Source organism: Saccostrea echinata, unplaced genomic scaffold (assembly GCF_033153115.1).
Source record: "Saccostrea echinata isolate AGI-Se365-2 ecotype Australia unplaced genomic scaffold, CSIRO_AGI_Sech_v1 ptg000054l, whole genome shotgun sequence".
NCBI lineage: Eukaryota > Metazoa > Mollusca > Bivalvia > Ostreida > Ostreidae > Saccostrea > Saccostrea echinata.
This window is the reverse complement of record NW_026889803.1, coordinates 65,766,383-65,996,371: the sequence shown is the minus strand read 5'-3', so window position 1 is coordinate 65,996,371 and position 229,989 is coordinate 65,766,383. Positions and strand designations below refer to the sequence as shown.

Genomic DNA, 229,989 nt, shown 5'->3' with positions numbered 1-229,989 from the left:
GCAATTTTGAAGTTTGTTCGTTAGATAATTTTGGTCCTCTTTAAGACCCTTTTAAATTGTTGCGTAGAAAAGGGGTGCATTTTCTAGGAGAGACCTGCATGCTGTAGAAATTTAGGTACAGTCTTGAGTGGTTGGTTTAAGCTCTATTGACACACAACCTAGTCGTGCGATTTTAAAGCTGCCATGATAGAAGAGACTGTCGTATTTGAGAGAGATAACTGCACAAGACGTTCACATGTAAAATATGTGTTGAACGATTATTATCAGGTAAAAATTATCGAAGTCAGATCGTAGGATGTTCTAATAACTGTTAACAGACGTATGTACCATTATTGCAAGAAAAACATTGTTCTATGACAGTCCTGCAATGCGGAGCAGGATCGCGGTAAGATAATCATGCAGTAAGGCATCGCAGAATATAGACCTGTACACAATAGAATTATGAACGATGTGAAAAAATGACCATGTTCAAAATTCGATCTACGAAAAGGGTCTACAATAGCATTTTGTTGTCGGGAGACTCCAGGTCGTATGACAAGTGTCCTACTGTCCTTTCTGACATATTTCATTTTGTCAAATAAAATCTGCAACATGTTTTTGCATAAGAAATATAAAAAAAATTGTAAAGACACAACGAATTGTCCATTTTCTGTCGTAGATCTGTTATGCGACAAATAAAGGACTTTAGATGTCTAAGAATTTTACTACTATGTTGTATTTTATTCTGTACACCAGTTCCGTTTGTCGGTTTGTTAGGAATTGCCCTGCAATATTGTACCAATGTATAAAATTTTATGGGTCTTCAAAATTGAAGAAAATTCCATCACAAGTTCTACGAGTGCATTTCGTTGAAGCCTTTATAAATGTCCCGTAATCGTAAATAAGTTTTGCAACTCTCATAAGTTAAGCCTTACAAACTATTACTGTAAAATGAGAAGATAACGAACAGTGATCAATCTCATAAATTCAGTCAACAAAACGAATCGTAAACAGGACAAAAACACGGACCATGGAAACAGCAAGGATGGGATCAAGTGCCTAGGAGGAGTAAACATCCCCTATCAACCTGTCACATCCGCCGTGAGCCCTATGAAGTGATCAGGTATACGGAGTACTCCGTAGTCAAATTTAATATAAAAGCAATGACCTATCAATTGTTACCTAACATGTCAGATAAAATACGACCCAACAATAGGTTTTATTACAAACATGGTCATTATTGCGACCCTAGAATTTGCGAAATACTGATTTTAAATGAGGTTGTTGAAATCCTTGTAACATCAACTTTTTTGTCAGTAGCTTGTCTCGGTTTAACAATTGATCGTACTCAGAGCTTGTTGTTGCTTATCGGATCAGTTGAGAGATATTAACACAATATTCAAGAGATGCTGGAATATTACTACATAAATACAGGAAGTTGACGATTGAAAAGCTGTTTACTTATTATTAAGCCATGATCGTCTATTTTCAGTAAAACATCCAAATATGAAACAGATGTGGCAAACTCGGAAGCGTCTAATTTCGAGTTCACTGGGATATCTCGAGTCGACATATGAATGAAAGTTACTATTGTTAATTTATAAAAAGTCGTCGATGTATCCAAAAGTCGAGTTAATTGATTGTATGTTGTTTTACGTCCCGTTCGAGAATTTTCACGTATATATATAAAGACGTTTCCATATACCGGTGAAGAGCTTCAAATTTAGACCTTTACTCGGCACTCAGGTCAATTGAGCAGTCGGGGATCTTTATCGTGCCAACGCCTGCTGTGACAAGGGGTCTTCGTTTTTAAGGTCTCATCCGAAGGACCCCCAACTTCAACTTCAAAGTGCCAAGTGCTTTGCGAAGGAACAGTTGCTACTTATTTTTTATCGACTAAGGTAGTAGCGGCCGCGGCTCGAACCCACGACCTTCCGACCACGGAGCGATCACTCTACCGAATGAATTTGCCGTGACGGTAAAATATCGAGTTGAAGGCCACAGCAAGTGTTTTCTACTTCTCATGTAGAAGTTTTTGGAATAAATTCTGCTTCATAGGAATATAAAAACAGGTCGGCTAATAAAGGGGTAAATTTAATGGACAACAGGTTGTTGGAAGACCTGGTCTCCAAAGACTACATAGATATTGTCAATGATGAACTCCATCATCCTTTTAATATCAACTTCAGAGTAGTTGTGTGTAGAATCAGAAGGATTTTTAACAAAGTCATTTAGTAGACGACCAATCACAATATGATCATGTAATATCATAAAAGATTGTATGACTTCGTGATCTGCTGTTTGCTCGATTTACTGGCTGACTGGGATGGATTTTCCGGATAATTCCTGGTTGGAGATATCGTAAGTTGAGTGTATGATACAATAGTTTATACAATGATATACACAGTATATGCGACAGTCATACGATTGCTTCTAGAATAATAATTCGATTATGCATATAATAAAAGATATAATAACCGGAGTGAGCGACAAAAAGCGGCGCCGTAAATTGGAGGTTTTTACAATGCTTGGATCTGTAGCTCGATCTCTGGTTTGTCTGTCCGAATTTTCTCAACCAAAGAGCTACGGCTACTATCGTAGCAGCTCTAAAGGTGTAAATCACGCAGTTTCACTTTTCCTCAATTCGACACTGCTGTATATGACTTCCTATTCCACGATTATTTCGTTGTTGTTGTTTTTTCCACGACTTATTTTAATATGTATCTCAGTATTCCATTAGCCAGGTAAAACCTGTTGTCTCTGCTTACCGCGACAGTTCCTTTTGTTTTGGTTGTAATTGTGGCTTTGCATATTTAACCTACGCTGTATCGGTAAGATACAGAGCCATTCTTTTCAATCATTAACTTTTCTATACATATATAATACATTTGTTACCACGATTTATTTCTGTACGATCAATTCCCAAAACATCTAAAACCTGTCACCGACTAAAGTAAAACGCTAAATTCATTCAATTTTTATACCACTGTGAGTTAGTACTCACTACGGAATAGAACTCTACTGGGGAAATACAGGTAAACATCAGCAACCGTTTGATGCTAAACGGTAACCGTGACCATTGATAAGTATAAATATTTTACTTTAAAAGGCCTAAGATACGAATAAAAGATATATATTTATACATCTCATTAAGTCAATGTCATTCAAAATTAAAGTTAGTGTTGAAATAAAATTGACTTGAATGAAAAAAAGCAAACAAATTCAATGTAAGCACCCGCTGGTCACAGAAATAGCCAAATCTGTTCTGGTAACCACTGTCAATAAATTTGGACAAAAACAGAATACCGTTATACTATAAGTGCCTTCACCAATTCTGAATTGCAGTTTCGTGTAACTTGAGTTGATTTCGTAAAATTCGCTAATTTTCTATTAGAGTTTGCAATTTAGCTAAATTTGGAAACAAATTGCAATTACTTGATGACGTAATCTATAACTTCGAAGTCCAAAAATGCAAGCCTTCTTAGTTTCCCCCATTGTTTAACAAAATCAATAAAACTGTGATGGCCTGGTAATGACACAAAGATTTTTTTATTTATCATCTTTGGAGGAAGGGGGGGGGGGGGGGCTACAGAAATTTAAAGGTCCTTTACAATCAAACAAATTTATAGATTTGGTACATCTAGGCGCGACCTTTACAGTATATGTCTTAGACATAGCGCTTACTTATATCTTCTGAACTATTATTTAATTTTCTTTGTTCAAAGTTGAATATAAAATGATTAAAATGATTGTAACTTTTAACATTTAAAAAAAAGCGAGATATTTTTTTAAAATGATCTTATTGAAAACTAAAGAACTTCACTATTACATTTAATTTTTATGTTTTGTTTTGTTTTTAACCATGATTTTGCACGTGCATTATACGAGTATGCAACTATACTAAAGGACTTCAGATGATCACATTGATGTCACTCGACAGCAGAACTGGTTTGTTACACGAAAGGATCTGTTCCTATATGTATATTGTGTCTTCTCTGTTTCTGTAGACGATGCTTTGTTGTAGTGTATCATATTTGGTCCAGGAGAAAACATTCATAACCTTTCCCCCCCCCCCTATTTTCTGTTATATTTTGAGATGTTTGCTTTTACAATATTCAGAATCACTTTAAATAATTATTGGTTAATAATACAACCTCAATTGATACTTCAATTTTGTTAGATGGTGGCAAAAAATCACACACAGGAGTGATGAAAACATAAACAAGAGGCCCATGGGCCACATCGCTCACCCGAGCAAACTGGCTAGGAAGAAGCAGAAATCAGTTCAGTATATTGAAAAGTTTTAAAGGGGGGAGGGGGGGGGGCAAACTAAAATTTACACTACCTCAGGATGCTTCTATATCAATATTACTAATCATGGCTTAAACAGAAGAATTTTAAAAGTTTTTGTCCTATGTATTCCTATGTAAAACCCTGATTGGTCATTGTGGCCCCACCCTACCCACAGTAAATTTGATCAAATTTGAATCTACACTACCTGTGGATGCTCCTATTATAATATGACTAATCATGGCTTTGCTGTTCTTGAGCAGCAGATTTTTTTCAAGATGATTCCTATATATTCTTATGCAAAACTTTGACCCCCTGTTGCCCCAACCCCAGAGGGTCATGATTTGAACAAACTTGATTCTACAATACCTAAGGTTGCTCTGTATATACATATATATGACTAATAATGGCTTAGTTGTTCTTGAGAAATAGATTTCAAAGATATTTCCTATGTAATGTGTATGATCAGGTTCTTACAAGGGATATCTAGGTTTTCCTTTTACTCTGTCTGAGTTAATGATTGGACAGCTATGTCTGAGGGTATATCACATAGTACTTAAATTTTCTCTTTCATCTAGACATGGGGACTGGGTAAGGTACTACTTGCACCATGTTTCTCCCCTAGGTTCCCATTGATAGATAAGAACCAGTTGTCTCAATCTTCTTCAGATTTACTACACCCAGAACTTAAGTACTTAACAAAGATTGCATTGAAGTCTATGGGGCAATATTTAAAAAATAAAAATTCAAATAATAAGAATATCAGAAAATAATGTAGTGAAAAAATGCACTAAAACACATTAGAAATAGAATTACAATTGAAAATGATTTATTTAAGGTAAGACTTTTAAAATCGATTTTTTTAATTAATTAAAAACAGAGGGAGATGACTCTTACCAAAATTCAAGGTCATAAATTAGGACACATCCCAACCTTACATGCTAATCGTAATAAATGGGAATTATGTCTAAATATACTGAGTATTCAACAATTACACATCTGTTATGTATTCAATTTCATTGAATCTTTTGTTATTAGGATGGGATACCTTAACTTCTTTATTGCTGATTTATCATCCACTTCTGCATCTACCTTCTGAATGCCTGCCTTTCCCAAAGCTTTGCCCTATATACCCTTAGGCTACTCCATTCCAAGGGTTGTCAGGTCATTCCACTATTTGAAGTCTTCAATGCATTTTACTTCAATGCCCTTTAACCGTTACACCTATATATTCATATGTAAACCTTGACCCTACCCCCAGGGGTCATGATTTGAACAAACTTGAATCTACACTACCTGAGGATACTTCTGTATTTATGTGTCTAGTAATGGCTTTGCTGTTCTTGAGAAGAAGATTTTTAAAGATATTTCCTATATATTCCTATGGTAAACTTTGACCCCCCTGTTGTAGCCCTGCCCTACCCCAGGGGTCATGATTGGAACAAACTTTAATCTACACTACCTGAGGATACTCCAATATCAATATCTTTAATACTGGCTCCGCTGTTCTTGAAAAGATTTTTTAAAATATTTCCTATATATTCCTATGGTAAACTTTGACCCCCCGTTGTGGCCCTGCCCCACCCCCGGGGGCCATGGTTGGAACAAATTTAATCTACACTACCTGAGAATACTTCTGTAATAATATGACTAATTATGGCTTTGCTGTTCTTGAGAAGAATATTTTTAATGACATTTCTTATATATTCCTATGGTAAACTTTGACCCCCTGTTGTGGCCCTGCCCTATCCCCGGGGGCTATGATATGAACAAATTTGAATCTAGAGTATGTAATGAAGCTTTCACATAAGTTTCATCTTTTCTTGCCCTAGGTTCTCGAGAAGAAGATTTTTAAAAGATGCCACCAAATTTTTACGAATTCTTAATTATCTCCCCTTGAAAGAGAGCGGCACTTCCTGTGAACAAACTTGAATTCCCTTCACCCAAGGATGCTATGTGGCAAGCTGAAGAAAATGCAGCTAAAACAATCCGTTTTTTCCTTAAACTTCAATATGCCAACAAAGGAATTGACGCGGTTAATATAAGTAATATTCTTAGTCACAAAAGGGTCCAGTCTTGTATTCCACCATATTTCAAGTTACAGACTCCACCTTGTATTTCCTACAAATATACATCGACTATTGCTTCCAAACTTTTTAATTACAAGAAAACTTTACAGGGCCTGGAAATCGAATATCTGAAGCATAATCCTCCATCGTGTTCATGTTCTTCTTCGCCCTATAACTATAGTCCTGCTGGACACGTTATTACTGGTGACGTAAATATAGTTAATAATGAGGACCTTAGATCACTAATTTTAAAAGGTCCTAAATTTAGGGAACCCAGATCCTTCAACTGGCGTCGGAATTTCATAAATATTATGGATTCTGTAGAGGACTACGCCAGGCGATGGACCAGACATGAAAAAGAAGACCTTGACACTTTGTCAGAATGGATTAAATGTATCAGATGTATGTTAAAATCGCGCACTAAAAGATTGAGAGGCAATATGAAAACCATCTATCCTTCTGTATTCAATAATACAGAAGTGAAAAAAGAATTAGATAGATTACATGATCAGTACGTACTGGTCCCTGCTGACAAAGCAGGTAACAACATTGTCTTTGTTTGTAAGGCTCATTATATTAAATGTATTTTAGAGGAACTTGGATTTAATTCTACAAGTGGTAATCCAACTTACACTTATAGTTCCCTTTCTAAGGATGAAATTCTTCAAAATCATATGTCAGTTTTGAATATTTTTAATATTCCAAACAACCAAAATGAATTTGAATTACCATATTTATATTGGATTCCGAAACTTCATAAAAATCCTTACAAACAAAGATACATAGCGGGTTCCAGTAAATGTTCAACCAAGCCTCTATCTTTACTCCTCACTAAGATATTAACAGTGGTGAAGGAGAAACTTCAAGAGTACTGTGCAACAATATATTCGAGAAGTGGTGTAAATCAGATGTGGATACTTAAAAATTCCAAGGAACTTTTGGAAAATTTGAAATCACAAGATTTTACCAAAATCAACAGCTTAAAAACTTACGACTTTTCAACTTTGTACACAACCATTCCCCACGATAAATTAAAGTCCAGGCTTTTTGATATCATTGACAGCTGCTTTTTCAATAAAAATGAACTCGTAAATATACGTACCTTGTCATTGGTCATTTGCAAAATTATTTTGTTAAAAAAATTCTGATTGTTCACACAAGTACTCTGAAGTTGACATTAAAAAGATGCTTGAGTTTCTGATTGACAATATCTATGTAGTTTTCGGAGACCAGGTCTTCCAACAATCTATTGGAATTCCCATGGGTACCAATTGCGCCCCGTTATTAGCAGACCTTTTTTTGTATTCATATGAAGCAGAATTTGTCCAAAATCTTGTACGTGAAAAGAAGAAAACACTTGCTGTGGCCTTCAACTCGACATTTAGATATATCGACGACGTATTGTCAATTAACAATGGCTATTTCCATTCTTATGTCGATACGATATATCCTTGTGAACTTGAGATAAAAGATACCACAGAGTCTGACACATCTGTTTCATATTTGGATATTTTACTTGAAAAAGACGTTAATGGTAATCTAACAACCAATCTTTATGATAAACGTGATGACTTTAACTTTTCAATCGTCAACTTCCCTTACTTATGCAGCAATATACCTTCATCACCTACATACGGGGTATATATCTCTCAGTTGATTCGATACGCAAGAGCATGCTCTACGTATGTACAATTTCTAAAACGAGGTAAATTACTGACAAATAAGTTGATGAAACAAGAATATCAGCTGTCTCGTTTAAAGTAATCATTTCGTAAGTTCTATGGTCGATACAATGACCTTGTCAGCAAATACAATTTGTCATTGAGTCAAATGCTGACTGACGTTTTTCACACTAATTGTTAGGCCATTATTTACACACTGAATTGTCGACGGATTTTTCCGTTATTTCCCGATCATGACAAGGAGCACACGGCGGGTGTGACCGGTCGGCAGGGGATGCTCACTCCTCCATGGCACCTGATCCCACCTCTGATGTTTGGAGGTCCGTGTTTGCTCTGCTCCTATTTTGTATTGATTAATGGACTTTTGAGCTTGAATACTGTTCGTTATTTCCATATATTTCATTTGATTGAAATTGGCCCAGTGGTTCTTGAGAAGTCGAAAATGTGAAAAGTTTACAAACGACAGAAACCAGACGACAGACGGATGCCGGACACTCTTTGTTCAGAAAAGCTCACTTGAGCCTTCAGCTCAGGTGAGCTAAAAACTAGAAATATGTTTATAGGACATGAATGATCCGCTTCGGGTTCATTAGTAATGAAACATGAAAAATTGTACAGGTGTATGAAGTTTGATGAAAGTATCTTGAATAATTTCTTTAAAACTGAGTTTTATACTCAATAAATAGTAAAGTCAAAGGTCATTGGAAAGGTCATTGTAAAAAGAAAATGGGCACAGTTGATGAATTATCACCAAATTGTGTGTTAGTGCATAATCTTACATTAAAATATATTGAAAATTTCTTTGAAACTGAACCAAATGCTAATTTGAGAAAAAAATGAGGTCAAGGTCAGAGGAAAGGTCAAGTTCAAACAATTTTGATGCATTTTAATAACACTCAGCAAAATGTATCAGCAAATTAAGTTTGATGACAATATCTTGATTTGTTTCTTAAAACTGAGCTAAACACAAATTTGAGAAAAGTGAAGTCAAGGTCAAATGAAAGGTAAAGGTCAAAATTTTTTTTATACAGCTGAAAAGCTTTCATCAATATGTATAAGCAAATAAAGTTTGATAAAAGTATCTTGAATAGTTTTCTTTGAAACTGACCTAAACGTAATAGAAGTTGAATAGTTCTCATCAATATGTAATAGCATTTACATGTAAAGGTTTGTTAAAAATATCTTGAACAGTTTCTTTCAAACTGTAAACACTTTTGTAAAGTAAGCTCAAGGTCAAATTTGTTGATTTCTCCAATATGTATCAGTATACAAAGTTAATAAAAATATCTTGAAAAGTTTCTTTGAAACTTAGCTAAACATATTTTTTAAAGTGAGGTCAGGGTCAAAGGAAAGATGAGGGTAAAAAAAAAAGTCGATGCAGTTGAATAGGTCTTTTCAATATGTACAAGCATATTAGGTTTGATAAAAATATCTTGAATAGTTTCTTGTAAACAGAGCTAAACACAAATTCTTAAAAAGTGAGGTCATGGTCAAAGGAAAGTCAAGGTCAAAAATGATGATGCAATTTAATAGCTTTCTTCAATATGTACCAGCATATGAAGTTTGATAAAAATATCTTCAATAGTTTCTTTGAAACTAAGCTAAACATAGATTTAAGAAAAGTAAGGTCAAGGTCAAAAAATGTCAGGGAAAAATTGTTGATGCAGTTGAATAGGTCTCACTTATATATATCAGCATATAAGGTTTGATAAAAATATCTGAAATAGGTTCTTTGAAACAACTAAACACAAATTAAAGAAAAGTTAGGTCAAGGTCAAAGCAAAGGTCAAGGTAAAGAATGTTGATGATGAAGTTGAATACTTTTCATCAATATGTAACAACATTTAAAGGTTTGTTAAAATATCTTGAACAGTTTCTTTCAAACTGTAAACACATTTTTTTTATAAAGTAAGGTAAATGTAAAAAAAAATTATTGATCTCTCAAATATATATAAATATATCTTGAAAAGTTTCTTTGAAACTTAGCTAATTTTTTTTTTTTTGGGAGGGGGGGGTGAGGTCAGGGTCAAAGGAAAGAGCAAGGTGAAAAAAATGTTGATGCACTTGAATAGGTCTTTTCAATATGTACAAGCATATAAGGCTTGATAAAAATATCTTGAATAGTTTCTTGTAAACTGAGCTAAACACAAATTCTTAAAAAGTTAGGCCAAGGTCAAAGTAAAGGTCACGGTAAAAAAAAAATGATGATGCAGTTGAATAGCTCATATCAGTATATATTAGCATATGAAATTTGATAAAAATATCTTGAATAGTTTCTTTGAACTGAGCTAAATGCAAAGTGTGACGGAAGGACAGACGGAAGAACAGAAGGACATGACAAATACTATATACCCCGGCCATATTCATGATGGGGCATAAAAGTTCTCAGAAATGTCTGGATTATATAATCAATTGTTCGAAATTCCAGGCAATTTGGATTGGTTCCAAAAAATTAGTCAAGAAGTATTAAGTCATGAGTACAATCTAAAGTGGGGATGTTCTAGGTTGACCTTACTTGGAATTCTTTATGATGTAGAATTGTATGAAATTGAAAGACTTAAAGACCCAATTTTTTTTACCGTACGGTTACCTGAGGAACCCAAATAAAGACAAATACAAGCCACCATATGCATTAGCCAGTGACACCTATTGGGAAGATAACTGTTCTCAAAACTCTTTTAAATCATATACTAATGGTTATTCCTAGTCCATCAGAAAACTTTTTTAGGAAACTTGAATTTTTTTTTTCATTTGTATGGAATGGTTCTCATCACAGATGAAAAAAAAATTGGAGAAGGCGGGCTAAAAAATATCAGAGTTTTCATGACATTACGTAAATTATTTTTTGGATGAGACAGCCCATCCTCTTAGACAACGGTTTACAAATTCTTTTGTTTAATAGAGATTGATAAATGATAACACGTGGCACTGAATATGTTAAAATTATCATGAATTATTAACTGTAAAAGCATCGTTGAAGGCAATGAACATTAATGATATTATTTCAAAAGAACCAAACCCATTAGTCTTGTCTAGCATATTAATTTTTTCAATGTGTAAGAAAGCAAATCAGTTGTATGAAATAATTTAAAATGTTTATGATCTTGAACCCCGCTGGGAATACAACATGGAATAAAATTTTTGTGTAAGGGAATAAGGGAAGACGCTTTTTAAACTTCGATTCAAAATTGCCAAAAAAAAAAAAAAAAAAAAAAAATCAAAACAAAAACAAACAAAAAAATTGTAAACTTCAATGGTTTCAAATAGAATTTTAAATAAATACTAGGCACAGATTCCTATTTAAAATTAGAGAAAAAGATGATAAACGTTTTCCTTCTGCAATATAGAAGAAACAATAATACATGTTTTATATGAGATTGTGACAATGTACAGACTTTTCTAAAATAAATAAATAAATAAATAAATAAATAAATAAATAAATAAATAAAAATAAATAAATAAAATAAGATAAATAAATATTGTGAGCAAAAGACAGGGTTACGATTTTCTTTCACATAACAAAGTTTTATTTTGGGGTTTTAGGAAAATAAAGATATACAAAACTTGTTGACCCTGTGGTAAAATGCTATATTTATACAATGAGATGTTAAAAAAAAAATTAATGTCAGATTTGCGATATCACTTATTGAACTTTTTTTTTATAAAACTCAAAAGTACTACCATATAAAAATGGAGACAAAGTTTTTGATACCAAGTGGAATTATTTTTTTTTTATGAAATGTGGTATTAGATGAAATTTTATTCATGTATATGAAATATGTTAACATGCCAACATATACTCTCTGTCTTTCCTCTCTCTCTCTCTCTCTCTCTCTCTCTCTCTCTCTCTCTTTAACAATGCAAAAGCTTGTAATGTTACGTATAGATTGTGTATAAAATAAAGAATTTTTTTTTTTTAATTTGTTAATAAGAAGACAAATGTTTACCACACGGTTCTCTAAATCAGACATAGAAAAGTAGGGACCTTGTCACTTATAAACAATAATACATGTATTACGTATAGGTTCAACTAGTCCCATGTCTGTCGGTCTTTTCAGATGAAGGAGCCGCTCATATACACACTGAAGTTAAAAAAAATTCAGATAATTTCTAATTGCGTGGTTAAAAAGCTATTAAATAGCATTAAAATATACCCTATGACAATGTTCCCCCAGACATTGTCTATAATTGTTTAAGATATAAAAGGAATAGAAATACATCGACCATTCAAAATTTAGTTATAACATATATACATTACAATAAAAAGACTCGTTCAAATGTTAGAATCAGAACATTTGAGTTAATTTTTCGTCTACAAACTTATCATTTCATTCAAAGTTTTCCTGACATAGACAGCAATGCATCATGCTTAAAGCTGTAGAAATCATTAGAATTTACTTCCTACAAAACTCAGAAAGGGACCATTTAAGTGTATCAAAATTATAAAATGGCTTTCGACAAGAAAAAAAAAAATGTCTTGAAATATCTTTGGGGAAAAAAGGAAAGAAAGAACAAAAGTCCAGCACAAGGATCTTGACTGCTATTGATTATTCTTATTTGCTGTTTGGAAATTCTATGAACTACATGTAGATACTGTGAAAAAAAATCATAAATGTTGCAATCAAAAAAATGAAAATATTATTAAATAATTGTATTAAATATATGCAAAATAAATCATTATCAAGTCAAAATTTAGACTTGCTGTAAGCATGATTTACGATTCATTTCCTTTTCAAAACCATCCGCTACTCATTCCTAACCACGCGACCACAAAGCACTAGGCCTCTGTAAAACATTATGTTTAGTTGAATTACTTGTAATGCTAACAGGAATTCCTCCTTGTGTTCACGATAAAAAATTTCCTAAATTTTAAAGCTCTTAACTCTTCGGGTTTTTTTAAACTATATACACAGGTATATCTATAATGTACGATTAATTATTGATATTTCATTAGAATTTTCATTCCACAGAGTATGGAAGTCACTGTGCTGTATGGATTAATGAGTGTTACTGGTCATCACAGAGAGAATGATAAGTCACTGTGCTGTATGGATTAATGAGTGTTACTGGTCATCACAGAGAGAATGATAAGTAGATGTCCTACAATATCAATCAGGCACAGATAAACGCGTTCACGGATATGAAACATGTACAGTTAATTTGCCCGCTACTTCCGTGCAGATCCAAACCTGACGTCTATTTACTTTTAATCTTTATTTCAATCAATGAAAATAAAATCTACGTTGCGTCAATACTGTCTCAATAATTCCATACACCGACACGGACATTAACAGTAGGGACGATTAGTTGGCATTCTTCGACGTCTTTGATGTCTGAAAATCGGTGATATTTATTTGAGGACACGGGGCATATATCATTTTTGGAGTTAACGAAATGGCAAATAAAATTATTCAAAGAATCAGACACGTTGAAAATAAATGAATCAGTTTTCGTAATAAAAAAAGTAATCTTCCATACTCTTTTATCTGGACCCAATATTTTAGAGATGGTTTGATTTTCTATACCTTTATTAGGATATTGAAGCAGGGTGTTTATTGGGCTATTACTGACAAGAGAACTTTAAGCCCCACAGGATCAATATTCCTTAGATATCCCTCTCCCTCTCCTTGCAAACTTTTCGATTTCTACATTAATTGTTTCATGTCCAACATAAGGCTGGCTTCTATCAAAGACCATATGTGGCAACGAGGAGGCATCAATTCTCAGCGAGCGACCTTGACCAATTTATTTGACAGTCTTATCTGAGTATCAATGGTTTCTTACTATAATCACCATTCAATTTAATTCCCCCCTTTTTTTTTAAAATCTCAAGCTATCAAACAACAGAAGTTATGTTTTCTGGAACCATACCATTCCTGGAAATAAATAACTAATAACAACATCAACTGCAGGACACTTTACAATGCTGTGGCCGTAGCAGATCCTTCTTTTAGTATGTCCTTGTTATAGAAGATCATATTTGTTCTGTCGTTTGCATTTTCATCATTTTTTTCCTTTTTTTTTTTCGTAAATCTTTGTTGCTCTTCCGGGGGCCCAAATTGGACCAATAAAATATTGTGTCTAAAATATTGTGTCTAAATATTGTTCTAAGCTTTTTTCACTTTTGAAATGCGACAACTGTTGAGTGTATACTTGATTACATGATATTTTGGCAACTGTTGAAATATTTATGAAATAGCCGAAAGAGTTGTAGCATAAAAAAATTACACATCATATAGAGCATGCACTGGGGATCAACAAAATCTAACAAAAAAGGATGGGTTTTTTTGGTTTACAATCAGCCTTTATGATATAAATTTAATTCACAATAGTGTCATACTTTACCGAGAAGAGAATTAAGGTCTGAAAATATTTACTGAATTTTCCAGTCTCATATCTTAAGGAACAGGACGGCATTTTGAAATTCTTGACATTTTCGTTTGGATCGATTGTGCTACTTTCAGTCCAATAAATGTCTCAACATACAAAATTGAGAATAAGAGTTGTGAAGAAAAATTTACTTTCATTTTCAAATGAAAGATAAAGGATTATTTTATTTATTTACAAATTCCTCTTGGATAATAAGTGCACCTGTTCAGAATGCTCAGGAGTAAAAGAAAGGGGGGATATAACTGTAAATTTGTTTTTTCTTACTTTAAAGCGAGTAAATTCATCTGATAAAATAATTTTATGTTGTTTGAGCATAGTCTGCAACTTAAGAAATACGAATTAGCACAAACTAGTAATTATTGTGAATATTTTTTTGGAAAATGAATTTCCTATAAAACCAGTTCTATAGATAAATACTCATGGGATTGCATCTTGAGTTATTCATTGCTTTCAGACAAATGCAATATTTGTCATTCTCGAAAATAGTAAAAATGTTATTGCTTTATTTAAAACTACAGTAAAAACAAAAACCTGATTCATTTTTTGTCGAACCACTTTACCTTTGTGTAATAAACAGTCTTTGATCTTTATCAAATTTTACCATTATTTCACTCTGTAAGGCTGCATAAAAGGCTTTTTAACAAAACACATGGTGCTTAAATTTCAAATATAAAGATATGCATTAACGACGAGTTGTGTTTGAAAAAGGGCACAGAATCAGAAATTACTTCACGCGAAATCAACCTGCGCTTCATTTGCTCCATATATATTGAAATGAAATTAAACGAATAAAAATAAGTGCCTGCTATTGACATTCTAGAATAATTTTCCAGATGGAAAAGTTTCAATGACGACCCCACAACTCCTGCACATGAAATCTGTATATTTATCCTGATGAATGTCTTGCTGTATAGGGAGTTGGTGGTAGGTTTTATGTGGTTGTTGGCATTAGTACACTATAATTCACACCACGTCAATTTTTTACACCATGCATATTTTTTGGATCGTAAATCGAGGCCGATATTTTTGTTTTGACGAAAGTTAAAACAGATAAAAACACTACATGTAAATTATAATGTATTTATGGTTTACACTTCATTTAATCTTCATTTTTTTTTTTTAAATCGGAATTTGTTTGTTGTCTGTGTTGTTGTTATTGGCGTCACATTTGATCCCTCTTCTCCAGAAACCCTTGGCCAATTTCAACAAAAATTACCACAGGTTTTCCTTGAGTAAAGGGAATTTGGGTTTGTTCAAATCTTTGCACAGATTATCGTCGGATGAAGGAGATTTTAGTTTGTTCTTGTAAAGAACATGTTCCATTCCAAGGGGAGATAACCGAGAAAAGGCAATAGGGGTCATTTAAAAATCTTCTCGAGAAGCGTCGATCCAGAAATGCTGAAACTTATACGAAAGCATAATGTAGACTCAATTTTGTACAAACCTTCTGACCTCAGGGAGTAGAATGCACTGTGGGACTAAAATGAGGAGGGGGGATCAAAGTTTAACATCGGATTGTATAGGCCGGAAAATATCTTTAAGAATTTTCTCAAGAACAGTAGGGTCATGATTGGTCAATGAATGCAATGAATTTTAAAATCCAGTTCAGGGGAAATTTTTACAAAACTCTGAACGCATAAAATGATTAAATAAATAACAGTGGAGAAATGTTGATGTATAAAACAGTTAGCATGGAAGTTGGCAAATAGAATTTAATGAAGTACACGTAAGCCAAACAGTGTCCCGTAAAATTCATTGTAACCAAGTCTAAATAATTTTCTGTAGAAATTCAGTTTATCTTGGGGATTCCTTTTATATATCTTTCACTAAAACTCGGTTGTCTAAGAAAATTATGAAAAAAGATTATCAAGATACTTTGCTTAAAAGAATATATCCATTTTCAAGTCTTGAATTCTTTTGTTTAAGTGAAGAGAAGACTGAAAGTGAAAGTAAGATGAAAAGAAACTACAGATAGCAAATTATATATACTACAAAACACAATTTGTCTGGAATATAATTTTATTGATTTAAAATATTATTTTAAGAAATTTAATACCACGTATTCCTAAATAAGAATGTAATGAATTTATATACACATCTCCAAAATACATGTTACTCTTTCAAACCGATAATAGCAGCTCTATGTATGAAAGTTGTCTCTTCTGCCCGAACAGTCGCCCTACTTTTAATTCAATCTCGGAACAGATGCTCATGAGCATCTCTCATTAACTAAAATACATGCTTGGAGAATATATATTTTTATGCATATTCAACGTTAATTTGGGACTGCTAAATGTATACGTTTATGCGATGGGAATTTGAAATGGAAAAGAATTTGAGATTCTGAGAGAAAAAAATCCGAGTTAATAGAAATCAGAATCAGAAATTTTTATTTAAAGTCGGATTTTTTAAACAAATAACATAAGCTCTGTAGAGCTTTTGACCGACATGATTAGTAAGACATATACATAAAATACATAAATGACAATATACACATCTAAACATCGTTAAAATTTCAATGGCATGCAGCACAACAGACATAATTTACACACACAAAGACACAACAACAAACAACACATATAGCATGCATTTACATATAGGACAATACATAGAAAGATACATAAATAGAAATAAATATGATTGAAAGGTCAAAGTAGCACTTATACTCTAAAAAGGGTAGTCTATAATTTAACATTTATATAATATATGAAGCATTATAAAAATTTTGCTTATCTCCGTTTAACTTACTACGTCTATTGGAAAGCAAGTCACACTGAAAAGAAAAACAAAATTAAAAAAATATATATAAAAGTGAATTAATAAGTAAAATGACTGCAGAGTTTTCTCTCTTGAAGAAGAATGAATTCGAAAACGACCGGAAAGGAATAAAAAAAAAAAAGAGCTATGGTGAAAATATATTATGCTTACTTTATACCGAAAACGTACGTTAGAAGTATTTTTCGTATATGTAGCGTAAAGAATCGAATAGCATTGATATTCAGGTGAATTTATTGCGGGGGTGGGTCATAAGCTGGCGGCAAAAGCAGTAGATTTCCTCAGTTATAATTTCCAAAGACCATTTTTGTGTTTATATGAAATAAAATATATCTAACCTTTAATTGAATTTGGTTTTCTTATATGTATAAACTTGAGTTTAAGTTGCCGAAACCTAAAAGTACAAAAAAACCCTTTTAAAGATATAGCCTGGAATTGAGTTTAAACTTTTCAATTATATGATAGTATTCTTTGAAGATCATGGTTAACATCATTATTTTCTTATTGCTTTAAAACTATCACACAGCATATTACTTGCGTACATTGTGTGATGACCTTGACTCTGTGCCAAATTTCTATATCATTATAGTCGTTAAAACAAATTTATCCCGCCCTTATCTCTGAAGAATTGAAATTATTTCATGACTTCATATCACGCTCAGTTAGGTGATCAGTATGTCATGACCTTGAATCAAGGTCATATATCGAAGGTGGTACTCTTTATATGACTCTTAAGCTAGTCCATGTATTTTGTCTAACCAAAAACTTCGAGGACAGAAAAGGGAATTCTAAAATTTAATTCTTTATAAAATAGGTTGTATTGTATATGCTTGAGAGATTCTACAACTTTCTCATTTCAGCGAGGATCAGTGTATTTAGAAAATTAATTATGTTGAAGAGGCAGGGTCTTTCTCTTTGAATTTATATATGGCTTCTACTTACGGAAGACGTTTGGGAGTTACCAATAATTTTTCTGCAATACAGCTCATAATGATATAATTTCAAGTGTTTATTTTGCAAAATGGCATTGTTGATACCTCTTTCAGTAGAATACTTTTGAAGTGTAGATTTTTCTACCAAATTCTCAATTTTGAGTAAACACTCAAATTTGTTCGTTTAGAAATAGATACATAGATCACTGCTAAAATTACGTAATAGTTGGAGATTTAATATGCCATCAGAGAGCTTCAAGTAAATAAAAATTCTTCTAGAGATCTTAGATGTGTAAAAGACTGGTGTTATTAAAGCATTTGTAATTCATGTGTAAACCAGAAGGCATTAAGTTCAGTAGAAGCCTGATTTGTGATAGACAGTACATGAACCGAAATGTAAAGACGATCGAATTTTAAGCGATAGATAGAACAATATTGAACAAAATGTCAAAGTTATATCACAGCGACATTGGATTTTTTTTTTACTGGCCAACACTCAATTACTTCTTTTACCGTAGACAGAATGTATATATACACATTATCATACATGTATATATTTGGGGTGAATCCGATAAAAAAAAGTTTGGTTTCACGTAAAATAATTAATTAGCTATATTATTTTTTCTACAATATTTTCCATGTAAACCTTCTTTCATACTGATTTAAAAAAAAAAAAAAATATTTGTGTTTCTTTTTTTGAGATTCTTATCGCACCCAATCCGTTCATTCAGAGGTGAGTATGTTTTATCCATGCACTAAACAGTATTACTAAATGCTATTCGCCTTCTCTCTTTCTAGCATTTTCCTTGACTGGAACTTTTAATATGCACCAAAATTAATTACGATACATATTGCACCATTATCAAAATGTACTTTATTGATGTTCAAACCCGACCTGATAAGTACTAATTTCACCTGCCAAACCTGTACCGCAGCTGAAAACATATTTCATATAGATCTTAATCTTGTCAATCCATGCTATCCCAGCTGTCTTGAAAACCATAAAAAATTCAAACAAATAAACAGACTCCGGTATAATTGCACGCATATCGGGACCTGCTTAGGAACGACATATTCTGAACTATAGACGCAAGAATCATACGTAATAGCCTTCTGTTAGTATGTAGAAGTATACTGGAGAGAATATGAAAGTATGATAGTTATACTCCTATACTTGGTTTAAATACGACTGAACAAAACTAAAACATCAACAACAACAAAGAAATAAAAAAAAAAAAAAACAAACAAAAAGAGAATCCTAATTGTATATCCTGGAGAGAATAACTGTCACCTCAGATTTATAAATTACTACAATACGTGTCCATAGGTATTTCACATTCCTTTGCTTATCTGTTAATTTTTTACAGTCTTAGGGTCGAAAATTTAAATAAAATACGGATTTAATTAATTACTGTGACAAGCGAATACTGAAAAAGGGGGGGGGGTGTCCTATAAGGTATCTTGTAGTAAAATTTGCATTTATCTCCACATGACAAATTTCTTTATTTATATCAATATAAAATGATGGGCAATTTGAGTCAAGTCTCTCAACGCTCTCTGTGCTGAGGTTAAAGACTTCTTCTACTCTTCATGCTCATGTGTTCGTTCGTCTTTGAGTAAACGTCTATAAAACAACTTTAAATTAGTTAGAATATCATGTAGTTCAAACACCTTTCTTCTCTACATAAGGAAAACCAATATAAATGATCAAAACCTAAACGCTATTATGTGGTATAATCTTTAAATTTACCGGGTGGCAGTAAATACGAAAATTACAGCATGACAAGTTGTCACCTATTTTCTTTTTATTTACTGCCACCCGGTAAAATTTAAAACTTACAACATGACAGTAGATTATCTGCTTAATAACTAAAAACTATAATAGAAATAAGTTTCTGAACCAGCAATTCTGTCAGTCACGTACTAGTAGGAAATCATGTTGCAATGTGATAGAATGAGATGAACTGTCAATTGTTTCCTAATCTAGTCAAGTAAAACTAGTGCTAGTTTTGGTGCATCCATTCACCTAACACTGGACCTTGGCTCGGTTTCAGTAGAGGTCAGATGTGATTCTACGACTGTCATCCACATCGCGATCCTGACCATAAAGCAGTCAAGGGCATAATCATTTCTTTGTATGCATTAAAACAAAAACAAAGGAATGGAGTCACATAAATTTTGGCTTATTCTTGGCTCAGATTTATTTATTTTATTTTATTTTATTTTTTATAAGACATAAGTCGTCGTTATAGATTAAAGGACATGGTCGTACACACAGGAACCCTGGATCTGGTCTGTATTATCGGAATGTTTCGTCTTACGACAGAGGGTCGATAAATTCCCTTGGACCTGCTATCCCTGGAGATGCTTACAGACCAGCTCCTGGTCTGACACTACAAATAAGCTCTCTCCGTCAGCAGTCATTTCTGACGATCTACTGCAATCCATGCTTAATGAATAAAAATCAATCCGTTTTCCAATTTGTTACAGCAAGACACTTGTCCTACTGTGTATAATAAGAGCACAATAAATTCTGATTTTTCACGCGATTTTGTGTGTTAGTGATCGTAATCTTTTGGCTATGTGCTTTATCATTCTGTATAAGGAAATCTCCAAAAGGGAAGAAAAATATGTACATGTAAAGCAACAAGACATGTCTTAACACCAGCAGCATTATCATTTATTGATGCTTAAGAGAGCAGTTTGATCTGAATTTCTCAACACACAAGAATGCAATGTACCCGGATAGGAAAGCTTTGGAAATAAAAAAGTTTTTCGTAACACTTAATGAGCAAGTTATATTCTAGTTCGTGGACAAAACTTCTTCACAACACACAAAGCAGAAAGAAATCATATAGGGAAAATCCCCATATCAAAACCTTATTATGGTGTGTATTGCTTGATTTTTTAAAATTTAAATCCACCCGGTTAATTCAAACTTCAAAACACGAAACAGTTTTGTCCCTCATTTGAACTAAATAAAAAGGTTAAATATATAAGCGATTACCATATACCCCCTCCCCCCGTGAAAGGGGGTATGATTTATTCACACTTGAATCTACCCTAACTGAGGATGCTTTCATATTTCTTTGACCAATCCTGGCTCTAGATTTCTTGCTATATGTTTAATCTTCTATTGTGGCCCCGCCCTACCCCCAGGGGACATTATTTGAACAAATTTGAATATATCTTCCTGAGGATGCATCTGAATTAATATGACTTATCATCGATTGCTTTTCTAGGGAAGAAGGTTTTTTAAAACAATTTATCCTATGTATTCTCATGTAAAAATTTGATCACCAATTATGACCACTCCCTACCCCTTGGGGTAAACCACCCGAGGATGCTTCCATTTAAATATGTCTAATCAATGCTTTACTGTTCTTGAGAAGAAGATTTTTAAAGATTTTTCTTATATATTTCTATGTAAAACTTTGAAAGCCCATTCTGGCCCCTTCTTTCCCCCAGGGGTCGTGATTTGAACAAACTTGAATCTACATTATGTCACAAAGCTTACACATAAGTTTCATCTTTTCTAGCCCAGTGGTTCTTGAGAAGATTTTTAAATACCTCCACCAATTTTTCACTATTTCTTAGTCATCTCCCCTTGGAAGAGGGTATGGCCCTTCATTTGAAGAAACTTGAACCCCCTTTACCAATAGATACTCTGTGCCAAGTTTGGTTGGAATTGGCCCAGTGGTTCTTGAGAAGAAGATAAAAATGTGTAAAGTTTACGACGACAAGGACAAACAACGGACAAAATTTGACAGAAAAGCTCACTTGAGTCTACGGCTCAGGTGAGCTAAAAAAGAATATAAAATAAATAACATCCTATTTTAGCTGAAATAATTTTGTAAGGTAACATCATCTTAAAGCCATGGAGAACTCTGATCTGTAGGTAGCAATGACTTCAAATTTCTGTAAGTTGATACTAGTATGCTATGCATTGTCCGTTTTTGTTTTGATACCGTTTCTGTTAGTTATATATAGTATATGCATTACGTTGCCCATTTTGGTTTGATACCGTTTCTTTTAGTTATTATATATGCTCTACGCTGCCCGTTTACTTAGATACCGTTTTTATTAGTTAATATATAATATATACATGCTTTACAATGCCCGTTTTGCTTTGATGCGGTTTCTGTTAGTTAATGCTTTATGTTGCGGGTTCGAATCCCAATGCTGGACGTGGAAACCAGTCCTTCGGATTAGACCGTATGAACCAACCAGCAAGTGATATTTTCTCAATATGAGTGAAAAAATTCTTGAAGGGACATTAAACAAATAAATAAACAAACACTTTGCTTTGATACCGCTTCCGTTAGTTAATATATACTTTACGTTGTCTGTTTTGCTTTGACACCGTTTCTTTGAGTAAGTATATGCTATTTGTTGCTCGTTTTGCATTGATACCGTTACTGTTAATTCGGTTTTCCTGTTAATTTATATTTTACGTGCCCGTTTTGCTTTGATGCCGTTCTGGAAATCCATGTCATACTGTTCTAGGCTTTTAAGGCAAGTTGGACGTCTCTGTGAAAGAATTAAATTTATTGTTGGTTTTCGTGTTCAATTTTGATGCCCCTGGAGTTATCTGATAAAGAGGCTTCTCGTCTAAGTCTCGCGTGAATTGAAAGACGTATCTAAAATTTATTTTGATGTTTAAAATTTGATTTCTTAAGAATATATACTTTTTGGCGGGGTCCTCTGGGTACAAGCTTACCAAAGACAGACTTTGAAATAAGCATTTCTATGAACAACCAATAGAAAAAAAAAGACCACCTGTAGAGTCTGAATTAAAGCTTGGTATTAACTGGCCATCACCTAGGTATTCACAATATGCTCTATAATTAAAGATCACGTTTTGGGTCATTTCGGTCAAAATCATTTGATTTTCAGCATTTTCATGTATCTGATTTTGATTGACAATCTGTTTTATTTTTCAAGCATAATATATTTTTATCAAAAGAAACTGGGGGGATAAGCCGAGCCATATGCCTACATAACGATCGATAAAAATCAATAAATTCATTTTACAAAAATTTTACTTTTTATTGAATTAATGTAATGCTTATTACCATTTGCATATAAATTTGACAAAACCTGAATACTGTAACAGCGAAAATGATTCTGATTAACACAACAAAATGGCATCACGCTCAATTTTCAGAGAAACTGACATAAATTGGATGATATAACTACATTTTTTAAATAGAGTGGGTCATCGTACCATTTTTTTGAGAACGATTAATGAAAGGCAATGGAAAGATGTTGCTTTTTACACTTGCAAAAATTTGGTATGAAGACCCACTCTACATAAAAAATTAAGTTAACTTACTTAAATTTTCACCGTGGTCTTAAAAAATTCTAAGTCCAAAAACGCTTGCTAAATATAGAGAACTGTATGCTATTTAAATGAACGTGTTAGTGTGGCTCCGTGGTCTAGTGGTTAGCGAGGAGCTCTTTAAAGGGACATTTATTGAGGAAAGTGTTCGAGTCATGCTCTGATTTTTTGATTTTTTCTTTTTTTTTTTCTTTTTTTTTCTTTTTTTTTTTTTTTTTTTGATTTCTTTGGTTTTAATTTTGTTTTACTTTATAAAAAATGTCTATAGGAATAACATATTTTTCACTGGAAATAAAATATATACATGTAGTAATGAACTTATTTACAGTAAATTATTTAAAATGCCGGATAAAAATTATAATAGATATTTGAATACTTTTATTCCCGTTTTATTTATTTTAAATAAAAGCGCTTCTAGATCACCATTATCATTATATACGATGTTAACATTTTTATAATATCTCCACAATAAGTGTAAACACTCAATATGCAGATTAATTAATAGAAGTCCTTACCCATGTTAGACATTTGTGACAGTAAATGAAAGTCAACTGTTTAGCTTGTTTAGAATATAAATATCATTTTGAAAACTACGGTAAACATTAAAATGCTTAAGTAAATTCGAACAATTGAGAGATTTTTTCCAATAAATGTTCTTGCATAACCGAAAAATGGGCATGGGCACATGGCTCGTCTTATCCCCCCAGATTCTTTTATTTGTGTCTATTTTGAAAAAAAATGACCGCATGATAAGATGATTTTTTATAATCCAGTATTGGCAAATGTCTTTTTCTTATTCTGGAAATATAGCATAAAACATTAATACTGATTGTATAAAGACAAGAGCGCAATTAACTGATGGCGCAAAACTCTCAAAGACATGGTGTGTTTCAGCTTCACCAGAACACTGTTTTTGATCAAACCTTGCACAAAATCTGTAGGGGAGGAAATAAAAACAATACTTTTTAATCGTTTTCGAAGATACCAGTGTCTATTTCAACCATTGCAGATCTCGGAGAGACAATTCCAAGATGGCCATAAATGTTTAGATAGGCAGAAAAAAGCTTTTTGTTTCTGTTGTGTTTTGAGATAGTGTGACTGCAATAACTCCTATTAACAATTATGAAAACGAGATAATAATTTGATAAACTGGTATAAAATTGGCGATACGCTTCACACATGTTTCTGGCAATGGCCGCTGTTTCTGCATTAGAATCTGGATTCGACTCTTTGAACTCTCTTGTAAGCGATAATTGTACACCTGGTTCAATGCGGCAAACGGTAAAAGTTTATACTGTCAATACTTCGGGCGCGTGCTGCGTGCTCGTGCTTTTATCCACGTGATAAACAGTTAATTCGATCAAAAGAACTTTTCTTGGCTATTTCTGAAGAAAAAATTCTAATTCTGTAAACAATATCTCTCGTGTAATGAAAAACGATTTTTGATTTATCATTGCAACTTTATCAGGAAATGGTGAAAGATCCTGATTAAAAGATTCTCTACAAAAAGAAAAAAAGACGGTTTTGATGCTCGTTCATTTGTAACCCATACCAGGTATTAATAAATCATAGAAATCGGAAAAAGTTTTTTAAAAAAATCATTCTGCTAGGACTCAAAAGTTCTAACTATTATTAAAATCAAATGAGACCAAGCTTGTACAGTTGGGGATACAACGTGAAATCCTTAACAGGCATGTTACTTAATCATTTAAAGAAAAAATTAGTGAATCTTTTGACTGCATGACTTTGCTTTTAATTTGAGTTTATCATTTGTGTATAATAAATTCTAATAGGCCTAGTAAGTATAATTTGACATTTAGAGTTACCAAATCATTCAAAATGAAAAGAAAACAAAAATAACTGTAATAAATACAATAAACGTTGTAAAATCCTGAATATTCAAGGGATACTGAGGAAACGCTAATTTTGGTTGGGAGTAATTGGCAAGGCAGAATTTAAGTACATTTCTTCAACGATGAAACAAATCCAAACGAACCCTCATTTTTCGGCAAACCACGAAAATTTGACCCGCACCAAAATATGTGATTTTACAGTACTTAGATTACATTTTGTTACAGTTCTATAACTACTTTGTAAAAAGTAATAATGATGCAGATAAACTGCAATACTAGTCATTTAAATTATTACATCTTGGACATCGGTTCCCTTTTGTAGAATATTGATATCAGGGGAGTATGGTTAAATACTTCATGTAACGATGTAATTTTAAATATTAACATAGACAAATCCCAACTCTTAAGCAGGTTTTTACATCACCTGTCTTTGTCTATGTCCATCTGAATGTTGACGGAACGACTTGTTCATCATCTCAGAAATAGGAACCAGTACGAAATATTAATTGACTGATAGAGAATTATTGTCCAATTTTTTTCTCTCATATCGAGATCACCAACTATAGGTTAGAATGCCAAATTTAGATATAGCCTGTTGACCTAAAGGTAGGTCAAAGGCTGGGAGGGTGCTTAATAGTGCTAGCTCTTACTTCTAGACAGAGCCCAGGGCTTTCTTTGAGAAGACAATACTGTAATACCTTTCTCAATACTTCCTAGCGTTTGTCAATAGAGGAATCTTGGTACTAATGATAATGTCATTTTCTTGAAGGAATTAAACATTTTCTTCCCAAACACTGAAGAATGATAGTCATTATTAGAGAGTTTCATTTGTCGGCATATTGTAATAATTGCTTTGCATTTTGTGTATCTTATATTTCCTTTTCTAGTAATTCATTCACTTGGTAGGATTTTCACATGAGTTCTAAAGGACATTAATGGAAGTTCTTTGACTCAAAAATTCAGCGACGTCCGTTTAGTTAATTGAGTCAATATTTCGATGTGTTAATGCACTTTAGTACGTTCTACATATACGTGCAAGTGACCACAACATCAAACATGGAAGCTTGTTTACGTTCTCTAGTAATTATATACATTGCTATCTATGTTTAAAGATAAGGTACTTTTTATTTCAGTGTATTATTTACAATAAAACGTTTTAAATGAGCGTTTTTCATGTTGTCTTCGAGTCATCAAACATTTGGAAAGTTTCTCTGGACGTGGTTCATTAACCAACTATAAATAATTCCAAACATTTGATGCAAAAAGTGTTGAAATGATTTTGTAGGAATCAGCAAACATGTAAATCTACTCCAAAATAATTGAGTTTTCACATGCTACCGTCCGTCAGATGCAAAAATCACAGAGAAACGTTTGAAACACGCAATCACACAAAATATTGTCAATATTGTTTCAATAAAGATCTAGTCAAACATTTCATATTTGTGATATAGTTTTGGCGCCAGCAAAGTTCAAAGAAGATTTATAGAAAAAAACCCAAACAATTAATTTAATACATACACGATACAGTGCATGTAGATACATTTTCTCATTACCAAGAACAACCGGCATTAATATAACTATGAACCTTCTAACGTCAAGGTTATCCATCAAATTAGAAAGGATAAATCAAGGCTCCATTGACTTAGCCATTTCTTAGCGATTTCCTGGTAATACATCAACTGTGATACCAAGTTGTAATCATCTGCATACGATATGATGGCTGATTCAGATGGAAGAGGACCGAACTTTGATGCTACACCACTCTATCTACCCCCTCCCCAAAAAATTAGTCATAGCTATAGGGACTTAATCCACAGGATTCTGGAATTAAAATTAAATTAGGAAACTTGGATCTAAAACAAATACTAGCTTTATGCGTTTACTGTAACACGACATTGTTTGTGATAGACTATATTCAAAATATTCAAAACATACATCAGCTATTAAAGTATACGATTACGAATATTACTAAGATTTTTTGGTTTGCGAACAAACTTTCAACCAAATCTAGTAAAAATCTTGGGTATTTACAAGCGATGTTTCGGCATCAATAAGTATATAGTCTCCATACTGATAGATCTCATTTTGTCGAAATCTACCACATGGATGCTTGATATTAGGGTGTAAATATTGAATTTACCAAATTCCTTATTTCAATTAGAAACAGAAGGATACAATAGAATATATAGTAATGGACGGAAATGAGTAGATTTATTGAACTAAAACACATTTTTAACAGCTGCTAATATCATTCAATCACCTTCTTTTATACAGTGTAAAAGCTCGTTCTCTGGGGACCAGTGCTGTATTATATTTACTGCGGAATCTTTTTTTAACTGCTGAACTATTACGCGTGTTCGTATAGTCCTTAATGTTCACCACATTCTCTTTTGCGCGTCATTTGGATGTGCCCTGCGTGATGTAGAAACATTACATCAATGTATTCTTAATATATAATGTATCTAAATTTCATTTATTAACGCCTGAATAAGATGAACGGGATGCAGATCCGGAATTGAAAAACATGTCCAAAATAGACCATGTGCTTGCCGAAGTCAAAATTGAAGTATAGCGTTAAACAATCACTATCAGGAATCCATTTATTGCTATGCAATTTATAAACTGTCATATCGCAATAACTATGTATCATTTTCGTTACATATACGAAACATCTTTTATGTTGCAATAGTAATTCATCAGTGCACAGAGGATTTATTGAACTTGTACATTAACAATGGAATAAAATACATGTTCTTTCCAAACAACTCAAAATTGTCTTGTTCAATGATTCATCAACAACCATAATTTCTCCTTAATAATTATGCCGATCTGCAATAAAGGAATATGTTATATCGACATGCATATGATGAAGGTGGTGAATTATGTTTGTTTCTCCTATGGCTATACATGCAAATACTATCAAAGTTCATTTCTAAGTTATTCCTTTAGCGACAAAACAGAGAATTTTAATATAATCTTTGCATAAGAATTTGTATTTGTCGTTATTCTTATCAACATAAGAATTGCTATCGTCGTGGTTCTCGTCAACATAAGAATTGGTATCGTCGTTGTTCTCGTCAACATAAGAATTGGTATCGTCGTTATTCTCGTCAACATAAGAATTGGTATCGTCGTTGTTCTTATCAACATAAGAATTGCTATCGTCGTGGTTCTCGTCAACATAAAAATTGCTATCGTCGTGGTTCTCGTCAACATAAGAATTGCTATCGTCGTTGTTCTTGTCAACATAAGAATTGGTATCGTCGTTGTTCTCGTCAACATAAGAATTGGTATCGTCGTTGTTCTCCTCAGCATAAGAATTGGTATCGTCGTTATTCTTGTCAGTTAGCTCTTTATCTTATCATGGAAATCAAATTTCAAAAGCAAATTAAACAAATTGATTGTTATTTGCAGGTATCTCTGAAGAAAGTCGAAAGTGATTGAGTGGAACTGCAGCTTATGTATGTATTGCACTCCCGAGTTTCCTCTTCAATTCCAAAGATATTTTATCTGCTAAGTTAATTTTTCATTTATCTCATCTCCTTCTCTAGGATACAAGATGGATGTATTCATCAATTAGTGCAATTCTGTATTATCTTTCAGCGCTATGTAAAATATGTTTTCGATAACTCTATGAATTGATCCCAATTGACTTTAATCAAACGAACAAGACAAGACGTTTACTGATTTATAATGATATAATGGCTAAAATCGATGATAAATATTGTAACTTTTCTCTTATGAGTCAGAGGGGCTGGGACACGGACGTCTCTGCTTCTTCTTGTCCTATTTCATCTTTTGACATTTACGCGTATGTAGGGGATGCATAGATTCCAGACACTACATTTTGTATATACGAAAAGAAGAACGTTTGCAGGTGGCAGATCTTATTTCAAACTTTTTCTCACTCGCGGCAATCCAGAAAAATAGCCTGTAATAGCATGCTCATTGCCGTTTTGGGTAAAGCTGGGTCTTTCCTGAACATAATTTCGGTTCATTACCTTATAACCTAATGGACGCTTGGAGAAGAAGCAAAGTGAATGGAAGACATTTTTCGATAAAGCGAATGATAATCCCTTTATAGTGATGGCTGATTTATTCTTTAGAGAACAGAGCTGGTTTACGAACTTTCCATAAAATGACGAAGATGCACATCAAAATCTTTATAAATTCACAAAAATAAAAATCAGTACAGATTCATAAAAAATATGATGATTTTTTTTTAACAGAATACATCTTATATACAATATTTGTACAAACATGCTCAGTACATTAATATTGTCGTTTATTAATTTTCAATCTGAAGTTGAAAAAATATTTACATGACATATTATCAACTTTAGAATGTAAATTAATAAAAGACAATATAGCTTTGAAATGAATGCAATACCATTTATATGTTAAGAAATGAATGAAGTATTTCCTTTAAAACTGACCAATATCGAATCATTACAGGTGAAGAGAAAGATTTTGTGTGAAGACCCTTATTAAATAATGATGCTTTCCTCACCAAATCTCAGAGCTATTCGCCACTGATTAAGTACCGTTATTGGACTCTGTTCGCACTTGCGTTGGTTAAAAAAAATCTTTGCGATCGTGCTCGGGATACTTTATTCTCGTTACTAATGACTACAATCAGGGAATTATTCACTTTCTCTTGACAATCATTACGCAATTTCGAATCGAATCGAGAGAGAATTTGCTGAAATTTTTAGTGTTATGTTAGGAAGGTCAGCATTAAAATTCTAAAGAAATTGTAGTATTGGGAGATTTCCCAATTCAGATGGAAATAAATGTCAAAACTTTAACGAGCAAATCGGTCAAGCTAGCATTGTTCTCCAGAGCGCTGGGTCAAATCCACAGGCAAGGGTATCTGGCGAAAATAGTGAACACAGAGCATTTGATTTAAACAAATGTCAATGGTGATGATATAATAAAAGTTAAAAACATAATATAGAATAATTTAGTAATATAATGATGAAACTATTAACATCGAAAAAAGGTATAAGAACAGATTCCACCGGAAAAGAAGGGGGGGGGGGGCTTTCATTTTAGAAATTTAATTTGATTGGCACGAGTATTGAACCTAGACAATATTCAGTATTAAGCTTCTTTTAAAATAGACACAAAAGATATGTCTACAGAACATCAAACTTTTACAACATCATGAAAGCTTTAATCAAAATACATATCTATGTTCAAAATACACTTATAAGAATATGTTTAGTACCAGTATTAATTTGAACTTGACCCAAGGTCAACCAAATCTGGATGGGTACGGAATCCATTGAAGGATTTACCTTCAAATTTTGAAAGCCATGACTCTTTAAGCATCATACTGTCATGTTCTAAATTTTGAATTTACTCCCACGCAGTAAATTCAAATTTAGACAATACTCGCAATATTTTTAAAATGCCAACAGACACCTTCAATACCGACTATGCAACGGTATTACAGTTCAGTTCTTTATTCCGTGGGACGTACATCCCATAGGCATTACAGTACAATAGAATATATTTATCAGTTACATACATAGTACATAATATATTTATCAGTTACATACATAGTACAATATCATGATATACACTTACAAACTTGTGATACATACATTCTATTATTTAGCTAATTGTTTTAAACATTCTAATCGTAATTTATTAGCATGATATATATATTTCCCTAACTGATTTACATCTTTGGTATTTGTACTACAAAATAGTTGTATTAGTTTAAAGACACTTGGCCTTCGGGAGTAGTAATGTTTGATGAATTTGTCTCTTAAATCATGAAAAACTGGACAAATGAATAAAAAATGGAATTCATCTTCAATATCATTTAAATTACATAAATCACATTTCCTATTACTCCTTATTAAATTATCATACCTTCCCGTTTCTATCTTTAAATTATGTGCTGAGAGTCTAAAACAAGTAATTGCTTTTCTGTATTTTACATGTACGTATAGGTTTCTTTAAATAACCTTGCAAACAAAAATAGTCAACTAAATGCTTATATAACATGCATTTTGGTGATCTACATATATCAGATATAGCTTTTTGTTTAAAAACATCACACATTCTATTGTATGTTATGTCTAATATGATACTATCTTTTTGATTACTATGGTACAAGTCACCTAAGCCAAGAGTGTACATTTCATTTTTTATACTCATAATCCAGGGGTCTTTATTTTCCACCATATCTTGATAACATGCACTCAATATACAATTATTACTTTTTCTTAATTTTAACCAATATTGTAATATTCTGCGCTTTCTATATATATCTAGTGGTATTCTACCTAACTCATAATAAACAGCACTATTGCAAGTATTTTTTCTTACACCAAGTATTCTTTTACAAAAATTAATATGCACTCTTTCAACATCTTGACCTTTATGAAACCCCCATATTTCAGCTCCATAACATAACACACTTTTAACATAAGTATCAAACAAATTAATCTGAGTCTCAACATTGAAATTTAAATCTTTCATTTTACTATAAATACTAAACATTGCCTTGTTACCTTGTGTTGCACAATGTTTCTGTGTGGATAAAAATTTACCATTATAGTTAAATAACATTCCTAAATAGTTAAATTGATTCACAACTTCCACATTGTTACCATTATATTTCCATTTTTCTTCATTTTTTACATACTTTCCATTTCTAAAAACTACAATTTTTGTTTTTTGTACATTTACAGTTAAATTCCATTCTTTTGTATAGCTATAAAGAGTGTTTAACATTTCTTGTAAACTTTCAACTGATTCCGCTATTAGGACTGTATCATCTGCGTACATAATTAGAAACAAATTAATCATTTGGAGTTCAACTGAAGCACAATTATTTTCAATAAAATGCCGTTCAAAATCGTTCAGATACATGGAAAATAATACAGGTGATAATATTTCCCCTTGCAGAACACCGGCAGAAATACAAAATGTGTCTGTCAATATTCCTTGGTGTTTTATACAGGCTCTAACATTCTTATATAGAGACTTAATAATACATAACATTTTTCCTTGTATACCCTCTATTTGTATCTTGTACCATAACTTAGATCTGTCAATTAAATCAAAAGCCTTTGAATAATCTAAAAAGCAACAGTTTAATCTCTTTTTGTTTCTCAATGTCCTGCTAATTAAACTTTGTAGAATAAATATAGCGTCAATTGTACTTGCGCCTGGCTTAAAACCAAACTGAGCGTCTGAAATGATATTATATTTTTGGTCCCATTCTAACAATCTATTATTCAGAACACACGTAAACAATTTTGCTAAACAACTAACCAAAGTTATACCTCTATAATTATTTGGGTCATGTAATTCGCCCTTTTTAAAGATTGGTACAATACATCCCTTTGACCAACTATCTGGATACAAACCCGAATCAAAAATATTGTTAAATAGTTTACATAGAGTAGGAATCATAACTTCTTTACATTTAATAAAAAATTCGTTAATTACACCATCATCTGCATTACTCTTATTACACTTAAGCTTCAAAATTGCTTTCTCTACTTCTAATTCAGATATACGAATATCTAATTCCTCATAGCAAGATGCTGTGTGCTGTTCAACACTGTCATCAATATTTTCAGATTCGTTCTTGTTCTCAAAAACACTCTTAAAATGTTCAAAAAATTGATCTGCTGTTATATCATTACCTATTTTTTTCTTATTCTTAAATAACCTGAAAAATTGTCTTGGATTATACTTTCTTAAATATTCCATGTTATTTCCCTGGTATCGTTCATAAATGTGCTTAAATTTCTTTATGGTTTTTTTTGCAATCACATTTCTTGTCACAAAGTGCGTTTCTATTAACAGTAGATTTATTTGTATTAAATATGTGTAGACTTTCTTTGTAATCTTGATACATGTATTTAGACTTGCAGATATCATTAAACCAGGGTTTGTCATTATTTATTTTCCTTTCTGTATGTATCAGACCGTCAGTGACCTTACAAAAGGGGGTCATAATATCACACAATGTCTTGCTGAAATTCTCCACACAAATATCTACCTCCTCTTGTGTATTAAATGAATTATGTACATATGACAGAAATACATCCTGATTTTCTCTTACTGTACTAATAGCTTCAAGTTCAGAACCTTCTTTCCATTTGACTGATTTACACAAAATCCTGGATCTGTTTGATATTTGGATATTTTCAGTGTATACGACACTTGTATTTAAAAAATTAGTTTTTATGACAAATGTAAGTGGCGCATGATCAGAAAAGATATTGAAATTTCCTGTCTGAAAATTAAAAACAGTATCTAATCTATTCACGTCTGTCAGTAAATAATCTATGGTACTCATACCGTTTGCATTGAAGAAAGTAATATTTCCCTTACAATCCTTTTCCTTTCTACCATTAGCAATGCGTAATCCCGTAGTTTGACATAAGTTTATCAATTTTTTACCAAAATTATTAATTCCTTTATCAATGCTATATCTACAAATTTCTTTTGTAACCGTGTCATAATCTACAAAGAACTGTATATTATTGTTTTGAACATATTTTATTGACATAAGCAAATGAATCTGAAACAAGTTCTTACAACTTACTGGTTCCTCTCCTTAAATATAACAATTGTCATGCAAAGAAAAAAAATTGCATAAAAATATTAATTTAACAAGTAACATGATTGAAAGTTCTGTTCAATAACATAGCAATTTAAAATCTACAGGTTTCATCAATAAATTTATGGACAGCAGCAAATATTGTGTGATTAGTTTGTAGAGGCAAATCTGTGTCACCCCAAAGTAACAAATTTGTGTCAATATTGACCAACTCGTCAAGCAAAAACAGGCGGTTAAAAAGCTTATTTCTAGCATTTGGATAATTTCTACATGCAAAAAAGAAATGATAAACATCTTCGTATTTACCACATGAACAAAAAGGATTATCGATTATATTTCGTTTATAAAGATCATAATTAAGTAAACAGTTGTATATTATTCGCTAATGATTCTTCGAGTACATCATTGATAATGAAATCTTCTAATTTCCACATCTAGCATTAAAATCGCCTGTGACATATACATAGCCTTTGTGGTAAAAATCACAATAAGATTCTTCCAAATATTGATAAAAATCAACGTTTTCTTTTTTATAGAATACACTATTTTCTGGTGGTATTTTCAACCACCGATACTTTCATTTCCAAAATACTATTAACAAAAATTACAATACCACCTCCTTTTCCACTTGTTCTTGGGAAAATGTAACTATTATAACAAGGCAATTCTAAACGATCATTATTAGTTATCCAACATTCTAACAAAATGATTATATCATACACTTTTATGATATCAACAAATTCGTGATCGTCCAACTTAGTTTTTAAACCTTTGTTAACATTCCATGATATTACAGATAAGTTGGAGTATCTACTCCCGGACCTGTCCTAATAACAAAATTGCCCACCTGCATTCGCGCTTGATACCACTGAATTGTAAGCTCTACCTTGATCCGAATACTGGATATAACTGCCATTGTGAGGCTGCTGTCCGGCATCATATTGACCTGTGCTGCGTGTGTTTTGCTGAGGCATATCTCTTTGGGGCTGAGCATAACTTTCCATACGTGTTTCATAAGATCGCCCTTGTACTTTCATATATTGTGGGAATGTTTCCTTCGGACGCGTAGAACTATCTAATGTTGTCGCATGTGTATCCATAGGACGCGTATGTCTATCTATAGCTGTCGCTTGTGTTTCCATAGGATGAATATGTCTGTCTGTAGGCTGTACGTGTGTTTCCCTAGGCCGCACCTGTGTTTCCGTGGATCGCAAGTGTCTGTCCATTGGCCGAACGTTTGTTTCCATAGGCCGAGCTACTGCATCTCTTTGCTGTAATTGTAATTGCGTAGTCTGCTCTCCCACTAACTGTGCTTGCGACCCATCATTAGGTACTCTGTTGGCTTGGTTTTGCACACCCAAGTTAACACGATTTTCAGTCCTGTATAGTTTCCAATTCACATATAGCCGATCCCTAACAAGCTTTGTTCTATTTCCTTGGTTACGAAGCTCCTTCATGATTGGATATAGCTGTTTCCTACGTTCATCAATAGAGTTTGGAAATTGTTCATGAATCCCAAATCCTGATCCTTTTAATCTGTACGCTCTTTCCAATACACTGGCTCGTTCACTTTCGTAAAGAAATTTTGCCACAATTGGTCTGTTTTTGTTCTGTTGAAATCGCCCAAAACGATGCACATTACCAAATTCCAGTCTCCAATCAATCCCTAATTCATAATAGATGAATTCTCGTAATATAGCCTCAGTATCTTCATCTTTAGATTCTCCACCCAAACCAGTGAACACTAGATTGTATTTCATAGAACGCCACTGAAGGTCAACTACTGAATCCTTTAGCTGCCCTATATATTCTTTTTCTGTTTGTAATAGTTTCACATCTCTCCTTACCACTTCAAATAGTTCTTTTTGGATTTTTTCAGCCTGTGACATGTTGTCCTTCATTTCCCGTATTTCCTTCTGAAAATCGTCTACTTTATTAGATACGAATCCAGCACACCTTTCTACTTCCGCAGCTTTTTCTTCTACAGATGCCAATTTTTTGTCTGATTCATTAGCCCTATTTTCAATAGTTTCCACCTTGTTTTCAACCTGTGATAGTCTTGAATCAAGAGAAAACAGTTTTTGTTCGATTGAATCAAGCTTAGTAAGCTTTTTAATCACAGTGTCAAGTTTTCTATTAGTGTCTTTGATTTGTTTAGCTATTTTGTCGTTCGACTCCCTGAAGACCTGGTCAAATTTGTCTGCAGGGGTAGGGGTAGATGTGGCTGGGCCTGGGAGTGATGTTTTAACACTGTCACCATATAGCACCCTTTCGGCCTGCCCAATAACTTCACTCAATGGTAGTGAGTTACATTCAGATTGATCTAATTGTTCATTATCCGTTGTTAAACTTGTATCTTCACTACTTTTCTTTTTTTCGTTTTTTTTGATTGGTTTTCTTTTCCACCCATTTCTGCACCTATATAGTCCCTTTGATCGCCTCTACGTACCCTATCTAGGTGAGCTTTTATACAGTTATTTATATCCTTACACTGAACGTGTTCGCTCAGGTGTTCACTCAGGCAGAACAGTTAAACAGGTATAACACATATATGAAATGCTTCAAAGCAGCAAAATATCAACAATTCCTTCAAAAAACAGAATGTCTAGATGTGAAATGCACATGTACCAACCTATTTGCTCAGTCTCAATCCAAACAGCACACTAATTATTGCTGAAAAACTGCAAGATACTGCAAGCCACACCTGTCCACATCTGATCGTGTTTTCATTATGGAGAAAACTACAGCAACCAGACAACTGCCAATTCCAAAAATACTACTATTAAAATAGATGAAATTTTTCAAATTAAAGCTGCATGTATTATATACCTATATTACTAAATTAATTTCCCAACAAACAGTTCTTAATAGCTGGTAATCTCATCTCACCTACTAAAGAATATCATACTCAGTCTCCTTATAGGATATTGAAAATAAAAACAAATTCGTGCTTCATTCCCTCCCTAATCTGAGACCAACAGGTTGTATACAACGCTTTTCCCGTCATTTTCTTTGAATACGGCGAGCTATTAGCTACATGTATATGTTTAACCTCCCTCCTCTACTTGGTTTGAAATATACTCCCATAAGTTTGATTATATGTATTTTCTGGGTTTTTTAACAGAATTTTTTTTATTCATGCTTGATTTGGTCATGTTTGTAAACTCATACCCCCCCCCCCCTCCTTTTATTGGAGCAACTTGAATTGTAGAACCAATTCAGTTAAGAGTCACAGCATTTTCATGCATATATACGTTTCCATTGTTCATTTCTGATAACTTTGCACTCATTCTAAACAAAAATCTTTATACGGAACGAGTGATTTCTGAAAACTGCGCGGGTTTTGAAGTATGTAAAATTATTACTCCTAAGAAAACGATCTGAACACACTCGGGGGCAAGATAGTGAGAATATACGGGGGTTGTTGTCTTGATAAGGCGGAGGGTCCATGCCGAGATGAACTGATGCCACCAGATACACACTTTACATGATACAGAGGAAAAAACATATTATGCAACGATAGTGTTATCTCTTCGTTATAGGATCCAACTAATCACTTGTTTTTTTTTTCTCAGTATTTCTATCCCTTATTTTTAAACTGATAATTTTGGCATTTCTGATAAACCCGTTTTAAAAATGAACTTAGATCATCAATACAATGGATTGTTTTGTAAAGAAACACCAATAAACCCCGCACCCAAACGTTTTAAGATATAATTCGATATCTGTGAAAAAGTAAATTTAACTAAGAAAGCTATGAATGTCAGTTTCTTTATCCTGATATCGTGCCAGGTAGGGGGGTCTATTACTTCCATTTACTTGTATTGCACTAGATTTGTAATTGAATATGTTGGGCTTGGATAATTCTTAGTAGCTGCAGAACTGTAGCTCTCTGCAGTGCTTTATCTGTCGAATTTTCCCAAGCAGAGAGCTACAGTTCTGCAGCTAAGTCCTTTGTAACACTAATTGTCCGAATAGAATAAGTCCACAAGACGCGCCAAGTACCTCGAGTGATAGTGTACTAATACTATTAGCGCTACTCCTATATGCACTATTGTAAACAGTATAATAATTAATTATATCAAATAAAGGAAATCCTTGCTCTTATGTGATACTTCAGTGTGCTCATATCACGCTTCTTCCGGAACGCACGTACGATTTTGATAGCAGTTTAAAGGTCCAATAAGTGAAGTGACCCGGTAAAAATAAAATCTTATTTATAGTAAAACGAAACTTATCGATGTTGTTTAAACGAAGAATTAGGTGGACAGATAGTGACTTTTACATGTATTTTGATAATTATATCGTTTTTTTCTTCATTTTTTTTTTAAATAAAAACATTATTTTTAAAATTGCTGTTCAATTCTGTGAAATCGGATCAGTGTCTGTATCTTTTCCATTTCTTCATTACTTGTGTGTGCTTCTTTTTAATTCGGAATGAGACAGAGGTCTCGAATTTCGAAAAAAAAAGTTTCTGGAACATATATGCGAGTAACCGAGAAGAGCCCCTTCTGTAATTTGAAGACTAAATACAAAGGATATTTTGTAATGAGGCCAAGTTGAAAGATGGAAGGCAAACATACGTTCTTTTTATAAGTACGCCATTTGTCTAACTCTGGGTAAAGTGTCTGTATATATATCCTCTCAGTGGAGTTCATTAATACCAACAGTTGTGTAATTTGATTAATTTCCGCTTCTTCTTTACCCTGATGGAATAGTCGTCAAGAAAATTTGGCGGGAGAAGATTACCAGAAGTAGTTATCAAGGGGTGCTGACGACAGATAGTACTTTCAAGTCGACGCGTGAATTTGATTGAAATTCGATGAATATTTCAAACAAAACGAATTGTTTAGAAATTGTTCCTTTGCAATACAGGGAAATCGACTATATTTTGGCACGTGTACTTTCAGAATAGGGAACTGAAATTTTGATGTTTTGAGCAGCTGCCGACTCTCTCTGAGTTTATCCTCATCTAGAACTTCCGCCTCAGACTCCACGCGGCGAAACCGAATCAGCAAGGATAAAGTGATGTCAAATACCATAGCAGTTATAAAATGCTGACGTAACTCTCTTGTTTTTGACTGATGTTACATCTCTGCTTATCAATTTATTAGTTTTTTGAAATCTTGAGATTAAGTTGAACCCGAAATAGCGACGACCGCATGTTCTCAATCACGCCTCGTATTGCATATGTTACTGCTTATTTCAGCACCTCTTACCAACATAGAGATAAGATATTGTTATAAGATAATGATTTTAAAAAGATATCAAGAAAAAATATATCAATTAGAGTACGATAACAAATTTCTTACAAGCCTGGCATTGATGAGGTCGATACAAAATCACTATCGCAAATGAAACGTTTAGATGACGTACATTTTGAGTTTGCTATTAATTAGGGACTGTATTTAAATGCATTTATACGCCCGTTTGCTACATATATAAAAACTTGTATTAAACAATCATAAGTACTGTTACACCTTTAAGAATATTTCATATATAATTATATATTGAGGATATTGCTGAAAATAATAAAAAATATAAAGTTTAACAAATGTAGAAAAATTATATATGTCTTGTAAGCATTTATTTTAGATAATCCCCATCTGATTAAATCATATATATATATATATATATATATATATATTAAGTCTAATATTTTCAACGTTTTACCGAGGGGTATAAATTCAATAAAATCTATGTTGGACCGCTCGGTGAGATATTGGACCACTGTGATGTTTTTTACGTCACACTTTATTCCTCAATGTAGGTGAGATCAGTAATAATTTTATTTTTATTCATTGGTGTTCGACACTTACGGAACTGACCCAACTAAATCCGCAGTGTGGGTAAACGAAATTAACATCAAGATTTTGTCATATTCAACCACAGGCAATTGCTTCAGTAATAATTTGTTTATCCTTGAGTATAATAATAACACCAAATTACAAGGAATACCCCTTCCCTCCCCAGAGTTGCAGTCAAAGACGCTGTCAGAGAAAACACAGCGGAAAACTGATGGCTAACGTTTTCTTCTACGATAATTCAACTACAAAACCATTTACAGCACGCTTGTCTTTATTTCCTTTTACCACCGTAAACAGCGCCCAAACGTTGCTTACTGACTGTCAAGTTCGTTTTATACCACAAAGTGCTACATGTATGTACGAATCTATTTGGATTTTGACTGCCTAAAAGTTGTTTCTAAAAATTACATCGAGAAAATATCGTAAATTATTTATGGAAAATAAAAAACATTATATTCATTAATTGCATTATTTAAACTTGAGATTGAATTTTTGGGTCTGACAAAACGCATGTTGCCCTTGAACCAAGTCAATAAACGTATAACATCGAATTTCGATTATTGACTGATTATGGAAATGCAGCCTAATCTATACGCATGCTTGAAGACCTATATTGGTCCGATTTATTTGGTTAATTTCTAACATATGACTTTATATAATTGTGAATTAGTACCGAGAAGAATAAATTTTCGGCACATGAAACAGTTCGAATGTTCAGTTTAAAGGAAAATCAAGATGGTGGTTATTGTAAATTAAGATTGGAAAGGTTCGAAAACGTATTTCAAGAGAAACTCAAGCCCAAGAACATTGGTCTAGTAAGCTACAGAGATCAGTGTGGTTAGTTTCAATGGGAAACTCATCATTTAGGGATCAATATAGTCCTTCAGATTTTTTTAATTTGTAGGAAAACATACAGATGGAAATCTAAATCAATTTTGCGAAGACATATTGCGTTATATATTGATGACCTTCTAGATGGAATTTCGTATTAATCTTTATCCTTCTTTAACTTCCTCGTTATTAAGATTTATATTGACCAACAAACCTTAAAAAAGTCCTTCGAGTTTTTAATGAGTTTGTCTTTTTTAAACTGATTTACAATGACACCCATTGATTAGTAGATAAACACATGTCCCTGTACAGTTTTTTTTCTCTTTAACGTGGAGAACTTTGAAAGAAATTGTCACGTACCATTGCTATAGCTTATTTACACGGTAAAGGAACAGCTTGTCTAGGTGATCGAATGACTATGTGCCTCTGGAACACATGATAAGGTCTACTCAGGGTTCAAAATGCATACAGACTGCGTGTTAATGTGATAATTCGTGCATCTTCAACAAATTCTGTATATCATTATTTGATTTTTGTTATTATAGAACAAGGAAATTTCGTTTATTGCGATAGAAATGCATGTACATTTACTATGCATTTTTGTAATCCAAAGCAAATTAATTTGGAATTGTGAAATGTTCAATAGCTGTCTTAATCACTGATATTAAATACAAACCAGATATTTATACACAAAATGAGAAGCTTTTTTTTCTTTTAGATGATAACTTTTACTATTTCCCTTCCATTTTTCAATCTGTTAGATGTACAGGTGTCTTTGAAAGATGAAGGTATTCCATCCCTAATAGCTTCAGTTCCATGAAATTAAATACTAATTGCACAACAGATGCATGTTTGTGCGGGCTGAATACTCAGTATATATTTAGACATAATCCCCATTTATTACTATATGTAAGAGATGAATGTGTCCTAATTAATTACCTTGACCTGTCTTCGAAGAGTTATCCTCTCTGTTTTTAATCAATAAAAACAATCCTGAAAAAAAAATATATCCGTTAAAAATTCGTTTTCTGTCATTCTTCCATTCCTAATGATTTAATACATCTTTCTTCCACAACATTCATTGATATTTTTCGTATTTGATTTTTATTTTTTTTAAAAAATTCACTTATCCCTATAAATACCAATACAATCTTTGTTGATTAGTTACTGCTTAGGTAATTACAGTTTTGAAAATTTCTCTTGGTAAATGCTTTTTTTTTAATTCTAAAATGTTTTAAATCAATATCGGAGTATTTTAAACGTGATGGATATTAAAGATAGAGAATTAGGTCCTATTTAGTATTTAGGGGTGGGATACCTTAAAAGGTATAAATATATAATCTATATCAGACTGCGCTGAAAGCCCAGGCTTGACCTGTGTAAAGCAGCATGTTTTTTTAATTACCAATTTAATAATGTAACGAAATTCCTTTGATCTTTTAAGCTAATCTAACTAAAAATGAATTAATGAAAACTATGTTGATTTATTTCTTTGATTTGACCAATTATAACATCTATCTTGTTTAAAGAATGGAGATTTTTGTATTGAATTACATTAAAGAAGACGAGAAGGAGAGTAAATACATGTACAGTATAAATATTGGGCTTTCTGTCCATGCTTGGCTCTCTGGATACTGATGAAAACATGGGTAGGAAAGTAAAACACAAATTCTCAGAGCATATAAAGGATGTGTCGGCTTAGTGACGCGTGGGGTATTCGTTTATGATACCACATAGAATTTAAAAAAAAAACACCTTGTAAAGGAAAATCAAGATAAGCGCAAAAATACTGCATCACAGAACATTTCTTTATTTAGCGAATATTGCCAAATTTATCCGGGGGTAGAGGGTGGGGGCGTACGGGTTACTAGTCAGTGCAGATTCCTTATTTTACGCGAGAACACTTTATCGCGAAATGGCCCTTAGACGTCAAACAGCGAGAACAATAATTCGCGAGTGTACGGATGTTTTTTTTTTTTTTTTTTTTTTTTAACATGGAATTCGGCTCCATAAAAAAGCGAATAATTTTATTTCGCGAGTGGTGCTTCTCGCGAACTTACGCGTGATATTTTCCTCGCGTATATTTAGGAATCTACAGTTTATAATAAGTAGTAGGAATGTGCTGCTGGAACCTGTTGTTTTTCCTGCGTCAGAATAAAAATCGGGTAAATTACCCGTACGGAACAAATAGGAAATATCACAAAAAATCTAGCATTTTTCTGTCCAAGAAAAAACACACCAAAAACCCCCAAAAAACCCAGTACATGAAATTCATGTATGTATACAGCGAATAAAAATTTGGAAGTGTAAAGTTCTATAAATAGCACAAAATCAAAGTCGACATTCGGAACAGGCTTTGTGCTTGTAGTACTTTGATTTTGTTCTCATGGTATATTTAGACAAGGAATAGATTAATTAAAATTTCTAATTTTTTTTTGGGGGGGGGGGGGGCTTTATTGATGGTTTTGTATTAAAACAAGGGAAATATTTTTACATTTAATCAATAATGCTCTTTCTTATCACACTTGTCATGGGATTGATAAATTCCAACACATTTTATTGCTCAGATAAGTAATTAGACTGTGTTTGTTTTCGGCACGATGAGTTTTTTGACGTTTGACTGCTTGAATCACACAATGCTGTTGGAGAAGTGAATTTCCATGCTGTCTTGTAGAACTTTGACGTGGTCGCATGGTACAGCGCCATTTAACAGTTTACCAAAACTTGTTCGCTTCTCAATAACGGACAATTGGCACGCTGACGATATATTCAGGAATGGTTCTTAAATTATCTTATTCTAGATATGTTTTGTAAATCATACAATTATATCGAGTCAAACACCCTTCGTGGTGCTGTTGGTCCTCTCATACCACTGAAAGACCGGGGAAAGATTATCAGAAAGGTCTGCTGATAGTTCTGTCCATCATTTGAGGTAACTTGCAATGTGCATGAGAACATGGAGCTAAGTCAACATGCATATAAGTTTATTCTTCATTAGGCAACTGTTAATAAATGGTCTATATTGGTATTTTCTGCGGTAATATTGAGTGCATTATGATGGACGTAATTTAATCGTACGTAGCCAAACGTTAATAAACTTGGAAAGTTATTAAATCAAAGGACCTGACAATTGTTTTGAAGTAAATATAGTGACGCAGCTGACGCGAGGCTTTAATAACATGATATGAAGACTGATTGATTTAAATCTAATATATTTGCTATAAAAAGAACTAATTAATTAAAGATTTATTGAAATATCAATAGTTTGCTTTCCAAATTTACTCATTGGGGGCTCATGGGATCCGTGTAATTGCTAAAAAAGCCGAAGTGCATGGAACATTAATAAAGATTCTATAGCGATCTAATCTATCACTGAGTATTGACACAATATCGAGATAAACTTTATTTTAGAAAAGAAGTTTAATAATTGCGCAGTGCCACTCGATTTCCGTCAGTTAAAGCTGTGCCAAAGAGGTCAAACCAAACGCAAGTGGGATCCTTGAATGCCTATCAGTTTCTCTTCTCCCTTTTATTGCCCGTTAAGCTCAGATGATGTCCTTTTATTGGAACGTTTGAAAGATTTTGGTGATATACAGCTGTGAGCCAAATTGCTGACGTCATGAGCAATTATTGATGCGGCAAGGTGACAGATTGAGTTATCGCCCTTGCCTCCACAGCGACAGCGAGACTGGAAGATGTCGCCTTATCTGAATGGTTCTCTTTTCTTGGACAGTGAAGTAAAATCTTTCGAGGCATGTTCACCATCATAAAGCGTTTATCTGATCACACTACAAATATTTTTACGTGCAGCAGCCAAAAATCAAAATGTCAGAGATTAGACTGTATAAAAAAAACACACGATATGATCGGTATATATAGTTTGATACCATCTTGTGCTTCATTGGTTTTTCTGTAACATTTTGTTGTACAAGAATTCTAAAGAAGAAAGAATGTTCATTCAAAATATCCTGTACAAGAACATCGAATTGTTGACAAGAAATTCTTGAAATATTTGTAAAATCATTCTATTGACATGTTTGTTTAATTTTGCAAACATCTTCATCAACATTTGTGGGGAATTAACCAAAATAAATAGTTTATCACACGGCACGTGTTTCACATGAAGGCATTGGTTTTCAGATTTAGAGCTAATTCCTACAGTTTAATAAACAAAGAGGCCGGAAGTATACCCCTAATTACTGTCTGATATCTTACTGATGGTAAAATATATACAGATAAGTAAAATTTACAGGTTAATCAGAAGTTTGACCAGGAAAGAAAGCCAGCTTGAGGTCTGTGATTGAATAACTGAGTCTCTCTCTCTCTCTCTCCGAGTTGCGGATTTCTATGCGTGTTTGTACACTTAAACTTCTCTGACGTGATTGTTAATTAGAATATATAGCAAGCAAGATGTAGTGATAACAACTGTCGCTACTACAGAAGCATGTTTTAAGTAGCAGTCCAAGAAGACCGATATTAATATTTGATATGCAATAATTGATCATTTTATCTGTTTTTAGCTCAGTGTAAATGATTTTACTTTGAAAGCGTTTGACTAGCGCGTCTAATATCAATCTGGAAACTCTAAATTAAAAGCCATGTTTTATCTACGTCTAATGTTTGTTAGTGTTTGGTGTGGTAGAGAAGTATTGATGAAATGCCCTTCAAGTATCAACTGCCAGGTTGGGCTCCGGTTAACGATCAGTTCAATATTACAGCTCACCATGATATTTTTTAGTACTTAATCAGTTCATATACTAAAAAACAAGCCGGGGATCATAGCTGACATTTTTATTATTAAAAAAAACTACATTTAGTCAACGTTTCAAGAAGTTTGAATTGTTCAGCACATAATTTACATGTATTTATAAAAGGAATCGTTTCTACATTCCTGCAATAAAGTAAGATGACAAGTTCTGACCTGTTTGCAAAAGTTTATATGATAGTTTATCAACAAGACTTTTGGACAAGTCATACTATGTTAATTGTAATACTAACAATAACTTTTCACCACTATCTGTATGGAGCGTTAAAGTCATGCAGGTTTGCGTAGCACCAGAAACTGGGGATAAAAAACCTAATACACGTATTTGTAAATAATAGAGTTTTAATATTTATATACAATGTGAAAAAACCAACAAGTTTTGCAATCTATAAATGTAAAATTGTAAAGGTTTTTGCAAACTAAATTTTTGTACTCGTGCACACAAATAAATAAAAGAGCAACACAAAATTAGACTTGGACAATGGCCATGAATTCTGAGGTAGCGAATCTGACCGACCCCCCTCCACCCCTCTTTTATTTATAAGAACATAGAGAGTAACACGAGGTTGCTGTAAAGGGTGTCCCAGTATTGATTATTTTGTGATAAATCTCATGGAATTGGAGATGCAAAGATTATATTTTCATTAGAATTTTCTTGTGAGTTATGAGATTCTTTGAACCCAATTACACCAGAATCGACACGCAGGCCCCTACTCCGGCCAAAGTAAGCCGCAGCGTCATCAAATTAGTGGTACAGCCATGCAGTTCATGTTTGATGGGTGATATTTTTTCAATGTTGTAGGCACACCAAAAAAGCCTAAATACTGTTCAAGCAATAAATTGCCGTTCTTGTGTTTATTTTGATGTTCTGTTATTTTTTATTTATTTTTTGCTAATGGACAGTGATTCATTTTCGTATGTAGAGATATTTTAAACAAAATGGTTCACGTTTAGACCAGTACTAGATTGGAGAAGATACGGTGCCGTTTGCAGAACCTCCGCTGATGTTCTGTGCTTTGATGTAACAGTAATCCAGTTACTGGGAAAAGTACATTTAACCAAAACTTGAATCAATATCAGAAAGAGTTATTTTGAAATAATGGGTTTTAGATGAAACATCTCCGATGTCTTGGCAAAATTTCACCGAGTTTATTAGTTATCAGAAGAGAGCAAAATAATATCTGACATATATATTTCAGGACCCATATTCTATCGTTTATAACATGTAAAGAACGATAACTCGGTTTACGTGAGTGGTTGAAACTTCTTTGGTTAAAATGAAATAGCATAGGCGTCGGAACCGGGGGGGGGGGGGCTAACGGGGGGGGCTTAGCCCCCCACTTTTTTGAAAAGATAGACATAATATAGGCATTGAAAATTGGGGCTTACCTTTTTTCGTTGGTTTAGCCCCCCCCCTCCCACTTTCAATTAGCCACCCCACTTTCAATTTGCTTCCGACGCCTATGAATAGAGCTTTTCACAGTAAAAATTTCTTGTGAAGAACGAACTTGAGCATGCAATTCATCACATCTCTCTTGTGCAACACTGAAAACCACCTCAAATAAATTATCACAAGTAAATTTTTTGGCACACCAGCAAATTAAGGTGACTTATTTATAGATTCTTCACAGGGCCAGGTTTCTTGAACAGGTGGGTGCGAGGTAGGGTCTGGGAGGAGTACCCCCTCGGTCAAAATAAATGTGTACAATTTTGATGGATTCTGGTCCATTTAATTAAGAGTAATACTTTCACATATTATTAAATAAACAAAAAATTTAACAACATTACGTTTGACAGGTGAACAATGAATTTACCTTTTTTAGAGAATGATATTTTATGATATGATTATATTTAAAAGGGGGTGCGATCACACCCAATGGACTCCCCGTACCGACGGCCTTGCTTTACATTCAATTGAATGAATATAAAACTGAGGAACAATAAAGTTATGTACACGGCACAGATATTTTGTACTATAAGGATTTATTCAGTCTCCGGAATGGATGAGTCAGCACTAAAGGACTTTCTATTTCCTCTTTCCCTTTCACATTTGGATCCGCGTATGCACCGGCTATGTGAAGTTATTTCTGTCCGGATCCATTAGAACTTGCGCACAGTTTCTTCGTATGAAAAGATTCTTTCTGTAAATCAAATACCTGTAAAAATGAACCTTGAATGAACTCTTGATGCTGAATTAGCTTTGTAAAACCGTCCAGATTTAATATCGATTCATCAGCATGCTAAAACATAAAGGCAATATTTATATCAGTGTACAGATAAATTCTTTGGGCACATCAGTCAAGCAGCGTTTGCAAAAAATAAAAAAACCAAAACAAAAACAGACCAGATCAATGGACTTGACAAAAAATGGGAATGTATAAAGCCCGGCGCTAACCCCTTATCAGTCAAAAACACTGATTCATTCTGCTCCAAAAAGAAACATCGTGCGGTCGATGGAAGCAATATTATTCGGCCTTTGGTGAAAACGCGTTTTTATTAAATGTAAGTAATCCGCAGAGCGACATCTATCTAATTAGAAAACAGCCTTTGAAGCAATCTCTGCCTTTTCAGCGCTTATTCTGACAAGACAATCCAATTCTAGCCGATTGCAGTCGTTAGAAATTGTTGGAATACCACGTGACCTCTCCGTTACTATCCCTATTTAGACTTTCTCGTAATTAGTTTTTCAGAAAGTTTCATCAAACATTTTATTCATATAAGCACGTCGGTTTCATTGGGATATTCGCTTGAGAGGAACGTGTATCAAATCAGATTACCCGAGCGCGTAGCTATTAGCTTTATTAATTTTCGTAAACATTTAGAACGTGAAGGGCAAGTACAAGATGAGTTTTCTAGGCAGGGTTGTTAACCGTTTATGATAACGGTCTTTAGACCTTGAATTAACCAAATGTAAGATTTTATTTCTTAAATTTTGTATAAAATGAGCAATTGTTAATTTTTAGAGATATTGAAATGAAAAATAAATGAATTAGAAAATCTTTTCGTTCACAAAAATGAAAGTGTGGAGGACATGATGACTGAGACTGGAATCATTTTTACTTCATTGCTAGCGCAAGCTAGCTAGCACGTGTATTTTTATTATATTTATCAGAGTTTTCCTCTAAATAGAACTCCCTAGATTCAGATGACACATCTTTTATCAAGACAAAAGCATTTCTGTTCTCTCGTAGGTCCTATTTTATAACCCAATGCTAGTATCTTCCTGTTTGGAGATTTTAAATAGTTCATAGTTCAATGCAGAAGTACTAGTATACCGGGGGTAATCAAAAAATTCGTGGACCAGCGCCATAAAATTAAAACCGCTTTAGGCTTAAAACATTTAGTTAGCATCATCTTTTCTATCTATAGAATGAACCATAAATCATTAGTTTTATTAGGCATAACCTCGAACATAATCTTTTTTTCTACCTGAGTGTAACTGAGGAAAACTCTTTTGATACTAATATTTGTCTTCCAAAATTCTCGTTAATTCAGGCATGTGGTTTGACACAATTGTTCCATAAAATTTGCAAATTTTTACCTCATTCTCTAAGTTCTATGAAAAGTTATCGTATTGTCCAAACAATTAAGGGCTTGAAAATGACGTAAAAAGGGGAAGACGTTTCTTTTTCCAACATTCTATAAAGTTTCACCCCAGGAAAACTGGTATAGACCTAGGAAATGTCTAAACGAACTACAGAGAAATAAAATCCATCCAGAGCACTTGTTTTTAAATGCCGAAAAAGATTCAGAGATGTATAGTTCTGGTTAATGTCGATTTGTAGTCGGGGTGTCAAAAGTCAGTTACGTCGAATAGCGACGTTGATCATATGGTCATTGGTTCTACTTATCTCTTAACTTTTATGCCCCCGTATCGAAGATTCGGGGGTATATAGTTTTTGCCCTGTCCGTCCAATTGTCTAGCTGTCTGTTTGTCCGCAGAAACTTTAACATTGCCCGTAGTTTTTGATTGGTTGGAGTTATGGCTTTCATATTTCACATGTGTATTCCTTGTGACAAGACCTTTCTTTGGGTACCATCATATTTGACATTGACCTTGGAGTTTGACCCAGTTTTGCAAAATTTTACCGAACTTTAATCTTGGCCCTAACTTTTGAACGGTTGGTGCTAGGGCTTTCATACCTCACATAGACAATCCTTGTGATAAGATCTTCCTTTGGATACCAACAACTTTGACCCTTTGACCTTGGAGTTTGACCTACTTTTGGAAAACTTTAACCTTGGCCGTAACTTTTGATCATGAACGGTTGGTGCTAGGGCTTTCATCCTTCACATATGTAATCCTTGTGTCAAGACCTTCTTTTGGATACAAACAACTTTGACCCTTTGGCCTTGTAATTTGACCTATTTTTGGAAAACTTTAACCTTGGACATAAATTTTGAACAGTTGGTGCTAGGACTTTCTTATTTAACATGTCTATTCCTTGTGACAAGACCTTCCTTTGGATACCAACAATTATAATCCATTGACCTTGACTTTGGAATTTGACCTACTTTTGAAAAACTTTAACCTTGGCCATAACTTTTGAACGATTGGTGCTACGGTTTTCAAATTTCACATGTGTATTCATTGTGAGAAGGCCTTTCCTTCGGCACCATTAATTTGGACCATTTGACCTTGATGTTTGACTTACTTTTGAAAAACTTTAACCTTTTTCCATATCTATTCAGTGGTTGCCGCTAGGGCTTTCATCTTTCACAGGTATATTCCTCGAGACAAGCTTTACTTTGGGTACCAACATATTTGATTTGCATTTGAGAAAGTTTAACCTTTGCTATAAGTTGTCATACGGGGGCATCAGTGTTTCACAAACACATCTTGTTCACCTTAAAATTGAAATTACAGTAAACTACAGAATGGTTAAAGCACAGTTAATGAGTTATGCCATTGCCAATGTGAAGCTCACTCTAGATTCACCATTCTGAATTGAGACCTTTCACCCCCCAACACCACCCCAAGTGCACCACTTTGCCTTCCTATTAATAATTAATCGATTCAGCAAATTAAACCAAGGGTTCAGATATTTCCTGTGTTTTATGATGGTTACAGCGCTAGCCCACCTAAACATACATGTAACAGTCTACTGTGAAGATTTTAATTATATAATCGAATCAGTCAAATCTTACCTCTCTGGGCATTAAGAACAGATTCAGTCTTACAGAAACTGGTTAAAGTCTAATGCTTAAAATGTTTTACTTATGTTTTTCAGTTAATGTTTTTTTTATAAAAAGTTTAAAACAAATATATTATGTAAAAAGTATAAATTTTAATTTACAACTTCATGAAAGCCGGGTCTCTGTTGATTATTTAGGACGTTATGTATCTCCATTGGTTCTGAGATTAGATGAAATGCTGTTCCACCAATAATTGGATAATATCGGGAAGAGAAAACTTGGAGAGTGCTTTTCCTTGCACGATTTACTTTTTTCGATTATTACATTACGGGGAGCATGACTCCAAATACTTCTCCATCTAGCTTTACACTTCCAATTTAATCCGCGAAAATGAAAAGAAACATTTCCTGTGAAAACATCAATCAATAACCTAGCCAAAGACAGTCCTAGTAGCGGAGAAAATGAAAAGTATAATAGAACATCCAATATTGCGCATAAAAATGGAAGATGAGGTCATTAAACCCCATAGATCAACTGTCAAAATACTTGAGGCCGGGGCCCAGGGGAGATCAATGTTGGCCAGAATGTCAGTGACTGATTTCTCTCACGTATCGCAAAGCTTTGCAGCACAATGAATCAAATTCTAAGAAGATCTGACAAACAGACAGGAGGATACATGAGACACTGAGATTAGTGTTATTATACACTTGTATTCTGCTATCTTCTTGGTGTTTGCCATAAACTGTCGTAAATTTATTGTCTCATGTTAATAGTTATGGACCAATAAGCCGAGAAAAATACCAATGGTTGGACAAATAAGAGAATGAAAAAACAAACAAACAAAACAAAACCATATATAAAATTTGCTTTCATTTACTAATACATGTATCAGTAAGTATCAGTGTACTTGCTGTATAATACACAGGCACCTGACGAATGGTTGGTGTAACACCCCCCCCCCCCTTCCTTCTGAGATTTTTTTTAGACATGATAACTTAGCAAATATACATGAATTCCTAATTTATCATACCAATACTTCGATATTTGATATCATTTTCCGTTTTGTCAAGTTTTCGAGATTGCTTCTTTACGGTTGATAAATATACTAGTATTTTTATATACCATAAAGGGGCAATCTCTAAAACTTAAAAACACGGAAAATGATATCAAATAACGAAGTATTGGTATGATAGGCTAAGAATTCATGTTTATTTGCTAAGCTACCTGTCTAACATCTTCTCAGAAGGAGGGGGGGGGGGGTTACACCAAACGTAAACTGACCAAAAGTGGGGGGTGGGTGGGAGCAGGGGCAACTTCCTAAAATTATCTGAAAAGCAAATTAAAAAAAAAGGTAAACTGGCCAAAAGTGGGGGTGGGGGGCATATTCACAAAATCATCCGACAATCCAAAATAAAAAACCTAATTTACTGTCCAAAAGCTGGAATTTGCCAGTGCTAGACATTACAACACCAAGCAGTGGGGGGGGGGGGGGGGGGTGCAACCAGCATCTAAAGGAAAATTTACTATAGCAAGATACTATACTCAGAAAAAAAGTAACTGTTTTGGAGAAGAATTCAAAATTTTGAACAGTTACCATGCAGACAAATTTATAAGAAAAATGTTGTCATACATTCATATATTCATATTATTTTAATGAAAACATATAACTGACAATTAATTATATATGTCAAATTGAAAGCAATACATAAAACAAGTTTTAATATATTTTGTTCTCTTTAATTCACTTTGGCATTAAATACAGATACTATATGTATATCCCTGATAACAATATGATTAATAATTTGTAGTAGTTTAGAAGTGAATACCTGGTAGTGAGTATTGATACAAAAGGAAACACTCTAATGAATGACTATAAAAAATACATAAAAGGAATGTTAACATTAAGAATTACATTGTTATACAGCCAAAAATAAAGATACTCACAACCATATATCATGTTATGTATATGTATTATATTAACTGATTATTTTTTTTTTTATTTTTTAGATTGGATGAAAATATTTTCAAAGACTGTGCAAATAAGGAGATTTGTGCTAAGGGGGGACTACTCAATCCCTCTGGGCACAGTCAAAACTTGGCATATACATGTGTACTAGAACTCTACATTCTTCAACCTTGACAATTCTCAAATGTCCTTAAAAATCCTTCACAGAAGTCAATTTAGAGTAAACATACATATACATTGTACTGGACAAAATATTATAAGCATAGATTTACAGGTAAGTCTGGTTTATATGAAACATAATATTGAAACTGACAACAAACTTAAAAGCTTTCCTTAAACAATGTCATTAAAGCATGAAATGTCTGAATCTAAAACATGTCTAATTTTTGTGAAAATCTAGGCAAAATTTTTGGCAAATAATTAATATACAGTAAAACACCGATACAGCGAACATGCCTCTTGCTGTGACATCATAATTTTAGGCAACTAAATGAACAAGTTTTTTGCAAGAGCAGAAATATTTGTTGTATTATTGGTCAACTGTGAAAGTTCATGGAAAAATTATTTATCTAAGTATTTCAAACGAAATCTTGCAAGAAAAATAGTATAAAATGATGTAAATATTAATATATATATATATGCCTTTAACGTACTTGTATGAAAATAAAATCAATATATGTTTTAATCAAATTAAACACTTCACCAAATTTTTTGATCTGATGCTACATAAAATATCAAATTTTACTATGAATATTTGGTTCTACAAAGTATTCAGGGAAATTACTGCATGTGTGCCAAAAAAGGGTCATACTAAAACACAGAGAAATCTCCTTTTATTATAACATGTTTGTCTCTAACTGTACTTGGTGACCATATATACTGTCATCTGAGTAACTGTTGATTATTACATCTTACTGATAAACAGATTGATAAGAACAGAAATATTATTATGTCAGTAATCTCTACTTGAATAATTGTTCCTAAATGAAGAAAACAATTTTAACTTAAAAAAAAAGAAGAAAAAAAAAGGAAAAAAAAAAACATTTAAAAAAAATGCAAAAGCGAGTATAATGCAACAAAATGCAACTAATTGGAGAAAAAATGGCAAAAAAAGCATTGACAGTTGTACTGAACATGTATATTTAATTATTCATCATATATTTTGCAAATAATACAAATGAATGAATGAGTTTACAAATATTGTAAGGAATTAAAAATAAAAATTGGAATGTTTTGCCAGCATTCACAATAACAGTATGATTTTCACAGATATCCTTCAATCAGTTCTTTTGGAGAAAAAATACAACAGTCAATTGCACTTTGTTATTTTTTTTCACCTTAAAAAGTATTTCTTAATATTCTAGCTACATGTGGGAAAAAAATCTACCGATTTCTAAAACATTCAAAATGCAAATGTATAAAAGAAAACATGATGTGTATACTTTTCATCTGAGGTAATCAAAAATAATTAACCTTGTCAATTGCACATTTGATCATTTAACAATTGAAGAATATGAACAAAAACATTAAAAGCACCAAATATAAAAAAAAAATATTTGAAAACAAAACAAGATGGCTTATAACCTACTCCGGTAACTAATGAAATTAATGATTGACTGTTTCAGGTAGAGCAACAACAAAAATATCTTTTTAAAAAACAAGATGTGTTTGTGAAACAATGATGCCCCCGTACATGAATGGCAGCTTATGGCAAAGTTTAAAGTAAAATTTCTCAAATGCAAGTCAAAATCCAGATCAAGAGATGAAAAATGTTGGTACTCAAAGAAAGGTCTTGTCTCGAGGAAGATACCTGTGAAATTTGAAAGCCCTAGCTGCAACTGTTCAAAAGTTATGGCGAAGGTTGAAGTTTTTTAAAAGTAAGTAAAACGTCAAGGTCAAGGTCAAAGTTCTTGTTATTGAAAGGAAGGTCTTGTCACAAGGATTACATATGTGAAGTATGATAGCCCTAGCACCAACCAATCCCAAGTTATGGCCAAGGTTAAAGTTTTTCAAAAGTAGGTCAAACTCAAATGTCAAGGTCAAAGGGTTAAAGTGGTTGATATCCAAAGGAAGGTGATGTCACAAGAATTACATATGTGAAGTATGAAAGCCCTAGCATCAACGATTCAAAAGTTATGGCCAAGGTTAAAGTTTTTCAAAAGTAGGTCAAACTCCTAGGTCAACATCAAAAGGTCAAAGTGGTTGGTATCCAAAGGAAGGTCTTGTCACAAGGATTACATATGTGAAGTATGAAAGCCCTAGCTCCAACCGTTCAAAAGTCATGACCAAGGTTAAAATTTTACAAAAGTAGGTCGAACTCCTAGGTCAAGGTCAAAGGGTCAAAGAGGTTGATATCCAGAGGAAGGTCTTGTCATAAGGAATACACATGTGAAGTTTGAAACCCCAAGCACCAACTATTCAAAAGTTATGGCCAAGGTTATAGTTTTTCAAAAGTAGGTCAAACTCCAAGGTCAAGGTCAAAGTAGTTGGTATCCAAAGGAAGGCCTTACCACAAAAAATACACATGTGAAGTTTGAAACCTCAAGCACTAACTGTTCAGAAAATATGGCCAAGGTTAAAGTCTTATAAAATTAAAGAGTTAAAGTGGGTCAAACTCCAAGGTCAAGGTCAAAAGGTCAAATACGATGGTACCCAAAGAAAGGTCTTGTCACAAGGAATACACATGTGAAATATGAAAGTCATAGCTCCAACCAATGAAAAGTTATGGGAAAGGTTAAAGTTGACAACAGACAAACAGACAGACAGGACAAAGACAATATACCCCAAGGATCTTTCGATTCTGGGGCATAAAAAGAAAAAAAACAGCCAGATGATTATCCCCACCCCCTTCCCCTCAAAAGTCTGAATCAATTTTTTGGAAAATTTTCAACAGTATACTTTGTCTCAAATTTTATTTTGCTTAACTGTGAAGAACCTCATTGCATGTTTGCAAGAATAATACAATTTTTGTAACTTGCAATGAAAACTGACAGTTTTCATCATTGATATATGTAGTTACGCTGTCAATATGTTTGAGTATCATCATCATCAATAAATTCAAAATGAATGCCTGTTTTCATCTGTTTGTTATCTCCGTGACTGATTACACAATTGAAACTGTAATTAAAATTTTCATGAAAAGGGCAACAAAATTTTCAGAAATGACCACTTGTACATGAGTTTTTGTAGAAAAACAAACTTAAAAACTTTTTTTTTTTAAATGTTAAATGGAAAAGTGATGCCATGATAATTTTGTTGACAGAAATACTAGGGATATCCTTCAAAAACAAAAGTGATATTTCATTTTCATTAAATAATGATTCATTTCAGTCTTAATTTTCTCTCTGGTTATTTCCACTAGCTTACCCCAGCATATGTTGAGTAATCAAACTATTGTACTAAGATTCTTAATTAAGAATGACACATATAAAAAAAATTATCCTGCCTCTGATAAAAATCTTGAAATTTCATTGGTTGAGACCAATACTCTATAAAACCATATTATGCTGCCTACAACATTATATTGTTAATATGCCCTCTCCACGTGACCTACTGACCACATATCAAATTAACATGCCCCCTTCACGTGCCATACTGTCCAGATCATACTCAATATGTTTTCATTTGAACATGCAAGAAGCCTAATAACTGATGTCACATAAGCATCAAACGACGTTACAGTGTAAACAATTGTTACGGAACGGTTAAATTTGCTTAACTTAGAGAAAATGAACTTTTAATTATTAAAAAAAATCTTTGACAGGATAAATACATATATAATATGCATTTTTTCAATGACCCCACATATTTTTGTATAACACCTCTAAGTGTCTATATAACTAAAATTCTAAAATTATGAGGTTGCTAGCATCTTGCAAACAAGAATAACATGAATGGTCAAAAAAATCCATTTATCAAATTACAAGATTTCCACATATAAAAACTAATTCTAGATACTTAGTACCCCGGTACATGCACTTGGAAATGTGCAATTTTTATGCAATTTACATGAAGTGCTACATATGTAAAGTTGATGTTGTTAATGATTGAATACTGTATTTAATTTTAAAGATGATTCATTACTCTATTTTGTACAAAAAGAACACAATACAATTACATTACATAAATTGAATATAAAATAAACCAAATATAGACATCTTTATACGTTCCTCACCCTGGACCAAAACAAGGAGTAGAACAAGCATTTCATAAAGGCACAAGTTTAATAGGAGTAATTCTTGTACTCAAGGTATCTAATCTTTTTTTACACATAACAAAATATACATCAATGTCAATAGAATTTTTTTCTAATTTTCTTTTCCTAGCCTGTTTTATTAAATGAACACATTTTAGCCCACGATTTTAGTCATGAATACAGGGGATGTAACTTCAACTGTTCTATGTAATAAGTGTACAATTTAGCCAAAAAATGTAAACATTTACAAATAACAGATCACAGCATGGCAATTTCTATATGTATTACTTTTAACTGAATATAACATTAACAAGAGACCCATGGACCACAACCCTCACCTGAGTTACTTTGGCCTTGCTGTTCTTCATCAGCAGACTTTTTTCCACTATAGATTCCCAAGTATAACTTTGATCTTCTGTTGAGGCCCCACTCTCTACCCCTAGGGGTCATGACTTGAACAAATTTGAATTTCCACTACTTGAAGATGCATCCATATAACTATGATTAGTCATGACTTCGCTGTTCTTGAGAAGAAGGGTTTTTTTTTTAAAGATTTTTCATATATATTCACATGTAAAACTTTATAATTGCCTATTGTGGCCCCACCCTACCTCCAGGAGTAATCGCTTAGAATTGAATCTACACTACCCAAGGAAGCTTCCACATTAATATGACAAAAAAATGCTTTGCTGTCTTGAGGAAAAGATTTTGAAAGATTTTTTCCAATAGATTTCTATGTAAAACTTTGATCACCTTTTGCAGCCCTACCTTGCCCTACCCTACCCTGGGGGTCATGATTTGAACAAACTTAAATCTATACTACCTGAGGATGCTTCCACATTGATATGTCAAATCATGGCTTTGCTGTTCTTGAGAAGAATATTTTTCACATATATATATTCACATGTGAAACTTTGACTCCCCATTGTGGCCAACTGGCCCCAGGGGCCATGATTTGAATAAATCTGAATCTACAATATGTCAGGAAGCTTTCACTAAGTTGCATCATTTCTGGCCACGTGGTTCTTGATAAGAAAATTTTTTAAGACAATCACCCAAATTTTTTTCTTTCCTTGAGTATCCCCTATAAAGAAGTCATGGCCCATTATTTTAACAATCACGAATCTCCCCTTCCCAGGAATGCTTTATGGTAAAATTGGTTGAAATTGGTACAGTGGTTCTTGAGAAGAAATCTAAAATGAAAAAAGTTAACAGACAGACATATGGACAGACAGCTAGACAGATGGACAGACAACAGTTTTATCAGAAAAGCTCACTTGAACCTTTGGCTCAGATGAGCTAAAAACTAATAAAGATGTATTTTTCCAAGTCTTTGGTAACCTTTATTAATAAATGGAAGTGATCAAGCTTCAAAAATTAATTTTCTTTCCATGAATTAATCATTATAATCCATAACACTCATGGCGTTTTATTTAGTTACAGTTATTTACTGTACTTTACTTTATGAGTCATAAAATAAAGGTATACTCGATGTCTGCTGCCTTAGTTACTGCCAATGCAAATTTTGATGTACTTTTTCTAATTTTTATCACAAAAGACTTCCAGTTAGGAAGGTCATTTGAAACTTGTCAACTGTGAAATGGTTAATTTAATATTGGGTTTATATATTCATGCATCTATCATCTGATAAATAAAACAAATGAATAAAATAAAATCAAACGGTATGCATCACTTTCTTGCCTGATGACAGAATATAAGATTCCAACCTCGTCTTGACAGTAAGCGGTATCCGTTCTCGTTCAGATATTTCTCTGTGAGGTCTGGGAGTTCAAATGCTCTTTCATGTAAATCTTCATAGATGATGTATCCTGGACGAAATCCCAGGTCAATAAATGAATGTAATATCTGTAGAAGAAAAATTTCATAATGAAATCATGCCATATTTGCTCTCTGAAAATTTCAGAAATTTATCTTCACAGGATAAACAACAATGTATCGATCTCTTATCAATTAAATTCCCTATACAGTGTAATTTGTATCACAACTAAATAAAAAGTTTCCATAGTTACATTAGAATAATGAAGAATTAACTTAAATAATTCAATATATATAGGATCTCCCATGGTTTGAGGTTGGATATGATTTTTTATCAAATGAGTTGGGTGTTTTTACCCCCGAGGGCCTTGGTGAGGGGATAAAAACACATAAAGAGTTGGAAAATAAAATCATATCTAACCACAAACCATGGGAGTTTCTTTTTATCACACCTTTAATACATAGCTATTTCATGTTTTACACTGTTTATATATGTAAATGCACAAAACTGACTTGATCAAATTCATGCGAAAACCACTATGGCGTCACAACCACGGATATGAAAACGATATCCTATAAGCTATATCCACTGTACAAAGGAGTAAACATGTGACAAAAAAACCCTTTAATTAAATTGTACATGCATTGCAATAGAATACCTGGTTTCCAGTGCCCTCAGCATCAATAGACAACACACCAAAGTACTTTGGAACATTATACTTGGAGGTGAACCTCTTGACCGTAATACTGACCACCTGGATTATATCCCCCTCGGGAGGATTGTCTGGGTAAAAGACCTCCTCCTCAGCAATGTGTCCCTCCATGTCAGCGATGTCTGACCGCCGCAGGAAGGAGACAACCCCAGACTTGTTGCTGATGACGTTCTTAATGACTTTCACTGTCTGATTGTTGTCACGGTAAGGATTCACATACCTAGCGAATAATAATATAGATTCACATACTTAGTGAATAATAATATAGATTCACATACCTAGTGAATAATAATATAGATTCACATACTTAGTGAATAATAATATAGATTCACATACTTAGTGAATAATAATATAGATTCACATACCTAGTGAATAATAATATAGATTCATATATCTAGTGAATTATAATATAGATCATTCATATATCTATTGAATAATAATAAAATAGATTCACATACCTAGTGAATAATAATATAGATTCACATACCTAGTGAATAATAATAGAGATTCACATACCTAGTGAATAATAATATAGATCATTCATATATCTTGAGAATAATAATATGGATTCATATATCTAGTGAATAATAATATAGATTCACATACCTAGTGAATATTTATATAGATTCACATACCTAGAGATTAATAATATAGATTCACATATCTAGCGAATAATAATAGAGATTCACATGCCTAGTGAATAATAATATATATTCACATACCTAGAGAATAATAATATAGATTCACATATCTAGTGAATAATAAAATAGATTCACATACCTAGAGATTAATAATATAGATTTACAAACCCAGTGAATGATTATAATTTTGTAATACCTTCTCACACCTGTGATTCAATAAAAATTGGCAGTTTAACCAAATAAAGAAGGAAATGTTAGAATTGGTCTCGGATATTTACCTGACAACATTTTTGGCAGCCATTTCAGCCTGTGAGGCTTGGGGCTCCACTAATAATGCTGACCAGCCCATCTGAATGAAGTTAAATGAGTTACTAGATAGAAGCCCATCATTTGCACCAATGTCTACCACTAATCGAGCATAAGGAAAATGTCTCCTAGCCAGTATATGTTTATAAATGTACAGAAATTCCCCAGAATGTGATACATCTATTCCAAATGTTTTTATTTTTTTCCCCTCAGATCCTCCTCCCTCTATCATGTATACTCTCTCCACTGTGTCCTGTAACAGGGAGACAAATCCCCCCGCTTTGCCCCTGTAAACTAGTTCCCGGACCCATCGGGCTTGTTTCAAATCCTCCTTCCAGTCCACATCACCAATATTGAGCAGCGGACCAAATGTTCTGTGTAACACTCCCAAACCATAAAATATGAAACAGTTAAAGAGGAGTAACTCCAACACAAGGAATGTAAGAATTATAAGACAAATCCACTTCAGTGACTGTGAAGGAGAAAGAAAGCTAAACTTCCTCATGCTGCCATCTGGTGCTCACAAAAAAATCTGCAAAAATAAATAAAACATTATAACAGCTAAAATAAGATTTATACTGCCGAATTTTGCAATACCAGAGAAAATGTCCTAAATATTTACTTCAAAATGTACACAAATACTTGGTACATAAAATAACCCCAAGGACAGGTACTTTAGTCATATATAACTATAATCTTTCCAATTTAAAAAATTCTAAAATCATACATCAAAAAAACAACAAAAAAAAACAAAACAAAACAAAAAAAAAAAAAAACCAAAAAAAAAAAAAAAAAAAAAACCCAATAAAAAACATAAAGATAGGTTCCAATATATGTAGACAGATTTAGGTGAGGGATTTCCTGGCATGCATGGGATCCTGAAAATATTTCAGACAATTGATTCAAAATATAATCCCTTTACAGAAACTTCAAAAGGTATTGCTTAAATGATCCAAGAAGTATGCATTTGAAAAATGAAACAAATGTATCATTACTCATAACATATATCTGATGTCCAGAAAGCATATTCATTTACACTCTCATATTTGATGATCATAATGATAGTCTGTGTAGCACAAAGGGAGGACATATACATGAACCTGTATGAACTCAATACTGCTTTCGTTCTCTGTCTAACCCCCCCCCCCTTTCCCCCCTACTTTTTGTTTCCAAAGAAAACAATTTTTATTTTTTCCCTAGCATCATATCAGACTACAAGCATATATAAATGGAATATGGAATCAAATATATAGGAAGGGAGAAATTGTGATGGAGTAGGCCAGGATCATCTGAACTCTGTTCACCCCCCCCCCCCCCCCCCCCCCCCCCCCCCGATCTCCAGACACATAAGGGTCTATAAACTGATTCATGTGGCCATTGATGATGCTGCAAAGATATAATGAGTTTATTATAGTGTAAGAAAAAGGCCAGTTTATATTAAATTTAACTAGCTAGAGTGATATGAACCCAGTAGTTTGACAAGTGTGAGCACATGACTGCCATAAAAGGTTAAAAGGTTACCAGATTCAATTTTTAGAAGAACAGCTTTGCCTCTTATACGCGTGTAAAAGGAGAGGAGAAAAATGTGACGGACCAGACCAGAATTTGAATCCGGGCCCCCTGAATCTCTAGTCAGGTGCTCGAATACCAAGTGAGCTATCTGGCCATCGGCGATCAAACCCATTTGACCACCACATTCCTCCCTCCATAAAGGTCTTCACCCCTGAAGACTCTTCCCTGGCAGGTTTTTCACCTGTCACTTCCAGGGCACAGCATGGCTCCAAATGTAACAGGAGAGGAGAAAAATGCGATGGACCAGACTGGGCCCCAAAATCTCCAGTCAGATGCTCTACCAACTGAACTATCTGGCCACCAGTGATCGAACCCGTCTGACTGACACACACAATAGGCACTCACATTTGGACCTTGTACCAGAATTATATTTGTGGTAAATTTATGGGATTACATTTTGGAATTTCACCAACAAGTGTTCAAATGTGAAAGTCACTCAATGCAACAGCCTATCTTATTAAAGACATTTAGCTTTAAGAGAATTGGTGAACACAAAAGTAGTCATGAAGAAATTCTGTTAAATATGTTACCTATCCGGCGGGCTATCGTTAGGTCTTGAAATTATTCAGTGTAACAAATCATGAACAGCTGCATACATCACGACATTATGAATGAAAGTGTACTTATTCATCTGTACATGCAAAATTAAATATTGGCAATGATGTTTTAAAAACATCTGATGTTAAGCATTTAAGTAAATCCAGATATATGTCTCTCGGAGAGAGACATTCACTTATTTTGACACCAAGCTGTAATAAATAGATCGGGTTATTTTGACACCAAGCTGTAATAAATAGATCGGGTTCGGGATTTTAGAATTTACATGGGAGAATACTCTAATATAAAATCATGAATTCTGCAGGAGTCAAGTGTTGATTATCTGTAAGTAAACATGATTTATAAGCACATTTAGCAGAGGAGTATCATGTATTCATTATAGAGTTGCCTTAAATTAAAGTATAGAATGCATCATAAAATGTGACAACGCATGTCTGCAGAGATCCAACTTTTTTTTTCTACTTTGGTCTACATGTAGGCAGTGTAGGTGTTAAATCGAAGTTACTACATTCAGTCATCCATTTTAGGATCCAGCAGTTTTTTGCAAATTTGAAATGTAACGTAATTGTTTGGTTGAATATCTAGGTTGCATTATCTACAACTTGTAGATAACGAAATGTAAATATTTTTAATTTTTATGGGCAGTAACTCTAGTTTAAGCTTCAATAAGTTCAATAGATAGGTCATATGTGTAAAACACTTTTTTTTGGTTATATATTGGTATTTTAAAAGTAAGATGGACCTACACTAATACATCCAGGTACTGCTAGCACACGTTCATACCAAAATGATTAATATATTCTTTAAAATTTGTGGACAGTTACCGGTAGTTATATCTGAGTACTTAGACTATATGTTATGTGGCGGTCAGACAGGTTCGATCGCCGGTGGCCAGATAGCTCAGTTGATAGAGCACCTGACTGGAGATTCAGGGGGCTCGGGTTCGAATCACGGTCTGGTCCGCTGCATTTTTCTCCTCTCCCATTACATTTGGTGCCGTGCCATGCCCTGGAAGTGACAGGTGAAATGCCTGCCAGGGAAGAGCCTGGGTTGGAGTCTTTGGGGGGCCAAAGACCTTTAAGGAGGGAGGAATGTGGCGGTCAGATGGGTTCGATCGCTGGTGGCCAGATAGCTCAGTTGGTAGAGCATCTGACTGGAGATTCAGGGGGCCGGGTTTGAATACCGGTCTGGTCCGCTGCATTTTTCTCCTCTCCCGTTACAGTTATAAAGCTGAATTCTCTTTCATAGATGGCAGGATGCACAGATTTCCACTGAGGATTCTGAGGGCTCCAAAGCTTTCACAGTCAGTAAGCAGTCAGATTTTATCCCCAAGAATTCAGGCTTCAGCAGTGATGGCACAGCACAGGCCCAAGACAACTAAAGCTGTTATATTTGATCTAGGTGGAGTTGTGGTACCATCTCCTTTGGCTGCTTTTCAAGGTATCAGTATGGAAGATAATAATATTTACACAGCTGATTCCCATGGAGTGAACATATCATGTAATTATATCTTAAGATTATATGAGCATTTAAAGAGCATTTAAGAAGAAAATGTTGTGTGTTTCATCATTGAAGAATAAATTTTTAAAATCATTTTTATATTCATATAACAGAATATGAGAAGAAGTTAGGGCTTCCAAGAGGAAGTATTTCCCATACTGTGGTGGACAGTGGAGACAATGGGGCATGGAACAGATTGGAGCGTGGAGAGATTTCACTTGCAGAGTTTGCTGACAAATTCAGTGAAGAAGTCTCTACTAAGGTTCGTTTGGAGATCAACTGCATTTTTATTTTCATCAGTTTCATAAAAACAGATTGGGATTTACAAAGCCATTACGACTAAATGCAACTGAAAAAAGCATTTCTTTCATTATAGATATACATGTATAATGTATATAGACTGTTCTTGAGTGAAAGAAAACCCAAGCAATGTTTTAACCTACAACTCCAAGTGAATTGATCTAATTTAGTGACTGTTTAAATAACAGGCAGGTAAAAGAGCAGACATGTCTGGTTTGTTGAGATTTGTTGGAAACAGCCTGATTACGCCACACCAGTCCATTATAGACGCTGTGAAATGTCTGAGGATTGAGGGCCTTAAGACTGCGTTACTGACCAACAACTGGAGTTGGGAGGGAGAGGGGCCAAATCGAGTGATGGACAGGTAGAAAGGCATTGTTTTAATGGTCTTCTTTGTAGATTTGTTAAAGTTTAAACCAGATGAAATACCCAATTTCTTCTTGATATGTTTTCCTCTTTTTCTCCTATTATTTAAAATCAAGTTAAACTGTAACTTTATGTATATCAGTATTGCATATCTGCTGATTAAAAAAAAAACTGAATAGTTTGGAAAAAATTCTGAGATTGTATTACAAATATCTTTCGTGTAATGTAGAGACCTGTTTGATGTGATTGTGGAGTCATCCAAGGTTGGGGCACGGAAGCCAGAGAGAAGGATTTATGAGATTTGTTTAGAGCAGTTGGATGTGAGACCAGAGGAGTCAGTATTCCTTGATGATCTTGGAGTGAATTTAAAGGCAGCTAAGGAACTGGGCATCAGAACCATAAAGGTATTGTGATGTAGGCTTCTGTATTTACAGTGGGGAAGCTGATTGAAAGCTGATGTGGCAAGGAATGTTAACATTGTGAGAGTTGTCCATAACTTCTCTGTCTTAAGTATATATATTTCAGCCTTCAATATTTGAAAGTCTGTTTGAAGATGAAAAGAAATGTGATTCAACTTTCTGGGACTGTCTTAATAGAAATATGATTGACTGGTTTAAATTGGTGTAGGTAACAGATCCATACAGAGCTGTCCTTGACCTTGAACAGGAAGTAGGTGGTCTCTGTCTCCGTAGATTTGTTGATGATACGACCACTGTCCCAGAACACTTGAGAATTCCAATGGACAAACTGGAGATGTACTTCAAACAGGAGCTTAGTCTTCACTCTCCAGGTGAACCATTGTGTAAACATTAATCATTGTTACAGGAAATTCAAAACACGGTACTGATAAATTTATAGAGAAAAGGGTTCAATAATTTTTAAAAAATGATTGAAATAAAAATTTTGCATAAGTGAACTTTTGGTATCTATACATCATATAGATGTACTTGTATGAAACAAAAAAAATTGTCATTGTCAGTATATATTATTCCATGTCAGTCCATCTGCAGTATATGTATGAAAATTTGCATATGTCAAAATCAAAAATCTAAACTACCTATAGGCATTGAAATAAACATACTGAAATAATCTTTTAATATAAATTAGTTTTGAAGCATCCACAATGAAATGGCTTTGGCATATAGTGCAACCCCTTTTCACAAAAGTTATTGCATTTAGACTTTGAAATTTTCTAATTTTGACTGTTGAATTTCCAAACTTTTTTTTATTTTGCTGTGCTTTTAGATAATGAGCTAATTTTTGTAATGTGTCATTACCGGTATATTCATGACTTACAGATCAAGTTGATTTACACATTTTTCCAAAAGTTATTGTCCTTTATATGCAGATTTTGAAAATTTCTTTTTATTCTGTGTTTTTGGACTTTAAAAAAAATGTGTTCGTAGTTAATCACAGCTAAGGTTGTGGTAGTATTGACAACTAATTCAAGAAAATAAAAGCAGCTACATAGTATTTTATTTTTGTCTCATTTCCACCCTTCACTTTTTTCATATCCTTTCACTTACAAATATTTAAAATTGCTTGTCTGCAGGGGTTTGGGGGAGAGTTGTGTCAAAATGTCACATTTAGTTTTTCTAAATTTCTAGAAATTATAGTGCCAATCCTCATCAACATGTATGAATTTCAACAAAATTTCAATTTCTTTTAAGAACCCCCTGTTATCCGATGTTTCCAACATGGACAGTCTAACCCGACATACTATGTTTACTATGCAGGGAAACATCTTGTTCTACGAAAAAAACCAGTACGTATTAAAAGAAAAAACTATGTGCAGCCTAGTCATTAAAGAGATACATGTTTATACAAAAATCTGTAGGCATTGCCTTTAACATAAGTATAAGGTAAAAATAAAAAAAATAGTTGGAATTGTTCTAGTTAAACCAGTATTAGATACATGTTTCAGAATAAAAAAAAAAAGTTTGATGCTCGATATAAAGTTGGATTAGGTACAGATCATGAGATTGTCAAAAATTTCTTTAAACAAGGTGGTCCCAAATACTTGTATTTGCAGTTATCATAATTATTCTTAACCTCTTCTGAAGAGAAATAATTAAGTATAAGAGAAGGAATAAAAAATCACATTTTAGTTTTACACCTATTGTCCCTGATGTATTTATAGCCTGGTAAACTCTTGCCCTCTGCCCACGCTGTTGAGCGAGAGTTCAGGGTGATGAAGGCAGTGGGACAGTTTGGAGTCCCCATACCTAAGATGTACGGACTGTGTGAGGATAGCAGGTAAGATTTAGCCACACCCCGTCATCCCCCAGCTGATCCTTCAACAGTAAGAGCTTTAACTTATCACTCATAAATACCAAGGAGTCTATACATTTACCTGGAAGTTCTAAAATAATTCTCAGAAAATGTCACATTTACATTTCAGTGTCATAGGTACTCCATTTTATGTGATGGAGTATTGCAAAGGTCGAATATTCAAAGCCCTTGACTTACCGGGAATGACCAATCAGGAGAGACGTGATATTTACGTTGCCATGGCAGACACTCTTTGTAAGATTCACAGAGTGGATATTTCTAAGGCAGGGCTGGATGATTATGGTAAAAAAGGTAAAGCGTATGATAACTCACCATTACGAACACTGTTTACCAGAAAGGAGAGATTTTTATGATATGGTCAAGGGAGAATACTGAGGAATATGTAGCACTTTGACAAAGCTTTTATATATTAATTGTGTCTCTCATTTTGCTAAAAGAAAAGTTTGAAGATAGCTTATTTAAATCTTTTAATATTATGTAATTTCATGTACTTGTAGGAGGCTATTTAAGGAGGAACCTTAATCGGTGGACAAAGCAGTATGAGGCCAGTAAGACAGAGGAAATTGAAGCTATGAACAAGCTTATAGACTGGCTGTCTCAACACCTGCCAGAAAAGGAAGCTGTTACCATTGCTCATGGCGACTTCAGGTGTATAGTCAAGTCTTCATCTTTTAGGAATAAATGGTTTGGTAATTTTTGTGGGTTCATTGGAAGTTGCAAAAACAAAAAACAAAACAAAATTATAACACATTCAAATCTCTTTTCAACACACCAATCAATATATTTGATTAAAATGGCAGTACAGAAATTTTGATGGTTGAAACTAGAAAAATTCTGAGTATAAGAAAATTACTCAATACACTGTGTACAATAATACATGTATGTAGGTTTAGAGATGCATTTATGACTTGTTAATAGTTTTAGAAAAACGAAGGTTAACTTACTTCATGAATCACCTATGAAGTTATAATACTGCATTACAGACTGGATAATTTAATGTTCCACCCAACAAAACCAGAAGTGATTGGTGTCCTAGACTGGGAGCTCTCCACAATAGGAGATCCAATTACAGACCTGTCAACGTGCCTCCTCAACTTCTACATGCCGGCCGATTTCCCCATGATCAAATGTAAGATTTTTCATTCATAAAGTTTAATTTAAAGTTTCATTCATAAAGTTTAATTTATTTTTCGTTAGTCAACTGAGGATGGGATTGTGTCTCATGGATTTGTGATGAAAATCTCTTATAACAATATCAGGCCTCTAAGTGGCCTCTAAAATTAAAATTTGAAATTATCCAAAAATTAGTCGCCAATGCCAATTTTTAGTCGCCAGGCCATTTTTCTAAGGCTCCAACGTTAAAAGTTAATCAAATATAGTAATAGAAGTTAATAGAATGACATGCCTAAGAAAACACGACATGTCCATTGCTAAAAATAATGTCCTCTTCTTTTAAATTTCTTTTCGCTTTTTCAGAAAAATTGTTAAAAATGTGAAAATTTCTGGAATTCAACGATCGCCAAGTCAATTTAAAATGGTGGCCAATTTGGCGACTTATGGAAAATTTTTTAGGTGCCATGGCGACTAAATTAGTCACCAATTAGAGCCCTGAAAAGCACAGAAATTTGCAGAAGAAAGAGTGAAAAGCTTAAGAACTGTAATTTGTTTTTTTTTATTACCACAATTTTTGAAAACCCACTAATTTAAGGCACTCTAAATCACACAATTTTGTTTTCACGTAAGAGGTTCTCTGAATGTAAAGTAATGTTAACAGCATTTTCGAATGAAGGGGAATTTCTTTCCCTTTTTTTTTCACATATAGGTCATGACTTTTTTTTCTAAAAAGAGACAATTAAAAATTAAAGGAGACTTGTTTAGTATTATCTCTAAATATTGATGATTGCAGCTTTAAAAGAAACAGATGTTAGATCACTAGGGATACCCACTGTTGAGGAGTTCATTGACATTTACTGTCAGAGAATGGGGATTCCTTCCATTCCAAACTGGGATTTTTATGTGGCTTTCGGACTTTTCAGGTTCGCAGCAATCTTACAGGGTGTCTACAAACGAGCTATATCAGGTAAGACTAATTAATATAGAGTGTTCACAGTCTGACAGGGTGTCTACAAATGAGCTATATTGGGTAAGACTAATTAATATAGAGTGTTCACAATCTGACAGGGTGTCTACAAACGAGCTATATCGGGTAAGACTAATTAATATAGAGTGTTCACAATCTGACAGGGTGTCTACAAACGAGCTATATCAGGTAAGACTAACTAATATAGAGTGTTCACAATCTGACAGGGTGTCTACAAACGAGCTATATCAGGTAAGACTAAGTTAATGTAGAGTCTTCACAATCTTTCAGGGTGTCTACAAATGAGCTATATTGGGTAGACTAATTAATATAGAGTGTTCACAATCTGACAGGGTGTCTACAAATGAGCTAATTCAGGTAATGTTTAATTAATTTAGGGTATACAGACAAGGTTTGCTAGTTAAGGTAACACAGCTTGGGGGGGTGGAATTCTTGATTACCATTAATAAATGAATACAATATAAAGTTTTTCATATACTTGCTTTGATTCATCATTTTATTTAAGGAATGAATTTAATAGCTACCCAATTTATAAAGTGTTTATTTATATATAAAGTGGGTTGGGGTAGTTTACGCTTTATAAACCACCAAGTGGTTTATAAAAACGTGTAAACTATTCCAATCCACTTTATACCACATAAATTGGTTATTTTTAGACACCAAGGCGCCCCTTACAAATAATTGTTCTTTACCACTGAATGACAAATAAATAGAATTTATAAGAAATTTGATAATTATCCTAAAGACCTTACTGACCTTACATAATTAAGACATAACTAATAATTAATGTTTGGCGTGCTTGTCATGGCCATTTATTCACATTTATTAACAAATTGATATGGCAGCATATACACAAACAACTCAAAGCAGTAGAAATACCACCTTGACCCAAGGGACCTGGAGAAAACAGTGCCCCATGGAGGTGGCATTCTATGCAAAATTCTGCCAAATGAACCACAAAACAAACTTTTGTGGGACATCCGCCAACAAATCTAGGCAGTCAATTTTGCATACATCCATACAATATCAATTTTACATTCAACAATTAGTCATAAACAATTCATTTGCAAATATTCAACTTCACAACTATTCAAGGTTTGACCATGACAAGGCTTGACTAGTAGTAGTATTAGGATAAAATCTGTCAGTAGTTGACAAAAACAGCCCAAGAGCATTTCTTAAAGAATTTACAAATATGTCATTACCCAAGTCTGACAAGTGTATACCATCTTTGCGGAAAAGGGATACATGTCTAATTAAAATATCGGGATATTTAATGGAGGCCCCACATGCTTTCTTAACAACAAATGTAGCGAGGGCAGAATTAATTCTTCTTCTCCAATTTTCTCCATCTTTGTTAGAAAGACACAAGGTCCAATTACTTCGTGGTAAGATATGAGACCAAACAATAACTGTCTTTGGCATTAATTGTGAAATATTTACAATGGTAGATTTCATGTACATTTGTAAGCCCTTTAAAGTACTATGTGGATTGCCAATATCATTGCCACCACAATGTATTACGAGGATTGTTGGGGGGTTGTTATTTTTTAACTTCTTTTGGATCGTTGGATAAAGCTGAGACCAAACCATACCCCTTATTCCATGCCAAATTATCCTATGCGATTCAAATCCAAGGTTGCTATTCACTCTCTGCTGAGCATATTTCTGAGCCCAATAAATCAACGATGATCCAATGATCCATATGTAATCTGAAACATTTTTAGCTCACCTGAGCCGAAGGCTCAAGTGAGCTTTTCTGATCACATTTTGTCTGTAGTCCGTCTGTCTGTCCGTCTGTCCGTCCGTCTGTAAACTTTTCACATTTTCAACTTCTTCTCAAGAACCACTGGGCCAATTTCAACCAAACTTGCCACAAAGTATCCTTGGGTGAAGGGAATTCAAGTTTGTTCAAATGAAGGGCCACGCCCTCTTTCAAGGGGAGATAATAAAGAATTAGTGAAAAATTAATAGCATCTTTTAAAAATCTTCTTCTCAAGAACCACAAAGCCAGGGAAGATGAAACTCATGTGGAAGCATCCTCAGGTAGTGTAGATTCAAATTTGTTCAAATCATGACCCCTGGGGGTAGGGCGGGGCCACAATGGAGGATCAAAGTTTAACATAGAAATATATAGGAAAAACCTTTAAAAATCTTCTTCTCAAGAACAGCAAGGCCCTAATTGGTCATATTTATATGGAAGCATCTTCAGGTAGTGTAGATTCAAGTTTGTCCAAATCATGACCCCTGGGGATAGGGCGGGGCCACAATGGGCAATCAAAGTTTTACATAGAAATATATAGGAAAACCTTTAAAAATCTTCTTCTCAAGAACAGCAAAGCCCTAATTTGTCATATTTATATGGAAGCATCTTCAGGTAGTGTAGATTCAAGTTTGTCCAAATCATGACCCCCGGGGAAAGGGGCGGGGCCACAATGGGCAATCAAAGTTTTACATAGAAATATATAGGAAAACCTTTAAAAATCTTCTTCTCAAGAACAGCAAAGCCCTAATTTGTCATATTTATATGGAAGCAACCTCAGGTAGTGTAGATTCAAATTTGTCCAAATCATGACCCCCGGGGGTAGGGCGGGGCCACAATGGAGGATCAAAGTTTTACATAGAAATATATAGGAAAAACCTTTAAAAATCTTCTTCTCAAGAACAGCAAGGCCCTAATTGGTCATATTTATATGGAAGCATCTTCAGGTAGTGTAGATTCAAGTTTGTCCAAATCATGACCCCCGGGGATAGGGCGGGGCCACAATGGGCAATCAAAGTTTTACATAGAATAGGAAAATTTACCTTTAAAAATCTTCTTATCAAGAACAGCAAAGCCATGATGAGTCATATTTATATGGAAGCATCCTCATGTAGTGTAGAGTCAAGTTTGTTCAAATCATGACCCCCGGGGGTAGGGCGGGGCCACAATGGAGGATCAAAGTTTTACATAGAATAGGAAAATTTACCTTTAAAAATCTTCTTATCAAGAACAGCAAAGCCATGATGAGTCATATTTATATGGAAGCATCCTCATGTAGTGTAGAGTCAAGTTTGTTCAAATCATGACCCCCGGGGGTAGGGCGGGGCCACAATGGAGGATCAAATTTGTACATAGAAATATACAGGAAAAATCTTTAAAAATCTTCTACTCAGGAACAGAAAAGCCCTGCTTGCTCATATTTATCTGGAAATATCCTCAGGTAGTGTAGATTTGAGTTTGTTTAAATCATGACCCCCTGGGGTAGGGCGGGGCCACAATGTAGGATAAAAGTCTGAAATAGAAATATATACAGGAAGATATCTTCTGATGAAGAACTGCAAAGCCATGATTAGTCATTTTGATATGGAAGCATCCTCAGGTAGTGTAGATTCAATTTTGTTAAAATGATGACCCCGGGGGATGGGGATGGGCCACAATGGGGGATCAAAAATTTTACATAGGAACATATTGGAAAATATCTTCTTCTCATGAAATGAAAATCATGTTTAGTCATTTTGATATGGAAGAATCCTCAGGTAGTGTAAATTCAATTTTTGTTCAAATGATAACCCCCAGGGTAGGGTGGGGCCCAATGGGGATCGAAAGTTTTATATAAGAAAAGATAGAAAAAATAACAGAAAAGTTATGTTTAGTCATATTGATGTGGAAGAATCCTCGGGTAGTGTAGATTCAAGTTTGTTCAAATGATGACCTCTGGGATAGGGAGGAGGCACAATGGGGGATCAAATTTTTACAAATGAATATATGGGAAAATTTTTTTAAAATCTTCTCAAGTACAACAAAGCCATTTGTTATATTGACATGGAAGCATCAATAGGTAGTTTAAAATTCCTCCCCCCCCCCCCCCCCAGTAATCTTTTCAATACTGAACTGATTTGTGTCTAGCCAATGTGCTCAGGTGAGCGATGTGGCCCATGGGCCTCTTGTTTTTTTTTTTTTACAATTCTTTATCAAACTTTTAAACAATTGGCCTTATGTATGACTTATAGGCAGCGGAACTCCATCTGCCAATGGTTTTGATTTCAGCTTCACTCATACCATTTAAATAAAGATGTGTGGCCCAACCAATCCTAAAGGAATGAGATTTAAAAACAGAGTAGTTTATATTTAAAAATGAAAAACATTTATTGAGCATTGTTGAAAACGGATACTGAGTCAAAGGTTTGGAGTTGAAATGAACAAAGAATTTAGTTGATAAAATTGTCTGTCGCATTGCAAGAAATTTTTGCAGTAATGTAAACAAAATTAATGACTGGGCATGCTTTGGGACTTTTACTGATGAACCCCTGTGCATTTGATCAGTTTTGGAACATTTAATCATGAGACTAACATAGTCTTCTAACAATTGAACGCTATCATAATGAAGGTCAACCACTTCACTGACTCTAAGCAATGCAAAAAATGCTACTGAATAGGCACATTGAAATAATGTCACCTCATATAACGAATGTGCCACATATGGCAAGGTATCTATGATACAAAATAATAGTTGCAAAGTTATAGGCCTTCTAATATCACTAGACACTGTCAACCTCTTGTAACCAGTTAGCAATTTTTTAATTAAAAATGACTCCACAGCATTTGGCCAGCCATGAACGTTTATAAGAAAGCTTAAACCTGACAGATAACACTTGACAGTCGAAAAGGCACATTTCCTCTCTGACATGTATGCAACAAAATTGATGACATGGTCAATAGGAGGAGGCCATAATTGTGGAAAAGAATTATCTACCCTAAATTTAATAAAGGCTTGGATGCCTTGCTTATAAACTTTGTTTGTATTGCCCGAAATACTAGCGTCTACAAGGTTCTCTACAATTGATGAATAATTTGCCAAAATTGCATAGGAACTGGACAGGGATAATGCCGAGCCCCAGGAGCCAGCTGATGAAACCTCGAAAACTGAAAACGAGATATAGCATCTGCTTTATCATTCCTAATACCTTGAATATGTTGACATTTGATCTGAATGTTATTCTGCAGGGTGTTGAGGACCAAAGCTCTTAACAGAACCATAACTCTCTTATTTTTTGATGTTTTGTTGTTAATTATGTGAACAAGTGCTAAATTATCTACATGCAATAACAATTTGTTGGAAGCTAGTTTGTCTACCCAAATAATAATACCCAACACTATTGGAACAAGTTCTAACAAAGTAATATCCCTCCTTATCTCCTGTGACCAACTTTCCGGCCAAGCTAACACACTCCATTCATCACCAAAAACAACACCACATCCAAACGATCCAGAACTGTCTGTATAAAATTGCAGCGAATCACTATCTGACCAATCTACAGATGGAAACCGAGTTAGTCCATTAAAATTTTGCAGAAATTCAACCCACATCTGAAGGTCCAACTTAATTTCATTAGATATTCTAATCAAATGAAAAGATCTATCAACACCTTCTAGTGCCCCGTAAATTCTCCTACAAAATGCCCTACCAGCCGGTAGTGCTTTTACAACAAATGCAAGTGATCCAACAAACGATTCTAATTCTTTCTTTGTTACTTTTTTACTACACTGGACATACTTAATCTTTTCAAGCAATTCATCAACTTTTTCTTTTGGAACGAAAATTGTCTCTTGCATGGAATCAATTCCTAACCCTAAAAATGTCATTTTTGTACAAGGACCTTGCGTTTTTTCTGGTGCAATAGGAACTCCTAAAAATTGACTCAATTCTTGAAAATGATGCATTAATTCTGTGCATTCACTAGAGTTAGCTGATCCAACAAGTAAGAAATCATCTAAGTAATGAACAATACCATCTTTTTGTGACCTCTGTTCTAATTCCCAATGTAAAAAAGATGAAAATTTTTTCAAAAAGTGAACAAGATACTGAACACCCCATTGGCAAACACTTGTCAATATAGTATGAATTGTTAAACTTGAAACCTAGCAGACAAAATTCCTGGTAAAAGCCTAAATGCACTGGAAATGTCCATCTTTGCCATAAGGGCCCCTTTTCCTTTGGTTTGGATTATGTTAATTGCATCATCAAATGAAGCATAGCTGACAGTACATGCTTGCTGGTCTATGTAATCATTAACACTATCACCATAAGGATGTGACAGGTTGGTAATCATACGCCATCCACCATGTTTTTTAGGTAATAAACCTACTGGGTTACATCTTAAATTTGATATTGGGGGGGCTGAAAAAGGACCTAAAACCCTACCCAATCCAAGTTCCTTTTTAACCTTTTCTTCTAAATCATTAAAATGTTGAACTGCAGACTTCATGTTCCTATATTCAACCCTTATTCTAGGGCCCTGATAATTTAAAAAAAACCCTTTCTGAAAACCCTGCGCTAATATGTTGGCAACTTCTCTGTCAAGATAATTTATTAATAATTTGTGAAGATTGTTGGTTTTAATTGGAGTATGGCCCAACTCCCATAATTTATTGTGTAGGACGTATTGCTCGCTGTGGGAATCTCGGGCGGAACTGCTGTTGTGCAGGCCTAAACTGGGGGAATTGTTTGACATTGTTATTCTGGGAAGATCTGCAATTTAAAGAAGGATGCGATCCATTACATTTCACACAAATGTGCAAAAATCTACAATTGTGTTTTTCACATGCACCCTGAAAGTTGTAAGAGTAACATTTAAATTGTTTTGGGGGATTCTGATTATAGTTTTGTATGGTAGGCTGCATATAAAACAACCACAATTCAGCATCAACAGAACCCCAACTTAGATTAGAATCAATTGATTTTTTCAGCCTAAACTGGATGTCATAATCCCTCCAACCATAAGAGTTGGGTGACCGCTCTGCACCTTTTCTAATTGTTGCCATGTAACGAAATAAATTCATAGCTTGTGCAGAGTGCTTGGCACAGTAAATGGAGGCAAAAATTAAAAAAGCATCAGTCCATTGTGAAATGGACACAATTTTCTCATCTTTGTACTTAGGTTTAACTTGAATTAATCCATCATGATAAACAATGTGATGCTGAACATCTGAAACTGGTTCTTTGATTAGCAATTTGTTCAGAGCAACATACTCGTTATTTCAGATTTTTTCTTTCAATGCCTGAGAGACATGAGCACCAAGCATTGATACTACACTCTGAAAAGGTGTAGGCCTATCTATATCAAGTTGACAATTTATACCTGCTGTAGTGCCAGCTGTTGGTATATGCAACTGTGGCTCCACTGTCGGCTGGGTGGGTAAAGTCTGTACAACAGGAGTCTAGGTGTCTGCAGTCTCATAAACAGGCTGCAAGGGTACTGACTGGGCTAACGATCCATGGCTGACCACGTAACTTCTTGGTGGCACTGAAATAGCAGCCTCTGAATGGAGACCGGTGACTGTCGGAATGATGGGTTCAGTGGATGATACTGGGGATGCCTGGGTGGTCACCCTGGTGGCTACTATACTACGCTCAACAGAAGTCCTTGGTGGTGGCCTGGCATATGGGCTCTTTGCCTTCGATGCTCTTGCTTTATTGGCTCTCAACATGGCTCATAAAACAAAAGCAACATATTTTATTTTATTATTTTATTTTATTGTATTTTTTATTTTTATTTTATTTTATTTTTTTTCTTTTATTTATTTATTTATTTATTATTTTTTTTTATCATTGTTTATTTATTTATTTATTACTAAAGCATAATATAATTCATTGAAATTATATTTGTTTCCGTAAAATTTATTGAAATATTTTCAAGTTGTTTTTTTTTTTTTTTTTTTTTACAACATGGCTGACCTACCAGGCCAGGTTGAGCAGCTTTTCCTTAGAATAAATTTAAGAAAACTTGACTAAAAAGAGTAAATTTCATATTAAACAATTCAATTAATTGTTGTTAATTAACATCCGATTGATTAAACAAACTTACTTTAACTTTCTCTTCGTGATGCTTTGGATCTACTAAGAATTTTTCTTTGAGTTAAATTTCTGGCACCTAGCAGCTTTCTTGTTCAGCAGGAAAAGGAAGTTACCCTTGAGCATGCCCAGTTGCATAATTGTGAAAAGTACGAGTTATCGTTCTTACTATAGTGAGTAATTATGTGCTCAAAATAACCTAGTTTATCCAGAGAAGATAAACTTTAGTAGCTATTAATTTCATTCCTTATAATTTAATTTTCATTCATTTTGTGTAAGAAAAAAGATGATTGCCCTTAAAAATGACTTCAAATTTTACAAAATTTAAATGTATCGTCAGGCGGATAGATATGTTTCTGACGCAAGTCATTGTGACATGGGCAACCCAATTTATACGATATAAAATAAGTTTTTTTATCCAATCAAATACCGCGTTATAATAGAATTAAATTATAAGGCCTCGAACTTCGAGCCTGATTTAATTGTTGCTTATTTCACAAGGCAATATACATGTATAAATATATGTACAGTGAAACTTGCCTAATCCGGATGTTGTATAATCCAAAATCTTGCCTAATACAATATAAACTTTAAGTCCTTTTCAGTAAATTCGTTTGTTTAAAATGTTGTCTAATCCGGAATGTTGTCTAATCTGGCAAATTTCTTTGGAACGAGTGGTGTCCGGATAAGACAAGTTTTATTGTATATGTAAATATATATCCATGTTCAATGTAATTTTTTCAAATTCAATTTTGGGCATCAGTTTTAATACATATCTATCTTGACATTGTACGGTATTAGTATTATATTTGTATTATAATTATTATAACATAATTACACACGATTTATCCTCCTGGATTGGAAAATCTTAAATTGGTAATTACAAGTAAATGACTACGTCTGCACAATAAATACCTTAGGGCTATTTTCAGTCAGGTGGACATGCTAATTAAACAGCAATAATCTAACACAATGTTTAAAAATTATTTGGAGTAATATATGAAATTAAAACTTTACTTAAACTACTAGTAAAACATTTTAATAATTTTTTAGTGCTACATGTATGGCGCTAATTTCTGACTATTTGAGGTAGCACATTTTTTAAGGTTGGGGATGGGCACAAATAGACCATGTCAGGTTAGATGGAGTTTGAATCAGGTAGGATCACATTTAAAGGATCAGCTATATGCATCTGGCAAGACATTGACTTTGAGACTTAAAATGAGAATGTTCAGTGAGTTTCTATACATGTATACAGACATATATAGCTTTTGATGAAATAACGACTAGATACTGAAGCACAGAAAACATCGTTTAGTAGACAGTGATTTGTCATTAAGATAATGGATGCATACTTGTTTAGAGCATTGCTAGAAATTATGTTTTTGGTTTGTTTTTAATTTTATGTTTACATCAGCTATAGGCAGAAGTGAGCCTTTTGTTGTATAATGTTCACAATCTGTCAGTCTGTATGTTTAGGGTTTCTACATTTTAAACTCTTCTCCAGTAAGACTGTATGACTGGTGTATAAGTAACAAACTTGATATTTTTTCCCTAGTCATTTTAATATTTTAAATGCGTTTAGCTCTGATATTATAGAGGCAATTTCATTCAGGTTTAGTATATATCAGGAAAAAAAAACAACATTTTAATCTCAAGGATACAGTACTATCCTCATAGGATGTTAACAATGCCAAAACCTATTTAAAAAAATGAACAATATTTAAAAATTTCTTTTCCTTTGCATCAAGCAGACAAGCATATCATATTTGCAATTTGATAATGAGAAAAGAACTGTCTACCAAAATTGTGTTTTCAATGTCCCCTAGGTCTTGGGTTCAGGCCCCAGGATTAACTTGTCAAAATCCTCTTTATCATTGAATCAGGCCCCAAGGAGGGGGGCTATAAGCACATGTTACGCACTCCTGGACAGGTAACAGGCCAACTGGTTCATTTGTATGCATATTGTAAATAAAATGTTAATGTTTCAAAACTTTATTCAGAGTGATTATCATGAATGGGTTTTGAAAGTGGGAAATTGGTATTTTTGAATTGTTTGGTTTTGAAGAATTCATTAACAAAGAGATTGATATTAGTTCTAAAAATGCAATTATTTTTGTTCTTATTGCATTAAACACTATATGCAGCTATGTAAGCAACCACTTTGACACATGAAAATGCATTAGGAATATGTTTACGTTAAAAAAAGTAATTATAAATTTTCTTGTGACTGCACTTAGACACTATTTGAAACTGATTCATAGGTAATCTACCTGTAGTTTCACCTGAGTTCAAAATCTAGGTCATGTCAGTAATCAGGTTGTTCTACTGTCAGGTAAGACTCCAGTTTGATTTGTCTTCTACGTGTTTAAGAGGTATATGGTGCTGTAGGAACAGCTTTCAGACAATTGTTGATGAAAAATCTACTGTATCTGTTCAATATGACCTGAATGTATGAGCATTCAGGCATTTATAGCCAATATCATTTATGTTATGATGTTTTTATATCAAGTTTCAAATAAACCTATGTGTCAGGGTGCAACAAATGTGAGTTTTAGATAAATAAGGTGAGTCATCAATTATATTTTGGGGATTCTTCGTGAATTGCATGAGCTCAGTAGGAAAGTGTTTCTCTTGATTGTCCTAATATGTGAATCAATAACTTGAGAACATTTTTTTTTGGGGGGGGGGGGGGGGGGGCTAATAGAAAGCTTACAATATTCTTGGAGTTATATTTAAAGGTCATGATAGCTATGACAATTTCATATTTAAAAAAAAAAAAATTAGATGCAATAACTTGGATATTTTTAAACCTTCATACTTCTTGTTTATTGCATACAATGAAAAAGTGAGATTAAATATTTTTCTCAATTTGGGGATACATTGGTCAAAGATCAAGTCAAAGGTCAAGGTTATTGATATGAGCATGACGATGCATTGACTTGGGCATTTTGTAACCAACAGATTGTATTTCCTGCATATCTCACTGGGTCAAAGTCAAGGTCAAGTTATATTACTTTTTCTTGAACACTTTTTTCATTTAGAACATACACACACAAGCAACATTCACTAAACTTTAAAAAAAAACCTCAAAGGATAAAGGACAAAAGGTCATTGAAAGAAGCACACAGTGGAGACCCGATATGACCTTTTAGTTTTTAGCTCACCTGAGCTGAAAGCTCAAGTGAGCTTTTCTGATCACCTGTTGTCCGGCATCCGTCCGTCCGTCCATCTGTCTGTCTGTCTGTCCGTCTGTAAACTTTTCACATTTTCAACTTCTTCTCAAGAACCACTGAGCCAATTTTAACCAAAGTTGGTACAGAGCATCCTTGGGTGAAGGGGAGTTTAAATTGTTAAAATGAAGGGCCGACCCCCCTTACAAGGGGAGATAATCAAGAAAAGACAAAAATTGGGTTGGGTCATTAAAAAATCTTCTTCTCAAGAACCACAGGGCCAGAAAAGCTGAAACTTATATGGAAGCATCGTTGGGTAGTGTAGATTCTAAATTATTCAAAGCATGGCCCCTGGGGGTAGGGTGGGGCCACAATAGGGAATCAAAGTTTTACATTGAAATACATTGAAATACATAGGCAAAATCTTTGAAAATCTTCTTCTCAAGAACCACTGGGCCAGAAAAGCTGAAACTTATGTGGAAGCATCCTTGGGTAGTGTAGATTCTAAATTGTTCAAAGCATGGCCCCCGGGGGTAGGGCGGGCCGCAATAAATATTACAAAGTGGAGGTGTTGTGAAGAACAGCAGGGCCAAAGTAACTCAGGTGAGCGTTGTGGCCCATGGGCCTCTTGTCTAGTTATACTCAGAGTGACTGCTTTTACATGTTAGTATAATGTTCACATATTTGTTCTTTAGGACAAGGTAGTGCACCTAATTCTGTGTTTGTTGGAGAATTTGCTAAGCTGATAGCAGAGGTAGGGTGGAAGATTGCCTCCAGCAGTAACCTTCAACCTACAGTTACCCCAGCCGGCGGGGGCATTCAGACAGAAAATATGTCAGGAAAGAGGAACTACAGCACAGACACCCCAGGGACAGTCAGTAAGAATAGAAACTTGTCTCTAAGATTGATACAATATGAATTAGCTAAAAAAATTATGTGTCTTTGAAAAAGCTTAATGAAGTATAAACAATATAAAATATGTAAAATAAAGCTTTTATTTTTTTAATTTTAAAACAGTAGTGTTTTAAAATGTGGCTTATCCCTTGCAAGTCTTTGTATAAGAAAGTCTTGATATATAATATGCCATTCCCATTGTAAACATACATACTGTATAGCGGGTTTCTTTAGCAGGTGTAAAATTTGGCATTTTGCTTGCTCATAAGTATGCCAGTATTAAATTTTGGTGGAACATTGAGTTCCACGACATTACAAACCAGTAGCATAAGAGCAGGAGCCACTTAGGGCCTTTTTTGGCCCTGCAATTTTCTGTAAAATCGAAACTGCTCAATTTTGGATGAAAATGCAGGATTTATAACTTGGACTCTTGCTGACCGTGTATCTATTGAACATGACGTAATTTTCTCTCTAGTCAATGCATTATGACGTCATAAAATGTGTCATTTTCCCATATCCTATAAATTTCCTTAAAAATGGCCAAAAGTTGAGGTATTTTTTCAATATTTCATATAAAGCACTACCTCTGATCCAAAATATGCAATTACATAATGAAAGATCTGTTTCTAAAGATCACAAAACATGTTTTAATTTTTGGATCGTTGGCTGTGCTCATATTTTAATTCTTTGCTGAAGGTAGTCAAATACGCATGTTTTCTGCAAAATTCAAGAACATTGCATTTTCTCAAAGCCTGTTTTCCAATACCTGGATTCTCAAAAAGAAATTTTGTTATAGGGAATGAAAGCACTAAGTCTCTACTTTATTTTGATATATGAAATGGGACAGAGGGTGATAGTCAATTAATTGATATAAGGACAGGGCCATTTTATGCATAAAGTGAACCTAGCTCTTTTAACACTTAATAAGAGAGTGCTTCAGGTACCTTAGATTTGTAAAGGAACACTAAAAACGATTATTTTACATTAAATGAATCAAATCATGAATTAATGTCATAATGAGGTCAATGCAGACTCAGATACAGGTAAGCGCAGAAAGAGGAAGTGTGAAACTGATCAAAGTTATCTTTCTTGTTTATTGTACTTATACACAAGGGTGCAAATTTTTAGTGAGCAAGCTACAAAACCGCTAAAAAAGCCAAAGTTATAGTACCCTGCTGAAAAATCCCACCATACTGTATGTAACAAAATTTAAGGAACTATTAACCACTTCTACAGTGTGATATAATCTACAACATACAAAATGGAAATTTATTTTTTTCACAAATGGGTGTAATATGTTGAAACAATCTGCTTAGTGTAACCAGAGACATGTACATCTCTGGTGTAACCATCCTCATAAGAAAATATATGCTTTACTTAAACAGTATGTTATTAATATGAATATGAAAACTGACCAGCATGTTCTGTTTTCCAGATCAAATGGCAGTATCCCCAGAAGGATTGTCCCCTAGGGCCAAGGACCTTTATGACCGGGTCAAGGAATTTATAGAGAAGGAAGTCAAACCAGTAGAGAAAGAGATTATGGAATTTTATAAACCTGAGCAAAACCATTGGAAAGTTTGTCCAGTGGTCCCAAGGCTGAAGGTAAGCAAGAGGGAGACAGAGATGTGAGGGTTATTCTCAGAATAAATAAACATAGAATAATAGATTTTGTTTAATTCAGTGGTTAGATAAAAGTCAATAAATTCTTAAGTGAAAACAGTTTGTTATTGTAAACAAGATTTGTTATTCAGGAAAAAGCTAAAGCTGCAGGATTATGGAACTTGTATCTCCCGAGGGAATCAGACCCAGGGATGAAGTACGGGGCGGGTCTCTCAAATCTGGAGTATGCATTCATGTGTGAGGAGATGGGAAAATGTCCCTTATCATCAGAGGTACCATAATAAGCTCATTACAAAGCTCACAGAATGTTAATCAGCATTTGAAATTGGAAATTGTAGTTGTTTCATTTGTTTGTTTAGGTGTTTAACTGCCAGGCCCCTGATACAGGAAACATGGAGGTCTTGGTAAGGTATGGGACAGAGGAACAGAAACGACAGTGGTTATTGCCCCTGCTCAATGGAGAAATCAAGTCCTGCTTTGGCATGACAGAACCTCAGGTATAGATCAAAATACCAATATTCATTTTTGTCCTGAAATGGACTATTTTTCTGATGCTTATACCTGATTTAATCTCTCATTGGTCCAAAAATATGTCAATTTAATAAGAACTTCAATTATAGACAGTTCCACTTTTTTTTCCACACTATTTTTGTTGTAACACTGTTTCTTGTTACAGGTTGCTGTATGCTGTGTTGAGCTCACTCAAATTAATAACTGTTATTTTCTGTTTGTTTATTTTTAAGTGAAAATAAGGCTAGTAAATGAGAGAGTTTTATTTTTTCTACTCTTTAGGTCACCTGAGTCACTCAGATGACCAAATTGCTGTCTGTTTTTGTCTGCCGTCGTCCACAGTTCATCATGCGTTAACATCTGAACATTTTCTCTGGAACCACTCAATCAGTTTCAACCAATTTTGGCATATTGCATCTATGGGTGAAAGGGGTTCTGGTGTTAGGATGGGGCTCTATAGATCATAAAGTGAAAAAGCACAAATTCTCTCCTTCTGTATATTTAGCAGACAAACTAAGTGCATAGATATGATGAGCAATGTGCTTCTTCCAAAATTATGAAATTTGTGGCCCTTGGGTCAGGGGTCCTGACGTTAGGGCAGGGTTTTATTGGTCATATAATGAAAATGCATTAATTCTTTGAAAATCTTCACACAAGTGAGTTTCTGAGTTGTTGGGATGTACCAGACTAACTATTTTGTTGATCTGTGATCATCCTATTTCTCTTGGTTTTTTTGGGGGGTCTCCATTTATTTTGTGTAATTACATAATTATCTACCATTTCATGAATCTTTTACAGGGTTGTATTATACTCAGGTTACCATTAAGGCCCCTGGGCCTCTTATTACTCTGATGATCTTTATTTCCCTGATTTTCTTAGGTAGCTTCTTCAGATGCCACAAATATTGAATCCTCCATCACCAGAGAGGGGGATCATTATGTCATTAATGGGCACAAATGGTGGACTTCAGGTATTATGTCATGTTAGAATGTAATCTTCAAAGTAATTTACAGCCAGTGCTCATATTTACATCTAGAGGTATTATATCATGTCAGAGTGTAATCTTAACAGTAATTTACAGTCAGCGCTCATATTTGCATCTTCTGGTAATATATCATGACAGAGTAATAATCTTCACAGTAATTTATAGGCGGTGCTCATATTTACATCTTAAGGTATTACATCATGTCAGAGTGTAATCTTCACAGTAATTTATAGTCAGTGTTCATATTTACAGCTGACTGGTATTACACCGTGTCAGAGTGTAATCTTTACAGTGATTTACAGTCAGTGCTCATATTTACAGCTTACTGGTATTACATTGTGTCAGAGTGTAATCTTCATAGTAATTTACAGTCAGTGTTCATATTTACATTTTGAGGTATTACATTATGTCAGAGTGTAATCTTCATAGTAATTTACAGCCAGTGCTCATATTTACAGCTTACTGGAATAAGTTGTGTCAGAGTGTAATCTTCATAGTAATTTACAGTCAGTGTTCATATTTACATTTTGAGGTATTACATTATGTCAGAGTGTAATCTTCATAGTAATTTACAGTCAGTGCTCATATTTACATCTAGAGGTATTACATCGTGTCAGAGTGTAATCTTCACAGTAATTTACAGCCAGTGCTCATATTTACATTTAGAGGTATTACATTATGTCAGAGTGTAATCTTTACAGTTATTTATAGTCAGTGCTCATATTTACATCTAGATGTATTACATCATGTCAGAGTGTAATCTTTCCAGTAATTTACAGTCAGTGCTCATATTTACATCTGGAGGTATTACATTGTGTCAGAGTGTAATCTTCATAGTAATTTACAGTCAGTGCTCATATTTACATCTAGAGGTATTACATCATGTCAGAGTGTAATCTTCACAGTAATTTACAGTCAGTGCTCATATTTACATCTAGAGGTATTACATCATGTCAGGGTGTAATCTTCACAGTAATTTACAGTCAGTGCTTATATTTACTTCTGGAGGTATTACATCGTGTCAGAGTGTAATCTTCATAGTAATTTATAGTCAGTAGTCATATTTACCTCTGCATTTCTTTGACATAAAATTCTGCAATGTTTATTATTATTATTGAAAATCCTGCAACAAAAGAAACCAAAAAAAAAAGAGGCAGGGAACCAATATAAATATTAGAATAGATTTACTTAGTATCTTTTTGTAAGTCACTCATTAGATTTGTACTATTATGCAGATAATACAGCCCCAAAATAGTTGAATTTCAACTTTCAAGAAATTTCAATTTTTTTTAAAAAGTAAAACTGTATTTGATGTAAATAAACCAATTGACAGGTGCTTTACACCCAGACTGCAAAGTCTGTATATTTATGGGGAAAACAGACAAGTCTGCTGCCATACACAGACAACAGAGTATGATCCTTGTCCCAATGGATGCCCCCGGGGTGAAAGTTGTCAGACCCCTCACAGTGTTTGGCTATTTAGACTATCCAGGTCAGAAAAAAAGTCACATTTTATTTTCTTATGAAAAATTTCTGTTGAATCTTTTTAATATTTCTAATTCATTTATAAATTTTTACTTAAATTAATTAATGTGGTGAAATTTTCCTGTTTTATTTTTTTTTTAACAGCTGGGCATGCAGAGGTGATATTTGAAAATGTCAAAGTTCCTTTAGGCAACATGTTACTTGGTGAGGGGCGTGGTTTTGAGATTGCTCAAGGTCGCTTGGGTCCCGGCAGGATTCACCACTGTATGAGACTTATTGGCAATGCTGAGAGAGCCCTAGAACTCATGCTGGACAGAGTATGTCTATATACTAACTCAATATGTTTAGACACCTACATATTTCATTTTAAGCACATAGAGTTAATGAATTCATGATCGATAATTTACACTACTTATTCTACCTCATACTAATGTAGTGAGCTGCAATCAGCCTTGATATGATGGCTTCAAAATATGTATCTTTAATCTTTAGACTCAGAATAGAGTTGCTTTTGGAAAGCCTCTGGCAGCACAAGGAACCATACAGCAAGATGTGGCCAAGTCTAGGATAGAGATTGAACAGACCCGTCTGTTGGTGCTCAAGGCAGCCCATATGATGGATAACTATGGCAACAAGGCAAGAAAAAAAAGCACAAAAATAACAACTTCAGAGCTTGAAATCATAATCAAAGTATCAGTCAGAATTGTAAAATATGTAAATGATTGGATTGTTCTGCATTAGAATAACTTCTTTAATTGTCGTGTCTAAACAGGTGGCAGCTCCAGAAATAGCCATGATTAAGGTGGCTGCTCCCAACATGGCTCTCAATGTAATTGATCGTGCCATACAGGTAATACAGCACAGTAATTATCAAATATCTACATGTATACTTCATAAACAGAGCTGTATGTACATTGAATCTCCTTACCTCACACTTAAAGCACTCACCATAGTATTGGAACACACATTCCACTGGTCAACCTAATTGCAGCAAAACCTGCATGTTTACTGTAAACCAACTTTTATTCGCGTGCGAGATGGAAATATCCACGAGTTTCACGGCCTACTCTAACTCGCGAATATTAATCGCCATTAACCATTTATTTTGTTTTGTACTTGTAGAGAATGTTTCCTCAGTCACAAAATTAATTGTCACAAATTGATTTTAAATGGACTAATCACGAATAAAAGATGATGTGAATAATAGTTGGTTTACAGTATGCAATTTCTTTTAAACAAAATATGCTGTGTTTGATTTCAAAGAAACCAGAACTGGATTCTAATCTGTACTGTTTCACTAACTTGGAATTCTCACATTATCTGGGCCCAGGGCCATAAAACTTAGACAAGCTCAATTTTGAGCTCAATCTCACTTTTTCTTTATAAATTCCTTTGGTAAAAGTGAGACTGAGATCGAAAGTTAGTTCATCTAAATTTTATGGCCCCAGAGCCTGGATTCCTGAATCAACCAGTTCACCTCTAAAGGTGGTCTCTCTTGGATTTAAGATGTATGAATATTTTTTATTGCCAAGTAGACAGAATTTATTGAATATGGTTTTACTGAAATCAATCACAGCTTTAGTATATCTTATAAGGACTTATTTTAAACTGGTTCCCTTTTAGGCCCATGGTGGAGCTGGTCTGAGTGACGATTTTATTCTTGCCGGATTGTTTTCCTGGGCCAGAGTTCTGCGACTTGCAGATGGCCCAGATGAGGTTCATCTCCGAAGCATTTCACGACAGGAATACAGAAAATATAATTTATCAAAACTTTGACAGGTGTGAGGCATTTCTGCATGTACGTTTATCCAATATTTTAAAAGGCCATTGAGCGAGTCCATGAGTGGAAAAGTACAGAAATATCTATCCATAAAGGATGATTCATATTTTAGTACTACCACTTCCAGCAAATATTCATGAACACTGCTTAAGAGTTATTTTATTTAAATATTATTCATAGAAAAAACTGAAAGCTTTAATTCATGATTACGCCAAATAGTCAGCGACATCTATGCTGAAGTTTGAACATGCTAAGTTGGACCATGTAGAGTATATTGGTTGTATTTTATGTACCAGGGGTGGCACATTGTACAAGGAGTGTTTAAGTATCTGAGAAAGATTTTGTCAAACATCTTGTGCTTCAATCTCATGGCTATATGATATTGTTGCAGTAACACAGAAACACAGATGACCAAGTACCATTAGCCTGCAGTTATTCTTCAATTTTGATGTAATTTCAGTAGACCTGGAACATGACTGTATTTTATTGAATGTGTACTACCCTAATGATGATTGTTTACTACACACGGCTTAAATTGTTGCTAAATGTCCTATTTCATAATGAGTTTTATCAGTTTCAGAATACTTTACTAGTTCTAGATTTTGACGTGTTTCTTCAATGTTTATTATTGCATTATAACAATAACTAATATTTTATTGTCAGGTTTTGTTTTTCAGGTCTACGGTGGTGCTGGCGTATCATCTGATTTCTGTTTGGCTAGACTGTACACAAGTGCTCGTGTGTTACGCTTGGCTGATGGACCAGATGAAGTTCATTTGCGGCAGGTTGCCAAGTTTGAGTACAGAAAGGCCAAATTATAAATACCACTTCAATTGACTATTCAGTATGTCTGTGATGATTTTTTTAAAACTGTGATTTCATTGAATCAATGTTACACACTGTATTATAGTGTGAACTCCCACAATAATCATGTCCTATAATGAAATTATGATGTTACATGTATATGCCTATTGTTATATTATTTTTATACAGAATAAAACAAATTACATCATATTCCGCATACAGATGTATAAAAGTATAATAATACTGTAAATATAATTTTTTCCACAGGTCATAATTCTGCGGAATTACAATTTCTGTTCAATCTACGGGTAGGAAATTATGTGGATTTCTTGGACTGTCATTGTATTTCTTAAATGTACTTTCAGTTTACTTGGACACCCCTCTCCCATTGTCAAATACTTGCTGATGCTCCTGCCTCATTTATAGATTATGAATGGAACTTACATGAATCTTCCTTAGAACAATAAGTATACCTGTGATAGAACAATAAGTATACCTGTGAGAAATACCTGCAGAAAATTTGTGATCGCATATGTAGCAAATATTCATTCCATGCTGAAAAAACCATGTCTACAGTAATTTGGTGTATAGCCATAAATCTTCATAAAAGCAAGTAACTAGTTATTAACCAAAGTTTCAACTTATTGTTTAAAGGTGACCCATTGCTATCTGTTTTTGTCTGTAAGCTCTTGAACATTTCAGCTTCTTCTCTGGAAGTGCTGAACCAATTTCAGTCAATTTCGGTATATAGCGTCAATGTGAAAATAATGCACTTTGCATGTTGGGCTAGATTTATTATTGTTCATGGATGAAGCATCAGAAAACTGGGGTTTTTAAAAAGAAATTGAGATTTTGTTGAAATTCATATATGTTGATGAGGATTGTATTTGGCACTACAATTTCTAGAGATTTTGAAAAACTAGATGTGTCATTGTGACACAAATGTCCCCCGCTGATGAGCAATTTCAAATATTTGAAAGTCTAATACAAGGATATGAAAATACTTAAGGCTGGAAATAAGAAATAAGTTTTCTATGAAATTATTCAAATAATTCCTGTGTTAAATACTATGAGAAGAAAAAATGCTAGTGAAAGTTCAATATTGCTAGTAAAAAAAAACATTCCACTAGGTAAAATTTGCTAGTGGTCAAAAAAGTAACTTAAGTTAATTACGATCCCTGTTGCTTATTCTTTAATATGTGTATAGAAGATTCTTTTTAATATATAGAATATTTATTACACTGTAATAATGATTTTATGAGTTTGTACACGTCAGACGTCATAACCTTTTCGTTTCACATGTTGAATAGTATCATTTACCGGTAGTAAATCCAAAAAAAAAAAAAAAAATTAAAAAAAGGATCGTCCGGGATTTGAACCCGTGACCTTTCGATTGCTAAGCAAGCATCATACCCTTAGACCACAGAGGCACTTGGTTACACACCAAATTAAATGCAAACATTAGGTCACATATAATGTTTACAAAGAATATTCACGTTCGATATTGTCAAAATTTTACACAATACATGGTGTCTAATTTAGCCTTTACTAAACAGTTCTAATAGATGTAATTAGAATATAAAGTCCGCCGACAACCTGTATTATACGTAATAACTTTACACATGCCCCTGTGTTAAAAATAGTGCTAAGCGACTTTTAATATAATAAATAAAAAAAAATGGGGCGGGACACTTTGAGAGGGGCGAGAGAGGCCATAGGGAGTTATGGTATAAAAAATTTCATTGCAAAAGCTCAAAAGCTTCTTGAGATATCGCCTGGAAACGAAAGTGTTACACACAGACGGAATGTATGAATTTACGACCTTGAACTTTGACCTTTTGACCTCAAAATCAACAGGGGTCTACCTTAGGCTACAGGGAGTTGTTTCATTGCAAAAGCTCAAAGGATTCTCAAGATATCGCGCGGAAACGAAAGTGTTAAAACAGACAGAATTTATGACCTTGACCTTTGACTTTTTGACATAAAAATTAATAGGGTTCTTCTTTAAGCCATAGGGAGTTGCTATGTAAAATTTCATTGTGAAAGCTCAAAGGGTTCTAAAGATATCGCACGGAAACGAAAGTGTTATTGACAGACAGAAATACAGACGGATGGATGGACGGACAGACAGACCCAAATTAATATCCCCCACTTTCAGTGAAAGCGGGGGGACAAATAACTTTATATATATCAGTATTGTATATCTGCTGATTTAAAAAAAAAATGAATAGTTTGGAAAAAAAATTCTGAGATTGTATTACAAATGTCTGTCATGTAATGTAGAGACCTATTTGATGTGATTGTGGAGTCGTCCAAAGTTGGAGCACGGAAACCAGAGAGAACCCATACCGAAATAAATTATAACTTAGTTATAACTTTTGTAACTAAAAAAAGGTACAAAAAAGTTATAACTAAGTTATCGGAGTTTGGAACCGCCTGTTTTAAGTGAGGTATAATTTAGTTATAACTTAGTTACAAAAAAGTTATAACTTTTGTATAAGTTTTCATTTTTTATTTCAACATAAATACAGCAAGTGCAAAAAGTTACAAAAAAGTTATAACTACAAAAAGTTATACTTCTTAAAAGTTACACAAAAAGTTATAAAAAAGTTACAAAGTTATACTTTAGTTATACCCAAATAAACGGTGGAAAAAGTTACAAAAAAGTTATACCCGGAAAAAGTTATTTAAAAAGTTATAAAAAAGTTATACTTAATAAAAAGTTATGAAAAAGTTATAACTAAAAAAAGTTATACCCATGAAAAGTTATAACTTTAAAGATTATGAAAAAGTTACAGAAAAGTTATAACTATGAAAAAGTTATGAAAAAGTTACAGAAAAGTTATACCTAAAAAAAAGTTATAACTACAAAAAGTTATACCTAATAAAAGTTATACCTAATAAAAGTTACAATAAAATTATACACTTCATGTTAACCTGTGGTGGAATTACTCAATTATAGGTTTTAAAAAAGCTACTCATTAAAATTTTTACAAAAAAGATTATTAAAATTTTTACAAAAAAGATTATCTAAAAAAAATTAAAAGCACTTACAATTTTATTTTATAAACATGATTAAGAGAGCTTGGTTCATTGTCAAATACAATTGAATGAATGCACATTCATGTTTTCAAGTCTACCTTATTTTTCATCAAGCCATCATAACAGATTGAAATTTCTCAGAATGGTTGTTTTCTTAAAATACATTTTTTTAGCATATAGTCATAAGAGTTTTTGTAAAATTACCTAGTAAACTGCATTCTACTCTTGTGAACTTTTATAAATAGGCATCACTGCCTAGATTTTAACTCTCTAGTTTTTCATGTTAGCGCCATGATCTAGCTGTACTTCAAAAAAAAAAAAAAAAAAGGTTCTAAGCAGTGATTTCGGTCACCGTTCTTAGCTGCATACCACTCCTTGCACAGGTATCCTTGTGGATGTACAGTTGTGATTTTTATCTGGATTATTTAAAGACGGGCTGCACCAGTAGTTGGCCGAGCTGGTCGAGGGACTGGGCCGTCCGGCCAGCGGTCTGCGCCCCTTGACAGGTTGTACTGGTAGTAGGCTGAAGTGGTCATGGGACTTGGCCGGCCAGCAGTATGTTCCCCTCGACAGGCTGCACTGGTATTTGGCTGAGCTGGTCGAGGAACTTGGCCGGCCGGCAGAGGGTCTGCGCCCCTCAATGGCCTGCACTGGTAGTCGTCCGAGTCTTCATTTGAAATATGCTTGCAATTTCAACCTTCTTTTCATTTTTCTTCAATTCTGCAAAAATTAAAAAGGTTCAAACTTTAAATATTTTAATTTTTTCTTTTAAAAAAAAGTTGAAGTGTTTCCTGCACTCAAAGCATATCAGATTGGAACCACTCTTTAATATCAATTCATTCAAATTCAAGGCATATGCATCTATAACTTGGAAAACAAGAATTAGAGTTCTGTTGTGTAATTGAGAAAATTCAACCTCAAGGCTCATCACATAAACATGCATTAAAAAAATTTTAAACATAAAGAACAATATAGAATCTGACAGCTTTATAGGAATTAGCTTTAGATTTATCGAATTTGAAATATAAGATAAGATTTGATTATTTACTTACCTAAAACAGGTGATATTTTTGAAGGATTTCACTCCAGCTTGGCACAGACATGAGATGCTCATGGAAAGAAATAATGTACCAGTATACTGCTGAAATTAAATAAAAATTAGAAATTTTATTTTACTCATTTCAGTACACTATATCATGTTATGATCATGTGGTGTTTAAAGGCTACAATATGTACAATATTAAAACAGTTCAGAGAATCTGTTAAACAATTACACAATATAGGTCATTTAATAATTAAACTGATCTATAGGAATATTTAAAGAATTAAATATGACAAAGAATAACATTTTTTGTTCCTATACTAAATGCTGAAAAAATATTATGTTTCAATTTCTTCACTTCAGTCTTTGTCATTGACATACCAATCAAAACAAACAAGAAATCTGAGATTCACATGCCTAGAATTTTGTTCGTTCTACATATTTCTTCTTTTTTGAATGCCCATCTAGAGGTAATAAACATTTCCTACCAAAAACATCAAAATATTAACATAAATATTGCCTTACCGAATGATTTTGTCATCGTTTCTCTATTAACACTTTCAACACGCCAACATTCAAATCGTCCATGAAAAAATCCGCGCTCTGTTGTTGACCAATCAGAGACTTAGAATAAGTCACGTGATTGAAAATAAATAAATAAATAATTCATAATTAATTTATTTTAAATCCAAAAAAACATAATTGTGTATTTTGAAACTTATCTTAAATATTAAAAAGCCAGTTGGTGTTAAAATTTTGAAACAGAGTTCCAACAAAACGGACAAAACGGACGTCGGGGCCGCCATATTTGTGTCGTTGCCGCCATTTTGAATTTAATATTTTATTTATTTATGAAAATAACTAGTAAAACTGGGTTATTTAATCAGGCAAATAATAAAATCCACATGTCCTAGTCTTCTGCTAAAATTTTAATATAACTGGCAGTCTTTATTCCCAACATCGTAATATCTGTTAATAAATGAACATACACACACTGTATGTTGTTGTTTATCTTTCTAGCCACCCTTTTTACGATTGATTTACTTTAGATTTCAAACAACCTTTGTAAAATTGTACTATTGCGTAATACACAAGCTGAAATTTACGAAGTGTAGGCCCAAAAGGTCATCTAGTACAAACACCTGTGTCACGAGAAAACAATGGGGGAAATTAACACTGTTTTGCACACGAAGAAAAATCTGTGCAAAATATTAAATGACTTCATGAGATTATAACATTTGACCACTGTTTATATCTCTTGAACATTTATATTTCTCCAGAATTAGGGAAATTATTCCACCTTAAGATGTACATGCATATAATTTACAAAACATGAAATCTATATAATACGTATTTTCTGAGAGAGAGAGAAAGAGAGAAAGAGAGAGATTATTCCCAACTTTAGATGAAACTAGTACTTACAAGACAAATATTAATTAAACAACAATATTTATTAATGAGAGAGAGAGAGAGATTTAGAGAGAGATTTATTCCCAACTTCAGATGTAATTTACTACAAGTCTCAACTTCACATCTCTTCTGTTGAACTTAACAGTGGATGTGGCTGTGGACTGTAATTGATGAGAAAAACATTGGTAGTAAAGATGTCTAAGAAGCCCCTCTTTTTCTTTTAAAAAAAAAAATCTCAACTCACAACAAAACTGAAAAATAAATGTCTGCGTAAGTAATAGCAGTATATAATGCAATTCATTATATGAATAATTTTTAGAAAAAGAAAATTCTGCATATAAACAGTGGTACCTTTATGTAGCCCTTAATCATCCCCACCTTTTTATTCATATCCTCTGTAGATATTACAGGTATGTAAAACTGTATTACTACACTAATATAATTATGCTTATTTATTATTTTATATGATTAAATTTCAACAGTTATATAAAAAAAATTTAATTTAGGTGTATGGTAAAAAAAGAAAAAAAAAAAATATTCAGTTTAACTAAGTAGCCATTCTGCAAAATGACTAAGTCCAAATTAGGTACAAAAAAGTTACACAGAAAAATGACAAAGTCCTGAAAAGTTATGTTTTAGTTACATCTGAAAATGGCTAAGTCCAAAAAGGTACAAAAAAGTTATACAGTAAAATGGTAAAGTCCAGAAAAGTTATCTTTTAGTTACACCAGAAAATGGCTAAGTTCAAAAAGGTACAAAAAAGTTATACAGTAAAATGACAAAGTCCAGAAAAGTTATATTTTAGTTACATCTAAAAATGGCTAAGTCCATTTTAGGTACAGAAAAGTTATAACTAAAATGTAACTTTTTCTTGAGGTACAAAAAAGTTACAGAAAAGTTATAACTTAGTTATAACTTATTTCGGTATGGGAAGGATTTATGAGATTTGTTAAGAGCAGTTGGATGTGAGACCAGAGGAGTCAGTATTCCTTGATGATCTTGGAGTGAATTTAAAGGCAGCTAAGGAATTGGGCATCAGAACCATAAAGGTATTGTGATGTAGGCTTCTATATTTACAGTGGGGAAACTGATTGAAAATGTGGCAAGGGATGTTAACATTGTGAGAGTTGTCCATAACTTCTCTGTCTGAAGTATATATTTCAGCCTTCAGTGTTTAAAATTTTGTTTGAAGATGAAAAGAAATGTGATTGAACTTTCTGGGACTGTCTTAATAGAAATATGATTGACTGGTTTTAATTGTTGTAGGTAACAGATCCATACAGAGCTGTCCTTGACCTTGAACAGGAAGTAGGTGGTCTTTGTCTCCGTAGATTTGTTGATGATACGACCACTGTCCCAGAACACCTGAGAATTCCAATGGACAAACTGGAGATGTACTTGAAACAGGAGCTCAATCTTCACTCTCCAGGTAAACCATTATGTAAACATTAATCATTGTTAAAGGAAATTCAAAACATGGTACTGATAAATTTATAGAGAAAAGGGTTCAATAATGGCTATTGTTAATTTTTTTTTATAGATTTTTTTTCTAAAATGATTGAAATAATTTTTTTTACACAAGTGAACTTTGGTATCTATACATCATATCGATGTACTTGTATGAAACAAAAATTGTCAGTCCATATTAGTCCATGTCAGTCAATCTGCAGTATATGTATGAAAATTTGCATATGTCAAAATCAATAATCTAAACTACTTAAAGGCACTGAAATGAACATACTGAAAAATTTTTTTTAATATAAATTAGTTTTTGAGCCGCCACAATGAAATGGCTTTAGCATATAGTGCAACCCCTTTTCACAAAAGTTATTGCATTTAGACTTTGAAATTTTCTAATTTTGACTGTTTAATTTCCAGACTTTTTAAGCTCACCTGAGCTGAAAGCTCAAGTGAGGTTTTCTGATCACCCGTTGTCCGTCATATCCATCCGTCCGTCTGTCCATCTGTCTGTAAACTCTTCACATTTTCAACTTCTTCTCAAGAACCACTGAGCCAATTTTGACCAAACTTGGTACAAAGCATCCTTGGGTGAAGGGAAGTTTAAATTGTTAAAATAAAGGGCCAAGTCCCCTACAAAGGGGAGATAATCAAGAAAATACAAAATTGGGTGGGGTCATTAAAAAATCTTCTTCTCAAGAACCACTGGGCCAGAAAAGCTGAAACTTATGTGGAGGCATCCTAGGGTAGTGTAGATTCTAATTTGTTCAAATCATGACCCCCAGGGGTAGGGCGGGGCCACAATAGGGAATCCAAGTTTTACATTAAAATCTATAGTAAAAATCTTTAAAAATCTTCTTCTCAAGAACCACTGGGCCAGAAAAGCTGAAACTTACGTGGAAGCATCCTGGGGTAGTGTAGATTCTAATTGTTTAAATCATGACCCCTGGGGGTAGGGTGGGGCCACAATAAGTACTACAAGGGGGGGGGGGGAGAAATCAAGTGAAAAACAGCAAGGCCAAAGTTACTCGTTGAGGGTTGTGGCCCATGGGCCTCTTATTTTATTTTGCAGTGCTTTTAGATAATGAGCTGATTTTTGTAATGTGTCATTATATTCATGACTTACCTTATATACTCGCCTATAAGTCGGTCCAACTATAAGTTGGTTGTACAGTATTTTCTGAGGTAATTCTGGTAGGATTTGCCATTGACCTGCTTATAAGTCAGTACAAATTTTTGCCGGATTTGGTTGACAATTTCAAATCAATGCTCTGATGTTTTAACCTGGTTTTAATTATTATTTTTAGAAATGATGCAAATATTTAATTCTAAGTCATTAAACAAATAAGGAATTCACACTTCAGGTAAAAATAAACTACAATACAATAAACTTAAATATGTAAATACTTGTACTTTATGTATACGTAATCTTAGCATACATAAATGATATATACTATATCCAGAATTTATTCAACGATAATCGTCGGAAATTTTTATAAAATACCACATTTGGTTGTCCAGAAAATGCCAGTTTTTTCAATGACTTGCCCATTTGTCGGATATAGAGTTTGGGACCAATATTCAACTCCCAAAAATCCGACTTATAGGCAAGTATGTATGGTACAGATCAAGTTTGAGTTCCATGTTGATTGACCCATTTTTCCAAAATTTATCGTCCTTATGCAGATTTTGAAAATTTCTTTTTATTCAGTGTTTTTGGACTAAAGGTTTAAACTTATCACTCATAAATACCAATGAGTCACTAATTTTTTATACCTGGAAGTTTTAATTCTCAGAAAACATCACATTTACATTTCAGTGTCATAGGTACTCCATTTTATGTGATGGAGTATTGCAAAGGTCGAATATTCAAAGCCCTTGACTTACTGGGAATGACCAATCAGGAGAGACGTGATATTTACGTTGCCATGGCAGACACTCTTTGTAAGATTCACAGAGTGGATATTTCTAAGGCAGGGCTGGATGATTATGGTTAAAAAGGTAAAGTGTATGATAACTCGCCATTAGGAACACTGTTTGCCAAAAAGGAGAGATTTTTCTGATATAGTCAAGGGAGAATACTGAAGAATATGTGGCTCTTTGACAAAGCTTTTCTGTATAAATTGTGTTTCTTATTTTGCTAAAAGAAAAGTTAATTAAATCATTTAATATTATGTAATTACATTTATTTTTTTAGGAGGCTATTTAAGGAGGAACCTTAATCGGTGGACAAAGCAGTATGAGGCCAGTAAGACAGAGGAAATTGAAGCTATGAACAAGCTTATAGACTGGCTATCTCAACACCAGCCAGAAAAGGAAGCTGTTACCTTGCTCATGGCGACTTCAGGTGTAGTCAAGTCTTCATCTTTTAGGAATAAATTGTTTGGTAATTTTTGTGGTTCATTGGAAGTTGCAAAAAAAAAAAACAAAACAAAACAAAACAAAACTATAACACACCCAAGTCTCTTTTCAACACACCAGTCAATATATTTGATTAAAATGGCAATACAGAAATTTTGATGGTTGAAAATAGAAAAATTCTGAGTATAAGAAAATTACTCAATACACTGTGTACAAAATATAGAAATACATGTATTTAGGTTTAGAGATGCATTTATGACTTGTTAATAGTTTTGGAAAAACGAAGGTTAGCTTAATATGAATCATCTGTGAAGTTATAATACTGCATTACAGACTGGATAATTTAATTTTCCACCCAACAAAACCAGAAATGATTGGTGTCCTAGACTGGGAGCTCTCCACAATAGGAGATCTGATTACAGACCTGTCAATATGCCTCCTCAACTTCTACATGCCGGCCAATATTTCCCCATGATCAAATGTAAGCTTTTTCATTCATATATTTTAATTTATTTTTCATTAGTCAACTGAGGATGGGATTGTGTCTCATTATGGATTTGTGATGAAAATCTCTGATAACAATATCACAGAAATTTGCAAAAGCTTGCAAAAGTGAAAAGCTTAAGAACTGTAATTTGTTTTATTTTTATTACCAGAATTTCTGAAAAACCACTAATTTAAGGCACTCTAAATTACACAAATTTGTTTTCACGTAAGAGGTTTTCTGAATGTAAAAGTAATGTTGACAGCATTTTCGGATGAAGAGGAGTTTCTTTCCCTTTTTAGGTCACCTGAGTCACTCAGGTGACCTATTGCTATCCGTTTTCGTCCGTCGGCGTGCGTCGTGCGTTGTGCGTTAACATTTGAACATTTTCAGCTTCTTCTCTGAAACCGCTCAACCAATTTCAACCAAATTTGGCATATAACATCTATGGGTGAAGGGGGACAAAATTTGTGAATTTCATGGTCCCTGCCCCCCTGGGGCCTGAGGGGTGGGGCAAAAACCACTAAAATTAATGCAATCTTTAAAAATCTTCTTCTTTATTCCTGGACATCAAGCAGTCAAACTGTTAGCATGATTGTAATAAGCATTGAGCCCTCTACCAAAATTGTGAAATTCATGGCCCCAGGGTAAGGGGTTCTGGGGCTAGGGCGGGGCTATATAGATCATATAGTAAAAGTGCATTATTTCTTCAAAAATCTTCTTCTCTGCTCCTGGGTATAAAATAAACTAACTAAGTACACAGTTATGATAAGCAAGAATGCCCGTTCCAAAATTGTGAATTTCATGGCCCCTGGGTCAGGGGTTCTGGTGAAAGGGGGGGGCTCTATTGATTATATAGTGAAAATGCATTATTTCTTTGAAAATCTTCTTCTCTGCTTATGGGTATGAAATAAACTAACTAAGTACATAGTTATGATGAACAAAAGTGCCTCTTCCAAAATTGTGAATTTCATGGCCCCAGGGTCAGGGGTTCTGGTGTAAGGGTGGGGCTTTATTAATTATATAGTGAAAACACATTATTTCTTTGAAAATCTTCTTCGTTGCTCCTGGGTATTAAACAAACTAATTAAGTACATAGTTTTGATGAGCAAGAGTGCCTCTTCCAAAATTATGAATTTCATGGCCTTGGGTGAGGGGTTCTGGTGAAAGGGGGGGGGGGGGCTCTATTGATTATGTAGTGAAAATGTATTATTTCTTTGAAAATCTTCTTCTCTGCTCATAAGTATCAAAGAAACTAACTAAGAACATAGTTATGATGAGCAAGAGTGCCTCTTCAGAAATTTTGAATTTCATTGCCCCTGGGTCAGGGGTTTTGGTGAAGGGGGGGGGGGTTATTGATTATATAGTGAAAATGCATTATTTCTTTGAATATCTTCTTCTCTGCTTATGGGTATTAAAGAAATTAACTAAAAACATAGTTATGATGAGCAAGAGTGCCTCTTCAGAAATTGTGAATTTCATGGCCCCTGAATCAGGGGTTCTGCTGTTAGGGTGGGGCTCTATTGATTATATAGTGAAAATGCATCAATTCTTTGAAAATCTTCTTTGCTCCTGGGTATTATTTAAACAAAGGAATTGCATGGTTATGATAAGCAAAAATGCCTCTTCCAAAATTGTGAAATTCATGGCCCCAGGGTCAGGGGTTCTTGTGAAAGGGGGGGGGGGTGGCTCTACTGATTATATAGTGAAAATTCATAATTTCTTTCAAAATATTTTTTCTACTCCTGGTTATAAAGCAAAGAAACAATTGTATAGTTATGATGAACAAGGATGCTTTTACAAAATTTTTAAACTTGTGGTCCCAGGGGTTCTGCTGTTTTTCTGAGGGGGTGGGAGGGGGGGGGGGCTCTATTGATAATATAGTGAAAATGTGTGAATTCTTTGAAAATCTTCAACTAATTGCATAGTTATGATGATGAGGGTACCTCTTCTAAATTTGTAAATTTCATGACCCTCGGTCATGGTTCTGGTGTTAGGGTAGGGCTGTGTTAAATAGTAAAAGTGCATTATTTCTTTGAAAATCTTCTCTGCTCATGGGCATATTGGAGGCAAACAGAGTAAAAGTTTTAATAAGCAAGGGTATTTTTACCAGAATTTTAAACATCTGGACCATTTGGTCAAGTGTTCTGGTCCTGGCAAGGGCTCTATTAATTTGTATTCTACTGAGTAAAGTTATTCCCCTTTGCCATTCACCTTTGATAATTAATCAGTGTAGATAATGTATTTGAAAGGTTAATAGAATAAGAGAATTATGCAAGAACATTGATTGTATAATACAAAAAGTACTTTCCTAGTTTTAATGATCAGGTAGACCTGGAAGTAATAGATGAATAAAAGTGAAACAAAAATAACTTATCTTTTTTAATGTTCTTCAAAGGCCAAGTGAGGCCAGTTTGAGATATTTTGTAAAAAGTCTGTATGGTAATAGCGATAAATGGGGGACAGATAGATAAATCTTACTATTTTCCTTGCTTTTGGAAAAAAAAGCTTTATTAGGTCACCTGAGTCACTCAGGTGACCTATTGCTATCCGTTCTCGTCCGTCGGCGTGCGTCGTGTGTTAACATTTGAACATTTTTAGCTTCTTCTCTGAAACCGCTTAACCAATTTCAACCAAATTTGGCATATAGCATCTATGGGTGAAGGGGAACAAAAATTGTGAATTTCATGGTCCCTGCCCCCCTGGGGCCTGAGGGGTGGGGCTAAAACCACCAAAAATAATGCAATCTTTAAAAATCTTCTTCTTTACTCCAGGACATCAAGCAGTCAAACTGTTGGCATCATTGTAATAAGCAGTGAGCCCTCTACATAAATTGTGAAATTCATGGCCCCAGGGTCAGGGGTTCTGGCCCCAGGGTGGGGCTATAGATCATATAGTGAAAGTGCATTATTTCTTTGAAAATCTTCTTCTCTGCTCCTGGGTATTAAATAAAGTAACTAAGTACATAGTTATGAATAGCAAGAGTGCCTCTTCCAAAATTGTGAAATTCATGGCCCCAGGGTCAGGGGTTCTGGTGTTAGGGTGGGGCTCTATTGATTATATAGTGAAAATGCATTAATTCTTTGAAAATCTTCTTCTCTGCTCCTGGGTATTAAATAAAGTAACTAAGTACATAGTTATGAATAGCAAGAGTGCCTTTTCCGAAATTGTGAAATTCATGGCCCCAGGGTCAGGGGTTCTGGCCCCAGGGTGGGTCTATATAGATCATATAGTGAAAGTGCATTAATTCTTTGAAAATCTTCTTCTCTGCTCCTGGGTATTAAATAAAGTAACTAAGTACATAGTTATGAAGAGCAAGAGTGCCTCTTCCAAAATTGTGAAATTCATGGCCCCAGGGTCAGGGGTTCTGGTGTTAGGGCGGGGCTCTATTGATTATATAATGAAAATGCATTAATTCTTTGAAAATCTTCTTCTCTGCTCCTGGGTATTAAATAAAGTAACTAAGTACATAGTTATGATGAGCAAGAGTGCCTCTTCAAAAATTGTGAAATTCATGGCCCCAGGGTCAGGGGTTCTGGTGTAAGGGTGGGGCTCTGTTGATCATATAGTGAAATTGCATTAATTCTTTGAAAATCTTTTTCTCTGCTCCTGGGTATTAAATAAAGTAACTAAGTACATAGTTATGAAGAGCAAGAGTGCCTCTTCCAAAATTGTGAAATTCATGGCCCCAGGGTCAGGGGTTCTGGTGTTAGGGCGGGGCTCTATTGATTATATAATGAAAATGCATTAATTCTTTGAAAATCTTCTTCTCTGCTCCTGGGTATTAAATAAAGTAACTAAGTACATAGTTATGATGAGCAAGAGTGCCTCTTCAAAAATTGTGAAATTCATGGCCCCAGGGTCAGGGGTTCTGGTGTAAGGGTGGGGCTCTGTTGATCATATAGTGAAATTGCATTAATTCTTTGAAAATCTTCTTCTCTGCTCCTGGGTATTAAATAAAGTAACTAAGTACATAGTTATGAATAGCAAGAGTGCCTCTTCCAAAAGTGTGAAATTCATGGCCCCAGGGTCAGGGGTTCTGGTGTAAGGGCAGGGCTCTATTGATTATCTAGTGAAAATGCATTAATTCTTTGAAAATCTTCTTCTCTGCTCCAGGGTATTATTTAAACAAACTAAGTACATGGTTATGATGCATAAGGATGCCTTTTCAAAAATTGTGAATTTCATGGCCCCAGGGTCAGGGGTTCTGGTGTTAGGGCGGGGCTCTATTGATTATATAGTGAAAATGCATTGATTCTTTGAAAATCGTCTTCTCTGCTACTGGAGATTATTTAAACAAACTAAGTGCATGATTATGATGGGCAAGGATGCCTCTTCCAAAATTTTTAAATATATGGCCTCAGTTTTTGGGGTTCTTGAGGAAGGGGGGGGGGCTCTATTGATTATATAGTGAAAAAGCATTAATTCTATTAATTAATCATTAATTAATCCTGTCTGCTCCTTAGCGTTGAGCTGATAAATAAATTGCTTAGCTATGATGAAAATGTGAGCTTCGAACAGAATTTTTAAATCTTGTGGTCCTAGGGTCAGGGGTTCTGGCATAACTAGGGGGGGGGGGGGCTTTTGATAATATAGTGCAAAAGTGTTAATTCTTTGAAGTCCATAGGTATGATGATGAGGGTAACTCTTCCAAATTTGTAAATTTCTTGACCCTTGGTCTTGGGTTCTGGTGTTAGGGTAAGGCTTTGTTGAAGCATTGTACCTGTGAAATTCTTCTCTGCTTCTGGGCATATCGGAAGAAAACTGAGTAAAAGTTTAAATGATATAAGTAAGCGTATTTCTACCAGATTTTTGAACATCTGGACCATTTGTCTAAGCATTCTAGTCCTGGGCAGGGCTCTATTAATTTGTATTCTACTGAGAGAAGTTATTCCCCTTTTCCATTCACCTTTAATCTCTGTAAATAATGTATTTGAAAGGTTAATAGAATAAGATAATTATGCAAGAATGTTTATCATATAATTCAAAAAGTATTTTCTTAGTTTTAATAATCAGGTTGACCTGTAAGTAATAGATAAATAAAAATGAGACAAAAATAACTTATCTTATTAAAAGTTCTTCAAAGACCATAAGAGAGGTCAATGCTAGAGCTCTTAATATGGGATTAAAAATAGTACTGAAGCACTAATAGTTTGTTAATAGTCTGCATGGTGATAGTGTTAAGTGGGGGACAGATTAGAACTTAATTTATGAGTTGATACTGAATATAAGACTAATTATTTTGTTGATCCTGATCTTCCTACTTCTCTTGCTTTAGGGCAACAAAGCTTCATCTATCAGTGTATTTAACTTCTAAATTGTTGTATTATACTCAGGTGACCGTTAAGGCCCTTGGGCCTCTTGTTTTACATAAAGATCATGACTTTTTTCCTAAAATGAGACAATTAAAAATTAAAGGAGGATTGTTTAGTATTTTAAAATATCTCTAAATTGATGATTGCAGCTTTTAAAGAAACAGATGTTAGATCACTAGGGATACCCACTGTTGAGGAGTTCATCGACATTTACTGTCAGAGAATAGGGATTCCTTCCATACCAAACTGGGATTTTTATGTGGTTTTCGGACTTTTCAGGTTCGCAGCAATCTTACTGGATGTCTACAAATGAGCTATATCAGGTAAGATTAATTGATATAGAGTGTTCACAATCTGACTGGATGTCTACAAATGAGCTATATCAGGTAAGATTAATTGATATAGAGTGTTCACAATCTGACAGGGTGTCTACAAACGAGCTATATCAGGTAAGACTAATTGATATAGAGTGTTCACAATCTGACAGGGTGTCTACAAACGAGCTATATCAGGTAAAACTAATTAATATAGAGTGTTCACAATCTGACTGGATGTCTACAAACGAGCTATATCAGGTAAACCTAATTAATTAAATTAATTTAGGGTATACAGTCAGACAAGATTTGCTAGTTAAGGTAACACAGTTTTGGAGGATGGGGGGCGGGGTCTAAGTGGACTATGTCGATTAAGGTTCAATTCATATAGAGTATATAGACAAGTTCAATATTTAAGGTACACAGTTTGGGGGGGGGGGGATGGGGGCGGGGTCTAAGTGGACTATGTTAGGTAAGGTTCAATTGATAATAGAGTACCTATATAGACAAGTTTTACTATTTAAGGTAACACAGCTTTGGGAGTGGGAGATGGGGGCAGAGTTTAAATGGACTACGTATCAGCTAATTCTTGATTACCGTTAATAAATGAATACGATACAATGTTTTTCATATACTTTTTTCGATTCGTATGATTACTTAAGGAATGAATTTAATAGGTACCCAATTAATACGGTATAAAGTGGGTTGGGGTAGTTTATGCTTTATAAACCGCGAAGCGGTTTATAAAAACGCGTAAACTGTTCCAACCCGCTTTAGACAGCATAAATTGGGTAGCTATTAATTTCATTTCTTATAATTTAATTTTCATTCATTCTGTATAAGGAAAAAAGATGATTGCCCTTAAAAATGACTTTAAATTGTACTAAATTTAAATGTAACGTCAAGCAGATCAATATGTTTTTGACACAAGTCATTGTGATGTGGGAAACCCAATTTATAAGATATAAAATGATTTTTTAATCCAATCAAATACTGCGTAATAACTAGAATTAAATCATAAGGTCTTGAACTTCGAGCCTGATTTAATTGTTGCTTATTTCACAAGGCAGTATATAAATATATTTAAATATATATCCATGTTATTAAATGTAATTTTTTCAAATTCAATTTTGGGCATCAATTTTAATAAAAAATGAGTTAATTGCTCTTGTCATTTGAACCATGCAGGCTCAACTGTGTCGACTTGCATTAGTTATTCATTTTAAACATATCCATCTTGACAATGTACGGTATTAGTTACACAAAGCTATTATAACATAATTACACATCAATTATCCTCCTGGATTGGAAAATCTTAAATTGGTAATTACAAGTAAATGATTTCGACTGCACAATAAATACCTTAAGCCTATATATTCAGCCAGGTGGACAGACTAATTGAATATATAGCAATAATTTAACACAATGTTTAAAAATTATTTAGAGTAATATATTGAATTAATATTTTACTTAAACTACTAGTAAAACTCCACTCCATACCTGGTGATTGCACTAAATTGTGAATATGTTAATTTATGTACACATACAGTAATATGAAGTGTACAGACAAGTTTTACTATTAAAGTAACACAGTTTGGGGATGGGGGCAGGGCCTATATAGAAAAGTTTTACTATTTGAGGTAGCACATTTTTTTAGGTTGGGGATGGGCAATGGGTACAAATAGACCATGTCAGGTTAGAAGGAGTTTGAATCGGGTAGGATCACATTTAAAGGATCAGCTATATGCATCTGGGAAGACGTTGACTTTGAGACTTAAAATGAGAATGTTCAGCGAGTTTCTATGCATGTATACAGACAAATATAGCTTTTGATGAAATAAGGACTAGATTCTGAAGCACAGAAAGCATCCTTTAGTAGACAGTGTTGAGGAGTTGATCATTTGTCATTAAGATAATGGAGGCGTACTTGTTTAGAGCATTGCCAGTAATCATGTTTTTGGTTTAATGCTTATTTTATGTTCACATCAACCATAGGCAGAAGTGAACCATCAGCCATTGGCAGACGTGAGCCTTTTGTTGAATAATGTTCACAATCTGTCAGTCTGTATATTTTGGGTTTCCACATTTTAAACTCTTCTCCAGTAAGACTGTATGACAGTGTGTATAAGTAGCAAACATGATACTGTATTTTTTTCACTAGTCATTTTAATTTTTTAAATGCATTTAGCTCTGATATCAGAGAGGCAATTTCAATCAGGTTTGGTATATCTCAGGGAAAAAAATTAATCTCAAGGACACAGTACTATCCTCTTAGGATGTTAACAATGCCAAAACCTATTAAAAAATGAACAATATTTAAAAATTTCTTTTCCTTTGCATCAAGCAGACAAACATTTCATATTTGCAATTTAATAATGAGAAAAGAACTATCTACCAAAATTGTGTTTTGAATGCCCTCTAGGTCTCGAGTTCAGGCCCCAGGATTAACTTGTCAAATCCTCTTTGTCATTGAATCAGGTCCAAAGGAGGGGGGTGGGGAGGGGGGCTATAAGCACATGTTACACACTCCTGCACAGGTACCAGGCTAACTGGTTACCTTGTATGCATATTTTAAAAAAAAAATTAATTAAATGTTTCAAAACTTTATATTCAGAGTGATTATCATGAATGGATTTTGAAAGTGGGAATTGGTATTTTTGAATTTTTTTTTTTTTTTTTTTTTTTTTTTTTTTTTTTTTTTGAAGAATTCATTTAATTCAACAAAGAAATTGATATATAGTTCTAAAAATGCGATTACTTTTGTTCTTATTGCCATGCAGTTTAATGTAAGCAAATCACTTTGACACATGGAAATGCATAAGGAATATGTATACGTTAAAAAAATAATTATAGATGTACTTGTGACTGCACTTTGATGCCATTTGAAACTGGTTATCATAAAAGGTAATCTACCTGTAGATTCACCTGAGTTCAAAATCTAGGTCATGTCAGTAATCAGGTTGTTCTAAGTCAGGTAAGACTCCAGTTTGATTTGTCTTCTACATGTATAAGAGGTATATGGTGCTGTAGGAACAGCTTAAAGGTCATGGTTATTGGTCAGAATGATAGCTATGACAATTTTTATATTTTTTAAACAAATTTTCGATGCAATAATTTGGATATTTTTAAACCTTCATACTTCTTGTTTATTGCATACAATGAAAAAGTAAGATTAAATATTTTTCTCAATTTGGGGATACATTGGTCAAAGATCAAGTCAAAGGTCAAGGTTATTGATATGAGCATGATGATGCATTGACTTGGGCATTTTGGTAACCGACAGATTGTATTTCCTGCATATCTCACTGGGTCAAAGTCAAGGTCAAGTTATATTACATTCTCTTGAAAACTTTTTCATTTAGAACATACACACACAAGCAACATTCACTAAACTTTAAAAAAGAAAAAACCTTCTCAAAGGATAAAGGACAAAAGGTCATTGAAAGAAGCATACAGTGGAGACCTGCTATGACCTTTTCAGTTTTCTAGTTATACTCAGAATGACTGCTTTTTCATGTGTTAGTATAATGTTAACATATTTTTTCTATAGGACAAGGCAGTGCACCTATTGCTGTGTTTGTTGGAGAATTTGCTAAGCTGATAGCAGAGGTAGGGTGGAAGATTGCCTCCAGCAGTAACCTCCAACCTACAGTTTCCCCAGCCGGTGGGGGCATTCAGACAGAAAAAATGTCAGGAAAGAGGAACTACAGCACAGACACCCCAGGGACAGTCAGTAAGAATGTAAACTTGTCTCCAACTTCGATACATTGAAAAATTATGTGTCTTTAAGAAAGCTGATCAACAAGTATAATCAATATAAAATATATAAGATAAAGCTTCTTTTTTTTTTTAAATTTCAAAAATAGTGTTTTAGAATGTGATTTGTTCATGTTTTTGCATTTTTAAGATAAATGCATTATGTTTATCTTGCAAAGGATTTTAAGTCACCAGCTTAATTATTTCAGCTTATCCCTTGCAAGTCTTTGTATAAGAAAGTCGAGATATATATAACATGCCATTCCCATTGTAAACATATATAAATGTGTATAGCAGGTTTCTTTAGCAGGTTTAAAATTTGGCATTTTGCTTGCTCAAAGGTATGCCAGTATTAAATTTGGGTGGTACATTGAGTTCCACAACATTATAAACCAGTAGCATAATTTTATACCACTTACAAGGAGAGTGATATATTTATACAACATACAAAACGGAAATTAATTTTTTTTTTGTACAAATGGGTCTAATATGTTGTAACAATCTGCTTAGTGTAACCATACTCGTAATAAAATATATTCTTTACTTATACAGTATGTATTGAATATGAATACTGACCAGCATGTTCTGTTTTCCAGATCAAATGGCAGTATCTCCAGAAGGATTGTCCCCTAGGGCCAAGGACTTTTATGACCGGGTCAAGGACTTCATAGAGAAGGAGGTCAAACCAGTAGAGAAGGAGATTATGGAATTTTATAAACCTGAGCAAAACCACTGGAAAGTTTGTCCAGTGGTCCCAAGGCTGAAGGTAAGCAAGAGGGAGACAGAGATGTGAGGGTTATTTTCAGAATAAATAAACATAGAATAATAAATTTTGTTTAATTCAGTGGTTAGATAAAAGTCAATAAATTCTTAAGTGAAAACAGTTTGTTATTGTAAACAAGATTTGTTATTCAGGAAAAAGCTAAAGCTGCAGGGTTATGGAACTTGTATCTCCCGAGGGAATCAGACCCAGGAATGAAGTACGGGGCAGGTCTCTCAAATCTGGAGTATGCATTCATGTGTGAGGAGATGGGAAAATGTCCCCTATCATCAGAGGTACCGAATTCTAAGAATGCATACTGACTTGTACTTTGTATCCTTATTGTATTGTATACAAACTATATATAGTTTAAGTATATTGATCTAATTAATAAAACATACAAAAGTGTCAGCTTATAGTGAGGGTACACAAATTACATTGTACAACTTGTCTTTTGTAATTGATTCACCAGATGTATACTGCCAAGTCAGTTTTTAAGTTGGTGAAATCTGTGGACTGATTAAGCTCCTTACAAAGCTCACAGAATGTTAATCAGCATTTGAAATTGGAAATGATAGTTGCTTCATTTGTTTATTTAGGTGTTTAACTGCCTGGCCCCTGATACAGGAAACATGGAGGTCTTGGTAAGGTACGGGACAGAGGAACAGAAACGACAGTGGTTATTGCCCTTGCTCAATGGAGAAATCAAGTCCTGCTTTGGCATGACAGAACCTCAGGTATAGATCAAAATAGCTTCAATATTCATTCTTGTCCTGAAATGGACTATTTTTCTATTTCTTATGCCTGATGTAATTGCTTATTGGTCCAAAAATGTCAATTTAGTATAAGCAGTTTAATTATAGACAGTTCCCTTTCTTTGACACTATTTTTGTTGCAACATTTTGTCTTGTTTACAGGGTTGAATTATACTCAGGTGACCATTAAGGCCTCTGGGCCTCTTGTTACTATTTTCTTTATTTCCCTGATTATTTTTAGGTAGCTTCTTCAGATGCCACAAATATTGAATCCTCCATCACCAGAGAGGGGGATCATTATGTCATTAATGGACACAAATGGTGGACTTCAGGTATTACGTCATGTCAGAGTGTAATCTTTACAGTAATTTACAGTCAGTGCTCATATTTATATCCTCTGGTATTACACTGTGTCATATGTAATCATCATAGTAATTTATAATCAGTGCTCAATTTTTTTCTCTGCATTTCTTTGACATAAAATTCTGCAATGTTAATAATCATTATTGAAAATCCTGCAACAAAAGAAACCAAAGAACAGGCAGGGAACCAATATAAATATTATAATAGATTTACTTAGTATCTTTTTGTAAGTCACACATCAGATTTGTATATTATATACATGTTATATTATATGTATATTATATATATATATTATGCATATAATACAGCCCCCAAATAGTTGAATTTCAACAATTTAAAGAAATTTATTATTTTTTAAGTTGACCAGTATTTAATGTAAATAAACCAATTGACAGGTGCTTTACACCCAGACTGTAAAGTCTGTATATTCATGGGGAAAACAGACAAGTCTGCTGCCATACACAGACAACAGAGTATGATCCTTGTCCCAATGGATGCCCCCGGGGTGAAAGTTGTCAGACCCCTCACAATGTTTGGCTATTTAGACTATCCAGGTCAGAAAAAAAATCACGTTTTACTTTCTTAAGAAAAAATTTTGTTGAATCCTTTTATTTGTTTTAATTGGTTAATAAATTTTTACTTAAATTAATCAATGTGGTGAAATTTTCCTCTTTTTTTAACAGCTGGGCATGCAGAGGTGATATTTGAAAATGTCAAAGTTCCTTTAGGCAACATGTTGCTTGGTGAGGGGCGTGGTTTTGAGATTGCTCAAGGTCGCTTGGGTCCTGGCAGGATTCACCACTGTATGAGACTTATTGGCTATGCTGAGAGAGCCCTAGAACTCATGCTGGACAGAGTATGTGTATACGAACTCAATATGTTTAGACACCTATATATTGCATTTTAAGCACATAGAGTTAATGAATTGATGATTAATAATTTTGACTATCTATTCTACCTCATACTAATGTAGTGAGCTTCAGACAGCCATGATGGCTTCAAAATACCTAGCTTTAATTTTCAGACTCAGAATAGGGTTGCCTTTGGAAAGCCTCTGGCAGCACAAGGAACCATACAGCAAGATGTGGCCAAGTCTAGGATAGAGATCGAACAGACCCGTCTATTGGTGCTCAAGGCAGCTCGTATGATGGATAACTATGGCAACAAGGCAAGAAAAAGAGCTTAAAAATAACAACTTCAGAGATTGAAATCATAAAGTAACTGTCAGAAAAGTAAAATATGTAAATGATTGGGTTGTTCTGCATTTGGTAAATTTATTTAATTATCACGTGTCTAAACAGGTGGCAGCTCCAGAAATAGCCATGATTAAGGTGGCTGCTCCCAACATGGCTCTCAGTGTAATTGATCGTGCCATACAGGTAATACAGCACAGTAACTATAAAATATCTACATGTATACTTCATAAACAGAGCTGTATGTATATTGAAATCTCCATACCTCACACTTAAAGCACTTATCATAGTACTGGATCACACATTCCACTGGTCAACCTAAATATTTATTGTCCTTTCAGACATTTTTGGCCTTTTTTTGTTTTGTTTTTCAGAAAAAATAAAGATTTTAATCACATTAACTTATAATTGATGATACCTTTCTTTCAGTTAATTGTCAGTCTTTAAATATTCATATTTTTTTCTTCACTTCTGATTTTTAAATAATTATTCACAATTTATAAATTCAATTTGAAGAATTATTGTCCATAGAAAATAAATAGAAAATTTTTCAATGCAAAATTTTGACAGGATTTAAATTAGTTTGCTAGTTTTGTGTAATATGTGAATTGCTAATACTCAAATACGGTAACAGCAAAACCTGCATGCATATGCAATTCCTTTTAAATAAAATATGCTGTATTTGATTCCAAAGAAACCAGATCGGGATTCTGATCTGTACTGATTCATTGACTTGGACTTCTCACACTGTCTGGATTCCTGAATCAACCTACTCACCCCCAAAGGTGGTCTCTCTTGAGTTTAGGATGTATGAATATTTTTTATTGCCAAGTAGACAGAATTTACTGAATATGGTTTTACTGAAATCAATCACTGCATGAGTATATCTTGTAAGGACTTATTTTAAACTGGTTCCCTTTTAGGCCCATGGTGGAGCTGGTCTGAGTGACGGTTTTATTCTTGCCAAATTGTTTTCCTGGGCCAGAGTTCTGCGACTTGCAGATGGCCCAGATGAGGTTCATCTTCGAAGCATTTCACGACAGGAATACAGAAAATATAATTCATCAAAACTTTAACAGGTGCGTGGCATTTCTGCAAGTACGTTTATTGAACAATATTTAAAAAGGCCATTGAGTGAGTCCATGAGTGGAAAAGTACAGAAATATCTATCTATAAAGCGTGGTTCATATTTTAGTACTATCATTCCAGCAAATACTCATGAACACTGCTTAAGAGTTATTTTATTTAAATATTATTCATAGAAAAAACTGAAAGCTCTAATTCATGATTATGCCAAATAGTCAGCGACATCTATGCTGAAGTTTGAACGTGCTAAGTTGGACCATGTAGAGTATATTGGTTGTATTTTATGTACCAGGGGTGGCACATTATACAAGGAGTGTTTAAGTATCTGAGAAAGATTTTGTCAAACATCTTGTGCTTCAATCTAATCTCATGGCTATATGATATTGTTGCAGTTACACAGAAACACAGATGACCAAGTACCATTAGCCTGCAGTTATTCTTCAATTTTGATGTAATTTCAGTAGACCTGGAACATGACTGTATTTTATTGAATGTGTACTACCCTAATGATTGTTTACTACACATGGCTTAAATTGTTGCTAAATGTCCTATTTCATAATGAGTTTTATCAGTTTCAGAATACTTTACTAGTTCTAGATTTTGACATGTTTCTTCAATGTTTATTATTGCATTACAACAATAACTAATATTTTATTGTCAGGTTTTGTTTTTCAGGTCTACGGTGGTGCTGGCGTATCATCTGATTTCTGTTTGGCTAGACTGTACACAAGTGCTCGTGTGTTACGCTTGGCTGATGGACCAGATGAAGTTCATTTGCGGCAGGTTGCCAAGTTTGAGTACAGAAAGGCCAAATTATAAATACCACTTCAATTGACTATTCAGTATGTCTGTGATGATTTTTTTAAAACTGTGATTTCATTGAATCAATGTTACACACTGTATTATAGTGTGAACTCCCACAATAATCATGTCCTATAATGAAATTATGATGTTACATGTATATGCCTATTGTTATATTATTTTTATACAGAATAAAACAAATTACATCATATTCCGCATACAGATGTATAAAAGTATAATAATACTGTAAATATAATTTTTTCCACAGGTCATTATTCTGCGGAATTACAATTTCTGTTCAATCTACGGGTAGGAAATTATGTGGATTTCTTGGACTGTCATTGTATTTCTTAATGTACTTTCAGTTTACTTGGACACCCCTCTCCCATTGTCAAATACTTGCTGATGCTCCTGCCTCATTTATAGATTATGAATGGAACTTACATGAATCTTCCTTAGAACAATAAGTATACCTGTGATAGAACAATAAGTATACCTGTGAGAAATACCTGCAGAAAATTTGTGATCGCATATGTAGCAAATATTCATTCCACGCTGAAAAAACCATGTCTACAGTAATTTGGTGTATAGCCATAAATCTTCATAAAAGCAAGTAACAAGTTATTAACCAAAGTTTCAAATTATTGTTTAAAGGTGACCCATTGCTATCTGTTTTTGTGTGTAAGCTCTTGAACATTTCAGCTTCTTCTCTGGAAGTGCTGAACCACCAATTTTAGCCAATTTTGGTATATAGCATCAATGTGAAAATAATGCACTTTGTATGTTGGGTTAGATTCATTATTGTTCATGGATGAGCATCAGAAAACTGGGGTTCTTAAAAAGAAATTGAGATTTTGTTGAAATTCATATATGTTGATGAGGATTAATTGGCACTACAATTTCCAGAAATTTTGAAAAAACTAGATGTGGCATGAAAGTCCACTGCTGAGGAGCAATTTCAAATATTTGAAAGTCCAATACAAGGATATGAAAATACTTGAGGTTGGAAAAAAGACAAAAATATTACATTCCTACTCTTGTTTTCTTGAAATAGTCAATACCACATCCTTTTGCTGCTGAAAATGGTGATCTACTACAAACTTAAATTCACACTAACTCATGATGCTTCCATATCAATATTACTAATCAATATTACTAATCATGGCTTTGCTGTTCTTGAGCAGAAGAATTTTAAAGATTTTTTCCCCTATGTATTCCTATGTAAAACTGAGCTCATTGTGGCCCCACCCTACCCACACTCAAAATTTGAATTTACACTACCTGAGGATGCTTCTATAATAATATGACTAATCATGGCCTCGATGTTCTTGAGCAGCAGATTTCTTCAAGATGATCCCTATATATTCTTATATAAAACTTAGACCATCTGATGTACCCCCCAACCCCTGGAAGGGGGGGGTGTCAAAATTTGAACAAACTTTATTCTGCAACATCTAAGGTTGCTTCTGTATGACTAATAGTGGCTTAGTTGTTCTTGAGAAGAAGATTTTTCAAGGTTTTTCCTATGTAATGTGTATGATCAGGTTCTTATAAGGGATATATAGGTTTTACTTTTACTCTGAGTTAATGACTGGAATGATTATTAAGACAGCTCTGTCTGAGGGTATATAACACAGTACTTAAATTTTCTCTTGAGATGAGGACTGGGTAGATACTACTTGCACCATGTTTTTCCCCTAGGTTCATATTTATAGATAAGAACCGGATGTCTCAATCTTCTTCAGATTTACTACACCCACGACTTAACATCAATTCATTCCCTAGGTTACTTGCCACTAGTGCTTATATCTTTTATTTTGCTCTTACCCTTAACTTCTTTATTGCTAATCTAACAGCCAACTTCTCCTAGCTTCTGAATACCTGACTCCCCCAAAGCTTTGCATTATATACCTTTTAGCTAGTCCAATCCAAGGGTTGTCAGGTCATTCCACTATTTCAAGTCTTCAATGCATTTTACGCAAATGCCCCTTAACCATTACACCTATATATTCCTAATATGTAAAACTTTGACCCATTGTTGTGGCCCTGCCCTACCCCCAGGGATCATGATTTGAACAAAATTGAATCTACTCTACCTGAGGATACTTCTATATAAATATGACCAATAACGGCTTAGCTGTTCTTGAGAAGATTTTTAAAGATATTTACTACATATTCCTATGTAAAGCTTTGATCCCCTGCTGTGGCTTCACCAAACTCCTGGGGGTCATGATTTGAACAAACTTCAATCTACACTACCTGGAAATGCTTTTGTATTAATATGACAAAAATTGGCCTAGCTGTTCTTAAGAAGATTTATAAAGGATATTTCCTATTTATTCGTATGTAAAACCATGACCCCTTGTCGTGGCCTCGCCCTACCCCTGGGAGTTACGATGTGAACAAATTTGAATCTACAGTATGTAAAGAAGCTTTTACATAAATTTCATCTTTTCTGGTCCAATGGTTCTTGAGAAGATTTCTATTATTTTTTACAAATTCTTAATTATCTCCTCTTGAAAGAGGACATAACACTTCCTGTGAACAAATTTAAATCCTCTTCACCCAAGGATGCTTTGTGGTAAGTTTGGTTGAAATTGGCACAGTGGTTCTTAAAAAAAAAAAGTCGGAAAATGTGAAAAATTTACAGGCAACACAACAGACAGACAGCTAGACAGATGGATGCCGGACACTTCTTGATCAGAAAAGCTCTTGAGCCTTCGGCTCAGGTGAGCTAAAAAAAGGATGATCTGGGATCAACAAAAGGGTTAATATGGTAATCATCCATTTTTGTTCGTAACCTATTACCATCAGATTTTGTCTGTAAACTCTTGAACTTATTTCATCTTCTCAGGAAACTCTGAGCCAGTTTTGTGTACATAGCATCTATGGATAAATTGAGAATTTCAGTCTCTGTCTGCCAGGAGCCTGGGGCTAAACCCATCAAAATTAATGAAATCTTCCAAAATCTTTACTCTTCTTTACATCTTCGAGAATTAAGTCAAACTCTTTGGCATGATTATAATAAGCAATGAGTCCTCTAGGAAAATTGTGAAATTCATAGCCCCTGGATTCATGGTTTGGCTCTAGGATGGGGCAACGTTAGTCATGTACTAGTATTGAAAATGGATTATTTCTTTAAAAAAAAAATCTTCATCCTTGGGCATCTAGCAGGCAAACTGTTCTCATGATTTGAATGGAAATACTCGGTCTTTAACCAACTTTGCGCAAAACTCCTACGTCCACGGTTCAGGCCCTAGAAATTGAGGTCCAATTCTTGATATAATCAATCCTGTTGGACTGTCCTGGAGTAAAGATTTTTAAAGAAATTAATTTTGCTGGTTTTGACATCCCTCTCGCCCTAGGGAGACAAATTAAACTACCGTGTCTTAAAAGTTGGTATCTCGAATACCACTGATATGTTGAAGTGAATAGGAAGTCCCAATTAGTTTTTCTTCGTGTATTTCAACCTCATTCCTATGCCAGCTATTATTCTTAACTTTTCTTGGGGATTCATCAGTAGGAAATCCATTTTTCAGAAGGATATCTATTTCCGATGATTAAGTTTTGCGACTGAGAAAACATTCTGCATAAATGTGTAACTGAATAAATAGTTTGAATATATATTCAAATAAATAATTTCGAAAGTAAAAGGTCACAAATCTCGCGGATATCTCTTTCGTGCAAATATAATCTCAAATCAGTTTTTTCTCAGTCCCATCAAGTTCGAAATAGTTTGACTGCATCCCTCTTAACTGAACCCTAAATCATTCATAGCAAGTTTTTTTTTTAAACATACATTTGATCTCCTCCCCGATTCCAACAGAGGTGCAAGAGCAACAATTCTTTTGTAAAAATTTATTCCTAATTTGTGATTCATATACATTATATAAATATCAAGACACTAACAATCTTCTATAGATACGTTGGCAGCAATTATCCACATCTGAAAGATAAAAACATTTTAAATAAGATTTTAGAAAAATTTACATGCATCTGCCAAATAGTACTTCCTTAATTCATTACATACTGACACAAAATAAGCACCGCCTCCAATTTTCAGTAATTATGTTCCCCAAACGAAGTTTGGGAACATATTGTTTTTACTCTGTTTCTTATTATTATTATTATTATTATTCTTTTTTTCTACTTTCTTCTCCGGTACTTTTTTGTCCGGGAGTGTTCTCATAGAACCTCTCATCCGATTGACATGAAACCTTTTTAGGGTTAATAGGCATGTTGTGTAGGTGTGCGGAACGAAGGTCATTTTGCGCGCACATGCATGCACGTGCGCGCGCGTGCATTGAGTGAAATGACTGATATACTTGATAAAGCCGTAACTTTTATATTTCTTGATGAATTGCTTTGAAACTCAAAATATAAAGATATATTAGTAGTCTAGACAAGTTGACATGGTCAAATTAGCATGAACTCACGCGCATGCACGTGCGCTCTCATCTGATTGGCTGATACAAAAATCTCAATAATTTCCTTGTTTTTTGACGAAATACTTTGAAATTTAAAATATAAGTATATATTATAAGGTGCTACAACATGTTACATAGGAAATCTCTTGAAACCACGCGCAGGCAGGTGTGCTGCAATCTGATTGGCTGAGACTTTAAATGTCTATAACTCATTTGGTTTTCAACAAAACATGATGGAATTTACGACATGGATATGCTCATAGGGCTCCTACATTATGATACTATCAAAATTGAATGCAAGGTCATGCATGCGCGTATGCTGAATTCTGATTGGCTAATACTTAAAGGGTTACATCTCTCTTGTTTTTCAATGAAATTCTTTAATATTTAACACAAATGTATGTATTGTGAGACACTATAAGAAAATTAATGTGAAAAATGTAGAAGCAAGCACATGCGCTGAAATTTGATTGGCTAATACCCATATGGCTATATCGGAGTAGTTTTCCAATGACATACCCTTATTAATAAAGTGTCCATCTATACTACAAAAGTATAGTCTAATTTATTGAAGCTTGTAGGGAATGGGGCATCATAAGGAATTGGGGAGCCGTTTGGGGAACATCTGTAACGGTTCCCGTTACAATTAGCACTAGTTAAAATTTTTTTTTTAAAATATATTGTTTAATTTTTGCAACTATTGAACTTTTGCGAGAAGCACTGACTTTTTACATTAGACAGCTAACTTTTACACTAAGACAATGTACGGAAGCTCTTTTGCGATATCAATATTTAGATTAACAGTTTATTAAAAGATAATAATGGGCCATTGCAATGCACATATTATATTGTCTTAGAAGGGAAGAGCAACCACCCTAACCTCAACTCCCTCCCCTTCCCACCTTCATCAACTGAAGTGTGAGCACCACTAATACAATAGTTAATATAAAGTTATATTAAGGTATTCTCATATATGATCTTTTCCGCACCTCCATACATAACGCAGATTTAAACCATCGACTGTAAAAGTTGGTGCTTTTTGCAGAAGTCCAATAGAAGATACACATCTATTCTATTGGATAGTTTATTAAAATCCACTTGTGATGTCGCTCTTTTGCTTGAGCACTCCATTACTTTTCAGGAATGAAGATTTGCCATTTTCATTGAAAACGATGTTTGTTATGTAAAATTCTCCCTCCCGTGCCTCTACCCGTGCAAGAACTTAGAAAATTTCATAATGTTATTTAAAGTGTAGCATTCCTGAGAATCAAACACGGTACCTTCCCTTTCATTGTCAGACACTCATCTCATTACATTATTAAAGCTGTTGAAAAAGTGGGGATTTTCAACAAAGTAATTGATTGAATTCAGTGTTGTACATGTATCATCTTTCTTAAAAACAAACAAAAGTCAAATGGGTTTGGAACCCTTTACCCCCCCCCCCCCCCCCCAACACACCCTACCAATCTTAACTTTTACACTTGTAAATAAACATCTGCATAAATGAACCAGGTACAATCATGTATGTGTACAAAGGCATGGTGATTTTGTATGCAATATTTGCGAAATATACATGCATTTGGAAATTTCACAAACATTTAACTTTTGAGAGTTAAGAAACAATCTATGTAGTATTAATCAGGAACTGTTTTCTTACCAAAAAAAAGATATTTTTATTCTTTGGATTTTCTAATACTGCTATGAAGTAAACAGATACACGTAGATATTTTTATTTGTTCACAACTAAACATTAAACAATCATTGATTTTATGTATACCAACACTACTGGATGAAAAAAGTGCTGAGAATCCCAAATTTTACTGATAAAGATTACTGATACTGTGCAATTGTTGCTGATAAATACTGATATTTATTGATATTAATACTGTTGTTATAATTTTGGTTGTTTAATAAATTTTATTCAGTGGTATAGGAGGAGTTGCAGATAAGGAATGGTAACCTCAAGCGTACCAGACGGACAGATGGACATACATGTACCCATCACTACCGTATATGCTCGCCTACAAGTCGGTTTTTTGGGAGTTAAACTTTGGTCCAAAACTCTTTATCTGACTTATCGCGAGTTATAAAAAGATTGGTATTTTAGTGGGTCAATCCCTCTAATTTAAGCTTAAAACATACAACCTACTTGTAGGCGAGTATATACGGTAGATACCTCCACTTTTCAAGCGAAGGGTATGATGAAGGAAACAAAAAGGATTAAAACATTGTAAATTTTGCAACCATTTACTGCTAATACCATGTCTTGTTCTTTATCATACCTGACCCTTCTCAAGGTCGTGTGATGAGTTTGAATTGTCCACAAACAGAATCTGAGCTCCGATCACATTATCAGGTTGACCAATTTTGTGACACCCTGTACAGGAAATAAACTGTACACAACATTGCTCCTCATGACACCAGACACTGTTCAATGATATACCTGCCAGTAAAAGATATAAGCTCAGAGAAAACAACATACAATAAAAGAGAAGTCCTTATAATAAAGCTCCACATAAAAGTTTGATCTGAATCTGTTCAGAACATCTCCATGTATTTACTTACCTCCATTGTCTGCAGTACAGGGCTGGAAACAGCTCTTTTTTTCTTTGTTTGAAGTAAATATTACAGCCTTGTTCCTAAAGAGATCCAAATGGGCCAGAAATTTTGGAACTCGTTTCCTTTTTTCAAATTCTGAAAAGATATAAAAAAATTCAAGTTATATACAAGAAATTGACTATCAAAATAAAAGATGTAAAATACTGAGTATGTTGGATATTTTAAAGTAAAATACACCTATTTCATATTAAGTAGATGTAAATTAATACACACCACCAAGAGGAGTGAGCAAGATCTGACCACAGACTTTACAGCTGGCTTGTGACTGATTCATAGACTGAAGTAATAAAGAATATAATAAGTAAATAAATAATAAAATAATTAAAATACTAAAACAAGTGATAAATATGCAATTTAAAGGGGGGGGGGGGAATTTTGTAAGATACTAAGACACTTCTGTTTCATTTAACCAATTCATACAAGCTTTTCTGTTTCATAATGATTAAACTTTTTCAAATATTTTCTGGTTTTAATTTGGAACCTTTAACACAAGTCCTTGGGCTAGGATTGGGCAATAAAAGAGGGTAAAAATTTTATGTAATAATATTTAGGGAAAATCTGTATTAAAAGAAAAACAAAACAGCAGGTTATTACTGTTTAATAAGAGTTGTTGTCAGATAGATAGACACAATGATTACTAATTAAGGATTCTAATCTGACACTGAATCTTCCTACATTACAATGAATACAGTAAATGTGTACTGTATACCTAACCTGATTTTCTTTGCCCTCATCTTTGTCATCAAGAAAATCCACCCCTCTTCTGCGCTTGGACATCCTCAGGTTGGGTTTTGGGACTGAGGTTCTCTTCAGTCCTCGAGGGCCCCTTCTTGTCCTCAAATGACAATCCTCCTCCTTTTCTGAGGTGCCCTCACCCAGAGCTGAGTCTGTGTTATTATGACTAGTTTCCAACTCCTTTGTTGTTGCTGATTTTTTACTGCTTTTAAATTCTTTCTCACTATCATAACTTTGTACAGCATCACTTGGTTTACTACTGCCCTTTTCTGTCTTTCTAAACAAGGGTTTTCTGGATGTGGACACCACATTGTTTTGAGTTGGTTCGTTGTTTACTGAATCTTCATCTTGTGAGTTTTCAACAAACAACACAGGAGTGACGGGCTCCTGTAGTTTGCCCACAGGATTTTTTCTCACAGTTTCTGGATTCTGAGGATCATTAATGCTACAGAACTTGTAAAATCGGTTTGGTTTTTCAGAACTCTTATCGTTTTGAAATGTTTCAATATTCTTATCTGACTTTCCATCAATAACTTTTTCTTTCTCACTGCTTTCTTTTGGTTGTTCTGAATTTCCAGTCAGATCTATGACAGGTCTTGTGGACTCTGAGGAAATAGTTGTTTTCTGATTTGATTGCACACTTTCAGTAGTAGCTGTCCTTGGTTGCTGACTTGTCAATCCCATTTTAGTTTGGAGTAAACTTTTTCCAGGTGTGTGACCCAAAATACCTTTATTTGGTGTTTGCCCTTTAAGCTCTTTCTTAGTTTGCTCAATGACATTGCTTGGTGTTTGACATTGACCTAGATTTGGGGTTGGCACAACCACCTTATTTCCTGGCTGTGGTGCCAGTTTTGGAGGAGGTTCAATCAGGTACATTTGTTGTTGAGGAGTCCCTTGTCCTATGATGATGTAGTATGGCTTGTCTTTAGGAGCACTGGAAGAGTTAATGACCTTCATTATCTCAGACATGTGATTCAGAGGCTGTGCTGAAGGAAGGCATAGCTGGTTATTTAGGGCTAACTGGTTGTTATTGGCTGAAACTTCTGGTTGAACCACCTGTCGATTCTGCACCAGACTCTCGTAACTCTGGTTTTTGTGAACATCAGTTGGTGACATCATTACACACTGATCTGCTTTTCCTGCTCCTTGTTCAGGTGACCCTAGTAATGTGTTGAGAGATTTTACGATGGATTTAAGAGGGATTTCTAATGAGAATCCTTTCCCTATGGGTGTCTCCGACCCAAAGGCATAGGGCGTAGAGGTAGTCGGCGAGGTCATCTGTGATCCTAGGTGTTGTCCAGGTGTTACTGGGGTCCCAGGAATAAATGAGGTGTCTGGGCTATCAAATCATGCAATTAGTGCATATAAAATATAAGATGTTAAAATTATAATGTATATACAGATACTCAACAAATTATTCTTGTACTTGATATTATTATGGTTACATTCTTTACTAATGTTAAGTTTTCAAATTTAATTCAACAAAGAAGACAATTACACAATATCATTTCAAACTGATATTCTGTAGTATGTGAATCATGAACTGGTATAGATTTCTGGTATAACTCACTTGACAATGGGCATATCCTTTTGCCTGGCCTTAGTGAACTTGTCAATGGAGTCCATGGCTGCATCAAAGGCCTGGTATGTCTGAACCTTCCTTCTTACCCACTTGGACAAACCTAAACATCAATCAATATAGATCAACAATGACTTCACTTAGACAAACCTAAACATCAGCCAATAGAGATCAATAATGGCTTCACTTAGACAAACCCAAACATCAGTCAATACAGATCAACAATGGCTTCACTTAGACAAACCTAAACATCAGTCAATACAGATCAACAATGGCTTCGCTTAGACAAACCTAAACATCAGTTAATACAGATCAACAATGGCTTCACTAAGACAAACCTAAACATCGGTTAATACAGATCAACAATGGCTTCAAAACCCAAGACATCCTGAAACAAGAAGTCTGTGAGCCAGTGCTCTGATATGAATACACAAGTTAAGTTATGGACAGACACAGTGATAATCAGGAAATGACATCAGATTTGTATAAAAATGAATCCCAACATATAGCATGCCTAAACAAAGAGTGTGTTAAAATTTCAAGCATCTGCTTTGGATAGTTTCTGAGAAAACTGCCACCCAAATTTGTTATGTATGGTATGGACAGATGCACGGATAAACAGGAAGTTGACATCAGATTCATACAAAAATGATTCCCACCATATGGCACGCCTTAACAAAGAGTGTGCTAAAATTTCAAGCATCTGCGATGAGTAGTTGCTGAGAAAACTGCGAACAAAATTTGTTATGTATGGTACAGACAGATGCACCGATAAACAGGAAGTTGACACTGGAATTGTAAAAAAAATGAATCTCACCATATGGCATGTCTAAACAAAGGGTGTGCTAAAATTTCAAGCATTTGCGATGAGTAGTTGCTGAGAAAACTGCAACCAAAATTTGTTACGGACAGACAGACATACTAAAGGACAGACAGACAGACACACAAGGGTAAAACAGTATAACCTCCTCTCCTTTGGAGCGGGGGTATAATAATTTATAATTGCATTTTGTAGACTTCAGTTATCTGCCAAGACAATTTTTTACCGGCCTTCCCGACAGGACCAATGGTTTTCAAAAACTCTGCTGAAGCTTATACTATAGATATATTACTATTCATGAAGCTTACACTGTAGATATATTACTATTCAAAGTATATTTAATGGTAGCTAAGATTTACCTTGAACTTTATGTACATTCTTGACAAATCTGTTATCCACAAGGATGATAGCTCCCCAGTCTTTCCTGAAATAAATTTTCAGCATAAATTGGCTAACTAAAATAATGCAATGTTAATCTTTTTTTTTTATTTTCCTTTCATTTTATTTCTATTTTCAATGTCAAATACATGTATTGAAGCTAAAGATACTGAGCAGCAAGGTTGGTAGACTTTCATGTATAGATCCTATATCAATAAATTCCTGAACACCAAAATACTGAAACTATAAACATACATAAATTAAAACACTCAAAATTTATCTCAATCTTTCTTATCAACTAATTAGCGTAATCATAAATAAGCACATTTGGTGCAATCATTCTATATGAATTTGTTTTCATTATATGTTAGTGTGTAGTTGAATTAGCAGATAAGAAATAATGTGAAAGGCACTAAAACATGATTACTGCTAAAATAAGTATATTTACAGTATGTCACACTACCAAGTTACAATGACTAATCCATCTGATGTGCTGTGTCTAATCCTGGTTAAGGATTGTGAAAGTTGAACCATTTTACCATTTACAACTTAACAACTTCATTATCTGACACAGTTCTGGGGACTGGTTCAGGACTCCGAAGGCTTAGGTATCCTATCATTTTATTGTCTATAATTTACCCATCTCATGCCTTGCCCCAGACATGAATAATGCCTCAAGTTTTGTACCAATCTGGTAATAGTGCCTATAACATACCTGTGTCTAATGCATCGCCCCAGTGCCTGGTTCAGAGCTCGGAAGGCTTGAATATCGTACCACTCTGACCCTGACAGCAGTCCTCTCGACAAACGATAGATATTGTTAAACTCCTGTTTGAATTTCACCTTTCAAGAAAAAAAATTAGGCAACTTAGAAAAAAAAAACGAAAAGCAAAATCTTTTATTATACTCGTTTGTTTCATGATTTTAACATGAATACATCATAGAAAAAAATATTTACCTGAACATCTTTAGCATTAGGATATGGAATACCAACCTATAATATATGAAGAATTGAGAATACATGAAACAAAATGCTAATTAATCCTTGCTAAAATCTGAAAAAGTTTTTTCATGTACAATGTAAGTGTTATCATACTTGTACATATAGTCTGAAGTCCATCCCATATACACTAGTATTATCAAACATTGAATCCCTTTCCATACATGTATACATTTGCCTATTTGGAAATTTGGAAATAAAACAATTTTAAATCTAGTTCTAAAAGTTGTCAATTCTGTAAGTTATCATGTCATGCAAAATGATATAAAGCTGACATATGATATGAAGGTCAAAGGTCAATTCTACAAGACATGCTCTCAATTAACACTCCAACTATAAGTGAGTATATAAGGTAAACTTTCTTCATATCAACTAATAGGTAAATATCAAGTATCTCACAGTGATGACGGCTCTGGCATAGTTGTCAGCAAAATCCATACCCTCGCTGACTTTACCCCGGAATACAGCCACAAACAGAGCACCTGTCTTCCTGCCATCTGCTGAAGAGAACAAACATATCTGTTACTGACAAATGTAATGATGCTTTTCTTTTGGGGGGTTGGGGAATAAATGGAGGTCTTCTGCCAAGAAGATTTGCAAGTTTATCAACCAGCTATATTCTTTACACTTGTAAAAGCAACAATAAAACTTTTTGATATATACATGTATCAAATTATTTTCTTGACTGAAATGCCAATGGTATAAATGTTTTATTGTTTAATAAAGTAATATATGCTGAGATTTTCTGTAATAAATGAAGATTAAAACATCAATGTGTGTTTACTACAGACAAGCCTGATAAAATGGAAATGTCATACCCTGATCCTGTGACATGTGTATTGAATCATAGTACTGCCTCATCAGATCCTCAAAATCTACCCTGTCAGAGGCCCGGGGTTCCACCATCACATCCTTGTATTCCTTGATCCGCTCCCACAATCCTGTGATCTGCAAGTTACATGTAAACATACATATAAAACATGATGAAGGAAAAACATTCTATTTTTACACATATCAGTATCAGAGTTTTACACCAACTTTCCATCATCGTCATCAACAATTTTTTTAATGAAAAATACCTAAAACATGTGAATCTAATGTGGAATTGGTTTGTGGGGAATTCTGTTTGCACAAATGTATGTGTAAAAAAATCTTTAAATACATGTAAATAATTCTGAAATTAATTTTTCAAGAAGGTTATAAATATGTGAGCAATGGGTATCCCATTAAATACAACCCCCTTCCCCAGTGAACCACACTGAATTCACAGTAAAGTTTCTGTAAGGCACTTACCTCCCACCTTGTCTTCAGTTTACCAAGTGTACTGTAAGATGGAACAAAACAAAGGACACCATGTGGCACTTGCTGAAACATTAAACATGACATTCATGTACATGTAGCTTGTATAATCTACATCATCGAGTTTTGAAATTCTGATTGAAAGATTCATTAAATCTTACAGACTAAAAGGCACCTAAAGATTCTCACCTGACACACTCTGAGGACAAGTTCTCCCAATTCATCCTGAAACTGGAGGGTTTCTACACATCTGTACACAGCCTCAAGTGTCCCTCCCCTGGGCCCCTGACCCACAGCCCCCACCCACACCTGTTTATCTTCAATCACATGGTTTGCCTCCAGTTTGATAGGAAAGGGAACTCCTAGCTCAGACTCAAATGAGTTTATGGGTGATAGAGTCCCGCTTGTTAGGACTACACTTCTACACATTGACAGGTCAGAAAAGGCCTAAAGAACACAAAATGGATTGTTTTACATGTTTATATATATTTACTGGTAATCAACCTTAAAGGAACTCCGAGTGATCCATTTAAAAATGTGAGTTAAGTTTGAATTCTCTTATAAAGTGAATGTAAGAATTACAGTAAACAGAATGATAAGGTTCTTTTGCATTATTATAGAAACTGTTTAAAACTAGACAGCCAGAGCATTCCTTACCACTGCAGGATTCATGCACCAGAAGTTCAAGGACAATTGAGTGGTAGGGTGATTAGGTACACCTGTTAATTAGATGTATTTTTTTTAATTGATCAAGAACTCAATAATAAATAGTTTAAATCAGTACAAGGTATGTTACTATGTCTATGTAGGTCAGTAGTGATAACAGAATTTTTCTGAATCAGTCTCTTACCTCCCCTTCTCCTCTTTGAATTCAACCACATATCGTCCTACAATACACCAATCAACAACTACAGTACAGGGGAAGGTATAATGACTAGAAGCTGTTCGAGCAGCTTACTTTATTATACAACTAAATTACTAAAATGTCATTTTAAGTACAAGTAGAAAGTACAGTAAAGTAAATCTATGACAATCTCGAAATACAGAGCATAAGATCAGTCTACACTGCACCAGCTTGTCAAGAGAAACCTAGCTGAAACAAATTTTTACAGCTATTTCTCTTGGAATTTACCACCTGAACATGTGATTTACCACCTGAACATGTGATTTACCACCTGAACATGTGATTTACCATCTAAACATTTGATTTACCATTTAAACATGTGACTTTTATATGGGATTTCTATGTTTATGTTCTTTTTTCTTAAGATACAAATATACATGTAGTATACTTGTTAATGGTGACAAACTTTCCCATTTCTCTGCCATCATGAAAGATACTATACATCATATTTTATCTGTGAGTACTGTAATTTCCTGAGATTAACTCAACTGAAAATAAACTTCTCATGAATAAAAAAAAGAAAGTACACTTTTTACTTACTGTACAGAGGGTACATAAAATTAGTGTCACGTAAAATACAACTGTACCTGCAATGCTTCATGTACTGACTAATTACGACTAGAGGTAGTTGCATGTGAAGTAAAGTTGATTTCCAGTAAACGATCAGTAAACAGCTGACATTAAATATCCCTACCGTGTTAATATTCCTAGTGTAGACTGTGGTCTTGACCACTGCCATTTTGTAGTCTGTCACAAACTGGAGGTCATTCTTGTACAGGTAAGAGAACACCTTTATGATGTGTTCCAGAGTCTGTAAGGTGGCACTACTGAGCTTAATCACTCGACCAGACATGTCCTTCACTACAGTCTCTTTATCTAAAGCTTCCTCAAATACCTTACTCAGGTGTTTCTGAAAGGAGAATTGAATTGAATTCTTATATTTGGATGTCGTCGGTCCTATAATTGAAAAATTGAATACCGCGGTATGATAATTTGTTGGCACGGTCAGGTGTCCTATAGGACCGACGACATCCAAAAATAAGAATTCAATGCTTATATTTACATTCTCTAATTTTTGTGTCTTCATAATTGTTTATTTCGTTAATCTTTCATATGAACTTAGCGCCTTTAATAACTGGTGTGCTTAATAAACATAAGAGCCGTTTGTGACGTGGAAAGTTAAATAACGCAAAAGAACATTGCGAAGGAAAAAAATGACAAATTAATTTTAAACACACAGTTGTAATTTTTCATTAATATAACAGTGTAATTGTTTTGCTATTAAATAGAGGCAAAACAATATACATTTTTATGTTCCTAGAGTATTGAAAATGCATATAGTTCCTACTGTGTATTCTAACACACGGTGACAAGGTGTTAAAGAGATTTGAACGTCGTAGATTTCTAATGGATTTCAGAAAGAAAATTACATTGAATGTAAATAAACGAAAATGTATTTTACATATCAGTATGTTAAGGCTATAGCATTGTTTTTCATTGTACAACAACAGAACTGGTTTAACACTATAATATTGTTGCATGTTTCAAGATTTTTGTCGGTAAAATTTAAGACTAGTTATTGTGACCTTATCTTGACCAAAGCAGTCGTGAATTGAACAGAAATATAGATGTATTAGTGATATATGTACACATCATGATAAGAACATCTGTATACATATTGTACATGTATTATTTGAACTCTTTCAAGTATTTGCTTCAGATGAGTTGCCATGTGATTTGTCTTGTCATATGACACCTCTTGACGATTGGGGTGGATCATTTCAAGTTCTTTTAAAACTACAGTACTGTTATTTTTTCAATTTAAATAAACTGTGTAATATTCAACATCACTAATAAAATGAAACAGTTATTTGAATTTGATTTGGGAAATTTAAACAGGTACCTGCATCTCTTGAAACTGTTTAGGCCCTGCCCCAATTTTCTCCAGTCTTACAATGATATCGTAACTTGACCAGCACTTGTATTCGTGGTCAAAATCCATATTTTGTAAATTGTCCTGGTTGTCTCTGATGAATCCAAGAAGTCCTGCACACTAAAAACATTGACAATGAATATTCATACATCATAATGAAGAGGTATTTATCCATAACATCATGTTCAACTCAGGGTTCTCATTTACGCAAGAATCTGCGTCCTACACGCAGCAAAATTATTTGGGACGCAAGGTTCTTAAAAACAATGCGTCCGCGGACTCATGAGTGGACGCATCTTCGTCAGTGAGAAAATTTGGGTGCTTTTGAAAACCGGAGATTCTAGATGTTAGGATTTGTCAAAGACATATTTATTCGAAACCTTCCTGTAACTATCATAAAGTTTAAGAAACAACTTTTCTTGTACCTATTTCTATTTTTTTAAACAGGGATTGATTATAAGATATTTCATGTTTATTCATAATAGTGTCGCATACCAAACTCCTATAGCTGTAAACACACTGAAGCTTTTTTTTAAAAAAAACACTTTTGAATCTTGAATTTTATCTAGAAACCATAATAACTGCTTGTATACACAATGCGGCTTGATTATCTCATGAATTTCACCCAGTGCAGACGACCAACAGGATTACTTACACCTCACTGCACATGACACCTGTGATTCTACACAGTCAACCATAGGGTACTAATTGACTATGCAACAGTTAATTTTAACTTTATAAACACCAAGTTTATTTTTATGGCAAATGATTACGTATGTATTTCAGAATATGGCTTGGATGCATTACCAGTTTACATATTTGAATATGTTGATATTGCGTAAACAAACTGTTAAAATAATAAAGATTTTTTTTAAGTTTGGATGGAAGGATACTGAAACAATTCAGTTGGGACTCAACATAATTTTTTTGGGGGACGCATCAAATTTAGCTGGGACACAACCTTCTCAGAAATCTTGAGTCCTGGGACTCAAGTTAGCAAAATCCTAGTGAGAACCCTGTCAACTATTATATCATTATGAAAATGTAATACCATTAATACATTACTTGTATATTAATTTGACAAACATTTCGTACAACATGAACATGAGGTAATTTGTATGGCCATAACATCACTGTCTCTTTTACTTACCAGTTGCCTCACTCTAAGATGTTCTGCAGTCAGGATCTCAAACTTAACTGTGAAGAAAAATAGGAGTGTATCAAAACTGGATTCTCTGTACCTTAATCTCTATAGACATAAATAAATTATACATTTTTACACTTCATCTATATCCAAATTCAAGATGGATTCTTACTGAGTTCATCCAGTTCATTGATTGCCTTTTCCAGGACATCGTCTCCGATTTTCTCCCCGGCTGCTTCCCGGGACGTATCCTCCATATTGTGTGCCTCGTCCAGTATGACAACTTGACCTTTGAGCTGTATCTCCATCTAACAAAGAGAAAGCTCCCAAATACTCAAGAGCATATAAACATAACACCTGATACTTCTCTAGGACTAATTACTATTTACTAACTTTTATATGTGAGAAATTTCCAAGAGATGCACGAGCGACTCCAGTTTCTGGATATTTATGGTCATGAAAATTTAAAGGTATATGAAATAGTAAACCTATTTTATTATTTTCAGGGATTGGTTTTAAATTTGCGATTCACAATTAAGAATTTTCATGTAAGGTCAAATCATTAAACTGCATGAAGCTATTTTTCAAACTAAAATAGAAATTCAACATTGAAAAAAAGAGCAATGCAAGTGTGTCCATGCCGCTCTAAATGAGAAATGATAGACTGTGTTACCGTATCTCTAATGACTGGGTCAATCAAATAATTGTACGGACAAAACACAATGTCTGCACCACTTCTCAATCCTCTCGTGGCAAAGTATGGGCACACCTAGGAATAAAACTTAACATCAATTATATTCTACACATTACAAGGGGTGATTAAAAAGTTTGCGAACTATCTCTATATTTACAAAACCACAATTCAGATCAGAATAAAAATTTGGCACATATATAGTCATACACGTTCTATAAATAGCAAATGTTATGCAATGTTTTTCACCATGTTTGTGACCTCACAATGTGAAAATAATGTGATATGTCTGTGACTTGTGACAAAAATTGATTGACTCAGTCTTACTCGAGCAACGAATGGCTGTAAAGTTTAATGTGTATCTTGGAAATTCTTTTGCAGTAGCATATAATAATTTGAACAAGGTTTATGAAGACAAAAGACTTGCCAGAAGTTCAATCATTAATTGGATTGATTGTTTTAGTGAAGGAAGGGAGATGGTTAAAAATGATGTTTGTTCTGTTGCCCAGTGAAAGCAAGCTGGGGAAGAGATGTGTCCTTATTTGAGCAATTTGTTACGAAAGATCGCCAAGTTACAGTTAGAAAAATAGTTGAATATCTTAACAATAATATATTTATTAAATCCCTAAAATATTGTTTACTTTAGACTTTAAACATATCAGATATGATAAAAAGAAGGCGTCCATACTTTATCCACATTGGATAAACAATGCTCCCAAGACAGAGGACTTGGGTTGTGATGGTCATCATGCTCATTCTGGGAAAGGATATCTTTATCCACCCATCCTACTGCCTACATTTTGGCCATTTCTGACAAAGGGGCTGTTCTTGTTATAAAAAAATAATTTACATGGTAAGAAATATAAGACTTGGTAAAATCTTTTGCTTCTGTGAACAAAACACTACGGATCATGTCACGTGACCGCCTGTATCACGTGATTTGCGCATGGGCAGAACAGTGGCAGATGTGCATTTAAATAGGAGAGGACTATGTTAAAAAATAATGAACACTGAAAACTTATTTCATTTCTTTTATGGAAGTAATTCAATTAGTTCGCGAACTTTTTGATCACCCCTCGTATATTGTGATCTGTAATGTTGAGACATTATTTTGTGAAATGTTAGGAACATATACCTTGAGAGTTTTAGAAAGTCCCACAAAATCCTCAATATCCCATGCCTCAGTTAGGCCATGCTTCTTCACAAAGTCCTGCGTTGCTGGGATCCTCTTCAAACGGTCATTAAATTTACATCCAGGACCCTGAAATTGAGTATGGATGGTACATGTATTAATTTTTGTAAAATTATCTCATTCATTTCTTTTTGCAATGATACTGCTAAGTACTGTATAAATTTTTAATTTCGCACAGGAATATTTGTACAATGTTATACAAGAAAATCCATTTTTGCTGCTATAAGTTTGAGGACTTTTGACCAGTCTACTGATTATGCATCATATTTGTTAATTTTCACTATCATAATTATCATATAAATAAACTGTTATAAAATCTGAAGTGATTGTAAGGTTGTATAAAGTAAAACACATACATCTAGTAATTCCTTACACCCCTCGTTCTTGCCCCTCATTTGACTGACAGCTGGGTGGATACATGTGTGTTCTCGGGCTGCCAAAATGGTCATTCTACATCAGAGAGAATTAAGATCAAAAACGGTATTTAAACTGCCAGCAGTTAATAACTGATACAAATGGATGGTAAGCAACAATGTGCTCAACTGAATCACGTTGCTCCAAACTGAATTGTTCTATATTTGTCCATTTAATGGCTTTGAGGTCTGTGATTATATAAATTAATTTTTTACATGTTAAATTTGCTGTTTTCTTAAAAAATGAATGAATAAACAAAGAAAAGATATCTACTATATAATCTTTAATAAATTTCCGGCATCTGCTGTGACAAGATACTGGTCTGAATAAATGAGATCTACAATACTACAAAAAGGATGACTGAATATTAACTGACAAACTGTAACCTATTTCTGATGATGATTTTCACTTTAACATCACTTACATGTAACTACGTAAACCTTTGAAACTCAATTTTGGGTTAATCATGACTTTAACAAACATGATTTAAACAAATATGAATCTACAGTACATGAAGATGCTCATGTGCCCATTGGACAATTTATAAACTTTGCTTTTCTTTTGAGAAATCTTCATTTTTGTTCTCTTGTATTACTTACTTGACCTCTCTGTAAGCTGTCTTCTTCAACTCTCTGATAATCTGTGCAATCTGTTTATGTGTCCTTGTACCAAAGTAAATCTTAGGGACTCTGGAAAAAGACAATTTGGCCTTCTTTAAAAAAATGTCTGGTTGCCCTTTCCTGACGAATTTAATATGACCTGGCCCAGTACTTTTTTTCAACCTCCAGAAAACAATTCTTTTAATTAAAATACTGAAATTGCTCATCCTGTCAACAACTACCAGGGTATTCTAATTTCATTTATTGAATTTTGAATGAATGTTGAAAATTTCTGAAAAAAAAATTTCCCTTGACCTCCTACCCAATTTTTTATTTTTCCCTGAGTCGGGAGAGGGAACGCTAACTTTTTTTTCCAAAGATGGCCATATATACAATGTATGTACATGTATTATCAATAATAAGGTATAAATTGCAATTTTTCTCTTTTAAATACATGATATAAATTGCATGACCACATATTTACCATCCTCGCTAGCCAAATATCCAATTTGTATCCCCTCATGCCCCTCCCCCCACCCCCACCAAGGGGCGAAAATGCATAGTTACATAAATTTACATCCTCACATAGTTTTTCTGTCAGGTACTGTTAAATCATTATTGTTCGTGGGGGATCAATGTTCGTGGCTTTCGCTAGTAACCCTTACCCACGAATTAATACATCCCCACAAACATTGAAACACACATACATTAAGCACAGTACAATTATTTATCTTAATAAAATATGCAAATTACCCACAAAATTTCGTCCCCACAAACCACTAAAATTTTGGTTACCCATAAACATTGACCACCACAAACAATGATGATTCCACAGTATACATACTTCACACTTAGTGTAAATAACCCATAATTAGGGTAGCTAAGAATGCTTAAATACAGTTTCTTAATATATTTGACAGAGCATGCTTTGCTTTTCTACATATAAATTATAAATACACATAGTTCAATGTAGCAGTAACTAGCATAATGCACCTAATCCCTCTTTCCTTGTTTTTTGGGGTGGGGGGGGGGGGTGTGTTCAAAATCTGCCCTAAGTTAGAATCCCAATGTATTTATTATTTTTAATTCTGCCTTATACATGTAAATTATTCTTTCTCCTAGTCTTGTCTTTCATAATCTTATGTATATATGAAATCAGTTAGACAAATCAAATTAATTTTTTCACTGCTATGTTGACCTTCTCCTCTCTAGATAAGTACACAGTAAATTCAAATATTCCAGCTAATGACTTCAATTTTCTCAAAGTAAAGCGATTTCTTTAAATTTCAATTTGTGCAGTTTGTTGTAACTATTTCCCCTCATCAATCAAATTGATTTTATGTAAATATCAATTTGCAGAGTATTTTAAATGATACTTAAATTGCAAAGAAAAGAAGAAATGGAGTTTTATGTGTTACTAGTAATCTAATGTTTGGTAACACAGAACCACATACAAGACATTATATAACATTTAGAATCAGACACATTGTCAATTTTAAATGTATTTTATCTACAAAGCAATCCTGATCCACGCATAAACTTAATCAGATGGGAAAATGAAGATGTCAGTTTCATTGGCCCGTCAATATCTCTTACTTGGACTATTCGCTCATTATCTGTAAATCTGACAGTGCTGATCAAGTTAAATACTGCATCAGCATACATCAAAACTATTCAGAGGAAAAAAACACCATTCAAAGTCACCAACTTAATTAAGTAATGTCATACTGATTTCCTTTATGCTGGGATGAAAGCCGTATTGCTGCAATTTATCGGACTATTGCTGTAACAAGCCTCACTAAACATCCATCGTCCATTTCCTGACAAGAACATCTTCAAAGATTCTTACACAATTGGTGAAAATGACCACGCTAAACTCCCCAAATGGCCTAATTCTATTTCCCCATCTAGCCAATTTTGTTTTCCCTTGTGCAAAAAGCAATTGGATTTGAAACCTATAATGTTGTCAATTTCATTTCTCTATATCTGGCAATCTGTGATTATTTGGTTGGCCAAACACTGATTTCGGAGATTACAGACCCCAAATCAAATCATCTAGTCAGTTCGAGCTTTTTTTTCTTTAGTTCTATTTCACTTTTGTCCATTACTTTGCCTTAATAAAATTATTTGTTGTTCTAAATCACATCACTAGAAGTTTTATCATTCTAATTAACCACAAACTGTGAGGCCTACATAGTACTGACCAAGAAATCACAGATGGATTTTAAACAATCCATTGTTGGGGGGAAAACTTATATGTATTTATTAACGAAACAAAAATATAAAGAAAAAATTGTACCAGGATAATTATCTACAATCAATTCTTGAACATATAAAAAAATTAAAAACAGACATATGAATTTTTTCCTTTTTTACTGGCATCAAAATTGTCATTATTTTAAAAAAGAAACCACTGAAAGATAAAATCCATACCAATATTTTGACAGCAATTTTCTGATCAGAGTTTGCTAAAAACCTGATTAGGATGAGTGGCAGGTCTATCTATAAGAGACACAAGCTTGGGAGGTTCATGAATAATGTAACAGGACGTCAGCAAGGTGCCGACAGTCCATGAAGCCTCTGGGGAAGACTATGGATACTTAGTATAGACCTTACAGAAATCACACGTTGGTGGCCCAATCAATCAAACGCGACCCGGCACCTCAGAGTAGACAAACCCTCTGTTAGCTGACAAGCGAGGTGTGAACCCTTATTTATCATCGCACATTTATTGCTAAAACCATCACCAATGTTTCAACCTCTGTGTCACATTGTTTACAAATGAAGTAATCCCACATGTTGGGTGGTCTTGTCTACCTAGTTTATCATGATCAAATTAATTCAAATCATGTGTAAATTTACATGTAATGACTTCTCATTGTCTAATGCCTTCACTGGGTAATGTGTGAGTGATATACTGTTATACAAAATTTCTGAGAAAAGGGGAATGTAAAGCCAGACATTTTAACAACCATTTACGCAGGTAAAAGAAAATAATATCTTAATAATGACTGAATTATTCAGGAGACAAATGATACGTATATAATGTCATTCCTGAGGCTGATGATGACACTTCAGATTAAATGTCACAATTCATTAGAGAGAGGTAAGTAAATATATATATATGAACATGCCTCGTTTGCTTTATTACTCATTTACAAGAAAATATAATCTATTTTTTTAAAATTAACTTATAACCCTGACTTCAACATGTGACCTACAAAATGAGTTACTTGAAAGGTTAAACATATTTGACTCTACATGTACCTTGTAATAGTCAGTTTTTGTAATTACCAAACAATTAAAACAACAGCACTGGGTGGGGTAAAGGTAGGATGCTGATGTTATAAATAGAAAACAAGTGCTCTTTCCTTCCCTCTTGCACTGCCCCCCCCCCATTTAAAAGCCATGAGGTAATCCTTGGTGCATGTCATATTTCTTATATTTATCTACTGTTTTTCTAATATAATTCTCCTGTAAACTTCCTAAAAAATCCAAAATGTGGCCTCCAAAGAATACTTGAGAATAAAATTATCATACTTGTAGTGAAGTTTAACACTTCTTTCCTGGTACTATTAAATGAGTCAGAATTACAAAGTAACCTTTTCCCACCAATTTATCAAATCTGCCTCTAAATATACTGACAGTACACATAAACAAACAATCAGAAACACACAATCTTTTATTGTTGCCTATCCAGCCAACTTTGATTCTGTCAATTTCTATCTGGATGTGGGTTTGTGTAATTAAATATATGGAGATAATGAACAGTATTCAAGCTCAAAAGTCCATTAAACAATACAAAATAGGAGCAGAGCAAACATGGACCTCCAAACATCAGAGGTGGGATCAGGTGCCATGGAGGAGTGAGCATCCCCTGCCGACCAGTCACACCCGCCGTGTGCTCCTTGTCATGATCGGGTAATAACGGAAAAATCTGTCGACAATTCAGTGTGTAAATAATGGCCTAACAATTAGTGTGAAAAACGTCAGTCAGCATTTGACTCAATGATAAATTGTATTTGCTGACAAGGTCATTGTATCGACCATAGAACTTACGAAATGATGACTTTAAACGAGACAGCTGATACTCTTGTTTCATCAACTTGTTTGTCAATAATTTACCTCGTTTTAGAAATTATACATACGTAGAGCATGCTCTTGCGTATTGAATTAACTGAGAGATATAAACCCCATATGCAGGTGATGAAGGTATATTGCTTCATAAGTAAGGGAAGTTGATGATTGAAAAGTTAAAGTCATCACGTTTATCATAAAGCTTGGTTGTTAGATTAACATTAACGTCTTTTTCAAGTAAAATATCCAAATATGAAACAGATGTGTCAGACTCTGTGGTATCTTTTATCTCAAGCTCATAGAGATATATCCTGTCGACATCAGAATGGAAATAACCATTGTTAATTGACAATACGTCGTCGATATATCTAAATGTCGAGTTGAAGGCCACAGCAAGTGTTTTCTTCTTTTCATGTGTAAGATTTTGGACAAATTCTGCTTCATATGAATACAAAAAAAGGTCTCCTAATAACGGGGCGCAATTGGTACCCATGGAAATTCCAATAGATTGTTGGAAGACCTGGTCTCCAGAAACCACATAGAAACTCAATCATCTTTTTAATGTCAACTTCAGAGTACTTGTGGGTACAATCAGAATGCTTTTTAACAAAATAATTTTGTAAATGACCAATGACAAAAAAAAAAGGTAAGTAAATTTACGAGTTCCATTTTTATTGAAAAAGCAGCTGTCAATGATATCAAAAAGCCTGGACTTTAATTTATGATGGGGCATGGTTGTGTATAAAGTTGAAAAGTCGTAAGTTTTTAAGCTGTTGATTTTGGTAAATTCTTGTGATTTCAAATTTTCCAAAAGTTCCTTGGAATTTTTAAGCATCCACATCTTATTTACACCTCTTCTCGAATATATTGTTGCACATTACTCTTGAAGTTTCTCCTTCACCACTGTTAATATCCTAGTGAGGAGTCAGGGTTTTTTTTAGGTCTTAAAAATAAGGGCCTGGGCCTTTCCATTTGGGAAAAATTAGCGACATTTGGTTGAAATTGGGAAAAATGTCATACTTAACATTTTTCTAAATAATGTTAAATAAGAATAACTTCATCAATTGCAAGGCATTTATTAACGTGTTTTACATGTACATGAATCATTCTCAGACTGAATGTCAGACACCTCGGCCCAACGACACCTCGGCCCATTGACATTTCGGCCCAATGACATCTCGGCTCAGACGGGTCGGCCCAAGATTTAAGACTGGTTGGCCCATGCATAAGACACCTCGGCCCAAGCAAAATTTAACTATGAAATACATGTACATGTATATATTTCCAATTTTGGGACTTGAATTAAAATGTTGATTGAAAAAAGTATATGAATAAACTATCAAGATTAAAAAAAAAATCTTCCACGAGCACATTGACGATTTAATGCTATTAATTAAGTGCTAATTGATAAACAAACAAAATACCACAGCGCATCCTTTGGGGGGTCAAGTGCTTGTTATATTGGTGACAACAGGGGTTACGGTAATTAAGAGCAGACTTAATTGGGAGACAGTAATTGAATAATTTCTTAAGAAAAACATTTTCCACAAGAAAAAGATGTAAATGAAAGCCTGATCTAACTAAGTTGGAAAAATAAAACGATTATATCTATCAAAGACCCCCATTTTTTATTTTTAAAAAATCATTTAATTGTCAGAAAGAATAATAACACCAATGATATCAATTCAAACGCTGGGTTAATCTGTTAATTTTTTTTTCCATCGTAAAATTTTGCTTGGGCCGAGGTGTCTTTTATATGGGCCGACGTGTCAACAATCTTGGGCCGACCTGTTAGGGCCGAGATGTCAAGCGTGACGGGCCGAGGTGTCGTTGGGCCGAGATGTCTGTCTACCCTCAGACTCACTACTGTTATTGTTCGGTGGAGGCCGACAATCAGCATCGGAAGTGGTGGGTTGAGTTTCACTTTGGCAGACTTGTTGAAATTTTGAAATCACTGTCAGACATTTAGTCTGACAGAGTCAAATGTTCTGTCGGACCGGACGAAGTTTTGTCAGACCAGATCTTATTTTGACGCTGAGAAAGGAAAATAAATAACAGCACCAAAATGCCCTTTAATATTTTTCAACAGCCTTCAATCTCACAATTTTCTTTTCTTAGGATAGAGAGTCTTTGATAAGAGACATAAATAACATATTTTATGTCTTTCCTGTAACAATTTAAATTGACCATCGTCACTACGCCGCGCACACGGCCATCTCGTCTGACTACGCCGCGCACACGGCCATCTCGTCTGTGTTTGTGACGGAAGAGTCTATTACTTAACTCTACCGTTTGTGACCTTCAGTTACGGATCCCGATCTTTTTTTAAATTTGCGTCACGCTCGATTTTTTCAAACGGTCATTTGGACCGACGTTTTCTTAAAAGATATTAGTCCAGACAATTTTTTACCGGCCTTGCCGACAGGACCGACGGGTTTCGACAAGTCTGCTTTGGCTACTCTGACATTCGGCATCAGAAGTCGTGGTTTGAGTTTCACTTTGAGTATGGTTGGAAAAGTATGTGTAAATCGGTTTAACTTGCTTGGTATCACCTAGTTTTATTTTTTTTTTCTATAATACTTTGAATTGTGTGACATGGTGACAATATGGCGGCCTTTATTTGGAGCATGCGTTTTAGATTTTTTTGAACACCGATCCCGATTACTTTTCACTAACATCGGGATTTTTTTCTGAAATGATAATTATTTTCCTCTTTTGGGAATTTTCTTCGATGAAATTGGGAAAAACACACACTTTTTACCGTTGGGAATGGGGCCGAATACAGGCCCCCTACGACCCCTAAAAAAAACCCTTGGAGTAAAGAAAGATGCTTGGTTGAACATTTACTGGAACCCACTATGTATCTTTGTAAGGATTTTTATGAAGTTTCAGAATCCAATATAGATATGGTAATTCAAATTCATTTTGGTTGTTTGGAATATTAAAAATATTCAAAACTGACAAATGATTTTGAAGAATTTCTTCCTTAGAAAGGGAACTATGAGTATAAGTTGGATTACCACTTGTAGAATTAAATCCAAATTCCTCTAAAATACATTTAATATAATGAGCCTTACAAACAAAGACAATGTTGTTACCTGCTTTGTCAGCAGAACCAGTACGTACTGTTCATAACTTACTTTCTAGCTTTTGGTCCATCACCAGCACAACATGTACAAGGTTCTGGAGATTCCACATTTGCTGCAGGTTCATCAACTGGGGATGATGTCTCATACGAAATAGGAAGGTGTCTTCTAGCATTCTAAAAATAGATTGACATAATCACGCAAATCTGGTTGGCTGTAAATATACACATTGAATTAATCAACTAGAATTTTCCATTCAGTTTGAACAATGTTTATAGGTTATGTTAGGAGGTCAAAGTTCAAGGTCATGTGTACATCATATTGGCATTATTACTGTTTTTACTTATTACAAAAAAAGTCAAAACTGGAAACCAACACCTCAAAATTTAAAAACATGGAATATTCTCAAAAGTGGATACCATGCAGCATTAAACAGGGTCTGGATATAAGTTGTAATGCCCAGCTAAAATTCAATTCATGATTTTTTTTTTCATTATTTACCTAAACTTTTGATTTGGGCATGCGGATGTCAAACAAAAATTTACTAATGTGCAATCTGATAATTTGTTTGTGATTTGTATATTTCTTGTAGTTTTACTCCTTGTTTGACATCCATATGCCCTAAATCACAGGTCAAGGTTAAAGATAACAGGTTCTGGCTAACCGGGCTCTGGATTATAAGAACATAACAAAAAAACTATTTCCCCTGTTATATCATTTCAATGTCCATTACAGATGTGTACATTAACTGTCAAACAATATACATATGTTTATAATGCAATGAATATTATTACCCAATAAAAATATCCTTATTCTTGTGTACATAAACTAGAAATATGTCCATAGAACATGAATGCCCCACCGAGGTTACATTAGTAATGCAAAATGAAAATTTGTATTAATGTATGAAATTTGATGAGAATATCTTGAATAGTTTCTTTAAAATTGAAATTGAAGTCTAAAAAGTTGTATATAGATGATAAATTTTTACCAAATTATGTATTAGTGCATAAGCTTACATAAATATATCTTAAATGGTTTCTTTAAAATTAAGCAAAATGCAAATTTAAGAAAAGTGAGGTCAAGGTCACAGGAAAGTTCAAGGTAAGCCGTTTTTGATGCAGTTGAATAGTTCTAACAAATACATATCAGCATATTAAGTTTGATAAAAATATTTTGAATGGTTTATTAAAAACTGAGCTAAACACTAATTCAAAATAATTGAAGTTAAGGTCAAAGGATAGGTATAGGTCATAAAATGTTGATGCAGTTGAAAAGGTTACATCAGTATGTATTAGTATATGAAGTTTGATAAGAAAAATATTATGAATGGTTTCTTTAAACCTGAGTTAAACACAAATTGAGAAAAGTGAGGTCAAGGTCAAAGGAAAGGTCAAGGTCCAAAAATATTGATGCAATTGAATAGCTTACACCAGTATGTATCAGCATATGAAGTTTGAAACTAATTTAAGAAAAGTAAGTTCAAGGTCAAAGGAAAGTTCAAGGTCAAAAAATGTTGATGCAGTTGAATAGCTCCCATCAGTATGTATCAACATATGAAGTTTGATTACAATATCTTGAATGGTATCTTTAAAACTGAGCTAAACACTAGTTTAAGAAAAGTGAGGTCAAGTCAAAGGAAAGGTCAAGGTCAAAAAATGTTGATGCAGTTGAATAGCTTACATCAGTATGTATCAACATATGACGTTTGATTACACTATCTTGAATGGTATCTTGAAAACAAAGCTAAACACTAATTTAAGAAAAGTGAGGTCAATGTCAAAGGAAAGGTCAAGGTCAAAAAATGTTGATGCAGTTGCATAGCCCTCATCAATATCTATCAGCATATGAATTTTGATAAAAATACCTTGGATAGTTTCTTTGAAACTGAGCTTTGAACAGAGCTAAACGCAAAGTGTGACGGAAGGAGACGGAAGACGGACATGACAAACACTATATGCCCCGGCCATATTCATGGCGCGGCATAAAAACTATGAAGATCCTAGAGAGGTTAAAACTTAGATGATTTACATTTATCATCAAATCCATTAACAGGTTAGGTAATATGTATCAGAGTGCAGGCAATTACTTACATTGACCTTTAGTGTGACAGACAATGTTAGATGTTAGAAACAATTTAAATTCTGATTCTTGCTGCAGTCACTTATGTCTACAATTAATCCCTATGTACAATTTCACCTTTGTATGACTTTGTCAAACTTACAGTACATCCTTGAAGGAAATTCATACATGTAACAATTAACTCATCTATTTACTAATTATAGTCAAACCTCATTATCTCAAACTTGATGGGATCAAGAAAATTCTTTGGAATATCCGAGGATTTGAGATATCCAGGGTAAAATACTTAAGGAATATGCGTTTGGGACTTTCAAATCACTTTGACATATCCATGGTATTCCAAATATCAGTGTTTGATATACCAAAGTTCAACTGTAATATTATACTATAATTTCACATCATATCCTTAATGTATTTAGTACCAAATCATAACACAAAAGTACTGTAAAAGCAAAAATATTCGTTGGGAATTAAATTTCTTTTATTTCATTGTTAATAATTCTCAACGAAATAAAATCCCACACAAAATTTTTATATGACTATATATTGAATAGGGTTACTTTTGAAACAAAGAAATTAAATGCCCATTAAACCGTTTTAGATGACAAATAAATGAAATTTTATCCCCACAAAAAGAGCCATAGCTGCCTTGCCGACAACACAGCCGACTCGAGAATTTAAAAGGAAATCACCCATTTCTATTTATAGACATTCTTGTTCAATTCAAAGCCAACTTATCTAAAATCATTTGTGGACGTGTATTATATTTTCTTAAGTGCAAGTAATACATATAAAAGTCATTTACATGCTCATTACTCTAATTTTGAGACAAAAGGTTAAGAAAATCTTTAACAATAAATCAAGGAGGTACAAATTTGTAAAATTTAATAAAATAGTTTAGAACTGTCTTTTCCCGAGACACTTTCAAAGTGTAACGTGTATTGAAATTTCGAAATTGTGTTCATTATAAAATATTTTTAAAAAAGTAGAAAAGAAACGCAAAAAAAAAAAAAAAAAAAATTTGAAAGCACATGAATGGAAAATACTGGTCTTGATCTATGAATCATAAGATTTTCAGCCCAGCGATCATACCACTGCACCACGAAGTCGTTGATGTTCTTATGATAAATTTAAGACAGATTAGTAAATCCTACAGAAATAGGAGAAGGAAAATTGAATATATATTTTTATCATTTTCAATACTAAGACCATCTTTAACCAAAATTATCTAAATGTAATAAGGTACAGTCATACCCAAATAAAATTATTCAGAGGTTGTTTTTCTGGTTAAGGGTGGCCTTTGGCAACAGTTCGTCATAGTTTAGGTAGCTACCTTAATATTTACTATATAATCCATACAAACTAAATAATTTCCATATTAATCGTCTAAGGAAACTATTAATATTCCAATACTTTTATTGTATAAATTGAGTTTACTAATGTACAAACTAAGATTGGATATCAAAATACTGGTTAAAAAATGTATTTGAGAAATCACTACTACAGTAGGTGAAAATGCGTATCAAGTGTGCTATAGTTCTTTGAGCTTCTACAGTATGAAGCTTCCAGAATTTTTTTTTTTCAAGAGGCCATACCTCAAATGAGTTTCATAACATCATCAACTCAACTCAATATATATATGAGACCTTCACTCTTGAAATGTGGGACAGAGGAATGCACCAAGAATAAAAATATAGATTTCTAAAAATACAATGCACTTTTTATATGATTTAACCTCACTAGGGACCAAAGTCATGGAACAGACAATGGGGATAAAAAAAATTTGTTAGGGGCAGCTTTTTCAATAAATCATCACACATGTTGAGAAATAAATAAAACATTAAAGTGGTCAATTTGGTTGATAGCTGGTTCTTAGGGAAAACACTGAAAATTTTATAGAAAAAGCTCAAGGAAAACTAAAATTATTCTCTGGTAATTAATTTTGCATTGTACGAATTTCTGATTTTGATATTTGACCTTTTGACCTAAAAATAAATAGGGGTCTTTTTAAGTCATCAGAGAAGACTAAATATATCATTCTGGAACCATTTTTTGCAAAATGTTAAAATCTATGACCTTGACCTTCGACTTTAAAATCAATAGGGGTCTTTTTAATGCCATAGGGAGTGGTGATATTGAATTTCATTTTTAAACAGCTCAAAGAAAACTGAAGTTATCATCTGGAAACTGTTATTTGCAATGTATGAGTTTCTGACCTTTGACCTCAAAATCGATAGGGGTTTTCTTTAGGCCATAGGGAGTTGTGATATAAAATTTCATTTCAAAAGCTCAAAGGTTTTTAGAGATATCATCTTGGAATGGAAGTGTTACACACAGACAGAATGACAGATGGACAGACCCAAATTAATATCCCCCCTTTCAGTGTAAGCAGGGTACAATAAATGATGCCTGGTAAATCATTTGCTATATACAGCAGATAATTAAAATTAATTAGTATGACTGAGTTCTTTACCTGTTTAAGGTTTCCAGGTGTTCTAAAATTACCTGGCTGCTGGAAATCCTCCTCATCATTATCTCCAAAGCCTGAGGGGCTGGCAGAAATAGCACTCAGGACATTCTCTATACCAACAAAACAAAAGTTATTACACATAATGACATACTCCATTTAATTGTAACATTCTCTATACCGAAAGAAAAATGTTCTCTGTAAATTAAGTTTTACACTACACACTCATTAATTCTGGCCTTGTTCTCTGTATATTTTTCTGACACTATATTCATTAATTCTGGCCTTGTTCTCTGTAGATTTAATCTGACACTATACACACAAATTCTGACCTTGTTCTCTGTAGATTTATTCTGACACTATACTCATTAATTCTGGCCTTGTTCTCTGTAGATTTATTCGGACACTATACTCATTAATTCTGACCTTGTTCTCTGTAGATTTATTTGGACACTATACTCACTAATTCTGACCTTGTTCTCTGTAGATTTATTCGGACACTATACTCACTAATTCTGGCCTTGTTCTCTGTAGATTTATTCTGACATTATACTAACTAATTCTGACCTTGTTCTCTGTAGATTTATTCTGACATTATACTCACTAATTCTGGCCTTGTTCTCTGTAGATTTATTCTGACATTATACACACAAATTCTGACCTTGTTCTTTGTAGATTTATTCAGACACTATACTCACTAATTCTGACCTTGTTCTCTGTAGATTTATTGGGACACTATACTCACTAATTCTGACCTTGTTCTCTGTAGATTTATTCAGACACTATACTCACTAATTCTGACCTTGTTCTCTGTAGATTTATTCAGACACTATACTCACTAATTCTGACCTTGTTCTTTGTAGATTTATTGGGACACTATATTCACTAATTCTGACCTTGTTCTCTGTAGATTTATTGGGACACTATACTCACTAATTCTGACCTTGTTCTCTGTAGATTTATTGGGACACTATACTCACTAATTCTGACCTTGTTCTCTGTAGATTTATTGGGACACTATACTCACTAATACTGGCCTTGTTCTCTGTAGATTTATTCGGACATTATACTCACTAATTCTGACCTTTTTCTCTGTAGATTTATTCGGACACTATACTCACTAATTCTGACCTTGTTCTCTGTAGATTTATTGGGACACTATACTCACTGATACTGGCCTTGTTCTCTGTAGATTTATTCAGACACTATACTCACTAATTCTGACCTTGTTCTCTGTAGATTTATTGGGACACTATACTCACTAATTCTGACCTTGTTCTCTGTAGATTTATTCAGACACTATACTCACTAATTCTGACCTTGTTCTCTGTAGATTTATTCAGACACTATACTCACTAATTCTGACCTTGTTCTTTGTAGATTTATTGGGACACTATATTCACTAATTCTGACCTTGTTCTCTGTAGATTTATTGGGACACTATACTCACTAATTCTGACCTTGTTCTCTGTAGATTTATTGGGACACTATACTCACTAATTCTGACCTTGTTCTCTGTAGATTTATTGGGACACTATACTCACTGATACTGACCTTGTTCTCTGTAGATTTATTGGGACACTATACTCACTAATTCTGACCTTGTTCTCTGTAGATTTATTCGGACACTATACTCACTAATTCTGACCTTGTTCTTTGTAGATTTATTCGGACACTATACTCACTAATTCCAACTTTGTTCTCTGTAGATTTATTCGGACACTATACTCACTAATTCTGACCTTGTTCTCTGTAGATTTATTCAGACACTATACTCACTAATTCTGACCTTGTTCTCTGTAGATTTATTCGGACACTATACTCACTGATACTGGCCTTGTTCTCTGTAGATTTATTCAGACACTATACTCACTAATTCTGACCTTGTTCTCTGTAGATTTATTCAGACACTATACTCACTAATTCTGACCTTGTTCTCTGTAGATTTATTCAGACACTATACTCACTAATTCTGACCTTGTTCTCTGTAGATTTATTCAGACACTATACTCACTAATTCTGACCTTGTTCTCTGTAGATTTATTCGGACACTATACTCACTAATTCTGACCTTGTTCTCTGTAGATTTATTCAGACACTATACTCACTAATTCTGACCTTGTTCTCTGTAGATTTATTCGGACACTATACTCACTGATACTGGCCTTGTTCTCTGTAGATTTATTCGGACACTATACTCACTGATACTGGCCTTGTTCTCTGTAGATTTATTCGGACACTATACTCACTAATACTGGCCTTGTTCTCTGTAGATTTATTCGGACACTATACTCACTGATACTGGCCTTGTTCTCTGTAGATTTATTCAGACACTATACTCACTAATTCTGACCTTGTTCTCTGTAGATTTATTCAGACACTATACTCACTAATTCTGACCTTGTTCTCTGTAGATTTATTCGGACACTATACTCACTGATACTGGCCTTGTTCTCTGTAGATTTATTCGGACACTATACTCACTGATACTGGCCTTGTTCTCTGTAGATTTATTCGGACACTATACTCACTGATACTGGCCTTGTTCTCTGTAGATTTATTCGGACACTATACTCACTAATTCTGACCTTTTTCTCTGTAGATTTATTCGGACACTATACTCACTAATTCTGACCTTGTTTTCTGTAGATTTATTCGGACACTATACTCACTAATTCTGGCCTTGTTCTCTGTAGATTTATTCTGACATTATACACACAAATTCTGACCTTGTTCTCTGTAGACTATACTCACTAATTCTGGCCTTGTTTTCTGTGGATTTATTTTCACTCTCTTTCTTTATTTCATTGTTACAAGTACAATGTGTCTTAGTATCTGTAAACAAAATGTACACTGCTAGCACATTTCTACTCCTAAATATTGTTTAAGCAATAATTGTGTGCTCTGAACAAATCAAAATATATGAAATGTAGCCACTTTCTGTTTAACAAACCTTTGTCACTTGAATTTAAGAGCTCTTTTTCCCTTTTATCTAAAAGTATAGTATAGACATATTTCAACTAATTCAGAAAATATAGACATTTATAATACAAATCCTTCCTTGATTTAGGCCCGTAATACAACAGAAGTCACTCATCAAATTCATATCACCGCCAATAGAAATCTGGTCCAAATTAAGTCATTAATATTTGCAATCGAGCTTTCCTGTTTTATAAACCTTACAAGGTCTCTATCTTCATTTCAAATTATTACAATTTTGTACTGTTATTGTTCATTGGAGAGGCCAAATCTTTTGGCAATCTATGGTCAATGGAGCTAGTCTATTAAGTATGTATAACAAAATTCAAGAATGCTATGCAAACTATTACAAAGAATGGAATGGACCATTTCAGGTCATGTACAATATACTTTAAAAATTTTTCTACTAACTGTACTCTGCAGTCTGCCAGGCCAATGCAGAACACAAAAGGGCCAAACTTTTGCCACTGCCTGTAGGGCTCTCCAATAGGCAGTTCTCCCCCCTCTCTATTCCTTTTATCACCTGTAAAAAAAATCATGTCTCACAATAATACTGCAAGTAAATAATTATTAAGTCCCTTATACCTGCATTGATAACATTTAATGAAAACCACAGTTCAAAATAAAACAGAGAACAGAGGAAAAGTTTGATTCTGTCATTGAAATGGTTGTATGTAAAACTACAATATATTTTCCATTACATGTACATGTACTTTTGTCTAATTCTGAAAGAAACAAAACAAGGTTTATGTGTTTTTCATTTCATTTCTGACAAAAGGGCTTTAAGCTATAATTGTTTGTAAATATATAAACAAATACATTAACCGACAATCATCATTTATTGGAATTAGATAAGACTCTTCATTTATATTCAGTCTTCCCGGACTTTTCCCCGTTTTTTGTTGTTTCTTTATAAAACAAGACTCCCAGGATTGGATGCCTATATATCATGATATATTTTCCTCAAGCTTGAAAATATGATTTAACATAAAATGCTCTACAAGTATCCTTTTCATCTGACATGTGGTTTATTTTGAATTATATCTTGTCATTTACAAGAATTTCAAAATAAAGAAGAGGCTAAAAGGGCCCAATAGTCATAAGTCTTTTTTTTCTAGTATGAGCATTCTTTGACAGATTTTCTTTGGATTATTAAAATTAGTCTACACTGGTCTTCATAAGACACTAATCACAATGGAGAATGATTACATATTATTTAAAGAAATGGCATTGTTTTTATTGAGAAGAGGATACTGTATTAATTTTTAAACATTAACCACTTAAACACACAGATCCTTTCCAGTTAAACATTTTTAATTTCAGTACAAATCGTCAAAATTTAAGAAATATAAATTTCAATTACTGGTATATTATATAGACTGTAATTATTTTTTAGGTCACCTGAGTCACTCAGGTGACCTATTGCTATCCGTTTTTGTCTGTCGTCCTGCGTCGTCCGTCGTGCGTTAACTTTTGAACATTTTCAACTTCTTCTCTAGAACCGCTCAACCAATTTCAACCAATTTTGGCATATAGCATCTTTGGGTGAAGGGGAACAAAAATTGTGAATTTCATGGTCCCTGCCCCCCTGGGGCCCCAGGGGTGAGGCTAAAACCACCAAAATTGATGCAATCTTTAAAAATCTTCTTCTTTACTCCTAGACATCAAGCAGTCAAACTGTTTACATGATTGTAATAAGCATTGGGCCCTCTACCTAAATTGTGAAATTCATGGCCCCAGGGTCAGGGGTTCTGGTGATAGGGTGGGGCTATATAGATCATATAGTGAAAGTGCATTATTTCTTTGAAAATCTTCTTCTCTTCTCCTGGATATTATTTAAACAAACTAAGTGCATGGTTATGACAAGCAATGATGCCTTTTCCAAAATTGTGAAATTCATGGCCCCAGGGTCGGGGGTTCTGGTGTTAGGGCGGGGCTCTATTGATTACATAGGGAAAATGCATTAATTCTTTGAAAGTCTTCTTCTCTGCTCCTGGGTATTATTTAAACAAACTAAGTGCATGGTTATGATAAGCATTGATGCCTTTTTCAAAATTGTGAATTTCATGGCCCCTGGGTCAGGGGTTCTGGTGGTAGGGCAGGGCTCTATTGATTATATAGTGAAAATGCATTAATTCTTTGAAAATCTTCTTCTCTGCTCCTGGATATTATATAAACAAACTAAGTGCATGGTTATGATAAGCATTGATGCCTTTTTCAAAATTGTGAATTTCATGGCCCCTGGGTCAGGGGTTCTGGTGGTAGGGCAGGGCTCTATTGATTATATAGTGAAAATGCATTAATTCTTTGAAAATCTTCTTCTCTGCTCCTGGGTTTTATTTAAACAAACTAAGTGCATAGTAATGGTGCACAAGGATACTTTTTCCAAAATAGTGAAATTCATTGTCCCAGGGTCAGGGATTCTGGTGCTAGGGCGGGGCTATATAGATCATATAGTGAAAGTGCATTATTTCTTTGAAAAATCTTCTTCTCTACTCCTGGGTATTATTGAAACAAATGGAATACATAGTTATGATAAGCAAGGGAGACTCTACCAAAATTGTGAAATTCATGGCCCCAGGGTCGGCATTCTGGTGTTAGGGCGGGGCTATATAGATCATATAGTGAAAGTGCATTATTTCTTTGAAAAATCTTCTTCTCTACTCCTGGGTATTATTGAAACAAATTGAATACATAGTTATGATAAGCAAGGGTGACTCTACCAAAATTGTGAAAATCATGGCCCCAGGGTCAAGGGTTCTGGCGCTATATAGATCATATATTGAAAGTGCATTATTTCTTTGAAAATCTTCTTCTCTACTCCTGGGTATTATTGAAACAAATTGAATACATAGTTATGATAAGCAAGGGTTCTCTACCAAAATTGTGAATTTCATGGCCCCAAGGTCAGGGGTTCTGGTGCTAGGGGGAGGGGGGGGGGGGGGAGGGGGGGCTCTATTGATAATATAGTGAATCTGTAGTAAAAATGCATATTAATTTGTATTCAACTGAGAGGAGTTATTCCCCTTTGCCATTTACTTTTGATAATTAATCACAGTAAATAATGTACTTGAAAGGTTAATAGAATAGGAGATTTATGCAAGATTTTTTATTGTATAATACATAAAGTACTTTTATAGTTTAAATGATTAGGTAGACTTGTAAGTAATAGATAAATAAAAAATGAGACAAAAATAACTTGTCTAATTCAATGTTCATCAAAGACCAAAAGATCCAATGTAAGAGATTACATCAAGGAATTAAAATAGTTCAGAATCACTGATAATTTGTTAATATACTGTATGGTGATAGTGATAAATGGGGAACAGATTAGAACCTAATTTATGAACTGTTAATGAAAACTAGATTAATTATTTTGTTGATCCTGATCACCCTATTTTTCTTGCTTTTGGGCAACAAAGCTTCACCTTTCAGTTCATTTTATACTCTATGGATCCTCTAAATTGTTGTATTATACTCAGGTGACCGTTAAGGCCCTTGGGCCTCTTGTTCATTTGTAGGACCAGTGGTTCTATACAAAACTAATTAGATCATCATAATTGGGGCTTTCACATATCTTCTTGTAGGGAATGGAACATACGGCAAATATTAAAATGACAAAAGGCACAGTTCATTCTGGAAGTTGGCAATACCAACATGTGAGAAATGTAAATTATACTACACATTCAGCAATTTTGAGAAGAAACATTTATAGATGTTCACAAAGAATTTTTTAAAAATTGACTGTAAAACTTAAATCATCTTTTTTGACTTATTAAATATTGAATATTGGCTTACTCATTCACTGGGATTTTTTTTTGGGGGGGGGGGGGGGGGGTATGATAATGAGGCAAAATGTAGGCCCAAAAATTACAGAACCAAAGCTCAGCCTCTGCTGATCTTCTAATGATCCATCCTGCTTTCACTAATTTTTCAATCATCTCTTCATCTGGAATGGTCCATCATTTGAAGGGGAAAAAAAACATATCCTATGATGCTTTTAAGCAAGTCAGGTAGGGCTGAAACAATTTACAGAAATATCGATATTGTTCAATATAATTGCTCTTTTCAATGTTCGATTTACTTTCTCGATTTTCGGTTTCATACGTTTTTTTATAATTGGGTTCATTTACTTCTTGAAATAGATTGGGTTTGACCTCATTTTAATAGTTTTACAAACACGAGGGAGAAAAATGGCGACGGATAAAGTTTCCGAGCAGACTGCCACTGCTAGTATTGACACAAATAGAGTGCTCTTTTCTTCTACAGAAGCACAAGCAGTGTTCTTAATTGTATCTCCACCTTTTATTTGCCTTTTGAAATCTTAATACATGTTTTCTTTACCTTTATGATTTGTTTCTTTTTTGAAATGTATCCTATTGAAAAAATTGAATTGTGACACAAGTATTGCGATATGAATTGTATTGTGGAGGAGGCGTATCGTTTCAGCCCTAAAGTCAGGTTGGACCTTTAAATGGTCTAGTATTCCTTAACAATAATGTAAGAAGTTTCCAGTTGTTCAGACAATGTACAACTGTAATGGACAAAGCTGTCTGGGTTAGATTAATACTTGACTCCCTAATACATATACAGTAAGAACTCAGTTATAATGAAGTTACAGGAACTTTGTATTCTACTTCCTTGTAACCAAAATTCTTCCTAGCTATAGATAGTACAAAGTCTTCCACTGGATTCATAAAAAGTTCCTTGTAACTGAGAGGTCTTTATAAGTAATTTCATTATAAGCGAGTTTGACTGTATAATAGGTCATGTACTTACTTTTTCCATCATACTGAACTGAGAGGGATACGGCTTACAGGGAAACACCACCTCTACTCCATGAATCATCTGTCTCTTCTCACTGGCCATTCTTGCTCTATAATATTAACAGCTCATCACTTATACTGACATTGATACAACTTGTACCTTACAGATGCTGTATATATGTACTGACATTGATACAACTTGTACCTTACAGATGCTGTATATATGTACTGACATTGATATAACTAGTACCTTACAGATGCTGTATATATGTACTGACATTGATATAACTTGTACCTTACAGATGCTGTATATATGTACTGACATTGATATAACTTGTACCTTACAGATGCTGTATATATGTACTGATATTGATATAACTTGTACCTTACAGATGCTGTATATATGCACTGACATTGATACAACTTGTACCTTACAGATGCTGTATATATGTACTGATATTTGATATAACTTGTACCTTACAGATGCTGTATATATGTACTGATATTTGATATAACTTGTACCTTACAGATGCTGTATATATGCACTGACATTGATATAACTTGTACCTTACAGATGCTGTATATATGTACTGACATTGATACAACTTGTACCTTACAGATGCTGTATATATGTACTGACATTGATATAACTTGTACCTTACAGATGCTGTATATATGTACTGATATTTGATATAACTTGTACCTTACAGATGCTGTATATATGTACTGATATTTGATATAACTTGTACCTTACAGATGCTGTATATATGCACTGACATTGATACAACTTGTACCTTACAGATGCTGTATATATGTACTGACATTGATACAACTTGTACCTTACAGATGCTGTATATATGTACTGACATTGATATAACTTGTACCTTACAGATGCTGTATATATGTACTGACACTGATATAACTTGTACCTTACAGATGCTGTATATATGTACTGACATTGATATAACTTGTACCTTACAGATGCTGTATATATGTACTGACATTGATATAACTTATACCTTACAGATGCTGTATATATGTACTGACACTGATATAACTTGTACCTTACAGATGCTGTATATATGTACTGACATTGATATAACTTGTACCTTACAGATGCTGTATATATGTACTGACATTGATACAACTTGTACCTTACAGATGCTGTATATATGTACTGACATTGATATAACTAGTACCTTACAGATGCTGTATATATGTACTGACATTGATATAACTTGTACCTTACAGATGCTGTATATATGGGGTTATTTTTTTATGCTGTCATTATCTATTAATGTTTCAATATATAATGAATTTATAACATGTTTAAGAAACACAAATGCCTTGTGAGTGATCATTTCTAGTAATTAACAGTCAGAAACATAAGAATCCCTGACCCAGAGGTCAGGAATTCATAATTTCTTGGGGAAAAAAACATCCTTGCTTCTCATAACCATAACATGATCAATAGAGTCCCACCCTAACACCAGAACTCATTTTCAGGCCCTTCCCATAATTGGAAAAAAAAACAACCTAGAATGTGTTACGTAACCATCCATGACAACACCCAATCAAAAACATTAAAATAAATGTAGGGAGACTTCTTTTCTGTAGAATCTGGAGCTTAACATCATTCGATGCTATGAAATAATCTAAAATATACTACAGAAAGGACAATCAACTCTGTCAAACTAATACTTTTATTGATTGGAAGTGACTCCACTCTGTACAAAATTTTAACATCATGTGATCAGATGTAAATAAATACATTCAATGTTTTTCTGAGCTTGCAGGAAAGGCCTGAGAAGATGTGATTGAGGTGTGAGATGACCTCCAATCTGACAGATTTCAGGTAGCTTGTGTGTGATGAATGACCATCTAGGAAAACCACACTTTTTACAAAGCTCTGAAAATTATCTTGTCTTTGACAGGAAAAATATATTCATACAAAAACAAAGGTATTTGTCAAAAGTTGAATAACCTGCATTATGTTCCTAAATAAAACAGTGTCATTGAGACTTTTCTTGTTTGCTTTATGTCCTTTTATAATTTTTCACTCTTAAAGGACACCACCAATTGCTGGTGGAAGGTTACAAATTTAGAACTGTACTCAGCACTTTTATAACCTTATGAACCTTGCTTAGCGACTCAAAGTGACACCTTGGCTCTAACCACTGCACCATAAGGACTACCTTAGTTAGACACTGAGTATTAAACTTTTTTTAATTAAACATGATTAAGGTTATATATTTAGACCAATCATTCATAGTCACTTTGGCCTGGCTTTTCCTCAAATGACTTTCTCCCTTCTTTATTCCCATGAAAAATTTGGACCCAATAATATGGTCCTAGAACCTAGCTCCACCGGATTACAATTTCATCAAACTTGAATCCACGAAACATGGGGATGCTTCAATATCAATAGAACCATTCTAAAATGGCCTTGCTATTCTGGAGAATATTTTAAAGAACAGTAGGGCTACAGTGACTCAGGAGCATTGTGGTACAAGGCCTTGTTTTTGTATAATATATACTGAGGCCAAAAGAAATAATAGTCCTGTTTCCTGCTACCCGACCTACCCTATTTTTTTGCATCCGACCCTAAAGTTTTTTTGGGGTTTTTTTGGGAAAAAAAATCAGGAATTTCATGTTCCAAAACTGAAAAAAAAATATATATAAAGTGGTATTTCCTATGTTTTAAAAATGGACTTTCATAAAATACCACTTGAGTTGTGCATCAAAAAACATGAAAATTAATTTTAAAAGATAATATTGACCTATATGACATGTTTAATTTGGTTTTGTATTAGTTCATATCCAAAAAATACCATTGGAAAAAAAATAAAATAAAATAAAAAATAAAATAATTTTCCTACCTACCTACCCTATTTTTTTCAGGCTGGTAGCAGGAAACAAGACTATTATTTTTTGGGCCTGAGACAAAATTATTGGAGATGACAGCATGTTAATATAACGAATTATGACACTATGACAGTGTTGTTAGAGAAAAAAAATTCAAAACATTTCCCCCTATAGGTAGGTTTTGGCCACAATAAGCATGATAAGGGATTTATTTGGTATTGGAATATAAAGGAAAATAAAAGATCTTTTCAAGAGGCAGGGCCACAATTATGTCTTATGGCTTCAAAATTTTTCAAATTTAAACAAGATTTTATGACGAGTGGCTTCAAAAATGGCTAACCAAGCAAACCAAAAATGGACTTTGTAGAAAAGCAGTAGATTAACGAATAAAATCGGTAGGTGGGAGATGGAGTAGACTTCCACCAAAAGCAGTAGAGTTAACATGTATAGCAACACTATTCATCAAAATCAAAACCCAATATACAGAAATTTGTATTTTAGTGCAGTCTACTTGTGTGCCAAGTTATACTGAAATCAGACCAAAACTAGGAGTTGTAGCATTTAGAGAAATTGTTTGAAGACAGACAGTCGGACGCATGACAGATACATTACTATTGCATAAGCTCTCTGACCAGTAGAGCTAAAAATTGGGGTGTGATCGCAACATATGTACCTCCTCTTCTGATTACCTTGAGTGCCCCGTCAAGATAGCTCATAGTGAAATATCTGAGCATGAGGTTTTGCATTCTTCCAGTCTCTGTAAATCTAACATACATTCCCTTCTTTCATTGACTGACGAACAGGAGAAAGGAGATCATGATATTCTCTCTGTCAGACCCTGATTGTTTACACCTACTTTGGTATGTATTACAATAATGTATAACTGCTCTTATGATGGCTTCACACTCACAAACGATCACACCATGTGGCATGTTACATAAAATCATAGAAGCAAATTAGATTTACTTAAGTAATATGCATCATAAAATGCTGTCGTAAACAAGATAACCGATTTTATCAATATCATGCATCATCAACAATGAAAATCAAATAGAAATGAACATACTCTACCTTGAATGTAATTTTCTCAAATTATTTCTTCAAAAATCTAATAGATGTTTAAATATCCATGAAAATTTCTATTTTAATTTTAATTTTTTTTTGTCTTTCCCTCCATATTTTTCTATTTCCGGTTCAAACATAAATATCAGAATTTCGAGTCCGATATAAAATCTATCCATTCTTCTAGAGTTGTCGTTCGTTGCGCACTATCTGTTTATCATAATCGCAAGAGTTCATTATAAGTCAGTATGATCATATCTTATTTACTATATCGAAAATCGAAAACCGCTGTTTTTATACCAGTCGTATCACTTAGAGATTTATATACGAGTACATGTAGCCTACATATACCAGTATACGTCCCTGGTTTAAAAAAGACGTACCACACCTATATACATAAACTATGCCGGTATATATAGGACTAAGGTGTGGGACGTCTTTTTTGAGGTAGTCCAATCCTCAGGTTCTGAATGTCTCTGAATTCTCAAAGTAATGTGAATTTACCCACGATAATTGTTCAAACCTCCTCATTAAAGTTAATCATATTATATAGGAAAAATTAGTAAAATAAATTTTCAGGAAATGCGAATAAAGATACCAACTATGCATTTTCTAATTGGAAATTGATCAACAAAAACATTTTAGGATAAAAAAAAAAAAACTATAGGTATCCAGGCATTTCAAGAAATTTTTTTATATTTACACAGTACTTAAGTTTCTTCTGTGTACTTCAATTATTTTATAATGCATGGTTTATAAAGCGTTTCCTATCATTGCAAAACACCATAAATCATTTCTAATTTCATATTATGCTAATTAGCATTGGTATCTAACGCTAAATTGAAGGAAAAGTCGATTTCTTCAAATCTGTATTTTTAACATATCTTTACAGGGTAAAAATATCAACGTTTTAAAAGACTGTTTCTGAAATTTCAAAGAACCTGGAATCACAATTAGATGCATAAAATATAAAATGAAAATTGTTGCATGAAAAGATTTCATATATAAGCTTCATTTTGAGACTTTTTTTGAATTGAATACTAAATTAAAGAGTTATCCTTCCTGGCTGAGGATCGTATATCCTTAAACGTGTTTTTTCTTGACTAAAAGTGTCAGAATCTTTATTTCAACAACTTTTAAGTGTATTTAAAGTAGATTAATTTTTTTTTTAAATTTATTTTACATTTAACAATCCAGAAGACAAGCCCCTATGGTTGAAACACAAAACTGCTTGATTGTCATGTGCTATATATGTATCCTGTGTATCAAAATTCTGAGTCAACATCGACTTTATTTATGTGGACTAGATTTTTGTATGAATTTCTTTTTTACAGTTGATGTGTTTAGAATTAATATTATTTATTTCATTTGTTATCTATGGGATTTAAGGGGAAAAGGATCTCAAAAAGCTACAGAATTAAAAATTAATTCATGACCATAGAAAAAGAACAAATTTTTTCCCCAAAATATTTCAGGTATTTGAAATTGTATTCAATCAATATGGAGATGGTATTAATAGGCATTATCTGCTGCCCGATCCATTCAGATTTTCTAAATAAATTAATATATAGATATTTTTTTAAGTAATTGGAAGAATTCAAGTCCCCAGTTAGAAATCATAGTACTCTTAAAATGCAGAAGTGAATAACTATCACATCTGTTTCTCAAGTCTGTGTTTTATATAGACGCCTAGTAAACGCGGAGAAAGTTAATTTTCACACAAAGCAAGAGATAAAACATTAATTTTAGATACAGACTGAGGTAGCACGCGTCAGGACTATTTACCCTCCAATTGAGACTAGGGCCCGACGTCTAGCTAGACACTTAGAGAGCTGTTTACCGGCTCTTCAGGCCACAGACAAGAGCCTTGTATGCGAGAATTGGGCGTAGTGTTTATAAACTTTTGTCAACTTTCGCCTTCCATAAAGCTCTCCAGTCCTCATAAAAATCTCAAATTAAACCCGTAGTCGTCTGAGGATGGGGAACAGAATACGTAATGGAGACAGAGGGATTCCTTTCTCGACATTTTTTTCCCACTGGAGATGAGGGTGGATGTCTGGGAAGTGAAGAAAGAAAATAGCATGCAATGTTATCAGTGTCAAGAGAAAATACTCTATACCCAGAACATGGCAAGTACTTGAAAACGCCAATCGAACGCACCCGTTTATACAAGAGAAAGGAGTCTGTGTTTGTAGCCTTAGATCTGCCAGACGAAGTGCAGACATTGGTCGTGAGTGAAATGTAATACTTATGTGCAAACAACGAAAGAACTTCCTCTTCGAATCTAGAAAATCTCTGAAAACAATTCTGACCAATAACGGATAGAGGAGGTGGGAGGAGTTTATTGTTTGTTATCCTGCAGTTATTCAATTAAAAACCAGAACACAAGTTCAACACTAGTACGTAATTACCAAAAATTATAGGTATATTAGTAGCAAAAAGGAAACAGCATCGTGACATTTTTTTTTTGTTTTGTCAAATCAGGATTTCTTTTCCTAATACATGTATTCATATTTTAAAGGACAAATAAAGCATTTGATGAATGAGATTATGAGAAGGTGGGATTCATTTATTGAGAAATAATCTAAAGTGTTTCATGTCCATGTGAATGCATCTAAAGCTTGTAGTCTAGCATATCAATAAGACTAGTTATCGTCTTCCTTTTATGTTTAGGTTTGCTACAGCTAGATGCTACTGTTTGCTACATTTGCCCATGTTTGCTACATTTGTCAATGATTGCTACATTTGTCAATGATTGCTACATTTCCTTTATACAGCAAAGAAACTGACAAAGCGTGGGAAAGCACTGAACCTGTCGTTACTATTTATAGTCAAAGATCAAGAAGAGGGAATTAGGCTCGACATATTGTAACTGTTTCTGAACGAAGTAACGTGCAGGCAGGCAGCTTATTATTCATCTGAAATCTAAAGTACTTTTTTGGTGATTGAACATCCATACCAAGATGCAGATCCCAAAAATGTCGCTTCAGATAGACCTTACACGATCTGGTTCATGTTTTGACGAAAAGGACTTTCTACAACTATGTTTCTTTAAAAAAAACATCGTCAAAACGTGGATGCAAGAAAAATGAATTATATATATATATATATATATATATATATATATATATATATATATATATATATATATATATATATATATATATATATATATATATATATATATATATACGTCTCTGTGTGTGTGTTAAAATTTATGGTGATCAAAGGATAAACTGGAAATTACGTGATAATTCCACCCCCACGAAAATATGTTTAAAAAAGGAATTCAATCTCTCATTCCAATGTTGACATTCCAGAACACTTATAACAAGGAAACCATACACAGTTATGATGATGGATAGCATTGCGTCATAGAAGAGACTCCACGTGCCTTGAAAAAAGACCTCTTGGGTTCCTCATGAGTCTTTGGGTTGTGACATCTTGAAGGCTAAGTGCCAGCATAATCTCGCTGCTTTCTCCTCACCTCAAGTGTTCAAATTTTTATAATGGTTCTCAATGGGAGAACAGTGATATTTCTTAAAAATACTTGACTTTAATTCTGCTTTTAAAACTTCCATTAGTTTTAGGGTGCTAAAACCCACAGCATTTTTGAGATGGAGTTGATTTTTTCTCATTGATTTAACACGTTGACTTCAAGAAGTTACACAGAAAGGACGTATCGGCTATATCCCCCATGTTGTTAAAATTGCCAACAGAATGAAGTTTAGCACAAAAAAAACTTGTTCATCAGGAGTCTTGCACAATATTCTCAAGCATGGGAATTGTTAATACACGTGTATTGCTTTCGCTACTTTTCTCTTTTGCATATCAAATTGATTAATTTATACCTTTTAAAAATTTTAGCAAACACAATGCGACATTTTCTATCTTTTATGGTATAAATCACGATATCTGAGTGGACGCTGACAGTCCATGTTAAAAGATTAGGCTTACATTTTTTTTTCCTGTTTTAGATAGTATTTGAATTCAATTATTCCGCCTTCTTACACCTAAAGTTATAAATAAGGAAAAAAAAACTTAGACAACAAGGCAAGGAAGACGTTAATGAGGAGCTCATTTCACACCTAAATAAGGAAAATGTCACGGAATTTAGGGAAGAATTCCAGTCGTTAATATGCGTTATTGAGAGAGAGAGAAAGAGAGAGAGAGAGAGAATGTCATCTGTCATATTTGATAAACCTAAATGTAGTAGCTGGATTGAAGAACTATAAAAGAGCATGGTCATAAAATCGACCTACCAGACCTCGTCAAACTGTTACTTTTCATGCCACCTAAACACCTCCAACAAATCTGACAAATTCAAGTGAATATTTCGATCTGATACGGAATAAAGATTCGTATCTAGAAGATGACATCTATTCAAGTCTTTTCAAATATGGTTTTTAATTTTTCGTTATATGTCACAGCTTAACACGAGATTGACTATTTGTACTACAGGACCGGTCCATATGCCAGGCGCCTACTTTTTTTTAATTACTATTATGCATAAAAGCATAAATAAACCAATTACATTTTTTTATCGAGAGTGGGGATATTCATTGATCCTGTAACAAAGATTTTGAAGACTTTCTAATAAATCATGAATATGGAAACTAACTTTATAAAGTACCAAACTACACACAAAAATTATTGAGAGAGAAAGAGAGAGAGAACGATTCACATATTACGGATTAAATCATAGAGATATTTTGGAGTTAAGGATTTTGCTACCAATACAGGCCCGTAGCAACGGTTTCAAAAGGGGGGAGGCAACCTCTAAAAAAAAAAAATCTGACAAGCAAAAAAAAAAAAAAAAAAAAAAAACCTTAACTGACCAAAAGTGGGGGGGGGGGACTTACCAAAATTATCTGACAAGAACAAAAAAAAAAGCAAATTTACCGTCCAAATCCTGGAATTTGCCAGTGCTCGACCTTACAACATCAAAAGGGGTAGGGGTAACCAGCATCTAAAGGAAAATTTACTATAGCAGAATTCTAAACTCGGACTCCCCCTCCCACCCCCTCAGCCCCGCGTTCTACGGGCCTGCAGTAAAGATCTGATTAGAAAAAATATTCATGAAGGAAATTTTAAAATTTTATTCACTAAGCATTACTATGTATGACGGTGTCTAGCTTCATTTGAATTTTGTTGTTCTTCACGCTTTCCATGGAGAGAAAACAAAGACGTGCTGTGTTTCCCTAATTTTGGTTATTTGTCAAACCGGTGCATAACCTTGTATTCTTACGCCGCGACTCTCTGTAAAACACAATGTTTCAATGCTGTTCCCTTAAAAGGAAGTCAGATTTATTCAAACAAAACATGGAGTAAAATTAGACTAATTGATGAAATGGCCCGTGTCAGTATAATTCACAAGTGCGTTGGCCCACCAAACACTACGACATTTGCCCTCGCTAATGCAACCACACTTCCAAAATTTATTTTTCAACGCACATAATGCATTTTGTCAAATTATCAAGAATCCCCATTTTTTTTAGCAAGGGACAAGGCATTGTATACAAAGAAAAATGTCAAACAAATGATGCTCAAGAATAAAGATAATCCGTGTACATACAGTAAGTGTATGGAGAAATTTGTTCTTCTAATTAATATAAAAGAACTAAACTTACTAAACTACTAAGATGTGCTGTGAAACAGGAATCCCCTAGTTAAGGGGCAATTTGACCTTGATTATGTCCAAATGCTATTGGTTCAAGGTCATGACATATCTTATGCTCGTAACCTGACTTGTGAAAGATTTCTCCACTGTGCTTCCAAATGATATTAACCTTGTCCACATGAAATTGAATCAAGTTCTTGACACAACCTCCTGACATAAACTGCATGAGTTGGTAACTTGTGTCTTTCAAAGAACAATAATTTTAACTGGTTCAAATCCCTGCGTTTCTCTTTCGAAAAGCAATGAAACGGACTACAAAATTATACCTCTGATCCCTTGATCTTGACCTTGTTCGTATGACCATGGATTAAGATAATGACGTCATCCTAACCTATCTTTAGGCCAAGTATGAGCTTCAATGTTTGACCAAAACAAATTTATGGAAGACTTGACAAGAAATTAACCATTCCAATTCCTGTGATTTTCATCTTTTCCCAAATGACCTTGAATCGGAGTAAGGACACACTCGCTTGTCAAACATTATATTTGTGCTAAATAAGCATATGCATGTCAATTACTTAGGTTATAAATAAGAATTGTTACGGAGACACGGTAAAAATGAACAAGACACAAATACCAACCATAAATAATATGCATCTGACCACTGATACCAAGAGCATAAAAACAATGTGCTATATTAATATAGTGTGTGTGAGTGGGAAGGTGTGTGTGTGTGTGAGAGAGAGATATTTTCATATGCATGTGACAAGATTTTGGAACGTTACATTTTTTGCCTATCATTTAGATCGTTCAGGTCGCCGATTTACAGAGAGGTTTGTACAAAAACAACACAACTGACGGTTAAGGCCCCAATATTCCCTTCCCAACAAGGAAACAACACAAAATGATCCATGTTAACTAGAAGAAAACAGAGGACGGGTGACGGGCTCAACGCGATCCGTACTAATTAACGTAATGGCCTGTTAATTATTATCATGTTCATCAACGGAGACTGTCATATTATTATGCTACTGTACACATATTCCACACATGCAATAAATAATACATATCATTGTCTTAGTAAATACTCCCTAGCCGACATGTTAATTCATGCGAGGTTCTAATTGTCCACAAATTTTACAAATCTTTAAAGGAAGGACTTGGCTTTTATTATGAATGTGGTTTATTTTATATACTTTACGTAAGAAGAAGAAACATCCCATACGCACAACAGACCTTTACGAGAATAAGATTATTCTGAAAATGATCGTGTAAAGACTCATTTTCTTTTCATAATGTCGCCTTATAAAATAAAATTTTATCTTAAGAGAACATTTCCTTACACCAAATGCACCACACCCAAATTTCCTCAACTACATGCATGATTAGATGTCAGATTTTCATATAAATTTTTCCCGAAATCAAAATGAAGTAACTGAAATGAAGATAAATGAGAAGGGAAGTGGCTCAGATAGAGAGGAAGAATTCGGGAAAAAAACTCTTGACCGGTTGAATAGATGTGTATAGATGCTTTTAAGCAAACATTTCTTCATCTGATGCGTTTTGTTGTTATATCTGAAATTTAATTATGGTTGGCTCGTCACTTCTATATAGTTAGTAAATTGACAAAAAAACACCAAAAGGCAGAAGATACAGATTGTTTATATACCCATCATTTATATACATTGGTTCACCCTTGACATAATACGCTTGCGATTGCGGAGGCAAACAAATACATTTGACCTAGCCCTTTCTTTACAAAAATCCCACGAAACATGGATAGATTCCGTAAGTCTTTTTACAGCACATTTTCCTGTTTTTTTTAATTGGTTTGCTGACTATCGTCATAAATTCCTTTATATTCTTACTTACTAGTGTACTCTTATTAATTCCTTTATATTCAAACTTATTAGTGTAACCGTGACTGAAATATTTATGCATTTCTTATAAGTGTAACTGTAACTGATTATTTATGCATTTTAAATCTTGTAGGTAAATGTAGCAAATAAATATTTCTGATTTCGTCGGGGGAAGAAAATAAAACAATTATGTATACAAAATTCTAAAGGACCAGGAAATGCTCAGATGTCAATATTGGTAAAAACAAAATTAGGTCACTCAGTTTGAGATGTATAAGGTGATTTCTTTTGTTTTGTAAACTGTTTTTGTCAATAAGAATTCGTCGTTTTGTGGTTGGCATGGTGACAAGGACAACAGACATTTATGACAAGCGAATATGGCGTCGGCGTCAGTTTAACTGCGTCGAAGTGCTAAAATAAAGTCCCAGACAGCGTTTGTGGTGAAATTGTCGCCTCGTGTTCGATAAAATATACCTGTTTTATTTCTCTGTCCTTACTGTCATGATGAATACCTGGTAATAATTCCTTATTGGTAAGAAATGTCCGCCCTGTAAAACTCTGTCCAGTTCTAGTAGCTCTGACATCAACCCTGAATGCACTGTTCTCAAGACCGCAATGACCAGTAATGATAAGCAACAGCAATGTATTTGATTTATCAGATGATAAGAATTACTCGTACGTAGATGATCACTTTTGCTGTATAGGACGAGGTTTACCTAATCTGATACCTGATGAGATATCTATCTATCCTACACTGAGTACACTCATACCAGAGGATTGGATTTATCTATCCACTCATGCCCAAGGGTCGGATTTATCTTTTCCCTACACTAAAACCCGAGAATGGGATTTATCTATCCTACACTTATGCCTGAGAATGGGATTTATCTATCCTACACTTATGCCTGAGAATGGGATTTATCTATCCTACACTTATGCCTGAGAATGGGATTTAACTATCCTACACTTATGCCTGAGAATGGGATTTATCTATCCTACACTTATGCCTGAGAATGGGATTTAACTATTCTACACTTATGTCTGAAAGTGGGGTTTATCTATCGTACATTCAAAACTACATGTATATCCTAAGACTTACACATCCTTCACTAATATACCCAGGGAAGGATTTATGAATCCTACATGTATATCCTACCATTCTTCCCTAAGAGTGGGATTATCTATCCTATCATACCTACATGTATATCCTAATATACCTGAGGGTGGGATTTATCTTACACTATCTTAATCTCTTAAAAAATAAATGTTCAGTTTTCTCCCATCTGGATATTTTTTTCCTTCACAGTATTTGTCACGTCAAGCAAAAAAAATGTTTACTTTTTAAATATACATTATCATCAAAATTTAAATCAAGAATCGGAAAGAAAATATCATGATTTTGTTTAGATTCTATGTACTGGGATATTATACCGAGTATGATGCCTGCCCAGTCTCCTTTTTATATAATGAATTCTTACTTAATTTTAACTGAATATAAACAAAAAAGGAAGTGGTAAGATAATTCGAATCGTAATTTCGGATCTAGATACACATATATCTAGCTAGATACCATCTGTTTTATGAATTTTTAAGAATATTATTCAGAAGTAATTTGTTCCTCATTTTGTACTTTTTATCAATCGTTGCGCAATTAAACGCACTGAGTAAACTAGGAAAGGTGTTAATTTATTGAAAACAGGACCTTAATTCGTGTGCACACCGGCAGATGACACATTTTAAGTGTCAAGAGTTATTTTGTGGTTTGTATGTAAATCAGGTAGTATCTCTAGCGCTCTAGTCATCATTACGTACACTTCTTTGCAAAGATATGTCGCAAAATCGACCACACAAGAACTTAATCAGAAACAACAACTGCTATAAAAAGACAGGTCATGTTTATAAATCAAAACACCTAATTTTGATTGATAGACTTTTCGAAAAACAACTTCAGACTTAATTTAAGAGTATATTAACATTACCAAAAAAGGAAGTGATTTGGGTGAAAATTGTCGTTTATGAAGAATTATTGTATATTTACATTTCATTTGTTTAATTTTGACTTTCGATGTTTTAACGACATTTGAGATGGAAAGTGAATACATGACTTTTTAAAAGTACATTTCACTCCGTAAGAATTCGCATGAAATTAATTATTCAAAAACCGTTTCTCCTGTACAAGTGACAATTCAGCTGACAAAGGGTCATTTACACCCACTTTTGATTTTCAAGAAAAACAGATGATTTCTAATACTAATGACTTATTGAGGAAATGAACCAAAATAAACAGAAATCTGATAGAAACCCGGTTTCTATAAACAGTTCCGTATCTCTAAAGGCACAGTTTAATGATGTTTCTTAAATTTATTGTAAATATATCTTCTGTTTTAAAAATATTACACATCTGAATTTTATGAATAATAATAAACAATTAATTCATTGTTTATTGTTAATATTTTCTGTGTTAAGGAAAATATATGAATATTTCTAATTTTAAAAAATCAATTTGCAACAATTTCATGTTTCATCCTTTATTTAATAAAAATGTAAAGCATCCATTCTGTACAATCCTTGATTCTAGTGCTTAAAAATACTTTCCTTATCAGAAACCTTTTACTCTGGAACACCTTGTCGTCACTTGATTTTAAAATAGACAACAATAAGAATATTTTTTTTTATAGATGGACGAGCCGCAGCGCTAAACGAACACAATATCTACATATATAAATCTAATATATATAAATAAAAGAACTTTTCGATAAAAGGTTGACAATAATTTCCTTCCCCTCCCTAAATGGAATTTTTCTGAAGTCCCAGGATAATGTATAATTTTCGAGCATTTGCTTTATGTGATATTATCACCTTAAAATTTTATAAAAGTTTATTTCCTATATAACCCGAGCTTTAATACTTCTTCCAGGAATTGTTGCATGCATGTTTTAAGCAGGAATACTCGCTTACGTCTATGACTTCCATTGAATTCCAAACTTGAAAATTAACATCTGTCTTTCAAAGTATAAAGTAAGTGCTGTAATATGTCATGATAGAATGAACATTACAGAGAAATAACATTTCATAAGTTAGCCGTCTCATTACACGTATCGAACCATTAATCATTTCTCCAAAAGCAAGACATTTACAAGAATGAGAAATACAAAAACTCGTGTCTAGGCGCCATTTCTTCCATTAAAACAGCCCTGGAAAATCTCGGCATTACAGTGTATTCACCACCTTACCCGAAAAACACATTTTTTGTCATGCTGGTCGTTTTGTAAACATTTCTTTCGAAATTGTAAAATTTGACGTTTCATTTCTGCTTTTTCATGTCATTTAAAGAGCCAAACACGCCTGGAAGTCTCGCGAGAACAAGGGGGACAACCGAGGTCAACAAGGGCAGTCCAGTGCGCCATATGTTAAAACGCGTTAGCTGTGTTGTGAAAAGTTTTTTTGAATTTTTCGTCAACGAGTTCGAAACAAGACATTTTATGTTTGTAGGTTCAGAAGAGACAAAATTAGTGAAAATTAACGAGACAAGAGCAGATATTTCGCGTGACCTTGTATTACTTCTGTCTGAATAAGGTACATATAAAAATCTTCGTAAAAAGGAATTGAAAGATTTTTTCACTCATTGTTCATGTATATCCAAGAAATTTATAAATAATACTCAAAACTTATATTGCATTAGGTTTATGCTTGTAAGCAAATAACATTTGCCTGAAAGTGACCGTAGCAAAATATATCAAACGTCACGAAAATCATCATTTATAACAGTATTAGATAGGTATATAGTCCAAACGGTGCCTGCACCCAATAAAGCAAGACCGACAACTCCATAAATACAACATTTATAGTTGCTCCTGAGACATGGAAGAGCCATCGAGCACCGGTTCACCGTGGATTCGCGCCTCTTGTATGTATTGACCATACCTACTCCCACCACATGGCGTTTTTATTAATTGTCGACCAACACTCTCAGATAGTAAAACGCTAGTGTGGCGAGCCGACATGACACTTATATATCCTAATTAATTACTGGTGACACTCATCTTTTTTTTCTGCCTATGTATACTGAACAAAGTTAGGAAAAAAAGTCAATATTTGTATGCTGACTTCATATACATAACTATCATCTGGAATTAAAAGTTTAACTTCATCAGAAATTTTAGAAATTTGGTTTTTGTTGATACAGGAAAACATAAAGAATGTCATATTTTCCCTTTTGTCTATACTCCCAATGCATCTTGTAACAAAAAATAAAATAATATACCCAATTCGCATTTTTAAATGATTAGCCCCGAGGATATCCGAACTAAAGTCTCGTTAGTCCTGCGAGACGTCAGACAGACTTTCGGAAACCATGTTAGTCACGGTGACTTGTTCTTCTGGTTGAGTGAACGACCCACAGCAGCACTGCCCACCGCAGACTTTCCGTCCTCAGTGAGTTAGCAGATATATACTGACCGTCGAGACAACGCGTCAAATCTTTGTTTATTGTCAAAACTATAGCTACTGTATGACTGTTGGACGCGACGAAAAATTTCAATAAAACTCCTTAAAGCTGTTAAGAATAACATCTTTGATGCTCATCCTCTTATCATTCCATACATCAATGTAAAAAAGAAAACAAGGGTAATGTCCGGGTTTTTTTCCTAAGTCCAACGTCAATCACTAATGAAATTATGTTTGACTGCATTTGATGCAGCAGTGAAAACACTACTCACAATGATACGTGACGTCATACTGAAGAAGAAGTGTATCTTGGCTGCACTGTCTATTCTCGATTCCACTGTTGAAGACGTTTTTCGATTTTTTTAAAAACAAAGAAGTTTTTTTTTACCATCACAAAAATACTCTAAGACCATATTCAAGATACCTTTATATTTGTTGAAAAGTAAGTTCAAATTTATACTCTTTATTGGAATATATTTACTAGTATATATATATATATATATATATATATATATATATAAACGAAGATAGACGACGCGTCTATATAATCTTCGCCGTTACTGCCTGATTACATTTTACAATCCTCATGATTCCTTTATGTAATGAAGCAAAGGGTCGAGCGGCCATCTTCAAACCAGACCGAAATGCAACAGAACGCAAACCGTGAGTGATTTAGTTCCGGAGATGGCGAGGTGTGATTTTTGTGACACAGGTAATGAGAAGTTGACACTTTATGGTTATCGATGACCGTGACCTAGCATTGGTATGAAACATCTTCGATGAGGGTCTCGGACCCAGAAGTCGCCTCTAACAATCAATCTTGCCCAGACATATTTAAATTGCGTACTTACATGGTGACAGAGTGAAGATGCTATCATACGGTGCGCAAATTATCTTTGTGTCGTGTAAGACCGAGAGCGCCAAGATGTACGTAGAAAGTCGATAACAAACACACGATTCGGTTATAAAAATTTCATTAAGTCGGAGTATATATATATATATATTGTTTAAGAAATGTTGCGATATCTATTGTTAAAACAACATTTACGTTTACTGCTAAAAGACTTCAGTCTGTCATGTCTGCGTTTTTCTCTAGAATCATAACGAGTCAGTGAAATGAGCTCTAAAGCAATATGTTCATTAGGAGAAAAAAAACAACATATTATATCGTGATGTTTACCTTCACAATTGTTACTTATCTTAATTTCGCCGAGAAAAACAACTGGATGCAGAGATATCCACGTCGTAACAATGTTTTAAACATTTGTTAAAGAGCGCGACTCGAATAAGACAGACAGACAACTACACAGACACATAACAAAGTAAGCACTATGAAAAAAAATCTCAGATATATAAGAATATGTGCACAAAACTGTTCTAGATAGTAAAAATCAGATTGATTTCAGAAGAAATTGATGTTTGACATTTTTTAAAATACTTTAAAATACATGTACAACATAAATGACTATGGTGGCAAACATCATAAACTCCCTAGAACTGTCTAATTGTGCATTTAACATCTGTCTTTAATCAAATTCATGTGAAACCGATTGTATAAATCATCAAGAAAACTGTTGTTTTTAGAGAGTCTCAATGTTACTGTTTCTGAATTATAGACGTTTTCACGGGCAAAAAATTAAGGGACATTTACATTACTTAGAAATAGGATAAAAATGTTTTACCAGGAGATTAATATTTTGCTCAAATCTTTAACATATCGATAGGTAAAAATGATGTGTGGAAGTATAGAATTATTATATTTTAAAACAAATTTGGCATGTTCAGCTCTATTTAATTTTAGAGCATATCAATTTTGTTGTGTTTCCACGAGCCTTTATATACATAAAGAAATTACAAGTTACAAGCAAAACTGATTATCATTTTATCACGCGGACAAGGGTTAAAAGCCCAGGTTAGATGTGGCTACCGCGAGGGTGTGGGTCTTAAACTTGATAAATCCGCATATGATGACATTTGGACATACGAATAGCAGCCCGTCCGAATGGACGACACTCTGTCGGTATTGTTTTAGTTATCACCAATGAGCCTCATAAAACACTTCACACCGTCACCTTGTCACTCCGCATCAGAATCAAGACCTACTGTAGGTCAGCTCAGCTGACGCGGCGGAGGACATTTTGTATGTATATGATTGTGTCCTGGATGAATTAACTTTCTAAGTAAATTATGCTCGGATTCTACTTTTATTAGATCTACAACTGTATGTTTTAACGAAACCAGTGTTCGTAGAAGTTGAAGTCCTTGGAAACAGGAACTATTTTTTTCTCCTAATTTCGTTGACAAGATTCCGTCCTTCAGATGAATTGCAAGCAAACAGCTAGAAGGGCAACACAAAGAGGAGTATCCACTAGCTATAGCAAGATAAATTTTTTCCCCAGGACCATAATTTCTAAATTGATATGCCGTTCAAACATGAAGAATATCGATCAATGTCCTTGACCCTAGACCTTTTGTCCCTGCTATCAACGGGCTTCTTCCCTGAGCACCGTGTGTCTGTAGAAAATGTGAGATTAAAAGAATGATACTCTTCAATTTGTATCCACGACTTACTAATATTTAATTAGCTTATATATTTTGACCCCAGAATCTTTTTGCCACCTCGAATCTTTGTAACAAACTTGAGACAGAAAAGTCATTTTCTTTAAGTAGTTCACATTTATATCTTTTGTCCCTGAAATATGTGGACCTGCTTTTGTCATCTATCACATCTGTAAAGTAACTTTACATGGCCACAAATAAGTATTAAAGGTTGTAAGTAATTTGAACTTGACTTTCTTCCTCCTCCTGGTCCTCAAAGCTAGACGTGTTTCTGTAGTCACCCAGTTTGAAACTGAATTGGAACTCTATACACCCTGTCCACAACATTGTTATGACTCATGTCAACTTTGACTTGACTTTCGATAAAATTCTGAAGTCAGATGAACACACTTTTTCATCTGGATATCCGCTACCTCTGTGGCAATTTAGAGTCTAAAGGATCAAATGGTGCCCAAAATATATCTACAACATTGGTAAGATACCCTAACATTGACCTTGACCTTTAGTCCTTAAAGAACATAAGCCTTACCTTTTACCACCCATCTCTTAGCAAGTTTGAGTCTGAAGGGTCAAACAGTACTCACCCTGTCCTCAACACTGTTAGAGAGGCACAGACGTACTGAAAGGTCAAACAGCACTCACCCTATCCTCACCACTGTTAGAGACGCACGAACGTACTGAATGTACAAACAGTACTCACTCTGTCCTCGACAGTGTTAGAGACGCACAGACGTAGTGAAATGTCAAACAGCACTCACCCTGTCCGCAACACTGTTAGAAACGCACGGACGTACTGAAAGGTCAGACAGCACTCACCCTGTCCTCAACACTGTTAGAGACGCATGGACGTACTGAAAGGTCAAACAGTACTCACCCTGTCCTCAACACTGTTAGAGACGCATGGACGTACTGAAAGGTCAAACAGTACTCACCCTGTCCTCAACACTTTTAGAGACGCACGGACGTACTGAAAGTTCAAACAGTACTCACCCTGTCCTCAACACTGTTAGAGACGCATGGACGTACTGAAAGGTCAAACAGTACTCATCCTGTTCTCACCACTGTTAGAGACGCACAGACGTACTGAAAGGTCAAACAGTACTCACTCTGTCCTCACCACTGTTAAAGAAGCAAGGACGCACTGAAGGGTCAAACAGTACTCACTCTGTGCTCAACACTGTTAGAAACGCACGGACGTACTGATAGGTCAAACAGGCTTGATTATCATTGAAGAATATGATAACATTAATTTTTTTTTTTGTTTCTCTTTGGTCTTGTGTTTTTAAAATGATTTTTAATTCCTTTTTATGGTGAAGGGCGTGTAATCGACGCAATTGTAATTTAACATTAATCATTACAATGATAGAAAAATACAAAAATTCAAAAATTAAGGTTAAATGACATTTTGCTTCTTTAGTACATTTTTCTTTACTTGTGCTACAGTCCAGCCTATTTAAATCGATTTTTCTGTTATGACTGTGATATGCAAGTACTGAAAATCACAATATTTTCGCGACATCTTATTTTTACGAGAAAGTTATAGGATTTAAAAGCGAAACAGATTTTAACAAATATTTGTTAATTATCTGTTTAATCTATAAGAATAAAATATTTTCGCAAGCAAATGGTCTAGCGTATTTATGCGAAAATAAAGTTCTCTCGAGTAAAGTGATTTACGGTACTTTGTTGTTTTTTCTTTCTAGTATTAGAAATTCTCATAATGCTATAGCAATTTTGAAAAATTGTGAAAGAGATAACTTGCTTAAATCAAAGTTACCAAATATCGTCTGTTTTTTATAAGTAAATTTATATAGTTAGTAGAGAGTGTTTCAAAGTTAGGCTTCATTAACATCAACATTGGTCTAAAAATTGATGTGATGAACATTCGTGAAATGTTTGGGTGGTAGTGCCAAGACCCTGGCGCTATTCTTCAAGACAAAGTCTACTGTGTAACAGACAATTGACATCTGTTGTATTTTTGACACAATAATTCGTTCATTTCCAAGAAATATATAGTTTACAGTGTCACAAAAAACGTCGGACGGACCGAGACAATCCGAAGCCCCGTGATAAAGTACTTCTGATTGTGACGTGTCCATGACGTTTAATTTGCTGCTATCTTCACGACTGCTTTCATCTGTCTCACCAAATTTGTCGTTTGCCGAAGAAATGGAACAAATTCGACAGCTTCGATAGCAGATAGGACGCTGACCCAGCAGACGAATCCTGTAATGGCCGTCGTTTGGTAGAAACAGCGAATTTCATGGGCTAATTTCATTCCTTTTTATGATTTGATAAATAACGTGTATTTCATATGATTTGATTACATGGGGATTTTGATCCAAATTTTTGACATGTTCAGTCTGATGGAACTGATTAAACGGGGCGCTCTCTTCTGCCGCAAAGTGGGTATTTATATAGGTAATAAATATAACAGATCCTTTTTTGATAATATTAGCAAGTCTTAGTTTTAAATAACATAAGGATAATGATATGCATAGAAATTTCTATATATATAGAACTGCGGTGAGACCATGACTCCAGTATTTAATTCATTCGCTCACTCACAATAGGACGTTCAAAACACGACTGCATTCCCAGATTTAACATCTTTAAAAGAGTGATAAAAGTAGAACTGAATTATCCTAATCAAAAAACATCTATCTGGTCATTATTAAAAGAGTTTAAGCATCTGGAAAATGTAGGCCACTTCCACCGTCCAATTTATGCAACTTAAGCCTAACCATTCTCTCACAGAAGCTACATACTGGATGTAGAAAGACAAATGACATAAAAAGATACCATTCTGAGCCCTTTTGAGAATTCTGGGGTAGGAAAAAAACTACTTTGCACCTCATTAAATCATGGTCGATCATAGACCAAAAAATATGGCTACATGTACCTATAAAGCAAGGCCAAAAAAGGCAATGTATGACAAGACTGTGTGACAGATGGACAACGTCCCCGAACTTTACTTGGAAAGTTATGTAAAAACTCTTCAACTGCGATTGATTCCAGCTAAAGCGTTTTTCAATTTTTTTTCTATTAACTTCAAAAGTTATATATTATATAGTGTAAAAAGTATGTGATATCATTACAAGATCACAGTCACTCCAATTTATTTCATGATAATAAACATTGGTATATAAGACTAGATTACAGGGAAACAATTATTTAAAAATGGAAATTTTATGTTACGGGGGGGGGGGTGCAAATGTCTACTTTTACCAGACCGCTTCTTTGCTTCCAAGAAACTTTAATCTTACATGCCTGCTCTCAAGGTTTTTTTTATCTTATTATTTTTTACTGTCATATTGTAATTTTTGAATTTACAACATAACTTCCGAAGCGAAAGTTGAACGAAGTGGTGCCATTTTATGAACAATCATCAACTCGTTCATAAGATTTGAGCAATGATACACATAATTTCACGTTTGAATTTTTAGTATAACATTGCGACTGTAGTTTTATACAGTTAGTGACATTCTCCTCTATTGCAAATCTATTTAGATTCCGTGAAACAAGATTTTGGAGAATTCTGATTTTCCAAGGAACAACAGAAACTTATTATTCATTGACAGCGTGCATTCACAAGGTTTCTACTCTGGTGGTTTGTTCTGAATCATATAGTAATTTTCGAACCGTCTAAAGATTGTAATTATTCTTCGTTTATAGTTAAGTGCAAATCGTTACGTTTAAAACAATGCTTACACAACTTTTTCCCTGTCGAAATTACCGTAGGGCGACATTAACAATAGATCTAATGGTTAAACCCTTAGTTGCATGTAGCACCACGGGCGATGCACTTTTTGTAACGAGCAGATGGTGCCACAAAACCACATACAATGTTGTTACTGTTATCGGATTAGAAAATTGCTTCTCAAGAGGAGCAAACAACCATCACAGCCAGATAATGCCGTTACAAAGCATGTTAAGATTTCCCGCGCTCGCTGATCAACATGCTGATTCAATAACAGGTTTATCTCACATATACTAAGGGTCTGACACAGGGGGACAATTGAATTAACCCGGAACCATCTCCGTGTCGCTAAAACTTGAAACAAAATTTCCGTTCTTCTCCAGATAACAAAAGATTACTCTAACCTTTTCGTGACAAATGCTCCTGATTTTCTCCGAGTCTGCTTTATAATCGGTTATGAAGCTATAGACCTTGGACGTGAGATTTTGTAAATTTCATTTGTACTGTAGCAGAGATTTTGATATAAAGATATCATGCTATATGCACCCACAGTAACCTAGGGCAAAAGTTCTGTGTTGTAAACTTTGAAGATGCTATGATGCATGATTTCAGTATAAATGAATGACATTTATACCGACTGATAATTATATAATAATTTCTGAGCTAGCTCTGATTTCTTGATTTTCTGACTCCGGAAGCTTTCCTAGTGTAAGAAAGAGCCACTATCCCAACAGTTCTCCAAAGACTGACCTAGACATTTTTGAGAAAATTGACATGATAATTTACATATGAAATACAGATCGATTGAATTCTTACCAATAGTAGTCTTTCTTTTTCTTTTCTCGGGACAAGATGTTAAAAAAAAAAAAAAAAAAACTTGTCCCCTCAGTGCCCTGTTAGGTAGGGGAGGTCTTGTGAGCTATTTTTTTGTTGTAACGAACTTTTAACGTGATGCACTGCAACTCTTAAGAAAGAATTGAAACTTTTCTCCAGCTAAGTTTTACTCTAAGCATTACCCAATAAAACCCTCAAAAATGAAGAGGTATAAAATGAGTTCATCGATTTTTGACAGAGTAAATCTACTTTTTTATCAAATAAATAAATTCAGAGCGGCGACAGGTATTTAGAAAAACGGCGTCTAATCACACAGATTGGTGAGGACTGGTCAACAAAATGATGAACAGCTCATCGATTACCTAGTAATTATCGATGTATTAAACAAAAGAAGGTGGCATTGCTCTCCCCAAAATCAATGCAGTACTGGTAACAAAGTCGGGTTCGGTGACAAGTTGACGAATCGGGCTTGTTATCCTTGTTTATGTAGTAATCTAAGTGGTGATTACGAGTAAACATTTGTTTTATTTCCCTTGTCTGTTTTGTTTGCTAATGATGGATAGAAATTGGTGTAATCGTTGTAATCTTCATGTATTCAAAAGGTTTTGTCTACTATCAAAGATAATCTGAAAGGCTGTCCTGTCGTTATTTGTCTTCATCTTGGGGTTTAGCCATTTCTCGTCTTCTGATTTTCAAAGGATGTAGAGATTAGAATTTCATATGGAGAGGAATGGTGTACAGTTTTTATTCATGAAATTGATCCCACGTGATTCATTTCGCATTTATATTCATAAGATTCAAGCTAACTCGAAATATTAAATTCTAGCCCCATTCATTTAATTCATTCTCTGGGCCAGAGTTATACGTATGAGCAGAAAGTGATTAACTGTTGACAATTCAAGATACCCACTTTTAAAAAAATAATAAATAAATATGTAGGCTACACTGATATGAACATTTTCAATTTTTCCCATATAAGTCCAATTATAGTTCCAATATGGGTGCTATGCAAATGAGGAGAAAGAATCAAGAAACAAATATTCGACGAAATAAATGTGCAGAATGAAATTAAGCACACTCATTTCAATCATATGTATCATACCTGCAGAGCGAATTCAAGAATTAAAAATGGTGCTCACCATCATAAATATACAATAATATTTTAAAATATAATCAATATAAAAAGATTAAAAAAAAAACAAACCAAAGCGGGGGACACCCCTCCCCCAAATAAACAAACAGAAAAATCAAAATTTAAAAAAAAAAAGCAGAGAAAAAGACAATAATAAATAAATAAATTAATTAATTAACAAAACAGCAAGAAACACCATAAATATAAATGGTCTCAAAGCATTTTTTCAACATTTTTTTTATGTTTCTTATACTGTATACATGTACTCAGTCCTTCTGAATGATAATCTCATAGCTCAGTATAGCATTATTTGAGCAAATAATAATCTGCACTCCATGAAGAAATGACATACTTTCGAATTTTATTTTTTGGTTGTTAGATATTAAAATCTGCTATCTTTTCAGATAACACAGGTTTTAAAAATCTACCAACATTTCCTTTTCTGGGATTTTTTTGGGGGGGATGGGTAGGTATTTCTTCCATTTTGATGTTGTTTTAAAAAAAGAACAATTGAGTAAGGTTCTTTCTCTTATTTTAGTCAAGAAACCGTGTGTACCGGTAAAGCACATACAGCAACCATTGGAAGTTTGTTTGCGGAGTTGTTAACTTTTGTGACAAATCACCGCTACATTTAGAGAAAGGTGACCTCTTCAGGCTGAGACCAAACCCTGGATCCTATAAATCACATCCAGGCCCGATTTCTGTTACCTGTCAATAAAGTAGTTGATAAATAATTAATACTGGGAGATTGGATTATATTGGAGGTGCGATAATTCTTGTGTTATTTGTTGTGCATTCATTTCACAACCGACTGAGGCGCCTTCCTCGCAGTTTATCAAAGGAAAGTAAACGTATTGATACTTAGCAGGGTTGACAGCCCAAATGGAGTAGATTTAAGTGATATTTACAAAGACGCAAATTAGACATGACTAATGTTTTGTTCCCATAATTATACGCACATTTACTTACCCAAGTCAAACATCCAGCGGCTATTACACGTGGCTATGGGGAGATATTACTACGCGATGGTGAAGTAGCGGACTACTTGATAGCGCCAGACGTATCACTATCTACCGGCCTACTGGCGCTTCTCGCCTTCATCAAACATGATATATTACCGAACTACCCATGTACACCCGCAATTCAAGATACCCTAGTTGTTTCCAATCTCTCAAACGCCGACCGTGTATTCTTTTTCGCCGTCTGCGAACTTTCACATCTATTTAGCATTTTTTCGATAAAAGGTTTTTCGTGATAAAACATTAAGGGAAAGCAGGGACGTTTGATGTTTGCAGTCTGGGTCCTCAAATTGTGGTTGGAAAGGACTCCTTCACGTAAGCCCTTAGACTCCAGTATAACCGAGGACTAATCTCTTCAAGTCAAAACTTAATGCTGCTAAGTGTATCTGTCCAATCTAACTTCAAAATATAAGCTTAATAATAATCCTTTTTTTAAAAATGATAATCGATGGACAAGTCATTTATCACTTAGGCTTTTAGCGCCCTAGAAGCGACAATACCCTAATCTTAAGGCAGATTTCGTCCCCTAAAACTCACGCTTTTCGTCTTTTAATTCGCAGCTAATTTTCACCGGAACTTTCTTATCCCTGGTTTAACATAGCTGCTCCAAAATCCCACCTGTCATTATAAAAGTAAACTATTTAATGTAGATGTTTATGTATTTAGATAAGAAATAAATTCAAGTTTTTTATTAGTATGCCAAACATCAAAACAAAATGGAGAAGTAATTTACATGTATATTTAAAAGATTCGAGCAAGTGCAGAAGAGCGCTTGATTTCGGGGAGATGATATATGAAATTGAAACTAAATATATCATTTAAATTTTTTTCTGAAGTAACGTTTTCTTAATATATAAAGTGCTTATTTTCTTGTACACACTATATATGTAGGTGCTTTCTGTTACATACAGTCATGCAGCAAAAGACGTTCAATAGTTCATGTTTTTACTTATAATCTTTAAAAACAAAAAAAAGTATATGTGCACTTAGGGGTGATCCTAAAGGAGAAAAAATATCCGTACACCTAGAGGTAATCCAAAAGGAGAAAAATATCCGTGCACTTAGGGGTGATCCAAAAGAAAAATATATCTATATATCTAAGGGTTGGAGCAAAAGAAGAGAGAAAAATACTGGTAATAAAAAAATTCCAATAATTATATGTTTTAAAACTTTTATAATGAAAAAGAAAAATTAAATTATTTAACAAAATGCAGACACCAGTATATTATAATTGCCCTTTATCTCATAAAATAAAATTAAATTACTGACCAATTCCTGTTCTTCGTAGACAACTTTTGAAATAATGATTAGCTATGTTACAGGTATGGTTAACAGCACGTTACAGATATGGTTAACAGCACATTACAGGAATGGTTAACAGCACATTACAAGTATGGTTAACAGCATTTTACAGGTATGGTTAACAGCACGTTACAGGTATGGTTAACAGCACGTTACAGGTATGGTAAACAGCACATTACGGGTATGGTTAACAGCACATTACAAGTATGGTTAAAAGCATGTTACAGGTATGGTTAACAGCACGTTACAGGTATGGTTAACACTTAACATCACGTTACAGGTATGGTTAACAGCACGTTACAGGTACGGTTAACAGCACGTTACAGGTACGGTTAACAGCACGTTACAGGTATGTTAACAGCACGTTACAGGTATGGTTAACAGCACGTTACAGGTATGGTTAACAGTACGTTACAGGAATGGTTAAAAGCACGTTACAGGTATGGTTAACAGCATGTTACAAGTATGGTTAACAGCACGTTACAGGTATAGTTAACACTTAACAGCACGTTACAGGTATAGTTAACACTTAACAGCACGTTACAGGTATGGTTAACAGCATGTTACAGGTATGGTTAACAGCATGTTACAGGTATGGTTAACAGCACGTTACAGGTATGGTTAACAGCATGTTACAGGTATGGTTAACAGCACGTTACAGGAATGGTTAACAGCATGTTACAAGTATGGTTAACAGCACGTTACAGGAATGGTTAACAGCATGTTACAGGTATGGTTAACAGCACGTTACAGGTATGGTTAACAGCACGTTACAGGTATGGTTAACAGCACATTACAGGTATGGTTAACAGCACATTACAAGTATGGTTAACAGCACGTTACAGGTATGGTTAACAGCATGTTACAGGTATGGTTAACAGCGCAAAGATGTAATTTAATCTTTACTACATAAGATACTGTATTTCAGAATTGTGTGCAAGACTTGTGTCGGTTGTCTTTGTATGCATTTCACATTATTTCTTGAATCTGTAAATATGAATTAATGAGAAAACATGTTATTTTACGAAACTTTCAAATAAAAATCCAGTTCAATTCATGCACACAAGTTTTTTTTCTCCCTTAGTTTTTTTTCCTATAAACTCGGCTAAATGCCGTCAAGACACCTCACACTGAAAGGAATTGAAATTGTTAAGTAAAAACAAACAGATCTTTGATATTTTGGTCATAAAATAGGCGAATAAGCGGATATTAAAAGACTGATCAATTTTCCCGTGAGATTTATGGTCAGTCTTTCCAGGGTGACACATTAATTTTCATCAATATGGTAGAACAGACAGAGACAAGTACCCTGCTCCGGGTCCTCTTCCTCTTAGATTTACAGCTCAAAGCCCCGGGTGATTAGCACAAGTTTGTCCTCGACTTAGGGGCATCTTAAAATATAATTTATGTACACATAATGATGCTCCGTAAAATCGACTTTAAATCGTTATAAAGGTGCGATAAAGCCGACCATCAAAGGAAAAAGACTGAATTGTCTTTATATTAGAAATCCAACGATGAGATAAGGAATGGGTCGTGTATACAAAACCCAATACACTGTTCACAAGAATATGACGTTGTTTTATGGATTCATATTTGAAAGAAAGACTGATAAAGAAAGAGAAAGGTGTTAAGGAAAATGTAAAACCTCAAGATAAAAGAGACAGAGGTGTCAGTGTTAAGATTGATGCTTGTATCATATGTTTGTTAATTGCACTGAGTAAAGCGTCCCAGAGACACCCGGGTTGACATTTTCGAGGATGTACTTGTAACATATCTGTTAATGAAAGTTTTTCTTGCCCTTTACGAAGTAAAATATCATCCGATCCAGATTTTTAAAATGTTTGAAATAACGTACCTTTCTTCTACTTTGAATCAGCCATTTTAACGTATTCATGATGTATTTCTCATGTAAGTTCTTAGAAGGAAACGTCACGTACATTTTCAATAAAGATAGACATTTTGAGTGGTACAAACGAAACTGTGGAGTAGATGAATATCAAACTGTTCTTCAAATACGGTATCAAACTAAAATTTAGCCTTTGGTCTGTTCACAGGACAATATATTGAATGTTAGATATTTTTAAGCCAATATAGCAATGGTGTCACCAATGACTTAAGGAAACTCCGAACACTGATGAAAACTGTTTTTTTAGGGGGGTGGGAACTTCAAGAAAATTATATTATATAAAGGTGTACGTACTGAAATTTTCTAGTTTGTTTTCAACATTAAGTACCTGCCACAGTTCTCCAAGAAAAACGGTTCAAAGAATGAAGTATAAATGAACAGAAGTCAATGTTGTTTACTTACATTGTGAAAATACAGCCAAACCTCGTTATCTCGAACTCGAAGGAATCGAGATTAAACTTCGTAAAAAAAAAAGTTAAAAAATAAAGAAAGAAAACGTGGTTTGGACTACCAAATCACTTCGACATATCCCAGGTTTTCGAGATATCGGTGTTCGACATAACGAAGTTCAACTGTGCAAATAATATGTAAATACTAGTGTATCTTGCTCATATATAATAATCATGATACTACTACTTTAATCTGTTTTTAATCTAAGAGTTCGGTTTATAGTATATCAAAGGTCAGATCACTCTAACTGCATAAAATTAACCATGGAGTTTGAACCCTTCAGTGAGCAGTGTTTAGAATGTCCTTAAGTGTAATTATTTCATTACAATGAAACCTAGGGACAGATATTATTGAAAATATTGATGAAGTCGTGCGATTAAGGATTTGATGGTGTTCTTAATTTGCTTTCAATCACTTCTTTATCTTATTTTGAATACCACTTTAGACATTAGAGAAGTCAGTTGCAATATACTCTATACAATACAATACCCTAAAAAGTAATCAAGCAATAAAGTTTTATAAACATTCTCTTTTCTCAAAGATCCAAATATACTGGTTATAATTTTTGTGGAGTCAAATTTTCGTTATTGTGAAGAGGATTGCTTGCTCGGGAGTTCGATTTCGTTATTAGGGAAGTGTACATATGTAAGATACTGAGATTTTAACATTTTGCAAAGTTATAAATTCGTGAGTAGCTTCATACCAAAAACAACGAAAATTAATTACCCAAGAAAATTAGTGATTGTATAGTGATGGATTACTGTACAATCACTAATTTTCTTGGGTTGAGCGAGCCGCGATTATTTTGTAAGAAAAGTTATAGCTTTCTGCTCTATGACTGTAGAATTCCTAGAACCAGCTTTTTTCGCTTATAAAGACTCATTCACAAATCAAAAATGAAATTGAAAGTTTTCCAAATTTGTTCAATAAATGGTGGTTCATGTAAAATGTATGTGAATGTTATGTGCATACAGCAGCCATGATATCTTAAAGAGATGTGTCGCTTCCGGGTCGACGAGAGCGCCACTGGTTTTGTCATCATCAATAACCAGTCATAATCTGCCCGTATTTTGTCATCACGGGTGTTAATATTAACGCCAGTACTATGACAGGTTCTGCCCCAAGACTCTTATTTCAAAGAAAACTGTACAAAGAAAGACGTTAGTTGCCGGTAGGTCTACGGAAGAGATTGGTCACGTGGTATAACCTCAGAGGTTTCTTCAAATGTTGCTCTACATGAAGGTTGTCACAGCGGATTACCGCTGACGAGTTATGGAACCTTGACGATACAGGGTTCATATTTCTTGTACAATAATGACTATCAATGTGCAGTTCATTTTTTTTTTGTTTCGCAAGGAATTCAATTTTCCATTATGATTTTCACCACCTTCTCTCCTGACGATTGTTCTTGATCGAATAGTCGTGAAATTGCAATATCGATTTCATTTTTCAATATTTGAAAGTGACGATGAATCAATATCGTTAACACAAAAATTGTCAAATTATTACTCTGTGACGGTGAATACGTAACACGAGAAGGAAATATAGATTTAGAAAAGCAAGCAAGTTGATTGAACAAAGTTCTAAACTGAACTTTATAATACAAGGCAGTGATTAAAATTGATTTTCCTTGTTTGACTGTCGCCTTCTGTTCACGTTCGTAAAAAAATAAACTTAGCCATTTTATTACAAATTTGGAACCATTAATGCAGCTTTGACTGAAATCAACAACGGGGAATGAGTTTGAAACGCATGCTTTTCCAATCTTAAAACACAACAGCTGTTTCAGAAAGAGGAGAAAAAATGTTCGTTTTATACAGAAATATATCAACATTTGAATATGGATTCATATCAATATGGAATTTTTACCGGTATCAATATCTAAATCCATTCAGTTCTCCAATTAGATGTTTACCTGCATGCAAGATCAGTTTGAAATGTTTTTTTCTCCATCGTATTACTCGCATTTAATTAATTCGTACCCTTGCTTTTCTTATAAAGAATTTGAAACTTCACCCTATAATTTTGGCTTTAGTACTGAAGAGGGTGATGTCAGTGCAGTTGTAATATTTCTTTCAAGGACTTGGTTTGATCAGACTGGGAGGGGGGAGATAACGATCAGCTTAGAGTGACGTCCATCAGATAGAGACCCTCACTCTGACGGGCCCCGATTGATACCTTCATGGAAAACGTACAATCGGTGTTCACTTTAACGCCTTTCTAATCAACTGTTATTATACATATAAAATCTTTATTTCAGATTGGGATAGACGTTTCGCTAAATAGGTGTCGACGTGTTATTTTGCAGCTTGTGTGATATAGATTTATATGTCAGTGTTCTGGTCATTTTTGTGACAGACTCATAAAAGAACCTAGCAAAACATTTGCCAGACAATATTCTTTCGCTTTTCATTTGATTAGCAAATGAGAAGTTCTATTTAATTCTTTTAGATTTGAATTTAAGAAACGTGACACGCGTTCAAGGGACTTTTATACTTAACTGCACATTTCTTTTCAAAATATTTCCTTTAACGCGGTATTAAATTAGCCTTGGCTTTTAATCATGGATAGAAATTGAAATGAAAATATATCGCTTATCATGCGGGAAAATGCGGTAATTAGTGTTCCCATTTAATATGTCTCCAGGAGTCGTCATTTTAAGTCAAAGACCTCTTTAATATCACACACTGCCATCAAATAGGCTTTAATAATTTAATGCAATGTGCATTTATTTAAATTGATACTGAATACAAATACACGCTTTCTTGCACTGCCAGAATTATGGGCTTCCTTTTACTTTCAAAGCCCCCTTCTGTTGCAATTATACCTTCTTATAAAGGCAGAGTTGTTGCTCACGATCAACTTTATATATAACAAAATAACAGAATTAGAGAATTTTGTTCTAATTTGCCTTGTAATACAATACTTTAAATGCATCCCCATCTCGGACGCCGGGTATCCATTAGAGCAGATAGGCTTCCCTGTAATTGAGATATTACGAGTATATCAAGCTCTCATCTTTCTTGGCGTTGATATAAACTGTAATAGTCCCCCACCTTCTGGAGACGGACTCCTTGGTCTTTGAATAGTCGGGACTAGATTGGGTTGCGTTCGTCCAGAGGTGACAGGTACACAGATTCAAAGACTAGGTACACAATGCATTGCCGGCTTTGGCTGCTGACTTTTGTGCCCTCCGTGGGTAGACGAACACATTAGTATAGAACTGGGCAAATTTCCTGTCGAAATAGCAATGCCAGGTATAAATTATGCACAGAAACTTCTTTGTTATCAAAATGCCTGGTTTTAAGATTGATTTGTGTGATAGATTTGATAAACCCCTCAGAAGTGTGAAGTATGAATGTTCTAATAGATGCATGATATTGTGCAATGTCGCGTTTGATTTCAATCGCTCGACAGAAGGGCCCAAGGGATAGACTTAATTTCTAACAAACTTCTCATTTTTGTGTTCATGTTATCATAATGGATTATTGAAATGAAAGGTTTAAAAAGGAAATTCTAATTTTAAACGAATTTGACACGAGAGAAATGAATAAAATCTACAAAAGCGTGTAAATTGCTTTGTAATCTGACTCCGTTTTAATTGTACTGTAAACGGTTATTTCTGAATTATTATACTTCTTGGGCGACAATCTTTAATCCCATATGAAAAGTCGTGAGTGAATTGGACAGTATGGTTGATACATTTTTGTAAAATTTTTGAAAACTATATTATTTGAGACCATGTTTTAGTTCTCAGCTAATGATGTATAAGTTATTGATAGAATTGAAAAAAAAAAGTTTTGTTCCTATACCATCAATAAAATTTGGATGGAATAGCAGATCCACTTATGTTTTTTTTTTAACCGATAAAACTGTTTTCATAAAAATGTTTTTCTAAAATATTTTTTTTTACTGCTATAACTCCAAAAAATTGCAGTAGTAGTCATATATTCAACCGGAAAATTGAGGGAGCGACCACCCTACTACTATAGATCGCAAGAGGCGTGATCTTAATGACCCCTTAATGAATGAAATGTGTTGCTAAAAAGTCACCTGTTGTAGTTCTTGCTGGAGACATGCAGGAGACAGGTTATAAGGGGTGCTGTTTTATCTTCAAGTATCACTGTGGCTCCGACTTTGATCCCCGGATGAGAAAGCTCCGAAATGTCGGGATCGGCCTACAGGTTGATAGATGCCATTCTCCACAGCTATAAAAATGCCTGTGATGTAATGGTTTTTTCAAAATATTTATTTGAAATATAACTAACCTCTTAGAAATTTGAACCTCAAAGAGCTATATAAGAATATACATGTCGTGAAACTTGACTACATTCATCTCTAAGTGTTATTTAGCAAAGAGGCGAACATTATGTTTGTGCAATGACGACACTGGAGTATATAGCTTAGTTTATCGGCTAAGCAAACCAATACCAACGTTAGATGAAAAGACAGACACCTCTTTAAAGGTGAAAAAACAAACTTTTGAAAGTGTTAATTTCAAACATGTGATGCCGCCTTTTACATTAAGTTTACACTCGTGAGCAAACAGGGATTCCTCCGTGAAGTGGTCTGAGACAAGCGTCCGAGACCGTCCTGTCCTGAAGCTCCCTTGTCACTTAACATTCCTTTAACTATGTTGAATCTATAATTTCAAACAGACAAATTGGAGAGCTTTTATGTTTGCTTTTTTATTTCTGGACTATAACTTGCCAAACTTTTATGGGCATAGACTGGCACTAAATCGATAAGTTTATTGTCAATAATGTACGTATGTGACAAAAATATTCTTCCATGTGATTTGAACTGTCTAACCAATTTCTGCTCATTGTTCAAGCAATTAAATAGATACGTATATACACTTACATATAAATGAAATAACCATAAGCAGTCTTAAGATTGAGAGAGTTTGTCAGTGGTCAAATGAGTAACTTCTGATGTTTAAAGAGACAAAGTGAGTCAAAATCGTATATTTCTTTAGTGATATTTGTACCATCAATCGAAAGAGTTATAACGATATGAGATTAGCGAGGTTCTGACAAACTCAACTGCCCTGTAAAGCAAGCAAGGAGTGCAGGAATAACAAAGGTTGTATCTACAGTACTGTGTCTCACCGTTGTTATCGTTCATGTTAACGTCGTGTAACGTAAAACTCGATTGGAAAAAGCTCAATCACGGATAGCGCTAAATGACTCTAATGGATGGCAAAATTTGCAATCCGTTCGTTTCCGTTTGCATACGTTTTTGTCGCTTTTATCTTTCAGCAGATACGTTCAATGCATACCTGAGGAGGTCCCTATTTTTTGGTTTTATCCGGCGGAAAGTATTGAGCATAATCAAAATTAACTTGGAATGGACATCACCAGGCTAGGGTATCCACTTAAGTACGGATTTTCCGTTTAAAGTACTTTAGATATGCGTTTGCATGCATTTTGTACTCGCATGCTTTCGCTGATGTCCTTTGGACCTAAGTCACAAGTGGACACCGATCGCACGACCTTCTAACGCTCGAAAAGCGTTCCGTCAGTTTCTCATCCAGTACTAAAACGGCGACGACCGTTCGATGACTGTTGCTTGTAAAGTACATATCTGTTAATCGTTCGGTTTTATTCAGTTTCGTTTGTTTCATACATTGATCGCAAGAGTTTTGAAAAGCGGAGGATGACTTTCATCAAAGTATTGCCAAGGAATTGCATTCTGTCGCCGTTTTTAACCCGTTTGACATCTGTTAGCGCTATGCAGTAAGGTGTAAATAGATTCTGATCATCTTTTTCGAAGATTGTATCAAAATATTTGGTCTACCAAAATTCCACTTCTTGGGACTTAAGACCATGGTAACTTGTTCGTGTTTTCTGCACATGCGTACTATAAGGAGGAAGGAGTGACGCAATATTCTCGTCCTGGTTCAGAAAATAATATTTTTTCTCCATAAAAGTAGACATTTTTGGGTTCTTCAGAACCCAATACAGGTTACAGGTTTCAACCTGTAATTTTATGAAACCTAATATTTTCAAGAATCAAACAGATTTTGCATGGGCTATGCAAAAATTCTAAATATTTTTTTTTTCTTCAAATTTTCCCTTTTGAGACAGAGTCGATCACTGTCTCTTTAACATATCTATATTTAAATGTGTTTTTATTGCATAAATCTTATAATGTTACATTTTTTGTAAATGAAATAGAATAACTTTTTCTTATGTCTAAACAACAACTTTGCTAAACAATAAAATGTTATGTAAGTCCTATGTCTGAACCCAAGAGAAACAGGGATTGCAAACAACAGAACAAATACATGTAGTTTAGCTCACACCGAATGATAAAAATACATTGCCATAATCAAGAGGATTGTTGAAAGAGTTGTCCCAATATAAATATCATATTGTACACACATTTTAAAAAGTGGGTTTTTTTTATAATGACCTTTAATAACCTGATATTGAATACCTTGACATCCCCAATATCTTGGCATCTTCCTTTAACAGTTCAACTGATATTCAAATCCGAAGTTGAACTATATCAATTTTGCAGAAACAAAAGAGAATAACGTTACAGTTAAAACTTATTTGCATATAAAATTTAAACGGGCATTTTGAAGTAATTTTATATATCCTATAACGACTGTTTTGTGTAGCATACACTGTAAAGTTGTTGCACTTCTCCAGAATCGTGTGTTTCAGCGTGATCAGATTCCTTACTACTTCTGATACAGACAGGACCTGCTTGCATTGTTTACTCAAAGTTTCTAAATATCATATAGCATCACTTATCACAAAACTTGATTTTCTTCAACCTTTACCTTATACGTGACTATACTTTTTGTTGGCTTCAATAAAGTGTTATTGGCTAGAGTTTTGGAGAAGTAGTTGAAAAATAGTGAATGAGAAGTTCATTCATTGTGATCTTTTCTTCAGAATCCTAAAATGCTATATTTAAATCATACTTGAAAACCATGAAGAAATTTCTGAATGAACCATGCTATACCGGTAACTTAAAAAAACTGAAATGACATTTTATTTAAATTTTTGCGCGTTTATCTGCTCTTCAATCTGTTATATGGAGTTCTTTCGTGTGATTTAATTAAATTATCAAACCCTGGAATTACGACACAACCCCGGTCTGGCGGTTCGAGTCTGTCCTCCCGCAGCGTTAACAAGAACTAGATATTTTCCCGCCATCTCTTCCGTTCGATTCTAATCAACCGCCGAGACAAACCTTTCTACAGTTCAAAGTAAATTATTTTTTGGTATGTATTTAGCTCAAATGTATCTTATTTATCAAGTGTCTGCGCTTCAATTACCATACTTCTGCTTCTAACACTTCTAGGAGGTGCAGACGCCTGAAAATTGATGAGTAGTGATTATGGTCCGCGTAATGATACAAAATGGCGGTAAGCAGTTGCTAAGATAAAGGCAAACTTATTTAAATCAAAAGACTTTGTTAAAGAACATGGTTGACTTATGACTTGGTAGCAGACAGTTCAAGTTTCATTTAAACATCACACAAATCATCAAGTGTCTTTTACTAATAATAATTTCAGAATCTCGGTTTCCAAGACATTCTGTAACTTTCATGATGACGAAAATTCCCTGGATCTTGAAAGCTGCTGTACAAATAATTAATACACATGGCGTCAAAGTTTTCTTAAAATGTTAAGTGCTGTGTTTTCTCACGATTAAAAATTATTTCGCGTAAAATGTGAGGAAAACCACGAGAAAAAATATAATCATATTCGGGCCCGCTGTTTTAATCTACTTCGTGATTCCTGTTGATTTTTTTTTAATAACTTGTAACTTTTTAAAGCATATCTTGCACAATTTCATACCAGCTAAGAGTAAATGATCTTGACCAGACCCTTTAAACTGAGAAATTCCCACTGACCGTTTACAAAGTGCTTTAGGGATTTAAGAAAATTTTGACGCCTCTCCGATTAAGTGAGAAAAGTCTGTTGCGTAAATCCGCGCCGTGTCTGTTCTCTATACATATTTTGCCGAGAAAACAATGGAGAGATTTCACACTTCACGCCGCCCAGAGCCGCCACCAGACTGCGCTGGAAGCCCCAAGATCCGGGCATTCTGCGTGAACTGTAACAAAATCGGACACAAGTCTCTCTGTTATCAAAATATAGGATTCAGCCTGGCGTCGACCTGCACATTCGAATGAAAGTTTTCAATATTATGATGCGATCAGTGAAATGAGCGTTATAATGTAATTACACGCGTGAAATAAACTTCTATTTTAAAGGCTTAATTTTGTGACGATGAATAACATATTTGTGCATAAGAATTTAAATGTTCATTGTCAAATACAACCAACACCTTAAGGGTCCAGCACAAGTACACTTCATACAACTTTACAGAATTCATTTTACAATTAAAGATAAGCTCAATACCGCTTCAAACGATCTGTGCACTATGCTTCATTTTGTCGCCTGATACCATATATCATTAAAAAAAATTATAGAGGATCCCTTTTAATTAAGGAAATATTAAACTTTTTTAGCTGCAATTATATTTCAAGATTTCAAACAACTACAACAAATATGTGTATTTGTAAGTGTAACTAATACTTTTTCGATCTGAGAGTAGGAGTAAAAAAAAATTTTTAAAAATGTTGTTGCTTGTTTTTAAATATTAGTTGAAAATGAAACTCTTGAAATTTGTTACATTACGCCACAAATCAAATAGGAAGGGTGAGTAATATCTATCTTATATTTTGATGTAAATATTCACACACGAAGAAACAGACGTTGTAATTTTTTTTCTTACACCGCAAGAAATTAGGCAAGAAAAATTTGTTATTCTACTTCTTTCCAGTCAATGTATGTACATTGTATATGCATGCAAGACGTGCTTTGTCATGTAGGAAGATTAAAAGGTAGATGCACATGTATCTAATTAATTAGACAGGAAATTGAATTTTAATTTTGGTCATCGGTAAATCGGATGCTTTGGTAAAATTTATTACGTCTCCAGTTGATGTCAGTACTACCAGTGTTAGAGTTGTTTCTAACAAGTGAGAATAATACAAAATAGCCATTTAGTTTACATTCAGAAGCTTCTAAGTCCGAGTCTGGGCTGGTGGTCATCTGACGACAGCACAGGAGACACTGACCGAGCGATAGCCAAACCATAAACGTGTCAAAATAACGCGAGGTGCCACGTTAGTCTATTTTATGTGAAATTATAGACTCCTTTGATTTCGATTTTAGATAGTATTTTTTATAGATTTAAACGCATTAAGTATATTTTACACTTGGTCTATCGGTAATGGGATTATGACTGCGCACTTTTTAGTAATTCTTTTAACACTGTAATATAATTGTGTGTTCATACAATCTTATCTCTGCTGTAATTTCTAACAGAGATTCTCTTGGATGATATATTATTTTAACAATATTGTGCTAACTAAATCTTTTCTGGTATTCAAAACTCTTTTTTAGTTGTTGTTAATGCTTTGATCCGTTGATTGTTTGTGATAAAATGTCCTTACAAAAATATTCATGTTAAAAAAAAATAGTAAATGATAGGCATAATTCTATTAAATGTTCACGATCAATTGTTTACCATCAACTGTTTTTAAAGTAACACTTAGTATCAGAAACAGGAAACACATTCTGAGGTATAATAGAAGAAATGCTAAGATTTCCCGTTGGAAATTGTCAAGTACTTTCACCACCTCACCCCATCTCATGTCGTTTAGATTTAGTGATAAAGCTGTGGACGTCATTCTCTAAATATATTTAGAAAGAACGATCCTCGCAGACAAACGTGACTGTTTGGCAGTCATCCTGTCTGTCCGTGTTCTGTTCAGTACTTCCAATGTGAACGCTGCACGTTGTAGCCTTCTACCAACGAGTTACGAGGAAAGAAATCTTCTTGTCTTGTAAATTATTTTATTTGATCTTTTTTAATTTAAAAAAATGGTCTGATTGGGCATTTGTTTGAAGTGTCCAGTTTCCAGAAGTTGATAAAAAGTTTGGTTTTACATACGAAATACTAAGATATTCGTTTGATTACAGGTACACAATGCATTGCAGTAATAATGTTTCAAATAAAATTACCACGACTATGTATTTTAAAACATTGTCGTTTTAAGGTTCACATTCCCTCTGTTCAATCATACAAAAAAAATTCCTTTAACGCTTGTGAATTTCCAAAAGAAAATTATGATTAAGGTATTCCATCCCTAATAGCAACAGATTCAATGAAATTGAATACATAACAGATGTGTAGGTGTTGAATACTCAGTATATTTAGACATAATTCCCATATATTACTATTAGCATATAAGGGTGGGATGTGTCCTTATTTATGACCTTGAAATTTGGTTAGAGTTATCTCCCTCTGTTTTTAATTAATAAAAAAATAAATTTTAAAAAAAAGTTTATCTGGTAAGAAAAAATTGTTTTCAATTGTCATTCTATTTCCAATGTTTTAATGCATATTTCCATTACAGTATTTATTGATATTCTTATTATTTGGATTTTTTAAAAAAAATTGCCTGTCCCCATAGACTTCAGTGCAATCTTTGTAAATTAATTACTGCTTAGTTAATTACATTTTTGAAACTTTCTCTTGGTAAATTCTTTTGTACTGTAAAATGCTTTATATTAATATCAGAGTATTATGTAAGTGATGGAATATTTAAGGATAGAGAATTCGGTCTTATTAGGGATGGAAAACCTTAAAGTACAAACAATTTCAGCATACCTTTTGGGGCAAAATTTTTACAAAAATTGTCCTTCCTTTTCTAGACAATTTTATAATGGAATAATAGTCAATTATTCCAGTTAGAGTTATCTCTCTTATTAGAGGGTCAATGAACCTTTAAGTTCTCAAAAATTCTAATGAAAGGGATTCATGTTTTTTTTAAAAAAGTCAAATGTCCAGCATCAGTGGAGTATATTTGTTAGATTGAACATCTTAATACTGCAGGGATAAATTATGTGATATTTGAAGAACTGACATATATTCTGCTTATTTTCAGAAAAAAGAAATGCACATCTCGTGTTTTCTCGAAATCATCGTGATATCGATTTTGACCTTAGAACTTTGACCTTCCAAGCTGTTGTCTAAAAGAAAAAAAAACCCAGCATTTTCTTTGAATATTTTGGCCTGTTTGGATGTATATCCTGTTTCATACAATGCGTTATTCACACATTAAGGTATAATTGTATCATTAAAACCCGAACAATCCAAATTTTGCTCCTACCTCATGCTGCCCAAACTAATTGTGCACAGTCACGATAATGCATCATTGTTGTTTTTGAAATATCACACAAATTTTATCGAATTATCGACACAAATAACATTTATATATCAGAACATCAACGTTCATGTAAAGCAATTTCGTTAATATGTAAAGCTCCAAAAAGGCGTTGAATTTGATACCATTTTTGCCAAAATATCAATATTTGCAATTTGAGATAGCTTCCAACTCTGGCATTGTTTTAGAAGCGTGTTAGGTTCTTTTGATGATGTCATTTGAACAGAAGCTTAATCGTTACTGTTGTGAGTGGTTCGGCCAGATCGTGTAATCTTTGGCAATACGATCGACCAGTATTCCAACAGATAGCGACAATTATAAAATTGTGTCGTCCAGGCCTGCCTCTAAAACAGATGTTTGGATGAAGACGAGGGACACATCTCTGTCGATAATTAGCCTTCATTATAACGTAATTATCTCTACCGGATTATAAAGGTTTCTCATTATTAAATAACAGCAACGTTTATAATCTTAACGTTTACCCTAAAATTTCAACCAATCATACTTTTATACACAGATGTTCATTGATGGCGATCGAATGATCAGATTTCATATAGAGCATGATCCCTCCTTAATGTGGATGAAATTCTTTGTTTTTATATCAGTTTTAAGAACTAGATCCTACACCTCACTTGGTATGAATAGTTGATGAATAAGTTGTATGGAAAAATAATTGTTTTATTAAAATAAGTGCATTATGATAAAAAAAAAACCAAATAAACAAACGACATCAATATTCCATCCAATACGGTATTGAATAAAGGAGTTTTTTGTGGCACATTTGCATGGCTAGACATGATATATCCCGAAATCTTCAAGATCTAATGATTTTTTAAAATAATTATCAAAAAAAAAAAAAAACAAAACAAAACAAAACAAAAACAAACAAACAAACAAACAAAAAAAAAAAAAAAAAAAAAAAACTATTAATGATTATCAATTTTATAATATTTTCTTCCTTTAGAATCAATTACAAGAACAACCTTGTAACAAATTTACTCCTTTACACCAGAACTAAGATTTCCAAAATATTCAGGGTAATACATCCGTTTTCCCCTTAAGAGTTCTTATAACCGTCTTTCTTGGAAGATGGTATACAAAGTTGAAATGTTTTACAATCTTCTTCTCCGCTTTGTTAGTGGTCCAAAATACAAAATGTAAAAAATTTCAAACATTTCATTGGCAAAAATGTTGTCAAATCAATTGAAGCCTGATGATCTAATTTACGCACGATTTAACAATTTTACAAAATTTCCAATCTTAAAAAAAGAGAGAAAACGAAAAACAAAAGTAAATTGCAACTAATGAAATTGATACTTTATAATTATTTTTATAGCATTTCTTAAAAAGTGTTTCTGTATTTTCATATTTTGCAGAAATATTTAAAGAAAAGAATTTAACAAACGATATAATTCGGGGATAGAGTGTATTTGCTTTCTCTTTTGTCACGGGTAATGTTTGGGGAAAACTGCTGCAGAAACACAGAGATAAGGATAAAATAAGATACAGCTTACTGTTTAAGGTTAAGCTACAGGCTTGTTTTATATACCGTTCTCAGCAATCGTCTTCTCCATAGTCATCCAACGAAGGCCATGCACATGTTTTACTTCTGTACAACTTGAACCTGGTGTCTTGAAGAAGATCCTCTTCACATCGTGTATATGGATTCACCTCTGCATTACTTTCATGGATATACATAGGAAGCAGGATTTTTTCCATAATTGATTTTTTTTTTTTGTTTGAACATTGCAATTTATTTCATCATTGAAACAATTCCTACAATTCTTTTCCATTCATATTTTCTCAGCCAGTGAATTAAGTATGTTTATTTATTTCTTCCAAACTTACCTTCTCCCTTTTAAGAATAACCTTACGTTCAATTCACAGTATGTAGAAGATGTAATCGTCTCCAATCATATTTTTTTCACTACGCGCTATAAAAGGAAATATAAATTTTATGAAAAATTAATGAATATGCGGAAAAATTTATGTATCTATATACAGGAAAAATTGAGAAAATAAAAATGTAGGACAAATAAAGAGAGATCATTTTTTTCTTTTTGAAAAAACCTAATAAGAGAGTGTTCACTTTCAAAATAAATTGAAGGAAAAATATCAAGGAGGCGCATTACACTACTTTTTCATGGCGTATTACACCCACATCCACACACCCCCTCACCCACACACTCGCACACAAAACCTCCATTGATATGGTCGTTTTCATATGGGAATAAATTGTACAGGATTAACAACTATAGCTTTTTATTCAAAAATTAGCAAAAACCTTAAACAGTAAACTGACAAACACCTATCAGGCCGTATTACATGTATGCTTGAACAGTTCTTGGTTATGTATTTCTTTACCACCTTTTTACATACATTAGCTCTACCATACGAAAGACAGCACTCGGAGCTCCTCGCGTGGCTCGTACCTCGCACACTAACCTTGGACGTGAACAGTGTTCAACCATTTTGCTAATATGATCATGTGATCCAATCCGAATTTCCTCCAAATATTATTCTTTTCAAATCTGAGTTACTTTGTGGCAAGTCCAACACTAGGTTGCTAGTAACAAAAGGTTGAAATCAATACCAATATACAAGGAAGCATCAGACAGGATAGGAGACTTTATTGGTGAACTTTCTGCAGTGCGAAATATGAAATGAGTTAAAAGGCAGTTCCAGTGGAGAAATACATCTGATTGATGCATATTCCTCCACCAATCACACATAAGGTTTGTATGGAGCGTAGAGGAGTCAGCCGAGGATTACCGATTGGAAAGACAGTGCAAAACAAAGTAAAGAATATACACAAATTTTAATGTTTGCCTGCAAAAAATATTATTTCTGATTATGTATGTGACTGATATAGAAAAACTTTTTAATAGATGCTATAAAAAAAAAATAAAGTGTCATTTTCATTTATTGCAATTTTCTTTTGTTCTTTTTGACAATGAAAAATCTAGAAAATTTGTTAAGTCGTACGAAAATTAGATCAGAAAATTATCTCCCTTGCCTTGAACAGCATTTCAACTAGCCTGTGCCCGAGGCCTTCAGAAGTTCAAGAACTTCGGAAGGCCTTGGGTACCAGGCTACATTTGAAAATTTTCACATCATGTAATTTCTACCAATCACAAAAGAGAAAAAGAGCATACTCTGAAGACCGTAAAATACTTCAACTCTGTATACCGTCTTCCAAGAAAGACGGCAATGATCTGAATCTTAAAAAAGCTTTAAAGAAGACTACACATGCGATCACATAAACTTATGAATTCAGCATGAACCATAAATCAGAAAGGACTGTTTTTAAGTAGACATCTCAGGGAAGGTCAACGAGATATCTACATAGCTAATACTGATACTAATACTCTTGCTGATTTATGTCGTGTTCTAAATTTTTTTTAAAAAACTTTTATATATTTTATTTCAATCAATCTTTACATGTTCCTATTTTCTCTTAAAATATTCTGAGAGACTAGAGACATATTCTGGAGAGACTAGAGACATACTAGTATTTTGGAGAGACTAAGGTTTGACGGATACATTTGAGTTCAACAAGAAATTATTTAAGGCTTTTCTTATTCTGAATTTTATGTTCAATGAAAGTCCCTTGGTGTTTTGAGTCTGGAAAAATTAGAAAAGATAACTCTAAAAGTGGACATTAAATTTTTTTTTAAAATTGGAATTTTACTTTCGTTATTCATTTTCAACTTGACACACTCTATTCATTGTTATACATTTTTTTGTCCATTTGTAACTGATTTTCCAAATTATTCAAACACTGATTAAGAAGAAAAGCAAATTGATTGTTTTTTGAGAAAAATATTTTTTCTAATCAAAATATTTTTTAATGTTATAAAGTGTTTTCAATTTGTTTACATGTTTGAAGAAGACATCCATCACGTGAAACAGATTTCTGCAATTTTATTGATAAGAATCTTGAAATGAAACATTTAACCAAAACCAGAATTCAAAAAAAAAAAAAAAAAAAAATAAATAAATAAATAAATAAATAAATAAATAATAATAATGAATAAAAATAAAAAAAACTTAAGGTATCTTTATCGTTATTTGACTCCTACATAATAAGTGGTGCTGTAATGAAATATGAAATAAACTGTGAGTTTACTGTGCCCCTTTAAGCACTCTCAACGAATTATAATTTTTTACGATAACAGAATCATAGCTCAATTGTCTCAATATATCAATACATCAACTGATTATTTTTACAAATGGTATTTTATCTCCTTTTTCCACTGGAGTGATTAATCACTATACAATTAGTATGATTATTTATTTACATAGGTTTTTTATGCCTTAGCAGATTTATTTGCAGTCATAACATATTCATTTTTTTTTTTCAGATATTGTAATCAAAAACATTATGATGCAAAATAATTCAACAGTGATACATTTATTAAGGTCAGACGACATTTCCTCAAGTTTTCATCGATCTCTCCGTAATATCCCACAATTATTTAAAATAATTTTTATTACTTAATTTCTAAACTGTTTTCAAAATGTCTGAAAAAATATATTAACCAAATATTGTGATGTCAACAATTCAATAATTCAATAAATTTCCATTAGGATTATACAGGAAAAACCATTCTCTGGTATCTTGCACAAATGCCTGATGATGAACCCCAATCTTTTCTGAGGAAACTCCTTAAAATAACAGTACTTCAATAACAAATTCCTGGAAAAAATTATATTGCGTAATGTGTCGCCTGACTTTAAACATGGGAATCAGTACATGTATGAAAATAATATCCATAGAGACTCAAAGATTGGGTTTTGGAACAGTTTATACTGAAGAATTGACGGAGGCTAGCACTCTCTCTATATAGATGTATTTTTAAGTATACAAGTCTTGGCGCACAAGAACTAAAGACATTCCCTAAAATTAATTAACGAACAGGTACGTTTAGAAATAGTTGTGGAACTGATGTACCAATGGTATCAATTCATAGCTAGAATGGTCTCTGGCCATGACCAGTTCCTTTTTGGAAGTGATTTGTTATTCAAATAAAAATGACTTGCAGTAGTTAAAAAAATAACGTAATGAGTAGATTTCAATACTTAAGCTGTCAAAACTGTGCTTCACTTTATCCCATTACACTAAAATGCATTCATATTTTACCTAATTATAGAAGAGTTTTCGTTCTCAGCAGGAAAGGAATTCGATTGTCATTTCATCGCATCAATTTGCCTTTAAACAAGACGGTAATATGAAAAATAAACCTATTTGATTTGATTAAAATTAAGCATAATCTGATACAATCTGCTAATCGTCTAGGGCGCAGCGGGAACGCGCCGCGCGCGAGCTTCGGAAAGAACTCGTCTGCTGTAAAAAGCTGACCTTTGAAGAAGCCGTCAAATTGGGAAAATATAACACCAAGAGACGAAAATAATCTGATACCAACTTTCAGAATATCCAATAATGTGTTGGGCTTGCTTTTCCCAAAATTCAGATTACGGAATTATTGCACAATATCGTCTTTGCAGAATACATTTTCTGGCAAATTTTGTCCCCGGACACTTCCTTATCTTTGCCGCGCACCTCCCGAAGAGTTTTCTAATGCTTTATCGCTCCCTAAATCGTTGTGGCGGCGAAATGGTACACGGCGCTTTTCATAACTCACCCAAAAGCGTTTTATTTCAAATTGACGATGAAAAACATTTAAGTTGATTTCTCATTTATACAAAAAGGTACCATTTTGGACAGATTTAGATTCATTAATTGTTTCAATTATTAATTTTTTGTAGTTTACCAATGTTTTATTATTCTCTCTCTTCCCAGTAGAAATCTGCTGCCACAAAAAAACATACATTACACTTGAAACAGTTACTCGGGTATCATTTCGAATGAAAGGAAAAGGTTGATTATCGAAACGGATGTTGAAACGTTTAGGGGTGATTTGTATATCGTATTTTATCACCATATGTGACACATCCATAGCTATAAATGAATCTAAAAGTTTCTATTTTCTTTCACCGTATAAATTGTATCATATGATATAACTATGATTTAAATAAATCTGTTTTAACTGTGCATCAAATTCACGGTCGTAACGAAATAAACCAACTCTGTCTGTGACAACTGTCACTTGTAGACCGAACCCGATTTGAAAACAACAGATGTATATCCGGATTTGTTCTTTTTTTTATGGGGTTGATTACATCTCACAACAGTTATCCAATTGTGGAAATACATTCTAAAAATTAACATTGAAAAGTTTATCAAAAAATAAATGTGATTCAAATACTTTATGTAGATGCACTTAGTTTCAATGTCTTTATGTCGGAGTATCAAATAAATTCTATAACCCTGACCAACTATCAACCCAATATGCTGCAAGTTTTCTTTTCAATGAATTAGAAATCTTCGCTGGATTTTATAGTGAAATTTAATAAGATTTATTTTAAAATATTGAACAATTTTACTTTTACACTAAAATCTCTTACGATATTTGTGTTTTACGCCAGGATGATATTGTTTTGCAGTTTCATTTTTCTCAACCTTTGAGAAAAATCGGTCAAAAATCGGCTTATCACCCTTTTAAACTTATGAAAAACACTTCTTATTCGCGGTAAATCTATATTTTCCTTTTGAATTTATATTATCTTGAAAACAATACTCGTAATTTATTTCATATCAACAATTTATTTTCTTTAAAATGTTGCTATGGTCAACAAATATTTCACAACATGGAATCATTAGTTTTATGACAATTTTACAGAACACCGATTGTAAGGGAACAATGTAAAGGCTGAAGCAAAAAAGTTAATACTAGAGATTTAATTCCAGTTTTATTATTTAATGCTGCTTAAGTAAAACAAATTGATAACAAAAAGAAAAAAAATCAAATAGCACCATTAACACAAGCAAGAAACTTAAGTTGTGTCTTAGAAAAACAGCTAATTAAGTCCATGACTTATTGTAAAAACCGAAGCAGTCCTTCCAGTTAAAGTTTATAAATAGAACTATATTTATGATACGTCATAGCATATTTGACATAAGTAAATCAATAAAAGAGTAATACACATGAAAGGAAAGACGTCTTAACCTGAGAACATGACATTATTGACACACAATACAAATAGACCATGGACATTTTTTGTATATTTGCACACTTCCCGCATTGCTCAACACACATAAAAAGCAATCTACAATTTAATCCCCATATTACATAGTTTTTAAAGCTAATCAAAACAGTTGCTTTTCGATTCTTTCTTCAACCAATCAGAATACCTCTTACAAAGTGAAATTTCAGCTGTCTTGTAACGCATGATTAGTCTGTTGAGAGTGAGCACTATGGACAAGTCTCATATTGACTGCACTCCATTGTACACAAAAATCAGGCAGCGGTGACAAATTTCTGAAATTTAATCCACTTGCGTCTTTGTTCTCTGGCACTGCCCAGATAATTAAGACGGTCGCTAATGACAGACCTCATATTCATTCTTTGTTGAGCGGCATGTTGCACTTAATTGAACCTGCGCGTCATCATAGATCCGAGCTACCATGAAAACGAATATGTTTCCTAGCAATTACGAACAATAACGTCTTCATTTTTCCATAGCTACACTGGGTGATTCATGATGTAGTGCTTTCTTACGGTCCAGTCCATTAAGCATCTGCTCCATGCTTCGGAGCTCGCTATGTGGTTTCGAGTGTGCCGTCACTGGCGAGAGATGATGGGAAAGTGGACTTCGGGGTCGAATCGGCGAAGGTCGGGTAATCCCGCCATAACTCGGAGGAGAAGAAGATTTGATCCCATTGTCACTAGAATTAGGAGACATGTCACCATGAGATTTTGATAAGGAATATGAATAAGGGGAAAACCTTTGGTTTGACCTGCTAGGAAAAATTGGTCCTAGAGGGGTGTTTGGGATTGGTGCCGTTGGGGATGTCGGGTTCCTTCCGCTAAGCGACGACGACAGACTAGAATAGTTTGACTGCATTAGATGACTCTGTAGGGAAAACTGGTTTAATGACGATAAAGCGTGAGCTGGTATATGACTTAGATCTGAATGTCCTGAGGTAGTGAGGAATGGCATTTGCAGACCTTGTGAGAGCGAAGAATTCCCCGAGAACAACATATGACTCATAGGGTATGGAAAACTGGATGCTGAGGATGTATACGGATATAGGTATGGGAACATAGGGTGCGTCACTGAAGGCTGAACAACTGTTACATTTGGGGGACTAGAATGTTCCTTTGAAAATAGTCTACTATATCCAGGTGATCTGTCACGCTCCGGTGAACTTCTCTCACTAGATCTCGGGGAATCACTTCCGGTTTCTTGCTGTTTTGATTCGGTATATTTTTCCTCTGTAGTAGGAACTTCCGGAGATTTGGATGTCGGTTCTGGAGTTGATGTAGCACTATGGGATGGAGCACTTGTCTGTGTGTCGGATTTGTCAGGATTCTTTGAAGAGTCCATTTGAGAATTTTCAGCATTTGAAGCTTTGAAATCTAAAAATAGAGTATTTTTCTATTAGAAATTGTCAAACACAAATGTGACGGAAGTTTTAAAGTGGACATTCCATTATGTAATAATAAAAAACGAAAGAATATACATGAAGGAAAAATTCAACTGTATTTTGAACATAATAAAAAAATGATTACGTTTTATTCACTACGGGTCAAAAAAAGTAGATACTTCTATCTTTTTTTTTTCGTCTAAAGGAATCCGTTATTTTAACCTCCTTAACTGTTCTTGAAAAGAAAGCTTTTAATGGTTTATTATAGAAGAATAGATTGTAAAACTGACAGAAAACGAATAAAGTAATTCTCACTACGATTTGACTGTTCATTTAAATTTCATTATTGTCCGTCTCCGCCCATCTCATGGATTAACAGCAGGGAGTGCGAGGGATCGAGATTTCATACAAAAGAGAATTAAATAAAGGGGGAGGTTTGGATCTGGAAGTGTTAAATTTGCAGTGACTGGAATGCTTTCATCATAACCTATTCAAAAGGAGGTAAATTATGTCGGAAGCAAGGTTATTTATGACAACGATAGAATTTGAGGAAACTCTGGCAGCCTTGTAGACAGAGCGTCTTTTGGAATGGGAATGTATAAGTCGTCTTGCGTAATTCCAACTAAACTCGGTAGATACCGTGAAAAGTACCACCTTTGTTGTTGGTTTTGGACATTTTCTGCGCTTTGTTGTGTCGCTGTGTATACTTTGATTAAATTTAATAATCACTCAAGTTCCGGTCATTGAGACCAACCAAATGTATACATAGAAAAGATTGAATAATGATTATCGGTGATTAACGGATTTCAGTTTTTGTGTATGCTACTTATTTTATCTTAACGTGCGAGTTTGTCGTTGTAAGCTCCAAATTAGTAGTTTGATATAACGTGTAAATACAAGATAAGATGCCTGTTTACTCCTTTGTAAATAGTCTGTTTCTTTCTATTTCTCGTCTGATAAAGTTTTAAATCTTGTATCGTATAAACACCTTACTGCCATGCCAATGTGTTAAATATTATATAAGACATGACAATAACTGTACATTAGTAAAAGACATCTTGACTGCTTGGTTTTACTTGGATACAGGTTGTGGTCCTATTTGGTTTTTCAAATCGTTATCTTGTACATAACATATATCTGACTATTTTTGGTCGCCACCACATGAAGGAATTTGCAAGTGTGCAAATATTTCTGTCTCCTGACAATTTGTTTTTCTAATTTAGTCCTGCATATCAGATACATACTTATAAATATCCAATGTTTTCTATAAATAATGTTCCTAACCCCGGACACTTTAGTCATTCACTTTTGGAAAATTTCCCATCGTTTACGCACAATGGGACAAACTTTCTCCGCAAGAGGCACAGTCGAAAAGTGCAAAGACATATTCTACAGCGCAATAACGACAAAAGAAACGTGTTTTTCCGCCAATAACATTCTTTTGCACACTATTAGGTTGTTACACCTTGGACAGTGTGACGTATACAGCTTTCTGATACGCCACTGGCACCACAGAAATAAGATTTAGGGAAAAATCTGATGCTATCCTGCAAGAACGTGTGGATTTCTCGACGTGAAACGCGCGATATCATGTTGATAAAGTCCCGATCCAAAGAGAATAGCAATGCCACACAGAAATGTGTACAAGATAAAAGTCAACTGGAGATGGGATAAGTATCAACAAGGAGCGATATTTTTATTTATATCAGGAGACGTGAAGAAATAAAGAAGAAACATTTTTCTTATCAGGCGACCCCTGTTTACAGTTAAGTGAAAAGACAAAATAAATGGGTAAAATGTGTTGGATAACGTATCTATAATTCCGCACAATCAAAGGAGGGAACCCCTAGTCTGTCATCGACAATCATTTTCATAATTTTTTGACTTCAAGCAGATACGATTTCACATTTACGTTTGAAAGATTTTCAAAATATTACAGATAGTCCATACGTAAAGTGAAACTGAAGAAAAAAATGAAATGGCTGTAGGCTTTTTGTAACAACTGTTAACAATTTGATGCAAGTGAAGTTGTCAAGGGAAAGGTGTAACAGGGGGATGGAAAGAAAAATTTCATCAACACTTTAACACTTCAAGCGGAGAAAAAAAAAAACCTTTGTTGTATATACTTGAACATTTCTCATAAAGGCGTCCTTTTTTCTGCATGCCTTTTAGTGAAGATTTTAAAAATGGATCAAAATTATACCCACATACACAATTTCTCGTTTTATTTTTTCGTGTTCACTGCCAATTATTCTGTGTAATGTAATTTTCTTGTGAACTCTTTTGGCTCATTTTTTTGAATGAAAAACTTTTTTGTTGAGTTTGAATTATCTCACAGCGAATCCTTCTCTATTTACGATTTATACTGTCTTCTATTTTTTTCTTAAATAACAAATGTTTCAGTGTTTTCTCCGAGCAATACACATGCTTGGAAAATATTCTTCTACTTCAGAAACACTCACTCCTTGACATTAGTAGGCAACCCATAAAACAAAATAATCCAAATGTCATTTTCTGTATTAGAGGAAGGCGTATGTGTTCGCTCCAAGTCTTAAGTGGCGGGGCTTGAAGTGTGATAGTTATATAAAGAGGCTTAAAAGCTCATAACTTTAATATAACGTCGGCGCCTGTATTTCTTGTATCAAGAGCTCTACGCCATCCACATTTTATACGTGTAAACAACGTTGAATATCCTGTCACGTAAAATTTCCTTAAAAATGTGTTTATTGCACAAACTTCAAGTAGAGTTTTTACTTCAAAGACCTGACAAAAATATTATAATTTCGTTACAAAATAAAAATAATAAAAAATTGAAATAAAAAGAACGTCGTCAAAGTAGTGCATAAAACAATGTCTTTGATCCAGGATCAATTTAAGAAACACAGGAATTAAAAAAAAGGTCACATGGACCACAATTTTATTTTTAAACAGGATCAAACTTAGTTCTTTTTAGCAGTGTAGGTGTTTATTTAGAAGATATGGTTTGTAAATATGTAGGCGCCGCGCGTAAGACGACAAAACTGGGAAATGTTTACCTTAAGTCTACAGAAAAAGCTTATCCACTTACTGCTGAAATAGACAACATAGAGGGGGTTTTTACATACACAGACACCACCAGTAAGGCTGTCTGGGCCTTTGCTCTAATCATGCAGATTGTCTTATCCAATTATTATTTTTATTTCCCTAGGTCCGGAGCTTTACCAAGGGCGGTTGAAGGAGTATCTTTCCAAACATCAGCTCTTAATTTTTTTTCTACAGTAATCTTATTGTTATTCTGCAGTTGTGTCAAGCTTTCATACCTGAATGTAATCTAGAGAGTATAGACACTGTGTCCTCTGTGACGTCATCAGTCTCGTCAACACAAATCTCGTCATCTTCGTCACTTTGTGGATCGTCCACTCGGGACCCCTCGTCCGTGAACGCCGATGAGGACTGATGTATAGAGTTTATCAGAAGACGTCTGTGGAATAAATAAGGAATATTCGTTGCAATATGATTCTCTTTGGATATAAGTACATGAAGAATAAATAAATTATTAATAAAATCGAATGACTTCGCTATTTATATGTGTATTTGCATCTTGTGGCTAATGAGAAAACGTAGAAAGAAAATTTAAGAAAGAATATTAATTTAATAATCAATTTGAATTTAAATAAATAAATGGGTTTTTTTTAAAGAATGAAACGGATTTTTAAAATTAATCTTTAACCAAAAAATCATCAAAATATGGCAATAAAAGTATCAGTACTTCTTTTCGTATATATTTAAAATTGCACATTGTAAGATTATATTAGTGGAATTATTTCATTTTGTTACAAATAGTTTTTGAACATTTTGATTATCAAAACTGCATGGTCCCCGTCTTTCTTTAACTGAGTAAGTAATCAATTGAAATGATTTTGTTTGCAGTGTAGACACTAGACATTGATGGATTATTTAAGAAATTTTTCCATCCATGCCTAGTAACTACTTCCGGTCCACATGCATTCCCGAAAGATAAACAAAACCGTAAACATTTTTGTTAAACAGTTAATACATGATACTTAAGAATCTAATGTTTTTAAAGTGCAATTTAATTTCACCGAGACATTTGACGCGACGGGTGATGAACGACCACGAAATCATCTGTAGCGGATGGCAACCCAGCTAGCTGGCGTTTAGGACGTTTTAAAAATCAGGGGAAAAATCATAAACACAAGAGGACTGGCGCTACGGCTGAGCAAGGAGTGTGACCACACTTTAATTCAAACACAATTCAATTGCTCCAAATAATCCGTTCAGATAAAGCCAACATTTTCATCCTAGAGAGCGCCTTTCTGTAAGCCGGGTTACCGACTCGGCTTCCACATATCCGGAGGAATTTTCTCCCCATGGCGGACATCGTTCTGGAGGGGCTGACAGATAGATGAGACTGTTAAAGGGAATTTTAATATCAGAATATCGATGCCGGGCGTCAAAAGTTTTGTTTGAAAATATGATAAGATAGCACTCATGTCTCTGGTCTGGGTACGAAAGAATTTCAAGCTCTCTTTTAAGATTCAGTCGTTTGAAATTGTTTAAATAGTGGCTGGTTGTCTTGCGAGCATGACGATAAAGACATATTCACTTCTCCTTTTAGTGGTTCTTTGGGTTAAATGTGTTTTCGTGGAATCTTGGAATCTCTCTCTCCCCCCCTCTCTCTCTCTCTCTCTGTGGACCCGCACTATACCAAAGGCGAGATGCATGCATTTTGTATTGTTTAATGGACTTTTGAGCTTGAATACTGTTCGTTATCTCCATATATTTCATGCATACATATACGTATATCTCACTTTTATTTTTAATTCCAATTTTCGACAACAAATATTGATCATCAAAATTATGTACAATGTGCCCCCCCCCCCCCAAAGCTTTGAAGAATTTGCACAAATTGAATTTTCTGCTTATTTTAGGATAAACTGTAATTCTTATAAAACAATGTTTTAAGAATTAATTTTATATCCTTTAAAAAATAATAACGCTAAATGTTTTTTTTTCTTTGCTCAAATTGTAAACTTGTAAATTAGAATGGATTTGTTATTTAAGCTGATGCAGTTTTGCATCAACATAAATAATAATACATTTAAAAAAAAGGAAAAAGAAAAAACCTCAGAGATCTAAATTCGCAAGGTTTGTCTATGATTGACAAGAATAAGTTGTATACTTTCACTCTCAAGAAAAGGGGAAAGGAGAAAGAAAGATAAGGTGACATAAAAATACTGTCCTTCACAAACATTTTGATATTTTAATGAAATATTTTGCAGACATTAATTCTACATCTCTCACCCAATTCAGTTCTTGAAAAATTATTTTTATTCATAAGAATGACATTTAAATAGTGTTTATATGTCAAGTTTCATTAATGATCAAAATAAAATGAGCATAACATTTTTTTTTATAACTTTTTAAAATTAAAAACCACAAAATAAATTTTAAAATATAGAGTTTTAAGCTTTACTTTGAATGATATGATATTCAGTTTGCCAGTTTTTTTTTCTCCAACTGTTTTCAGTTCGTATTATTTTTGTTATCCAAAGAAGAGTTTTACACGTAATCGTCAAAAATATCCGTTTGTACATTTATAACGAAACCAAACTGAAATGTACTTTTTACTTCTTTAAAAAAATGTAAATATGATTTACAGCCATATTTATTTTTAATCAAACTACTGTAATTGTTTTATATTAAAAAGAAATAAATGACAGATCTTAGTAGTTTAATTAGTGGAATTTTATTTATAATTTAAAAAGTCATATCATTAAATATTTAATTCATTTATGATACTCGAAAAGCCTTAAATATTCAAAACATTTAACTTTCTATTTGCTTATCCATTTATAATATCGCTATTTCTTTTATTTCCTGATTAATTTCTTCAATATGATTCAGGGGAGAAAAATAACGCGCGAAGAATATATCACCTTCCGCTGGCCTGAAACCATGGCATCACTGAGTGCAAATAAATATTATAATCATGGGTTTTCAATTAATGAAGCCGATGATTAATGAATATTCAGCTATTTCACGATGAAAGTCACAAATGTTAATAATGATTGGACCGACGGGGCAGAAATAATCCAACGGCTACCAGCCGTCGCAAAGCAAAACGGCCATATTGCACATATCATTGGTCATTTTCGGCCACGTGACATTTATTGTCAATTTTCTTCCGGTCTCGATTTGATGGCGTCTTTAGATTACCGGGTTCATATTTCTCTTGTAAATGTCCTTTAATGACCGGTGACGGGGGTTGATAGAGATGTCATTTATAAACAGACTTACTTCTTTTCACGTTTTCCGCTTCCCGAGTCCCTAAATCCCTTTGCAAAAGGATTGTGATCTATCTTGAGCTGTGTTATCTGAAAAGGAGAGCAATATTTATATATTAGAAAAAACTTAAATTAAGAAGTCTATAGCAAACACATATCCTTTATATTATTTTGTTGAATGAGTGAAAATTGATGTAGGTAACATCATTACTGTACACAAAACAATTTTGCTAATAGGTGTTATAGCAGTTCCTTCTTGTTCTATGATTTTTTTTCGAGCACTCATATGATGAGCTTCTTATTTTGGCTAAGGCGTGAAGACCCGGCGCCTCGAATAAGTAGTTAATGTATAATTCTACATACAAACACACACCTTCTCATTTTGGTATGCTGTGACGGCGATAAATTCCGTTTCCTTGAAGACGTACGTCCGGAAAGCAGAGTACGGAAGCTTAAGGATGTCATTGGCCCGAACAAGATGGAAACGAGGCTGGTATTTGTGCATTGAGTTTAGTATAGTCTGGAAAAAAATATATAAATTACAACAAGCTTTTTTTTTTCCTGCATGTACGAGGAAGATCAATTACTCGCATTTATAATGAAAATAAAAATACGAACTGGGTTGTGCCAGATTAGACTAGACAGGTATTTCAGTAACGATAATAATTAAGGTAAGACAGATACCACACAAAATATGACAATGAATTAATATTCTTAAATTTTTTATCTTTAATCATATTTAAACATCTTCATGGATACAAGCAAAGTGAAGGGGATGATTATCACATTTCTTTTATGTATCTGTAGAACCTCTTTAATAAACTCGTCAGCTTTAAGTCGCTAAGAGGACCCGGGGGTGACTGGTAACTCTACACGACCGAATCACGTATGACGTAATGTTACACATCTTCTTCCGCCATTGAATTCCGCTATATAGCGCCTGAGTTATTATTTGTTTACAATTTAACGCTACGTAAATGATAACGTTGATACTAACACCATAAGAATATATATGAATACAACTAATAAATGTCAAAACATAAAGTTCCCTTCATATCCACACGCCACCCACGTTTACAGCCCAAAAAATTCTGCATATAAAAGAGCATATTCTGTGCAAGACCGCCCGTAAGATATTTATTATAAAAAGAAGCGCTTTTCCGTGGCTGAACCAAATAGATACAAAGGCGCAGGGTATGTTCTGGTCTTCAATCAATAACTGGTAGCCAAATCTGTTTCCTGATACATTGAAAGTTGTTGTATTACTTGTTTCTTTATTTTTGGCATTTTTTGTGCTTCGAGAGAATTTTTAGGAGAAAAATCCCGATATTTTTCTTAAAGATGATTTTTATAGTATGTATTTCTCAAATTGTAACATCTCTTTTACATGTCGTTCATATTTCTAAGGATGATTAATTATGAATATTTTAAAATATATCTATAAAATGTGTATATCGTCTTATGCGATTCCAAATTTTCAATGTTTTCAGATTTTAAAAAAAAAACATTTTATAGATATTTTTCCATATCCTCCACAACTGTCAATAAAATATTCTTGCTGCACTTTCAATTTCATTATTCCTTTTTTCATTAATGCTATCTCTATCAAGCTTTGAATCAACTAAAAATTGAAACCTTCCATTATCCATTTGTAGGGATTAAGTGTTTGAAGACTGTGTGCAGCGCATTTCTTCAATAAAAAAATACATACTCTCTTAAAATTATCCCCGGTGATAGACATGGAATTGTACGGATTTCTATCAACTTCTTATGCCATAAAAATCTACTCTGATAAAACATATAACAAAAACAGCGCCTGACTTGGTCGTTATTATAACATGAAGGCTTTACATAGGGCCTGTGTGTAAGGCCCGCGGGAACCGCGAAATGATTTAAAAGTATAATGATTTACCGTATCAAAATTGACAGCCGTTACACAGTTAATTCAGGCCACCTACGTGCTTGTGGAAAGTATCTACCTAATAAGACGTTAGTTTTATGCTTTATGAGGATGTATATTTTTTTCCTCGGATATTAACAATAATTAAGTCCCTTGAAATCATTTTCATATTTCAATATAACAACTTCATATTTCCATGGTAAGACATGGATCTAACAATTGGTTCGGTGTGTACTTTAATTGGCTGGCCTTGGCTTTATTTAATAGGTCAGAACATGTAATGTATTTTAAAAATGCACAATAATATGTAGACACAATATATTATATTGAGAGAGAGAGAGAGAGAGAGGTGTCAGTTACATGACACAAATATCGAGACTAAAATACAGCGAATAGATCATAGGGATTGTCAAGAATAAAAAAATACGAGAAAGCCTAGGTGTTAAATTTACAAAGAGAAATTACGAATCCTCTGAGTTCTGAGATGAACAGATCTATCGACGTTACTGATTACTTGTGACAAACTGTGTGTGCATAGCCTTCCCTCTTAATTTGTGATAGAATGGCACTCTTTAATTAACGAGTAGATTATTTAAATTTTAAAAAGTGATCATCTCTATCTACCTGCTATGTAAACACACCGTGTCAAGGGCCTATCAATCCCGTGCAGTGTATTTGACAATTTGTGTGAAAATCTTCACCGAAAACAGCTTGTTTCCATTTATAAACTATCAATATCATATTAATTCAAACAAATTATTTTATTGTGATAAAATAAAATTTTAGAACAAACGTAATTACACTTTTTTCTTCTCTTGAAAAGGGTTGACCTGAGCATTTTTTTTAATTGCCTGGGGTGACAGTCTTTTTATTAGAGGGCACTCAGTCCGTCAAATCCATCAATTCACTCGTAAAACGAAAATATTATTTAATTAGTTGTCATTTTACAAACGCTCTTTAGTCGATTTTGCTGGTGCCCGCGCGTGTTGACCGACCACACGGCGTCAGACTAGACAGGTGAAATGTCTCCAGTGCAACACCTTTAATTTGACCAGTCCAGCCCGTGGCCCCCGGGGCCTCTGTGATCCCAGAACATCACACAATGCCGTACTCTCCGGGCTTAAGTACACACAATTTTTCTAAAATTTTTTCTGATATTGGGAACTGTAACATTAATTTCATTAAATATAGCAGTTGAAACGATAGATAAACAAATCTTTCTTGCAATTTTGTGATCATCCAATCTCACAAAATGACACTTTTTTCTGGATAATGTGTTGAATAAAAATGAATAAAGAAGAAAAAACTGGAAAAGAAAATGATCCTGGAAAATGAGAAGCTAAAATAGATGTTGCTTACTCGATGGCTAGAAAAAGCAGCTGTCAAAGTGTGGAGAAAATTGTAGGTTTAACCAGGCAAATTGCCCCAAAGCGACTGGATTTTAAAATTTCTGATGAAGTGATAGTTAGATGATTAGAGGGAATGAAATTTTGCTTTGATTCTAAATTGGAGAATAAAGTCCGGTGTTTGTCGATCGTAGCGCTTCACCCCTATGACGGATGATGGTTATAAAATATGAACTACGATGACCGCAGTGTCGAAGATACTGTCACGTGACCACCTTTGACACGCGAGTATTTCATGAATAAATTTAAAGTGGGCAACTGATAAAATAAAAAATAAAACATTATTTGTTCTATTATTAAAAAATAATTTTCTTTTCTATCCTTACTTCTTAATACCCCGAATATACCTTTTAGACCCAGAATATATATAAATTTTGTTCCAGCGTGAATACTCTTTTAATTAAATGCAAGTTTGACCATTTGCCAAAAAAAAAAAATCTGTTTTTAAAGAAAATTCAATTGTTCCATTGTAAAAATCACTCAAAAGTGTCAAAATGATTTAGAAGATTTCATTGGTTCTGAACGTAAAATTGGTCTGATACCATCTCTTTCCCTGACAGGTTATTTTCAAGTCTCGTGTAAAAATGTATTAAAGTGAGTTATCTCGTAACACCTCGGGTTTTGTTGTGAGATCGGGTATCCGTCTTGTAAGCAACTGAAAATCACTGGTCGTTTTGTCAAGAGCATGTTAAAATGGCTATCTAAAAGTCGGATCCGGTTGGTGATTATTCCGATTTGATGTGAGTTAGAAACTGACGACTTAGAAATGACGGTCCTCTTTGTCTGCTTTCTATCGAAAACTATGTAACTGAGATCGGATATCCCATTCTTCTATTCAGGAGTTCACAAAAAAAAGTAAACGTGAAAGCAAGCGGAAAATCTGGCCCTCCATTGAGTCCCAATGCTCAATCAATTTACTCGGAAAACTCGAGAAATCAATATCTGTTTAGACATGAACAGATTTCCGAATTTATCATTTTTCATCGTTGGGAAAACATGAAAAAGCAATCATAGTTATTGTGTAATATGGTCATGTACACACCTCCACGTGACAGAGTTTGCTTTGATGCCATCACAACACAAGCCATATGCCTTAATTAACGAAAACTTGTCGGCTTTCCCTTCGGAACAGCCAGTTAAGAGTATATTCAGATTTATTTAATTGAGATTACCAAAGCAGATAGGCCTAGAATAAAAAATAAACCCCATGCCAGATTTCGTCTATATCGGACTATATATCTCATTACCCAATTTACCCCGAGCCTTCTGGGTGCTGCTCATATCGCAAGTGGCAATTTAAAGTCAATTTACCAATGAAGCTACGATAAAAAGCAGCGCTTATTTAATTTTGCCACTTTTCTTAATGAAATCAGCGTGTAATTCTTGATTGCTGAAAATGTTTCACAAGGTCCGGGGAAGGTGTGAAGACGATCGCCATTTTCCAGCTGCCTCACAATTGACGCCTTTGCTTTTACCCTTGTTTCTAAATACAAACCCCGTAAACACGTTCCTCAATTAATCTGAGGCTTATTTGTGAACATTGGGTGCCAATTTCTCAGTGACTTTTTATCACCTTGACTAACGTGCATAGCGAATTACACTAGATCTTTGAGCGAAGTGTTGGTGTCCACAGGTTTAGGTGTGAAAGATGACAAATCAATGAAATATACAGTAAAATCAGAGGGTTGCCGAAGCCAGATCTTCCTCACTTTCTGCGATATTAATCACGCACCTTTACAAACATACCCGGCTGTTATTTTACCTTTAACTTCCGAGATAAATGACATATGTACAGGTAATCATTTTCACAGGATTTATTTTTTTTTATTCATACAAAATGAATAATGCTTTTTAAAATAAAAAATATTAAAGTTATTTTACATTTACACAGAAATTGACTGTGAAAAAAGCTTGACATAATACATTAATTTTTTTCTACAAATTATCGCACGTCATGCACAGTGTGAATTTCACGCAGAATTGACCCAAATAATCATGTGGCATTAAATAATTTAGAGAATTAGTCATTCTTTGCTACATGCTATTACGACTAAATCTCCACAGTGCAGGACCTGGGGTGTAATAGTCCCTTATATGACACGTTTTCTTACTACTTCAACCACTTGTTTGGAGGGAAGTCGTTTAGTCCTTGTGTAACGCAAGGAGACACATTTTATACTTCCTAAGACTCTACATATACTCGCATCACTTATCGTTATAGTATAGGGGGTGTTTGACACTCAAGTACTTAAGTAGCACAGGATTCAACTGTTTCAATTGCGGTTCCCTCCTCACACGCTGGGGGATAACTCTCTTTTGTCAATTTGACTGTATATAATAAATGCTAGTATGTAATACGTACTTTACTTACATAGCCATGCTTGTCCGAGATGTTATTGGTCAGCTTAAGCTTGTGGAAGGACACCACTTTCTGCATCCATTGTTCCCCCGTGCTGGGGGAGTCGGGATGGATATACATTCGTTTGGGCATTTCCGGGTCAGCTTTCCCGGCCACCATCCAGCGACTGTTGTGAAATTTGTAGCGACAGTCGTCCACGGCAACAATGTCCATCAGAAGAATATATTTGGCTCTTTTATCGAGACCAGAAACACGCACTTTAAACGGAGGAAACATACGCCTGAAAAAAAAGAGATTTAAAGAATAAATTTTTAAATATCGTCATGTTATTGCAGAAGAATTTCTGTAAATACTTTATAAACAAAAATATTATGCCACTCTCCCTTCTAACCACTAAATACAGAATGTTAATTGTTACAGAAAAGCGTAAAGAGGAATTCTTTGCTAAATTCTTAAATTTGCTTGCGAAAAAATTCATTGTCAAGTAAACTTACATGTAAACAAACACGACAAACACGCGTGAAAGAAAAAACATATGTAGGAGAAAAAAACCTCCTTGTTTAAAAAAAAATGGAGATAATAATCTATATAATAAAACTATTTTTTTCTTTTGATTTGTAATTTTCAAGGTAAAATTATAAATATATATTTAAAAAGTATGTTTTTTAAACATTAAAAATATAATAAACATTTCTGAAATTAAAAGAAAATATATCCCCTGTTTTAATATAAACTTTACATACTTCTTTAATAAGAAAGAATTATTATTTCAATAAAATAGGTTCAAACCAAATCAAGGAAAAAAATATTATGTAAATTTTTTTAGTATAAAGAAAAGAGTACATATAAAAATTTGATACCCTATAAACTAAGATTTATTTAACCTAACTGTTTAGTTACATATGTTTGATTTGTTTGAATATTTTTTAAACATTTTACTTCGATGTCCGGAGAATTTAGTTTCATTTAATATTTCTTACTCCAAAAATTTAAAGCAAAATTGTCTATTAAAGAGAAGTAATTTTTCAATTACTAGGTGTATGGGAAATAAAGGGAAGAATTTCTCCCATATATCTCTCAGATGGGTTTAATTTAAATCTTACATGATCCCTATAAGTTTCAACAATATTCCCGCGATAAGATACCGGTCAGTATCGGGAGTTTATTGGAAACACAGTGTCACTGGACACTGGTCTAACTCTGACACTAATCCAGTTCGGCTGACCCGCGATATTCCGGAAAAGTTTGTAATGTCGTTTCCTCATATTTATAATTGAATTAAGATTTTTGTTTATCTGTAAAGACGAACGCACGTAATCAACACTTATGAAGTTAATTATACAGGATATGGAATCAAATACCTCGCGCGATACGAGGGGGGAGCTTGTAATGGGATTTATTAACAAAATCCACAATCGGGATCAAATTCGGGGTGCCTTTAATCCAATTTCATATTTAAAATCACAACAGGCCAACAGATTTCTGTCGACAAAATCCGACACCCTATGTTGTATTTTACATGAATAATCAGATGTAACAATAATGTGTAGTATGTGCTATAAAATCTTCTCATGAGTAGGAATTTTTTTTAATAATAAGAAAAAAATTCCCCAAGTACTTACATTTTTTAAACATTAAAAAATGAAATTATTTCATAAAATAAATATAAAGTATAGAACTCCGATAAATACTTAAATATAAGAGTTTATTTAAGTTAAATACTTACAATTTTTTATTGTAATTTTAAAGTAATCTTAATGATTTACTCTTAGCTACAATTACAATAACTTCATTGTTTTCTTTTGGCGGAAATTATTTTTTTAAAATGTTAAACCTTTGGATTTTTAGAAAAGATAAAAGGTAAACAATATATAAAGTGAAAAACCACAACAAGGAAATTTTATAAAAATAAAAATGTAAATGTTAAAGCACATAAAATAGATGTGTTATCCTACGACTTGGGTGGTAAATAAAAATGTTTACCTTCCGGATTTTGTAATAACCATTTCGGTTCCAAAGTTATGGAATTGTTCCCAGAGTTCCTTGGATTCTATTTCTACTTTCGGATCATCCTGGGCGTCCGGCTCCGGTTCCATTGTCCTGAGGGGACGGGGATGAAATGGGTGTAGTAAGTCCCCTGGCGTGATTGGGGAACGCCCCACAGATTGTTGAAGCTTTGGAAGGATTGAAGCAGGTATCCCGGGAGGTGCCGGTACAGTCATTCCTGGCAGATAGTGCTGTTGTAACAGTGAAGTATAGTCCGAGGGCCTGGGAAACAGAAAGGGATTGTAAGCCATCGCTAAATCCGGATTTTGATTTTGATAAATCATTGATACTGTTTCCGTATATATAACAAAATATGCCAAACAGTATTAAAAATGATAATTGGATTTCATAACGAGCGGTCAGCGAGTTAAAAACAGATCCTTGCCATCATGAACCGCTGAAGCCCGAATATTATCATTGATAGCGAATAAAGTTCAGATTATCAAGATGACAAGTATACACTGCATCCATCGTGTACTAGAATTGCTCATGTATATAGAAAGATATGCCTGATAACATTTTGCACGATTCTGATTGGTTGTTTTTTCATCATTATCCATATGGGCGAGAACTAAACGAGATTTGACGGCTGAACTCGTGAAGGGGTCTCGCGCCAGTGTGTCGCCGACTACATAGCCTCTCTCGATAGGCTGTGTAATATGTGTTAATATGCCAACATATCGGCAGTTATTATGTGAAGCTCCGCCTCTCGCGTTACGCTTAGCGTATTTATTCGCCTCATACACTTTCCTTCTTTATATTTATTTAGTCGAGATTTCAACACGATTTATACTGGGATGTTTGTTTTATAAATAATAAAACAGGTATCGAATGCAGATTAAATATTTAATGACACAACACCGTTTTAAAAACGAATTTTAACTTTCTCGCTTAAGCAAAATCTGTTTGAATTAAAAATTAGCCTGCGCGTCTCTTCATACGATTAAACATATTTAAACTGCGGGTTATAATCGACGAAGAAACTTCGATAGCCTTGAAATACCAAGTCATATCTCCAAAGAAAATTTTTGATAAATTGATACGAGGGAATTAATGGCACATATCTTCTTTTCTGCTTGATTTTAGTTTTTGAAACGGAACTTCAATAATCAATGGCTGATAGATAATCGTAGAACTTTGAGAATTTGGTAGGAAAGGCGCCTAGCTGCCATTTTAAGGATTATAATGAAGCTCTCACTGTCTGCCCTCGGAGACCGCGATATTCCGCGATAATTCCAGGTCATCTTGGCACTAAAATGTCGCAATTTACACAACAAAAATGTATCTTAAATCTTAGTTTTGTTTAGAATTCTCATCATTGACGATTTTCAGTTATTTTTTTCTCATCAATTCTTGACTTGTAAAACTATTGGTTACAAATAACAGGAAAATATACGTTAGTATTCTCTTTCAATAACATACTTAATATCAGAATTCTTTTTGATAATTAAACTCTAATTACTTTAAACAATTCGTTGATTTCCAGAAAGAAAAAAAAATCAAACAGAAATTTGGTCAACAATTTCTAATTATTATCATTTTAAATGTAAACTAAATGAATTAATATCGAGACAGCCCCCTCATTACAGGGGAACTTCCCCACAGATTCCTTTTGTGGTGTCCATATATTATTGTATTTCTTGTTTTTTCCCCTATCAGTCCAACCATGCACATAAAGGAAATTTCCAACTGTGATGTAAGCAGAACAAAATATGATGTTTCATTTTAATTTCATCATATAATAGTCCTAGTATTTCACAAAGAAAAAAAATGATTGGATAATATAATAGGATATAATATACCAAAATTATAACTATAGGTCTTGTAAATTCTTGAAAATGATTAGCAACATCTATATACATGTATATAAACACACAAAACATTTTTAAATAGAGTAAACAATACTTGCAACATTTTGTTAATTTTTTCAAATTGTTTGAAAATTTTTATTTTAATTATATGTATTTACAAATCTCTTATTTAAGTGGGGATATACTTTGTTTCACTTGATGAACTTGTATTTATTTTAACACTAAAGCGTTATTTTTTGTGAAATAGATAAGCGCAGTTTTATAAATAGAAAATAAAAATGGTGACGGAATGAATAAAATTGTTGAGAAATTTTGTTATATAAAAATACTTGCTTAAGACAGATTTAAGACTTTAACATTAAAAACAATTGCTAAAAAATTCACCGTTATTTTCATAAAATAATTCTATGAATGCATACGAAAGATCTCTCTCTCTCTCTCTCTCTCTCTTGATATATTTAAAGACAGATTTACTGATAACGACTTGTAAATTTTGTCAGAAGTTTTTTTTAATTCAAAAGACAATATTTTCATATCAATTTCCAAACTATCCCCACAGCTTAAAAAAAATTATCTAACAAAAACATCACAGGAAAAATATCAAGCGTCGTAAAGAAGTAAAACACAACATGATTCCAGTTAGACAGCCCATTTCACTAAGTCTGGAGGGACGGAGTAGGTCTGGACATTCAGATAAGGAGGGCGACACTTATACTAAGTAAGCTGGCGATTTGGAGAGTTTAATTCTAGTCGGATGTAGGTAAACCAATGAAGAAAATAAAAGAACTAATCTTAGGATAACCCGCCTGAGTGTGAATATAATTAATAAATATGTATTGCCGACAATGTAGGTGTGATATTGTATTGTTTTGGGACTAAACAGCCCAACAATCGTGGTCTAATTCGATTGGGAAGAATGGAGAAGGCGCCGAGAACCACCGCCTCAGTGGACATAGTTTTTATGAATGTTAAATTCCGCGTAAGGACCAAGGAAAACCTGAATGGAAGCGCCATAATTTGACAAATACTTACTGGAGGCCGCCAGCGTCAACACTGGCGTACACTTTCTCTTGCACAAGACATTATTAATAAGCGACTATTTTCCCTTCTCATTCATGTGTACTGGGTGATGAAATATTTGTTCAGTGATCATCCCGGTGACCACTGACTGGCTCCGGTTTTGAGATTACAAACCAAGCAGAATTTTGTTTGTTGTTGACTGACAGAGCACGGGAATTATATCAGAAAATTATTTGGAATGTCCCTGTAATCCTAGCTATGCTGATTGATTCAGTAAAGAGCGAATGAGACACTTTGAAAAAATCTTCTTGTGTCTTTAACAAAAATTATTTTAAAATAAAAATAAAAATTTAATTTAGAATTAGTTCTATTAAATGATTTACACAAGGGTTTATAAAAACGAAGATCTTGAAAACAGAACAAATCAACACAGGGTTTCCAACAGTGAATCTGATGAGGATAGTACTAAGGCAAATTATATATATATATATATATATATATATATATATATATATATATATATATATATATATATATATATATATATATATATATAGGGACCCCTATAAAGGGTTCCCTAAAACCGAAAAAAAACGTATAACGAAGCAAAATTGAGGGTCCTGCAACAGAACAAAGGACAGTCTTTAGGCATATTGAATACCAGGATAAAACGTTCTCGATGCGTGTTTACAAGGAAAGCATCTACAGTGTATCAAAATTACCTCTGTCTTCAAGTCCTATATTTTGTAACATGTGCGTTTTCCCAGCCTAACGATAATACTGATCAACATACACTAATCTTGTTCTGTTTACAAATGACCTATATTTGTATAATATTGCCCACGTCACTTTAAAAAGGAGAAACTTATTAAAGTTTATGCACTATAGTACATGTATTTGTATTTAAGACTCATTTTAGTGGTTTTCTTAAAAGTTAAATACACCTGTACATGTTAAACTGTATTCACCCCACTGATAGCTGGTCACAAATATCGAACAAATTTAAGGTCTGACGACATGTTGCTCGAATATCCGTTTTTTGTATCTCTTATACAACAAATTAATCATAATTATCATTGTCTTGTGATTTTTAACCTGTTTTTAAAATGTTTAAGTAGATAAGACACCATAAAAATTGTGATATTGGCAATTCTAGTGATTTCCAATAGGGTTATATAGTAAATAACATCCTCTGGTATCTTGCACAAATGCCTGGTAAGGTACCTTCATTTTTTGTGAGGAAACTTGTTAAAGTACCAATGCTTCAATGACAAATTCTTGTAAAAAATTATATATTATTAAGGAACGTGTCTCTGACCTTAAGACAGTGGAAATCGACATGTTAAGTATGTGTAAGAGACCTCTATATTATTTGTTGTACTCGCCGTAATTCGGACAGATATAAGTAATGAGCATGTGAATTTCGTTATTTTTCAAAGTGATCAATACCTGGAAACCGATTTTTATCTCATTATTTTTCAAAGGGTAGTGGCTTTTTCATTGAGAAGTAAATTCACCTTAGAAACAAATAATTCAGTAACTATTAACATCCTTCGAATTTTACAAAAGGAATTACGACTAAATGTGAAAATAGGTTTAATCTTTTAAAAAAGAATTTAGAAGGATATTTTTATGCGAGTATTTTTAAATAGAATCATACATTTTGTAAGATTTTACAATCAAATTAAGTTTTTGGTTTAAATCGTAAGTTCTTTTGCAAAACGGGGCCCAGCAGAGATATTTTTTTGGTAGAAAAGAGCTGACCGTAGCTACAAAGTAACATCAGATCCTACAGATCAAGCCTTAGCGGATCAATACTTATCGTAGTGTGCTACAGATTTCAGCAAATAAGACATCAAATGTAGCATTGTCGGAAAGATTCTGTACACCATATTTTACAACAAAAATAATCCAATTTGTAAAGAATAAAGGAAAATATATCGATAAATGATTTCTACTCAAAATAACAGTATCAGGCAATTGTTTCATTACCCAGAATACTGCCGTGGCGTACTTTGATACGGCTATAAAGTATAGGACCTTCTCTCGGCGCTTTCATGTACTGGTGATAAAACTTTATAGCAATATCATTTTTATTTCACACAAAGCGAGTAGGTAAGGGGATTGTTTACATGGTACGGGTGCAAAACCCAACAAAGATAAAGGCATTTGCGTGTTTGATATTTTCACGACAGATTTTGTTGTAAAATTTTACCGATCCGGACTGAATTTTCGTTTGATTTTCTTGCTTCCGGAGAAAGGTTTACTTCAGCAAGGTTTTATCTTTTTATTTTATAGTCTTGCACAAAGAAAATGTTTACACAATAATTCAAAATCTTTGATGCGTTGTTTACACCGGTAACAGGTGAGGATTTTCTCGAAGAGAAGTGTAATGGCGCTTGTTGCTCAACATTGACAATAAGCTAGCTAGTTTTAACTTCCTGGGTGTTCCAGTCAGTAACACTTCTGTTTTTTAAGCAACTTCTCAGGAAAGATAAAATATTTGGATACTGTAAAAGAGAGTGGATCAATAAGATACACTGCAAGACGAGCGAAACAATAATTTATATTACAACGCAACCTCGGGGTCAAGAATGCCAAAAAACCCACCCCCTGTCCCAGCAACGATTTCAAATGTATGCTCTCTCCCGCGTTGTAATTCAGTACCACTCATTAGTTTTAAAGATTTACTGTATGTTTTAAGATATAATATATTCCCATAGTCATCGTGAACGCGTGTCATTTTCATCACTATCTGTTAATATTATCTTTTGCCTATTACTCCATTACATCTAAGCTGTATAATCAAGAGATATAGGATTCTAATCTTAACAAAACCTCTGATAATGTATATTTATGTAGAGCTGGAGATTTAGCGCCACTATGACAATATGTTTAAGGACTGATATGTCTCCTACTGATTAGTTGTTTAGCAAACAAACCTGCAAGAGTTCCACAAAGGCCTGGACAAGAGGATTACTATCTAAACATCATCAGTCCAAATTAGTTTTAAGCGATAATTTTGAAACTTACACTACACACTCCCCGGGCCCAGGAGAGCGCGACTGATGGCGAGTTTACACTGCCCTCATCTATAAATAATTAGACTGTCGGCTGGGACTCCTATCACCCCGATCAGACGGACTAACGACCATTCCAAGTTTATGTTAGGGAATCAAAATATTGGTATATCATATCGTGAAAGTACGGCACCCAAGATAAGAGCTGCTCATCGACACAAGCCTACTGTCACTTTTAATTCTCTTAATTGCAAAATCACCCCCAGTTTGGTTTTGAACAGCGAAGAAACTTGATCTCACTCGGAGACTTGGGGCTTCCGATCCGTCCATATAGAAGAGATGAAATTTCTAATTATCGCGAAAACGTGAGATGAAAACTTGTCGACTGAGCACTTAAATATATTTGTTGGCTGTTACATCATACGACAGGAAACTGTCAACCGGGGTCTAACAATACCCTACTTCTCTCCTACACAATCATATACACACTTAAAACATTTATAGCACATCACACATCTCAAGCTAGGCTCCGCGATCATTGTTTTAAAGCATAACCCTTTCTGTTTGATACGGCAGATAAACTGCTACATATTTACGAAGATGGAAGTTAGAATAGTGCATTTTTTATCCTTTGTTAGTGGGTAGTGAAGCTGATATTTTTTTAATTCTGAAGGCAAAAATGGAAAGGGCGTGTTGCACGAGCAGTCACCCATACTTTAATGTTTACAATTACCATAGCCATGTGGTGTTGTTTGTTGCAATACATAATCATGTCTCCTGCTTACCTAATATGCAACAACGCATTAAAATATAGGTCCAATGTAGAAAGGGTAAAAACTACATCATAAAACTCTAAAACTATGTCCACTGAGAATATAACTCTAAAAAAATGCAGACCTGTCTCTATTTTAAAATTTATTTTATTTTTTGGGAAACCTACGTGTGACTAAACTCTACATCGTGCAACAGTCCGCCATATTGTTTATTTCATGATTCTATATTTTAATGGATTGTTTACCAGAAAAGGACTTTTTAAATTGGAATCATGTTTAATAAAATTACAAAGGTTAGTAATACATGTATTGATATTTGAGTGTAGGAGACTGTCGTTAATTATTTTTTTCCTATTTATGATTTGAAATTGATGCAATTTCAGATTACAGACCGAAATAGTAAACAAATGGTAAGTTCCATTAATTTACAGACCTTGTTAATTACATGAAATAAACATCCTGTAAGACTGAATTTAAAGTCTATGTCTTTATCTAAGTGGTCGGCTCGGAATTATCCAACAGTTTCTAAGTTTTGACTAACATTTCATTAAAAGTGGAAAAACACAGCGACGCCATTTCACCAATTAAACTAGTGTTCGTTGGAGCCAAATGTTTCTTAAAATTGTCAAACAGTTTTCGTAAATTTGATAATAAAATCTGAATTTTGGACCTTTTAAATCGAATGTAATCGTCTTCGCAACATAGAACAATAATTCCAAAACATGTAGTAATTATAAGGCGAGTTTTTCACGCTTATTATGAAGTAGACATGTTGAGGCATATTGTTTAGATAGCAATCTCAAATCTTTCGTTTGAAAGATTGCACGATTTCTAGACTTGGTGTCTACGAGTTTTATAGAACTGACCAAAACGTAATCCGCGATTTCACAGGGATAAGTAGAACTGACCACGCACAATGCCACACCTACTAACTAACATGTCAACTCAGCCACCTATCTTTTCATTAAGCTGACAATAAAAATCATTAAAATCACAGAGATGATTATAATCAACAGAAATTGTTCAACAACCAAGACACCTTCAATAATAGAAAGTAAAACCTTTCAAACTATTGCATTATTTCTGCTTAATGCATCTCTCTACAGATATTTTCCCAGATTTAGACCAAGATATATCAAACTTTTAAAGCACTTACATTGGAAAAAAAAATATAATAAAGTGCACATGCACAGATTATAGGTTATATAGAGCCATGTACGGTGCAAAAGAAAGTGTAGGGCTTGACAACAATTGAAAAATTCACACGAATGTCAACACATAGAACGAGATTTTTCAGACAAGAGGCTGTCAGTCTGCGAAGTCGACTAAAGTCGATTTAATTGTCCAGCTTTAATTAAATGCTTCCTGCATATTACATGTAAAGCTTCTTTAGTTTTGCTACAGATCCACGCTTATGGTGGCAGATCTTACATAATAGATTTCAGTTTGGTCACAATGTGACACCAACTTACATAGAAAACCTTTTGATATAAATGCATGAATGATTTTTGCCGTTTTGTTATTACTACATAAATCACTTTCCCTGTTCAAATTTTAATTTAAAATATTAATTAATGAAAAACAAAAGAAATGAAAATTTCGGAATTTGATGACAGTAGGATTACCTAAAAGAAGACGCCGTACATATTCTCTGGATTTATGATTGCTTGAAAGTTAAAAAATGAGTAGATAAATAAACTGATCATAAAATGAAAAAAAAAATGTTTTTCTTAAAATTGATATTTTGTCTAATATATTGTTATCTGAAGCTTACAAAAAAAATTCATTTAGATCTGAAGATTTTTCTTTAAAGTTCAAAAACTCGCATACATTTATGTGACAATTTTTTCTTGAACGTCGTGTCCATTTTCATCAGATTAATAGATCTCTGGTTGCTTCGACCTCCGTTTTAAAACTCAATTAGCAATGTTGACGTACGGTCCACTTTGAATTCTACATCAATAAGCTTGCTAGGGAACACGATAACTATAATAATTTTTAATTATGATAACAGAGCAGGAAAACTGAATGATTTGTATTTTTTAATAGTTAATCTAATTTTAATGTAGTGTCTTCTCACAATTTTTTCTAAAAATATAAAATTTTCATGATACAAATTTTTATAATGTAATAAAAATCTGTTGGAAGACAGTAGACCAACTGCAAAACAAAATAACGAACATCCAGATATGTCAATGAATATAACAAAATAATATAATTTTGAAGAATGCACATATCCTTGAATCTGGAAACATTCGCACAAATATGCATTGTTAATTTCAATCCATTTTTTTTAAATAAGGGTAAAATATCATGGAAATCTAAAATAAGAACAACTTACCCCGGTAAGCAACATGTTTAATGTGTTGGATGTATGTCAAACTGCAACTGAGTTCTAAACAAATAATAATGTTAATATGTCCAGAGACCAAAACTGAATTACTCTTAAAACCACGAGAAAATATAATTTTTGAAAAAAAAAGATATAATATGAAGTCTACAATGAACAACGAACAACAACAACACACATATAGTGAAGATGATATGTCATTAACAACTGATTTTAAGGCTCCATTTACTTCTTGCAAAAAAAAGTTGTCTTTGAAAATTCAAAGGTTAAAAATACAGTGTGCTTTGTCAACGACCATGTAAATATTGGAACCATCTTCCTTACAACTGTTTTCTTTCTGAAATAAAAATGGAGAGTAGCAATTAACAGAATGTCTTCAAGCACGTAGAAAATACTGCCCGCATCTACTTTCTGCTCTTATTAGTCCGATCACAGGGTCACGTGACGTGACTGTATGAAATGCGAAACTACATCAAAAGTATGAATAGACCAGGTATCACGAAAGGTTCCGATTTTTACGGGATCAACTTCCGAGAACAAAATGGTAGCACCATTAGGAGCCAGCAGCTCATTGAGATCCAATGTGATGCCATATTGTGAAGCTGTACACATCTAATGATGCCATCATGGAAATCGATACCGGGTGCATTGGCTATTCCAATCGATTCCAAAATCTAAAGAGATAAACTAATTCAGTAGATAATTTTCAAAAGTTTTTTTTTTTTTAAATAATATACTTTGATTCATTAAAACATGGTTCACAACGATTGTTACTTTAAAAGTGACGCTGTTCAGGTGGAGTACAATTCATATCAACTCTTACTAATAGTTAAAGAATAAAACTGCATGATACTGCAGTGTACTTAAACATTGAATTCTTATTTTTGGATGTCATCGGTCCTATAACACACCTGGCCGTGCCGACAAATTGAATACCGCGGTATGATAATTTGTTGGCATGGCCAGGTGTGTTATAGGACCGACGACATCCACAAATAAGAATTCAATGATTATGTTTACATTCTCTAATTTTGTCTCTTCATAATTGTTTATTTCGTTAATCTTTAATATGAATCTAGCACCTTTCAGAACTGGTGTGCTTAATAGACGTAAGAGCCGTTTGCGATATTGAAAATGCAAATAGTTCTTACTGTGTATTCTACTGCACAGTGACAAGGTGTGTTATAGAAATTTGAACGTCGTGGATTTCAAATGGATTTCATAAAGAAAAACTACACTGAATGTAAATATTTACATGTATATGATCTATTCAGTATCCTAAGCAAAAATAAGCTTATTATGTTTTCTCAGTTACGAGAAATTTTCGTAAGTGAAATTTTTTTCTATAATTTTCCAAAAAGATGCTAAACTGAACACTGATAAAAATCCACAGAGAATGGAAGTGTTTCTGACATTCCCACGATGGTGATATTCTAATTTATGGCAAAACTCCACTTTGCGAAGTATTTGATTCTGGTAAATTTATTTTCAAGTATTTCAGATATGTAAATATGACTTGAATGTAAATGATAGGCAATAGATTGACACCATCCACACCTGTGTACGATCTTCCCGTGTAATATATATTTATAGTTACCTACGTAGTGGTAAAAAACTCCAAAAAGGTGTCATCATTTATACCCAATATGAGGATAACGATTACCCTAATTATGCAGCACTAGACTGATAATCCGGCATCAGGTTCGGACTAGATTTATTATTGTGCACAATTAATACTCACGGTGATGATGTAAGTATTTTTCACGTGACATTGTCACCAATGACAATAAAACGATTGAATGAAATAGAATACAATGTACAAAATTACAGAAATACATTTATGTTAATTTTTTTTTTAAATATAAAGGGTATATAGGGAAATATTCACCAGTTGCAGTGTCAGGGGTCTGATCATATACTGATGATATATAGCTTATATTTCCTTATTATACTCTTCTGTTCTAAACGGCTAGAATTTTATAAGTCGTAAAAACATCTGTTCATAACCCATTTACGGCATGATGAAGATGTTTGATATTGAAGCGGGTAGATTTCACATGAAGGTTGATATGTTGACCTTAACAAGGTGCAGGGTATCACTACTTGTCAAGGTATCTTCTTTTACACCTACCCATTGATATCACAAACCAGAAGAGCTTCTACCTACAGCAAAGAGTTCAGTTTTATAAAATCTAAAACCAAACAAACGGTATCCCGGATGTTGTTCGTTATGTTTTGGGTATAGGCTCCATACATCTGCTAGTGAGATCAGTTGGCGTGACATAAGGCCGCAGAACGGCTTTGTTCGTTTGTTGAGGCTTGTGATCGTATCTGGATTTTAACACCTTTTAGTGCTTCCTTCGTCATCGTATTTGAGTCTACAATTATGACACATGCTATTGTAAATGCGCAAAATCTGTCTTTGATAGTGGAATATCACAGGACACGTGTTTTATGTAAGATTTCCCCGCTCAATCCCTCTTTTACATTTAACTATAATAAACCTTTATTAATGATCGAGTTATATATTACCAAAATAATTTTAACATTGCACAATTTTATTTTAAAATAAAAGAGAGAAAACTTACACCAAAAATCAGGTAACAAAATGAGAAGAGAGGATATTTTACACATTTTGATGACAAAAACTGGCCCGTCGGAAGGACGTCCATGTTCAATTCGGCCTTCTGTTGACGCCGTGCAGCTAGGGAGCGTTTGATTCTCTGAAGATAAATGACGTCCTCTTACTGTGACACTGATGAGATGCAAGCAATTGTTTCAGGCAAACGAACAGATCCTTGATGTCATATTGTTAGAATTTTAAGTACCTACTTGATTCAAGTACTATTACAATTGTTACTGATGGCTATCTGGGCTTCTTGTACACGAGAATGAAGCTGACTAAAATAGCTCGTGTTATCACGACATTTTTTGTTAGTTTCGTGAAGCATCCACTTGCCAATTTTAATGCAATAATTCCAAACTAATATTCTTTCTTTAAAGAAAAACAAGCTTGCATGTGAAGGAGGGTATCCCCAAAGAGTAACCATGGCGAAATGTTGTGTCCATGGCGACAGAATCGTTAAAAATAATCTTCAAATTTTGTTTGGTATCATTATTTCTTTGGAATGCCATTTTTACTCAATTTGTTATTAGGTCATAAACTTTTATTGTCGTAAAATTCGCAAAGTGTCAGGAAAAATTGAAGTGGCATGGTGTCTTGTTTTGAAACCAAGCATAAAGTTCAAAATAATTAATATCCTATGTATGTTATTTATATGTAATAACCTTTATGTCTATGGCCGGTCATTTGAGTGACAGTAAATCACAAATTTTTCCGACTAGAATAATCGTGAAAGTGTAAAGAAAACGCCCAGCACCAAATTGTATCCAATAGGTCGACAACCAAATCAAATCACAAGAATATAGAGGACTTGTTGTAAATGATAATCACTTCAGATTTTTATCGAAACTGTTACTTTATTTTAGAGTTTACTTCTTCTAATATAAAACACACATGGGTTTATATCATTGGAACATAACAAACAAACGAAAATTTAATTTTCATTATTGTAAGGAACCTAGAATAATATAGAAGCAAATATATGAAATATTGAAGAAAAAAAGAAATAATAAACGAAATGACACAAACTCAAACCACGATCGAATGCTGCTTTTATAATACCTATTCTCAGAGTAGCTGCAGAACTGTCGCTCTCTGGTTAAAAAAAATTCGGACAGACAAACCAGAGAGCTATATATCCAAACATTGTAGAAACCTCTGCTTTTTATCGCACGCTTCGGGTATATGCGTTCCCTCCGCGAAAAGCACGTTACTTTTATTTACCTTCTAACGGTTTCTAACAGCCCTATGTGGCCTTGGGATGTATATAGTTTCAGAAAAAGGCATTCCGACAACTATGTTGGGTAAAAATTAAAAAAAAAAGATTAATTGATTGTGTGTTGTTTTACGTCCCGTTCGAGAAGTTTTCACTCATATAGAGACGTCACCATATACTGGTGAAGGGCTTCAAATTTAGACCTTTACTCGGCACTCAGGGCCATTGAGCAGTGAGGGTTCTTTATCGTGCCAACGCCTACCGTGACGATGGGCTTCGGTTTTTTAAGGTCTCATCCGAAAGACACACAACTTTCACTTTAAAGTGCCGAGCGCTTGGTGAAGGAACAGTTGCTACCTTTTTTTATCGACTTAACTAGGTTAGTTGCGGCCGTGATTCGAACACACGACCTTCCAATCACGGAGTAAGCGCTCTACCGACTGAGCTACCGTGACGGTAATAATAAAGAAAGACAGAAAGAAAGAATAAATAAATATAGATATTAGTTAAAAAAAAAATAAAAACTCTGATTCGCCGATTTTTCATCTCAAACATAATTCCTCTGTTTAGTACATTTCTTTTTTTATTCTATAATTATTAAAATTCTTCTTGTACCAACTTATTTAGTAGTATTTTTGAAAAACCATTCATTCATATGACATGAAGAAGACACAACAAATATTGTAAATGTATCTGAAGAGTCTGGGCACAAAAAATGTGTTCTGTTTTTAGTCGTAATGTTCATTTTTTTTTTTTTTTAAATGTACTCGTTTTTTTTTCATTCAGATAGCTAGAGCAGCTCATTTGTAGGTGATTATCAGATCTCAGAAGATGGGCAAACTGTGGTGTGATTTTCTGTGTCATGACATCTAAGGACAAGGAAATTATTATAAGATATTTACGGCAAATTAAAATTGCTTTGACTTAATTATTATACAGTGTAGATTCAATAATTAACACGAGGCCTGCTCTTGTTCCTTTTCCTGAAATACTTGAAATATTATGCCAATGATATCATTACCAAGTATTCTTTTTCAATTCGGTCAATAGAATAATTCTGCCAACTCATTCTTCAAGGTGCCAACAAGATTGTGACCCCTTTGTCTAAAACAGGATTGCCTACTCACTGTTACTTTCTATGAAACCTTGAACAGGACAAAACCGCATGATCTTGAAAGGACATTGTCTGTTTGACAGCTTAAAACAAAGGCACAAATCAAGAATACACGTATTATCTAATCTTTGAAAGTGCCAAATGTGTCGAAAAAACAATGTGGTATGCGAAATTTGGTATCGAAAAGCAGATATGGTTGATAAATGCTTTGTAGTTGCGAGAAATTTAATGGAATGACGACACTTTCTCAATAGAGACTCGTCCTTCACTGAATTTGTCATTCACTGCAGAACAATAAACTACGATCTTACTTTTAAACTTGTTTCGCCTTCAATGGAGCAAATGCAGCATAAATATCTATTGTATCACAATAACTTCATATGAACTCAAAAAGAAAAGTTCTGAGGACACAAATTGTCGTTTTATTAGCTATGATAACATTACCATGACATTAAAAGAGCCCAAGCAAAGCTAGATATGAAGTTAGCTTTATTCTAAAGAATTTTTTTTTCGAAAATGGAGAAAGGCAACCGGAGGTGCGAGCAAGTTCTCGTGGAGTAACGCGAGAAAAACATGCATAATTAAAAGACCGATTTGGAGGCTGATGTTAGAGTGTTCGGGACAGCTTATGGGATTTTAATGTCCCCAAGGTACCTCTTAGCCACTAGCATTTTCAATGTCTGCAGATTTGCATAATATTCATTGCCATTTCGAATGTAATAGAGGATTTGTATATCGCGGTAGTGAGAAATCATAGCGATCCACATCAGCAAAAACTCATGATACGGATCTCGCGAGAGTTCTAGAGTGGCAAAAGCAATTTACGCCTATAAACACTGCGCCAACGCCATCTTTAAACCAAGTAGTGAGACCTGCATTATTTTTCGGAAAACAATGGTAATATGTCATGCAAATAGACGATCATTCCATAAACGTTTCACTGAAAAATTAACGGTACTTTGCATTCAAATAGTCTTTGAATATGCACTAGAGACATTCCATTAGCTTAGAAATTTCCTTCTCTCTTAGACAACGACTATCTTGCGCCAGCTAGTCAAGTCTCTAAATTGAAGAAGCAATATCAATATGCGATGTTTCACATCTGATCTCACGACAGAACACGAACGTGAGAGGGGAAAATCAAAGTTTATGAGTCCAACAACTAGAAAGATATTTACTGCTCAAAGCAGAGAATTATCTTTTTACATTTTTAGAATTAAGAAATACTAATCTTAGTATATCAGGTACATTTTTTTTTTTGGAAAGGAGGCAAATTATATTTGAACTTCAAAAATGGGTACTCAAATTTATATTGGTAGCAATAAATGTTTGTCAAAAAATATAAAGGGTCGCCAATGTCGACCGAAGCACGTGGTGGAGTGCATGGAAATGGCGCATCAAAGACAGAAAATCCGACAGTCACGTGATTCTCAATTTCATCACATTAATTGAATACTATTTTAAGTATTTGCTGGGTTTAATCTGTAACGTCAATAGAGGTCTTTGCTTGATAGGTAGCGAGTTGAAAATTATAGTTGTCTGACGACAGTGAATAATAACATTGGTAACTTTGATAGTTTCTTAACACGTCTAACACAGTCTATCTCGCAAACAGTGCAGAAAAAACACGAACAACTGATGGTTATATATCGACGTATGCTACCAAGAATCACCCGTTGTCTACAACTGTAGACAAACAGACGACAAGAAACCGAGGTGGTAGACATCCGGGACATTCTCAACAACAAGTTCCGCAGCAACAACTGACAAAGGCATCATGGGACACAACAGATTATGACACTATATTATAAGTTATAACAAAATGTAAGCACATTATGGGGCACCAAAAGGTATTGTTCACTTTTGCTCAGCAACTTATAGATAGATGCGTACATGCATATAAAAGCTAGATAGACTGATAAGAGAAAAACAAAACATGGTACAATGATAATATATTCATGAAATAAAATGCACTGATGAAACAGTTTTATCAATTAAAAATGAACACAATCATGCGGGTAAGAAGGTTGAAGGATAGACACGTTTACTGTTAAAGTCTGCTTATTCTTTTATTTAATAGATTTTTTTTTATATTTATTAGTCCACGTCTTTCATGGATTTTTTATAATTGAAAATAGAATATCAGAGTAAAATAATCATATTAGATTTTCTACGTTACTATCTGTGCATTTAATTATTATGATTAATTTACGCCATATTGTATTACGAGTAAATATGTGATTTATATTGTATGTGGGTTGTCAGTAGGTTAATATTTGTCTAAGCTTATTTTAGCCCTTTCTCGTTTTTTTTTTTTTTTTTTTTTTTTTTTTTTTTTTTTTTTGCCCTTTCCCGCTTAATAACTTTATTTTAGCTTAAGTCGGAAATAAAAAATAAATGTTAAC

The 229,989-nt window shown here is 33.9% G+C and overlaps 4 protein-coding genes and 1 pseudogene across 6 annotated transcripts; 2 read left to right on the top strand and 3 right to left on the bottom strand.

Annotated features, from left to right (window-relative positions):
- Nucleotides 1-58,276: 58,276 nt before the first annotated feature.
- Nucleotides 58,277-60,564, bottom strand: LOC133205931 (uncharacterized). The gene is made up of 3 exons (XM_061341825.1): nt 60,013-60,564; nt 59,040-59,313; nt 58,277-58,470 (listed from the first exon to the last, which is right to left on the bottom strand). Exons 1-3 carry the CDS (start codon nt 60,543-60,545, stop codon nt 58,294-58,296), a joined length of 984 nt encoding a protein of 327 aa, XP_061197809.1. The 5' UTR covers nt 60,546-60,564; the 3' UTR covers nt 58,277-58,293.
- A 2,854-nt stretch (nt 60,565-63,418) lies between these two features.
- LOC133171627 (acyl-CoA dehydrogenase family member 10-like) lies at nt 63,419-88,028 on the top strand. 2 transcript variants are annotated; one of them, XM_061306415.1, is made up of 22 exons: nt 63,419-63,610; nt 63,784-63,932; nt 64,159-64,334; nt 64,566-64,740; nt 64,964-65,126; nt 66,007-66,101; nt 66,477-66,592; nt 66,738-66,919; nt 67,126-67,276; nt 67,612-67,757; nt 68,535-68,708; nt 80,433-80,615; nt 82,067-82,236; nt 82,386-82,526; nt 82,614-82,751; nt 83,644-83,734; nt 85,083-85,241; nt 85,379-85,551; nt 85,727-85,870; nt 86,007-86,084; nt 86,858-87,013; nt 87,692-87,830. In XM_061306415.1, the coding sequence occupies exons 1-21, from the start codon at nt 63,427-63,429 to the stop codon at nt 87,008-87,010; spliced, it is 3,141 nt and encodes a 1,046-aa protein (XP_061162399.1). In that variant the 5' UTR covers nt 63,419-63,426; the 3' UTR covers nt 87,011-87,013; nt 87,692-87,830. The 2 variants fall into 2 exon arrangements, with proteins under 2 accessions (XP_061162399.1, XP_061162400.1); XM_061306416.1 differs by lacking the exon at nt 86,858-87,013 and having other exon boundaries at nt 87,692-88,028.
- A 6,210-nt stretch (nt 88,029-94,238) lies between these two features.
- On the top strand, nt 94,239-112,169 carry LOC133205108 (acyl-CoA dehydrogenase family member 10-like; annotated as a pseudogene).
- A 3,632-nt stretch (nt 112,170-115,801) lies between these two features.
- LOC133205503 (Fanconi anemia group J protein homolog) lies at nt 115,802-155,165 on the bottom strand. The gene is made up of 30 exons (XM_061341331.1): nt 155,086-155,165; nt 151,163-151,259; nt 146,795-146,906; nt 146,358-146,396; nt 146,159-146,239; nt 143,411-143,517; nt 138,910-139,031; nt 131,693-131,782; nt 131,036-131,129; nt 130,623-130,748; nt 129,470-129,565; nt 128,969-129,104; nt 128,803-128,849; nt 127,623-127,772; nt 126,414-126,629; nt 125,666-125,702; nt 125,473-125,534; nt 125,005-125,262; nt 124,810-124,881; nt 124,335-124,464; nt 123,916-124,016; nt 123,475-123,510; nt 123,232-123,359; nt 122,498-122,562; nt 121,310-121,421; nt 119,719-121,078; nt 119,218-119,281; nt 118,951-119,079; nt 118,668-118,828; nt 115,802-115,904 (listed from the first exon to the last, which is right to left on the bottom strand). The coding sequence occupies exons 2-30, from the start codon at nt 151,250-151,252 to the stop codon at nt 115,863-115,865; spliced, it is 4,263 nt and encodes a 1,420-aa protein (XP_061197315.1). The 5' UTR covers nt 151,253-151,259; nt 155,086-155,165; the 3' UTR covers nt 115,802-115,862.
- A 42,652-nt stretch (nt 155,166-197,817) lies between these two features.
- Nucleotides 197,818-214,253, bottom strand: LOC133205565 (T-box transcription factor TBX2-B-like). 2 transcript variants are annotated; one of them, XM_061341403.1, is made up of 6 exons: nt 213,595-214,253; nt 211,615-211,891; nt 206,320-206,466; nt 205,960-206,036; nt 202,959-203,119; nt 197,818-199,651 (listed from the first exon to the last, which is right to left on the bottom strand). In XM_061341403.1, exons 1-6 carry the CDS (start codon nt 213,939-213,941, stop codon nt 198,741-198,743), a joined length of 1,920 nt encoding a protein of 639 aa, XP_061197387.1. In that variant the 5' UTR covers nt 213,942-214,253; the 3' UTR covers nt 197,818-198,740. The 2 variants fall into 2 exon arrangements, with proteins under 2 accessions (XP_061197387.1, XP_061197388.1); XM_061341404.1 differs by having other exon boundaries at nt 211,624-211,891; nt 213,595-214,252.
- Nucleotides 214,254-229,989: the final 15,736 nt, after the last annotated feature.

What these genes read in the sequence shown, in the direction of transcription:
- LOC133205931 (XM_061341825.1), bottom strand. Translation starts at nt 60,545, where the DNA reads ATGAGGAAGTTTAGCTTTCTTTCTCCTTCACAGTCACTGAAGTGGATT. An exon ending in GCTGCCAAAAATGTTGTCAG is followed by an intron (nt 59,314 to 60,012) that starts GTAAATATCCGA and finishes ATTATTCGCTAG; the next exon opens with GTATGTGAATCCTTACCGTG. An exon ending in CTGAGGGCACTGGAAACCAG is followed by an intron (nt 58,471 to 59,039) that starts GTATTCTATTGC and finishes TTTCTTCTACAG; the next exon opens with ATATTACATTCATTTATTGA.
- LOC133205565 (XM_061341403.1), bottom strand. Translation starts at nt 213,941, where the DNA reads ATGATTTATCAAAATCAAAATCCGGATTTAGCGATGGCTTACAATCCC. An exon ending in CAGCATACCAAAATGAGAAG is followed by an intron (nt 206,037 to 206,319) that starts GTGTGTGTTTGT and finishes TCTCCTTTTCAG; the next exon opens with ATAACACAGCTCAAGATAGA. An exon ending in AGCGGAAAACGTGAAAAGAA is followed by an intron (nt 203,120 to 205,959) that starts GTAAGTCTGTTT and finishes TTTATTCCACAG; the next exon opens with ACGTCTTCTGATAAACTCTA.
- LOC133171627 (XM_061306415.1), top strand. Translation starts at nt 63,427, where the DNA reads ATGCACAGATTTCCACTGAGGATTCTGAGGGCTCCAAAGCTTTCACAG. An exon ending in GCTTAGTCTTCACTCTCCAG is followed by an intron (nt 65,127 to 66,006) that starts GTGAACCATTGT and finishes ATTTCTTTTAAG; the next exon opens with AACCCCCTGTTATCCGATGT. An exon ending in GGACTGTGTGAGGATAGCAG is followed by an intron (nt 66,593 to 66,737) that starts GTAAGATTTAGC and finishes TTTACATTTCAG; the next exon opens with TGTCATAGGTACTCCATTTT.
- LOC133205503 (XM_061341331.1), bottom strand. Translation starts at nt 151,252, where the DNA reads ATGGCCAGTGAGAAGAGACAGATGATTCATGGAGTAGAGGTGGTGTTT. An exon ending in TTGTCCTCAGAGTGTGTCAG is followed by an intron (nt 124,882 to 125,004) that starts GTGAGAATCTTT and finishes TTAATGTTTCAG; the next exon opens with CAAGTGCCACATGGTGTCCT. An exon ending in ATGCCAGAGCCGTCATCACT is followed by an intron (nt 123,511 to 123,915) that starts GTGAGATACTTG and finishes CATATATTATAG; the next exon opens with GTTGGTATTCCATATCCTAA.